We start from the raw sequence: 242,790 nt of genomic DNA, 5'->3' as shown, positions 1-242,790 counted from the left end.
GATTGTGTTTATAGGTTTGTCAGCACCATACCTGTGTTCGTGGATTTTACCAAAGTGGTACGTCTCTGAGATATGCATCACTTCGGGCTTTCCTCCCACATTAAGCTGATACGCCGTGACATAACTGGAAAACTGTTCAAAGCGGCGTTAAACACAAATCACTCACTTTTAGTACTGAGTTAGTTTATGGAGTGCAAGCTGACTATCCACAAAGTACAGATTGGTTCTTCCACTGTAGTCAACTGTATGGGAGGTAGTTGACTCACCACACAGTGAACAACTTCCCATTAGAGTGCAGCACATCCAGATTACACAGGGAACTCCTATCTTCATTTCCCGAAAACAGTAAAGTTTAACTCACGCATGAGAACTATAATAACACGGAGTTTAACCAAAGATAATTAATTGTGTCTAAATTGTATTTACACTAGAATTATGATTCCTCGTAGTATAGTGTTAAGACAACAGGACCAATAACTAATATTCAACACTAACAAACTGTGACCACGGGATCATGTAACTAATAGGCCACACTAACAATTTGACCACTTTCTAAATGGCATTGTGTATTCATAGCTTTCGGCCATGGGATCCGTGCCAATTTACACTTGTCAGAGGGGTACTCAAGGTACGTGATCTAGACTACCAGTTATCGGACTTTCATTTTTATGGAAGCCTCGGTGGCTGAGTGGGTTAGATCGCTGACTTTGGGTGTTGGCGATTAAGTGCCTCACTCTGGCGGTGTGGGTTCGAATCCCGCACGGGTCTCAACTCAAAAAGTACGAGAATCTGTACTTTCCTAAGAAAGTGTTATCCCAAATATTACAATTGTTACATTTGACCACTTTCTAAATGGCATTGTGTATTCATACATTAACAAACTCTCGAAACATATGGTCAGTCGTAAAAAGTATTTTAAACGGAGTATATCTTCTTTCACGAGATCCTTACTGAGTGTATATAACTGCATGAACTTAGTAGGTATTATTATTGTTATCATTTTAAGATATTTTAGTTGTTTAAAAAAATTAACTGTATTTAATATTCAACCTATATCAGTATGACAAGATTTGTTTTTATAAATAAATTAGTGTTACCAAATAAATACTATGTGTTAACTGAGATAAATAATAAAGCATTATGTACACTCATTTATATGATTTATAGTAGACCGACGTTATTAATTGTTGTTGGGCCCCAGGGACCCGGTTAGAATGGATTGTAGGAGGCGCTTCTGATCACGTGGTCAGGCTCGGTGACTTGGTTGATTGCGTGTCATCATACCCCGACGGCGTAGGACGTTGTTCATAATATCAACCATTGGTTCGTCTGTCCCGGACTCGATTATTTACGAACAGAGATTAGGAAAGTTGACGACACCTTTGTCATCCTAAAACAAGACAAAAACCCAACCCTGCTACTATAACATCTTAACAAACAACATGCCCGAGAACAGTTCACCATCGAAATAGAAAAGAACAACCAACTACCCTTCCTAGATGTCCTCGTCTCCAGAACCCCAACAAACAGAATCCAAACCAGTGTCTACCGGAAGCTCACCCACACTGACCAGTATATCCACTTCAACTCCCACTACCCCCTTAGAACTAAGACTGGCATCATCTCCACCCTCACCAAACGAGCCATCAACCTTTCTTCTGCTGGCCCCAAACCTGAGATCGAACACCTCCGCCAAGTCTTCACCCACCTCAACAATTACCCCCCCCCCCCCCCCCCCCAATCTCGTTGACAAAGTCATCTCCTCTGTACTCAATCCCACACCCAGATCTGCGACCCCTAAACCCGAATCAGCGTCCTTCCGCATCGCCCTCCCGTTCATAAGAAAAGCCTCCCACATCATCAGTCGCCTCCTCAAACAGCAAGCGAATATTAACACCCACTTCACCAGCTCCAACTCCCTCAACACCCTGCTGGAGGCGGTCGGGTAGCCTAGTGGTAAAAGCGTTCACTCGTCACGCCGAAGACCCGGGTTCGATTCCCGACATGGGTACAATGTGAGAAGCCCATTTCTGGTGTCCCCAGCCGTGATATTGCTGGAATATTGCTAAAAGCGGCGTAAAACCATACTCACTCACTCTGCTAAGAGCCAACGGCAGGAACACAACCAAACCCCAAGAGCCTAAAGGTGTAGTTTACAACATTGACTGCAACTGTGGGCAGTCTTACGTAGGTGAAACATCCCGCCCAATCAACACCAGAATCAAAGAGCATAAAACCTCCACCATTAAATCAGACAGTAAATCAGCCATCTCGAACTATATGAGCAACTGTCCTAATCACAACATCAACTGGGACAACGTCCAAATCCTCCCCAACAACTTCATGATTTCACTTAAAGAAAACTAACAGAAGCAGTCAACATCCGCCGCCACAAGCCATCAATCAACAGAGATCAAGGCTATATCATCCCTTCCATCTACTATGAACTCATCAAGCAATAATCACTTATCCTGTTTAATTGGCTTCATGTCCCATTGGCTTCCACCTGTGTGTTCTCTGTCCATCGTGTTGTGACAGTATTATCCTTCTGTTGTCAACAGTTACTCATGTTATCCCACTCATGTATGCTATTGTTGTTACTGTTAATCCTCTACAGTTAATCCTCCACCTACTATATATATTACGTACTTTGTCCCACTCTTAAAATAGTCACACGTTCCCAACATGGCACCTCTCTCACTTCACTTCAGGCCTTAACAGGAGAAATGCCACTAAACCTACGTAGGCAACACTTAACCCTTAATTTCTGGGCCTCGTCCCAATCAAACCCTCTCATCCAAAACCTCATAAACGAAAATATCCGCCCTCGTAACCAGGCTCTAACTAGGAAGCACCCTTTACTTACTCCAATATCTCAACGAATTTTCAACTACCTAAACGAAAACCAAATAGATAACCTCCAACAAAACTGCAAACCATCAAATATATTTACCCCAAAACTAAAAATCCCCAAAATAGACACATCTCTGGCAAACTCAATAAACAAACAAACCGATCCAAACATAGCTAAATCCACCACACTAGCTTACATACACGAAAACTGGCCAAATTGGTGCCACATCTACACAGACGGATCTTCCGATCCGATCACAAATCGCACTGGTTTCGGAGTCCACATAGCACAACCAAATAGGAACACTCAATCTTATCGACTCCCAAACAACCAATCCATCTTCACTGCAGAGTTAATGGGCATAGCATCTGCCCTCCATAACCAACATGCTAAAAAACATTAAAAAATCCTAATACTCACAGACTCACTAAGTGGACTACAGGCCCTCCAAAATAAAAACACCAAAAACCGCCCTAAACTCATTAACCAAATACTCAAAAGCGCAAATAACTTAACAGAGGCAGGCAAACAAATAGCATTTATCTGGATCCCAGCCCACGTAGGAATATATGGAAACGAAAACGCCGATCAAGCCGCCAAAAAATCCCTCAAAATTCCTGAAATAAGCCTTAATCTACCAATATCTAAAGCAGAGATCAAAAGCATTAACAAACGTAAAATCACCCAAAAATGGCATAAGACATACCTAAAAACAAACACACAGATAATCAAAATCCTCAAAAAACCTCTAACCAAACCTAAAATCCTCCATCCATCCAAGAAAATTGATAGAATAATCACCAAACTCCAAACAGGTCACACTAAACTAAACAGTCAACTCCTAAAAATAAAAAAACACGCAACCGGAAAATGCCCACACTGCCCACACCTGGAAACAATAGAACATGCACTCTTACACTGCACGCACTACCAAACCCACCGAGCAACACTCCAAACAAATCTAAAACTAGATAAAGCCATAACCCTAGAATCAATCCTAAATCCACATAACAATATAGAAAAATTTAAAGCACTAGGCGTATACTTAACTAAAACCAATCTAATGATCCGCATCTAAAAACACTCAACCACACCACATAAACAAACAAACACACACCAACACACTCCCTTAGTACACTACCACACCCCTAGGCATGCATTCCAAATTTCAAAATCTCCAAAACTTATATAAGCAACCACTAAAACCCCCCTCTGGTTGCAACACCTTTATTTTCCCTTCAAAACCACGCTAAATGGCCCGACCGGGCCCGTGTGCGAAATACGCTCCAGTCGGAAAGCGCACGTTAAATCTCCAAACGTAAGTAAGTAAGTAACCCACATTCAGTCTTGCTTGACAACGGTATATGAATCTATACCGAAACGTCGCCTTTTTCAGTATTAAAGAAGTTGTTATCCATAAAATTGTGTCTACCTTGTAATGCCTTGTACATACCCCAATCCGTGGCTGTTAACTTCACTCATATATGGTATCATAAAATATACTAAATATCAGTTAGATTATGAGACGATAGATATGTATGTGTACAGATGGGTGGGAACGGAGAGTGACTGGTCAGTTTCGATCAATACACAACTTCGGATATACCGTCGTTGGAATACCTATACCATCACCCATGCAGTCAAATGTTCATTTCCATCAATTAACCTGATTTTCCTCTACGGTTATAACGACAATGTATCGCACTAATACAGCTTAGTCACATCGCCGTGTATGTATGTTGTGTATGTGTCATTGCATCTTATTAAGTGACCTTTAATCAGGAATGGTCGAACATTAAATAACCTCTAAAATATAACACCGGATGGCAACCCAAATGGAAAAAAAACTGTTAACAAAACAGCACTTGGTACGGTTGATATATTACGAACAATTATGTTATCTGTCATTCGCTTATGACTAATCCAACACTTAACAATTAGTCTGTCTGTCCGTCTCTGCAACATATTAAAAATAAATTCTTTCAATAAAAGCATCGTTATTATTTCACAGATTTATATAATATACTACGTTCCACCGTCAGGCATGAATGGGGAATTTTGATACGTGTTACCAAAGGAGTCACTTAGTGAAAGGAAAATGGGAAGTATTTCTGATAATCGGTATGGCCACATTTTGCAGTGATTTAATGCCTCCGTGAAATGTTGGTAGCAAACGTTCTTTGCCTTTATTGATGTGATTACACCCTAACAAATAATGACACATGCAATGTTAACCATTTCAGCGAAGGAAAGGCAAAAATATGTATTCAATTTAAGGAAAGGGAACAATGTATGTTATTAACAGGTCTCGAGCGTAAATTGCAGGTGCCCCGCCCACTTTTCCACATGGCCGGAAGTTTTTCATTTCATGCGCATGCGCAAAACATGAGGTTGGTCGACATAACAGGAAACAGTAAGTTGCATTGGCACCAGCAGTGATGTGAACATTTCAGACTTCAAAGTAAGTTGCTCTGTTGATTTTTATGCATAGTGCATTTTATTTATCTTCATATACACCCAATCAGGAGCGTTGGCCAATCCCTGTCACTTTATCGAGTCGATTAGAAACCTGAGTTATCAATATTAGCTGAACATTTCGGAGTTCAGATTTGACAGCGTTCACAATATGAGAGTGACAGCATCGGAATGGACCATTTCTATGAGCAGGAGTGAGATGTTAGGTTTATCGTATACTTTCATTATCAAGACCATGCCTTATCAAGTTTGAATTAAAACCGGCATTCAATCACCACTGGTTTGAATACTGACAATGAATTTCTTTCGAAATTAAACTCGATTTATGAAAAAGCAATGTGTGTTGCTAGATAACCACTGAAGTTTCGACGTGTTACAAAACTTAAAAGTTCATGTTACTCTAAATTCCTTACAATATTCACGTTGTAGTATAAGTTAAAATCCTCATGTTTAGTCTCATAACATTAAAAGTATACACCTTTCACTAACTGATTAATGGATTTTCACGTGTGACACTGACAAAACGTTTGATGAATCGTGAATGTTACTGGTGTCAAATTCCTCTTCAAATAAAAATGTTTATCTCGCCACAAAAGGTCACCAAAATTTTATTCCGATGAAAACCCCCAACAACAATCAGTTTTCTTATCAAAGTATGTAGATGGTAATGTTATAACATATACATGTAGGAAAAAACACTCTATATATGCATATAGAAATGCCTCAGGAATGTTAAATCTGCTACATGCCTTACTCTAACTGAAATAATGTTCAAAGTGGGGTTAATGTAGCCTGCAACCTTTGGGTATCGCGGTACTTGTTATGTACAGAACAAAATGCACTCACTAACACTATGATTATTCATGTTCTCTATATGAGGGGTCATTTGTTTTATCTAACTGTGCATGTTTTACTGATGAAAGTTCATTATTTACATCAGTCATGCTGAGTGAAACCAGGCCTTGTGCTCAGCTTGACATGGGAGAGAACTCAAGCGTATCACAATATGGGGAAAAATTGTGTATTGAAGCCAGAATTGGACAAAAATAAGCATAATTTTTCTTACTAGAAAGTGTGATGCTGCCAGACTTCAGTGCACAGACAGCCCATGTGAAAATTCTGTTTGTGTAATAATTAATAGGTATTCATTGCACATGTTGCATATTTACTGAAAAGTAAGAAAAAAATATTTTAAAAAGTCAACAACAAAATATCAGAAAAGATATTTTAAGATTGAGTCAATTTTTTAGTTTTTATTGGGTGAAAATAATTTGTCAAAAAATGTGAAAAAAATGTTAAAAGGTAAAATTAAATATGTAAAAAGCACTCCTTTAATGACATCAGAATTTACTTATCATTTGGCTTCTTGTGAAGAATGTATTGCTAGGTATGGCACCATGGGCAAAATTTGAGGACTATTTCTCATCGGTTGAATATGAATATGCAGACGATCTAGTTCAGGTCAATAGAGAAAGTTTACTTGGTAAACTGCAGGTTGCATCATAGTCCATTAATAGTTGGGGGGTAAGGCAATATTAAAATGTTGCCAGAACTAGTGTTAACATATTAATAAATGCGGACTTACAGTGGAGAGAACATTTTAAGGAAATTGAAATTGTTTTCATAGTGAGCACTTCGGGATGTTTGTCTCACATGAACTACTGGAAAACGCAATTGCTGTGACATGATTAATGCTGTGGTAGCAGTCTGAGCATGTGACTATATTATCGTGGGCTCTATATTATCGTGGTATCTGTAGATCTTGTAATCCACACCCCTTGCTGAATGTGTACTTATGCAAATCTAAGCACATTATTTCATCGCTTGATCGAATACAGGACTTGTTGCCGTATGTCACAGCTACTCGTAAGTATACACCTTAACTTTTTTATGATATTTTCTGGAATGTTTTAAAGTGGAATTACCCCTACCTCCATCTAAATTGATTAGAAAGAACCCATTTGTTTGTCAAAGTCCCTTGACCCAACCTACGTAGTATGCCTGCTGATTATGGATAATCCCAAACTGGAATTGATGTAAAGTACATATCCCACACGTATCATACCACAAAATATCCATACCACGATAATATAGAGTTGCCTGCCGTTGAGTCGCTAATGACAGGTACTTTGTTTACCAAATTTGGTAAAGGAATCTGAAAATTGATCAATCCTAATTGATGTGTCATAAAAGTTGCACAAAGAACAAGAAATATTTTGCATATGTATGACACAAGTTTAGTAAGTGTGTGCCATTATAAATTAATTACCGCAATCATATGGCGTACCATGCTAAACCCAGCTCACGTACTGTACTGGACCTATGATGCATTTCAAATTGATTCAGATTGACATTTCCCTGCATGGGGCTAAAGCAATCTTTGACATATCTAAAGAAAGAACCTGTGAAGCAGTCTTAAATTTCTAAAAAGCTTTGTCAAGTGCTGTCTTGGAGAGACAGAATGCTCATACATAACCATGACAACCAAGGAATGTGATGAAGATGAATCAGTGTACTTTAATCATGTTGATTGTCATAGTATATTTCAGTCCCCCAACTTAGCTCAACCTGTCAGTTAAATATTACATAACTGTCCTTATAATTTATATCAATGTGATAATTTGGATGTTTTGAGTTAGTGATTGAGTGAAATGGTACTTTTGAATTTTATTTACCAATCTAGGTAAAATACAGGCCTGTTGTTGATATTTGTAATATACCATGGTATTCTTGACATTATTTAATCAAGATGAGTAAATTGAGTTTTATGCCTTAAGAAGATTGACGGGGACTGGGAGGTTGGAAAATGAAAACAAATGTAGTTGAAACTACTAACTGTGCTTCAGTTGTAAAACTACTGTTTATTTTAAGTTTGATCATGTTGATAAGGTAAGTAGTGTGTCAATAACAGTATCATCCAATATATTTTGGTCATGAAAATAATGTTCCTTTCTGCAATACGTGGATTTAAGATGTGATTTTACCCTTGAAAACACTGGTATGATCCTGTTTTTGACATGATGAAAAAATCTGCTACATGTCAATGCTTTCATGCTTTTGGGACAAGTCTGCAGTACACACGGGTCCATTGACTCCAGTCTAGTACATTTTGTTAGGGACCAGCGGAATTAATTTAATGTAGTTAATTTTTTTAAATGAAGGAACAGGTGGCCCAGTGATCTATGGTACTGCACTTCTCTGTGTAGATTTGCATTCCTTAGGAATGCCAGAATCTGGTTATTAGGAGTTTGATTCCCTCTTTCAACCTGATTATGTTTCTAGGTATGTCAGCACCACACTTGTGCTAGAGGGTTTCATCAAAGTAGTTAATATCCTAAGCATGTAGATGTATCAATTTCTGCTCTGCTGTGATGTTACTGAAATCTGTTGAAAGCAGCATTAAACCCAACTCACTCACTCATTCTTATTGACCTGAAAATCTAACCCATTTAAACAAGTGAACCTTATGTGTTAACTAAATTGTGAATCATTATATCAGGTTTATTGAATGACTTGATGAATGTTTGGTGAGGCACAAAAGTGAAAACGTATATTCTGTACCAGCAAGTTAAAAGAAAAAGACATACCTAAGATTATGGAAGAGAATATATGGATGTCAACTTCTTTATTATGAGGAACTACAAGTTTATCATGTTTATGAGTATATGCTTACTGATTTTTATCAGTCGTGGTTGAGTTATCAGGGATTTATCTAGACCTGTTGAGAGGCTGATATTAGTCCCCAGGTCTGCAGCAAATGTGAGTAAAATCTCCCAAATTGAAATAGAAAAATTGCCAATTGATAATGTTGAGGCGGTTATCATGGTTATGCTTATGTTATGGCTTTGTAGAAATGACTAAAATTGCACTGATACAGGACCGAAAAAGATCATTTAATGTTCTGTCTTGCATGTTGACATACAAGGTTAAATTCTTCTAAATTTAGGAAAATCAAAACATAAAAAAGATCCAAATATGAAACAGAATAATTAGTTTTTACCCTACAGTGCTAGGGAACAGTGGATGGATTGCTACAGTGGATGGATTGATGAAGGACAGAGCTGTTTCTTCTGTTTTACTTTGTTGTCTGTATTCAGTTATGGGAATAGACAAAATATTTTTTCTTTATACACTGTAAGACTTATTAGTTGATGTAACTGAAACTATCAAAATGGAGCAATGAGTTTGCTGTAAAACCAAGTTGTCCATGGACCCACGTGAGGCAAGAGAGAAATATTGATTACAACATTGTAAAAGTTGGATGCTATTGTCATGATTGTCATGAACATGATGAATTTGAAACTTGTGTGTAATATTTCAGTGATGTAAAACAAATTGACTATTTCATTTGCATATTCCCTTTAGTAAAAGGCAACCATGCTTGTTGTAAGAGAATTGGATTGAACTGGTTTGTCTGGTCCAAACTTGACTATTTACAGACATGTAGCTGGAATATTTGTGAGTGTGGCATTAAAACAACAAACAAAGCCTATTCCCTTTAAACAATATGTGCTATGTATGTTTTATAAAAGCAATTATAATTATTACTGAAATATGAACATGCTGTAAGAATTACACATATAGACATGATAGAAGAAAAAAGGAAAATAGATTGAGGCATATATTATTTCAGCCTACATTCCATAACAAGTTCTAAAAAGTGCTTAACACGAAAAACATGAGATAGGATCAGAGCCCATTTTTGCTAACTGGAAATGTGAAATGCATAAGTATTTTTGTATGGCTTAAACATGTTAAATGCAGGGAAGGAATTATCTTTTTGCCAATTGGACATTTGCATTTTGGTTACGCCAACCTCATATCATCTAAGTTAAATGAGTGAGTGGAAAAGGGTGATTTTCCAAACTTCAAGTGGAACTTCATGAAGAAATCTGTCACCCATTATGATGATTATGATATTTTTACTACATACTGTTATCTACATTTCCTAAGAAATCAGCATGGATCAAAGTCATGCTCATGTTCAAATATTTGAAAAATTCTTCCTGAACATTGTCAAGGTCAGACTTTGTGACATATTTTGTCCTTGCCTATGCATTTAGTGTTGTTAAAGTTCTGAACAGGCTAACACAAACTCATCTGATAGATTTTGAAACTTGTTGTTAACAAAATGATATCCTTTTTTCTCTGACTGTCCAGGTGGAAAAAATGGCCCTTGTCATACATTGTCCTTTATACATTATCATTATGGGCTAACCATGCCAACAACATGAACAAGTAATGAAGAGTTGTCATGAGTTGATTGTATGCATATTATGTGTGCTTGGGACGGTTAGTGTTGTAATTATATTGATAGCGCATGTCTCAAGTGTGCAGACTACTATCAGTTGACTGTTGTGGCGTTCATGATAATCATTGTCACTTATCATATGTCTACAGAGTATTTGCTTCCTGGTATACTGTTTTGTACTAGATCAGGTGCAGGCTGAGGTTAGATGTAGCATGGCTGATTTCTACTTGGATAACATTACTGTCATGAAACACTAGATATGGTAAATCACTAGACCATATACAGGTATGGAATTAAACCAAGAACGTGTACCGGTCTGCATAGTGATAGCATATAGCAATACCCTCTCAAACATTGTCAAATGTTAAAATTTTACTAGCCCTTTAATAGGATACCTTACATTAACAAAACTGGTCATGGCTGGTGGGCCAGTGCTAATTTCAATGCCTGAAATAGAATTTTTGTTTGCCCATGGTCATGAGAGCTGATCCAACGCCAAGGCCTACTCATAATTATTTTGGTCCTGTTTCCATTCAAGACCCCTTTATTCACTTTATTGTAGGGCTGGTGATTTATATCGATAATCGTAATTATCATCGATGGAAGAAGGTTGTGATGATTATCGATATGAATATAATGCTATCGATAATGACATGTATTTTTTTTCACATTTGACTTATTTGTTTTGCTGTCCTTGTAATTATCGCTAGATATAAACAGATTCACCCTAACATACAGTTTTCTCACCTTCGCTTTATGTTTAATCGCAAATAAAAACCAAATGTTTCAAAAAGTAAAAAGTTGTTCTTTGAATCGAACGACGATGCCAGTAATTACAAATTTAGTCTCTGGCATCTAAATGCGGAGTCAGCATTTTAGAAAATATGTATATTTACGAAATAGTATGAAGTATCATGATTGAAATAGGTTTCATAATATTTTATTTCTTAAAAAAGAATTCTTCCCATTCTATTTCATCCCCGTTATAATCGCACGATGTTTGTTTTATCTGTGCCCCACCACGAAAACAATGACGTAGCACTTGTCTGACCTATTACGTATCACACCTGTGAACCTAGTACAACCTACTACGTAGCACACACCTGACATTCACAATGGCGGAATATTTGATGATTTTTTATCTGAATAGTTTCGTGAATATTGTACATAAATGACCAACGACTATATCAGGTGAAATTACATTTAATTTCTCAATTATTCTCACTTTATACAATTAATAATTGTCTTTGACGACATGAATCTTAAACTCAGATTGTTCATCGCTAAAAATGCGATATAACATGCGTATTGTTGAAACACTGAGTCTCCGGAGAAGTGAATTGCCATTTTTCTGTAATGTCATTTTACCCAAATAGAATTCTTCGATATTTCTCAATTATTTATCGATATGTGACTACCGATAATCGATCTGAGTAATCCATATAGATAACCAGCCCTACTTTATTGTACCCTTTTTTTATGTAAAATGGGTCAGTAACCATGGGAACATTTAATAACATATTGCACGAACAGTAGATGATAAGGTACACCACAAGGCCATATAAAATTGTTGTTTGCCAATAGGTAATGCTAATCCACTGCAGCTTTGCTCAAATTTATTTTCAATAAAGATCTGAGGACATCCTCACGTCCGGGTCAGGTTAGAACGACCTTTCGTGAACTTTGACCGGCCACTGAAATGACTAACAAGAAGTTGACATCGGCCAATAAGCATGATAAGAAAGCAGCTTCCTCAATTTTACGGCGGTTTTAACCTGGCAACTCCCATTTCAGACTATGCTTGAAAAATATGTTGACACAGTTCTCGATAAAATGTTGAAAACTGAACAAACAAACATTCCGGAATGTCTAATATATGATTGAGATTGTATGGCAGTGCTTCCCATGTACTGTGCCTCCCATGTACTGTGCAACGCCTCCTCCGTTCAAATGTTTATCCCACAGAAGCGAGAGATAGACGATAATTATGTGCTATGGGCCATAACTTTCGTTCGGAATACCCTATGTTAACATTTTCAAGGTTGCATGATTAGAAAACACATTCAGACTGTCACTTTCATGATCTGGTAAGTGACGCTTTGATTGGTCAGATGAAAGGTTGTTCTGACAATGGGATGTCCATAGATCTTTGTTTAGTGATAGCGAGAACTAAGATCTGATTTTCATGAGATTGATTTATTTTGGTCTTGGTTTCTTTTACATAAAGATCCAAGACCCCTTTGTTCCCTCTATTGTACCTATTCTTTTGTCAGTAACCATGATAACATTTGATAAAATATACCCCAGTGACCAGTGTTGGGATTCCAAGGCACAGAAGGTTCCTAGAAATTCATACTTGTTGCAGTAATGCGATATGCAATGACATCCCTCGCCACAATTTATTTTGGTGAAATAAATATGATTTTTAATTGTGCCCTTTAAGCATCTCGAGATTATTTTTTCTGTGCCATTATTATAGCAACTGTGCAATTGGCACACTGGTACAAAGACTTTGGATTCCTGACATGTAGCGCATATTACCAAGAAAGTAGAAAGTATGATTTGATCAGGAAGTAATAGTTCCTGTTTAGTCAAGGCATGTTTGACAGGATACGTACGTTTGTTAGTTGATTAACTCAAACTATCGGGAAGGAATAGTCCCTGCTTAAATCAAGGCATGTTTATAAGCTGATTAAGTCTATGGACGTTACAGAATATGCAATACAGTCAAGTTCTCTTAAACCAACATGGTTTGTTGCATGATTATGTCAGAGTATGCAGGAAAAACAAAATTAAGTAGTATCAATGTTTGTGATAAAAAAATCTGACAACTACATGATAGATAACGAAACAAACACATTGTAATAAAAAATGAAATATTGATATTGTTATGTCACATTGTTAGCGAAATATGTTTTTGAATCATGCAACCTCTAAAGCTTAACACAAAACTATGGTTATGGGCTGTAGGACTAATTCAAACTCATAGGCAGATGACCACGGAGCACGCCGATCACTGTGTCAGATTAACGATTAACGAGACTGATTAATGAGTGATTTCAATAATTCGTTGCAAAATAGGTGTGTCAGAGTGCGAGACTGTTGGATTAACATGTCTAAATAGCGCTGATTTAATCGGTTCCTATCATTAGTGTCGGATGAGCCTATTGTCAGATTAGCGAGACTTGACTTTACGTGCATGTGATGTTTGGGATGATGAAGCTGTTGAATAGAATGAAAAACTAGGGCAACTACAACTTCAGAAGCAGCCTTTCAAAGTACACATCATGAAAGTTTTTGTATAAAGATACTTGACAGGAAGGGTACTGGCAGAATTGTTTAAGAAGAAATTCCAGAATACTGGATGCACTTCCTGGGTCCCCTGAGTCACCCTGTAGAGACAGTTTGATGGTTAGAGCTGGACAAGGTATCTAAGTGAATATAGCACTTTGGAATGACCAGTGTTGGGTTGTAGAACTTTATTAGTAGATACTTGTGACTATCTTGAACATATTGAATTGCAATATGCAATTGTCTCTATAGCACCATACTTTTGTTATCAGTGTTCTGTGCTGACGACTTCTGGATGAATCTTTTGCACACATGTGTTATTTCTAACTTCCATAGAATAAGAGAAAGGAGGGAGGCTAAATGGAAAGGAGGATAAATATACAGACTTGAATTAATAGTGTACTAATGTTAAGGTACAAATTGTGCCTTTTCATGGGAAGTTTGTACATACATACTGTTTGAATTTATAAATCACCATTTGGCAAGAAACACAGATGTTGCCACAAGTGTGTCAAAGGTAAAAAAAGCACACAAGAGTGATATACATTTCTAAGTTACAAGAAACTTATTCACTGCAGTAGGGCTCATGTGTATGTGATGCCAATAAATAAAAATCTGTAACGAAATACAGACATGCCAACGGAAGAGGCTACATTTGGTAATTATGCATAGGTTTTTAGTTGTTTTACTGTTGTTGTTTTTCAATTTTCATGCATGTTTGTATTTAAGCAACTAAAACAAATTGGGTAATGGTGATTTATTTTGTTATTTTATTTTATGAAAATACGCAGCTTGTTTATTCATAAGAATCAACTTCAATATGTTTTTGTGTAGCATAGCGGGTTTACTCAAAGTGTACACACCGCTTTTTACATTTATACCTCAATAAACGACAAAAATGTTGAAATCAGTTTGCCTAAATGAATATGGACTTCATCTGAAGTGAAACGATGTACATTTTGTGAGTGTGAGTTTAATAGGGCACTACGTATATAGTCAAGTGCATATTATACACAGGAAAGTACGGTTTGTGTTTTGTCATCCAAATTAAACTGTCCTTAAAAAGATGACAGCACAGCAAACGGTGCAATTATCAACACATACGGAAGGTAATGACTAAACATGTTTAATGTCAAAGTGCCTGAGTACACAGTGCAGTGGCTGAACCCCTCTACAGCAGTGTGTTATGTAAGGAAGAGGATAGTGAAGGTTTGACTGGCTGGATACTGTAATGTTGAAGTGATGGAGCTGTAGTTATCTCTGTGTAACTGACAGGATGTAGCTACTCAGCCAACACCATGCATACACAGTAGAATGTTGGTGCTTAGCTGTACGTAAAGTTCTTGTTAATTTCATAATTACTCATTTCCCATGTAAGTGAGTACAGTGAGTAAAAAGGTTACTTATTACTCTGATGGAATTGATGGTGGACGTATTATCAATTAGTTTGATTTAGACTTTGTGATGATTTTGATGATCTTATGTATCATCATCATCATCATCATCATCATCATCATCATCGTATATTATTACCAGATTTGAATAAAATCTTTATCACACTGTCCTAGAAAATGAACCAATCTGAAACCCTGCATTACTTACAATTGCTCATAATTTTTAATGTATGGGTAGTCAAGTAGTGTTGTTTAAGTGATTCAATGTTTTATGTTGTTTCAGATTCTCTTGCAACAAGCTTTGTTGTTTGAGGACAGCAACCATGGACAGCATCTTCATATTTCCCTTGAGCAGACGGCCATGATGTTTGTGTCATGGTTCAGTCTGACTGAGAAGCTGGATGCCTCTCTGGTGCGGATGAGAACTAATTCAGTGTCCCGAAGACCTAGACTATTAAACTGGAGATCTGCCATTAAAAAATGTCGACGACAGAAATTGGATAAACAATGAAAATACTGCTGGACGTTAAGTCGTCCTTTTTAGATGGAACTTGAGCTATATACCTACAGTTTTAGTTTTTATGCCTGTTTTGTCTTGTGTTTGTTGAATTTTGTTCTACGATGTGGTTTTCTCGTGAGATTCGTTGGTGTAGAACTTCCGTGAAGCAATGTTTATGCTTGAAGCGGTTCAGTCTGATGAAAGGGTTGGCTTTTGTCATATCCCTCAGTGTTCTGTCCAGTGTGTTCTTCGCCTATCATCTCATGAACTTCGGCATTGTGAAGCGGCATGCAGACCCACCTAAACCCTTGACGATGTGTCGACCTGACAGTAGTCTACCAAAGAACGTACCACATGTGCCAAAAGATCATAGCTCAGAGGCTAGTCTCAGACTTGGAACTCGAGTTCTTCTTATGGTTGAGACGCAGTACTCAAAGCAAGGGATTATTATATCCCGGTTGCTTGAGGGCTTGAGAATTGAATACAAAATCGAACCAACAGGTAAGAATCTTCCAACATTGACACATGCAGACAAGGGGAAATTTGCTGTTGTGATATTTGAAAATTATGAAGCTTATGTAAATATGGACAACTGGAACAGACAGTTGTTGGATAAGTACTGTCGGGACTATAATGTGGGTATGATAGGCTTTTTCCCTTCCAAGGATGGAACAATCATTGAGGAAGTGATGGGGTTCCCTCTCAGTGTCCAAAACAATCTGGTGCTTCAAGACTATAAGCTCAATCATTACTCCGATATATGGAGGATCACGAAACCAGGGGATGTGTTTGAAGGACGTCTTCAGACGGATTACTGGACTGTTTTCCATACAAATCACACAACATATGAACCTCTCTCTTTTGCACGTGTGTCGTCAGACAATGGGGAAATTTCAAGGACAGCGAAATCTGTAGTGCCCGTTGTGTATGATGCAGGATTCCATGATGGCATTCGGAGGATTCTTTATGGGTATGGGCTGGGGTTCTGGCTGCATCATTTGATGATGATTGACAGTTTGTCTTTCATTTCCCATGGGAAACTCAGCGTGGGACTGGACAGGTTTGTTCAGATTGACATTGATGACATCTTCGTTGGAAAGGAGGGCATCCGGATGAAGGTTGAAGATGTAGTGGTAAGTTCCTGATTGGTTTTCCTTTGCCTACTTATCATGCCAGCCTGTGAGCATGGTGAAGATCTCGGTTAGAATAGCAACCTATACTTGTCATAAGAGGCGACAGATGGGATCGGGTGGTCAGTCTCGCTGACTTGGTTGTTGCATATCATATCCCAAACAAACAGAATTAAAGATATCAAAACTTAGAGCATGCACAGGTGGCTCAGTTGTTGAAGGCACCGCAGTTGCATCCCTTGTGCATGCGAGAATCTGTTATTGTGGTATTCATCCCAGATTTGCTGTGATTATGTTTCTTGGTTTGTCAGCACCATGCTGATCTTGTAGGATTCACCAAAGTGATGAAAATTTAAGACCTGTGTCACATCGGGCTTTCCTTCCACATCAAACTGACATGCCATGATATAACTGCAATACTGTTCAATGTGGTGTTAGACCGCCTCCGTGGTCTAGTGGTAGAGCGTCCGCCCGGAGAGCAGAAGGTCCGGGGTTTCGATCCATGACCGCATCATACCAAAAGACGTTAAAAGATGGTACTTGTTGTTACCCTGTCTGGGGCTCGGCATTAAGGGGCTAAAACAAGGACTGGTCGGTTCGGAGTCAGTATACTGTGTCTGCGTGGGGTATTCATGTTAAACTGCATGGTATGTCAGTGGGCTGGCACTATAAATCGGCATCAGTCCGGACTAGTACAAGCAGCCACACAAACACATACACGTAAATGCACGTCGCTATATAAGTGCAATAATCTTGGACGCGACGTTAAACCCCATTTCACCTCACCTCAATGTGGTGTTAAACCAACTCACTCACTCAGGATAGCATCATAGATGCCCTCTGATTATTGTGTAGCTGTTGTTCAAAGCAACATTAGCACTACAGCAGCTGCAAAACCGACTTACACTCAGCTTCATATTTCATGTTGAACTTTTTCAGAATATAATTTCCTTAATTTGTCTTATTTTCTTATTACTGATCATATTGGTAACATGACAAAGGAAAAGTTATTCATAACAATTCATTCTGCATGTGCATGTCAAAATGAGAAAAAGAAATTATCACATGTTATGGACATCTGCTGGTATGGTTTTGTTTTCACTTTGTAAGTGCAACTTGAACTGTCATGTACTGACAGTCCTTAATATCATTTGATTTGTTAATATGTCAACAGTGCCAATTCAGGTGAGGATGACAGTCAAATCGTCAAAGATACAGTGTTAAATTAAATGAAAAGTAAATTAACTTCCATTTTTTGTTACATACTGTTCATGGCAAAAATGAATAAGAGTAGTAAGGCAATGTTCTTTATCTATGCATCACTGCTTTGCAAACTTGTTGCGTGACATCATAGCACAGTATGATGTCATCAAAGTTATGTTTCTGCAGGTGAGAAATTGAGGGAAATGCTTTTGTCCATTTGCTAAGATATTAACACACTAACCTATGGAAATTGTTTTGTTTTCCTTTTAAAGAACATTTTATCAACATGTCTTTAAGGTGGTTAGAAGAGTTAGAAAAGAAATTACAATTTGTAATGCTTCTATGCAAAACTGTTACACAGTGAGGGCTTACCCCATACATACTATATGCCTCTGTAGTAAAGTGTTAATTTTGTGGGAGATGCACGCTAACCTCCTTCATTTTTTAACATGTTTAATTGGAAAGTTAATCTAGATTTTGAAAACATCTTTGAAAAAGTTAATTCCTCATAGTCATAATACAGAAAGATGATTTTTCAAGGATCACATTTTGGATCTTGAGATTCTTATGTTCCTTGCCTTGGCCTTTAGTTTTTTATTAGTTGTTTTACAGACAAATTGGCCTAAAATTCAGTGTTGAAACTTGCAGACTAGTACTGCTTCTAATGAATGAAATACAAACAAGTTTTTATAAGGCAAGATACTGAAAAATAATTGAGTGGGTTTTTTGTGTGTTAGAAAATAGATTTCTGTGAGTATTATTCATTTGTTATTCACCATTTCTTTATGAACTCATGAACAGCAGTGATAAAGTTTCATTATATTTTTTCATTTCACCTAATTGTAAACAGGTGGTAAACACTATCAGTCAAAAGTCGTTATATGTTTCTAATTTTAGTTGTTGTTGGGGGGTTGATCTTGTAAAACAAATAACAACACACTATTATAGCCCTATAATCACGATAAAAGAGATAATATTCCATAGTATTTCTCTGGACATGCTTGAACACTGTAACCTGGTAACTGTTGTTTTTCTGTTTGGGACCTTGAACCATGACTGTTATAACCAGAGCTTTTGATTGAATAACATGGTTACCTGCTAAAACACTTTTAATCAGTTGATATTGAGGTTACCATGGAAATGTAATGAAAAACACAGAGTGAACAGATTAACTGATATCATTAAGTGCAGTTTGCTTTCATATAGAACCTGAAATAGAATAGCTTGCAGCTGCGTTTTATATTAATTAAACTGATATAATTTGTTAATTTGTCGCTTGCACAGTTATATGTGTCACCATAATTGTTGTTATGATATGATAACAGGCACTGGCTGAGACACAGAGTCGACTGGCGAAAGAGATTGATGGCTTCCACTTTAACCTTGGTTTCTCAGGGAGGTACTACATGCATGGAACTGCAGAAGAGGATTTGGGGGATAAGAAGCTTATAGGTAAGTTAGAAAGGGTAATTCACTTGCTGTATGCCCCTGTTGGGATTCTGGATTGGAATATGTTCCGAGTAAACCTGGCCGGACCGGTATGTCAGGTTCTATGACTTAGGTGATAGTGTGTCATCATACCACAGCAGCCTGAATTGATGCTCATGATGTCAATCACTGGATTGTCGGATCCAGACTTCAATATTTGTTTTGTTTCTTTGTTGTTTAACGCAACACTCAGCAATATTGGGACGGCAGTCTGTAAGTATACAAGTCTGGACCTGACAATCCTGTGATTGCCATTATGAGCATCGATCCATGCAATTGGGGTATGATGACATGCAATCATCCAAGTCAGTGAACTTGACCACCAGATCCATTTAGTTGCTTCTTTAGACAAGCATTAATTGCTGGGGCCCCGTTTTCTTACCCGGAATCCCCATCAGTACTTGATTATGACTGCCATAACCAGAGGCGTGTAACCATGATAACTGGAATATTATGCATGTGGCAATCAACAAACAAACAAAACAATTAGTTAAGTGATGGTTAAAATGAAGCTCTTCACACAGCAATAAATGTAAAAACACTGCTGTGATATTAATTTAATTAAGCAATATTTTCTCCTTTGCTGTGTGTGTTGAGTGAATTTCTGAAAGATTGATGTAATCATGGCAACAGGTGCCTGGTCAGCTACAGGATGCAGCATTCTTCCTATGAGCATGATGAACTGTCTGTTTGAGAAGAAGAACAAAGTTTATCATGTTTAGGCAAGAATATGAAATATGTGTGTTTCCCGGTTCTCGACTGACCTTTTCTGTAATGAACATGTCAAAGGTAGCATACTTGATTAAAGAATTAGATGTCACGGTTATTGTAAGTTTGATGTACATGAGAAAAGGAATACCGGTGGGTTGTAAGCATGGTAACATGTTGTAACTCTCCAATTCAAATATTTTTGTCACTTTAATCATGTTCATTATGACGGATATCCTGTGATATAGAACATGTATATGGTAGTTTGGTACATCGAGTGTGTTTATATGAGGTATATTTTAGTATGTGGTACATTAATTGTGTTGATATGAGATTTATCATATGGTGTGTTGTTCATTGATCATGTTGATTGAGCGAGTGAGTATGGTTTTACGCAGCTTTTAGCTATATTCCAGCAATATCACGGCAGGGCACACCAGAAATTGGCTTCACACATTATACCCGTGTGGGCAATTGAACCTGGGTCTTCGGCAGGACGAGCGAACGCTTTAACCGCTAGGCTACCCCACCGCCCCTCATGTTGTTGATACAAAGTATATCATATGATATATAGTACATTTATTGTGTTGATATGAGGTATAACATTTGAAAAATGGTACATTGGTTGTGTTGATATGAGGTATTCATGGTATAATGTTTGGTGTATGGTACATTGGCTGTGTTGATATGAGGTATAATGTTTGGTATATATGGTACATTGGTTATGTTGATATGAGGTATAATGTTTGGTAAATGGTAAACTGATTGAGTTGATATGAGGTATATGTTTTGTATATGGTACATTGGTTGCATTAATATGAGGTATAACGTTTTGTATATAGTATATATTTGGTAATACAGGGTTCAGACTGATAAGGGTTTATTGTAGTAGACATGGTAGATGACATGTTAAATAGTTGTAATGGTTGAAGGTCTCAGTTTCGCCAACAGATAAAGTAACTTTTGAAAAGATGTAAAACATATGTTGCTTACAAATGTCAATACCTGACACAGAGTATTGAGATACAAATTGTGACACTTCATATTGCAATATATCAAGACTGAAGTATTTTTACATTTCTACTGCTTATGAATGAAATACAAACATCTTTGGAGGACATTGTGTTAAATGTTAGTAGTGTCAGTGTGTTTTGATTGTCGACTCTGGGTTTCAGGAGACAAATCAGTTTGTAATCATGGTAAAAGTAGTAGTGGTCGTTCTCCTATAGAGCTATGATTTAGGTTGGTTGCATGACACTGGGACAACACTTGTTCTTGTAAAACTGAGTCTGCCTTAACATGTTAAGAATAATTGTCAGGTGCCATTTTATTTTTAGCTCACCTGTCAGAATGTCAAGTTGTGGCAGTTTGTTTGTCATCTGTTGTGAACTTTTACATTTCATCTCTAAAACTATAAGTCTTATGAAACTGAAACTTTGCATGAATGATCCCCGCTATAGTTTAGTGGGTTTCACTAAAGTGGAAGACGTCTAAGACCTGCATCACTTCCGTCTTCTCTCATACATTCAACTAACACGATGTGATATAACTGGAATACTGTTCAAAGCGGCATTCAACCCAACTCACTCACTGAAACTACAACTAGTACGAGACGTATGGAGCTGAAACTTTGTATGAATGATCCCAGCTGTGGCATCTCTAACATTTGCACACAGAAATGAAATCAAATAATAATGCATAAAAGGTCTTATCAAGATTTTATTACATTGATTATCAATAATCCCTTTCTGCTTTAATTTGATATTTGCCTTCCTTTTCCTCATGAACATAAAGCTCAGCACCATTGCCAGTACAGATTCAAATGGTTTTGCAGCCATTCACGTTATGGGATAGGTTATTGCAGCGTTTAATGAATCATTTTATAGACTGAATGAGTTCAGCTGGTTTAAGGGGGTGAGGAAAAAACGAAGGATGGGCATTACGATCAGCTTTACAGCCCATCTCAAATGAAATCGGTGGTGTGCAATCTGATGCTAATCTTTATAGTTCCTATAGTATGAGGCTAAAAAGGGGAAATGTTTCTCAGGTGTGTCAATTATGAACTCTGTGCGTCTGTCATTTTTAAAGCCTAGAGAAAAGTATTTTGAAATTGCCTATATCATTTAGAGCAGACTCTGTTGTCCATAAACATGATAAATGAATATGAACAAAACTGACATTATATTGTAGAGCTGAGCTCATGATGTTCAGTGTGTGCCCAGGTGTTTGTTGGTATGCATGTTAATGGACTCATCTGTATCATGTAAAGCTACTGTTGACATTCATTCTCCTGCAAACGATGTGGAATTTCATTTCCCCATGTTCCCCCTTCTTTTTCTTTTTTAATCAGCATTTGATAATGCTAAACAATGGCTAAACAGTTTATGGGGTTAGACAAATGTTGTCTTAAGACTTGATTTCCAGACTTTCATATACGCCATAGGTTACTTATCTGCAAACTGCGTACAATTTTAATCTAGATGATTTTGGGCGTTATCAGCATGATCAGTGTGGCAAGATAACCATGTGTCCATATTAAAACCATTACCATCATGTTAAAAGCTGGAATTCTATTTTTCTAGGAAATGTGTTTCTGCATACAAGGCATATGTCAGCTGTTTAAGGAGAAACATGTTTTACTCGGCATACTTGATGTATGGTTTTCGTAAAGTCTGAGGTATCACACCGTTTCCTGTATACACCTGAAGTTAAATAGATGATGATTATGTACCCAGATGCTCGTCTGGTCTGTGTTTACTTCCTCTGTGCAGCCTGTTTTTCATTTTTGTTTATAAATCTATGATAAGCAATTACATTTACAACCTTGGTTTGTATATAATCATATCTAAACAATAATCGACCTTGGGAAATCTGGGTTAGAATAGGTCACAGCAACCTATGCCAGTCACAGACTTCAGATGTCTCTTAATGGATCAGGTTGTCATGCTCTGTGATTTGGTTGATTGCATGTCATGAGTGTCATTGTACCCCGATGGCGTGGGATGTTGCTCTTAATATCAATCTCTGGTTTCTAAGACAAAATTGTTATGGATGAGCAACTTCTTTATTACAATTGGGCGACGTTTCGGTGTAGATTCTAACACATCTACACCGAAACGTCGCCCAATTGTTATAAAGAAGTTGCTCATCCATAACAATTTTGTCTTAGTTACCATTCCAACTTCTAAATGCCACACAAAGAAATCTCTGGTTTGTCCAGTCCAGACTTGATTATTTACAGGCTGCCATGATAATGTTGGAATATGTATAATTATTTTTCAACCATGTTTATTATACGTGAAACCTTATGCTAACCAATGCTAACTTGAATTTTTGTTTGAAACCAAACTTATTATTAACTTACAATGTTATAACCAAACTTTATTGAATCATCCATTTTCTTGTGCTGCGTCAGGTACAATGGCGATTGTCAAGGTTCAGGTTTCAAGTTTTGTGTGTACTTTTTTGATATTTGGATCAAGAGTATGGTTACAAAGTTATTCTGGTAATGTAAATTGTATCCATGGCAACAGAGCGTCACTTCATTGAAAACTACAAAAATATACATCATGTACATATTTAACATGTTCTATGTAAGTAAGCATGGTGAGGCTAATAATAAAGTTTGTGATCGTGGCACTGCCTGCATCAGTAGACACCATCTGGATCATTAGGATAATAGCAACATTTTTTTCTATCTTAAGACAAAAAATGAAACCTTTGAGAGCAAAGTAGTACATGGTTTTCAACTAAATGGCTATGGGGCTTCCCCCTTTTAACTAAGGGTGAAATGACACATCAGTCCACCAGTGCATCGTGAGTTTTCATACAACAATATGATATACAATACATTTTGTTTCTGTATCAATTCAAGATGATACACTTGCTAAAAAAATTACTTACTACTTCTTTAATGATCCCCCAATCGTTTTTGTAAGTCAAATATTGCAAAATGTGATGTAATTAGCATTTCATGTTCAATAGTACAAATAGCCATTACGAACATGTGTCTCCAGCTATCTTTTACTTTTGAAACTGCTCAGAAGTATTAAAAGTCAAGACGTTTTCATGCAATTTGATGTAAATATAGGTATTGCATTTCGTATAGTGTCGTTACCTTGCTGTATCGTTTCATCCCTACTTTTAACATGTTTGGTATTAGGATTTTGACAAGGACCCCTTGACTTTCATGCTTAATTATGAAATCTGCTCTGCAGTAGTTGTGCCCCTTGGTGATTCTGGTTTATATACTACACAAAAATGTTAAGGATCACCCGAATCCAATCTAATTTAAATCAGATCTTAGCTCTCGCTTACGCTAAACAAAGATCCGAGAACATCACATGATGGGTCACATCAATACAACTTTTCGTGAAACTGGGCTGTATAAAGTATCTTCCATTTGAAATGTTTGTCTAATTGAAGATAGAGATGAATCATATTTTGACAGAATCTATCGTTCAGCCCATAAATGTTGTTCCGAATACCCTGTCTCAACAATTTCAAGTTTGCATGTTTAGAAAACACATTCTGTCACTTTCATGATCAGGCTAGCAACGACCTGATTGGATGGATGAAAGTTTGTTCTGACGTGATGGAATGTCCTCAGATCTTTGTTTAGCAGTAGCAAGAACAAAGATCTGATTTTAATGAGATTGGCTGATTCCTTCATATTACCATGGCATGAGTGATTCACTATGGTAATATGGTCCTCAACTTTTTGTTTTAAGAGTTATCATGGTTATAGGTCTCCAGCAGCCTATGCTTGTTGTTAATCATTAATGGGTCTGGTGGTCAGACTTTGTTGAAAAGGTGACATCATATGCCGACAGTGATTATCTTTGTTTATGATATCAATCACTGGTTTGTCTGGACCACACTCGATTGTATGGAAGCTGCCATCATGTAGCAGGAATTTAGCTTAGCACTTTGTTAACTACCTAAGAGACCTTAGTTGTGAATGTTGATATACACTGAGTGAAGTGCAAGTTATGATGCCTGCTGCAACTGTTTTTGTTGCTGCTGCAGAGTATCGAGACAAGTTCTGGTGGTTCGGACACATGTGGAGACATGAACAGGCTCACAAGTTTGACCAGGAGTTCCTGGAGCGCTCCATGTTGATGAACTTCCAGTTTGCCAAGGTGAGTCACTTTACACCCTAAACGCCTTGGAGGCACTTTACACATGCACACCTTGTGAGGCACTTTACACCTGTACACATCTTGTGAGTCACTTTAACCCTGTACACCTTGTGAGGCACTTTACACCCATACATACCTTGTGAGGCACTTTACAGCTGTACACACCTTGTGAGGCACTTTACACATACACACCTTGTGAGGCACTTTACACCCATACATACCTTGTGAGTCACTTTACACCCATACATACCAAGTGAGTCACTTTACACCTGTGCACACCTTGTGAGTCACTTTACACCCATACACACCTTGTGAGCCCCTTTACACCTGTACACACCTTGTGAGTCACTTTACACATACACACCTTGTGAGGCACTTTACTCCTGTACACATCTTGTGAGGCACTTTACACTCATACATGCCTTGTGAGGCACTTTACAGCTGTACACACCTTGTGAGTCACTTTACACATGCATACCTTGTGAGGCACTTTACACCCATACATACCTTGTGAGGCACTTTACACCCATACATACCTTGTGAGGCACTTTACTCCTGTACGCACCTTGTGAGGCACTTTACACCTGCACACACCTTGTGAGGCACTTTACACCTGTACACACCTTGTGAGGCACTTTACACCTGTACACACCTTGTGAGGCACTTTACTCCTGTACACACCTTGTGAGTCACTTTACACATATACACCTTGTGAGTCACTTTACACCCTTACATACCTTGTGAGGCACTTTACACCCATACATACCTTGTGAGGCACTTTACACCTGTACACACCTTGTAAGTCACTTTACACCTGTACATACCTTGTGAGTCACTTTAAGCCATACACACTTTGTGAGTCACTTTACACCTGTACACACCTTGTGAGGCACTTAACACCTGTACACACATTGTGAGGCACTTTACACCTATACACACCTTGTGAGGCACTTTACACCTGTACACACCTTGTGAGGCACTTTACATCTGTACATACCTTGTGAGGCTCTTTACACATACACACCTTGTGAGTCACTTTACACCTGTACACACCTTGTGAGGCACTTTAAACCATACACACTTTGTGAGGCACTTTACACCTGTACACACCTTGTGAGGCACTTTACACCTGTACACACCTTGTGGGCACTTTACACCTGTACACACCTTGTGAGGCACTTTACACATGCACACCTTGTGAGTCATTTTACACCCATACACACCTTGTGAGTCACTTTACACCCATACACACCTTGTGAGTCACTTTACACCTGTACACACTTTGTGAGCCACTTTACACCTGTACACACCTTGTGAGGCACTTTACACCCACACACATGTTAAAAGATGGTACTTGTTACCCTGCTTGGTGCTGAGTGTTATATCCATGTTAAACTGCAGCTAGCATTTTGAAACCATCATCAGTTCAGGCTACACGAACCACATGTTAATTATATTACATGTATTTGTGATTTCCATTAATAATGTGAGGAAAGATCTAGTATTAAGGATTCACCAGGCAAGGGAATAAAGTTGCTTAAAGTTCCTGAAAACATACACATGATATAGGCACTACCCTTTTTTTGTATTTGTTTTGTAAAATTCATGTTCTGTTAGCATGGTTAGTTTTAAGAATAATTTGTGCCAAAAGACTGCATTGTTTGCAAGAATTGTGTTTTCCTTTAAGTCATATTTAAACCTGTGGTCTCCAGCTGCAAGCCTTGCCAAAACCTAATCTCATTAAAATCAAATCTTAGTTTTCCCTACCACTAAACAAAGATCTTTCAAGACATTCCATTACGGGTCATGTCAGAACGACCTTTCATCTTACAAATCAGATTGCTGCTTACTAGATCAGGAAAGTGACAGCCAGAAAGGGTTCTAGTCATGTAACCTCGGAAAGGTTAACATGTGGTATTCCAAATGACAGTTATGGGCTGTATGACTGATTCTGTAAATATCACTGTCTATCTCTCGCTTCAATGTAAAAAACGTTTGTTCGGAAGAGACTTTGGATGGCCTGTGGAAATACTGCCATACTATCTTGGCCATCTATTAGACATTCCAGGATGTTCTTTTATTGAGTTTTTAAATTTTGAAGCTAGAACTTCAAGGTTCGCGAAAGGTTGCTCTGAAGTTACCTGTAATGGGATGTCCTCAGGTCTTTTCATTTTTTCATAAAACTTTAGACATTGTAGACGTGCGTGTATCTAATCACTATGTGAACTGCCTTGCAGGAGAATGACATCCATGTAAAGTTCCAGTACGCTGTGGCCCCTCACCACTCAGGGGTGTACCCTGTCCATGATGCACTGTACCACGCCTGGCACAATGTGTGGGACATCAAGGTCACCAGCACGGAGGAGTACCCCAGGCTTTACCCCTACTGGCGCCGGCGGGGATTCATACACAAGGGAATTATGGTAAGTAGAGAGTCCCGGACCCACTTGTACAAAGCAATCTTAGCGGTATGATGATCATAAGTCCCATATTTTAATATAGGCTTACAGTAGTCGTAGTGCTAAGATTGTTTTGTACTAATGGGCCCTGGTGTTACCAATATTTTGATTTACAACAATATTGATTTTAGAGGTGTGCAGTATGACTGGTATAACACGATTTAGAATCAAATATTAGCTACTGATTCCTGTTATAGAAAACTATTTGTGTCCAGAAACCAGTTGCTGATTCTCACACTCATTAAAATAGCCATATCCCCAAAGTTTTGATGTAAATTAAAAGGGAAAAGTGTTTTGGACTCTTTACAAGCAGGTGTATAAGACATTAGCCTGACCTCCTTCATAATTCCTTCTCATTTCTAAGGTGCTTCCACGTCAGACCTGTGGCTTGTTCACACACACTATCTCCATGAGTGATTACAATGGGGGCAAGGAGGAACTGGACAAGAACATTCAAGGGGGAGAACTCTTTCAGACATTCCTATACAGTCCGGTAAGTTGAAGTTAGTACATGGCTATGATTGGTCATACCTGTGCCTTTTCTTTAGTACGCAGTCTTGTTTATATCCTGAAAAGTATGATCAAGAGATTTAATCATGTATTATGAGAATATTGATATGTTTTGAAAGTAGCCTTGCTTGTGTCAACACAGGTGAGCATCTTCATGACCCACCTGTCCAACTATGGTAATGACCGCCTGGCTCTGTACACATTCGAGAGTGTGGTCAGGTTCATCAAGTGCTGGACCAACCTCCGTCTGAGAAGTCTACCTCCATTGCAGCTTGGACTCAAGTACTTCGAGATGTTCCCAGAGGAAAGGGACCCTATCTGGCAGGTAATGTCAGGAATAAGACCTGATCTTTGTAGTTTGTGGTTGAAAGATTAAGATTTGTTGTAGGACTGCGATCTGTGGTAGGACTCAGATCTATGGTAGGACTCAGATCTATGGTTGGATTCAGGTCCAGGGTATGACTTAGACTCCAGACCCCAGTTAGGAATCAGGGTGGGTCACAGATCCAGGGTAGGTTTGAGATCCATCGTAGGAAACAAATTCAGGGTAGGACTCAGATCCAGAGTAGGACACAGAGCTATGGTAGGACATAGAAAGGATGCAATATTAGACAAGTATTATTGTTCGGTTGTGTTTTTATTTGGATGTGGTGTACCTTTTCTTTGCTGCAGAACCCATGTGATTACAAACGTCATTTGCTGATTTGGTCCGCCAACAAGACCTGCTCCAGAATGCCAAAGTTTCTGGTTATCGGGCCACAGAAAACAGGTGGGTTATCAAATTATATACGGATTACACAAAATATTTCCATCAATGTTATTACAAATGTAATGACTATAAAAGTGCACACTATGAATATAAATAAATATCAACATATAAAATATGATGAGGAAATTGTTTGGTACTTTTTTTAAAAATAAACATTTTCCTAAAGATGTGATTTGTATGTGTTATATAATGTTATTATTTATTTAGTGATGAATGACGTCATACCCCAGTGGTTGGAGCAGTGCTGTCAGTGACTTGATTGATAGCATGTTATCAGAGTCTGACAGATGCTCATAATATTGATCACAGGCTTGTCTGGACCAGTCTTAATTATTTACAGGCTGCTATCACATGGCTGGAATATTGCAGAGAATGGCATTAAATTTGTTAGTTGTCGCCCCACTCGTCAATATTCCAGCTATATGACGGCAGTCTGTAAATAATTGCGTCTGGACCAGACCAAGCCAGAGAGTCTGACCATCCAATTCCGTAAGTCGCCTCTAATGAAAGCATAGTCACCTTTTCGACAAGCATGGGTTGCTGAAGACCTATTCTAACCTGAATCTGCACTGGTCTTTTAATAAGAAATTAACCATAATAACACTCCTCCTTCACTTCCAGGGACAACAGCTCTGTACACATTTCTGGGGATGCATCCATCAATCCTCAGCAACTACAACAGCCCAGAAACCTATGAGGAAATCCAGTTCTTCAATGGCAATAACTACTACAAAGGAATCGATTGGTCAGTTTCTTAATGGCTTGTATTGGTCAGTTTCTTAGTAGCTTGAATTGGTCAGTTACTTAAGGATTGTATTGGTCAGTTTCTTAATGGCTTGTATTGGTCAGTTTCATAATACAGTAAACTATGTTTATAATGAACACACTTATAAAGAACAGGCAGATATAATGAACTGGTTTTTTTATCCGTGCCATTTGCTGTATATATGCTTATAACATGACATACAAATACAAAGTTCCAAATTTCAGTTCATGGTATTGTTTTGATAGGTTAATAACTACTTTTGTATGCAGACACCTAGATCAGATAGGAATACTCTCATCAAGCTGGACAGGTCACTCTTGTTGGACTTGCTGTAACAGTCACATGATTTGTTCTTATGAATTTTGGGGGGCCTGGGGGATTTATTGTCTTGTTTGTAGTTATAACAGTTTTGTACTGTGTTATGTAGTAGGTGTATATCAGCTGTGAAGTAATTAATGTTGTGCTTATTTCCATACAGGTACATGGAGTTTTTCCCAGTCCCTGTGAATTCTACCTCAATGTTTATGTTTGAGAAGAGTGCAACATACTTTGACAGAGACCTAGTTCCGATGCGGGCTCATGCTTTGTTACCTAGGGCCAAAATTATATGTATACTTCTCAGTCCCTCCAAGCGGGCCTACTCGTGGTACCAGGTATGCTATCAGTAGTTCATTGTCAATATTTTTTTGTTTTGTGTATACCACATTCCTCCATAGATCCATGAACATCTGGGTGCCGTTGTACAAAGCGATCTTAGCACTAAGCTGATTGTAAATTTAAATTTAACATAGACTTATGACAGTCCTTGTGCTAGGTTTGTTGTGTACAACAGCACCCAGGGGTAGAATAGCTCTTTAACGGCCCATGCTTGACGTAAAAGGCGACTATGCTTGTCAAAAGAGGTGACAAACGGGATCGGATAGTCAGGTTCGCTGACTGGGTTGATGCATGTCATTATATCCCAGTTGGTAGATCGATGTTCATGATGTCAATCACTTGATAGTCTGGTCCAGACTCAATTATTTAGTGACCGCTGTCATATGGCTGGAATATTGCCGAGTGTGGTGTTAAACATCAAACAAACAAATAAAACTTTCCTCCATCAACCTGCTTGGAGGCATGGGTGGCCCTGTCGTCTATTGTGTCCCTTGGGCATGCCAGAATCCTATGTTGTCAGTTCTCACTTGGCTATCTGCTCTACAAAATTGCTTCAATGGAAAGCACTGATGTAGTTTGCTCAAAGTTCGTGCACACAAAAGGGTTTTGACCTTCCATGGGCCATAAACAGCCTGCATTCATTAGTGTAGTAAAAACAGACTCATAATCACTGCTGCATCCCATAGTGGCTGCATGTATTAATGTTGATGGAAGGCATCACTTAACAATGTGTTACTTTGTGTCACCCTAGAAACCTACGTTTCTGTGTAGCGTTCTTTTCTCTTTGTAGCTATATTATGCAGAGTTACATCCTTTGCAGCCAATCATGATGTCAATTTTAGCTCACATGACTTGTCTCTCACAAGTGCTCACAGAATTTTGATTCTGTTTGAAACGTTTGTCATGTTTGCACATATGCGCAAATTGAACTTGTGCTTTTTGGTTCATTTCTGCTATTTCTGCAGGTGTTTTGAAATATGATATGCAACATGTAGGTGTTTTTTTAGTAATATATACCATACTTTTTGGCAAATTTTGTTTTTGAATCCAATATAACTATCAACATTCCCATCCCCCAATTTTCCAGTGGTACTACAATTTCAACCTCACCCTTGAAACTACAAGTCATATGAAGGATTTTACTTCAGTGTCTTTAGAAACCCATTAAGTGATTAATGGCTAGTAATTGGCCATGTTTTTCAAAATGTAGTGACATGAAGTTGGTGGTGGGACCTCACATAAGTGTTCCATTGTTTGTGATATCTTGAATTTTGACCTTGATTTAACCTTAACAGCATAATAATTGGTGTCACAAAAGTTAAAACACTGTCATAGGCAATACAAATGAATCAAAATAGGTGCAAAATTGGAAAACCAGATCTTAGTCTCCACCACACTCTAGTCTACTTCCATTTTTCATCAAATTATCTGTTTACATTGGGAATCAATTGCAAAAAGTAGGTCTTTGCATATAATTGCCATGGAAACCAAACTTGACCTTGAAAAGAAATGGTTAGAGCAACATATGAGAGGCTGTCGGTAGGATGATCCCAGCAAAGTTTCATTATCCTTTTGATTCTGCAGAAAATCGCGAAAGAAGTTCGGACAGGTCTTAACTGTCCACATATGGTAGACTAGCTTTTTGTACAATTTGACTTGTGTGTCAGTTACTACTTGGCTAGTCAAAGCAAAAAACAGCTATTGCTTCGGCTGTTGATTTTAAATGATTTTGATTTTGACCATGATTTTAAATAACTTCTCACCATGCTCACTGCTTGACTGATGAAGCTGAAATCTGGGGTTCAGTTCCCTTCTCATGAACATGATGAAGACATCTTATCTAAAATGTTCTTTTTTGAAAATTATTTATAAATCAAATCTTATTCTTTAGAACCACGGGACCAAGGGCTTTAACTTTGTGTCATTGTAATGACTATGAAAAGTTCCAAGCATCTCTATTAGCACTCAACATTGTGTCATAAACATTGTTGCATACTTTGTCTTTTTCATAGAATCTTTTGCACCAATTTTTCAGTAATTCATCGTAGATGTTTGTACAAATATGGTTGAAGTGTCATAAAATTATTTCTCCATAAGTCTGGTGAGCTACAGAAAATGACCTATTTGAGACCAAAATATTCCTAATTGCCTCCAACTGGCATTGGTATATAGCCGCTACCCTTGATCAATGTGTGAGACACCTTAATTTTGCATTCTGTAAAGGTTTTTTTCCAGCTGCATATCATTTACACGTAACTCTCAATGTCTTTTCTGTAGCACATGCGGGCACATGAAGATCCAACAGCACTTAACTACTCGTTCCATGAGATAATCACTGCAACAGAAATGGCGCCGCGGCGAGTCCGAGAATTACGCAGCCGTTGTCTCAACCCCGGGACCTATGCACAGCACCTGATGCGATGGCTGGACTACTTCTCCCCCAGACAGGTAGCAGAGTTTATTGAGACCAACCTCAGCCTTTCATTAGTCCCTTTAGAGAACACTATGCAATGACATCTGGAGATAGAAGTTGTTTTAGATTATAATTATCCTCAGTCATTAGAGAACGATCTGTTGTAATATTTTTGCATTCTGTTATGATATCACCATACAGTCCAGTTTAAGTGATGTGATGCTAAGATTTGTTGATTGAAACCATCCACAATATACCAATATATGGCATCATTTACCGGATATCACCAGTACTTGTCTCTCCTTGCGTTCTGTCTCACATGAAGATTTGTAGACATCTCCAAAGTAGGTTAATGAGATTGCATAATGATTTCGCCCTCTCTGTTGCAACACTCCTGAAAACATATTCAGTGTTCCTACTGCGCAATTCAATATAGGGCTGTCTCGGTAATAGCAATGTCTCCCAAAAATAACATACATCTTTAAAATACCAGTCAACAAGTCTGAACTGAAGTACACAAATGAATCCTATTATTACACTATCTGGTTTTGAAAACACATTCATTGTATATCTGGGCTAGGTTTATAATATATTTTATTATTTTTTTTCAAAATTTTGTTCATTATTGTTTACAAGTTCCAAGAAATTGTGTGAACTGATCATCAGATTGCCCCAACTCACTGTTATTTACAGCAACCACAATCAGATTACCGCTATTGATGCCTTGAAATGGGTATATATACTCATTAAAAGTAATTTTTGTGGCAGTTTGAGTATTGTATGCCAACATTACGTTATCACAATCCAAGTACATGTACGCCGGGAAGTCCCTATGGCATGTATGGTGACTGGTCAAATTGTTCCATACGTAAAAAATGTCAGGCAATAGCAATCCGCTTTACCAAAGTGCTACGCGTATGGTTTTCATAATTTTAAATATATGTACTAAACTCTGCAACTAAAATGATATGATATTGGAATATATTATTCCTGACAAAATAATAAGTTCAGATACAATTTCTTCGGATCAAACATCAAAATTCTTTGAAGTTGTGTCCTTGATTCAGTTTTCAACTGTATCACCAGTAGATTGGGAGAAAACGTGTGCTATTTCTGGCTTAGTTTTCGAGAAAATACACACAGTCATCTTACTTTCTGCATTTAAAATATCTTAGAAAGCAGGAAATACAATTTAAATGGTAAATCATCGCGTCTAGTGATGTTTTATGTCAATTTTCAAATTTATATTGAACAAGTTTGTTACATACCTGTTTGTTCATTTGAATTCACTAAACATGCTAAAGGGATATGTTGTGTTTTTTTACTGCGCATAACACATGATCAATCATTTTTGTTCCCCTTGTTTACGCTACGAATCATAAATAACTACTATTTTTAATGTTATATTCAAACTCTGATATGCAATATGCGGTGTAGATCATGTTAGGTAGGCCGAGCATGTACTGTTGTGTTGGTCATCTACCCCCTACGAATCCACCTCAGTTATACCGCTGATCATCTATGACACTCATCAACTTTTGGACCTCTAAGTTAGCGTTGTCGTAAGGGATCACTGTATTTCAACTAAAAGTGCAATTCAAACATTCTTCTTTTTTTAATTAAATATATTGAGGGGTCACTTGTCCCAACTGCGATTTTGGATGTAGCATTTTGATTGGTTGTTGGTTTCGAGCACATGGGCAGGAGAAATTCTGAGGTAAGTTACTGATAACAGAGATGGAGATAGTGACGTCACTTCCCAAGCAAAGATATGGTGGTGAATGGAGATACGATTTTCTGGATAATCGAGGATTTTTGTGAACATTTTCTGACTCTATAGATTTTGAAAGTTATGTTAGAAGAAATGTATTTTACAATCCAAATACATACCATCCAGGATCACCAAATTACACTTTGTGAGTATAGATGAAACATTTATTATTCCAGGCTACAATTATAAGGAGTGGCAGTGTAAGAAACCCTTGGGACAATCTTTCTACATGGTTCACATATGCTGATGTTCTCTGGCTTTACAATAGTTCTTGCTGTTTCAATGTGGGATAATTCTTCGAGGTGTTGGTGTTCACTGTCTAAAATGTATGAAACATATGGATAAATGTCCACACATTGCTGACCTGTGAAGATTCTGGGTAGAATAGGTCTTCAGCAACCCATGCTTGCCATAAGAGGCGACTCTGCTTGTCGTAAAAGGTGACTAACCATCGGGTGGTCAGGCTCGCCGACTTGGTTGATGCATGTCATAGATCCCAGTAGCTTGGATCGATGCTCATGATGTCAATCACTGGATTGTCTGGTCCAGACTCGATTATTTACAGACCGCCGTCATATAGCTTGAATATTGCTGAGTGCGGCATTAATTAACAAACCAACCAACCAAACACACATTACTTGCTGAGACGATTCAGTACTCTTCTCTGACCACGTAGAAGATTTGCAGTTCTCCTGGGGGGAGAGGTGGCCCTGATGTCTTTGGCACCACAGTTTGCTGTGCATATATGCATGCAGTAGACACGCCAGAAACCTGTGATTGTGGGTTTGAATCCCCTTTCAGGCTAATTATGTTTCTAGTTTTGTCAGTACCAGACTCATACATGTGTTGCTCAAATTATCAACAAACCTACAAATGATTAGTTTACTTTCAGATGTAACTTAGATACTGAGTGAAAATAATTTAAGTTAATTTAATCAAGGAGCGTTGTGTTGTGTTGTGTTGTGCCTTGAAAGACAGTTTTAACAGTACACCCACTGTCAAAGATTTGCTCTTGTTTCCACAAATGAATAATTACTGCATTCCAAAAAGTTGTTGGGTAAATGATCACTGACATGAGAGAACAAACAATGTGTTGCTGTTGGCATGGTTGGAAGGAAGGAAGGAGAAGTCTTCACTGGTGGAAGGGAAAATGTTAAATTGTTGCAAATAAGTTTGCTGGCAATGGATTGCAGCTATGTTCGATATATGGGACAATAAAATAGCCCTAAAATATCATTCTTGCGATATACCCAACCTCTTTTTCATCATAGCCATAAATTCCTGTTTATACTGAGAACCACACTCCAAATTTTTAATTAATTTTCAACCGACATCCTTTTCACTGCCAACATATATAAAAGTTGTGAGGAAAATCCTATCCCTCTTTGTTGAATAAGGCTACATTTTTATTTGCCTTGGTGGACTTGGTGAGTTGCCAGATCGAAGCAAGATATTCTGGGCAAGTTGAACATCCTAGCAGATTACCTGTCCTGGAAGAACAAGATCGCACCAACGTAATGGTCACTACATCCCAAAATACTCAAGTGGATCTCAAAAACAAACTACCAGTCTACATCAGCCCTGTACCAGACCCTCTGGCACTCCAGGTTGACGCCCTATCCATGGACTTGAGGGAATGTTTGCTTATGCAGGAAAATAGAAGAGACTGCGACATAATTCTAATAGCCCTGGCATGGCCAAACCAGGCTTGGTTCCCCTCCCTATAGAAGAGCCTCTGAAACTCCCTGGCTGGGATGAGTCCAAATATACTACCCAGGTACCCACCCACTTTTACCCGACCCTACCTGGGTATTCACTGTAGGTCTCAAGAGATAGGTACAAAATGTCTGATTGAGAAACGTTTGACCGTACTCCTGTCAAACTGTATTTAGATACATGTATAAAATGATCTGGTCATGCATACATTGAAGTTGACTGAAGTTTTATCTTTATGCAAACATATGAAGTCAGAAGGAATGTGTGCATAGTCGGAAAGAAATGTGATCATTTGTCACTTATAGCGTAACCATAGAGTTCAGATAATTTTTGCCATTAAACAATATAACCACGGTATAGGTCCTACTCACTACCAATCGACCCGAGGACGCGTAACTCGGGTACTTCTGAAACTTCTAATCTAGGATGTACAATGTACTACCACCAGAAGTGATGTCATGGGAGACTTCAAATCCGGACTATATGTCAATATATGTTAAATATCACTATCCTAAGGGCATAACAGAAATTATGTCATAAAAGTTACCACTATCCTAGAAGTGGCGATACTCACAGGAGTGACGTCATAGATGACATCTACACCAGAAATGATGTCAGTTCAATGAGGTCATAAGGAATGACAACTGAAAGTGACGTCACAGGTGATGTCATCACTGGAAGTGACGTCATAATGTCTCTAAGTATCACATTGATGGCTAAATATATGTGTAATATAATAGTAATATGACGTCATTTATGTCTAACCTAGAATTGTTGGAAGGTTACTAGACATATCATTCCGTTTTGGTCCCTTTTGTATACATTTATATGTATTCCTACTTCACAGAAGCCAACTATCTAAGGGATACTAGATACCAGATCCCACCGGTAACTCTGGTGTATACTGGCTATGATGTAATAGAGGTAGGGTATTCGCAAAAATTATCTAACAATACTTATCATTGTGTATAATTCTAAGAATACTACCTCTATTACATCAGGAATTAATCCCTCCCACTTTCCCCAAATATCTGCATCTAGTTGATCAAGGATGAAGGTTATGGGTTGAAAGAAGCGAGGTGTTCCTGAGTTTCGCATGTAGAGTTGCGTCTCTTGCGAGAGATAGGGTTTCCCTCACAACTATTAGATATGTTGGCAGTGAAGAGGACGTCTGTTGAAAATTAATTTAAAATTTGTAGTGTGGTTTGAGAATATTCCAATTTTTAATGTAATCAAAATCCGGACAATGTTTTATTTTGTGATTATGAATTTGGCTATATTTTTCTTGAATCTGATGTGCCAAATGTGATTCATGATGTTTAGCCTGTGGTACCATAGAGTTACAATATAGTTCCCTTTCAATACTTTCCCGTGTTTCAACCAGGACTCTAAAAACATGTGGGAATTACCATGTATTTTTTAAAATGTATGGGCACCAGTTATTTGGCACCCCAAAACATAATTTGAGTTCTAACTTATACAAGTCTGTTTTGATACTATAATTGTTGAGATTGATTTTATCATGATTGTCTGGTTGCGGGGCACAGGCGACAACAGTTGTCTGAGGCATGGCTGTTTGCTGTGCAGAGTTACGTACCTTAGGCATGTCAGAAACCTGTGATTGTGGGTTTGAATCACAAATATGTATTTGTATACTTAACTTGCATATATTCCTACATCTGATCTTTCATTCTGATACGAGATTGCATGAAAATCTGAAGACACCTCCATTGGAGGTTGTGTCTGGTGAACTCTTTATACAGCCAATCAGAGTCAAGGCTTCTAAATTCTTGATTCAAGTGAGCGAAACATTCCGATAAGCATATTCGATCTTTGTATATACCTGCACCATTATGTTGTTGTGGATATTTTATACATTCTGTTTTTTTATGAGGAGTTCTGTCTTCAGCCAACAGGGTGTACTATTGAGGGTATATTTGTGTTATGTGGCAGTTTTCTTTTCCTGAGATTAAAATTTCAAAATCAACATGGTAAAGAAATGAAGCCAAATTGTTTAAGAAAGCTGACATCTGATTGGCTCAAGATCCCATTCATCCTGACTCACATCTAGTCTCTGAAATGAACATATTTTACAGTAAAAACTGTTGTTAAATTATGGTTATGAAATATAATAAAAAGGAGCCCAGAGACTATCTTCATTTTCAGATACTGCAGTAATCTAGACTTGCCAAATAGTATAGACTTGCATGGGCTGTATAAGATATATAAGATATATCTGTATGGCAGACTAGCATTCATCCTTCATTTAGATTTCGGCAGTCTAAGTTTGCTCCGGTTTCACCTTCTATTGAGTTTGTCATCACATTGACATTGATCGATAGGTATCGTATCAGAGTAAAAGATCTGAGTACCGGTATATTGAGATTGGACAATGATTTCCCCCTCTCTGTCTCAACACTCCTGAAATTAGATATTTTAGCTTAAAGTGCATTTGAGTCTTCTTTTATGCATTTGCATATTGACCTCTGCCCCTTTGATCATAATGATGTCGGCTGGTATAATACTCCACTGCGGAACACAAGCTGTTGTGCATTGAGTGATCCGTACAGCCCTTGTCATAATGATTACTGTTATAATGTGTGTGTATCTGCATGTATACTACTCAGATTTTTGTAGGGATAATCAGACATGATATTCTGTTTAAATATACACTTGACATATTATGAGAATATTTTTTGTGCATCATGGAAGGGTAAAATGTCCCCATCAAATCTGGAACAGTACATATTGAGGGGAAACTTCTACAAAGCTGACATTTTGAATGTAGATTTATCCTGAACTGATGTTCAGGCATTTTGATTAGTTGTTGGCTTTAAGCACATTTGCTGGGGAAATTCCGAGGTAAGTTACTGATAAGAGACATTGAGATGGTGATTTCACTTCCACAGTGAAGCTATAATAGTCAATGAAGATATTAGGTGGATAATCCATGTTGTTAGTGAACATTTTCCTTCTCTAATGATTTTGATAGTTATGGAAATAGAAAAGAAGGAATTTTTCATTCCAAGTTGACTCCATCAAAGATAACCAAATTACTGGTTGTGAGTATAGATGAAACATTTATTGTTCCAGAATGCAACAGTATCGACTGAAAATGTAAGAAACCCTTGGGACAATCTGTCTACATGGTTCACATATGCTGATGTTGTTCTCTGGCTTTACCATAGTTCTTGCTCTTTCAATGTGGGATAATTCTACAAGGTGTTGGTGTTCACTGTCTAAATGTATGTAACATATGGTTAAATGTCCACTCATTGCTTGCTGGGACTATTCTGTATTCTGCTCAGGCCAACTGAAAGGTTTGCAATACCACTCGGGGCAGTGCACTTTGCTGTGCATAGTTGCATTCCTTAGGCATGCCAGAAACCTAGGATTGTGGAACTGCATAACTTGGGGCTTTCCTACCACATCAAACTGACACCTAGGGTTTTACTCAAATACTGTTCCAGAGCGGGACTCACTCATCATTTCTGTAGCTACTTTCCCTTCAAATTTACATTTACAAACAAAATGCATGGATTCTGATAAGGCATGGTATGGAAGGTGAAGGCTTATACCATGCATACCATGATTCTCCAAATGATATAATTGTGTTCTCATGCTAATGACAAATGTGACTGACGTCATGGATCTGATTAGCGATGACATTAAAGATGTGATTATCATCAACATCACTGATGGAGCCGGAGGCTAATGCAGGATGCATAAAACCCTATCTACCCCTTGTGATCCTTCTACAACTTATATTGTTTCTGAATGACAGGAACATGTTTGTAAAACAAATATATTAAGTAGTCAAATGTAGAGGAAAACTTGCTGCTTTTGGTCAAACTTGGGTGGTATATTTTACAGCAAATTTCTCCATGTACATATTCTTCACACATGAATTTAGTATATTCTATACATGCTAAAAGCTAATATATTGTAGATCAATAAAATACATGTAACAATACATTAGAGATGTGATATGATACGTATCCTGTAGGGCAGGGACAAGTCCAAATTTACTACCCGGGTACCCACCCCTCTATTACCCGACCCTACCCATGTCCCCATTGTAGGTCTCAAGAGATGGGTAAAATATGTCTGGTTGGGAATCGTTTTACCGTAGCCCTGGAAATATGTATTTAGATGTACACATATAAAACAATCTGGTCATGCATACACTGAAGTTGTCTAAAGTTTTATCTTTATTCAAGAATATAAAAGTCAGAAGAAATGCGTACATAGTCAGAAAGAAATGTGAACATCAGTGAATTGTTGTGTATCCATGGAGTTCTAGATATTTTTTGTCATTAAACAATATATGACGTGACTAACCACGGGTCTGGGTATTCCTGTAGGTACCCGGGTCCTACTCAGTACACACTCCATCCAAGTACATGAGTTACCCTCCCTGCCCTAGTTTCCTGATACAGTACCTTTATTTCACAAGTTGATATTCTTCCTTATTGCATGTGAATCACAACCCCGATTCATTTGTATTTAATTTCAGAGATTGAAGATGTGATATTGTAGGGCAGAAACTTTTAGCCTAGCAGGCACTGTAAACATTGCTATTCACATTCAACCAGGAAATACTAGAGCATCTGCAAAAGCAGGTTGTTTAAAAAGTATCGCGATACAGGGGTTGTAAATCAATGTATAGTATCATGGGCCTTGTGTCAGGGTACAATACTGTATTGTTAAACCACTAATGAACAAACAATTAGAAACATGTTTAGTATCTTACAAATATGTGCCTACTCTCGAATATGAGTGACTGGTGATAATGGGAAATATTCTTATTTTCACAATATAAACATATATATGTATAGTGAAACCCTGATATTCTGGACTCCATTAACCTACCACTAATTTTGTTTGGAACACCTGTATGTGCCAAAATATTACTTCAAAAACCCACGAGCAGATAATTACAAAATTGGTTAATCTGGACATTTCCATTTGAAACCGAGTCATCAGGATAAACAGGGTTTCGCGATATATATTTAAAAAAAATTCTTTTGGGTTTATTTTTCAAAATATTATTTTGGGATCGTGCAGTAAAGTTGTTTGATGTACTTACATGTATTATATGTGTGTTGCTCAAACAGTTTTGAGAAGGTCAAGATGACATTGGTTATTCCTAAAATGACCACAACTTGAGCTGTATGATGAGGCATCTGGAATGTAAGCAGGTGATGGAGCTGCTTCGAGTCCATGGGCTTCAGTGAAGATAAATAACTGCATGCACATCAGCTTGCTCCAACATTGGAATTTGTTTATAATGTGTACAATATGAATGTCAGGAAAATCTATAACAGAAAATGACCTGAACAATTTAGGACTTAAATAAAAGGGGAGAATGAAAAGAAACATTATTGTCACTCTTGGTGAAATGTTCATATCTTAATATTTAGTTTTTGGAACATAAGGTCATCATGAAGGGTTTTTGAAAGGCTTCCAGACCTAAAGTATGACATGACAGGAACATGTCTTAGTGAATATATTTCTTCTGTTTTTGTAAATAGACATGTGGAATAGTGTTTCATATACCCGGTACTGTTAGTTCTTGAATAATGAATATTGGGTATGTATGAGTTTATTTTATGTTCCAGCTTTTCATCATTGATGGCGAGCAGCTACGGAATGACCCCATCCATGTCATGCATCACATTCAGCGCTTCCTGCATATAGACACATATTTTGACTACAGTCAACATCTCAGGTATTGTACAGATATAGTTATCACGACTGGATTATTGAGTGCTTTAAGTCTATATGAAAATATTTTTATATGATAAATACCCTGGGCTACCGACCATGCCGTCAGCAAGGTTAAAATCTGATGATACACAGTCAACAAGTCACCAAGCCTTCCCACCTTATCCATTTAGTCACCCCGTATGATAAGCATAAGATGCTTGGAGACAAGCTCTATTCCTCAATTTTCACAGGGATAAATGGAAGAAACTAATCATTATTTAAGAAATATACAACAAATGGGAGTTGTTTGTCGTGTGTGTGTGTTATCCTGCAGTGTTTTATTGTAGATGAGATGAACAACGACCACGAGTCGTTTATTTCTTATTTAAGATATCAACATTATGTACAGCCTCTTTAAGGATGACGATAAATTGTACAAGCTTTAAGAATATTTACCCCTATTTAAATAATGATGACTACCTCAGTAGAATCTGACCTTGGCAATGTCGGACAAGTCCATTTTATACACAGGTGGGTATTTGCCGCATATTCTCACAATCCTCACGTTGACTACCTGTACCTTTCTCCAAATACTGATTGTCATATCTCATCACTTTGGGGTGCAATCGTTCGGCCATCGCATTTATCTGCGTTGCCCAGCTACATCTATGGGGAACAACTCACTAGACACTCCCCTCTCAAAAATAACATTGTCATATTATAACAGTGATCATTATGACAAGGGGTGTACTGATCACTCAATGCACGACAACTTGTGTTGCGCAGTAGAGTATTATGCCAGCCGACATCATTAAGATCATAGGGGCTGGGGTCAATATGCAAATGCATGGTTATCAATAACTTGGTGGCAAAATATCATATGATAATAGCTACAAAACACACCCAGTCTATAACTATGAAAGTTAATAACAAATATACTACTCAAAACAAGTTAAAGAACACCCACAATTTGAAGGCTGTGCGTTGCAGTAACCACCATCCATGACAGATTAACTATATATGAAAAAATTGGGTGCTCGTAACTTCTTTTTGAGAAGTATATTACCCATAGGCACACAGATACGAGTGAAGTTATTTCAGAAACTCGAACTGAGCATTACAATTATTGCTTCATGCTGATTGGCTAGTTTGTTCAAATTGTTTTATTTTTTGCGAGCCCCATAGTAAAGTGACATCATATGAACTCATTGTTTCAAATGAATGAAGTCATTTTTTGTTCATGACATTTATTAATTCACTCAGGACAGATATTCCATAATTCGTTGTAGCTTGTAGTTTATTCTCTAAACATTCCGCGGGACTACATCTAAGACTCTTTCTCTTGATTCTCACAGGTATGATCCGCGGAAAGGCTTCTTCTGTCAAGTCCTCAACGATGAAAAGAATAAGTGTTTAGGAAAGGGGAAAGGTCGGAACTATCCCCCAATGGAGGACAAATCAGACAGGATTCTAAAGAGATATTATCGCAAGCATAATATAGCTCTGTCTAAACTGCTGCATAAACTGAACATGGTCGTTCCTGATTGGTTGGAAGAGGATCTGCGATATCCTTGAGACTTGGTCTCTTGGAAACTTTGTAACAAAATGATGGTGATGCATGATACTAGGAGTGGTTATCTTGGTGACTGGATCAAAACCTCTCAACTTCCAATGTTGCCTGTGAAGTTTTGTATGAAAACACACAACAGGGCCTCAACATGTTGTGACATAGGGGTTGGCCGGATGGTGACGAAAACCTTTTGTTTAGACTTGAAGTTTCAATGACTATTTCTTGTAGTTAAAAAATGAAGATAGTCAAATAATTATCCAAAAGAATAGAACAGTTCCTAAACATGTAAGTGAAGCAGCTGTACGTAAGACAGTGTTGCACAGAAAGTAAGAATAAAAAAATAAAATTGGCATTTCTCCGCCCAACTATGAAAAAAAATTTGGATGTAAATCTAATAATTAATTTATTGTGTCCGACTGTTTCTTGTAGGCTTAGGTAAGCATATAAGCATATATGTTATTCTGCTGTCTCTACTCTGATTGGAACGACATGATAAGGCCCTTTTGAAGTAAAAGATATGTTTAAGTAACTGAGATTTTAGTTTTACTGTATGAGAATTTATGTGGGAAGAAAATATAGCTTTTTAGTTTTTTGATAGATTTTAGCAGTGTTTTGGTCTTCCTTGTCAGCAGTTGGGTGTGAGGGGTGTTTTGGTCAGTTGACGAATATTGTATGTATTGCCTGACTCCACAAGCAATGTCTGGGCTGAGTTAACTGGTGCACAAAAGGAATTGCAGGCTACGAATTCAGCCACAGGAAAATGTTGAAATTCCCGGAGATGTTCCAAAATTGTGTTTCTTTGTACCTTGAGCAGAGCTGATAGCTGGAGGGAAGAGGCACAGAAGAAAGAAATTGCTAGTTACTAACTGTTCCATTGCCTGGAGATGGTCAATTACTGTGGCATCTGTTCTAAGATCTGGATCCTGCTGATTGGCCAACCATGACAAAAGACACTGGGCCTCAGGTACAGACTATTGACTAACACTAGAGTGCCCTGATGGACAAAGGCAAGATGAGGAAAAACAGATGCCTGAAAAACAAAACAGACTTACAAATTGGATGTATGAAGAGCTTGCTAAGAGGATACACCTATCGGTGTACTGTATGTATGATACAGTATGTAGTGTTAGATGTGGATGATCATGACATTATGATGCAGTTTTAACAGCATTGAGGAAACCAAAGTGCTACCTGAACTTCTGTGAAGTTACAGTGTAGAGTGTAGTTTTATTTTGTATATAGTTTCGCCAAAGAATGACTAGGTTAATCATGTTTAGGTAATTATATCAACCCCGTGATATGATTCTACCTCTGTGTTTGAGATGGATGATTAGGCTGAAGGGGTTCGTCGTTGTGTAGTGTACAACAGAAATGTACCCCAGGTCTGATCCCTATACAGAAATGTACCCCAGGTTTTCGTCTCTATACAGAAATGTACCCTGGGTATCGTCTCTATACAAAAATGTACCCTGGGTATCGTCTTTATACAGAAATGTACCCTGGGTATCGTCTCTATACAGAAATGTACCCTGGGTATCGTCTCTGTACAGACATGTACCGTGAGTATCGTCTCTATACAGAAATGTACCCCAGGTATCGTCTCTATACAGAAATGTACCCCAAGTATCGTATACCCTACAACAATACCCTATATGGCCACTGATCCACTGGATGAATCTATTTAACTGTCAGCTAACTGTTTTTGGTTTCACTTATACCGTAATGTAAAAGCTTGCATGTTAAGGAAATAGATTGTTGGTAGAAAACAGAACTGTGATGTCAAAATAAATGGTGTCGATCTTTTAAGAAAGTTCCAGCAGCGAAAGCGATTCTGAAAACCACAATCTGATTATCACATCAATTCTTCCAGTAGTGTTGCCAGGAACTGATTTCATACACTGTTGAAAGGACACATCCAGTGGCCCCAGTGCTATCCAGGGACAAGTTCGGACACTTTTCTGATTTTGGTCAGGGTATATACCACTCAACATTTTCTTCGAGCCAAAATAGTCATCTTCAGTCAAAGATGTGGCCCTTAGCATTGTTGAGTAGTATATTTCTGTATACATATCTGTTGTACCCTCCACGGCAACAACCCCTAGATCATTGATAACGAAGAAATATAGTGGGGACAAAGCTATAATGTAAACAGTGATTAATTAGGGATGATGACGGAACGCTGGGTATCCTGTCTTGTCACAGATCTCCATGTCTTCTATTTATTGCCTTACATAATGTCTTCGTGAATATAGGACACTGTCACTAGCTGCCATTTCTTTGTATATCTGCATAATCAAAAGCTACAGTATTATATATCTGTTCTGTCAGTGTGCTCCATGGAAGCTGAAGGGTTGTGACATGACATCAGCAGATGTTATAACACCTACGGAGGTTATAACATTGACAGGCTATAACATTTAAAGTCCCTCTCTATTCTGCATTGTTTATTCACATATGGATCAAATTCTGTTATCAAATATTTTAGTATTTGTAAGCGATATATCAAAAGTGTTTTTATTGTTATTATTTTGATAACAGTCACAGATACCTTCATTATTATGAAAGATCACATTTGCAATGAGAAAGATGTTATTTTCTATGATAGATTATTTTGCTATCTATGACTATTCAGCTTAATCTAGTTTGCAGTGATATATATTTAGGGCTCTCATTTATTTATTACATGATATCTTCACACTGCAGGCAAATAACAGTAAAGAATATATTTTGTAATATTTTTCTATGTTCATCAGAACTTAGGTAAATTCTTGAATGCAGGGCCCCATTCCACAAAGCGATCATAGCACTACAATGATCGTAAGCCCATGTTAAAGTAAGTTGTAGTACTACAATTGCTTTATGGCATGGGTTCCAGATCTTTAACATTAAATATAGCTTTCAGTCTACATGTTATTATTATACAAAGGGACACTGACGGCCAATATGTCACAATTCACGTTTCCCTCAGCTGTGTTGAAGGCCTCCCTTCTAGAATTAATGTACCAGTGTTTGCACATCATGCTTCTGATAGAGAATAATTCCGCACAAGTATCTCTTTACACCAACATATAAAGGGGCTTCACTTCACAGTTTGAAAGGCCAGACCAAATTTAAATTCATTTTTTTACATCTCATTATTTTGTTGATACATATCATTGTAAGGTAAGTATCATGATATGTGAATATATTTAAAGTAGGTGTGTCATGACACCCCTAGAATATATAACAAGACTTAGGAACAAAGTGAATAATTGTTTGTTAGGGTTGAATAGTTTAAAAATATGGATATGAATATTATTTTAAGTCATTTAGTTTCAATCTGACACCATTTTACTGGGTCTTATTGTGTTCAAAATGGAGGTTAGATTCATCTGAAAAATGAAAAAAACAATTTGATCTGGCCTAATAATGATTGGTTAACTAATTAAAAGTGTTAAGTGTGTGGAGCGTAATACGTGTATAACCTATCTTGAATCAAGATATGTTACAGAGACCAATGCTAATGCTATAATAATAAGTTCATTACAGATATGTTTGTTGCACCTAACATGCTGTAGTATCTCTTTCATATTGTAGACAAACTCTCCATCAGCCTTGTTCGTCAAGAGAATATTTTTGTGTCCAGATTACCCCAAACTTTCTGTCAATCCTGAATACACACCTGCCAGTGATGATGGTACATTTTTTTTATCATTTCATGTACCTAATTACCATGTATGCATTATCCTAATCTTCATCAGCATTGTTTGAGAGAATGTATCTCAAGGGTTTGGGTGCAGCCATGGAAGCTAATTGTTCTTTGCATCATCGACATCGAGGAAGTGTGCTGCATATAATGTCATTTCCACTGGCCAGTCTAATTCTGCTTCCTTCTGAAACATTACACTGCAGATTCCACATTTGGGGCAGATATGGGCACATACTCAGATCTGTGTCAGATTATCATATGATATTAATAACTGGTAATTTCTTTAGAGCTAAACGTTGTATAGCTTCATATATAGCAGCAGACTTTTGAGGATCAATGTTGTGATTTCTCTGGATTATTTGAATCATTTCCCCTTTGGAACAGTATCTTCGGTGCAGTGATTGCATATTGGTACTTTTCTTTAAAATTGTTCCCTGGAGTTGTATCTTTGAAATAGAGTTGATAAAATCCTGAATATTTTCACACTTCCCCATTTCAGGATTTAGAGCCTTTACTGGATGAACTTGTTGGATTTTTGAAAAATTATTCGAAAATTATTCTGCTTTGGAGTCTTTCAAATCTGGTTTCTTTCTCTGCCCGCATAAATCTGCCATAAGAAAACCTTCTTCATGGTCTATGGTGTCCGGCTCCATCGTTTTCAGCTGATCGCTGTGTCTATCGGTAATAGACGTTGAACTTACATGGCGTCATCACAGGCATATAACACTTCATATAACATTTGAACTGATTGTCCATTCACAGATAAGACATCATTGCAAACGTGACGTCATATAACAATGAGAATCTGCCACAGATCTGAGAATCTGCCACAGATCTGAGAATCTGCCACAGATTAGAGTCTGCCATGGAACTGAGTCCTCCATATATGTGACTGTCAGTCTTTGGTGGCAAGGTGTTTGTTTTCTAAGACTTAGGCTAGCTCTGCAATCTATTAATTCCACAATAAATCAAAATGTGCAGAAGTATATTTCTTGAAGCCTAGTCTGATATTTAGTTTCAAATCTACCAGAGACTTACCAGCATAAAGTAATGAGAGGAAAGAGGCCTTATCAAAATGGAATTGTGTCTAGCTGATCTTATGATCCATCAAAACAACATTTAGGCCTGTAATGATGCTCTGTGTCCTGATACGTGTGTTTTGTACAGTTACGATGCGATATACCCTGTTATGACATGGTGCATAAAAATCCAGACACTTGTCATATTTTGGATTAAAATCAAAATTTCTGATTTGACAGAAAACCCGACCAAAACATATATAAAGTACCGTTAAACTTGTGTTTATGAAATCAACAATGGATTGAGAACTACAGTGAATGTCGGCAGATTTCTTTTTTTACAACCACCTCCTCAGATATGTATAAGTGGCATCTCAGAAGCTGTTGTATCAAGGAAGAGTCGACTTACAGACTTCTACTTTATTCTGACATTATTCTTTCAATGTGACATTTTGGTACAGATGCTGGTACTTTTATCAAGCTATCATTTTTTTATTATTTAAAATGACTTACAAGATAAATTATGTAACATTTATTAATGTAATGCTTTAAGGGTAGTCATCAAGTGCTCAGTCAAGTTGTGACTTACACCAGAACAAGGCTTAAATTATCATGGAATTTTTATCATCACTTGTTTTTTCTGTAAATATGGCCTAACAGGTTGTTATAGCACTGATGTCATGTGCAAAATTTGTTGTGACAAATTTAGTTCACAAGTTACCTAAAGTCTTCCATCCTTTGGGTACTGGTATTGCTTGATATCTTTCTTTCATGTGGTTTTTCTCAGGGGAGGGTGTACAATGCAAAGCATAGCCTTAACTGTACAGACATGATACATTTTTTTAATTGAGCATCTGACAGCAGAAGCTGTGCCATGTATTGAACATCCTCCACTAAAACAAATCACATTAAATCATAAGTCAGATCATCAAGAAAGAATATTACGTTGGTAGAAATAAATGAATAAATTTTGCTTTGGTTTCATTAAATGATAGTTTGTTGTTGAGTTGCAATTACACAGTTGGGGTTTAGACTCTTGGTGAAACAGTGCAGTAACAGATGGTACTCAACATCATGGTAAGATGACACTATGAAACATTCAAAATGCTATGATTATTTTACAAACATGAATGGAAGCTGTTTTTAGTGCTTTTCACACCTATAATATCTGTTATGGATGTAGGAATAAAATATTTACATATTCTGAACATTATTATTATGGATTTCTCTTAGTAGTAAAAACTGAGCACATCATTTCATAAAAGTATCCCAAAAAGAATCCATGATCCATATCTTGTTTTGTTCAGTATATATATATATATATATATATATATATATATACCGTATTCGACGTAATAAGCGCCCAGGGCGCTCTCAAAATTAGAAATAGGGGGGCTCTTATTAAGATATTATTTTGGTGAAGAGTTGAAAGATAAATTTGGTGTTCATGTACGACAGATATATTTTTCCAGAATTTAATAAATTAGCCCATAATTAAGGTTGCATATAACACACGAGTTCATATCATACCCGAAAAAATTAAGTCTTGTGAACATTGATCAATCGGAAGCCAATATATTCGCAAATATCGCCGTTGGCGCTTATTAGAGCGGGGCGATTATTACGTCAAATATGGTATTGCCTTTTCAAGAAAGTGTACCAGTATCTTCCCTTCAGTCAGATGTGCCAATTGTCAGACAGGTTAAACAACAAAAGGTGTCTTGGATTGCACAGATAGTCTCCCAATTGTTATCCATTTGTCTAAACAACGTAAAATTGATTGTAAGAAAGCATGTTGAAAATTGCAAAATATGAAATATTCTAAAGGCTTGTCTCTAGGTCAGGTGACATGTACAACTTGTACTGTTTTATTTGTGTGTATATTTATCAATAATGGAACGGTATCCTGTTACCATGGTTACTTAGAATCCTCTGTCCCTGAATGGGGACTTTGTGTCACATGGTGCTATATTACATGTGTTGTAATGTTATTTCACCTTGGTAACTATTTACATGCAAGGTGCAAAGGAAGGTGTCTCATTGCTACATATTTATGGTACTAATATGGAATGGAATTATTACATTTATACAGAGTTGGGGCTGGTAACAAAAAACGTTGGTGGAGGCAGTGGGAAGAAAATGATTTTAGGCTTCGATATATTCAGAGAATTTTCTCTTTTATCATGTTCATGGCTATGGAATTCATTTGATGTCTCTGTAAATGTCGGGTACTTTAAATTTCTTTTGAAGAGCTTTGTATAATCTTCAGTGAAAGTATCATTTTTACATACATAATTTATATAATATTTTAGATCTTGTCAAAGTGGATTTTAATATGCAGGGGCCAATTATGAAGTTACTCTTTTCTAATGAACTTCTTTCTTGCACTTTGTAAGGTGAAGTCATTGGAAAATTAAATTAACTATGTTGACGGTAAGAATCTTGAGTGACTAGAGGGTTTTTTAAGCTTTTATCTGGGACAGGTTTTCTGAACTTATGATGAACATGGAATATACTTGTTAGGGAATCTGGTCAAATCCTACAGTAGCAATGATTTCTCACTTTGATGTTGCTGAGATGTATGCATGTAGTGTGACAAGGTTGTGTCATTAGCAGGAGTTAAATTCTGCGGAACTTTGTTCACAAAAATGTCATTAATAAGCGATATGTTGCCAGGTAGAATAATACTGCATTTAATAAAAAAACAATATGACATATGTCTTTGACTTTTGTTGTGGAGTATTGTGTGACCCTATTATTACAAAGAATAATAATGTAGCTTTCACATGCATGGTTTGATTAATATTAGAATCTTTGACTTCGATTTGATACCTCTCTCCATTAAGACCTAAGGTCAGGTGAACTTTCTAATCAGCCAATCAATGTTGCCGTGGATCATTGGTACCAGCGAGTGAAGCATCCGATTTTTGTATTTAGATAACGAAGTTAAAAGGCCAGTGGGATTTTCTAAATGGAGAATAATAATGCCTGAGTTATTTTGTATAGTTTACAAGATCATTACATTAACAGTTTTCAATTAACATTCCAGTTCTTTTATCCGTGATTCAAATTCTCATTAAAATATATTGGCAAAAACAGTCTGTAAAGTGCTGAATAGCCTTCAAAATCTTATATCTGATTGTTTACAAAACTCAATCATCCTTTACTTTGATTTGGTGGTCAAACTTCCCGCAAGAACGCCAGAAATGGACCTCACACATTGTAGGAATAGAACCTGGGACTTTCATGTGATGAGCAAACGATTTAACATCTTGACTATCCAAAAGTTCTTTGTGGAGAAGAGAAACAGAAAGCAAGGAAGTAACAACATGAGACATCGTCAGTGTTATCTCTTTAATCGAGAGAAAGTGACGATTGTATGATACACATGTGCTGACATGAGTTCATGACAGAACTCACTCAAGGTTCTCTTTACCAAATACAAAATAGTTTCTCCACTCTTCATTCACTCAAGATATCACTTCAGATTCCCTGGCATCCCAGTAGTCTAGTCTTAAACAACTGCATGTATTAAATAGTGACAGGATTTGTGTGTATGTACAAAGCCAAACAGTGTCTGATAGACATATTCCTACTTAAACATAAGCACTTGTAGTAAATTATTCAAGAATAATTTTTCAAACATTGCTTTAAGTTATTCTTGCTTTTCCTCATTTCAAATAGTGCCCCTTGGAATACATCTGCAAAAAAATGAGTCCTTGGGTACTTGTTACAACATGGGGTTTAGACTGGCTGGGAATCTGAAGGTAAAGAAATATCAACTGTACAAAACACAAGCGGTTAATGTCAGTCAATGAAGAAAAGGGATCAGGAAAATTTTAATTGATTCACAAATTCAACACAGCTCCTCACTCTTCTTGCCAGTAAAGTGTTCTACAATAGGATCCCCTTGTGTGATTAACAATGTAGGGATTTCAAGTACATATCTAATATGGGGGTCCTTTCTTGTGTACAAGTACTGCACTATCCAAGTAAGCAAACTGATGATGAAGATGGTTTTCACTTTTAAAAATCACATATAATATACTTGTAATCCAGGATGGAAAAAATCTCTTTCTGTGACAAGAAACAATTCTCTGTACAGAACAACACATGGTGTGTCTTAACCAGACAGACATTGTCCACCAACAGACCAAAGACCCACCAAAATGTTCACGTCTTTATTGACCTGCAGCACATTCCCTCATGTCTCTAGCCCTAATCGCCAGGAGTCCACACAACCGGATATCCCTGCCACATTTCGAGGCCTCAGTGCATAAAACCAAAAGGAAAAGCACTCAATTTTAAATCAGCCACCTTAAGCATACAAATAAAAACAATTAGCAAGTGATTTGGGTTATTCACAAGTTTCTTCTAAAAGGTTTTGTTAAGTCAACACTTTGAATTGGCTCAATTAGTGAGTGTTGGGTTCAACAATGCTTTGAACAGTAATCCAGTTACATGATGGCGTCGTGTCAGCTCTATGTGGGAAGAAAGCCCAAAGTCATGCATGTCTCAGACGTTTACTACTTAAACCCATGACAGGTATGGTTGACAATCCTAGAAACATAACTGGGGGGAACCGGGACTCGAACCCCACAAGCATGAGCCAAATGAAAACTTTGTGTGGTTGCTTCTTCTAAAAATCTTGCCAGCTAAGGGACACAACTCTACATGAAAACTGCCACCCATCTGAAGAATGAGTGAGTTGTGATTACTGCCACTTTTAACAGTATTCCAGTTTTATCACGACGCGTCAGCTATGTGGGAGGAAGGCCCGAAGTGATGCAGATCTTACATCTTTACCACTTTGGTGAAACTCACAAGCAAGGTTATGGTGTAGAAACATTCGGGGCGAACCGGCCCGTCAGAAGAAAAAAACAAAAGCAGATATAATGCAAAGGAATAGATGACTAGCAACTCTCATTATGTAATGGTAAAGTTGATACGCCATACCTTTATTTCATAAAACTGACATGTTTTCGAATACGATGTGTGAGAGAACTCTTTATGATGACTGTTTTTTCTGGAACTAAACATGGCTGAAGTCAGACACACGCCTCCTACTCTCCACACCAGACTACTCACTCCAACACAATGCAACGTAACAACATGTAAAGTTAAATACGCAAATGAACAAACAACAAAAAGCACTTAAACTGCATTCTGACAACCTCTGCATATGTATATAAAACAGTTGAAAAAACACAAACTTGATGCTCATACAGGATTTAGGTGTATTTTTTGCAGGCCGTTCTCAAGGTAGTGGAGATTCTATGTTAAAATCCACCACGCTCCTGTTCGATGATTATTCTTCCTGATCCAAGATGAAATACTGTCAGCCTCCACGTTCTCATCAAATCACGACTCTGCGGTCATATGGACAAAACATGACTACGTTCAACTCAGAATATAACACCTGTTTACCAACACAATTGGTAAACCCAAACTTAAGCATTCATGTGAACAGCTTTCACTACAACATTAAGTGATGATTGAAGAACATCTGTGGAAATATCCCTGTTGGCAACCCTTATGTAATTCAACACACCCATCCTACAACAGTCTTTGTCATAGCCTTCTGACTCCTATCTCCCCAGCCGTTGATTTACTGCTCAAACAGCACATCGGTACCAATTCCCATTGAGCAATATCGGTCAAAGTTGCTGCAACTGGAATCCGTGGTTTTTGTGTTTCGTTTTGACATCGAGTAAATCGATAATAACATACATCCTGTCTTCTCATCAGTTCAGTGTATACATAAGAAATGGTTCATTCCGCCAGGTTCTGTCTACTGACAAGACTAGATCAAACGTCCAAATATCTATACAATTTTCAATAACATTATACAACCAACCAATTAAAAAAATAAAGGATTACTTGTGTCAAAACGTGCAAACAGACAGTGCTATTACAAATAATATAATGACACAATTGCAGAGAACCAAGACATAATTTGTTTCTTTACGCTATTCACTTTCGATGTAATGTAATCTAGATGCATTGTTACAACTGAGAGAGATGAACCTGTTAGCCTAAATTCTTAAGTCCAAATTAACTATAGATAGCATAGACAGTCCTCATGTGGTGCTTGCATGTATATTATAATGATCTATCATCTGTATATGCTAGAGTATACACACATTACACACCCTTTACATTGAATCAAAAGGCCGGCACACACAGAAGCAGCACATTTTTTCAAAACCCACATTCAGGCAGTGCGTCAGTGCAGCAGTTCGGGGAAAATATTTAACAGACTTCAGTGAGTGTGTGAGTTGGGATTAACGCTGCTCTTAGCAACATTCCAGCTATATCATGGCGGGAGCACACAGTCAGAAATGGGCTTCTTAACATTGTACCCATGTGGGAATCGAACGGGCCTATTGTGTGGCGAGCGAATGTTTTAACCACTAGGTTACCTCCCCTGTGTATGTCTAATGAAGGCCAGTTGAATATTACAGAAAAACACTGTAAGATTTGCCATAGGAGATGGATAAAGAAATGTGAGAAGAAAGCGTATATTATCAGAGAAGACAAGTGAAAAACAGTAAAACTAAGATACTGGCTCCATGATATTATAATTTTACCTTGAGCTTCAAGGAATCAAGCAGCAAGTATCACTTTTGAGTGATTGAAAACCTACATGCTGCATTGATTTGCGATGCAAATGAAAGAACACTGACACAATTGTTTATGCTGACATGCTGCTTCAGTTTGGAGTGGCCTTTTGACATCAAAACACAACTGAAAGCCTACAGCTCGAACAAAGTCGTAAGCTCAATCACAACAGATACTGATGTACACAACAGCCTATTATGTCCATATAAGGTCTCAGAGGAACCAAGACAGACACTGTTACAGAACTATGTCAGATATGTACAAATATGCATCCAATAACAAATAAACTGCAGGATCATGATATAAAGAGGAAAACGTGATAGCTTGCATTTTTTCGTTAATCAAAAATATTTGGAAAGTATTTGATTTGCATGTAAAAATCAGCATTGGACAATTCACCTTTGATATATTATTTACAAGTGGTACGATAGGAAAGAACCTTGCTGTGAAACTGACTGTGAAGAAGCAAAAACCGTTACTGGATGACAATATCTTGAAAAGAGTTTAGAAATTTAAGGTTTCTACTAAGCTGATAATTCAGCTGGTTTGTGGCCAGCTCATGCTTAACTCCATCTCATTGAAATCAGATCTGTTATCTGACAAACCCTCCAAAAGATGTTGCTTCAGGTGAACTTTCAGGGCTTTGAATTGTCAGTATGAGTGAGTAAAGTATTTACAAAAGCATATCTGATATCTGTATCTCATAAACAAAGTTAAACGAACAGTTCTGAATGTAAATAATAAAAGTCATGCTGTTACACTGTGGATATTTAATACATACTGTTGTTTCTGAGTACCAAGACATCTACATCCAAAAGGGAGCACCAACAAAAGGATTATTTGTGTCCTTGTGTGGGTTTTCTTTTGTTAAAATAAACAATTCTGAATTGAGGTTAAAATCAGTTTAGATAGCTGATATACGATTGGCTCAAGGACCAATTTAGATTGGACGTCAAAAGTCTCAAAGGGTTCAACAGAAGCGACCTTCTATGGAGGATTTGTGAAGCAGACAGGTATCATATGAGAGTAAAGGACCTGATTTTGATGAGATTGATACTTAGCTCTGTAAAAGGTTGGTCGAGATGTGAGGTTCACACCACAGCACAGGCACACTAGCAAAGTCACTCTGTCACTCATCTTGCACACCTCATTAACCAACTTGGTCAATAAATTAGAATATTTTCATGTAACAACTAACAATGGAATACCATGACAAGACTAAAGAATGATGTTGCAGCCCTGCATTGCACGTATTTAACAGTGGGCAGGAAATCATACAGATGTGATCATTTGTTTTAATTCCTCAAAAAGAACAAAATACTGTGATACAAGAAACTTAATAATAAGTTAAATAATGCCATGCTGAAGAGATCTTCTTTTAAACAATACCGGAACATGCTTTGAAATACCATGCATTCTCTTCCCAAATATTTTTGTAGCGATTGACTGAAAAAGAAATCCAAATCTTCATCCTCCTGCCTTCTGTTAACTCGACCATGGTTATGGCTACCATGCAAAAAGCTAGATCCATGGTACCATTTTTCATGGTTACAACACAATGTTGTCATCCAGGCAGATAGTGCCAAGCTTGCTTTGATACCAATCGTATATGCACACTGTAAAAACTTCAAATTACACCCAGCGCTTCAAGCCCCCAGAATGCCCTCAGCATAAACCTTAACTTTGATCAAATTTTGAAAGCATCATACAAAGGGAACCATTTCAAAGTTGCAAAATAATATCAAATAACAGGTCTTCAAATGTGTATCTTCCTGGTGTCTTGTCTCTGTCTATCATCTGTGGTCATCTTCATCAAGCATGTATATCACACATTAATTTTGTCATGTTATGTCAGTGTTCATAAACGGAATGGATGAATTTGATTGTTTTTCTCAGGATAACTTGGTGTACATCGCCTTGATCTGGGAGTCAAAGTACCGCTTCAGCTCCTGCCTCTTGGCTTTGAATGTGGGCGTGAGCAAACCGTTCTCTACTGAAAACATCTCGGGATACACATAGATGTCCTTCACCTGAAACAATAGAACACGTACACAATCATTTGGAATATTTTATTAAAATGAAACATCATTTATTTTTTTTAAAAAACACATTCTCCCAGAAATTGCTTGGAAAAAATAATTAAAAAGGCAAATTGTTGAAGAAAAAAAAATGAAAGAAAATGTGTGCCACAAATAATACATTGTTGAAAGATGTTTTTTACGGAAGAATATTTAGGCTTGTAGTTTCAATTAACAAAATATCTGGTTCTGCATCTGCAGCTGAAAACATGTCTAGTCTCCAAATACAATCCCTGGCCCCTCCCTGGCTCTTGTTTGGGTCAAATGCATAAGATGTAATCAGTTAAGCCTGCCCTGCCAACACAGCACTGACCTGTTCCAGTGAGGAGAGCCCTGCCTTCTTCCCCACCTCCAGCAGATCTGCCAGAATCACCTTCTTCACCTCCTGTACACAGAACACATGGAACATCAGAACCACATCACAGAACAACAGCAGCAATATCTCATAGAACACACACAACAGCAGCAATATCTCACATAAAAACACACACCACAGCAGCAATATCTCACAGAACACACACGGAACAGCAGCAATATCTCACAGAATACACAGAACAGCAGCAATATCTGACAGAAAACATACACCACAGCAGCAATATCTCACAGAATACACACACAACAGCAGCAATATCTCACAGAATACACACACAACAGCAGCAATATCTCACAGGACACATGCAACAGCAGCAATATCTCACAGAACACACACATGCAACAGCAGCAATATTTCACAGAACACACACACACAACAGCAGCAATATCTCACAGAGCACACACGGAACAGCAGCAATATCTCACAGAGCACACACAGAACAGCAGCAATATCTCACAGAACACAGAACATCAGCAATATCTCATAACAATATTAATACAAATAAATACAAATATAGCATTAAGCCAGCATCAGTAGGTAATTGCTCACATCAGTTACAGCTTATCCATGTGACTACTACACATAACTAGTCTCTCCACCGGCAGTATCCAGTACAATATATATCATACAGCTTGTCTCTCCACCGGCAGTATCCAGTACAATATATATCATACAGCTTGTCTCCCACTGGCAGTATCCAGTACAATATATATCACACAGCTAGTGTCTCCCACTGGCAGTATCCAGTACAATATATATCATACAGCTTGTCTCCCACTGGCAGTATCCAGTACAATATATATCATACAGCTTGTCTCCCACTGGCAGTATCCAGTACAATATATATCATACAGCTTGTCTCCCACTGGCAGTATCCAGTACAATATATATCATACAGCTAGTCTCTCCATCGGCAGTATACAGTACAATATATATCATACAGCTAGTGTCTCCACCGGCAGTATCCAGTACAATATATATCATACAGCTTGTCTCCCACTGGCAGTATCCAGTACAATATATATCATACAGCTTGTCTCTCCACCGGCAGTATCCAGTACAATATATATCATACAGCTTGTCTCCCACTGGCAGTATCCAATACTTACAGCATTCCTGGCGAGGTCTTCGATAGACTGTCTGAGTTTCAGTTTGTCTGCTGCATACTTGGGCAGCATGTCTGGGTCAGGCACGACCACACCCACAAGACACGACTGGAATCATAAGGCAGTTGTGTAGGTCAATACTTTTATTATAATACAACACTAATAAATAGATGTTTGGAGGAAATAGTCAATAGCATATTCATTAAAATATGTTTGTTTTCTTGCATGATATATAAATAATGTGCAACATAGTTAAATAATCTCTCTCATGTTGGAATATTTGCAAGGCGTATTTATTTGATTTTTTTTCTTCCAAATATTAAATTTGGCTATGGTGCTGACAACCTACAAAAATAATCAGGTTGAGTCTGGGATTCAAACCCACGTTTATAGGTTTCTGGCAAGCCTAAGGGATGCAACTCAACAGAGGGAATTATAGCATCGCTGTAGACAAATGGGTTACTTGTGTCTCTCCAGTAAGTTGAAGACACATCTAGACTGGAGTAAATACCCACCTGTAAACTGTCTCCATGGATGAAGACTTGTGCAACTAACGAACAGCGAATGTAAACATTTTCAATCTTCTCTGGAGCAATGTATTCTCCCTGAAACAGATGCACAAGGCACAAAGATGTAGTCTCACTCACACATCTACAGCAAATAATAATATAGTATGATAGGACAGAGAGCGGTGAAAACATGTGCATTCATGATTGAAGTGAGTTGAGTTGAGCTGAGTTGAGTTGAGAATGTCAACGCAACAGAGAAGCTTCAGCTAAAATTTGTGATGACATCATATCATTCAATTTTCAACGTGACGGCAGTCAAAAAGGCCCAAATGCAAATGTGTTAATATCTTTCTATCCTTTTGAGTAAAATAAAACAACTACTTGAAACATAAACCGCTAGTGATTGTTACCATTTCCATGTTTACAATAGTTGGATTCAATAACCGAATACAACCTACCTGAGCTAGTTTGAAAATGTGCTTCTTTCTGTCAATGATTTTCAGTGCTCCGTTCTGAAAAAGATATGAAACAGTGTCACCATGATCTGTCTTCTCATGTTCTTGTTTTGAAAGTGAATCACCATCATAGCAAGACATATTTGGCCAAATAGACAACTCTGTTTTTGTCTTAAGAGGTACCCTGCAATATTCCAGCAAAATGACAACGGCCTGTAATTAATCAATCCCTTGATTGATATTATGAGACCAAGTCCCACACTATCAGGGTACGATGACACACTGATCTACTCACAGACAGTCACACCTCAATGTCCCCTGTGTGTTGGACATGTCCTCTCCTAGCCCCACACACTGATCTACTCACAGACAGTCACACCTCAATGTCCCCTGTGTGTTGGACATGTCCTCTCCTAGCCCCACACACTGATCTACACACAGACAGTCACTCCTCAATGTCCCCTGTGTGTTGGACATGTCCTCTCCTAGACCCACACACTGATCTACTCACAGACAGTCACTCCCCAATGTCCCCTGTGTGTTGGACATGTCCTCTCCTAGACCCACACACTGATCTACTCACGGGCAGCCACTCCCCAATGTCCCCTGTGTGTTGGACATGTCCTCTCCTAGCCCCACACACAGATCTACTCACGGGCAGCCACTCCCCAATGTCCCCTGTGTTGGACATGTCCTCTCCTAGCCCCACACACTGGCCTACTCACGGGCAGCCACTCCCCTATGTCCCCTGTGTGTTGGACATGTCCTCTCCTAGCCCCACACACAGATCTACTCACGGGCAGCCACTCCCCAATGTCCCCTGTGTGTTGGACATGTCCTCTCCTAGCCCCACACACAGATCTACTCACGGGCAGCCACTCCCCAATGTCCCCTGTGTGTTGGACATGTCCTCTCCTAGCCCCACACACGGATCTACTCACAGGCAGCCACTCCCCAATGTCCCCTGTGTGTTGGACATGTCCTCTCCTAGCCCCACACACGGATCTACTCACGGGCAGCCACTCCCCAATGTCCCCTGTGTGTAGCCAGCCTTCACTGTCCAGGGCATCCTTGGTCTTTACTGGATCTTTCAGATATCCCCGGAATACATTGGGGCCTCGGATGCAAACCTGGAAGTGATATGTTTACTTTAAGTGTCTCATAAGAGCATACATCTATATCAAGACATTGTGATGTTATAAGTATATTAAGAAACTTATGCTTATAATGCAATAATGGTATAAGAGTCTGTACATTTACTTTCCTGAACTTGTCATTGAACATTTCCACAAAGCTTATTAATCATAAGAACTTTAACTTGAACCTGATATCAGACTGGTGGCTGATGTTGCAGACTAACACAATGTGCACTGTATGAAAAAGACTGACCCTCCAACAAACCTAAGATTCGGGTAGAGAATAGGTCTCAAGCAACCCATGCTTGCCGTAACAGGTGACTATGCTTGTCGTGAGAGGCGACTAACGGGATCGGGTGGTCAGGCTCGCTGACTTGGTGGATGCATGGATTGTCTGGTCCAGGCTCGATTATTTACAGACTGCGGTCATATAGCTAGAATATTGCTGAGTGCGCAGTCAAACAACACACAATCCAATAAACCTGGAATGTGTGAATTTTCTTTGTTGTGTAATACAGTGCTCAGCAATATTCCATATACATAATGGCAGCCTTAAAAAACCAAGACCAGACAAACCAGGTATTAATTATCATGGTAGGGGTATTAATTTCCATCATGGCATGACTTACCTCCCCCTTGTTGCTGCCAGAGTAGTACTCCATTTCGGCAACATCTGCCAGTTTGATCTGGTTGCACGTCAACGGCGGTCCAACATTACCTGTGAGTAGACACATTAACCAACCTCAGCCATACATGTTAAAAAACAGTGAGCAAGTGGATTTACACAACTTTTAGCAAACCCAAGGAATTATAAGCTTCACACATTATACCCATGTGGGAATAGAACCCGGGGCCTTTGATGCCACGGGTTAATGCTTTATCCGCCCTGCTTCCCCACTGCCACTATGAAACAACAACATATAACCTCTGAAGTATATCTACTCTAATACCATACTGACAGTGTTTCAGATTGGATTTCTGTATGAGACAGATTATTTTTTCTGTCAGAGCTCCAAGACACACAATTTTATCTCTAAAAGGCTGAGCCAAACTATCATTTTTAACCCACAACACATAATTTTCAAAACACCCAGCATGTCCAGTGAACAATTTTTAATTTCTTATACATCTCAAGGACAAACTATTTGCTCTAGCACTTTTAGATTATATTTTTCAAAAGAGTCCCAAGCCACTCCTTGTCACAACTGGAACACTCATAACAGTATACTCATTACATTTTACTCAATGGCAAAGACCGCCTCCATGGTCTTGCGGTAGAATGTCCCCCCTGAGAGAGGAAGTTCCCGGGTTCCACCCCGGCAATGTCATACCAAAAGATGTTAAAAGATGGTACCTGTTTCTCTGCCTTGCCTTTAGGGGGCTAAAACAAGGACTGGTCGACTCGGAGTCAGTATACTGTGTCTGAGTGGGGTATTCATGTTAAACTGTGGCATGGTATCTCAGTGGGCTAGCACTATAAAATCGGCCTTAGTCCGGACTAGTACAAGCAGCCACACACACACATCCATGCACTTCACTATATGGGTCATTCTCAAAAAAAGTGAGTTTTTTAGTCCGAGTTGAATAACAATTAAAATATTTATTTTAGATATGTTTAAACACAAGTGTTTTTCGTAGAACATACCATGGTGTCTGAAAGTTAAGTTTCAGTATTTCTTATTAGGTATTTTATTTTAATTAAAACTGCTTAATTGCGGTTAAATTGAGCTGAAGGGTGTGTCCGTAACCCTATGTTTGCACATCAACATTGTTTAATGTTGCTAAAAATAATTTTTTTTATGTAAATAATGTTTATATATTGTACATTACCTTTCTAACTCATGATATAAAATTATCTTTTGAAGATACACTCTTTTATTTATATTGGTTTTTGGTAAGAAACACTTGTACATAAAAAAGTGTCTGTCCTGTTACCAGGATGGATCAAAACTGAAAAATAAATAATCCTTCAAGATTCCCATAATTCAAAATAACAGAAATACAGCTTACTTCCTGTACTATCATGGCAGCAGTGTCCTTCAAGTGAGAGAAGACCTTGGATAATTCTGCTTGACAGGGAAGTTTATTCCTATCATGAATACTCTTTTCTTATGTCTGTGCTGTTACTGCTCATTTTTGCCAAAAAAAATATTTTTTTCTAAAACCATTTTTTCAGAATATTAGAAAAAATGAACTGTTCACAATGCCATGTGGTCTCAACATTTCAAGGGAAGTCTCATTGAAAAAACCTGTAATTAATGTCAATTTGTCTATGCTGTTACTGTCTGTGCTGTTACCTTCAAACATGTAACAGGACAGACATTCCGTGGTAACAGCACAGACTTCTCATCATCTTAAACTGTCTTTCCTTGTTTCACCAATCAATAATATAATTACCATAATAACTCAAATAATTCCTTTTGAAATAACACAGACATTCAAAAGGCTATAGTTGTACAAATCTTCCAAGCTGAATAAAAACAAGTTGCTCAAGACTTAAAAGTAACAGCAGAGACAAATATTGGTAACAGCACAGACATTTGGTCAGCTTTATCTAACTATTCTTGTCCAATCACTCAATATTCAAATTTTATGAAACATTAAGACATATGTTTTCAAATTTATCACAGTTTAGAAGAAAACATATACATAAAAAATAGACTACTTTGTTGAAGATAGTTATCTGATGAAAAAGTAACAGCACAGACATTCCGTGGTAACAGCACAGACTTATCATCACCTTAAACTTTCTTTCCTAGTATAACCAATCAATAATATAATTACCATATCAACACAAATAATTCCTTTGAAATAACACAGGCATTCAAGAGGCTATGGTTGTACAAATCTTCCAAGCTAAATAAAAAAAATTGGTTAAGACTTAAAAGTAACAGCACAGACATTTGGTCATCTTTATCTAACGTTTCTTATCGAATCACTAAATATTCTAATTTTATGAAACATTAAGAGATATGTTTTCAAATTTATCACAGTTAAGAAGAAAACATATATACATAAAAAATAGACTACTTTGTTGAAGATAGTTATCTGATGAAAAAACAACAGAAGGGTGGAGAAGACAGGTGGTGTGGTGGAAAAGGGTGAGGTTGTGAAAAGTGTGGAGAGGACAGATTGTGTGGTGGAGTAGGGTGAGGTTGAGAAAAAGGTGGAGAGGACAGGTGGTGTGGTGGAGAAGGGTGAGGTTGAGAAAAGTGAGAGTGACATTTTACTATCCGTTCCAGATGATACAGAAGAGTGTCTTGGAAAATGTGTGGTTGTGTTATATGATGGTTTTCATATCCTGGATACATAGATGTTTCTACCTATGATATATATGTGGAATGCATGCACAAGCCTGGCAAAAAAATGGGATCATTATTATAATGGGACATTATTACCATCATTCCTGAACGAAAGAAGATTGAAGGCACTGCTTCCCACTTCAGTGTTGAAAACATTTACTGGGAAGCTATTACAGATATGATATAACAGAAACAATAAACAACCTGTGGTTTCTGGGTGAATGAAAGGCACCATTTAATTCTGGCACAAATCAAATAATCATAGATTCAAGTGAATTGTACTTTTAAGGAAACTATAATTCACCTTTTCAGGCCGTTTATTTGAGTATTTGCGAATACAATTGCAAAAGAATACAGCTTCAACAGGAAATCTTCTGACAAGGTTTTTTTCTCCAGATTATGTTGATGTTTGACATGGATAAAGTTGGTTATTGTGTTGTTGCTTCATGACAAAAACTGTCACATGACTATTTAGTGTAAGTTTAAATCAATTTAAATTCTTTGTAATTCTAGGGATTAACCCAAAATGCAAAATTTATTGTCTTTGGCGTTACTTCCGTCTGTGCTGTTACCTACCAGTATCCTACATTCAGATTACATAGAAGAACATTCAGTTAATAACATCCATATGATCAGATACTGTTAATTAAGCAAAACATTTTCTTATTTGTCAGAGTTCAAAACTTTGAACTTCTGAACAGGATAGTTGACTGCAAACATTAGTTTGTCCGTCCTGTTACTTTCAATTGTCCGTCCTGTTACCGACCGGTTTCTATAGTTCAAATTACATACAAGAATATTCAGTTAATTACACCTTATATGTTCAGGTGTAATCAATTGCACATACTTTTTTCGTATTTGTCAGATATTTCAAAATCTTGAAACTCCTGAACGTTATAGTTATCTGCAATCAAAGCCGATTGTCCGTCCTGTTACTTTCAATTGTCCGTCCTGTTACTACGTTGTCTGTCCTGTTACCAGCACTTAAAATAGAAATATACTGATCATTTATTTTTATTTTTCAGAAGAACATATTTGAATTCAAACATATATCATCTAATGAAGTATATGTGTCAAATATAAGATGCAATAATCAGGGTATGTTTGTCATATTGGATTTGAATGAATTCAAATGTTTTCATTTGACTCAAATGCTGGACAAATCTGTCCATAAAATAATGTATCCAATCTCTTTTTAATTGTACTCATTGAAATATTAAACAATACATTTAAAAACAAGAACTGACATGATTTGTGTTGAACTTTGAAAAATATTGTTACAGAAAATATAATTGTTAAAATGGTAACAGGACAGACATATTTTTCCTATTCAGTGTTAATTAATTATCATAATTAGGACATCATTGATTATTAAGGTGTCATTTTGCTTAACATTATTATTCAGAAGTTACTTTGTGTACTGAGTCAATAAAAAAGGAATTTTACAAAAGACAATTTTGATGTTTTTGCTTAGTTGAAATTCTGACATTTTTTGAGAATGACCCATATAAGTGCACTAATCTTGGGCGTGATGTTAAACCCCATTTCACTTCACCTCATCAATGGTAAAATAAGGAGTTATTGTGAAGCACCTGAATATTTGTACTACCATGACTACACTAGTCCTATATTACCTGTGAGATGATCCCCAACTATCTGTAACGTGGCAATAGCTGAACATTCTGTCTGCCCATAGCCCTCCAAGATCTGAAAGAACACACACCAAAATTGCATCCTCCTCCAGTTTTACACTTTTATTTAGGCACTTCCCTGAACTAAAAGCACAGAAATGCTGATAGTTGTGCTCCAAATTTGATTTACAAAAGATTGCCTCATGCATAAGTTTATATGGCTATTATCAGTCAGGGTGGCCTCTTGCCTACGTGGCAATTCAATTCCCATAACTGTGTAGAAATTCAATTTGGCCTGTTTTTGCATTTTTTTCCCTTTTTGTTATCAAAAAAGTATTAACTTACATGAAGAAAGACACAAATAGTAACATACATTCATTATGTTTGTATTAATGTACATTTGAAAAATAATTAAAAGTAATCTTGACTTAGAAAGGGAAAATGTTTAAAAAAAACATTCAAAACAGTAGGGTAATTTCAACTGGTAACTGCAAACTTCATATATTGAATTTTGTGATAAAACTTGTATCATTAGAATTGCAAATGCTTTAGGAACAGTAAAACGCGGGGTTTTTTCGGTTATTTTCGCCAACTTCCATGCGTAATGCGGTGGCGATTTTCTTAAATCATTATTTATGATTATTTAACACATTTTGGGAGACTCTTTTAATTTCAGGTTTGTTCAACAAATACTGTTACAGTTTCAATACAAGCAAACCCTTTTAATCAGGACAGCATATTTCAAAGTAAAACTGTCCACAATTACAAATTTTCCAAATTAACTGACCACAGCAACAAAGATATATTGCCTAAATTGAATTTCCACCAGCCTCTTTTTGGGCAGGGGATTCTGGAATAGCAGGGTCCAGACTAATAGGGTTTCACTGTATATAGTATGGTAGACAAAATTATCGGGGAATGAAAATGTAACAAACATGAGATAAATTTAACCTTTAATCAGAAAATACACTGAACTGATAGATATGTTCACAATGATTTTTATCAATAAATGCCATTAACCCCAAAGTGATGTGGTTCTAGTTACATGACTGAGCTTAAATTCTTTCCAGTTATTTTTGACAAAATAAAGAGCACATGAAAAAATATAACTATATAATATACATGTAATATTGTTGTAGGTTTGTTTGTGTTCTATATTAAAAAAGCGAAAAGCCTTCCAAACTACCCTATTTCAAATTAAGTGTAATCGGAACAATCTTTTCATAGGGCCTTACCGGACATCCAACACAACATCTGAGAAAGCCGAGGACTTTAGCGGACAATGGTGCGGAGCCTGTGACGATGAGTTTGACCTTGCCCCCGAGCGCATCCTGAACCTTCCGGAACATCAACTGATCCCAGATACTTGACCTCCGGATCACACCCCTGCGACACAAGAATGTTTCAATGACCACCTATATTTTCGAATTTTCTCAATCCAAATCTGAAACTCTTTTCTTCATTTTACTGATTTTCTTGTGAATCGTCAATGGTAGGTGGGAAAATAAATAAATAAAAAGACCAAACATATAACCTTGTCAGACCATTTCAGTCCACCCTCATGACTGATTGACTCAACAACACAAGACAAATCAACACTTGATCACTTGGCTATGTGTTTGACATCAAAACAAAAGCATAACAGACACCTTTTCAGTTCCTTCTCCTTTTCTGTCAGAGCAATGTTGAACAGGAACTTCTTGACAGGACTTGAGTTAACTCCTGACATCACCTGGAAGTAAAATTTTAGAATAGGAATGGGATTCTTCTCAGGATGTACAAATTTTCATGACACAAACATTATTAAAATGCTTTTGCTTGTTTGTTGTTTAACGCTGCTGCACTATTCAGCAATATTCAAGAATGTACGTATGACCTTATCATAGAACCTATTGGGAGGGAACCAGACGGTATGTACCTTATCATAGAACCTATTGAGAGGATACCAGGGGGTACGTACCTTATCATAGAACCTATTGAGAGGATACCAGGGGGTACGTACCTTATCATAGAACCTATTGAGAGGATACCAGGGGGTACATACCTTATCATAGAGCCTATTGAGAGGGAACCAGACGGTATGTACCTTGTCATAGAGCCTATTGAGAGGGAACCAGAGGGTATGTACCTTATCATAGAACCTATTGAGAGGGAACCAGACGGTACGTACCTTGTCATAGAGCCTATTGAGAGGGAACCGGACGGTATGTACCTTGTCATAGAACCTATTGAGAGGCAACCAGAGGGTACATACCTTATCATAGAACCTATTGAGAGGGAACCAGACGGTATGTACCTTGTCATAGAACCTTTTGAGAGGGAACCAGACTGTATGTACCTTATCATAGAACCTATTGAGAGGGAACCAGGCAGTGCGTATCTTATCATAGAACCTATTGAGAGGGAACCAGACTGTATGTACCTTATCATAGAACCTATTGAGAGGGAACCAGGCAGTGCGTACCTTATCATAGAACCTATTGAGAGGGAACCAGACTGTATGTACCTTATCATAGAACCTATTGAGAAGGAACCAGAGGGTACGTACCAAATCATAGACCAGAGGGTACGTACCCAATCATAGACCAGAGGGTACGTACCTTATACTAGAACCAGAGGGTATGTACCTTATCATAGAACCAGAGGGTACGTAACTTATCATAGAACCAGAGGGTATGTACCTTATAGAACCAGAGGGTATGTACCTTATCATAGAATCAGAGGGTAAGTACCTTATCATAGAACCAGAGGGTACGTACCTTATCACAGAACCAGAGGGTACGTACTTTATCATAGAACCAGAGGGTACGTACCTTATCATAGAACCAGAGGATGTACCTTATACAACCAGAGGGTAAGTACCTTATCATAGAACCAGAGGGTATGTACCTTATCATAGAACCAGAGGGTACGTACCTTATCATAGAACCAGAGGGTACATACCTTATCATAGAACCAGAGGGTACATACCTTATCATAGAACCAGAGGGTATGTACCTTATCATAGAACCAGAGGGTATGTACCTTATCATAGAACCTATTGAGAGGGAACCAGACAGTACGTACCTTATCATAGAACCTATTGAGAGGGAACCAGACGGTACGTACCTTATCATAGAACCTATTGAGAGGGAACCAGACGGTACGTACCTTATCATAGAACCTATTGAGAGGGAACCAGACGGTACGTACCTTATCATAGAACCTATTGAGAGGGAACCAGACGGTACGTACCTTATCATAGAGCCTATGGAGAGGGAACCAGACGGTACGTACCTTGTCATAGAACCTATTGAGCAGTCTTGGCACTGTTGGGAAGATGGTGGGCTGCAGCTCCTTGATGTCGTCCATCAGCTTCCTCACATCCCCCTGGAAGAAGCCCACCCGAGCTCCATGCAAGTAGATGTAGACCTGAAAGGAAGAGAAAGTTACCATGACAACACATTCTGAGTGGAGAAACATTCCCGCTCAATAACTTTACCCACTACAACCTCCTTCATCCAGAAGGTACAATTCCCAGTGAAAACATCCCGATGCACCAATTTCTGGATCTACAAAATATGGGTATCTGATCATGTCCCTTTCAAAAACAGGCCATAAGTGTGTGAGTGAGTTGGGTTTAACGTCGCTTTTGACAGTATTCCATTTTTATCACAAATGTCAGCTTAATGTGGGAGGAAAGCTCGATGTGATGCAGGTCTTAGATTTTCACCACTTTGGTGAAACCTATGAGCATGGGTATAGGGCTGACAAACTTAAGAAATATAATCAGGGCAAAAAAGGATTCAAATCCATGATTAAAGCTTTCTGGCATGCCAAAGTAACACAGCTCTGCACAGCAAATTGATGAGCCTCAGATGGCAGGACTACCCGTGCCCTGTCAGATCCAAGATGAGAGCTGAACAAGGTTATGTTTGGAAGACAGCATCAAGCTCTTATGTCCAATATCTCCCTGTAAATAGGTGAATAATTTTGGGGCATGATGAACTGAAACTTTAACCACAACATTTCCCCACCAGCCAAAACCCACCTCTAACAGTCGTTCGTAAGAATGAGCTAGCGGCAGGTACGAGATCAAGACATCCGTTGTCTGAATCACCAAGTCGGACGCGTCCTAAACACACAAAGAAACACAGCTGTCAGACATGGCACCAAGGGTACTGAGTATTGCTTCCCAAGTTAATTCATACATTAGTCAGTACATTGTAACAATATTCAGTTATGTACATCCTACTGCTAATACGTACCAGCTGCGTTTCACAAGCAACCACTATAGACACCACACCTCTGTGTGTCAACATGGCACCCTTCGGGAGACCTGAAATTAAGCATGTTTTTTTTATGAGTAAACGACATAGAGCACAAACAAAGGCTTTGATCCACAGTTCATATGTCATTTACAGCAAGTATTTCCCATAAATCAGTGTACACTTTATACAGCAGTTATGTTGAGAATTACACAGATGCTGGCTGTCCATTCTTTGGCTTCGACCTGAGTGCAGTTTGCACTAGCTGTTTACTATATATCTGAAAATACTATTTGTGGAATTTGATAGAAGACAATTTCACCTCATTCTTTGTTCTCACAACTGTACTATTTCTTAAGAAATAAACGACGAGTGGGAATTGTTTATTGTACAATAAAACACTTCAGGGAGGATAAACCATGAGGGGCACAGCCATAATGGAACAATGTTTTATCATGATCATTGATCCACCCAACTGGGATAAAAATGGCATTCAATCAACCAAATCACCGAGTCTGATCCAATGATTGATATCATGAACATCGACCCACACAGCTTGGATACAATGGCATTCAGTCAACCAAATCACTGAGTCTGATCCAATGATTGATATCATGAACATCGACCCACACAGCTTGGATACAATGGCATTCAATCAACCAAATCACTGAATCTGACTCAATGATTGACATCATGAACATCAACCAACGCAACTGGGATACAAAGGCATTCAATCAACCAAATCACTGAGTCTGATCCAATGATTGATATCATGAACATCGACCCACACAGCTTGGATACAATGGCATTCAATCAACCAAATCACTGAATCTGACTCAATGATTGACATCATGAACATCAACCAACGCAACTGGGATACAAAGGCATTCAATCAACCAAATCACTGAGTCTGATCCAATGATTGATATCATGAACATCGACCCACACAGCTTGGATACAATGGCATTCAATCAACCAACTGACCACCTGATCCATTCAGTCACCTCTTACGACAAGCACAGGCTGCTGGGGACCTATATTCTTACCCGGAATCCCCACAAGTCCTTCAAACAAGAATGGGATACTGAGGATCTATTCTGCCAAAGAATCCCCCTGGGTTATCAATTGTGGGTTGCTAATTACTAAGACATAGAATGAGGTCAGCCTGCTGCAAAGACTGACCTGTGGTTCCACTGGTGTAGCATATGATGCACAGGTCATCTGGGGTGGCAGGCTGCAATAAAACAAGGTCCAAATTATGCTTGTTAAAATAAAATTGTTGGTTCTCATGACCTGTCCACTGATTAAATTGCTCTGTCCATTGTATTCCTAAGATTGTTAAGCACTGTTTAGAAACAACTTTTCAAATCAAATTTCATTTTTACACCACATTAGGAATGTTTGCAAACACAAATGATAGGTTTAAAATAAATAAATAAAAAAAATACTTTAAGCCTAATAAAAGAAAATGCATCTAATGCGAAATCTTGAAAATAATTGGTTTAGAATTTCAGTCAGTAAATATTTTTTATGAACCAAAATGACATTTTCCCAAATGATCAATCTGTACTAGAACTATTGATAAACCTAAATAAACAGTGTGACCCTATTCAATGCTGGCTAGTATAGTTGCTCCTTGACAGTATTGTAGGCAAGGTAATGGTCACATGCTTAGGTTGTTTCCTGAACTCACTCCAGACCTTAGCCTGTCAGCTTCATGTGGGAGGAAGCCTGAAGTCATTCAGGTCTGAGACATGTACCACTTTGGTGAAACCCATTAGCATGGGTATGGTGCTGACAAACCAACAATCATAATCAGGATGAAACCACGTTTATAGCCTAAGGGATGCAACTCTGAACAGCAAATTGAGGTGCCTGAGAGGACTGGGCCCATCAGAACATAGATAGGGGTGGACAAAGTTTGGCTTGGTAGACAGTATCAAGCGCTTATCTTCATTATTTCACTATACCGTAAATGGGTCCTAACTTTGACAAGCGAATTGAGATGGCTTAGAGCGATGGGGCACTTGTAGCCCATTCTGTCCTATGAACCAGTATTGCGTCTTGTTGTAACCAATGTCATTTTCTGTGAATAGTTATGTTCATCTTTTTCTTGTTCACAAATTTCTATTTTCTGGCATACATAGATACAAACTGCATCTTTAGCCACTAAATAGCACTAATTCAACTGAAAATGATGCTAGAGAGTTCTTAGCACAGACTGTAAAATTCTAATGCACAGAAAGCTACACAATCATGAAAACATAAAGATGTTGATTTTTTAAAAACTCTTAAAGTTGTTGCTTCTCGATCAGCATGATCTGAGTGTACATAGGTCAACAACACTAGACCACTTCTCTTTATCTGATCTGAAGGCTGTTGCCGTTCAATGAGGATCACATGTATTTAACTGCAGGACAAAACCTGAGATTAAGTGTTTCATCTAAATTATAAACAGAAAAAAAGAAACCTAAAACAACATCTATCAACATTTTTACGCTTCAAACATACTTTCCATGAACCATAAGAAGTGGTGGTAAAATATCTGTTGCTGGTGTACGGTACTTAAAAAAGACATTCTTTAAAGCATTTTGATTTATCAATGCGTCTTAAGCCTAGGGGTACACTCACTGGGCTACAGATACAAAGGTTGTGTGATCGATCCATGGAAATATAAAGAAAACATTTGTCATTTGATTTTACATTTCATTACATTGTGTTCAAATGCAAAATAAATTTCTAGCGAGCAACATTCATATGTTACAATATAAACTGAAGATGTATTAATAAAACTCTCTGTTTATAAGACTTAACCCGACTGGAGAACAATAGAATGACGTCACTGAAGGTTTATAAGTGCCCTTATCACAGACAAGTATGGTCTATTCATAACACTGGGTTACTCAGCACAGATATCCAGTATACAACTGTCTGTTTTCTTGTACAAATACTGTGGCCTACAACTGATAAAGAGTTGTTATCAGTACGCTCAAACGCACATGACATCAGGCCACTGTGAGGAGAGACAAAGTACAGCATGACATTCGCTGTCACTTGCCTACCTCTCTGTATAAACACATGTTCAGGCTCTACTGCACCCAAAACACCTTGTATTATGTGAGAGAGAGAGAGAGAGAGAGAGAGAGAGGGAGAGAGAGAGAGAGAGAGAGAGAGAGAGAGAGAGAGAGAGAAGGATTGAGAGAGAGGGAGAGAGAGAGAGAGAGAGAGAGAGAGAGAGAGAGAGAGAGAGAGAGAGAGGGAGGGAGGGAGGGAGGGAGGGAGAGAGAGAGAGAGGGAGAGAGAGAGAGAGAGAGAGAGAGAGAGAGAGAGAGAGGGAGGGGGTCACTGAGGTTTGCTTCTATGGTATTAAGAACAGGACCCCTAAATACTTTCCTTCTAACATTAGGGTTTTAACAAGGACACCTTGACTTTCATGCCTAATCTTAACACTGATGATTCATTTCGATAATTTGATTTCAGGTGAAAACTTTCATTCCGTCAGTTGTGAGACATATGGATCCTAAATCCTTTGTTTTTTCACTAGTGACATTTCCTTTTCTAAAATACTCCACCTCAAAACATCTGTCAGAAAAGTTAATACAAGCCGATGCTATTTCAATATTGTGTCGTGATACGTGATGCAAGACCCAGAACAATGTCAGCACGCTTCACCATTTTATCAGGTAAATCTTTAAAGATTATCTAATCTACTGGTCATAGGGTGTGATCATAGGCTTTCTCTACAGGTGACCTTCACCTTCACCTCCAACAGCTATCTTGACACTGGCTCTAGAATGTCTAGGTAATGTCAAGGTAATCTGAAACTGCCTGTGTTCCTTTTAAAATAGTAAGCATTTGGAAGTGCAAATGAACTAACCTTTGGTGTTTGAGGGTTATCTTGGCCCAATTTCTGAAAAAAAAAATGGACTGCATGTTAAAACCATCTCCTATCAAATGGGAATAAACACATACTTTGAAGCTGATAAAAATTAAAAAACTCATACAGCCTGTGAAGTGTTGTGGCAACACAGCTTTGTTTGCTTGTCTGTTGTTTTAACACAGCAGTCAGTGGTCTGTAAATAATTAAGTCTGGACCAGAGAATCCAGTGATTAACAGGAGCATCGATCAACACAATTGGGACACGATGACATGCATCAACCAAGTCAGCGAGTCTGACCACCCGATCCCATTAGTCACCTCTTATGACAAGCATAGTCACCTCTTATGGCAAGCATGGGTTGCTGAAGACCTATTCTCTACCTGAAATTCAGGTTTGAAGGGGCAGTCTTATTCGTACAGTGCACATTATGTTAGTCTGCAACATTAGCCACCAATCTGATATCAGGGTCAAGTTAAATTTCTCTTTGATAATTAAGATGACATGCATCAACCATGCCAGCGAGCCTGACCACCCGATCTCGTTAGTCGCCTCTTACGACAAGCATGGGTTGCTGAAGACCAATTCTAATCCGGATCTCAACGGGTTGGCTACACTGCAGTAGAAAGTATCTCACCTCTACATCTGCCAACTGATGTAGCTTGACTCCCAGGGAGGTGGCCTTGGTCTGCATCTCACCACTCATTTCCTCAATCACGATGATGTGCCGGATGTTCTTTGTTTCTTTGTAACGATCTAACAAGTTGCCAACTTTCTTGTTTGTATCACAGAGTACTGCACTTATTTCAGCTGAAACAGAAATGAAAATGAGAAAAGCAACAAATGCACATAAATTCTACAATTGTGAAAGACAAAGCTCAACAACATCTTTTATTTATATTTGAATAAGTGAGTTAAATATTATGCAGATTTATGCACAATTCCAATCAGTTGAGATTCGAATCAATTCTTTACTTTCTTACTATGAGGTACAATGATGGGGAGGAGGTACCTTGGTTGATGATGAAGTTGCAGGCCTCGACACCCAGAGTGTCGTACAGTGGCACGCCCACCATGGAATATGTGTAACAGGCCTGCTCAAATATCACATACTGAAATGTACAACAGGGACAATATCACATACTGAAATGTACAACAGAGACAATATCACATACTGAAATGTTCAACAGGGACAATATCATATACTGAAATGTGAACAATACAATATCACATACTGAAATGCACAACAGTGACAATATCACATACTGAAATGTACAACAGTGACAATATCACATACTGAAATGCACAACAGAGACAATACCACATACTGAAATGTACAACAGAGACAATATCACATACTGAAATGTATAACGATGATAATTAACAACCAAATACATGGTGTTTGTTGTTTAGCACCACACTCAGAAATATCTCAGCTGTATGACAGCAGCCTGTAAATAATTGTGTCTGGACCATACAATCTAGTGATTGAAATTGTTAGCAGCGATCCATGCCATCAGGGTATGAAGACACACAATCAACCAAGTCACCGAGCCTGACAACCTGATCCATCTGGTCACTTCTTATAATACCCATGGGTCCAAAAACATGGAACAAGGGTCGTAAGGTTAAAGCACTGCCACAGAGCACAGTTTGCTATTGCACATCATGCACATAAACTTCAGTCTACGGTTTGCACATAATTTACACATTGTCTCAGTATTACAGAACTTTATGATATATTTGATCATCACAATCACTTTCAGTTAAAGCGTGAGTGAATGAATTGTGCTTAATGACGCTTTCAACAGTATTTCAGTTATATCACAGTGTGTAAGCTCTTAGGAAAGCCCGAAATGATGCAGGTCTCAGGTGTTTACGACTTTGGGGGTGAGTGAGTGAGTGGGGTTTTTACCACTTTGGAGAAACCCATAACATGGGTGTGGTGCTGACAAACTTAGAAACATGATCATGCGAACCAGGATTCACAGCACATTTGGATGACCTCAGATAAATTTTGACTATGCAAAAAGCAATCAATCAAATCTAGTGTAAGTCAAATCACCATGGACACTTGCGAAATACCACAGTGCACCACATGACAATAGTAGAATGGAAAGCATGGAGACATGGACACCTTGACCTACCTCGGGTTTGTTCTGGGAGTAGATTCCAACATTGGTGCTATTTTTGGGTGCGAGGCCAAGCTTGATGAGTCCTGCACCTAGGTTAGCTGCTCGTTGTAGCACCTGCAATGTAAGGTCATGTTATCAAGGTCGACACATGTACAGATTCAAACTACTGAGCAACGCTTACTGATTCAGCTGCTTTTAGCAATATTCCTACAATATCACGGCGGAGACAAATATGGGCTTCACACTTCGTACCCATGTAGGGAACTGAACACAGGCGTTCAGTGTGACAAGTGAATTTAACCATGAGGCCACCCCAACTCCCCCACAACCTACTTGGCTACACCACTACAAGATGAGTCACTGCACTGAGCAAGTTCGTATTTGAGTTATGTACTGGTATGTTTGTGTGATTGGGAGGGAAAAGTGTGGCGTCCACACATCAGTTTGTCTTGTACTCTGCACCCTGTATAAGCAATAATTATACACAATGCGATGCCCATGCGATGCAATTAGGTAACTGCCTGAAAACATCTACTGAGCGTAATGATTGGTTCATTTTGCCAGAAGTAGCCAATTGTATTTCAAGATGCATATTTCCATGGCGTTGGCAAAACATGGCCATATTATATTTGCTATGCTGTCTTGGATCAAACGGCAGGCCAGAATATGTTCATTCTTTTCAAAGAAACGAAAGGCAAATGATGATCATGATGAAAGAGATAATTCTAAGGAAATCACAGCCGATATTTTTCAAGCTGGCTTGTCGAGTTTGCATTGTTCAAGTGAGGTGATCTTTTTTGTTTTTTCCAGCGCAATTCAGTTGTAGGCTTGTGAGTGAGTGAGTGAGTGGGGTTTTTACCACTTTGGAGAAATCCATAACATGGGTGTGGTGCTGACAAACTTAGAAACAAGATCATGCGACCCAGGATTCACAGCACATTTGGATGACCTCAGATAACATTTGACTATGCAACTAAGTACAGTTTTAGAGCTCATGATAGGTATTTGGAAAAGATGTATCATGTATAGTATCAGCAATGGCCCATCAGGTTTTTATGAATGGCCGACATGATGGGAGTTAAGTGGGCCATGTCGCCCAGCCTTTTCCAAGTCCAGAATGACTGCAATACAACATCACCAGTTGTTCACAATGGACTGTGCTACCTACTTCATCATAGTTGATCCACTTGTATGGCTCTGTAGGTGAGGGCTTCCATCCGAGACACGGGCCATTATCTGATAAACAGAACAAGTGAAGCTGGGTATCAGAGGTAGCAGTTTATCAATATCTGAACATAAGTCAGTTCATCACACAAACACCGATGACAATATTACAATAATTTATGTATATAAACTAGATGTGATATTTACATCAAACATTTATCAGAACTTCTTCGTCATGTTCTTTTATAGTTTGTTTGTTTGTTTCTTGTTTAAAGCTGCATTCAGAATGCTCAGCAATATTCAAGCTATATGATGGTGGCCTGTGAAAAAAATCAAGTCAATCCAATGATTGATATTATGAGCAACAATCCATGCCTTGGGTATGGGGTCACGCCATCAACCAAGTTACTGAGTCTGATGACCCAATGCATTTGGTTGCCTATTATGAACAGCATAGGGTGCTGGGGACCAATTCTAACCCAGTCTCACAAACATTAGATAGTGATATTGATATGACATCTTATCACTGTCATGTCAATCAATATCCAAAGAAATGAAACAAGAAACAATTAATTGTGAAATGTGATATAACTCAGTATCTTAAGCATACAATGAGGCTCAAGCTCAAGCTACGCGGATGCATACTGTTTGCACATCGTTTTTATGTATTTATACCTCAATGAACCGAACAAAATACACAGTCAATCCTTAAAAGTATTATCTTGTAGGACAGGCCCCTCCTAACCTTGTCCTTCAACAATACTTGGTCCCAACATCAGTTCAAGGTCATCATCATGTGAACATTCATCTGACTAATGTTGATATGCTGGCTTATCAAGTTGTAACATATCTTCAATACCAACACACTCTCTTGTCTGCTAGTTTGTTGGTACAGATTATTATTCACATGGTCCTGTGGTTGACACATAAGATGTAAACTGAATTTGGTTCTTTTCCTTTAATATGTTTCTTCATGAAAATCACCCCTTTTTAAAAAGCTCAATAGTTTATGATCAGCTGATTTAAATACATGAAGGTCAATTACTTTACCTAATATATAACCCATTAATACTACTATTTATACTACGAACAAAAATAATAAAATAAATATGTAGTTTTCCAATAAGTTCACACATGTTGATGATTCAGAGTATGCAACATATGCTTGATACAAACAGATGTGACATTAAAACCAATAATTGAAAAGCATGATGTCACTACTGTAGCTAGCTGCAGGCGACAGACAACATGTCATTTCAGTGTAACATATGGTTCAACATTCACTAGAAAAACATGAAATGTGGCCATTAGCATATATAAATGAACCATTCTCAAGGCAACAGATTCTTAAAACTCTAAAATATCATCAACTTATGCTTCAGTGTTTGAAACTAACAGTTCCAGTACACTAGTCCTTATAATGATAACATATAGCAAAACCCTTAAAAATGGCAAATTTCTACTAGTCCTTAGGATACCTTTACCATTGGGCAGTCTGGCAAGGACTACAGGACTAGTGCCAATTTCTAACGCTGTGCTTATCTCAATTTCAATTTGTAGTATCACGTCTTCACTAGATTGGTCAATATATCATAAAGAGGGTTGTGTTGGAGACATATCAATGTTTGATAAATGAAAAGATGACCACCCCAAATGTATTCCCTTATCTCTCATACAGACCCTGAAACAAAAATAACGAAACCTTCCCAAGCAAATCTATAATACTTTGGCAAGCCTAGAGTTTTAAGGGTTTTTTTAAATGAAGATTCTATGGGCTCCTTAAATATATGACAATTCACAAAGAAATATTTTTATTTCAGATACTATGTGTTTGTCTATGTTTTCCCCTTTTGGACATATTAAAAATTATCAATTTTTTTTATCAAACTGTAAAAAAAACTGTCTGCTTGCTCCAGGCCCCTTACCCTACAAATGTAACCACCCACCCAATAACAGCCTGTTTTGGGTGACAAGTTTCCACCAATCTGGTTAAAATTACTGGTATTGTGTTCCCTATCCACTGCTTGGGACACATCACTACTGAGAATAACACATTCCGACTTAATTTGAGATTCCGCTTTTGCCACACGCTGCTATATACTCCTGCTTATATCCCTATATGACCCTATCTTTACATGGCATTTAGAAGCCGCAGTATCCAGGAAGTTTAATTATGGATTTCAACTTCTTATATAATCTATATTCTTTCAGCGTGTGTGTTTCAGTACAGGTGCTTGTGCCTTTATCAAAAGCACATGTATTATAGAAGAGGAAATCTAGAAGTAAACATTTTTCAAGACATGGCCTATTCATAAATGCATCTAGTTTCCAACACTGTTTGTTGCAGAAGTCCCAGATCCACCATCTGGACAATGGGAACTTTTTCTATAATCTGTTCTATAAACTATAGTGAGTGAGTCGAGTCCATATGACGCTACTTTGAACAGTATGACAGTTTAATGTGGGAGGAAAGCCCAAAGTGAAGACGTGTACCACTTTGGTGAAACCCATGTGCATGGGCATCGTGCTGACAAACCTCGAAACATAATCAGGGTCAACCAGGATTCAAACCCACAATCATAGGTTTCTTGCTTGACAAAGAGACTCAACTCTGCATAGCATATTGCTGCGCCTTAGATGACTGGGCCCCCTCTTACTATAACGTGAGGTGAAATGGGGTTAAACATTATGTTCAAGAATACTGTCACATATATGGTGATGTGCATGCCCACCGTGTTGCTGCTTATATTACTGATACCCCACTCAGGCACAGTATACTAACTCCTAGCTGACCATTCCTTGTGTTATCCCCTTACACAGTAACAAGTACCTGTGGCCAGGGATCGAATCATTGACCTATTTTATGGTATAAGCTATGAGAACACAACAAGTATACATACTGGAAAGTCTTGCTCCTCTCCTGAACACCTCATGCAGGGTTTTGGCATCTTCAGTCTTGTACTCGAGCAGCTTACCATCTTTACACAGGCGGGAGATACGAGCACGATCTTTGCCCTGAAACACAGACGGACGAAAGACTTAAGACAATCTGACATTTGACATCATTCACATCTGTGTCCATACATGACTAAAGAGTCTGTGACCTTGGCAACCAGTATGCAGCCTCATAACAAGTCCATGCCTTAAACTACTGAGCCGACTGTACCAACCTAACATGTGCCCAATGGAGTGATTCTTAGTAGATGCTATTGTGTTTGTTTGTTGTTTAACGCCACACTCAGCAATAATCCAGCTAAATGACGGCGGTCTGTAAATAATCAAGTCTGGACCAGACAATCCAGTGATTGACATCTTGAACATCGATCCACGCAATTGGGATCGATGACATGCATCAACCAAGTCAGCCAGACTGACTACCCGATCCTATTAGTCGCCTCTTACGACAAGTATAGTCGCCTTTTAAGGCAAGCATGGGTTGCTGGAGACCTTTTCTACCCCGGATCTTCACGGGTCAGATGATATTGTGAGGTGAAATGGAGTTTAACATCACATAAAAGGACACTGCACTTATACAGCGACATACATGCACATGTGTTCATGGCTGCTTGTACTAGTTTGGACTAATGCTAGTTTTATTGTGCTAGCCCACTGAGATACCATGCCACAGTTTGGATAACCTACTTGGGCACATTCTACTGACTCAAAGCTGACCAGTCCTTGTTTTATGATCTTAAACCCGATCACAAGGCATGGTGACAAAAAGTACCATTGTTTTACATCTTTTAAATGATGTGGTCAGTGAGTTGTTTATGACTCCTACCACATCCTCATAGTCTAGTTAGTGATATGCAGGGATTGACTTAGGCCGCGATTCCGCGATATTCTCACATAGTTGTCATAGATATCGCATTAACATTAATTCAGTGCGACTAAAAATAGCGTTTTATCCGCATTGACACTCTCAGTTTCACCTACAAACATCGGAACTGTCATATTGCTTGAATAAAATTATCTACCAGGGATAATTCTAGGCCCACATTTTCAAATACATTGAGGCATTTTAACATTGTGCTGTATGGGCGTATCTTGGGAATATTTGAAATTTTCACATGAAGGGCCCATGTCAGAAAATTCCTTGAGTGAACCCTGATCTACTGTATCTAAAAATGTCAATAAAAAACTTACTCGATAGTTTCTTCAATCATCAAAAGTTTTTAATCGAAACACTCGCAACACTGCATGCCATCTCTTACTGTGCATTAATGATTCCTATAGCACTGCATGGAGCTTTGCACTACATTTTTTAATACTTGATTGTCAAGTCATATTCTGTAATCTACAACAAATCATTAGTTGTATTTTTTTGTCATGTAAATCTTAGCAGAAATCAAAGGTGTACATTTATCTGCATCCGTGCAGAAATCAAGAGAAAAAATGCAATCACTGGTAAAGTTTCAAAACACAAGCAAATTTCAAGTTTGGAATGACAAAACCAAACCTAAATGTTTATGCATACGACTCTTTCTCCATAAGAATATACAAATTTCAGATCACAAACGATCATATTTTAGATGAGATTCGCCTAGACTTTAGATAAGACAACACTGGTTTTCATGAACGTATACCCTCTTGAGAATAGCCAACGTGCATGAATTACGTATGAATTTTGAACTATTTCTAGTGGCCAAACAACAAGTTGGAGATTTTTTAGAATAAGCTACAATATGTTTGCTTCCAGATTTGTCCATATTTATTGAAAACTGACTTAATCATTCAAATGTAACTCATAAACATTGTGAATGTCAACAATCTTTTCAACAGTCTGACACCCGTTTTTTGATACAGTACACACTGCAGACACTAGAAGACAGTGAAATTGAAGATCGCATTGGAATGTAAATTATGTTTTGCCAGCCAAATGTAACACCATTTACAACTGTCGCTATTTCATGTCCTCGCTTTAAATATATTAAATTATGATTTTAACAGACATTGTTGAAGACCTATGAATTGTTTGTTACCCCGCATGCCAATGAAATGAACAGCTGATTGTAGTAAACATGCCTTATCTATAATTATTTATATAATTCCTCCTAAAGTCAACAATGAACTGAAATACATAAATACTAATGCATTTTTTTGTTGATACTAATGCTAATATTTTTAAATATTCACTGTGGAATAATTAATGTTCGAAAATATCAGAGGATGTATCTATATAATTTAGTAACATAAATTGCAACATAATTCGATTCATAAATACTGAATATCAAATACAGTTTCCATTCCATGAAGACAAAATATCTCTGAAAATTTGCAAAATCTCATCACACACCAAAAAATCTCATTGTGTTTAGACCAGGGGAGATTTTCTCTCCTAGATTTTTTTTCCTTGGCTATGAATCAGCACCTAGTATTCAAAACTGTGTACACAAGGAGGCACAACCAACTTACTCCAACCTCCTGAGACTGGTAGGTGAACTCCACACTCGGACGAAATCCGAAAGTGATGTTATGGGATCCCTTGGCACCCATGACAACAATCAAAGCATTTCTACTCAAAACTACACCCTCAATACGTTCATATTCCCTCCAGTCATTTGACTAGCAATGGCCACTCAACCATATCACTGTTTACTATAGCATCAGGACTACTGCGAACATGGTGAATGAACAGCAGGGACACTTGACAGGTGTTTACAATGAAGTGGCAACATACTGATCAACTCATCAGTTCATACCCATGACCACCATCAATAATAGATGACATCAATCTTTATCGGACAGCTTCACAAGCTGAGCAGCCAATAACAAAACCCTGGTAGGTCAGTCAGGGCATACTTACGGGTATTTCCGCGGACTGTTTGTCCATATCCACTGCAAACTTGACATGGTCTGGTCGAGTGTAGTAGACAGCAGCTGTGGCCAGGGCACCGACAGTGACGGCACCGGCCCCTGCCAACTTCAGGTAGTCCAGACTCGTCATCGGCATACAGTCTGGCAATATACAACAACAGAAAACCTATAAATAGCTGGCATGTGAATCTGGCCTTCATGGACAAAGTACTACCAGGATCAATATAGAGTATTGATTGCCTTTATGGACAGGTAGCAGTGGGCTGCCATAGTTATGTGTTGACTGACAACAGCATTAGGCAGGCAATGAGATTAATTGGTAAAGCTAGTTAATGCCAGGCATGTGACGTTTTTGGGAAAGAAAAACTGCCCGAAGACAGTGTGTTCAGGAATGAAATGAGAAATGGTTTCAGTCTACCCAGCACTGGATTTGGTTCTACAAAGCTTCCTCATTTGTAAGTGACTGACCAATTGAAATATCGATATATATTTTTAATTGAAACTTAGGTTGAATATTTTTGAAAGTAAAACACCTTGCAACATTATTTCTATAAAGTCCCAGGCTCTCCCACCCCCATAATATCAAATGGTCAGTCTCTAACCCTCCTGTACTTTGCTTAATTAAATAGCTGAACAACTTGCTTGTGGAGCTGGGTTCAAGCAGTGCATCAAAGGCTCCTTGTCATAACAACAATGCTAAATGTTACAAATTTAGGAGTCCCTTGATTCAAATGCTATACAGGAGAAAACCTCAAGGACCCTAAGATTCCCTTAACGTCAAACACTTTCATGTCAACACAATCTGATACGACACCTCCCTGCATGAAGATCACAGGACAACTCTATTGAAGGTCGTGTCAGGTGAATGTTCTAATCTTCCAATCAATGTGAAGGCTTCTTAATTCTTTGTTATGAGTGAGCGAAGCACTGAGACAAGCAGATCTGATTTCTGTATCTCAGAAGTTCTGATTGCAAAAAAACAAAGCTGGGCTATTACATTGTTTTACATATTATACACATCCTGTCATTTCTGAGCTCCAGCATCTACACTGAAAAGGCTGTACTATCAAGGGTGTATTTGAGTTCTGTTGCAGTTGTCTTTTTCTTATAATGACCATAGAGGTAGTTTGTTCGTTTGTTGTTTAACGCCACACTCAGCAATATTCCAGCCATATGACGGCGGTCTGTAAATAATCGAGTCTGGACCAGACAATCCAGTGATTGACATCATGAAATGCATCAACCAAGACAGCGAGCCTGACCACCCGATCCCGTTAGTCGCCTTTTACGACAAGCATAGTCGCCTTTTGTCCCATAGAGGTGGTAAAGAAATGATTCCTGATCGTCAAAGAAAACAGACATTTGATTGGCTCAAGAAGAACCCATTCATCCTTTGTTTAGACCGGGTGGTCAAAGTTCATGATATTCTATTGAAGAGTCTTCAGATCTTGACGCAGACAGGTATCTTATGGGAGTAAAAGATAAGATTGTTCAGATTTATTCGAAAAATAAAGTTTGTCAACTTTGGCAAAAATGTTGATTATTCCCAACACTAACTAGCTCAATGCAAGAAGGTATCCTTCAGTGAAGTAGCACTTCTTAGTTTGAATAGATGGCTTTAACATTACTTTGGCAAATGTAGAGAAAATGTTTTTATATTTCCTTCGTTTTCTATTACCTATATTTTTAATCCATAATATAACCGGATCATTTACCTTAAAATTGAAAAAAACATTCATGAAAAAACCCTCTGTTGTTCAAACAGAAAATATGCTAATAGCCTTATTCATTAATCAGAAACAAGCAATGGATATTTTCCCAAATAAAATAGTTTAAACTTATAAGGGTTAAAAGAATCCTTTGCTGATGTTTCGTAAAGAAAATTTTACAATTGACATCATGTACATGTATATCTCCTGAAGTGGGCCAGATAAACACAGGCGTATTCTTACAACCCTGGATCAGGTTTCATGCAATTCAAGCAACAACAAAGAAATGTTTAAAAAATGCAAAAGATATGAAGCACCTGTAAAATCCTTGTCCATGTATTACAGTCTGGGACAAACTGACATCTACACAAAAGGATTGCTTCCATCATGTCTATCTGCCTTAATATGCTCTTAGAATAGGATTTCACATAGATCTAAAGAGTTAGATCTGTGAATTGGTTCAGGCAAGTAGGGGAAGATATAGGTGACACTTTCTATAATATACACTGTGATATAATGTAAAACTGTGACTTCAAACACAATCTCATTTCTGCTTGATACCTATGAGAGCACTGAGTATTGTTTTAGCCATTATACAGCTGTATTATCTCAAGGGACACCACAAATGGACTTCACACATTATAACCATGTGGGGGTCCAAACCCGTACCTTTGGTGTGACAAACAAATGCTTTAACAAAAAAGCTACCCTACCTTCCTATAAGAACAATCTTAAGCCTAGTTCACATGCACACACTCACCCAGGGCCAAGATGTACTCTGAGGAGTACATTTTGTCAGATTAATTGTGTTTTTAAAATTTACTCTAGGGGGTTAAATATCTCAACTCCATAGGTGAAGCAAATTTCGTACCCGAGTTATTACAGTCTTAGATCCCCTTGTGAACAGGGCAAAAGTTTGTAACACAAGGGTAAATGTTACATCACATTCAGGGTGACATGATTGTTCCTGATTCCATATTCCAGATCATGATTGAAACATGACAGGTGTGTGGCTTACACTTATAAAACTCATGGTACATCTGTGTCTGCGAGACATTGATCAATGAATATACAAGAGGTGATAATACCCTACCAGCTGGTGACAAGGAGATTATGACACCAGGTGTCAGCTCACAAACTGCGAGTAGACACTTTTGCCACTTTTACAAATATTCCAGCCATATCGTGGCGTGGGGGACTGTACCCAAGTGGGGAATGAAACCACTATGTTACCCCTCCACCTTCATTCGTTGAAAGCATATTCCTTTCTTAGAATATTCTTTGACATTAAAAATAATCAAGGCATTGCAAGAGTTTTTCCTTTTTTTTAGTTTGTGTTGTAGATGTCATACATTGTCCTTTTGCACAATAAACAACAGAGCAAAAACTTTCTCTGCTGACTGTTTATTCTACAAACTATAAACTATAAAGCATCCTACAAATAAACTATGAACAAAAATCAAAAACTGACTATTTACTTTACAAAAAACAAGACAAAAAGTGAGCAGGGCTCACTTGAACACCGACTTCAACTTCAACATATTCAAAACATGAAAAAAAAAAACATTTTCTCAGAAAATCTACTAATAGAAATTAAACTTTTCACTGCACCTCTCCTTTTGGTATTGAAACTGTGCCCCCAATTGGAAAAGAATCCATGAAGTAGTTTTTAATGTATAGGTCGCACAAAAGTAAAAAACAATTTTCAGAAAATACAAATATTGAAATGAAATGTCGCACTTCACTCTCCTATAAACATAAAAAGTGTTTACCAAGTTTGAAAAGAATCTATTCACTGGCTTTCAAGTTATATGTCGCACACAAAAATGTCCTCAGAAGGAAGGACAGACGGATGGACGGAAGGAATTCCTTCTTGTAACTATATACCCCTGCCCTTTTATGTCAAGGGGTATAAAAAAAATAATCATGCCAATAAAGCATTCTACAAATAAACTATAAACCAAAAAAAACCTATCCATTACAAACCAAGTGTTTAACAATCACAATCAAAATTGCAAAATCCTGATAATTACAAACACATATCTCACTTCAAACTACGAGACAAGGTCAACCAATAACATGTTTAGTTCAGATAGTATCTTCAGCATGTACTACAAATAAATCTAAGTTCCTAAACACCATGTCAAATTAAGATAATGGATTATCACTTTTAACTACAAAATGTAAACACATTCAACAAACCTTTCTGATTTACTGTGGCACTCTACTCAATATTAGCACAAGAAATCACCAACCAAGCACGAGACCTATCCCCAATGTTAGGCAGTCTGTTTACAGTTCCGTCTGTTTGTGTTAAAGGCACCAGGCAGAAGGTGTGAGCATGTCAGAAATCCACCTCTACCTCCAGGTAGCTGAATGACCACCAGGTACAAGAGTACGCTCCCCGGCCACAGGTGAGGTATGAACTTTGACCACCGAGGAGCAACCTACGTCACTCTCTAAATCACTCTGCCGGCCGACACTGATTCTGGACTTTGATCAGTTGTTATGTAACTTGACCTGAAGGAGCCCCCGCTGTGGAGTACCTGAGACTAAAGTTCATATAACATATGCAGGGCTCAGGGTTCCTTGTGAATAAAACTTTAAAGTTCCATGGTCTCAATGTGTTTATTATGGAGCCCTTAAAAAGGAGACTAAATATAAACAAATACATTTGTCCTATTAATTAATAAAATAGTTGTTCAATTAAAAATGAACTACAAAAATAGGCTCTGACTTGATGGTAATCCTTAATCAAATAATTCTGTAATTAAATTTCAATTTTTAAGTCATGTTACAGATAGGAACTTGAAATACATGACCTTTCCTTTCCAAAGTCATTCATATCAATCCAGATGTTCGGAAATCTGTTTGTGAATTAAAATTTAAAGATTTTTTTCAATCCAGCTGTTGATGATTACCCAAATCACATAGAGACTCAATCTGATTAAAGTCACTAAGTACAATGTCTAGATTGAGACCAACAATGGGCATCATCACCCATAGTCCCCTTTTCAATAGTAAACATGGTAAAGCTGGTTTGCCATTTGGGCGAGTGTTGAGGTCCTTGAATTTGCTAACATACATGAATCTATGGTTGCACCAAATTTTTTAATTAAGACATTAATGTGATGATGAGGAGCCCTCGACTTTCAGGTTAAATTTCAATCATTGGTAAAGGGCTTTGAGAGTAAGTCAAATACTACCAGTGATAAAATAATGACTTATGCAGGGGCTTTTATCTTCTGTGTAGTCAGTCAATACATTAACAATTCATTGAGCTGGCTAAATTTGTGACCATATAGACCACAGAAAACACATTCAACTTACAGGGTTCATTTCAACATATGTATGTAAATGAGTAATCTAATTTCATAAATTATATGCTACATTAATTCAATATTGAAAACAAGAGGTAACTTTATCATGTTAACATAAGTTTGTTTGTTTCTTGTTTAAGACAGCATCCATATAATTTCAGTCTGTAAATAAGAAAATGTGGACCAGACAAACCAGTGATTGATATGAGCAATGACCCATACTGTCAGGGTACTATGAAACATAATCAACCAAGTCCCCTAGTGAGTGAGTGAGTTGGGTTTAAAGTCAATTTGAACAGTATTCCAGTTATATCATGACGTGTCAAGTTAATGTTGGGAAGAAAGTCTGAATTAATGCAGGTCCCTGACGTTTAACACCTTGGTGAAACCTACAAGTGCGGAAGTAGTGCTGACAAACCTAAAAACAAAATCAGAGCAAACCAGGATTCAAACCCTCAATCATTGGGACACAACTCTGCACAGTGAATTGCAGTGCCTTAAAGTCACCTAGGAAGACATATAGCTGCCTTTTACCACAAGCATAGATTACCATTTTTTTCTTAAGCAATGAGCATGGTGAGTTGTGCTGTAATTGATGAAAAATAATCTGATGTCATAAGAACTACCATCCCAGAACATTTCCCAAGAAAAATACAAAATATATTCTCTATGTTTTAAAACTGATAGACTAAAATGTTTGAAACACAGACATCAAACCCATTAATCGATAATGCGTTTGTTCACTGCCATGCTCCTTGCAATCACAAACAGAGATAAAACCTTTGAACCAATACATATGATTGTTCTTGGACAATCAACACGGCTTGTTCAGGACTACAAACTGCTACTAAACAACACTTCACTGTATGCTCTGGGCACCTTGCTACACACGATACACTGGCCAATAAATGTCTATGAAATGAGACTCACACTTCGTCAGGTCCTCTAGGCCAAGCTGTTTTTTGTTTGGTTTACAACCCCCACCCACCCATACACCCACCCACACACAAATAATTGAAAAAATTCAGAATCATAAATCTCAAATGCTACTTTTCAATGAGGTCAACCATCAAAGAATATTTACTTGTCCTCAGTATAATTTAGTTGTCTTGGGCTGGTGGACTAGCATAACTTTTGTCGGATCGAATTGGGTATATCTAGTACTCAATGATATATACTTCATGTCAAGCATTATACAGATCTGTGTCATGACATGGCTAGGTACATAAATTCCACATAAATCTCTCCTGTAGCAACATAAACTGACTAACATATCACTTGTTCTGCCTTCTGTGACACTGTGTTAAACAATGTCATAGCAGCACCAGTTGGCAGTGGGCCATTCCTTCTAACATTGATAATACATCCAAACAATACACCACATACAACAGGCTACAATGACATACTTCTCTAGTCTTGGATCAAGGGGACAAAGGTTCATAGCGTAGCCACAACAAGGTTCTTTTTATGTATTTTTTTTGTTCCCATATGATTAAACGTTTTGCACAGTTGTAGCACATTTAGGATGCAGTTTCTGAAAACAGGTTGACCAATATATTTTTGTAACATCAAAACTTTTGAGTGAGTAAGAAAGTGAGTGAGTTAAAATTTAAAGTCACAATGACAGTATTTCAGCAAAAATAAGTCACCATACTAGGGACCTTTGGGACTTACGGTACCTCTGCTACGCGCATTGTACACCATCCCTCCAGCAATTGTTTTGTTTGTTTGTTTGTTGTTTAACGCTGCACTCAGCAATATTCCAGCTATATGACGTCTGTCTGTAAATAATCGAGTCTAGACCAGACAATCCAGTGATTGACAATATGAGCATCGATCCACGCAATTGGGATCGATGACATGCATCAACCAAGTCAGCGAGTCTGACCACCTGATCCCGTTGTCGCCTCTTACGACAAGCATAGTCGCCTTCCAGCGATTGTTAGCAGAAAAAGTTGGGCCACCATACTAGGGTTGGTTGGTTGGTTGGTTGGTTTGTTGTTTTACACCGCAGTCAGCAATATTCCAGCTATATGACGGCGGTCTGTAAATAATCAATGATTGATATCATGAGCATCGATCCACGCAATTGGGATAGATGACATGCATCAACCAAGTCAGCGAACCTGACCACCCGATCCCCTTAGATGCCTCTTACGACAAGCATAATCGCCTTTTACGGCAAGCATGGGTTGGTGAAGATCTTCACAGATCACCATACTAGGGACCTTTGGGACTTATGGAACCTCTGCTACATGCATTGTACATCATCCCTCAAGCCGCCAGCTATTGTTAGCAGGTTAAGCGGAAAATTAAAATGAATAAATACTCTACATTTAAAAACCATGATAGATATTAACATTCTTTGAATGACATGGTACAAGAATGCTGAGGCATTGAGGCACTACCATGAGAACGTCTTAGTTGATGTATCTTTTAAAATATTAAGATAAAGAGGCAAAGAAAACATGAAATTCCACTATCTGGATATATGAATGGAAACATCAAAGGATATGTGACACACCCAAGGTTAAGTCAATAAAGTTAATGGCAAACTGCATAGCTAATTCATGTGTGGCATTATGAAAGTCAAAAGCATCTCAGTTTTCTCTTCCACCATAAAAGAGTTTTCTTTTGGAAAATGTCCACTAAGGTTAGGATGCTGTAGCTGTTGTGTATGTCATCTCATTGCTCATACTAGTCAATAGGCAGGCAGGTAGACTGACATTTAGTCTCTGAAAACCTAATTTTGACAGAATCAAACAACTACATTGATATTGAAAAGTGCCCTAGTGAGATCAGCCTTTGTAAAATCTAGACTTTCTTCCTTTTTGGGCTATAATATTACTGTAAGGGCTGGCTGGGAAAACACTATGGTTCTGGGATTGTGAGGCACACAGGAAAAGAACAATCAAATCATAAACATACCAGGCTATTGTTTCCCAGACACAACACAGGCTGTTGTCAAGGTAGCACATGGAACTAATTCTAATACTTGGTGGGATTCATTAATATTCACATGATCCGTGCATATTTGCATATCAGGAAACTCATTGTCATACACACGTGCATCTGCCTCACACAAAGGACGAGCCTTTTAAAGTTTAATGCATATCATGCATATCAAACTACATATGATCAGATCGTAAACAAGTGATCAATATTGGGTTAAGATTACACTCATAGAGCATGGTGAGCTAAGGTTGATAACAGGTTTAACTTTATCAAAAACATTAACTTGAAACATGCAAGTGTGAATGGAAATTTAACTTGCCTAAAGGTTAACTTGCCAAATGCCAGGATTTCGATTTCCTTTCCTGTTGTGCCAAATAATTATACAGGTTATTGTAAGGCTGTAAACACAAGTGGGCAAACAAGCCTGGATTAGAGACAGAAAGTATAGAACACCTGACTGTTTCATATGACTATAGTCAATCTTTCACTTTATGACACTTTTTCATACTAACTAATAGTCAAATAAAAAAAAGCAGGTGTTCTGTAAAATCTTTTAAATAGTATACTTAGTATAGTTGAAAAATAAGAGGGCAAGTCAGTCCACACTTTATTCCAAGACAATCGTACATGGTGCATCAAATTGATTTATCTAATGGATCACAAAATCTGTTTTGCTTGTTTTTTTAATAAATAACATATGCTCTATCAATGTTTTGTATTAAATGCACAGATCGGAGGACGAGGACCAAAGCCCTCTGCCAGTGATAAAGTAACTTAGTCCAGTTCACAAGGTAAAATACTTGGGCATCAGGCAATGGATTCTTTAACCATTTAAATCAAAGAATAAATCAGTAAGACATCCTAGGCATCCATTGTAACCATTTGGGTCCCCTATTACAAGCATGAGGTAGCATGGTACGCTGCATACTGCGATAGTTAATTTACAATGGATCGTAATGGCACACGATTACAAACCTATATGTCATACACAAAATGTTTCTTGTTCTTTGTTCGACTTTTATGAAACACCAATTGGGATTGATCGATGCTGATTTTCTTTACCAATTTCGGTAAACAAAGTACCTGTCACTAGCAACTCAAGAGGGGGCAACTCTATATATTTTGTGGTATGATACGTCTGGAATATGTGCATACGACCTAGGTTGGGTCATGGAAATTTGTCCAAACAAATGGGTTCTTTCCTGATCAATTTCAAATGGAGGTAGGGGTAATTTCACTTTAAAAACATGCCAGAAACTAACGTGTTTCCTTACAAGATGCCTTGACATACATAATCGATCAATCGATGAAATATTGTGCTTAGATTTGCATAATTAAACAGTCAACAAGGGGTGTGGATTACAAGATTTACCGATACTTAGATAATATAGAGTCATACCATAAGGAGAACCGATTCTGTAGCACTGATGGACAATAATACCCTGATTATCTGTTTAAACCAAAGGAACCTACTGCCATATAGACTAATGCTGAGTCTTTGAAAACATATCCTCTGGATAGAAACAAACAACTCCATTTAAATTTAAAAGGAAGCCCAGTGCAATGGGAGATACCTATGGAAATTATAGACTTGCTTCATTTAAGGTGGAAGGGGAAATATCATTTGGGGACTGTGAGACAAACTACTACTGCCACTCTGATTGAAAATAAGTGAAGTCTTAGATGGCCCAGTACGAGTGAGTGAGTGAGTGAGTGAGTGAGTGAGTTTGGTTTAACTCCGCTTTTAACATTATTCCATTAATATGGGAGGAAAGCCCGAAGTGATGCAGGTCTCATACGTTTACCACTTCGGTGAAACCCATGAGCACAGGCAGTACAAATGAACCTCACACAGCATGTTCAGTGCAATAATTGGTTTGATGTGACAAAGGTTACACTGATTGAACACATGGATTGTGAGTTTCAATCTGCAAGTAATCATTATTGTGTGGGCTGCTCAAGGGTAATCAATAAACCTGAAACAGATGTTATGTGACAACAGCAACCAATACCTTAGGTTTAACATAGCATTTGGTAAAGGACACAAAGGGTTAATGTCGCTTTGAACAGTTTTTCAGTGTCAGTATATTGTGAGACTGATCACAAAGTATTGCCATTCTTAGATATTTATGACTTTGAGGGTGACACACGATCGATCATGGTCCAAGAATCATAACCATGGCAATAATAGTCTGGAACTCAAACAAATGACCAGTGGATTCTGGCACAAACTAAGGGAGGTAACTCCGAACAATGATATAGGGTGCCTTAAGAATTAAAAATAGGGACAACATTAGCCTGCAAGTACAAATCAGTCTATCTGATGTTAATGGTATCACAAGGCTTGGTAGTATTTACGATTTTTTTAGAGAGTGTTGAAATACATCATCACTATTTGAGCTAGAAAATGTTTCAGGTTAATTTCTATCAATGAAGTCCTGAGAAAAAAAACTAGACATATGGAATGCCAAGAGGAAAGTTCAGCTTTTATATCCCAAGTCTGTTATTCACCTAGAGATTAACATGATCAGAGCTAGTCTTGTTATCACATTCATCGTCACATCCAGAGTTACAGGTTAAGGTCTCCCAACTGAACAGAGGGAGATGACATGCCTCCTTCTAGCCATACTAACTGGACTTTAGCTGATATGAGGAGTTCTCAATGCAAGTGATGACTTTCAACTCCTTCCTTTAAATCCACATTAGTTTCCATCTTTTAAAAACCAGATCTTTTACTTTGATTTGATACTTCTCTGCATGAAGATGGATAATACCGGAGCAATGTACTTTCTTGCCATTCAGCTCAGAGACAACAGTAACTGTATCCTTACCATTGTTTTCTAAATTTGGAAATCAGATACGCTACTCTGATAATCAGATATGCGTGCTGATGCCAAGTATTAAGAAGCCTCCCCAATAATTGGCTGATGAGAAAGTTCATATGATCTTACTTTCTATGGAAAGTTTGTTGGTTCTTCACAAAGACAGGTATTGAAAATTAAAGTAAGAGATCTGGGTCATGTTCCACACACACACACACTCGCACACACATATACGTACATGCACACGCATGCACACACGCACGCACGCACGCACGCACGCACACACACACACACACATGATTTATCAGGATTCAGAATCACCAGATGTCTGCTGGTACATTAAGAGAAACATTCACTGTAAAGAGAAAATGCAACAGAATACAAAGTTTATCATTAAGAACTAGTGGACTACCACTTTTACCATTAGGTGTATGGCAAAACTGTATCGGACCTTTTTTGTGGACTAGTGACAGCAAATATTAATTTCCTGCCATGATGTATGATGATGAATGACAAGGCCTTATGAAGATACCATGACAGGAAGTGGATCCCATTCACTAAGAATACCTCAGTAAAAATAATCCCTGTAAGCCGAATCCAAGTGACCCTTGCCCAGCACTGCAACTAGGTGAGTAATTATGGTAAGACAAGAATACATGGAGCAATAAGCCTAACTGCTGGAAAAGTCGGGCAGGTACAGATAGAGCAGGCAGATAGCTGGCCTCTGACCCTGCCCTCTGACCCCTTGGTGTAAGAGAAAGGGCACCTGCTGAGATCCTGATGGATGCCTTACATCAACACACTTATTATAAAGAAAGGTACAATATGTAAAGTGCAGAAAGTACATATAAGAAAAGAAACTAACATTTATGGCACTACATGCCTGAAGAAGATCTCACAAAGTTTTGCAAAAGTATTAAAGAGATAAAACTCATTTTCTTTCTTTAGGCCTGTTAAAACATTTCTTGTTCTACAGGATTTGTCCATCCAAAAAACTGCCTCCACCGTCACATAACTTTTTATTTCCAAGCACTGTTAAGAAATGACTTTTTCAACTCAAATTTTGTTTCTCTGCCCATAGCTTCCAGTGGTTTCTCATCACAGCCTAAAACCCAAAAATTAAAATATAGTTTAAGCACTGATTGGAAAAGACTTATCTTTGCATCAGATTCCAACTTTTATGTCTACCTAGTAACTTATAGTTAATTCAGAGATATATAATGTTACTTAGTTACTGTTTTAGAATGAACGTAAAACAAAGGAAGTTACAATAGCCTAATTACCTTCATAAGAATAACTAAAGAATAACTAAAGATTATCACGTCTGTGGCACACTCAGGATGCTGACTGACCAAATTACATTGAAACAGAATTTTGTGTGACAAGACAATAAGAACAATACATTCGTAAATTTAGCATTTATGCTAAACATACATAATTGGACAGATTCTACACTGATTAGCAGCAAGGCCAAAGAAATAGACAAGAGGAACATAACATATAAGGCCTACCTCATAATATGTGATCCTAACAGCAGAAATACACAAATCCTTGCCAGCTTTGAAGACACTCATCTAAGCCAAATGACGTCTCAAATGAGAATCTTTTCTGTTTACATCATAAGCATGCTAAGTGTTTTTCTTTAAGTCGTCACTTACCATAGTAAAAACCCAAATACATGGACCTTGTAAACAAACAACACAATAAATCAAAACAAAATACACTTATGCCCGACCATTACAGTCATGGCCATTTGCATCTTTTCCTACTTCATTTACTTTCACATGTTTACAGATTTACAAGTTGTAACCTATTAGAGTCATCAGGAGATGACACATCCCCCCAGTCTGGGGCAATTCCGAAATGGAGTTTGGCTACTTATAGCCCAATTTTGGTTCATTGCCATTGGACACCTTCAGTTCGGTTCAGTGAAGAAAACATCAGAAGATGACAAATCCCCCCAGACCCCGCACATTTGAAAAAACTCATCATCTGACTGTAGCTTTAAGTTCAACTTGATGAGAGAATTCCTATCTAATCTGTCTGCCCGCTTGCACATGTTACAAGAGCTATCAAAACAATACCATGGAATTGGGATTCTGAACGTGTACTTCTATGTCAGGTTGTACCATTATGAGTCAAAGTCAACTTGTTGAAATGGAAATGGAAAAAATATAAATTAAAACAAATCCATATATAGCAACAGCACCAGTTGACAACCTGGTTTTTGTGTGTGCACAGTTTCAAGAAAGAGTACCTACATGTATTAGCATGATCAGTTTTAGAGATATGGTCTGGAGAAAAACACCACTAGGAACAGAGTCAAAGTCAAACTAATATATTTTTAAAAATTCCTAAATAGCAAAAGGCACCACCTCAACCCCTGATAAATACATGTACATGTTTGGATGAATAGTTCTGTTCCGAAAACAACACCTACATCCGTTTCAACTTAGTCTATCATGTTTCCATGGTAAGTTTGAAAAAATCCTAAATAGCAAAAGGCACCACCACTTCAGCCGTTGGTTAATACATGTACCAGGTTTGGATGAAAAGTCTTTCACGGTTTCAAGCTGTGCTTCGGAAATTAAATCCACCTCCGCCAAATTTTTTCCATGGAAATCGTGAAAATTAAAAAATGCCCAAAACAGCAAATAGCAAAAGGCGCATTTCTGGATATGTTTGATATATCTGCCAATTTTTGTTGAAAAATATTTAACAGTTTTCGAATTGTGCTCTGGAATAGGAAAATTATTACGGACGGATGAACAGATGGCCTGACATGGTGTTCACTATATCCCCAAATTTTCAAAGCGGGAGATGATAATGAAAAACAGTAAAATCCTCCTCTAGACAGTCAATCCTGAAACATGTCCTGAAAAACAAGAATATTTTTAATGAATGACATCAGAATAACACCAGTACTGATGTCTTTTCAAGCACTGTATGCTTAATTACACATTTGTACATGGCCATTAATGTGATTAGGAGCAGTACAGTGCAGAGCAGTTAGAGGCGACCAGCAGGACCACCAGTTGTTGAAAAAACCAGCCCATCAAATAACTCACAAGCCAATAGGACAACTCAATAACTAGTCCACCTGCTGTGGTTTGTTTATCTGTTAAATGCCAGATATGATAAGTTGATCAATAAAGATTCATTAGGACATGACTGAAATATGATTCAAACATTGCTGCTGCCATCACCTCAAATTGATCAGGACTGCTTAACATGCTTACGGAATATACTGATATAAGGGCAAGAATTCAGTGTACATGGTGTATTGAACAGTGCCCCAGTCAATGACCCCTCCAAAAAACACATACCTAATGTTGTTTCTGCGCACAGCCACTCATAGTCCACTGGACAATTGTTTCTTAAACCAAGCATAGTGTTTTCATAGGATATAGGTAAATTGACCCAAACGTGTTAAAATAAATCTGCAAGTGAATTTTGCTTTAGCCACATTCAGCAATATTCTTGCTATATCACAAATAATCAGACAATCAGTGGTGGATAACATGAGCAGCAATCCACATATTTAGGGTACAAAGACTTTCACTTGACCTATTTGCCTCTTTTAGGTTGATCAATATGACTGAGCGAATGTAGTTTAATGCCACAGCCATCTATATTCCTGCTATATCATTGCTGCGTACAAATAGTGAAGTCTGGGTGAATCAAACTGCTGGGGGTTGACAGCAAGAACACTGTCCCAACCTGTATGATGACAACCCGTGAAGATCCAGGTAAGAACTGGTCTACAGCAACCCATGCCTGCCGTAAGAGGCAACTAACAGGATCAGGTGATCAGACTCGCTGACTTGGTTATTCCAATTGCGTAGATCAATGTTCATGTCGTCAATCACTGGATTGTCTGGTCTAGACTCGATTATTTACAGATCGCCATCATATAGCTGGCGTATTGTTGAGTGTGGCGTTAAACAAACAAACAGTATGATGACACACAATCAGCCTAGTCACACATTGGGACCACAGTTTGGGACAGCATAGAATGTTGCTCATAATATCCATCACTGGCTCATCTGGTACTTCTTCAATTATTTACAGGATGTCGAAATATTACAGAAAAAAGCTGAATGCACAGCGCCGGACACGTCCACTTGTCCGAGACTAGTTAAAATCTAACGGGACTAGTTGTTTTTACCCAAAATCTAGTTATTTTACATAAACCACTAATCAAGAATAAACCATGGACTAGTCGGATATTATTAACGTTGTTTACCACTGGAGTGACATTAAACAACAAAAACAAATGAACAAAGATAAATGATATTTACACAAATAACACATTAAAAAAGACACAAAGACCACATATAAACTTCCCTGTGATATCCAACTAAGTTATTTGACAGGATAATCTACCACACTGACTATTGTGATGCCCCACTACATTTCAAATAACCTTGTATCAGCTCTTCCTAAACGACAGGCAATAAATCTCCAGAGACTGAGGGTGGGGTGAACGGCATGGGAACTCTGGGTTATTTTGGTAGCTGGCCTTTGCCCCTCCAGAAAAGCTACCCCCACCACACACATGCCACATGCCTGACCCACTAATCTTTAATACATGTCAGAGTATCCCTGCAACTTAGGAATCCATTATCACACAAGCATATACTGTGTATACTGAGACAGTGACCTAAATCTGAGGACACAACATGTACTGATTTCGGAACAGGAAATAACTACACATATATTTTATATGTCATTGTGAATGACTAAATGAATATGATACGACACATTCAGCAGTATTCCATTTATGCAGCATGTACAATACCACGTGTAAATAATCGACTCTGGGCAAGGTAAACCAGTGGGTCATTTTGGCAAAGATCTGCACATTTCAATGTCCAAAATGACATAAGGATAAGAATTTATGCATGAACAACTTCTTTATTACAATTAAGAGCGATGTTTCAATGTAGGGTCTAACACTGTCAATCTCATTAAAATCAGACATCCCATTAGGGGTCACATCAGAACGACCTTCAGAGCGTTGCTTACCAGATCATGAAAGTGACAGTCGGAATGTGATTTCTAATCATATAACCTCGAAAACTTTAACACAGGGTATTCCAAATGATAGTTACGGGTTAATGATAGTTAAAGGATGAAGCCAGTAATGTGACTTTCTTTTATTACTGGCTTCATCCTTTGTTTATGTCACTGACTTCACCGATGATTGTCATCACTACCCTTGTGTGTACATAACAGGCTTCTCTACTCCAGCATAACAATATCTACTCTACTGTATAAACATTGCCTCCTACTTGTATATATACTTGTCAACCACACTCTGTATATCACTTGCTTGATAACATCGCTCTTAATTGTAATAAAGAAGTTGTTCATCCATAAATTCTTATCCTTACTTAGTACTCCAACTTCTAAATGCCTATCAATGAAGTCTAAAATGAAACTCAAAGATTATTTAAAATAATATTTCAACAGTATTTCAGAGTCAGAATGATACCATACTACATGGCTGACAAACAAATGGCTGATTTTGCATTACTTCTCATATCACTTTTGTAACACAGTCAAACAATGTTGTGTCGAAGTTAAGGGATCTGCATATAACAATTCAAGTTATCCAGGGTTCAACACAACCACAAATGATGAATAAAGAAGGAATACACAGGGAATAAGCTTTTACTTCCAGACAACTGAAAGTTTGACACATCAATATTTGACACAACAGTGTGTGACAAAAACTACTATGACAAAAGTTTTCAGATTGGTTCATTTTCTAGAACACTGCAGATTTCATTCTGTACTTGAAAAAAGGTGGGCCATAACCAAAAAATGTGTGCCAGTCAGAAAATCGAATGGGCCATTTCTGATAATATACATGATATATGTTGACTTTCATCTGACAGTCTGAGCCACAGAAAGAGTTCAAGCAAATTCCTTTGAAACATACAAGGTGCATACATAAGTTTTGAGGTCCTCACATGACAGGCTAGCTTGCAGAATATTAGCTGGCTTTTCCTTAGAATTATCTGTTTCATCATAATCCCCATTTGCCTTTCTTTGCCATGCTTTGCCAATGGCCTCAAAATATGCATCTTGAAATACGATTGGTTGCCACTAGCAATATGAACCAATCACTGAGCTCAATATAAAATATTTTGTTGCTGTTACCAGACATCGTGTATAGTTATTGCAAACACCTGTTAGTACTGTCACAGCAACTGACTCAGGACAACAACCATTGTCCGAATGAACATTTAATTCCAAAGGCCAAACACCAAGTAGCCATGACATGTATATGTCTCGATTCCTTAATTGCCATTACTTATATGACGCTCATCCCCATTGTTATTCCTCTTTACGATTGTATTGTACATCAGTGTTCTGCTGACACAGAGGCCTCACGGGATTCTCACATTATTTTATCGATTGCTGCATGATATTTACTCTCAGTGGGACAAGGGGCGCATTAATATAGATGGGTTTACAGTATTTTATATAATTATCGGAGTCACTTACTGTATCAAAAACAGTTGTCATTACAAATAAATGTCATGATTTTCATTGCCTTTCATTGTCTCAATTTACTATCAGAGCCTTTCATTGGCTGAAAGTCACAAATGGTCCAATCAAAATCAAGTTAACATATTTTTGAAAATGTAGTACCTAGTCATCGTTCTGATAATGCCAAAGATGTTTCTGCTTCAAATAGGGCTTGGACGATACACCAACTGTGCGATCCGCTATGTATCATGATACCTTACTCACGATCTGATATGTATCATGATACTTGCATGTGCTCTTATCTGTGGTGCATAAGCCATCTTTTTCATAGAGAGGATGGCCAAATACCTGGTACACTGATGATTTACAGTTGGGAGTGTGGAAAATGAAAATATGTGTTTTCACAATTAAAGTGCACTACTGATTAGTGTTTAGTGGAACAGTTATTTAACCTAACATTTAAGGTCAGAATCGATATTTTTTACTTAGTGTGCGACTGTGACCGACACTTGCATCGAGAAGTGAAAAATCGCGATCCACTGATGCATCATTGTATCGTCCCACCACTAGCTTCAAATGACCTTCATATCATAGAATCACCAACCACAAGTTATGTTAGCGATACACAGAATGTGTTGCATGGCGCACCTGAGAGTGACCATGGTGACAGACTGAGAAAAGGTAGACAAACTGAGAAAGGTAGAAATTTTCAGCAGACCTGGTTCCATGACTACACATGGTTGCAGCATTACTCAGGAAGAAATACTACACAATGTCAGCTTAATAACAAAGTTACATTCTAATTTTATAATGAGTTCCTTGATGAGACATGCTAACGGCAGTGATCACAAACAAGCTATTGTGGCTAATTATAGGACATTGACGTTGTGTATTATCTGAGAAAGATGCCACCCGAAAACTTTCTGTATTGCAAACCTTACTTTGCATCAGTAACTTGAATACCATTGTGTTTTAAATTTTGTATGTTCTCTCAGAGTGTGGCCCCATACTTTTTGAAAATGACCCCATGTGTTAATGCGGAAGAGCTCCCTGTCCCCTACTGTTCAGTTTCTTGGCAGAACACTGGTAAATTTACTGTCAGACACACAGAGTGAGTGAGTATGGATTTACGCTGCTTTTAGCAATATTCCAGCAATATCACGACGGGGAACACCAGATATGGGCTTCACACATTGTACCCATGTCGGGAATCGAACCCTGTTCTTCGGTGTGACGAGCGAACCCTTAACCACTAGGCTACCCGACCGTCCAGCCAAACAAAATGAGTTGTGCATCTGTCACTTCAGGTGACCTTGGCTCTATTAGCCTTGGTCCAGAGACGAAGAGGTGAGGTTTTACCCTTAGCCTATTTAGGGTTAGGCAGGTGCTCCAATTCACCAACACAGCAACCACTACCACTATGTGCTGACCTGGCACATAAAGCTTCTTTTTTTATTCCCTACTTGTATAAAGCAAACTGTATATAAGGGAAGCTATTGACTCCATAATGTCACTTCCTACTCAGAACCTAACATGACCCCTTGCATATCGGAATATGAACATGATGAATGTCATCAATATCAACATATCATTATTGAACCCAAACATGTAGCGCGTTGTTAGTGCATATTATACAACAGACAACAGTAAGCACCACTAAAAGGATGTTTCCAACTTTCCTCTACATATCCAGAAGTAAATGATGCATCACACTTGAAGAAAGATTTCATAAACACCCTCTTTTTTAGAACTTACTACGCCATACTAATGAATGAATGAAATTCTGATGCATGGGAACTTTATAAATTATTTCTTGAAGCTCCTGGCAAGAGAAAGACTGAATGTAGTTTTGTATTCAGCAGCTCACTTATAATGAGAAAACATTATTGCCATGAAAAGCTTATACAATGTTATAAGGTTCCCTTGATTGGGGACAATTAGCATCCAAGGACTAGCCAATGGAAAAGTAGCATCTCATCTCTAGTGATTTAATAGTTTCAATTGATTGCCTTGTGTGTATGATGTGAAATATAGAGTTGGTAAGCCAGTTATGCAATGCATTTAATACTTCAAAATGTGACATAAAATTTGAATTCAGAGTTATTTTCGTAAAGATATCTTTTTAGTATAGCAAAGACTTTAGTTTTGTGGTGTTGGCTAATTGTTTATTTACCATAGAAGAACCGTTAATCTTTCATACATCTACAAAACTTGTATTGATATTATTTCCTTAGTGATCACCATTCTAATCAATTCATCTTTTGATTCACAAGTGTGAAAACAAAGCGGTTATTATTTGCATGGTTTTTTTTTATTGCATTTTACATTAACCACTGATCCAAAATGAGCGGCGAATGGTTGGATTTGATCAATGATGTCTTCCCCTCTATTTTGTGCAAAATATGACAAAGGATTGTCTTTAATCATTTAACATGGTTGTTGACAGAAATACTCATAATAATTGTAGAAATCGCATTACTGTGATTAAACATGTTAGAGACTTCATTCATTCTGGAATATACTCTACATGGGAGAAAATCAACAATTTTCTTTCGTAAACTCTGAATCTATATTACTAATGAATCATATTTTGAAGGAAAAAAATAATCAAATATAAGTTTTGGACCCTGATCGCAATGTCAAGAGCGAATATATGCCAGCACGCACATGATGAATATCAACACAAATAGTTTGTTAACAATCGCCATCGTGTCATGTTGACTATCCTGTAAATATTAATCAGAGATATACACCAAACTGAAGAATGCACTACAGTTTATCTGTCATACTCACGGGTTAATTTGGAATCGAATATCTGGATGGGGGAACAGTACAATAACGGTGTGTTGTGTTTCAACCGGCGTGCTGAACCTAAGATCACACCATAACAGTAACCACGCAGTAAAGACGATGGCGAATTTCTAATGGCTTGAATTAAATAATAAAATATTATTAACCCATCCTTGGCAAATATCACTTCTTTTATTGTTTATTTTTTATTTACTTTACGAATTGAATTGAGCTATCCTTTTAGAATAATAATACATTTCCGTGACAATAACACAATTCTATCAGGAAATTTAAAACGAACTAGGAGTTTTTATAATAATTTGTAAAATCGAAACGCCAAAAATGGATCACCAAAATGTGGGTCTGGGAGTTTGTTATATGAAAATGTGCAGAGAATGCCATAAATTGCTGATTGAACCAGTGTATGCTGAATTAAACAGACAGTTTGTGTGGGTGGGTGAACGCAGCAGCAATGTTGTAGTTGCATGATGCGGCCTGTAAATAATTGTTCTGAGCAGCCAATCCAGTCGGTTTGGTGTATAGGTGTATTCTAAATCGTCTTCTCTTATTCAAATATTCCTTAACATGTAAACATTAGATACATGAATATAAATCAACATTTGTTCAAATATATCTTTACATGTAAACATAAGATACATGAATATAAATCAACATTTGTTCAAACATTTATTCAAATGTTCCTTTACATGTAAACATTAGATACGTGAATATAAATCAACATTTACACGTACTAATTCAGCCATTCACCTGATTAATAGACTAACATTTAGTCGCTGAAATAGACATATGTTTTCCAACAGTCTTTTAAAAATGTAATAGAAAAGAAGCCCATTGAATCTCAGAAATTTGAGAAATCTAGACTGACCAAACGATTGTAGGCTTGTTTCGGAGTATTCGGATATTTCTTTTAAAGAGCTTGTATATATGAGTCTACCTGATGAGACCTGAAAAGGTATTAAAATTAAACCCAATAAAGAGGTTTTTGTCCATAAAAGGTTTCGTGTAATGAACAATATGTCACATAACTAAAACGTCCCCTTGAACTAACTTTAAAAAACTAAACCAATTCCATCCATATGCGTAATGGTTAGCGGGGTCGAGCGTATACTAGTAGTCCCTGAAAACATGTTATGTGTCAGGTTAAATAAAAATATTTCCAGAGGGAATCGCCGAGTATTAAGGAAATGTCAAGTCTCATAATTTCACGCCAGCTGAGAATGGGATTAGGTGAGGAGTGAAATGAAACGGGGTGATATGTTCTGGGGTCTGTAAGAGAGCCTATCGTGTGGTTAGCGAGACGACGGAGAGCCTAGTTGACACAATCAGGGAGCCTATAATACAGATATAGGCTCCCTGTTGAATCATTAACTGAACCGAAGTGAAACATTTCCGAAGCCCGATCTTGCTTTCCCACGAAACTTATTCATTCGCCTATTTGGGTGTTGGGGATATTTATTTTTTTAATGTGAAGAATCGTCTTGTCTATTGGTCCATGCTTCCACATACTGCAAGGCTGTATAGTGTCATGTCATATTTTTGTGTTTAATCCATCAAATAGAACCAAGATCTACGAAGAAATTACACACATGACATAGCAATTGTTAGGAAGTCCCTCATTTAGAACAAATGACCAATCCCTGTACCGAATATCTGTTGTGGTAGATCTACGTCTTTGGTTATCAGTAATGAGGAAGAAGAAATGACGTGTGCACTGTAGCAATTTCTCTGCAAAACTCGAAATATTATAAATATTAGTCGGACTTTTCTCAAATTACCTTGGATGAATTCGTTAAAAGAGATAGCTGACACATCACTAACCCTAAGGTGTAATTCATTGCCAGGGGATGCTCAACCCTTTGTAAAGGGGGGCTCGGAAACACTAGTAACCCTGAGGATAGTGGGCCACGCAAGATCAATGAAGCGAGAGCCTTAGCCGGCAGCCTTGACCAATGAACGATAAAAACTATCCCGGTAAACTGCAGTGTTGCCATGACGTTTAATTCGTGCGTTAAAACATTTCCCCTTTCCGCATATAAATCCTAATTTTGTACTTTGCCATTCTCTGCTAGGCTACAATCCAGGGACTTGAGTCGCAGCCATTTTGCGTAAACCTCACTAGTTACGGAGTTTCTTGCAAGGTGAATTCATTATTACGGTAAGAGGAACTGTGAACATCGGGTGGATTGTTTTTGTATGCAATTAATCAGTAATTTGGCTTCGGTTGCTGTATTTCCAATTCGTTCATCGTTTATATCAGTAGGCCTAGTTACATGCGTAAGATGTCAATGCCAGTGCGCGCTGTATACCTTCGAAGCCAATGTCCCCGATCGGCTTCAAATTATAACAAAATGTTTGATATAATTATATGCGTACCAATTTTCATGAGTCATTTAGTTCAAGATATGAATATGAAGATGTGAATAAGTAATCAAGATAAATCAAAAATATGAAGTGAAGTGTTTTTTCAAAACAAGATGGCGACCCACGTGGAAACACCACAGGTTTTGTTTTTGATCTGGAATCATTCCTCAGCGTTCACTTTCTCGAAAAGTTTGTTTCACATTGTCCATTTTTATCTGTGGGAGAACATCTCTCAAACAGGCAATAACCCTTGAGCCAAAATCAACACTGAAAATATTTGTGCCCGATATTGCCGGTAATATAAAGGGGTGTTTACCGTTGATTTCTAACCCTAACCGTGAAAATCATACGCCCTAGCTAGAAGTATTTAACAGTAAGTCTTCCTGACATGGATGTGAGCTAACCAGACAAGCGGTTTGATCTTGAATGATGCAAATTAGTGTCATGGTCGGTGAAAGCAACTGAACTTCTCTAAGACAATGTTTGGGAGTACTGCACTTTACTGGGCGCACTTTTTCAGATCAAATTAGTGCTGTAGGGGCTAGAATGTGCTTTGCCAGCTCACCAGCTAGCCAACGCTCTACCACTGGACCACGAGTACTATCACATGTAATCAGTGCTCGTTGAACGGGTCAATAACACACATGCATAATTCCGTAAACAATGAGTGACGTCAAGGTCCGCTCTCTTGTTTATCTTTTCTTGAAACCACACCCGACCTTATTTATGACCATGACTTACCAATCGGATTAACCAGATTAACGCTTGAAAGGGTAAGAATTTATGGCCTAACCCTAGCCCAAAGCATGCTAACCCTAAGGACTGAAAATGTGTGTAGGATCGTAAAGACATGTAAGTTTCCCTAAGACCGAAAAGGGGTGTTGGATCGTGAAGCGAGAGTCACTGGAGCCTGAGGTACGGTAATGGTGTAGCGAGACAGTCGTGGCACTATAGCTCGGTAAATGAGCGGATGGTAGAGCTATGGCTGTGCCCAATAAACTGCATTGTTGCCAAGTGTTTAAAGAGTTGTGTTCTAATTTTAGTTAAAACGTCACTATGATTTCATTTCTAGTTGTACACCTTTATGGTAAACGTTTAAGGTATTAATTATTTGTGCACTGTTTTCCAGTTATTTTTGATAGGTGTCGACAAGATATAGAAGTTTATGACAGAAAACACTGTTACAGTCTTGAAAATCTGCCTGATCCTGTGAAGTAGAATATGAATTCTCACCCAAGGTTGTTGTTAATACATGACAGATTTTAATTTCAGACAGAATGGATGTAGAGGATGATGTTGTTATGTCAGATGACAATCTGGAAGGTGATTGTGGGAGTGACTTTGGTGATGGCGTGGCCTTTCCAAGTGAATGGACTGTGCTTGATGAAGCAGATGAAGATGGTGACATGGCAAACATGACTGTTGTGGAAGAAGTTGGGGATGAGGATGAGGATGTACAGATTGTGGAAGAAAAAACTATAATACCTGCAAAGAAACCTGCACCCAAAGTTTCACCCAAACCCACACCCAAACCCACACCCAAACCCACAGATAGTACAAAAGGCAAAACTGACAGTAAGAGTGTGAGCAGTAAAACAGATAAGGCAAAAGTGACTGAGAGCAAACCAAAAGGCAAGGTTGATGATAAAGCTACTGCAGCACCCAAAGCTTCAGCTAAACCTGTTCAAAAGTCACCTGCTGAAAAAAAGCCAGCTGTTGAGAAAAAAGGCTCGGTGGACAAGAAACCTGCTGTTGTGAAGAACGTGGCTGAAGAGAAGAAGCCTGAAGATGATGATTTAGAATCTATTGAAGGGGATATGGGAGATGAAGATATGGAAACAAACAAGAAGAAGGATACTCCAGTAAAGTCCACGAAACAGTCTCCTGCCAGATCAGAAGCTCCACCACAGGACTCTTCTGGGAAATCTCCTTCAAGCTCATCAAAGAAAGATGAACCAAAATCTGGAGTGAGTGATACTAAAAAGCCAGCATCATCACCAGCTAAAAAAACAACACCTTCAAAGAAAGTACCTGAAAGTTCAGAGTCATCACAAAATGCAAAGCAAGAAGCATCAGTTGTAAAAGATGATAAGGATGATGATGTGAAGACAGCAGAAAAGAAAGCAGATGAAGTTGAAGCCAGAATTAAACGAGATATTCAGAGGGAAAAGGCAAAGGACGTGTTGGCTGAAGTATTCTCGACAAGTGTGATCCAGATGTTGACTGAAAGAACAAGTGAACTTACAGCCAGTATGTTTAGCTCTTGGTTCTCTGCTTTCGCTAAATGTGAATTGTGCTTGATGATGCATTGATAGTCATAAATAAGTGCATTTTGGTAAACATCTGAATTGATTTCTGATAAAATACGAATAAGCCACGAATGTATGATACCAATACCTTGAATACAGAGAGGCTAATTACTTGTTAATGAAAACTAACATGTTGGCCTTGTCTTGAAAATAAGATTTGAGTGGTAACTATAGACTCCCCGTTCACAATATACATTTTGAAAAATGTCACCTTTATTTTTCCTCGTCCCTTGTGACGAAACTGGCGTTGCTAGTGGAAATATCAAATGTTTAAATAGTGCCTATACCCCTAACATAAAAATATTGTTGTCCAGATATAAATTGTTTGAATTGTGCTGAAAACAAAACTTTAGATTTTCAGTTTGCCCCAGGACATGTGATAAATAGCTGATCATATGTAATCCTGCTGTGGTAGATTGTTAATTTGAAAATTTGTTCTCTTGTTTACTCAATTATTGTCAATGTTCACTAGAGCTGAAGATGGCGCTGGGAGATCTTGAAATTTCTGAATTGGATGCAGAGGAAAAGTCTTGGGACCGTAAGTGATTTATTTCTGTCAGTTTTGCTTTACATATTTCATGTTTATCTTGTATAGGTTGAACATCAGCAAATTAGGCCTCAGGTAATTTGATTTTCTTGGTGAGAAAAGTGATTCATGAATTAGTTATCATTTTTGTCATGATCATCTGTGTTCTTGGTGTGATTAATCAAGAGATATCTTTCCACTTTGATTTTTAATGTCATGTTCAGTGATGATTGGAATTATGAAGGGTCTTCAGGCCTTCTAGGGACCCCTAACCTTCAACTGTTAACATAAGGATAAAGAGAAGAGTCCTTTAACTTTCATGCTTAGTTTCCAACTGTGTTTAATTTTATATTTCAGGCACAGCCAAGTGGTATGTGAAGGTATCGCCAATGGTACAGGAGGACATGGCTCATGTGGGGATAAAGAAAGCGATGAATATTTCTCAGGACTCAGCATTCTTCTATGTTGGCAAGGGTAACAAACGTGAAGGGTAAGCATGTTCATTGATTTTTGTTATGGCCCTTACCTATCATGACTAAGCAAGTTGTTTAATTAATGTGAACTTGTCCGAAACTTTTGATCATGAGTTTCTATCCCAGTTCGCCTTGGTTTTTTGTCGAGGTTGTCACCACTGTAGCCATGCACGTGGGTTCACCGAAGTGCTATTGTCTAAATCTTCACCACTTCGGACCTTCCTCCCTCATCAAGTTCATGTCCCAATATAGCTGTAAATACTGCCCAAGTTGTGTTAAACCCAACTCACCCACTTCAAGAGTTCCATTTAAAGCATCACCTTTAGTGTAAGTTGATAATGTTTCAGACAGATGATGTTCCTCTTCAACCAGTACAAGGATGTGCAGCTGATTGTCAACAAGCTGTCATGTGTACCCTTCAGCTCTGAGGTCATTAATCTGGTTCTGAAGAGGAAGAAGAGTAAAACAAATGTAGACGCTGAAGTTGGTGAGGATGTATTTATTTGAAATAGGACATGTATATTTGTGGTTGTTTTTTTTGTGTAAAATAGTGCAGCAGTAGCCAAGTGGGTAAAGCGTTCATTCTCATGCTGAAGGCTAGGTTTCACGGCCCTTGACATACTTGATGGCCTCAGTTAGAATAGGCACCCAGCACAGCTTTGATTGTCATCAGTGTTTGAAAAAGATGTTACTCCCAACAAGCCAGGCATAGCCCATCTTGAAAGTTTTTAAAGTAGCAGGCCTCATTTGTGAATACATGAAGGAGTAGATAATAAACAAGTTATCATTTTTCTAAGATACCCCCATATTCTTCTTTTGTCTATACTGAATGGCATTCCCTGGATAACTAAATACCTTTGATTGAGACATTATTAATCATGTAAAAAGCAGTGGGCCAGAAACGGCATACTTAATATGAAAATACAGTGAGTGCAATATCAACATTTGTGTAGAAAGAACACATCAACTCAAATTTTATCAGCGTTTCTTGGGCTTTTTTGTTTGTTGTTTAACACCATACCCAGCAGTATTCCATCTTCTCGGGGCAAGGGAGTTAATGTCTTTAAAAGTCAAGTTTCCACCCTTGCCGAGTTAGGCTGGAATTCCTGGGCTCGATCGTAGCTCACCTGTGGCTATTACGAGTTATGTCCCTTCCATGCCTCTCCTATGGACCAGATTCCACCTTTCGTATCATTTGCATTTGCTTCCAACAAAATGGCGGCACCCTGTCAATACGATCTGATCGATAATCAAGATCTGTATTGTGATAAAACGAGTCTCACATCGCAAAGTGCATCAAATCACATGAGAACCTTGACTTAAACATGAAAATATTTTGAAAATATTTGTTTGATTATGAGTTGGCGGTGCACATGCATTGCAAATCCTGCAATCGACCGAAATCTGCATGACAGTTTACTAAGCGGATTTTGATTTTGTTGCGCGATTTTGATTGGACTATGCAAACACTCATTAGTCCAGCCAAAATGTAACTCCATAATACCAGCCAAGTTTGGCAAGGGTGGAAACTGGACTTTTATAGTCAGTTAACTTCGGGAAGATGGCAATATTCCAGCGCTATCATGCTCTATGACAACGGTCAGTATAAATATTTGAGTCGTGACCAAACAGTTAGGAATCAAATTCATCCCCGACTGAAATATTGCCAGCCATGGCCAGACACAAATTTGAAATTTTGTTTACACATACTTTATAAATTAGATTGCGTATTTCAATAGTAGGTTGTACTAGTGCATGTTTTGTATAGCTAAATTGACCTCTTATGACTATCAAGACTGTTGACATTATTCTTTCACAAGTAAAATTGGAATCTCATCTGGAATGTTTGAAATGAAACAATTTTCTGAAAAAAATATTTTTTTTAAGGATCCCAACAAACTCCCCTCACTTTATTTTTTATCAAATGGCTAGTCCCTAAATTCCTTTGTCTCTTCCTTCTAGGTGAAGTGTCCATATACACCAACTCTGCTGCTAACCTGACTATTCCTATCCGGGGTAAAGAATGGGTTGGAGACGGTAAGTTTTGTTTGTTTGTTGTTTGACGCCGCGCTCAGCAATATTACAGCTATATGATGGCAGTAATTGCTTACACTCATCTCCAGAACTAGACAAGAGATGTAGAGTGATTGTGGTCTTGAGGGTTGACAGCAACACAAAGCTGTATTTTATCTTTTTTGATATTCAAACATAGGTTAGATTGTTTCATTGGTTTCATTTTGATTTCTCTTGAATATGCTCTGTAGGCATATATATTCCTCCATTGCTGCAAACACTACCCCTTTTTCCCCCTGTTGTCTCACCCTGTAGTCACGGTTTTGTGTAAAGGGAGAAAAACAGTGGTAGAAAATCTTGAGACCCCGTTATCATTGGTGCTGTCAGTTGACTTTCTGCCTTTCAACTTGTCTCCCTTCATATTATTTTCTTCTCATCACTGTCATGTTATTCGAAAGGAATCATATGGTTTCTGCTTTGACATGGAATTGTGGATAACTGTAAGAATCTTGTTACTAGTGTTGTCTAAAATACCTTCTGTTTCTGGTTATGTGTATGTACAAGAAATTTCATGGAATAAACATGGCACAGGGAATAACAGACTTGTATAGAAATTGATAAGATGTGTGTCACCCTTAACCAAAGATCAAATGTGCCTTCAACTACCTTTTTAAATAACATACAGAACAGAGGTGAATATCTTGGCAACAACAGACATTACATGGTCAAGAGACTTCAATCGTTCAGCACATGCCATTAATGACCATTTGAAGTGTTAAGAAGATGCAAATCATTGGCTAGTCATGCCAGAAGCCAGTGTGAATGCTCACCACTAGCATCATGTGGCAGACCCTTTGGGGACTTGGTGCACATGAGATATTTTCCATCTTGAGTGACCACTGGAAACTGTTTTGCCGAACTACCAACAGTAGATTCGCTGGGTCTGATTGCTCTTGGAATCATTTGAAGTCTGTCGGGATTCTGGGCATAGACTGAAGACCCTTACTGTGTCACCTGATGGACATGGTCAGAAAAGTGTCGGTATTCTGGAAAGCAGTGGATTCTCACCCAATACAACATCAGAAGAAGAAAACTCTCACATGATGTAACATCACCAAGAGAGTCGCACCAGCCTACACATTAACAGAATATTCTCCCTTCTCAACTGACTCCCCAGTCCGGACATCAGTGGTTGGTCCAGACTGTACAACATCAACAGAAGATCTCACCAGTCAACAGTCTGTCCATAGCAGAAACAGCATCAGAAGATTTCACTCATCATTACATCAGTCATAGTTCCTCACCAAACATCAATGAGATCTCACCAATCTGGACTTCAGTGGTGTTTCCTTGGCTGACACATCAATAGAAGGTCCACTTGTTGTGACATCAGTTGTATATCCTCGGCTGACACATCTACTGAAGATCTTGCCAGTGTTGACATCAGTTGTATATCCTTGGCTGACACATCTACTGAAGATCTTGCCAGTGTGTACATTAGTGGTATATCCTCGGCTGACACCTCTACTGAAGATCTTGCCAGTGTGGACATTAGTGGTATATCCTCGGCTGACACATCAATAGAAGATCAACCAGTGTTGACATCACTGGTATATCCTCGGCTGACACATCTACTGAAGATCTTGCCAGTGTGGACATCAGTGGTAGATCCTCGGCTGACACATCTCCTGAAGATCTTGCCAGTGTGGACATGAGTGGTAGATCCTCGGCTGACACATCAACAGAAGATCTTGCTAGTGTGGACATCAGTGGTATATCCTCGGCTGACACATCAACTGAAGATCTTGCCAGTGTGGACATCAGTGGTATATCCTCGGCTGACACATCTACTGAAGATCTTGCCAGTGTTGACATCAGTGGTATATCCTCGGCTGACACATCTACTGAAGATCTTGCCAGTGTTGACATCAGTGGTGTATGCTCGGCTGACACATCTACTGAAGATCTTGCCAGTGTTGACATCAGTGGTAGATCCTCGGCTGACACATCTACTGAAGATCTTGCTAGTGTGGACATCACTGGTATATACTCGGCTGACACATCTACTGAAGATCTTGCTAGTGTGGACATCAGTGGCATATCCTCGGCTGACACATCAATAGAAGATCCACCAGTGTTGACATCACTGGTATATACTCGGCTGACACATCTACTGAAGTTCTTGCCAGTGTGGACAACAGTGGTAGATCCACAGCTGACTCATCAATTGTATATCTTGCCAGTGTGGACATCAGTGGTAGATCCTTGGCTGACACATCAATTGAAGATCCACTCGTATGGACATCAGTGGTAGATCCACAGCTGAAACATCAACAGAAGATCTTGCTCGTCTCGACAAGAGTGGTATATCCTCGGCTGACACATCAACAGAAGATCTTGCCAGTCTGGACATCACTGGTATATCCTCGGCTGACACATCAATTGAAGATCCACTCGTATGGACATCAGTGGTAGATCCACAGCTGAAACATCAACGGAAGATCCACTCGTATGGACATCAGTGGTAGATCCACAGCTGAAACATCAACGGAAGATCTTGCTCGTCTCAACAAGAGTGGTATATCCTCGGCTGAAACATCCAGCAGTGTGGACATCAATTGTTGGTTCTCACCTGATGCGACATCAGCAAAAGATTTCTGCCAGTGTGGACATGGAAATAGGTTTCCAGGTCTGTTCCACAGCCAAAGGTTGTTGCTGGATCTGTGGTTTGCAATGAAGATTTATCATGTTTCTCTTCTGCCATGATTGAAGACCTGAACTACACTATTTCTGGTCGATAAGAGAAGAATAGGATTTGGGAAATTTATGTGTTTAATATAAGCAATATATTATTCTGTGAATAGATGGCAAAGATGTGTGCCCAACAGTGAACATTACTGCCAAGAAGATGTCCTTGACAAGTCCAGAATGATGACTACAACAACCTGATTCACAGATTTTATAACTTCATCAGCAAATCACCATTAGCTGGAATCAGTTGACAAGGACAAGATTATCCATAATTAGGCACCAATGCGTGGTGAGCTGTGTCTAGATTGATTGACAAGTGTTTGAAAAAACTAGGCACCCTGCAAACAAACTTGTTTTGGACAAATCTTTCATGATGATACCTGGAAATGAACTGATGTATTGTTTTATTGGGAAAACATCTGGTTAGTTTGGTCATTTGTACTTTGTGGTCTAAGTAGTATTTGGTGTCTGAGGCTTTAGTTAGTTGGACAATGCAGTGTTTTCAAGGCAACATAAAGCTGTTCTGTCTAAAGTATCCATTGGTGAACAGTAAGAATGTAATTTTAACATTCTTACAACATGTGGGTGCTGAATTACTTTATCCTAATTCTGTGAACTAAACTTTCCAAGACATTTCTTTCAGGTTAAATCCTGTATTGCCAACTGATGATTGTGACAATATTTACTCTTCTGAACTTATCTATCATGATGAGGTCAGACAAAGGCTACATAATTGAGCTCCCCAGGGATTGTATTTCCTCTCCTTTATTCACTTGGTGATGAAGTGGCTATGTGAATAGGAGCTGTTCCAAGTTAAAACATGCTTGCTTGCTTCCAACACAACCAAGGGAGTGGCTCCCATTGAATGCAGTAACGGATTCCATGGTCTACATCAACTAGACAAGCCCACACCCTGGATGATCTATCAAGATCAGTGTTGGGAGAAGAGCTGCTGTATCATGTCTAGGATTGTTTTGTTTCAGGAAAACTTAAAAATAGACGATTATGCCTCTGTAACGTCCCAGTGGGAACATCAAGAGAGATGATTGAAGTGATGGTGCCCTACACACTTAGTGTAAAGTTCCAGACATTGAAGGCTGGAGAGAGAGCTGGGTAAGTAGTCACTATCAGTAGGGGAATCTGTGAGGAAGGATGCAGTCCATTTGCAGCCTATCCCCTCCTCGGACATTGGAGTTTCCAGTCATACATTCCAGTGTTTTGTTTTTTTGCGAAAACCTACATTCCATCACTCAATCTCTCAAAATCATCTCATTCCTTTCCTCAAATCATTTATCATTTGCACACAAACTACACTTACATTTGGTTAATGGCTTTGGTTGGGATTCAACTGAAAAGTGTTCATATTCAACAGTGCTTGCATCTGTCTATGCAGGAAGTGAGGAGTAGGAATTGATATGGCTTGCTGCATCAGAACCTGCAGAATTTAGTGTTGAAGACAATCAGCTGACTTACGACTGCACTAGACCAGTGAAACCAATATGTCAAGATCTTAAGAAGTGGACAAGGTCCAATCGACCAATAGTGTTTGTTCCGAGTTACTTATTCAACTCTGCAGACGATCGTTGGGCAAGATCAGTGTGGATGCTGATCACATACAATCAGTGGGGTACTGAAAAATGTTATCTGTATAAGGTAGACATTTCATGTCGCTCCAGTTCATAGGATGGATGGACGAAAGAAATTATCTTTGTATGAAACCATTGAAATACAAACAGAATTCTAACAATAACCAGTTCATCTGTTGTAACATGGTGCAGAGTGTTCGTATCGTTACAGACAGGTTACTGGTGCATTGTTACAATATCTATTTCTGATTGATTTCAATAACATGAAGAGAGTCCTTAAAGTTTGGCTTGAGAAGCTGCTGAGGGTGTCAGTTTGTCTGACATCCCTGCTGAAGGTGGTTGAACAACACAGGACCATCATGTGCCTACCATGTACAGTCGTATCTTCTTCCTGTGTAATCTGAAATGTCTATGCAATGGGATGCCTCAATCAGATGGTGTACATGAACTGGTCCATTTGATGTTTTCATCAGATGTTGTGCATGAAATACAATGAACACCTAAATTGGTTCACAATGAACACATATGTATGTGCACACGACTTGCCAAGATCCACTCATTGTCAATTTGTGCTACGCATGGCCTTGGACTTTCTTAACTTGTGAAGTTCATGTGACAATGATGTTGGAATGTGATGAGAAACTGTAGACTGTAATGCTGTTGTACCAGGACATGAACATATATGAAAGAATCCTAAGATAGGCGCAGTGTAAACATGGTGTGGTAGAGAGAAGATGAGCATATATGATCTGTCACTTTGACAGGGTTCAAAGTTAACATGATTCCACTAGTCCGTGACTAGTAAATGTCAGGAGGAACTAGTGACATTGCTTTGTAGATCACCGCTTTTACCATCAGGTAGATGGCAGCTCTGTAGCAGATCATCTTTGCGGTGAAAGCAAAAATTAATTTCTGACCCTGATGCATTTACTGTTACTTCTGCAGATTTCATGCTTTGATCAGATGTTGGTGGTCATAGCTGAACAGAAAAGTCCAAACCAGTGCCACACTTAGAAGCAATCTTATAAGTGCAATTGGTTAATGTTGAGATTTCCATTAACATTGAACAGACCTGATGAGGATCTATCAACTTATTTTAGCATGGACATGGTGTGCAGTGATTTGTTCATGATCTGTCAGATGAGGGGTTATTGGTTTGCAATACAGTCATAGTGGACGAATCACAACGTTGTATGTAACATCATAAGGAAAAAACATGGCGTTGAGGAAGAAAATAAGCAACCACTTCTTGGGAGTCATTTGTCAAGAGCATTTTGGGAAGATTTTTGTGCAGATCAAGTTTAAATTGTGATTACACCCTTCAAAGGAGATGCCCGCATGATACAAATACATCATGCTAGCCAAAATGTCTTGCAGAATGATTGAGACATGCATGTGATTGAATGGCCTTGATGAGACAGATGGTGCATCATATACCGCTCATGCTCCTCATTGAATGGATGTTTCCCTGTAGACTTTAACTCAAAGTGGTTTAAGTTAAGAGGATTGTATTCACTCACCTTCAGACGTCCAAAGATTTTTCTGCTAAGAATGAGAAAGAGATTTAGTTGTGAGAAGCAGAGGTGATTTCTCAAAGACTAATAGCTATCACATTTCTGCTGGTCTTGACATGCAGATTTCATCTACATTTTTCCCTATTGTGTCGTGTGTTGAGATGTCGCAGATATATTTGGAATGAGAAGATGAATGAAAATATATTTGCACAACTAATCTGAAATTGCTTTCCAACTTTTGAGCAATGCAGCTCATCTAAAAGAAATACGCTCCAATGGTGTTGGTCAATGTTTATCACAGCATCTACTATGAACTGAGAACTATGTTTCCCTACATGCACACACAACACATGATACACTTACCTTACAAAACACATGAGGAAACTCTGTCAGCTGTGGTAAGAAAATAGAATGTAGAATGACAAGACGAGAATATCGTGAGGTTTATTGCGTTCGGTACATAATTACCATTTATGATCTTGTATGTAAATATAATCACTTTAAAAAATATCACATTATTCCTTGAGAAATCTTTTTCTTACCAAGGTAAGTCAGGAGTATGTATGTGCAGTATATAATAACCTAGCAGTTTTCAGAATTAAGCATAAAAGACAAGGGGTTCTTGTCATGACAGCAATATTTATAGTTTAAGATTTAGAGGGTCCCTGGATTCAAAGTACTATCACTTGAAACCATAAAGACCTAAGGCCACACATTTTTTGTATTGTTTCACGGGCCAGCCCCTACTGAACATGCTGGAAAAGAAAAAATGAAACAAAAAAGTATTTATTTTTACTATGTCTGCCCCTAGTAATATAGTCCCTCTTATGCAAGAAAAACAATTATTTTTTAATTCCATGTCTACATCACTATCAATAATTCAAGGGGCCACCTGCAATTTTAACTCCATGGCAGAATGACTTTCATATAAATAATAAAATGATTGACATAGCTATCTATATTTATTTTTGTTTCGACCAACCTTGTGTTGAAACATAAAAATATAACAGTGTGACCTAAGGACCGATGCCACCTGAATATGTTATGAATGTGTTGTGCTTTTTTCCTGGTCAAAATACCTCTTAATTTATGAATATCACTTTTCCTTTGTCCATGTTCATACTGGGCATTATTCACATTAATATGACTGAACATGTTCCTGCAACCTTGCTGATTTCAGAATTGCCACATTGGAGTGTTCAAGCACAGCAGTGGCGAGGTCTGTGAAAAAGTGTTATGCAAGCATCAAACTTGGCAGTCATGATGTTGTACTTCGCAGAGATGTGAATGATGACAAAGAAGAAAAAGGTGGGTAAATAACTGATTGATAGGTGTGTTGTGTTACTCCTCAAAGCTTCATCAGAAGATGACTCTGTCTGGACCACCTCTGTTGGCTAGTGGTAGAGTGTCTGCCCGGAGAGTGGAAGGTTGGGGGTTCCATCCCTGTCCACATCATACCAAAACATGTTAAAAGATTGTTGTTGCCTGGCCAAGTGCTTGGCATTAAGGGGCTCAAACAAGGACTTGCCAGCTCGGAGTCAGTATACTTTGTCTGAGGGGAAGACATGTTAAACTGCAGCATGGTATCTCAGATGGCTAGCACTATAAAATATGCATAAGTCCAAACTTGTGTGCAGCATGCGCATGCACATGGCTATATACGTGCAATGATCTTGGACATGATGTTTAGCCCCATTTCACCTCACCTTTCTGTCCTACTATATAACTGTTGGTTTATGTCTATACTGTCAATGTTAGTAAAATCTTTCTTGTTGCTTATTTGCTGAAATGATGATTGAGCTGCTGTACCCCAGCCGATGCCCAGGTTAAGTCCCCAGTATCTGATTTGGTTCAAGTTTGTTTGTGTTTCATTCTATCAGGACAGTGAAACATTACTGGTAGTATCAACCACTGGTTTGTCTGTCCCCGAATATTGACAGTTAGATTGGATATGGCTTGAATGTTGCAGCAAAATATTATGGTTCACTCATTCATTTACTTATGGAATCATTATAACATTGTGCTGGGTTTTTCTGGATGAACATTTGCCTTGGTCAGTATTATCATGAGACTGGATGCTAGATATATATTTGACAAATATGAAAAGATTTTGACAATATTAAATTAGTTTTCTGCATACGACATTTCAGTTTCACAACAAGATCAAATGCTGCCTGATAATAAGTAAAATAAGTTAGTGTTTTTTTGTTTTTGTTTGTTATAAAAGCTTTGCAACGATAATGACTATAATGTATGTTTTGTAGAAAAAGAAACGGCCAAGCCTAAGCCTGCCAATTCCTCTGCTTCAAGTCGCAAAGATTCCCCTTCACGAAGAGAGCGAAGCAAATCAGACAGTCGTTCTCACAGAAGCCAAAGCAACTCAAACCAGCGGAGTGAGCATGGTAACAGTAGAGATGCCAATAGGAATGCCAACAGGAATATCAACAGGAATACTAACAGAGTTGAACGATCTGGCAGGAAGGTGGATACGAAACTCAGTCTTAGACAGGAACAGGCGAAAAAAATTCGCGAGCGTAGTCGCCAGTTCTTAAATCAGAGTGTCACAAACCAGAATCGTCTAAACATGTCCATGCAGAAAAGGCCCATTCAGAGCGCACCAAATCAGAAGAGACCTACTCCTAATGAGGTCATCAGACGCAGTATTCAAGAGAGGGCCATGCAAAAGATACAGGAGCAACAGCAGGTATGCAAAGATACCTGCAAAGTACAGACCTTTTACAAACTGATGGCTTCTCAAATTTGTTTAGATGCAGCAATCAACATCAGTTGACGTTCTCAAATTTTACTGCAAATATTTGTGGGTGCTTTCATAGATGAAATCTACTGAATTGACTTCCAACAGTAACTCCTTCCAAGTTTAGATTTGATTGTTTTTCATTCATTAATAGTACGGTAATTTTGAATTAAGAACTATTTTCTGAAAAAGATTTAAAAAAATTAAACCTTACTCAGTATTTATGTGATGCATATGGGGGACTCAGGGTCCCAATCCACTAGGCGTTTGCAGCGTTACAAGTCTTAAGACCTATCATATCTCTATAGTTGGTCATGTTATGAATGTGGTAGCGATGTGATCGCTTTGTTGACCGGGGCCCAGGTTATCTTTCCTCATGCTATCAACCACCACTATGTCTGGTCAAGCTGTAATACAACTGACTTAATGTTAGGGACGACCTTACTATATAGTATACATCTCGTAATCTTACTGGGCACCTCAATAGTTCTTGTACCTCGATGGCATGGATTGTTGCTCCCAAGATCACTCCTTTGACTGTCTGGTCCAGACTTGAATATTTACAGGCTCCTATCATATAGCCAGATTATTGCTGGTCACAAATACTGAGTCATACATTAGCAATGCACCAGATGGAGGAAACAAAATGGTAGTCAAGTACCTATTGCCATGGGACTTTTACAAAACATGCCACCGGGTGATCAATTCTGTTTTCTGTATTTCAATGTGACTGTCACTTGGTAATAAAAAAAACAAAATATTTTGTTAACACAGGGTATATGATTTCTACTAATGACCATTTTGTATGGACAAATATAGTATGCAGGCCCTGTTAACTTTTTACAAAAGAACCCATTTGTTTGGACGAAGTCTCTTGACCAACCTAGGTCATATGCATACTGATGATGCATAATCCAAAACAGTAGGTGATATAAAGCACATATTCCACTAATATAGTGTTGCCCGCCCTTGGGTTGCTTATGACAGGTACTTTGTTTAACAAACTCAGTGAAGAAAATCAGCATTGATCAATCCTAATTCATGTGTCATAAAAGTTGAACAAAGAGCAAGAAACATTTTGCATATGACATATTTGAAAGGTCTGTAAGCATGCGCCATTATGATCCATTATAAATTAACTACCGCGATAATATAGCGTACCATCCTGTATATATTTGTGTAATATTTTATTATCAGCAAGCAGCACTGCAGCAACAACAGCAGCAGATACAGATGGTGAGACAACAGCAGATAGCTCAGGCTGTGCAACAGAACAACATGGCCATAGCAACATTCCAGGCCCAAGCTCAGGCCAAGATACCAATGATGGAAGGAACAGGTGATGGTCTGCTGGGGCCTGTTCCAATATCTAGAGCACAGAATGTCCAGCAGAACATGCCTCCTCATATTCAGATAATGCCAGAGATGAACACCAACATTATGGTACAGCAGGAAAGGGAGAGAATGAGAAGTGGTTCTTCATTGAACAGGGAGAGCATGGATTCTATGGGAAGAGAAAACATGGGTAGACACAACATGGGCAGAGACACCATGGGCAGAGACACCATGGGTAGAGGCAACATGGGCAGAGACACCATGGGTAGAGACAACATGGGTAGAGACACCATGGGCAGAGACAACATGGGAAGAGACGACATGGGAAGAGACGACATGGAGAGAAATATGGAAGGCATGAGAAGAAACAGTATGGAACGTATGGGGAGAGACAGCTTTGACAACATGGGCAGAAATAATATGGAAGACATGAGAAGTAGTATGGATGGCATGGGAAGAAATAATGTGGACGTAAGGAGAGGGAGTATGGAAATGGGGAGGAGTAATAGGGCTCAACTGGACAATTCTTATGGCCAACAGAATGAACCTGCAAGAGGTGATAAATATGGACAGGAAAATCAGTATAGAAGTGGAATGGACTCTGGATTTAATCGGCCACAACTGAACCGAAATGAACCATTGTCAAATCTTGGAGGCATGAGAAATGAGCCAGGGAGGATAGAAACAAATCGCGCTGCTGGAGCTTGGGCTCAGAGATCTCCGAGAGGTCCCGAGACTTCTACCTTGTCGCCGAGAGTATCCTCCCACTCCCCAGCCCGAGGGCAGGATACATACGACCGAGGACAGAACATGCCCTATCAAGAAGTCAGGCAGGAAGTAAGGGATCAGGACTGGGGTCGAGGCTATGCTGATACCCAACTGAAATCGGATGATGCCTATGTGATTGACGAGAGGTAAACTTAAACATGATGATGTAGGAAATTAATCATGTTAACAGATTTCACACAGTCTGAGACACCAGTGTTAATTTCATTTTGCAAAGCGATTTGAGCCATGGTATAAATATAATCCTAAATCCATCACAAGAAATATTTTCACCCTATTTTCTTTTTCTTGTCACCTTATGTTTCTTGGTTACACCAGAAACCTGTGATCATGGGTTGGAATCCCAGTTCGCACCGATTGTTTCTAGGTTGTCAGCACCCTATCTGTTCAGGTGGGTTTCATCAAAGTGGTAAACATCTAATACCTGCATCACTTTAGGCTTTACCTCACATTAAGCTGACACGCTGTGATATGAACCAAACCCACTCATTTGTCCTCTCACCTCGTGTTCCTTTTCACAAAATGTATATCATGATTGTCTGAAGTATTAACATGAAACTGATGCAGTGTTTCTGAGCTGGTACCTGGATATGTCATGTTGTCACTGGATTGTCTGGTCCAGACTTGATTATTTACAGACCACCGTCATGTAGCTGGAATATTGCTGAGTTCAGCGTTAAACAACAAACAAACAAACATACCAAAAGACGTTAAATGAAGGTACTGTTTCCCTGCCCGGCACTTGGCAATAAGTGGCTGAAAGGAGGACTGGTTTGCTCAGTCAGTATCTGAGTGTCTGAGTGGCGTATTCATGTTAAACTGTGGCATGGTATCTCAGTGGGTTAAAACTATAAAATCAGCGTTAGTCCGGCTAGTACAAGCAGACATGCACACGCAAGCACATGCACATCGCTATGTAAGTGCAATAATCTTGAATGTCACCTCACCAGAGCTGGTAACTAACTCTGACTCAATCACCATTAGGAGACCAGAAGCTGAGAGACGAGGAGATACATGGAATGCCAACTACTCCCAGGATTTAACATATGGAAGAGGAACAGAAGATGCATATGGTGCAGGTAAAATATTTCAACATGACATCCCAGTTGTGTTGACTTCACAATTTCCATAGTGAAAGGTGTTGGCAAGCATGGCATTTCAAGTTTCCTTTTAGCTCAGTTGCTGTTTGACCAGTGGAGTTCATCAGATGCCTTTTGCATCACATTGTGCATGTTGTGTGTATTGGTTTACAAGGTAAATAATTGCTGTTGGATTGCATGTGATTTGAAAATGAGGCCCTGCAAACATGTCTCAACTATGTTGGCAAGATAAATTCAGTGTTTGTATCTGCATACCAGATACTTTAGTTAGTCTTTAAGGAGAGTTGACTTTGAGACAACCTTGTGCTTGTTCTGTGGTCCTGTGTTTTAATGGTGACACAATAGCACCATTGCTAATTGAAGGAAGTGACTATGTTAGGAACCCAGGGATTCTGGGTTAGAATTTTTCTCCATACTGGTTGTAATGGCAACTCAATGTATCAGGTTTGATGACTTGGTTGATGGCGTGTCAACCTACCCTCACGCCATCAATCATTGCTCATTTCTCATGCCTCATTGAACAATAGACTGTCTGGTCCAGACATCGATTACTTTCAGCCCATCATAAAGCTGGGATATTGCTGAGTGCAACATTAAACAAACAACCATGCACACACCTTTGTTTGAAGGACTGAAATCAATGATTTGTTTATTTTTAATCTTTGTTTAATTCAGGAATGAAGCGTCCAGGTCGTGGGATGGGCGAAGTTAATATCAATGAGAAACGACAAAGAATGGATCAGGTAGTTATGAGTTTTATATGTGTGTTGTGAATGTGATACAGTCATGAAATAAGACCTGACTTTATTGATAATTTCTTGTGTGTGCACAGTTTGCCCTGTCATCTAAGGCATTGGAATTATGATGCAAGAATGATCACCTACAAGGGCACTAGTATGATTTCCATTTCGAAATCTTCTGATATGATTTACATTAAGCACACTTGTAGCACAAATATCATTAACTTGACCTTATTACTTGGCATGTGACTTACAAGTCAAAATGCTCCCTAGTGTCTGACATCTCCAGCAACAGCCCAGATTAGAGCTCGGGGAACTATTTGTTGGTGGGAGGGGCTTTGTTGCAAAGCTTTGGGTACCAGTTGCAGAACTTGTCAAGCAGTCATTCTATGGACATATGAGACATTGGAAACAAAATAAAAGGGTAGGCTAAGCCACTTAAATAGAAAATAATTCAAGAACAATATATGGAAATGAGGATGCTGCTGACGCTGTGCTAGCCTCTGTTTGATCTGGACATATGTTCCAAGAAAAGTTGCTGTCATTGTTTCCTTTAATGACTGCGGACACAGGTGGCCCAGTTGTCTAAGGCACCGCAATTCACTGTGCAGAGTTGTGTCCCTTGGACATGCCAGAAACACATGATTGTGGGTTCAAATCCCGGTTTGCCCCGATTATGTTTCTAGGGTTTGTCAGCATCATTCCTGTGCTCGTGGGTTTCACTGATGTGGTAAACGTCTTAGACATGTATCACTTCGGGCTTTCCTCCCACATTAAGCTGACACACCGTGATATAACTGGAATACTGTTAAAAGCAGCGTTAAACCAAACTCATTCACTTTTTTAATGATTCTGCTTTTAGGTGTGAAGTTTATACATATTATTCATATTATTCATAATGAGGAACATGTTTTTTCTGCTTCAAGCACCTCTGTCAGTTTGATTCTGTCTGTCTGTTTTTGCTGTTTTTGCTATTGATGTTCCATAACACATGGAACTGGTTGTGTTGCAGGAGAGAATGTCAGATATCAGAGAGGACAATTACCAGATTCAGGACATGGATTGGTAAGAGAAATTAGTACCAGCACTTTGCAATAGATAATGATTCTTAATTAGAATAGCCTCAGCTCCCAACGAACTGCTGATACAGCTTTATGGAAAAGAAGAGATGTTTTTGTGATCACATACAAATGCTTCATGAATACGATTGATCTTTGGAGCATAAGTGTTTTGTATGCTTCACCCAACACTGAAACATACTCTCTTGATCTGTGTATGCCAAAGCATTTTGTTGATGAATATAGTGGTTATCTGGAGGCCATGGTGGCTCTTTGGCTAGTACTTCGATTCATGGCCACAACAAGCTCTAGTCCGAAGCCTAAGTCTTATAAGATTTGTTTGGTCTAGTATGCACAGGAATGCCATATATTTATGCTAAAAATCTAATGAAAATGATGGCCAGTGACTCTGTGGCTGGCAGAGTGTTTGGGGCGAATGGACAAACAGGTTGATTTTCAACAATCGAGCCTTTGGCATGTTTGGTATTCAGGACACAATTTGCCAAGTCAACACATTGTGACCACCTTATTTTTGTTTAAGAATATGTAAAGCATTTTTGAAGCTATTTTACTCAGGAAGTTATGTTGTAGGTCGAAAAAAGAAACAGGAGTATCTGAACAGCTGGGTTATAATGGCAAAAGACAGCAGTAAGTACAGGGTTAACTAGCCCTACTACCATAACCACAGTGTTTACACTGTAGGACGTTAACAAAATCTGCTGTGTAAATGCCCTGAATCCTCAGTATTTTGGGGCATGAGTTGCCTGTTGTCAAAGGTGCCACGATCTGCTATGCTGAGTTGTGTCCCTTGGGCATGCCAGATACCATGATCTTGGATTCAAATCCTTGTTCCTTGCCCCATATCTGTGCTTGTGGATTTCACCAAAGTGGTAAACGTTGAAGACCTGCATCACTTTAGTGTCAGTCTGACAAAGTTTACATTTACATGTGTTAGACACGTGCAGAGATGCATCCCTTTGTGTGCAGGAAACGTGTTTGTTGGTTTTTATTTCGATTCACCCTGATTTCGTGGTTTGTCAGCACATACATGTGCTGACAAACAGTAAACTGGTCAACGTCTAAGCCCTGCCTCAGTTTGGGCTTTATGTAACTCCAGTACATTTTTACCGTGGCATTTTTACCAAACTCACTTGACTCATTCACCATGACATGGTTGACCTATTCCCAGTCAAAATACTTGTGAAGTTGGCAGTAGTGTTGTCTTTGTTACTTGATTGCATCAGTGTTTACCTGGCTTCAGTGTCCAAACAAGGACTCAATTATGAAACCTGTGATTGCTTATATTCCAATTAGATTAATTTGAAGGTGACAATAAAATTGAATGTAAACACATGAGCATGATCAAAAGCCTGATGACAGATGAGATTGCTTTTTTAAGTTTGATACATGTTTCTACTAAAATATTATGATTATGTATCTCAGGGAATCTTGTATACTTGAATGATACTTAGTAATGTTATTTTTTACATTCTCTTTAACTTGGTGGATCGTGGGGTATAGGATGGTATTCAGTATGTCTATCTCTCCATTACTCATGTTGAAGTAGGGGCGGTCAGTTGCCTATTGGTTAAAGCGTTCGCTCGTCGCGCCGAAGACCCGGGTTCGATTCCCGACATGGGTACAATGTGTGAAGCCCATTTCTGGTGTCCCCCGTTGTGATATTGCTGGAATATTGCTAAAAGTGGCGTAAAATCAAACTCACTCACTCATGTTGAAGTATGATGTATTATACTACACTCAGCACATCCAGTTATGTAGGTTTAATGATGGAGAAATCAATGATTTGTTCAGGAATCAGCCCTGGGGCTCTGGGATGAACCAGCAAGGTGACATTGGTGCTACAGATGGGTTCAAGGTTCACGACTATGACCACGGACATATGTCACAGGGGGATGACATGTACGAACAGAACCGAACAGACAGGTCAGTATGGTCACAGAGCAGAGATAGAAACTAAACATTTTATACCACTAGTACTTATTATGATAACATATAAAATCCTTCAAAATGGCCCCTTTTACCAATACTTTATGATACCTTAACTATTGAGCAGTTTGGCAAGGACTATATAGGAATTGTGCAAAGGAATAACTATATCGTCAAGTTATGCATGCCTATATGTTGCACAGACCGCCTCCGTGGTCTAGTGGTAGAGCGTCCGCCTGGAGAGTGGAAGGTCCGGGGTTCGATCCCCGACCGCGTCATACCAAAAGACGTTAAAAGATGGTACTTGTTGTTACCCTGTCTGGCGCTCAGCATTAAGGGGCTAAAACAAGGACTGGTTGGCTCGGAGTCGGTATACTGTGTCTGAGTTGGGTATTCATGTTAAACTGCGGCATGGTATCTCAGTGAGCTAGCACTATAAATCGGCATCAGTCCGGACTAGTACAAGCAGCCACACAAACACACACACGTACATGCACGTCGCTATATAAGTGCAATAATCTTGGACGCGACGTTAAACCCCATTTCACCTCACCTATACGTTGCACATGCTTGAATTTGGCAGTCCAGCCTTGTGAACATGAGGGCCCTAAATTTGAATATATCTTGGCAAGGCCTTAAAATTTGCAGGGCTTGGATTTGGCAATCATGGTTACATAAATAAGTTGTAAACACATTGGTTGAATAAATAAGTTGACAGTATATTGATAAATAATTATGTTTTTACAACTAAAGCCATTTAGATAAATAAACGTGACATTTGGATCTTAATGTTAGCCACTAAGAGTATGGACATTGCTTTCTAAAAGGTGACGTAGGTATTGTAGGAACGACATTGTATTGTTTCGACATTCATAAATTGGTATCAATACAGTATTGACATATAGATATATCGATAATGCCGCCGTCATATAGCCGGAATATTGCTGAGTGCAGCATTAAACAACAAACAAACACTCACCCTAAGTGATTGGTCTGTATATCTCATGAGGGTAAAGTCACTCTGCCTTACCGACCTTGACTGCTCGTGCTGTAGTGACTATGTTTATTTAATGTTATTGTTATTCCATGCTACCTCATTTGATCCATGTTTTGATCTAAAGCAAGTTATTAGAATTCCAGAATTCTAAACTCTAAACATCAACCCTCTTTCGCGTTTTGTTTTACAAAATATTTGTTTTCCTCATGTCAGGCTGCATTAGCAGAAGAGGAATATGATTAATTGTGAAACTCACAAAGCCTTTAGTTGTACCACTAAAAGCAAATCTTGAATTATTCTTCTTTAAGTAGCTGGAACAACTCAACTAGTATGATGCAAAACACTGGTGCAAGGCCAGGTATCCTGAAGAAAAGCCTCCAGCAACAACAGAATTATAACCCGAGGACACAAAACCAGCAGCGCCCACAGAATCAGCAGCGTCCCCAGAATCAGCAGCGCCAGCAGAATCAGCAGCGCCAACAGAATCAGCAGCGTCCCCAGAATCAGCAGCGTCCCCAGAATCAACTACGTCCCCAGAATCAGCAACGCCAACAGAATCAGAAGCGTCAACAGAACCAGCAGCGAGGTCAAGGTCAGCAGGACATGATGCAGCAGCAGAGGATGCAGCAGCAGATGATGCAGGCAGCTGGAAGGTTCCAACCCAAGATGGTTCTTTTGCCTACAAGACTCCTGCCAGGAATGAAAAGGTTTGTAAAATGTTGGAAAACTGGGCTTCAGTTTCCTGTGCCTATCTGAAAATGTTCATCACAGGCTCTATGAGACAGTGTTGTTGTTAGCGTAAGTAAATACTGTTTCATGGCACATCAGCAGTAATTACAGCTATCACAGGGACAATTCTTGTCAGCACAGGAAACCAGTGGTTGAGAAAAAAAAAAATGATGTGATCATCACTTTGTCAATGAAAAAAAAAAATTCACTTTTTAAGGCTTAAATGTTTAGTTTTCGTAGACTGTTAACTACTTTCGTATTGAATATCAAATTGAAATAAAGCTCCCCAATAGGTTTGGATGGTCAATGGAGGTTGAAAAACTAAATGTTTGAGACACATGCACAGCAACAACTCATTTATGCCATTTTTCCTTGTTTCAGGAAATAGAGTATTCAGTTGACCAGATGAAGACTCTTTGCAGTGACGTGCACAGTAATATGGATAGTGCTAACATGGACAATCACTTTTTGTGTGATGAAAGTGGAATTCTACTTCCACCAAGCCAACATTTGCATGTTGAAATATACAGGAGACAGCTATGAATCCTGTGTTGTATTCATTGAGCAACCACATACTGTTCACTTGAAACTTATACTTCAAAAGGTGTTTTGTGTTTCTGATACCCTGGTGTATTGTCAATTCCTTGTGGAAATCGTGATAATTTTATGCTCTCATTCTGTGTCATTCTGCGATGTGTCCATGCATCATCATCATGTGTGCTTCAATCTAGGGCTAGACAATGTAATTGTGAAATTACAACATTATTTCAGTATTATTCATTAAATGTTAGACTGATACACCTTATGGTTTGAGCTAGCAGACAAAGCAGTGTTTTAACCACTGAGATGTTAGGTCTGCCAACTGAACCACAATTTACATTTGAAATAGAATGGACATTATTGGATCCTCTTTTTTTTTGCAAGAAATACCTGAAATTGAAACATCACATGGTGATTTAAACAAATTGTGATATCCCACATGTCGATTTGAAATAGTTATGAGTTTCTTATTGCTTGTTTTGATATTATATGTACTACTTCCTTAAACTTGTTTTCATGAGCATTGTTGTCGTTTAGCTTAAATAAGACACAAGATTTTTAGGAGATGATTTTAGTGTATATGTATGACAAAACAACTTGATTATATATTAGATGTTGAGTTGTAGTTTTGCTGTACATGAATTTTAAGAAAAGCACATGTGTTGTACTTAAGGTTTCACAGAGCATACATTTATCAAAGTTATTTTTTTGTAAAGAGCACAAAGTGCTTGAAGGAACTACCTTTGGTGTGTGTCATTCATCAGGGTCATGAGAATCATTGATAAGAACAATACTTCAGGTATGTTAAACTTGATTTCATACTCATCAGTGTCATCAAGGGTTGGATACTGTCTGGAAGGTATCCATTAATCACTCTTTGTTTTTCTTTCCCTCACATGTGATGTAATCATATCAATGTATTTGTCAAAATAAATGTTCCTGCATACATTATTTGTCCTTTTTGCTTCCTATGGGATTAGGGATGGGTGACACCATGGTGGTAGCTTTGTGCCCAGTTCAGTTTCTAACATGGGTATTTTGATGTATTAATGAAGGTATTACATTCAGTTCAGCGATCTTGATTTGTCTACTCATGTTCAAGTGAGTGAATGTCGTTTGGCCCAGTCAAACCAGTGGTTGTTGGTGTGAGCAACAATCACAATCTTTGGGTATAATGGCACTCAGTTAACCAGGTCACATGTCACTACCCTATCCACACTTAATCTGATCTTATAAGCATGTAGGAATGTCACAACCTTGATGGACTATTTTGGCTGGTGTCTCTCAGCAGGTATAATGTTGTCTCTCTTGTTCAAATTTTATGAATTTTAAATTTTTTAATTTTTTTTTTATGCATTTATTAACCTACCTTTGTGGCTTTATAGTAATCAGCTTATCAGTCCGTCCATCTGTAACAATTTTGTGTCTGGACCATATCTCTAAAACTAACCAGTATTCTTTCATGAAACTGCACACAGAGAGCTCAGGTTGTCAGGGCGATCTTTCATTTTCTGATGACTCTTATTTATGGCAACAATATTACAACTGACACCAGTCCTCAAAGTCACCGAGCCTTACTATTTAAATGAGCAACGGGGTACTGTGGCACTATTCTAACCAGTGTCCACGGGATGAATTGCTGAAGATTTTGAGGCAATGACCCGGAGGTTATATATATTAATACTCGAAGAAAAGATGATTATGAGTGTTACCATACATTTATCCAAGTCCTTCCAACACAAAGACCAGTCTCTGAGGTATTACAAACTTTGAGTTACTGCCCATTTTGTTCCATTGAAACGTTTTACATCAACATGTTCAAAGCTGTGCAGAGTTTTGTCCCTTGTGCTTCTTCGCAAAGGAAGGGAATTAACTGTCTGTAACAGTCGAGTTTTCGCGTGGAAACTGGACTTTTACAGTCAGTTAACTCGTTTGTTTGTTTAATGTGGCACTAAGCAATATTCCTGCTATGTGCCGGCAGTCTGTAAATAATCGATTCTGGACCAGACAATCAAGTGATTGATGTCATCAGCATCTATCCACGCAATTGGGATACGATGACATGCATCAACCACCCGATACTGTTAGTCGCCTCTTACGACAAGCATCGTGGCCTTTTAACTCCATTGCCTCTGGAAGATGTACCTTAGGTGTCAGGAGCCTATGTTCGTGGGATCAAATCCTGATTGTTTCTAGGTTTGTCTACACCAAATCGAAAGGCGGTGCAAAGATGTGCCATAACACTAAGAAGGCCATGCCTTACACAACAATTGGGATACCATGACATGCATCAACCAAATGACCGAGACTGACCACCCATCCTGTCAGTTGCCACTCAGGATAAGCATGGGTTTCTGAAGACCAATCTAACACAGATCTTCAGGGGTCTAAACCACTGCAATTGATGTTTGACTTGTGTGCCTTAGTTACAGAATGTACTGACTCTTAACTAATCAGTTTCACCATTTATGTATGGTATCTGGTTCCACTGAGGTAGAGAACACCTGCTCAGACAAGGGTGGCTTTGGGTGTTCCTGCCAGTTCAAAGCAGCCTCAACTCCTCAATTTGAATAATTAAGTCCCAGACACAAAATAAGGACATGTTCAATACAGGTTTATAAAAAAAAATGTTGGTTGTTTGCCGACACCTACAAATGATCACCCAGGTTTGAGGGAGGGAACCCAGTTCTTAAAACAGAACCATGTGTTCGTTGGTTTGCATCACTTCGGGCTTTCCTCCCACATCAAGCCGAAAGACCGTGCTATAGCTGAAATACCATTCAAAGCGGTGTTTTCTGACTCAGTTGTGTTGTCAACACCATAGGCAATGATCTGCCAAATGCTCCTCTCTTGGAATTAAAACTCATCCATCGGTGGATGAACTGTGCTACGAGTTGGATTGCAACCTTGAAATGTAATTGTGTCACGAGCATTTTTCAACCTACGTGGTGAGCAAAATATTCCACCATTGGCTGTCGTGATACGTCAGGAAAGCTAATGTTAACGATAACATGAGATGACGCTTTATTATCAGAAGGGTTACGTCAGCGCAAGGTCTCCGCTTAATGATAAACACACATACAACAAAATAAGAACACGACAAATGTGATTAACATTAAATGTGGTACTTGTTACCGAATAAATGTTCAACAGTTATTTGTCACGAAACTTTATTATATAACCTGGAACTAGCTGGTATGAATGAATTCCGGGTCCTGTTCTCAACATGGGCAACGAAGTCGGCGGCCAGAAGGAAGCAGCTGTTGGTGATCCCGTCATTCGCCTTGTGTTTAACGCCGCTTTTAACAGTATTCCAGTTATATCACGGCGGATCAGCTTAATGTGGGAGGAAAGCCCGAAGTGATGCAGGTCTTAGACGTTTACAACTTCGGTGAAACCCACGAACACGGGTATGGTGCCGACAAACCTAGAAACATAATCGGGGCGAAACGATGTTCGAACCCACAATCATAGGTTTCTGGCATGCCCAAGGGCCATCCGTACCCCAGTGTCAACACATTTGCACAATATCGAGGCAAATGTGGTCTGAGGCCATCTAATGCGTAGCAATTTGCTGTGCAGAGTTGCGTGCCAGACACCTATGCTCGTGGTTCAAATAGCGGTTCACTCTGATTCTGTTTCTTGGTTTGTCTGTGGAATATGTACAAGACTTCACTTCGGAACTTCCTCCCATGCCCTGACAGCTGCGTTGACCGCTCAATCAGTTTAATCTCTTACTCTGATTCGATACACCTCAAAAGAGAGGTATGAAATTCAATCAAAAGACCTTTTAGTGATACTGATACCGATACTGTTGTATCTTATTTTGAGGGGAAATGGTATGGATTAATAAGTACAGTCTTTTCGCATCATTTTGACGGGTATTAGTGAATCTCCCATTTTATATTGTTTGCTTACATGAGTATACAACCATAATATATACCAGAAGAAAACATCTCACGTGTTTTTTATGTTGTCACTCGTGTACATCTTCGTTCATGGTGTACGGTCTCCATTTATGTCAGTAATTTCTTAATATTACATAACAAATGAAACCGGAAATGCAAAAAAAGCTATTACGTTTGTAGCTGTAATACTTATATTTTCAAATTTCAGTGCCAAACAAAACAGTTCTTACTCATCTTACTTGGATTATTCATTGGCAATTTTAAATTATTTTTTTAATAGGTAAGGTATATTTAAGGACATCAAGTTACTTCCGCAATATGTGCGGAGTGATACAGCTCTAAAGTTTGGTATACCCTAAAACTCAAACAAGACTCACCCGTGAAGATCCAGGTTAGAATTGGCCTTCAGCAATCCATGCTTGTCTTAAAAGGCAACTACGCTTGTCGTAAGAGCGACTAACGGGATCGGGTGGTCAGGCTTGCTGTTTTGGTTTGATGCATGTTATCGTTTCCCAATTGCGTAGATCGATGCTCATGGTGCCAGTCACTGGATTGTCTGGCGCAAACTCGATTATTTACAGACCGCCATCATATAATATAGCTGGAATATTGCTGAGTGCGGCGTTAAGCAACAAGCAAGTAAACAAACAAACAAACGAGACACCGTTTTAGGTGTATTATATTGCAGTGTTTTTTTGTTTTTAATTTTTATTTAACAAATTTTAGTTGACTGCAGGTGTACAACAATGTTAACAAATGGTGATTATATTGCAGTGTTAATATCATCAGTCAACGAATACATGAAGTTAATACAAGCCAAACATTAAAATGTATGTCACGTTACTGGTCCCAAATTACATATCAGCCTCCTCCTATGTTTGCGTAAATAAAAAAAATCCGACACGATGTGTTTGATGTAGATTAACAAATAGTCCATGAAATAAAATTATGTACAATCAGGGGAACCCATGACTAGAGGAATCCTCAATCTCTTACTTTCAGCTAAGAAGGGGGTGAGTAGTGCTGCTGTAGAGCTGAGGAGCCGATGAGTATAGCTGCTATAGAGCCAAGGCGATGAGTATAGCTGCTATAGAGCCAAGGCGATGAGTATAGCTGCTATAGAGCTGAGAAGGGTGAGTATAGCTGCTATAGAGCTAAGGAGCCTATGCGTATAGCTGCTATAGAGCCAAGGCGATGAGTATAGCTGCTATAGAGCTAATAAGGGGTTAAGTATAGCTGCTATAGAGCCAAGGCTATGAGTATAGCTGCTATAGAGCTAAGAAGGGGTTGAGTATAGCTGCTATAGAGCTAAGAAGGCGACGGGTATAGCTGCTATAGAGCTAAGGAGTCGATGAGTATAGCTGCTATAGAGCCAAGGCGATGAGTATAGCTGCTATAGAGCTAAGAAGGGGTTGAGTAGAGCTGCTATAGAGCTAAGAAGGCGATGGGTATAGCTGCTATAGAGCTAAGAAGGGGTTGAGTATAGCTGCTATAGAGCTAAGAAGGCGATGTGTATAGCTGCTATAGAGCTAAGAAGGCGATGAGTATAGCTGCTATAGACCCAAGAAGGCGATGGGTATAGCTGCTATAGAGCTAAGAAGGGGTTGAGTATAGCTGCTATAGAGCTAAGAAGGCGATGGGTATAGCTGCTATAGAGCTAAGAAGGTGATGGGTATAACTGCTATAGAGTTAAGAAGGCGATGGGCATAGCTGCTATAGAGCTAAGGGGTTGAGTATAGCTGACATGGAGCTAAGAAGGAGATGAGTATAGCTGACATGGAGCTAAAAAGGGGATGAGTATAGCTACTACAACACTAAGAAGGGGCTGAGTACAGCTGCTATAGAGCTAAGAAGGGGATAGGTATAGCTGCTACAGAACTAAGAAGGGGTGAGTATAGCTATAGAGCTAAGAAAGCGATTAGTATACCTGTTAAGGAGAGCTAAGACGGTGATGAATATAGCTGCTATAACGCTAAGAAGGGGATGTGTATAGCTGCTATAGAGCTGAGAAGGGGATGAGTATAGCTGGTATTGAGCTAAGAAGGGGATGAGTATAGCTGCTATAGAGCTAATGGGATGAGTATAGCTGCTATATATAGAGCTAAGAAGGCGATGAGTAAAGCTGCTATATATAGAGCTAAGAAGGCGATGGGCATAGCTGCTATAGAGCTAATGGGTTGAGTATAGCTGCTATAACGCTAAGACGGGGATGAGTATAGCTGCTATAGAGCTGAAAGGCGATGAGTATAGTTGTTATAGAGCTAGGACGGTGATGAATATAGCTGCTATAACGCTAAGAAGGGGATGAGTATAGCTGCTATAGAGCTAAGAAGGCGACGAGTATAGCTGTTATAGAGCTAAGACGGTGATGAATGTAGCTGCTGTAGAGCTAAGAAGGGGATGAGAGAGAGGAACAGAGACATTGCTTTATTATATATATGCTCTGAGGTTTGTAAACTATGTTTGATGCTATTTCTGACCAATAATTAGTGTTTTAGTTATTTAAGTTGAAGGTATTTTATGTGTACAGTCGTTTCCAATCAATGTTTATTTGATTGACGCGACAAGATAACCCCTGACCCCTGTCTGTGCCGACTGCAACTGCGCAGTGTCCTATATAGATACTCCGTCAGCAGATTATAGGTGATCTGTTCTGACTCGAAACGGAAAATACACGATGAGAATAGACTTAGTTATACACCAATGCCTTTGTCGGGTAGTCTTGTTCAAAAATAAACAACACTACACCGACATTCAATACATAAAGTCACTCGTGACATTTCGCAACCGCATGAACCTGCACCGTATGTCTGCACACTTTCTGCCACAACGCGTACAGCTAGGTGGTATGTTCTGGAACAGGTGTAAATATCTAATCGGTATATGTTGACAGGTCGACCACACCCAGGAGCCCATCAGTGGCTACATACGGAAGTAAGATACATTGTTTTTGAACGACGATACGAGTACCGGGTGCTTGTCAGAGGTAGGAACTTTCTAGATTGTGTGTGTGTGTGTGTGTGTGTGTGTGTGTGAGAGAGAGAGAGAGAGAGAGAGAGAGAGAGAGAGAGAGAGAGAGAGAGAGAGAACTATTAATTATGTTTGGGATTGATCCTGAAATATACTACTCAAAAGAAGTTAAGGATCACCTGATTCTTTCATATTACAATAGTTAATATCTCATGCCAAGACAGATTAACATTACCAATATGAAAGAATCGGTTGATCTTTAACTTCTTTTGAGTAGTATAGTATATTACACGCACGAGCGTTATTCAAAACATACAGTTAACGCGGTACAGGCAGTGGTCAAGGTGATCCATATCCCACACTACACACAAAATCCTGCCACCCCATACACATAACCCCTCAACCTAACATACATGTCAGTATATGTATATTTAATCTAGTATTTGCCAGCATTAGTGCATTAGTGACTGCGGGCACGCACGGTATACCTTCCTTTCTGCACGTACTGGAGTTTCTTACCTATTTATAGTAACGCACACAATCCGCTTTTTGATCAGTACCAGCTTCGGCTTATATACCCTTAAACACAATGCACTTCGCAGATGTATATACATTCGGTAGTATAGCTAAAAGTGTCAAGACGATGCAGGCAAAGCATAGTCACTTGCTGATTAAGATATTTATTCTGTCTGTGTCTCTGACTTGCCCTTTTTGTACTGACGGTGTATTTCGTTGAATTGATTCCATGGCATGCCAGATTAACTACAGTAATATGAAAGAATCAGGTGTCCTTGACTTTTTGTAACTAGTATACATTACATGCAGAAATTTAAAAAATAGGGAAAGAGCCCTATCGGCTGTCACGGCCACTTCAAGGGTCGGTGGTAAAGTAAATTTGACATTCTGATTATGGTTTGGATATTTTTTTTGTTTTGATTAATATGGAAAAGAGTATTTTTATATTGATAATGCATGTCGTATCCCAACTGTGTGGATCGATGCTCATGATGTCAATCACTGGATTGTCTGGTCCAGACTCGATTGCTTACAGACCGCGCCGTCCTATAGCTTGAATATTGCCGAGTATGGCGTTAAACAACAAACAAACATAAACATAAACATATATTTGTATTATATTATCGGTCGCAGCGACACCTGCCCTTATTACCGCACACACTCACCACACCGTCCCTGCCGTCGGTGTCACACTCATCAAAGTCAGACCACCCCATCCAGCAGGTATAGGCGCCTGTTACTGCGTGTGGCATGGTATATCAATGGGCTAGCGCTATAAAACCGACATCAGTCCAGCCATAGTATACAAGCATACACACCCATGAAGATCCGTTAGAATAGTTCAGCAACCCATGCTTGTCGTAAAAGCCGACTATGCTTTTCGTAAGGGGGCGACTGACGGGATGGGGTGATCAGGCTCGCTGTCTTAGCTGATGAATGTCATCATATCCCAACTGCGTGGATCGATGCTCATGATGTCAATCACTGGATTGTCGGGACAAGACTCAATTATTTATAGACCGCCGTCACATAGCTTGAATATTGCTGTTACACGCGTCTATATACATGCAATAAATTTGATGCGACTTTGAACCCTCGCCTCATAGGAAAGCAACATCGAGTGATGGGAAACATAACGGGTAATTAACCGGTTAATCCAAGATGTGAGTGATCTAGTCTCGCCAATAACAAATGAAAAGAAGAAAATGGCACAGGGTATCAAAACCGGCCTCATCTGTGCTCGGTGCAATGTCACGTCGTTGTCAGGGTGATAGTGCAATGAGCACCAGACCGTGCAACCCATGGTGTATTTGCATAGCTCATTTCAAAACGATTCGTACTATACCCCTGATGTGTTTGTTGTCTAACGTCACACTCAGCAGTATTCCAGCTACATGATGACAGCCCCTTTTTATATCTTATATGAAATTTATCGTTTAGCTGTCTTATATCTAAGAAATAAACTACGAGTGGGAGTCCCGACTGGTCTATTCTCTCCGCAGTGGTTTATTGTACGATAAACAACGACCACGAGTCATTTATTATTTATATGAGATATCAACATTATATATAACCTGTTTAAGGATGATGATAAAATGTACAAGCTTTAAAAATATGTACGCGTATTTAAATAAAGATGACTCCCTCAATAGAATCCGACCTTCGCAATGTCGGACAAAGTACATTTTATGCACAAGTAGGCATTTCGCGCATATTCTCACAATCCCCACGTCGATTATAACAATAAAAATAACGTCGCCATATATACGTCAACACTTACTAACCTATTAAATATTTCGTACACAAAATCCTTCGTGTTCTTTATTCAACTTTTATTACCATTATTTAGAACTGATCGATGCTGATTGTCTTTACCAAGTTCGGTAAACAAAATACCTGTCATAAGCAACTTAAGGATGGGCAACTCCATATTATCGGGTGGGGGGGGGGGGGGGGGGGGGGAAGAAAGATTACACTTCAAAAACATTCCCCAATGAGTCCTTGTTCGATCAAGCGATGGAATATCGTGCTTAAATTTGCATTAGTATAAACAGTCCACAGGGGATTTGGATTACAGATTTATCGATACGGCTATGATATACAGCCCGCGATAATATAGCGTCATATAGGGCTGGGACAAGTCCAAATTTACTACCCGGGTACCCACCCCCCTATTACCCGACCCTAACCCGGTACCCACTCTGAAAACGTAGGTCTCAAGAAATAGTTACAAATGTCCGATTGGGATTTATTTTACTATAGCCCTTGCAGAACGTATTTAGATACATGTATCAAGCAATCTGGTCATTCAAACACTGAAGTTGACTTAAGTTATATCTTTATTCAACCATATGAAAATTCAGAAGGAATGGGTGCATAGTCAGAAGGAAATGCGAACATGAGTAACTTGTAGTGTATCCATAGAGTTCCAGAAAATTTTGTCATTAAACAATATATCACGTGACTAACCACGGGTCCGGGTAGTCATGTGGGCTGGGACGGGTAACTTTGGTACCCGGGTGACACTCAGTACCCACCCGACCCGGGTACCAAAGTTACCTGTCCCAGCCCTAACGTCATATATACAATATATCTCCATTTTTATTATTTATCGTAATAGGGGTCTGAATGGAGTTTTAAATCACCGGATACTCGAAAATCGGAATCTCCGCGATGGTTTTTTAAAGGATATTAAATTACATAATTGACCATTAGTTAGAATACATACCATATACCGATATGTGCATGGTCTCTGGTTAGAGCATACGTTGTTGATATCCCCGAGGGAAACATCCCAAACAACTATTGTCTTCGTTTATCAGAGGAAATACAGTACAGAACTATCCATGATCCATATTTGACGCTACCAGCGATCTGAAAATATCTCCGTCTGTTCCAATGCCTTGAATCGTGGCTAAAATTAAACCCTATACACAACAATCTGTAAATGTATGTTGCATTGTTAATGAAACATATTATGGGTTTATCAAAGATGATACTTTCTTTGTGCATGTAATTTGATTCCATCGGCCTTGACATGACGATTAACAGTACCTACAATGACTTGTTTACGTCAAAGCGGGCGGAAAAACACGTGGTGTCGTCCTTATCACTGCGCATGCGTGAATAATATTTAGCTATTTCCGTGTTGTGGTTGCCGAAAGCTTTAAGACACCCCTCTTTCAACCACTATACAACTTCACGCTGGAATTGCCAACAAGTCTAATGCAGACTGCCAACTGCCACAACGTGTATACTTGCAGGTGAGAAAGGTCAAATGACTCTGGGTAGGTTAGGTTAAATGCATTTTGCAGAAATCTGCCATGAACATTCAGGTCAGGATCTGGGTCTTATTTTGGTTGTTTACGACGTGAAGCAGGCGGAAAAGACCGTACCGGTGTGTTAGCTCGGTCATGCGGGTCCAGGCAGGGGGAGGGTCGTTTGGAGCGATGCTGCATCAGCAAGACTGGCTGCAGACTCGCCACACTGTCATCTAATGATGTCACCTTCTTTGCAAGTGCAACAAAATAGATCTAGGCCTATTGATTGGCTGTTTTTGTGTTGCTCAAGCCTCTTACAAACAAAGTCCATATGTACCAGTGTCCCATTTCTTTGTTTAACGCATGTTATTATTAACATGTAGCCTTTGTCAAATTTGTTTATGCAATTTGTGTGTTGCCTGTAGGTTAATAATTTCTTCATGTGCATGGTATGTGTTTATGTAAACACGGAAACCAAGTTAATGACTGCCGTTTTTGTCCTGTCATCAAATCAAATACCCATTTTTATTGATGAAAAGACCTTTAAGAGTTGCATGTCCGTTAGCAGTAATAAGTTCTTGACACATACTCCCTTCACTCTGTGATAATCAGGAAACATGATTTCTTGACATGCAGTTACAAGGTGTTTCTTTGAATAAACAAGGACATTGTTACATTAATGCAGAATTTGGCAATTGCATTGACAGATCTATGAGATTTAATATCTGAAGTGTCCGTGAGAGATATTGGTCTGATCAGAAACCAGAAACCAATCAGTTAATGGCCTGAGAATGGAACAAGGTGGGAAATTGCAAATTCAAAATAGTAGACTGTTCAGTCAACTTCAGTGTTAGTAATTTGTCCATGAAGACTGTCCTATCATACTGGAACCTTTTAACATTTCTGTAGCAAGTTTGTGCAAATTCTCAAAGCAGATATGTGGAACAGTGTCATAAACATGCAGAAGATGGTATTTAGCTGTTTTTCTTGGTTGTGAGATGGACAAAAACAGTATTAGACCTATTATCGTCAAACAGCAACATTGTGTATGTGGCACAAGGCAATATCCATCTCTTGCTGTGATGCAGACTCAGATTTGTGTACAGTGAATGTGTCTTTGACTCTGTGTATAAATGGCAATAGTTTCCAATTTGCCTGCCAGGGACACATAGTTTAAGATCTTAGATATATCCCTAACTTGGGAATCAGGCTGTTATTATGTGCAGATTTTGTGCCATTATACCCTGGCAGTGTGGGTTGTCTATCAACCACATGTTTGTTGAGTCAACATGTTTACAGGCTGTAGTGATAGTGGAGATATCGTGACTGTGGTACAAAACAACATGCGCTTGGTATCAACCCAGAATATTATACAGGAGAATATACCTATCAGCTTGTTTACTTTTGAGTTGAATTATTCATAACAGTATTGAATATTCCAGTTTCGATATCAAGCTTATTAGATGTGACACAATTTTACCATACAATTATAGTCGCTTGAGCACAGGTATCAAATTAAGGCTTGTTATTCTGATACAGGATGAGAATCTGTGGAAACAGCTGCATGTAATCAATTGATGGGATCATCTGACAAGCAGTCAGTTGTGTTGTTCTTGTTTGCTACAGATAATAAACATTGTCCCATGGGTGTTGGTTCTATAATAACAAAACCATGAAAACAGAAGTTTAGGTTTTCCAGTGGGTACAATAAGTAAATGTCAAATGGTTATAGAAAGCAGTTTATAGCCAGGGTTTTGCAGCTAATTCCATGTTTAAATTTTGACAAAATCCAACAAAAATTGTTTGATGAGACGTTGAACCTGAGATTTTATTCACATTTCATGCGTAAAATGTAATTTAGTTACAAATTTACACATAGATTAGATGGGTTGATTGTTGGCTGATGGACAATAGCAACTTTTCAGATTATCTTAACACCTCTAATCATTATATGATTCTTCTGAAAGTATACCATCACTATCTGAGGTAAAACAAGATGCAAGGCAAGAAAGATTGTGTCAGTTCAAAAACCTTTTATTGGAGTGTTTGTGGTGTATCAACTTCTGACATGCAAGAGGTGGTGGGCTAGTTTAGTAGATACGGTGTTCGCTCATCATGCCGAAGGCCTGGGCTCAATTCCCCACGTGGGTACAATGTATGAAGCCCATTTCTGGTGTCCTTTGTTGTGATATTGCTGATATAAGACCATATTCACTCACTTTATATGCCATATGTTATGATGTTATGATGTTTTTTTCAAAAGATCTACTTTTCACATTTAAAAGGGGGTGTCGGTTTAGGTCTTAAATTAAGACATTAAGTTTTGTATCCAACATCCAACTTTTGATCTGCTGCCTTACTAAATGAAAGGATGAAACGTTTCTGCGGATTTCGTTATGTCACTTTTGTGACACATGCCATTACACTATGAGCATAAATCATATAGTGTCGTAGTAGTATGGGGAATGCATGTTCTACTTTCTACTGTTTTCAGTGGATTTCTTTTAAAGTTAATGCCCAATAATGCAAATATTATGGCGATAATGATAAAAATTGATATTTGTGTTTTTAGGGAGATGGCCCATGATCGCTTCCTGCTATCAAATCAGAGTAATCGGTTCCTGCTTTTGGAACTACTTTAAGGACGTGGTCTGACCAGTACCATGTTACTACATCTTTGAACTGAACAGCTAAGACCTCAGAAGGAAAAGAACTGCATCAAGGAGACTGGAAACATCTAGAATCATTTACATCAGAAAAGAATTAAAGAAGCAGCAACATAAACATCAAGATGACTGACAGCGATGATGAATTTATGATATTCCCCATCACTGACTTGGATGCCAACTATGATGCATCTCAGTCGGAACAGGAGGACAGCGGTGGCGACCACCAGAGCAGTGATGATGACGAGAGACCCAAAGTCTTCATGTCATTGCGACAGAGGCGTCTGTCGAAGGTGCTGGGCACAAATCCTCTGCCAAAGGTGCAGACGAGCATCCTGCCACCAGTTCCAAATGTGAACAAGCTGCACTGGCTGTCGGCCATCAAAAAGGCAAAGGAGATGCAGGACCCCTGGGAGGTGTTCCACATCGAGGACATGAAGGTTGAGAGATGCACCAGACATCGTTACAACGCCATCAAGAAGACGTGGGTGCAGGATGAGGTTAACGTCAAGATTCAGGATAAGGTGAGCAACAGTAGAGTCAGTCTTTGTCCATGTTTGAAATTAAGTGTGGTCATCCTTGAAGTTTGCTGCTACAGTACTTCATCTAAATGATCTTTCTTTTCACTTTACCGTGCTCGTGGGTTTCACCGAAGTGGTAAACGTCTGAGACCTACATCACTTGGGGCTTTCCTCCCACATTAAGCTGACACGCCGTGATATGACTGGAATAATGTTAAAAGCGGCGTTATACCCAACTCACTCACTCACTCACTCACTCTTTTCACTTTAGGTAATACCAAGGACATGGCAACATGGCAACTGCCTTGCCAAATTCGTTCGATTGCAGGATTTGCAGAGCACGTGTTCTGTCAACTGGGTGTAGACACATATTTTCCAAATCTTTTCATGTTTCTATTCAAGGTGCTCACATGATATGAATCACTTTGTGAGGTACTATACTATTTGTTACTATAAAGATCTTTATTATCAATGAGATCATCTTGACTGGGTGCTGCCATTTTGTTTGAAGCAAATGCAAGTGATATGATAAGTGGAATCTGATAGGCCAGTAGGGGGGAGACAGAAGGGACATAACTTGTAATAGCCACTGGTGGAGCTACAATTGAGCCCAGAAAAAATTCCAGCCTAGTTTGGCAAGGGTGGAAACTGGACTTTTAAAGTTGGTTAACTCCCTTGCCTCCGGAAGATGCAAGACCTACGGAACCCTACAATCCTATGAAGTTTAATCATTACTGGTATGACTTTTTGATGAGAGAATAGGCATGATAGACTGGAGCCTGGGAGTCTGGGATAGACAGGGTTTACACCTGTCAATTTGCCTGGATTAGAACTATTTAAGTACGACCTGTGAAGATCCGGGCTACAATAGGTCTTCAGCAACCCATGCTTGCCGTAAAAGGCGACTATGCTTGTCGTAAAAGGTGACGAACGGGATAGGGTGGTTCCGGCTCGCTGACTTGGTTGATACATGTCATCGATCCCAATTGCGTCGATTGATGCTCATGATGTCGATCACTAGATTGTCTGGTCCAGGCTCGATTATTTTACAGACCGCCATCATATAGCTGGAATATTGCTGAGTGCGGCGTTAAACAACAAACAAAACAAGAACAAACTTTTAAAGTACAATTGTCTCTTGATCAATATCCTTTGAAGCATTTTGGATTAACAGGATTCAGAATAATAAGGTTTCACTCAAGCCAATTTACTTGTGCATTTGATTACACAAAACCGTAATTTCTGCTTGGTTTTTGACATATTTTATAGCAGAGTTTAAAGCTCCGAGACAAAAAATCTTTGTTCAGGAATATTCACAATGTTAATCATAGCCCACAGTTGACTACGTTTCTATGCACATGGTAGCCATGTCTGTTTCCTGATACAACATGTGACATGCATTTGGAATATTTCTTATGTAATATATTCATTAATGCCCATGTGGTAGAGAAAAAGATGGTGAGATACAGACTGTATGTCACAAGTGGTTCACACAGAGTTCACCTCGTTTTATTCTGTTTTCACCTTGCTAAGGTCACACTTGTGGGTTGAATTGAATTGTATTGTTTCCTGTTTGGTGATGCTCTTTTTCGTGTTTGAACCACTGTACACTCACAGCTTTACATTAGGTGGCAGAGGATGAGGGTAACCTGCAGTGTTTTGGGTGACACGCACGACTTACACATTTTCTATGTGACAAATGTTATGATTGCTTCAACATGTTCCATGTCACCATGACCTTGATGTTGAACAATTGATTACTTTGCATACTACTGGGATTTATCTAGGATTCCAAACTAAGTGCTATCGGCAGACAAATTGGAAAAAAAAATGTTATTGCTTACAAACTTTTTTAAAGTTCTTATTTTCCTGAATTCGTAGGTATTGTAACATTGAATTTAATTTTACATTCAATGCAATAAAATTAAACTAAGCATTAAAGCCTCTTACTCTGTATTGGTCCTGTAATCAGTGAAATACAAGCCGCCTCTACAATGCCATAACATTAGTTATAACTCATTTGGGAAATATTTAGTTCCAATTTGGACATTTTTACTGACATTGGCTGCACATTTGGGGTAGAATATCGGAATCAAAGCAGGTCCAGATAAATCCCTGTACTTTTTCAATGCAAAGACTGAAAGGGAGTGTTTAGCCAAGGCCTATTAAAATCTACGTGTGTTTACAGTCTCTTACCTGTTGTCGAGTTGTCAAGAAAAGTCATTAAAACTTGTCTGAAAAACCAATGCCTGTCAGAATCTGTAAAGTGCTGTCATAATAGTGGAAATGCTTTGAGGTTCGTCATGTGTGCAGGGGCAAGCTTCTTTAATCCGGTGTGAGGTTGTTGTTGGCATCGTTTCACCAAACCACAGGTAACGGGATGACACTGGAAATGCATGGTGGCATGTATTGATTTTGTGAACTTTAATAAATGTCAGGGATGGGGCTGCTTCTGGTTTTAAAGGCACTTTGATACTGTTGCTGTCGTAACAATTAAGTTTGTCATTTAAATTCCTATGGCATATGAATGGCATTTGACATATTGTCAGCCATCGGAATATTTTATTTTATTTTTAGACCTTTAGATGACTGTATACCAAGCTGAAAGCAATTTTATTTGTTGAATGTATTTAGTTTTGAGTCCAGCATGCACATTATAGAATTGAATGTCCGCTGCAATAATTTCTAGTGATGTTGCACTTATTGTTAGGACTTGTTGGTAGGAACTATCAGCTTAAAAATGTACAATTCCTTTTGTTTTCAATAACAAGGATTTATTTAGTCCAGCTCAGTGGCAAATATGTGACTAAATATTCACTATTTGGAATTAAAAAGACCCATTCGTATTAAGGTTACCGTTTAAGGCGTTTATAGCTCTGCACTGGTGTTTTGTATTTTTCTGACCTTGTTCATAATGAGACCAATAAGGATGAATTGGATTTAATGCTTGAATGCAATGTTACGTTAGCTCTGAATTTAAGATAGAAACTTTAAAACAAATCCGAACTTTGAACAAAAATAACCTTTGGCCCAGTTTGTTCCCCAAGGACACTTTGTTGAAATCCTAGACAAATCCCTGCAGAACTTGTAAAATGGAAATGGTGAAGAAATTAATTGTGTTTGATTCGTGCCCGGTTGCTTGTGTTCTATAAACAAATCTTTGATGTATTTGTTTTCAATGATATAGCACATGGGACTCAATGTATGTGGTTTAAACATACTTTTATAAATAAGGTTAACCTGTAACCGTGAGCTGGAGCTATTGGTGTCCGAGTTAAAGGAATGCGGTATCTCAATTTCAATATTTTATACAAAATGTATTTAGATTATTATAACAAATATTCATATCTTTTACTTTTTACAATATAATTGTGGATTGATTTACGAATTTCTGTGTTTATTGCTTTGCTGAATGAAGAGCTGCTGTATTAAACTGTTTTGGTTATATCTATGGGTGTAAAAATACATGTCGTTTCTAATATTTTCATAGTTTGGGAATGTAAATAGAAAGTGTAAAGCATCTTCAAAATGATAAACACATTTGCAGTCTGATCTGTCTGTCACATGTCGATTAAATTTATGAGCCTTTGATTTTCTACAGCCGAGCCATGAGGCGACAATGCCCAATTTGACAGAATTTAGAACCAAAGTTTAAGTACATTTAGTTTATCGTGTAAGGCCGTTGATGACCAGGCGTTAATAAAGTTATCGGGAAAAGTGTTCCACAGTTTAATCATACTGGGAAGAAGAGAGTTTGCATGGGTCCTACATTTGAGATTGAGATATTATCTGAGATTCTTCATAAAAGGGGTAAAATCCCACATGTAGTATATGGCATGAAGTCCAAGTCAGAAGTCACTCAAAAAGAAAACCCACCCTACTACGAGCAGCATCCTATAGGGACATCTCCCAGCAGCAGATATCAAGGGGTGTTTACTCTTTGAGCAATTAAGTTTTTACTCGAAGGTTTCTATTTAAATTGGGTTACTGTATTCAATGTAATAAGCGCCGTGCTCTAATAAGTGCCCATGGCGATATTTGCTAATATATTGGCTAGTGAACAATCCCAATTACACAAGACTTATTGTTTCGGGTATAATACGATTTCGTGTGTTATATGCAGCCTAAATTATGGGCAATTAAATTCTTGAAAAATATATCTGTCTTATATAAACATTTCAGTCTGTCAGCATAAACCATGAAATTTATCTTTCAACTCTGTTTTTTCGACCCAAATATTCTAATAAGAGCCCCCTTATTCTAATTTTGAGAGCGCCCTGGGCGCTTATTACATCGAATACAGTATTACATTTTCCATTGGGTAACCAATAATTTTTCACTCATCTATTCATCACTCTATTGGATTTTTCTCAAAAAGAGTAAACATTTTGAGATTTCCAAAGAAATAAGATAATGTTTTAGATGTATATAAGGGTCCTCACTATAGGCTTGACTCGGAAAGTAAATTAGTTTGTAATTGTTTCAGAAATTGGCTTCATTGTAAGCATGCAGAAGAAGCTTCATTGGGTATTTACGCATGCTGTTTTTACACATTTGAGTTTTTCGTTTAATGCATGCATTTCTGTACGCAAGTTAATTGAAAGTAATTGGGTTTTGAATGTTTTGTTAAGGTATTTTACGCAAATACGCAGCTTATCTGTAGCTCTGCTACATCCAGGCCATATGTAGAAAGACCCTAGACCATGGTCTAGCTGTGCAACACAAGGAAGATCACAAGGTGCAGGGCTGGATACAGATCAAGTTAGACAATTGCTAAAGCTGGCTTGAGCAATAATATGATAGTATAAGCTGTAATATGATTCTGTCTACTGTGATGGACCGATTTGTTATGAAGTGTGATTCATATATAGTGATATCATGTTGATAATGATATGCTATGATTACATCACAGTTCTGTCACATTTATGACAAATATTTTTATTTTTATATTTTATTTTGATAGTAATATAAATATATCATAAACATGTTCTCCAAATACCTCATATTTTGGTTCTCTGTCATTTGTGTAGGGCTGTTCCACTTTACATGAAGCAGGTAAACAGGTAACAATTACTAGTGCACTCAACCTTACCTTACCTCCAATTTGTAGGTTACCAATAATTTTGCTGGAGACAAATCATGTGCAAATGGCATGTGGAAATTTTCATGATTTTGTCAACTTTTGACCCTGAAGTTCCTCTTCGTTGTTACCAAATCAAAAATGTTTTTTTAAAATGACAATATGTCAGTGTCCTAGAATATGAACTTGAAACCCAGACTTCATGTTTTGAGCTTATTGCAGGTGATGCATGTATCGCAACTTCCTCTGTGATGTGAGGCATATTGACCTTGACAACTTCCTCTGATCCTCTGTCCCTATTGTTATGACATTTTTGTTCAGATCCTGCATAAAACATGTCATAGTTTCAGCAGAACGTGTCACAGTTTCAGCAGAACGTGTCAGTTTCAGCAGAACGTGTCACAGTTTCAGCAGAACGTGTCACAGTTTCAGAAGAACGTGTCACAGTTTCAGAAGAACGTGTCACAGGTTCAGCAGAACGTGTCACAGGTTCAGCAGAACGTGTCACAGTTTCAGCAGAACGTGTCACAGTTTCAGTGCCCACAGGGCGTTAAAAGAGTTGAGGCCATAATCTCAAAGCAGCCATTGTACCTTTGACCTGAGGTATGTCATGCAGCCTTTGAATGGTATGATCCACATTGATCTTTGGTTGTGGCATGAATCCTATATTGCTGTAATGATCTTATATACAGTAGGGTGACATTTACAGTATGTGCCACTGTTCAGGGATAATCAGATTATCGAAAGGTTCTTTATCATGACAGGACCATGAATCTGCAGTGTAGGCATGATAACTGCTACAGTATTTTATCCCCTGAAAACTGAAGGTCCAGGTTATTAATCTAATGATACTGCAATCTCTTTAAAATCAGATCTTTTACTCTCAAATGAGACCTTTGCATAACCCTTTGCACTAATAAGCTCTTTTTGCAATAAGGACCTCTTTGCATACCCCTTTGCATTAAGGACCTCTTTGCATACCCCTTTGCATTAAGGACCTCTTTGCATACCTCTTTGCATTAAGGACCACTTTGCATACCTCTTTGCATTAAGGACCTCTTTGCATTAAGAACCTCTTTGCATACCTCTTTGCATTAGGACGTCTTTGCATATAGAGAATCTCACCCGAGTATCTTTTGATATCAAATATATCAACACGAGTTGATAAAAGTGGAAAAATTCTGAGGCTTGCCAGGTGAACCCAGATTGACCTTGTCCGACTGATTTAGAAGAAGGCTCTATGGGTTCTTGAGCCCCTGGCTCTATATATCTATTATGCCTGGCCCATCACATTCATTGGTAGTCAGTTACTTGACACAGAAATATTGAAATGAATGTCATCTGTTAAAAGAATTAATTCTCTTATCTGCTGTACTGAAGATAATTTATAGAAAAAAATCAGAACAAAAAGTTGCACTATGGTCACTCAAAAACCTAAAATAGCCACAATATTGACTTAAAACAGCAAGTGTTTTGAGCCTGACATCTGTGAAGGGTAATCTGTGTAGACAGTGTTGGAATATAATTACTCAAACTTTTATTGGGTATTGGATATAGCAATCAGCATGTCCGTCTGCCCGTCTGTTCTCGTCCGTTTTCTGTTTCCGGCGCAGAACACAAATACTGTTGAATATTTCTAAATGAAATACTTGCTCTACAGATCAGTGTAGTGGTGAACTGGATCCCTTTGAAGATTTGGGATCTTTATTTTTAAAATATTTTTTTATGTGTTCATGAAAACAATTTGGACGAACCAGGGTTGTGGTCGTTTCCAGAGCAGAACTTGAAAACTGTTGAATATTTCTTGATGAAACTTGCTGTACACAGCAGTGTAGTGGTGAACTGGTGTTTTATGATGATTTATGATATTGAAAAATTCTGAACAGTGTTTTATTTTCTTCACTGAACTGAAGGTATCCAATGGCAGTGAACCAAAAGTAGCCAGTGTCAGTATGTTGCTCTGATGGAGTTGAATCTAAGTACAGCACCATAGAAGTGCTCATGTGTTTAACCAAAGCAGTAATCATCTAATCACTGTGGCAACACCCCCACCCACAATCCCCCACCACACACACCACACCACACCACACCACAGCATAGTGAGTTGACTCATACTAACATATTTTCATGTACGTTATGTTGACTCTTGTATTCTTGTTTTCAGTCCTTCACCCGTGGAGCAATGAGACAGTGCTTCAGACTGTAAGTAGTCTAAACAGTTCTCAAAAGCTACGCAGTTCGTTTGTGTCCCTTAAGAAATTAGGACCCGTGAAGATTCGGGGTAGGTCTTCAGCAACCCATGCTTGCCGTGAAAAAAGGCGACTATCAGGATCAGGTGGTCAGGCTCACTGACTTGGTTTATGCATGTCATGGATTGTGGATCGATGCTCATGATATTAATCACTGGATTCTCTGGTCCAGACTCGATTATTTACAGACCGCCGTCATATAGCTGGAATAATGCTGAGTGCGGCGTTAAACAACAAACCAACCAACAAACATTAGAAATTTTGAAGAATTAAAGGAACTATTTGAAATATGAAATACGATGCTTGTGAAGTATGTTCATATGATTGACCTCTGACCTTGTTATCTTTCTTGCACTTGCAAGTTTTGGACTAATTGCATGATCCAGTACAGAGGCATGGCCAACATATCAATAGCCATGTCTGTGACCCAAGATCAGTGTTTTACTGTGTTTTGCAGTGTTTGTACTGCCTGTATAGGAAGTCTATTTCTCATTATTAGGAACACGTCTGATAACTATCATAACATGTTTATTTCTTTCCCCTGACTTCTTACATTATGCAGATCTTGTGGGCCAGAAAGGTCTTTTACCCTACCTTGTCATTGGACTTGCCCATTTCAACACTTGTGTGCTAGTTTTAAAGAGCAAGGGGAATTTAGACATGTCAGAGGGTGAAAGTAATTAGGTTTTAATGACTTTTCTTCTGTAAGTACTATGTGCTATGATATTAACCCCTGTGACAGTGACATTGTTTGAACAAACAAACTGGACAAACATAAGGAAAATTATTACCATGAATAAAGTTATGAGCATGCATGGTTTGATGGCCAAGATAAACCTGGCTACTCATAAGTTGATAAGGGTATTATCAAGCTCAGTGAAAAGGAAGGGACAGACATTTCAATTGAGTACAACTGATTATTGTCTATTTCTAGGTAAAAATATATATTCACAGAATAGGAAGATGGATAAAAAATATTCTATTAGATCCTTGTCTTTTCATTACACAGACACAGACAGCTTTGTTATGAGTGGCCCGTGGTACACAAGGGAGAGACATTCCTAATTTTACATTTTGTTGGAATAAATATTTACGGTATATGTTTATTTAGCTGATGGATATTGAAATATCTAAATGTTTTGACAGTTTTTTATCCTACATTTCAACACATTGATTCCTAAACATACTCATAGTGTAAAAATGATGAAAGTGTTTGCACTGACATTTCATAGCAGACATGTTTTATGATTGTGCACATGCCCTAATATTAAAGTGAAAAAGTTAAACAGATTGGATAGATGAACAGAAATTATTTGTTGTGAAAACAGGTGTTCTCTATCTCAAAAACAGCAGTTTAACAACAGCGTGTTTATTTCTTATCTCAACAAACTTTACCAAAATAGCATCTTGTCAGCATAATGATAAGGATATTCGTTTTAAATACATTAACAGTTCTGAATCTGCACTAAATTGTGTAGGGGGGACATTATCTTTCTTTTGGGCCATTCAAGAAAATAATTGTTAGATTAACAGGTAAAACTTTGACTCAAGGCAATTGATCTGGCACATTTAATCTATCACAGGCCAACCAAATTAAATCAGTCTACCATTGCCTACTGCCTACTAGTCTACCATTGCACTCTACCCATTTACTATAGTATTGTGTGGAAACTGAATGCAGATTAAAATACATTTTGTTGAAGTTAAGAGTTTTCCACATACACTAAAATCAAATTGAAAATAGCTGACTTAGCAGGCCTAAATCACTGTCAATAAATAGACACCAGGGTCATCTACTGTTCATTGGGGCATGTGCCACTTCACAAACATGATAAGAGGTGAACTTCATCGACCTGTATGGTCAACACACACCAGGCAGTTGACCTGCCACGTGGTAGCCGATTGAGGTCAGAGATCTTGCCATGTGGTCCGGTCACTGACTCTCACACATGGTATCAACAATCATAAAACATGTCAGCTATGAAATGTCAGTGCAAACACTTCCATCATTTTTCATTTTTACACTCTGAGTATGTTTAGGAATCATTGTGTTGAAATGTAGGGTAACAAACTGTCAAACACACACACACACCTCTTATGAGGCGAATATGATTCGTATCACGAATATAGGGTAACCAAAACGAATATTAATTCACGAAGACAATAACAAGTCAGCAGTTGATGTATTATTTGTTATATTCAGTGAAACAATTACATAATTTTTTTACATGGTTTGTATATTGCACTTATCCGGGAACTAGTATCTGCTCAACAGCGACAATGACCAGGGACCAGTGACCAGTTACCACACTATTCATATCTATTCATATATGTTCTTACAGACATTTTAGGTACAGGGTAAGTAAATGTTTATTCATAAATATTCGATTCTAGTGGCCACAAATAACAAATTCTGTTTTGTCCATGACAGATTACCTATTGTCATATGGCAGAATCTGGTGTGCTGTATCTGTAGTATGATTTATATGGTGCCCATATAGGATGGACTTTGTTTATTGACATAATTCAAATTGTTTACTTTTGTTTCCTTGTTTCTACCATTCTCTGTGAATATGTGAATATAACTTCCTCTGTTTATGTAGGAACAAGGAAATATATGTAGCTCAAAGTATATGGTGACAATTCTAGATCGGGATGCCCCGCTGGCGAGTCACTTGGCTGACGTCATACTGACATATTGAGCTGACGTGTGGCTTTCTTTACACTGGCATGGTAAAGTAAGCGGGGAGATAAACATGCTGTTATTGTGTACTGTCTCACTGTGAATGTTGCACTCTATGGAGAGTGCAGAGGTCACAACATTAGCATTTGGAGGAGGTGTAACACGATCTGGTTGACTGGTTTTCTGGGTTAGCGGTGGTGTTTGACACTAAGGATGATGCAGTTTGTGACCTGTGACACTTGCAAACAAGTGCAGTGATACAAACATGACATTAGTGGTAGCTTGCTGCCATTGCCCAAGGCACACAAGTGACAATTTTTAGTTTTTCAGGACAGTTTTATGGTCATGCATAACATTAAAGGATGAGATAGGAGCACTTGATAAGAAGTTCATTTGTTAACAAGAAATGCTTTTTAATTTATGATAGATAAGTAAAGTCTTTTTAATTTTTGGAACCATTACTCTTGACTGAGAGTTTATCTTTGACATTTTTGGTCAGTAATGTACCAAGGTCTTTGGTGTCTAACTTTATCGAGACACATTTTGTGTCATCTATATGAACCACTTTGCATTATGCAACATTAGCTCTTAACTGAGCTAATTGCACTTGGCCTACAATCATGATAGTGAAAACATAATTGTCATAACAATTGTTAATAATTGTGGTTCATGCTCGCCATTTGGAGAATACCCAACAAAATTATGGATTATCTGTCCTGGTTAAATTAGTATTGTAAGTCACAAGCCTCTGTTAACTTTCAAAGTCTATTTGCTGAAGGTTACTTGTCCAGAATTTTATAGGCACACTATATTTCAGCCTGTGTATTGTGTCCATCTGGGCTACAGTGTTTGGACTGCAGTTACCAGATGCTTTGCTTCTCACATAACCTCTGTGAGATTGCACACTTTGACTACAAGACTAACATGTAGTCACTAAAATGAAAATATCTTTTTTATTGCCCGTCACAAAGTCTGTCTTTCTGTCAGGCAACTTTCTCAGAAACATCTGAAATTACATGAATGAAAGTTTGCATTCTTATATAGGAGATATTTGTCAAGACTGAGTTCGAAAATTGGTCCCTAAATTCATTTTTTACAGAGTTATGGCCCTTGCCCCGTGTTTTTCAATCTACTGCATAGTGTCTGGAATGGGACAACATTTCTCAGACACAACTGACGTTACATGAATGGCAGTTTGCATGCTTATCTATGAGATTTTGGTCAAGACTGGGTGAAAATTTCTCCCGTAAATTTAACTTTTTTTGCAGAGTTACTTCCCTTGCTAAATGATTTTAGATTTTGAGCATACACAGTTACAGCCCTTGATCCATGTTATTTGACAAAGTGCATGGTGTCTGCCATGGGGACAAGTTTTCTCTGAGTTATCTTATCTAAGAAGTACTTAGCAACACTGAGTTCGAAAATTGGTGCAATAAATTATTTTTTCCAGAGCCTTTTGTGGGTATTTTTGTTGGTATTAATTTCACATTTAATACTTTTCTCTGACGACATCAAGTGATCCTAGTGCCTATCTCTTCTTTTGGCTTTATAGAACTCTTTTTAAATAGTATGAACAAACAAAATTCTAATGTGCCCCAAGGTTTATGTCCTCCTGTTTTTAAGACACATTCTAACAGGTAATCACGGTCGAGTACTGAATAAAATCCTTTGGGGATTCTGGGTTAGAACTGGTCCTCCGCAACCCATGCTTGTTGTAAGAGGCAACTTAGTGGATCAGGTGGTCAGGCTTGCTGACTTGGTTGAGGACATGTCATTGTACCCCGATGGCGTGGATAGTTGTTTATAATATCAATCACTGGATTATCTGGTCCAGACTTGATTATTTACAGGTCATATAGATGGAACTTATGAATGAGGTGTGAAAACATACATAATCACATATACACACTCACACATGTACATATGTACAAATGATTCTCATTCCCATTTTGGAATGGGATATAGTGTGAGAGGCAGCCTCCATTGTCGTTATCCATATCACTAATAGGAACTCTGATTATAATCAATGATTATCAATATTGAATTGGGTATTTAATTACTGATAGCCTCAAATTGATTAGGCGGTGTGGACTGGTTGGATTGATAGACTGTGCCATTCGTCAGATGTGACTGCATTTGGGATGAAATAATCCTATCTATGGGATATAAACAGGCTAGCTTTGGTTTATTACAGAGTAGATGTTGAATATTTGGTGGGTCATGTTAGGCAATCCTTATGTGCAATCGTGGCAGTTTGTATTCTGAAAACCCAAGCAGAGAGGCTGATGAAGGATGCGTCAGTTGACAGTAGCTTTTGAAACCACTCCTTGAAGAAAGAGAATGTTATGTACACAGGGAAGTATTCTCATGTCAGAATGACTTTAACCCTTACAATACAGGTACTCGCTCACATGCAGTTTCACTGCTTCAGCCACTCCAGGATACTTTTTGTTTTGTGCTTTTTCTTGACCCAATACCAAATGTATCACACAAAAAAAGAATAGAAATATTTCAATTGAGGTTATTTTGACAAGAAAATAGTGATTTTGAAGTTAATAACCAATAAATAGAGGTTAACATTCAGTAATAGCTATTGCATGTTACGCTAGATATATCTGTTGGATATAAAGCTAGAAATACGTTATATATTAGGCTATAAATATCTGCCACTGAGTCTGACCACCCGATCCAGTAAGTTGCCTCATACGACCTGCATAGGTTGCTTAGGAAGTGATGACTGGATCCAGTAAGTTGCCTCATACGACCAGCGTAGGTTTTTGGGTACTGATCCAGTAAGTTGCCTCATACGACCAGCGTAGGTTCCTGAGTACTGACTACCTGATCCAGTAAGTTACCTCATACGACCAGCGGGGCGGTCGGGTAGCCTAGTGGTTAAAGCGTTCGCTCGTCACGCCAAAGACCCGGGTTCGATTCCCGACATGGGTAAAAGCGGCATAAAACCATACTCACTCACTCACTCATACGACCAGCGTAGGTTGCTGAGTACTGACTACCCGATCCAGTAAGTTGCCTCATACGACCAGAGTAGGTTGCTGAGTACTGACTACCTGATCCAGTAAGTTGCCTCATACGACCAGCGTAGGTTGCTGAGTACTGACTACCTGATCCAGTAAGTTGCCTCATGCGACCAGAGTAGGTTGCTGAGTACTGACTACCTGATCCAGTAAGTTGCCTCATACGACCAGCGTAGGTTGCTGAGTACTGACTACCTGATCCAGTAAGTTGCCTCATACGACCAGAGTAGGTTGCTGAGTACTGACTACCAGATCCAGTAAGTTGCCTCATACGACCAGAGTAGGTTGCTGAGTACTGACTACCTGATCCAGTAAGTTGCCTCATACGACCAGAGTAGGTTGCTGAGTACTGACTACCCAATCCAGTAAGGTTGCATAGGTTGCTTGGGTACTGACGCAGTAAGTTGCCTCATCCGACCTGCGTAGGTTGCTGGGTACTGATCCAGTAAGTTGCCTCATACAACCAGCGTACAATGTATGTGTGGTGCTGTCAGTCATTATCTGACAGGTTATTGCCTCAGTTAGATGGGTACATTCATTTGCGATGTCTTTGCAACATACTTAGACAGACCAGACAATGTTAAGTTGGTATATTGTGTCCTCCAATAATCCAAAAGAAATATGCAGGGCCAGATAGTGAACTTACAAGTAGGAACACTTCCTTATGAATTCAAGATTACAAATTTGAGGAAACTAAAACCAACTATCAGGGGTTGTTTGTTTGCACTTTTATTTCACAGCAGCATAAGGAAACAATAATATTCTGATAAAGATATCGCTACCGAGACGTTTCCTCATTTGCAGTTCTGATCAAAGTTGCCTAATCCTGCTCTTACCTGCTGTAGTATTCCTTCTGTAAAAACCTGTGGGGGTTCCAGGTTAGAATCGGTCCCTAACATGCTATGCATGTTGTAATGTTGTAATAGGCCACTGATTGGATCAAGTGGCCAGGCTTGGTGACTTGGTTGTCTGTGTGTCATCAAAACCAATTGGTGTGGATTGTTGCTAATAATACTGGATTGTCTGGTTCAACATTGGTTATTTACAGACTGTTGTTTGGTTATTGCCTCGTATGGTGTTCAACAACAAACACAGTCTCTCACTCTCACACTCATGAACACACGCATGCACACACACACACCACACAGACACACACACAAACATTCACACACACAAACATTCACACACACATTCTGCAAAGCTCTACCTTGTTCTGAATTGTTTATAGTAGTGAGTAGGGCTGCAACGAATACACTATGAGGCGAATACGATTCATATCACGAATATAGGGAAATGAATACGAATATTAATTCACAATTACAATAACAAGTCAGCAGTTTATGTATCATTTATTATGTTCAGTGAAACAATAACATCATAATTTATTTGACATGGTTTGTTAATTATCAATAAATTATACATTTATATACTGCACTTATCCAGGTACTAGTATCTGCTCAAATGCGACAATGACCAGTGAAAACAATTCTATCGAATTAAATATTATAAGAGTGTTGTCATTGAAAGAAATCTATTCATATAATATGTTGTTATGGATATTTTTAGGTACAGGGTATGTAAATATACATGACCGCATATTCATAAATATTCGATTCTAGTGGCCATGAAAAACGAATTCATTTCATGAATGGTTAGGGTTTGATTCACCGAATAGGCAAGTGAATCGTAACAGCTCTAGTAGTGAGATATGAATAGATCGGACGAAAAACTATGAAAGCCTGTAAATAGTCGAGGCTGGACCAAACAAAACAGTGATTGATAGCATCAGCAACCATCGGCATTCGATGACATGCAATCAACCAAATTACCGGGTCTAACAACACGATTCATAGTGTCACCCTTTAAGACAAGCATAGGTGGTTGTCGTCAGGCTCGGGAGACTCGGTTGATAACATGTCATCGTACGTGAATGGAGTGGGACATTCATAGTAAAGGACCCTGTTAGCCAGACTCCATTATTCTGAAACCCTTTATAAACGTAGAAGGAATATTACCACAGAAATTAGTTTATCCTTACAATTTCACCAGAAGCATGACACTCCCGATTAACGAGGTCTTACCATATATATTTAGCCTGGGGCCTGTACATATCTCGGTACCCCTATTCCTTGTGAGTTCTCAGGCTAGAATTGGTCCTCAGCCTGGCCTTAGTGAGATGTCTCATAATGGATTCGGATGGACTGTGTGGATCATTGCTTCAAATATTAATCACTGGTTTGTCTGGTCCAGACTTGATTATTTATTCGAAAGCTGGAATAATGCTGAGTGCATCTTAAAACAACAAGCAACACCTGAAGATCTGAGGCAGACAAGATCTTCAGCAACCCATGCTCGGGTGACTGTGATTAGTCAGTAACCAGGGCGACTGTGATTGCCGTCAGAAGCAACTAATCGGATGGAGTGGTCAGGCTCACTGACATGGTTGATGCATGTCATCGTATCCTTATTGTGTGGATCAATGCTCATGATGTCAATAACTGAATTGTCCAGACTTGATTATTTACAGATCACTGTCATATGGCTAGAATATTGCTGTGTGCAGCTATAAGCAACAAACAAACAAACTAATAAAACAACAAATAATATCCCTATTAGATGTTGTGTAGCATATTTGTCCTGCTCTAACAGATTGGCCTCTTTCCAAACAATATCTATGAAACCAATGTAATATAAAAGTCAACTTGCCGATATTTATTTATGGATTAATTTTAGAAGCCATATCGAAGCCATTTCTGTTTACTAAGCTATATATTGGATTTCCAACATCTGCTCAGTATGACTAATACATGTAATATGTAGTAATACTTTTCAGTTGTGAGCGAAATTGATTAATAATTCTTTTTATATGATTATTGTAATTCAAAACATGTTTATGTTTTCGACTAAGCACATGTTGTCATTTGCCTTCAGTCGCAATTAGATGCAATGATGTATATATGTTTGTAGATTGATTGATTAGGAAGTGTGTATCTGGTGACCTACTTGCTCAGCTGTTGCCCGAGTGGTTCATGTCTTCAACATAAACAAGACATAAACTTCATGTGAAGGAGATTTATTGGATTACGACAGTCTCCTGACACCCAGATGGTGCAGTTCAGTCACCTGATCTTATTACCTTGACATTGCTTCTGTTGTTAATTGACAGTATCGATGGCCGACTTTGTTGATAAAATAGTGTTTCTTTAGGCATCAGGAAGGAGTTGACTTTGACTAACTTCTAGTCTCTGAAATGAACATATGGTACAGAAAAAAACAGTTGTTCAGTTATCTTAATAAAAATATGATAAAGGGGAGCCCAGTGATACTGCAGTAATCTAGACTTGCCAAACATTATAGACTTGCATGGGCTGTATTTGATATATATTTGTATCAGGGTCTGTATAACAGACTAGAGTTGACGCCATGTTTAGAGAATTGTAGTCTAATGTTCTGATCAATCCTATCAACCTGACAGGGTCCTGTTTTGTAATATAAGATTAATCAATGAATAATCAATGCCCAGGGGAACACTAACAGGTCTTATGTATTAAAGGGACGATGATTGTTTTCATGCTATGTGAATGTAGACTTGCATTGATAAAGTCCTTTCATATTGTTTCTGTTATTTACATAATTGATACATAATGAAGAATTAACTTCAAATTGTTTTGTTTATGGAATCATTTTGGTAAAAACCATTTTGAACACTGCAAAAACGTATTGAAATCAATTCTTGTATATAAATATGTCTACAATAATAACTTCACAGACTTCTTCATATTTAAACATGAAAACACAAAAACTGTAGAAAATAATATGAAGTCTAAGACTATGTTAAGAGTCAAAATTCTATTGTCAGAACACAAAAGTCTTGTTGGACCTTGTCTAATATTTTTTCTTTTTGTTTTGATACATAAACACAAAAAAATTGCATGGTTAACCTATCAAATGCTAGGGAATCACTTGCAATTGATTTATTATGTTCTATGCAGTGGGTTAAGATTGATGATGATCAATCTGTCGGCCAGCAGAGCTCGTTCTCCTTGACAAGGATAAGGGCCTCCATTCAAAGCACAATAGTGGCATTTGTTGGAATTTAACACAATCCAATGTCTATGTTAAAGAAATGATCATCTTAACACTAATACACGTGAGTGAGTGAGTGAGTGAGTATGGGTTTACACCAATATTCCAGTGATATCACGGCAGGGAAACCAGGAATGGGCTTCACACATTGTAAGCATATGGGGAATGGAACCCGGGTTTCGGCATAACAAGCCAACACTTTAACCAGTAGCCTACCCCACTGCCCACTAATGCACATGTTGAAAGGTCACTTTGTGGAACATGGCCCTGGATTCTGAATTTGCTCACAAACAGTAGTATGTAAACAAAATCAAATATTCTTACTGGTGTTTACCTTGTGAATGTTATGAATATTAATTGATAATCAATAAAGTACAGCATTTGGTAGGTGTTTAGTAAGGGACGTTGGCTACCAGGCCACTAACCTTTCACAATTACAACCCTCAGCTATTTATGCTTGTCACAGGCTCAAGGACTAGCAGTGTTGTCAGTCCTTATACAGAACGAGTTGGATGTACAAATAATACAGGGTATCTGATTACTGTATTTTGTATGTTAAACTAGGTATTTTTCAGCTACAGCTGAGATATTTTCTTAATCATAACTGAGCCTATATATTTAATAATAAAACACATCTTGCAACAAAGTATTTTTTGTTGCAATTTTTTATTAACATAAACTGAAGCATAATTATTTATTAAATATTTAGGTGCTCAAAACAGTTCTAATCGAAGTTAGAGTAGCTAATGTATCCAGGTTAGTCACCAGTTTCTTTCTGGATAATCGAAGATGGCAGAATTCCTAAGAAGAAGTGATCTTTATATTCCAATAACTATTTAAGCAGAATTTACCTAATGAGACTTTCACCTTTCTTTGCTTTTGCAAACTATAACATTGTTTGATGCATATCACAAAACTGCGATGGAAAGCATCACTTTTTCAAGCTATAACATTATTTGACAGATTTGACAATAACACTATCTGATGAATAAATACATTTATTTGAGGAATAAATACATTTATTTGAGGAATAAATAAAGTTTGTATGCAGGTTTCTACATGTGGGATCAGGTAAAAGTGGACACAAATCCAGGTGATTTAGTGGGGAGAATCAGGTGAAGTAAACAAGTAGAGCTCCAAGGCTTTACCGTAAATAGGCCAACAGTCTGAACAAGAACTATACACGTGTGCACAGCTGTCTAGCATTAGATACACTGTAGTCATGTGGGCTGTCTCTTTTACACTGAATCTTTTCGCCCTGTTTTTAGTTGTATGTACTAGGTTCAATTATTTGGTTGTGTATGATGTTACATCACAGTCATCTTATTGTTTTGATCTTTACTTAATTTGTCATTTCCTTATTAAGTTTTGATTTTATGGTAATCTCCTCACTTATTTCTCTGGAAAAATTCTGAAATCTGATCTCATGAAAACAGTGTTTCCATAATTTTATGTGGGCAGTATATTCTGAATGGCAACCAGTGTTTAGTAGATTTTATGTTGAGTGGTATTACTGGTTATTGTTATAAGTACGGTATCCAGCACCAGGGTAACCTGAGCCTGGTCAATCTCCAGTACTGTAAACATCCCAGTGAACGTCCACTGCTAACAGGTGCTTTGTCAGCTAAATCTCTCCATTGAGGGTAGGATGAATGATGAGAACTGGATTGAAGTTTATTAGAGTTTGGCTTGAGTGTTGTCCTCTGTGTCCAACAGATAGAGAATATGTTAAGATTTATTAATTGTAAACACAGCCAACTTTATGAGTTATATGAAGTTTTGTGTCAAGTATAAGTAAGATGTGTTGACAGTACATTGTCAAAAATATAATAAACGTTTTATTGGTAATGGGATAAGCTTGTGGACATTGATTGGTTATTATGGAATATTGAATACTTTAAATGGTTAACAGTGATGGATCAATATTTTGTTATTTTGGGACAATTGATTGAGTTTAAATATTGGTGACATTTTGCATTGACAGAAATATTTTGATTGTCTTCAAGAAAATCATAGTAATGTCATTTATGATAAGTTGGGACATTGATGAATTTAGGTGTGTTTGTATAACCCTAGGCTCCTAATTGAGATGCTGGGTTAGAATTGCTACCTGGCCACCTATGGGCCTGGGATTTTGTCTGGAGATTAGAGATTTTTCCAGTTACAGCTGTAAGACCGGATAATTTTTAAAATAAAACTATGAGCCTGAATATTTTTTTAAGAACACCTTGCAACGATGTAATTTTTGTGGCAGACGATTACCACTGGACATTATCGATATCACTGGATTGTCTGGTCCAGACTCTTTTATTTACAGGCTGCTGTTATATCGCTGGAATATTGCAATACAAACAAACACATATTATAGATAACACAAAGTAATGGTGTAAGGGATTATGATGGCATCTGCAGTCTGTGACTTTGGCCCCTGGTGCGAAGCCAGGGACTGGTAACACTCTGTTTACTTCAGTGAGCTCAGTTAATAAGTTTCCATATAATAACACACACAATCTACTGAATGAAATTAATGCTGAGAGCCAAGATTGGCTTAGTGGATTCAACACTTTTTGCAGAAACTGCATCTATAGTTTGATGTCTGACGGAGTATGAGTGTAAAGAGTTTGCAGACTGCATCAATACTTTGATGTCTGACCGAGTACAAGTGTACAGACTTGACGAACCTGTTGAAGATTGTGGAAATCTGTATTGTTTTAGGAAAAAGCAGTCAACATTCTCCCACAAGACTGATTGGAAACATGCATTCAACTATGTGGCCAAGTCCTACATAGAGAAGGTGGACCGTGAAGTGTACTTTGAGGATGTGAAACTCCAGATGGATGCCAAACTGTGGGGAGAGGAGTACAATCGTCACAACCCCCCAAAGAAGGTAGCTGCATGATGAGTGGTAGTTAGATATCAACTGCCACAAGCTTCTGTACATTGACACGTGGGTGTTCTAGGGAACAAGCTCTTGTACATTGACACAATATTTTATACATTGACACATGGGTGTTCTAGGGAACAAGCTCTTGTGCATTGACACATGGGTCTTCCAGGGAACAATATTTTATACATTGACACGTGGGTGTTCTAGGGAACAAGCTCTTGTACATTGACATAATATTTTATACATTGACACATGGGTGTTCTAGGGAACAAGCTCTTGTACATTGACATAATATTTTATACATTGACACGTGGGTGTTCTAGGGAACAAGCTCTTGTACATTGACATAATATTTTATACATTGACACGTGGGTGTTCTAGGGAACAAGCTCTTGTACATTGACATAATATTTTATACATTGACACATGGGTGTTCTAGGGAACAAGCTCTTGTGCATTGACACATGGGTGTTCTAGGGAACAAGCTCTTGCACATTGACACATGGGTGTTCTAGGGAACAATATTTTATACATTGACACATGGGTGTTCTAGTGAACAAGCTCTTGTGCATTAACACATGGGTGTTCCAGGGAAAAAGCTGTTGTGGTGGGTTGGGATTTTGTTGTAAAGTCCTGTTCAGTCTGTAGTAGTTACAATGTTTGCGTGTCAATCTGATCACCAGCATTTGAGTGAGTGAGTGAGTTAAATGTAATGTCGAAACCTGCATTTGATGTAGTACATGGTGCAGTGTGTGACAGGTACAGTCAAGTCTTGTTAATCCGACACTCGTTAATCCGACAATCGGCTTTGTCCGACACTTATGATTGGAACTGATTAAATCAGTGCTATGTGGACCCGTTAATTCGACAGTCTTGCCCTCGGACTCCGACACACCTAATTTGCAATGAATTACCAAAATCACTCAGTCTCGCTAATCTGACACAGTGATCAGCATACTCCGTGGTCATCTGCCCGCGAGTACACAGCCCGTGTTTTGATGCGAGACAAGTCGGCTGTTAGCTACATATTACAACAGCTGCAGAAATAATATTGCTTAACAATAAACAATTAATGCTTTAAAAATGCAAAACAGGATTAATCACATGCTTAGATTACCTCAATATCATTGAAGTTGTCCGATTTTCGATCACGAACGCTGATACAACTTAATTTTGTTTATTCGACATACTCGTTAATCAGACATAATCATGATAATCATATGCAACCAACCATGTTGGATTAATGGGACTTGACTGTATAATGTTTGATGGATGCAGTGTTTGATGGGTGCAGTGTTTGATGGGTGCAGTGTATGATGGTTGCAATGTATGACAGGTACAATGTGTGACAGGTACAATTTTTGATGGGGGCAATGTTTGATGGGTGCAATGTGTGATGGTTGCATTGTGTGACAGATACAATGTTTGATGGGTGCAATGTGTGATGGTTGCATTGTGTGACAGGTACAATGTTTGTTGGATGCAGTGTTTGTTGGATGCAGTATTTGATGGTTGCAATGTGTGACAGGTACAATGTTTGATGGTTGCAATGTGTGTTAGGTGCCCTATGCGACAGGTGCAATGTGTGATGGTTGCAATGTGTGACAGGTACAATGTTTGATGGTTGCAATGTGTGTTAGGTGTTGTATGCGACAGGTGCAGTGTTTGATGGATGCAGTGTTTGATGGATGCAGTATTTGATGGTTGCAATGTGTGACAGGTACAATGTTTGATGGATGCAGTATTTGATGGTTGCAATGTGTGTAAGGTGTTGTATGCGACAGATGCAATGTGTGATGGTTGCAACAGGTGCAATGTTTGATGGATGCAGTATTTGATGGTTGGAATGTGTGTTAGGTGTTGAATGCGACAGGTGCAGTTTTGGTGTTCCCTGACCAGTATGCCTGTTATAAACACCAACATTGTAGAGACACCATCCTTGCTTCAGGTGGACATATTCCAGATGTATATCCTGGAGTTCAAGGCAAGGAAAGGGTCGCCCCTGTTTCACCTGGAACATTTCATCGAGGGTGACTATGTCAAGTACAACTCAAACTCCGGATTTGTGGAGGAGACCATCAGACTCACACCACAGGTAAGATGTTTAGGCCTGTTCCTCGAAACTGTCTTAGTGCAAACCAGCATTTGATGTCATGCACAGTGCAATTGTTTTAATTGTTGTGAAAGCAATGTGAAACCATAGTCTCTCTTTATTATTAATATACATGCACCTGTAGTCTCTCTTCATTATCAATATACATGCACCTGTAGTCTCTCCTCATTATCAATATACATGCACCTGTAGTCTCTCCTCATTATCAATATACATGCACCTGTAGTCTCTCCTCATTATCAATATACATGCACCTGTAGTCTCTCCTCATTATCAATATACATGCACCTGTAGTCTCTCCTCATTATCAATATTCATGCACCTGTAGTCTCTCTTCATTATCAATATACATGCACCTGTAGTCTCTCTTCTTTATCAATATACAAGCACCTGTAGTCTCTCCTCATTATCAATTTACAAGCACCTGTAGTCTCTCTTCATTATCAATATACATACACCTGTAGTCTCTCTTCATTATCAATATACATGCACCTGTAGTCTCTCCTCATTATCAATATACATGCACCTGTAGTCTCTCTTTATTATCAATATACATGCACCTGTAGCCTCTCTTCATTATCAATATACATGCACCTGTAGTCTCTCTTCATTATCAATATACATGCACCTGTAGTCTCTCCTCATTATCAATATACAAGCACCTGTAGTCTCTCTTGATTATCAATATACATGCACCTGTAGTCTCTCCTCATTATCAATATACGTGCACCTGTAGTCTCTCTTTATTATCAGTATACATGCACCTGTAGTCTCTCCTCATTATCAATATACATGCACCTGTAGTCTCTCCTCATTATCAATATACATGCACCTGTAGTCTCTCTTCATTATCAATATACATGCATCTGTAGTCTCTCCCCACTCTTTGTTTCACCAGGCTTTTAGCCACTTCACGTTTGAGCGGTCCGGTCACCAGATGATCGTAGTGGATGTCCAGGGCGTGGGAGACCTGTACACTGACCCCCAAATCCACACTGTCGAGGGCAAAGATTACGGGGACGGCAACCTGGGCTGCAAGGGGATGGCACTCTTCTTCCACTCCCATGTCTGCAACACCATCTGTCACAGTTTGGGTCTTTCTGAGTTTGATCTGTCGGACAATGAGCTTAACACTCACAAGGACTTCCTGGCCAAACAGGTGATTGATTGACAAGCTTAATGTAGAGTCTTATAGTGAGGACATATCCTGTCAGGAGTTGTGCAATATAAATGATCCAAATAATTCATGTTTGCTGACCTTGTCAAAGGCCCATTTTTAAATAATTTTGAGTTGGTGACTACACAGAGAAGCCAACTTCCACCTGGTTCTTCTGGAGTATCTTAGTATGGTGGTTCCCTCTTGGTGTGCATCAATGCTAACACTAGTGACCCTTAAAGAATGAGAGTCTGTGCCCCAATAAGTGTTTCGTTGAAACAGTTGATGGGATTAGAATGAATTGATACTTTTCTTGGTAAATATTGTCCCAAATTTGAGAAACATGGCATTAAGCAAAGCAACATGTATATCACATCTCTTATATTTTACAGGTTGATATATTGAATTAATACCCTTTCCCCTCATTGGTAACATAATTTGTGCATGTCCAATTAATTGACAGTTGTTATTTCAACATAATATCAGAAACTCTGTATTCAGTTGATGCTGTTGATCAAGAACCTTCCCAATATTATTGAGGTATTGGCATCTGTTACTCACCTTATCATGCATAGATTAATCAGATTAAACATGTTGAGAATATTTTAAGATCACAACAAATGTCTTACCATTGATTTGTTTTAGCTAACACATGTTTCTAAACCTTGTCATGAGTCCTGTAATTCATCCTCTGTCAATATATCCTATTCAGATCAAGTTTGCCCAGACCCGGGTGCGCGGCAAGGAGGAATTCTGTATCAGTCCCTCCCCCAAGGAAACCATCAATATCACCCAGCTCCTGCGACAGAGGTCAATCTCATCCTCTGGTAGCCATAGCGATGAGCCTTCCAGTCCCACTTCCAATGATGATCCCATGTCGGTTGACAGTCCGGTGGGACGTGTACGGTTGCGATTTGTTAGTGAGTCGGACAGTATTTCCATGAATGAGGTAAGTTCTTAGAAATTCAAACGAAGAATAGTTTCCTGTCTTGTCATAAAATATGAAGCAAGGATGAAAGGTCTTTTCTTTTTAAACTAAAGTCATTAAAACATCTCCCCAAAGACATAAAGTACTGGAACAAGTATTTGTATTCAGCAATAGGAGCTATGGCATTAGATGGATCAGTAGCCAAGATGAAGTAGGTTTGTGGATAGATTTCTGATTTCTTTTCTTTGTTGGTTAGGAAGAGGATCGAGAAGCATTTTCCCGAGCACAGGCAATGCACGCAAGGCCATCTTGTGTGAACATGGAACTGGATTTGAGAAAACTGTCCAATCTTCGCATTGGAGATTCTGTTTTGGGAGATGTGAGGATATTTTCACTTCTAATTTAATAATTTGTTCAGAGAATATTAGATATTTCTGATTGGTTTAGTGTAAATACTTTAATGATGTTGTGTACTTTCAAACCTGAGTGCTGTTTTGAATGACGATGAGTAAAGGGAGATAAGCACATCATGTGTTTTTCATCACATTTTTATGACCTCATGCTATATCGAAGTTAGAACAGGAAATTCAAACAAGTCATGTCTGCCTGCCTATCATACATCAATTGCCTTTTTTTTTAAAAGATTATGTTATGTTTTGTCTGTTGGCCACAATAAGTGTCATTCAGTTATGATGAACTAATATTTCTCGCACACGTCAGACATAAGAGCACTCATCACTACCTGTCAGTTTTAAAAGGCCTTAAATACATTTTTATTGCCTGCAGCACATTTTGCAGGGGGTATTTATATCGACACCATTCGCCCGTCAGTGCAGAACATAGATAGGTCTGGTGGGGAAGTGTAACTTTTGATAATTTGGGATTTTTCTTGAAAAAAATTATTTTCAAGTTTCCATGGCAACAACTTTGAGTTTGGCTGGAAATGGCAGTAGTGCTTTTTTCCGGAGCAGGTCTTGAAAACCATACTATATTTCTGCAGCAAACTTGGCTCATAGATAAAGGGGCGGTCAGGTAGCCTTGTGGTTAAAGCGTTCGCTCGTCAGGCCGAAGACCCGGGTTCGAATCCCGACATGGGTACAATGTGTGAAGCCTATTTCTGGTGTCCCCCGCCGTGATATTGCTGGAATATTGCTCAAAGCGGCGTAAAACAAAACTCACTCACTCACTCATAGATAGATCTAGTGGGAAACTGGTGCTTTTTAATTGTTTGTGATTTTTTCACAAAACTTGTGTCCTCTTGGTATTCTGTGATTAAGAATGTTTCTTTCTCAAACATTGTCTGTAAGAAGTGACACTATGTATTCTAGATCCATCATGAAATGGCCAAATATCACGAGCTGGGACGCTTTACTATGAATGAGAATGAGATTGACTGGGAGTCGGCCATTTACCATGAGGAGCATGCTGCTCAACTCGGGGTTTTGGAGGCCATCTTGACTCTCGCTAAACTGTACCTCGGGATCCAGAGAGATGTCCTATGCAACTGCTTTGTGGAGGTGAGTATCCCTGAAATATTTTGAAATAGAGGGGATCCGATGGGCATAATAGTTGCTGTGTCTGAAATACAATTCCAGGAGTGGCATTAAACAACAAATCAACAACAGCCTATGATGAGGGCATCGGATGTACTAAATGGTTGCTGTGTTTGAAATAATATTTAGATGGGTCATCACCAGGACAGAGTAGTCTCAGCATTGATCTTATATGTCATTGGTCATTTCAGTGCAGAGATGACTATTAACCTGTCTGATTTCCAATACACACTAATGATAGTGATCAGAGAGTTTGACAAAAAATGACTTATGGATCCTTGATGTCATGTGTTGCCAGCCGACCTCAGAGAACATTGACCAAGGAGTGGACTATATGGCCGAGGCAGCTGAGGCAGGGGATCGTAGTGCCATGATCTTCATGGCCAAAGCTTTTGAGACCGGCATCAACCTGGGCGTTAAGAGGTAGGTACATAAGATGTTCTTGCCAGGGTCATTAATTTCAAATCTGTTGTCTAAACTTCTTTCCGAAAACAAAAAGAGTTTATTTGTATATAAATCATTAAAATAGCGAAATTATTTCCTTGTCAAATGGTTCCCAGGCATAAGGAGAATAAATTTGTTTAAGTTCCAAGGGAGGTAACTCTTTAATTGGCATCTGTTGTTCAGTGTGAATGTTGTGTGTTCAGGAGCATCTCTTGGGAGGACTCGGTTCACTATTACGATGAAGCTGCCGCTCAGGACACCCATGACGAGGGTGGAGAGTACGATGCTGCCATGGATGACCCCGTCTACATCCTAAAGGCCAAACAGGCTGAGTTGCTTCGGGCCGGAGGTAATGGTCTGGACAAGAACCCCGAGAGAGCAGGTAGGCTCGTCTGTGGCTTCCGTGCATATATGTTTAAATGACACATAAAGTTACGTAGTGCTTGTTATCACCCTTGGAATATAATGCAGGGGGATGTAGTCGTCACCTTGTCTGTCTGTCTGTCTGTCTGTCTGTAGTCATTTCGTTGCCAGGGATGGGTAGGTTGTCATCTTCTGTACAAGACGAGGGCAGAGGACAATGTTGTGGTTAAAAATTTTCTTGGTTGTGCTGAAAATTCGGCCTTGGTTCCTCAAATGTGTACAGTTTGCTTTCACTGTGTGAACCCATTCTTGGTGTCTGGTATTGCTCAAATATGGATGGTTCTGTAAAATACACTGTCCAACTTCCTGTGAAGATCTGGGTTAGTTTTTGTGTCTTCAGCAGCCAATGATTGTCGTGAGAGGCGACTTACGTGATCAGTTTGTCAGGCTCGCTGACTTACTTGATGCATGTCATTGTATCCCAATGCATAGATCGATGCTCATGATGTCAATCACTTGATTGTCTCGTCCAGACTTATCTTTTAGGTCAGAATAGTTCAGCAGTACCCCAGTACCCTGTAACTGAAATGCTGTTCAAAGCAGTGTTAACTCACTTATCACGAAAATCACTAGATTGTCTGGTTCAGACATGATTATTTACAGACCGCCCTCATGTTATGGTATATTACTGAACGCGGCAGTAAACAACAAACAAAAAAATCAGATGACTAAACAGGCAGTTGCTCACTCGCATATGTAAAAAATGAAGGTTTGAACTTGGTAGAGTATATATGTTGAGTTAGTTCCTTTGTTACCGACCTGTGAAGATCTCGGGCTGAATAGGTCTTCAGCAACCCATGCTTGCCATAAAAGGCGACTATGCATGTCGTAAGAGGCGACTAACGGGATTCGGTGGTCAGACTCGCTGACTTGGTTGATGCATGTCATCGCATCCCAATTGCGCGGATCGATGCTCATGATGTCAATCACTGGATTGTCTGGTCCAGACTTGATTATTTACAGACCGCCGTCATATAGCTGGAATATTGCTGAAAGCGGCGTTAAACAACAAACCAACCAAATCCTTTGCTACCACCTCATGATAACTAACAGACTAATAGTTAATAGACTATGAAGTATTTCAGTGGTTCTTGTTCTCTGTCACCAGCTGAGTTGTACAACGAGGCAGCAGACGAAGCGATGGCGGCCATGAAGGGACGCCTGGCTACCAAGTACTACGAGATGTCCGAGGAATGTTATGGAGAGATGGAGGAGTGAGTTCTCTCGGAGGCCGCTGAGACAGGACTGTGCGACACATCACAATTTGATCTCAGTGCGTGTGGGTTGCTTTACCCATGCAATGTACTCTTGCTATTACATACATCCAGTATGTGTGTGTCAGTAGTTATCCCTCGTCATAGATGCTACAGTAGTATAGAAGTGTGGAACCAAAACTCTACACAGTAGAATGTCAAAAGCTGAATAATCTCAGATTGTTTGGTTACAGTGTTAATCATAAACAAGATGTTACAGGTTGAAGATAGGGACTTGTTGATGGAGCAGTTTGGAGACATGGTATGACTGCAGTGGTAGTCTAAGCCAGGACATCACAGTCCTGAAGATAGAGACGTGTTGAAGCAGTCATGCTGTACTGAGCTTGCAAGTTTCAGACATACACTGAAGGGCTTATAAGAGATTACAGTGCTAAAGTTTCAGACGTACACCAAACGGCTAATTGAGAGTTTACAGTGCTGAAGATAGAGACTTGTTGATGAACTAATGCGGTACTGAGCTTGCAAGTTTCAGACGTACACCGAACGGCTAATTGAGAGATTACAGTGCTGAAGATAGAGACTTGTTGATGGACTAATGCGGTACTGAGCTTGCAAGTTTCAGACATGGATTGCATAATCAAAGCCAGTGCTGAAGATAGAGACTAATATTGAAGAATTTTAGAAGTTGAGCCAGTAGTATTAATGTGTAGTTACATGTAAACTGACTTTAGCTGAATGAGTAATTGTGACTGATATTAATATGATTTGGGATAACATGAACATTGAATGTGTTGATAAATATCACAAACCATTGCAGGCTCTCAGTGATAAACAGACAGACTTGAGAGGTATAAACCTCGGACCTGGTTTCCCTGCTCCAGCAGGTGTGTTAAGCTTCATAGTGGCGTGTTGTCTTGTTCAGTGCATGATATTGGTGCAGAGGCCAGGAAGGTGAACTACGGACATTAAGGAATTCAGTGTAAGCAGATGTTTGACAGCTTACTGAGGAGTGATGCATCCCAGCAGGATATACAATACATGCTGGAAGCTTGCTGAGGAGTGATGCATCCCAGCAGGATATACAATACATGCTGGAAGCTTGCTGAGGAGTGATGCATCCCAGCAGGATATACAATACATGCTGGAAGCTTGCTGAGGAGTGATGCATCCCAGCAGGATATACAATACATGCTGGAAGCTTGCTGAAATACTAAAAGTATGCTGAAAGCATTCTAGTGGCATCGTGTTTGGTGTCCATTGAGATGGACAGCAACATCACAGCAACAAAGACACTGAAAAAGTATTGTGACCAAATGTCACCGATGGATATTAATACAGTTTTAATGTGATGTCGTTACTGTGTTGAGTAATGTTTTGAAACGTGTATAGGTGCTTAAGACTTGATTCCATGTTGACATAATTTCATAGTGCCATAGGTTGTTTGTTCATTTGGTTCAACACTTTTACTGTTGGAGTTCAGCTGTATCATACACTTTGTTTATTGCAGAAATATGATACTTCAGACTGTTGCATAGTAACAATATATTAATAGATGATGGTACGTCAATATTTTTCAAAATATATTTTTGAATATTTTAACGACTGAAAAATAAAGTCAAATATAGTATTCTGGCTGATAAATGGCTTGGTTGATGAAGGAATCTCTAAACTGTCTTCCAAAACTGTTCATGAATACGGACTAGGCCTAGTGATATGTAGTGTAAATAGTGTATATAGACTTTCAACATGTCTTAACATCTTTTGAAATCTAATGATGTTCAGCATATTGTCATCCAGTGATTCAGTTATGTTACACAAGATTTCACTGTGAAGGAAGGTGACTTACGGATTTCAACTTATTTTCTTTTCTGTGCAGCATGTTTCTACCGTGCTAGTACCTTATACCAGTAAGTTGACACATTTCCTTGAAAGAGGTACTCGCACTTGTACTGAAACATTGCATTGAAAGAATATAGCAGTCATAATCCATAAGCCAACCCAGTCTTCACTGATACCACTGCTTCAAAATGTCACTATGGGTTATAGCTTTTACTGTAATGCTTTACTTGTGCAATGGATTCATTTGTTTCTTAGTTAGGACTTACTTGGACTGAAATGTGTGTTTAATTAAAGTATTTTTTTATGTTTATGCAGTACGCATTTGTTTTACATTTAATACATCATTGATTGCCAAATTCCAAAATTAAAAAAAATTAAGTTTAGTTGAACTTAATTCTCACCAAGCCATGTGCACTTGATGTGAATCTGTCAAATTCAAGCAGTGTTAGTAATAATGGATATTAATACAGTGATTTGAATATTTTGAAATTTTCCCATTTCAGATTTGAGGGAGACTTTTTTAGTAAAAACATCAGCTTAGGTCAAGAGTACTTACTTTTATGAACATGCCATTGTAAGAATTGTTTTCCAAAGATTATATGTGTATATGAAGATCTCCCATTCCATTACTTAGGTATTTATATCATGTTAATTACTGTGTTTTCAATTAGAAAATTTTGATAATGCTACCTTCTAATCTGTTGGAGCTTTAACATTTTGTGGAAAACATGATTTTGTTTTGATTCACAATAGGTTTGCATTAAAATCAATATATATCGTCATAAGTTTTTAGATGGCCATGTTTATCGCGACACAGACATAACTGTCTTTTAAAAGTGAATGAGATTTTTTACAGTTGTTCATGTGATTTGAAAGAAAACTATGTATTTTTCTTAAGCATCCGATAACACGGGGATATAGTGAGGGATAAGTACCGGGTACTATATTTTATCGTAACAAATTTAGCCAATTTTTTTATTTTGTGGTTAAAATTTAATAAAAAGTTCTTCCTGTACATGTATTTGATGTTTAGTTCAGATGATATATGATCCTTTACAATGAAAGTTACTACCTGTAACAGTTTAATGAGCTTATGATAAAGGGTTAATTTACCTCATGATATTGTTGATACATGGAACAAATTGTCTCACTCAAACGTCGCTCGCTTTATTGATCATTATCATGGCTTCATTCTTAAGACGTGTTCAGTTCCATCATTTCACAGTCAGAGGTTGTGCGTTTGTTTAAGATCAAGTTGAAATCTTGATGTTTTATTAAGTTTTACTATTTTACTCATATTCTCAAGCATACAAGTGCTGATTTTGTTAATCCTAACATCACCTGTGATTCTAACTATGGCACTCAGTACAGCTAGTTTTGCCAGTATTGAAATAGATTATTGATGCTGTTGGTGTCACTGTCAGCACAACTACGCAAAGGTACTCCGGGTACTTAGCTGAATACACTAATGTACAATAGCTTGACAATATGTTCACTTGGAGTGTTCACAAATGCACAAATATGGCTTCTGCACTCAGATATTGGTTAACTTTGTGTACACAGAACACTGCAGACAGTTCCAGTACCTGTGCCGACAGTGACATCATCCTTGTTGCCCAGTACTGGACAGAGGAGGGTGGGAACTCTATAAAGGGAGGACATTATGTGAATACCAGCAGCGGACTAACACCATGCTGATGTTTTGACGACTTTATTTGTTGCTTCCATTGCTTATGTTTTATTTTGTTACATTTTTGCGCACAAACTTCTTTCATGAGCATATTTGCAATTGCTACTCGACTTTTGCAGGTCATTGTTGGTCTTGTACATAGTTCTTTGTCTTTAAGGTACATGTTTTTGTGGCGTGTATGTGATTTTGTACATGTAGTTTACTGAAAATATTTCATTTACATGCTCTGAATAGAAAACTACATTGAAATATTTTGGTTTTGAACAAAAAAGGTTTGACACATTAATGATACTTGAAAATTCTAAGGATAAACATTATGTGTTTGATATTCTATTTTGACCATTTCATGTTTCTTTTTTGCAATATTTACCCTGATATGGTATTACTTGTGAACTGATATCAAGATATATGATTTTGTATAATTGATCTCGAATTAGTTGACAAGTTAACATATGTCATAGTATCTTGAGAGGCTTCAAAATATACTGCTAACAACTTTGAAAAAAAGAAATTGGATATGTAATAACAGTATGACAGTAAAGACAAATGGAAAAGAGATCTATTGATTGTGCGCCTGTAGAGATGGTGAACAGGCAGTGAAGCAATGGTGGACAGGCAGTGAAGCAATGGTGGACAGGCAGTGAAGCAACAGCTGCATGATGAGTGTTGACACTACAGAAGTTGACAGGTCCACTGGATGTACAGTTGACGATTACTTGGGGTAGACTTTTTGGCTGACAGGATGGACTAGCAGTGTTCCAGTGAAGCAACAGCCACTTGATACACCCTGGCCTTCTGCAAATCATTATGCCCTGAAAAATAATCTCGCCGTTATAATAGCTAAAATGTATAGAATTTGTACTATTCTCAAAATGAGTAAGACAACAAACAGCAGCATTAGTTTGGTGGCTGTATAAAAACTCTCAACGGAGGTGATTGATTTACAAAATAGCAACGTCATAGAACATAATATAGGATGACGTCACAAACAAGAAACGTGATGTCACATAGCTATAGAACAGATAGCAGCCCGTGGTTAGGGAAATTCAGGCTGCTATCAAGTTCAGTGGCCCGCAGATTTCTGATGACATGGAGGCATTTTTATGATAATTCTATCCATTTTAGCTATAATGAGTGTTAATGATGACAGTTGACAGTTGTCCGGGGTAGACACACTGGTTCATCAAGGCCAGAGTTGTCCCAGACAAGTTGTTCTGTAACGTTATTACAAAATGGGAGAAAAGCTTCCAACTTATCACTAGTCTCAGGCTCTTGGACTAGTGTTTGGTCTGACCCTGCTTGTGTTACTTGGGTGCTACTGTGTTATGGAGGTGTTAAAGGGACAGTTTGTGTTGTCAGCTGTCAACAGGCATGTCAGATCCTGTTTCATCGAGATGAGGATGGAGAAGCCACCATGACACATTTGCAGTCACAATTTGGTGTAGGACGAGCTGTGCCTTCAGCTTGATTGAAACAACGGTTGAAGGTGTAAGATGAGATTTGCATGTACACGATGTTAAATTATTTGCACAATGTGTTGCTGTTAGTACTGCAGAGAGGGCATCTCCGGGACAGTTGTCAGCTATAAATGGTGTCAGAGTAGATGACAGAGAGACATATCTGTACATTAACCACAGTCAGGAACCAGCCTATATGAGTGTTCCTTCACTTGATAGGGAGTGATGTGTGCTGTGTGAAGCCTAGAGAACTGTGTGAGCACTAGAAAACTAACGTCATGATTGATGCGGATGTGTTTAGTGTTAAAACTAACATACATAGAAACCGTAACAGATATTTATAAAACATAGGACATGGGGGAAAATGTGAATCTGTCAAATGAAATCTTGCACATGGAAAAATATCATTCCCTTATCAACTCTGATATTACAACTGGAAAGCTTGTAAAAAGGCATGGACTGATTATTTGACTTTTTCAGGGTTAACTGAAATATGTGTGTCTAGTTTGTGCAGACCTGAAGTGTTTAGATACATTGACCTGGGTACTAGCATGACATGGAGGGAGGATAGACATAGGTGTATTGACCCGGGTACCAGCATGACGTGAACGGAGGATGGGCACAGGTGTATTGACCCGGGTACCAGCATGACATGGACGGAGGATAGACACAGGTGTATTGACTTGGGTACCAGCATGACGTGAACGGAGGATGGGCACAGGTGTATTGACCCGGGTAACAGCATGACGTGAACGGAGGATGGGCACAGGTGTATTGACCCGGGTACCAGCATGACATGGACGGAGGATAGACACAGGTGTATTGACCCGAGTACCAGCATGACGTGAACGGAGGATAGACACAGGTGTATTGACCCGGGTACCAACATGACGTGGACGGAGGATAGACACAGGTGTATTGACCCGGGTACCAGCATGACGTGAACGGAGGATAGACACAGGTGTATTGACCCGGGTACCAGCATGACGTGAACGGAGGATAGACACAGGTGTATTGACCCGGGTACCAGCATGATGTTAACGGAGGATAGACACAGGTGTATTGACCCAGGTACCAGCATGACGTGAACGGAGGATAGACACAGGTGTATTGACCCGGGTACCAGCATGACGTGAACGGAGGATGGGCACAGGTGTATTGACCCGGGTACCAGCATGACATGGACGGAGGATAGACACAGGTGTATTGACCCGGGTACCAACATGACGTGAACGGAGGATGGACACAGGTGTATTGACCCGGGTACCAACATGTCGTGAACGGAGGATAGACACAGGTGTATTGACCCGGGTACCAGCATGACATGGACGGAGGATGGGCACAGGTGTATTGACCCAGGTACCAGCATGACGTGAACGGAGGATAGACACAGGTGTATTGACCCGGGTACCAGCTTGACATGAACGGAGGATAGACACAGGTGTATTGACCCGGGTACCAGCATGACATGGACGGAGGATAGACACAGGTGTATTGACCCGAGTACAAGCATGACGTGAAAGGAGGATAGACACAGGTGTATTGACCCGGGTACCAACATGACGTGGACGGAGGATAGACACAGGTGTATTGACCCGGGTACCAGCATGATGTTAACGGAGGATAGACACAGGTGTATTGACCCGAGTACCAGCATGACATGGACGGAGGATAGACACAGGTGTATTGACCCGGGTACCAGCATGACATGGACGGAGGATGGGCACAGGTGTATTGACCCAGGTACCAGCATGACGTGAACGGATGATAGACACAGGTGTATTGATCCGGGTACCAGCATGACATGAACGGAGGATAGACACAGGTGTATTGACCCGGGTACCAGCATGACATGGACGGAGGATAGACACAGGTGTATTGACCCGGGTACCAGCATGACATGGACGGAGGATGGGCACAGGTGTATTGACCCAGGTACCAGCATGACGTGAATGGAGGATAGACACAGGTATATTGACCCAGGTACCAGCATGACATGGACGGAGGATAGACACAGGTGTATTGACCCGGGTACCAGCATGACATGGACGGAGGATGGGCACAGGTGTATTGACCCTGGTACCAGCATGATGTGAACGGAGGATGGACACAGGTGACATGTTATAACCTCCTATTTTGCCAACAATCCCAATAAATGGAGCACATTTTGCCAAGTTTATATCAATGAAAGCATTTAGTAGCATTAATGGAACCACTTGAAAATTCATTAGTGTGGAAATAATTGTTCAATTTGGGAAGTACTGAACTGGCTTTGTTGGTCTGCTTGCCGTGGCACAAATGTATGTCCATGTAGTTAAATCTGTGGAATTATCGTCAGATGGTTTGTAGCTTGAAGAGGAAGTGAATGGTGGATGTGAAAACAGTTGCAGATAAAAAAATGAAAAAAAATGAAAGGTATCCAAATGTCATATTTGACTTGGTAAATGCTATCTTGGGCTTCGTGTTCCTAATTGTTTTAATATGAGAGTCCAATATTTGATAAGTTCAAAAGACTGCTTGTTGTTTAGATATACCACTCAAAAGAAGTTAAAGAACACCTGTTCCTTTCATATTACTATAGTAATAAGTCTTGCCATGATTAACTATATTAACATGAAAGAATCAGGTGTATATCTATTAATTCAGTAGGACACTTTGCCTTGTTACCTGCGTCGGATTTGTCATGAGTAACAAGGGGATACGTTGATGTGTGGTTTGATAGCCACTGTGATGGTGAAGGATTTCAGTCAATTTATATGTTAACAGAGTTAAATTTTTTTAATTGGAAATAATTGGTCACATTTCATGGTGAGGGTATCAGCAGATCAAAATTATTACAATTTGTGATGTAAGGAATGATTTGACATAATTTCTTTATCTGACTTAAATGGTCTTGTCAAGACAATGAAACTGAGAAAGAGTTAATTAATTGAAGAAGAAATTATTATGATTTCTTACATTTTTGTCAGGTTCATTGGACTTTTGACAAGACACAGAGTTTTTGACAAATAATTTGTATTTTGAAAACCTTATGTATATGCATAGTATATTCTGTAATGGGCATTTAGCAAAGTGAATCTTACAGTATATGAAATTTTCCTTTGAAAAGATCCTAAAGTAAGATTGCATATATTGTTCGAGTCACTGTGTATAGTATGTAGACAGTTCCGTATTATTTTATAGCTCTGTAGTTTGTAGAGTGTGATGGTGTTTGTAGGTTACTGTTGGAATGATTGTCTATACAAATCTGAATACATCTGTATGAATAAATATTTTATACTACTCAATTTTGTCAAGGATATTCCGATATTGATATCTCATTGTTATGAAACAAAAGACAACAACTTGCGAAAATGTGTACTTTGGGTTATTTAACTTGAAATGTCTGTTCCTTGGCAGTATTAGATACTATTAGTATGACAACATTTCTAAGTGTTCCAGAATTCAGATATAATCTGTTAAAGTTGAGTAGTATAATATTTATGGTTTGTTTGGCTTTGCATTTAACATTTTAGATCCCAAGGCTCTACTTTTGTTTAGATGTGTCAGATTGTATAGGATATTCCAAATGAGCTGCCCCAGTCCAGTGGTTAGGAGCCAGTTCAATTTTGTCCATTTTGTTAAGATAAATGTCCTAAACCAATTTGCCAGTTTAGTTTTGCTTAGGAAGTGAACCAATCTCTGTCTAACTGTCACTGACACAGAAATCTCTAGGTCATGTGCTTGAAATCAACAGACAATCAAAATGCCTCTTCTGCATTCAAAACCTTGGCCTTGTTCTGGTTGTACTTGAGATGGCACTTAAAAGTCCTGTCGAGTACTGGCGCTATTGTTCCAGTGGTTGGGAAGTGATTGGACGTCTACTTTTAGTGTTGTCATTCGAACTGTACTCAGTAAAGCTATGGTGGTGAATTGGTCCAGGCATATCAGAATAGAATGGAGATAGGATACACTGGAAAATCGAGGATGCTTGTGAAGTTGCGATCAATATGTTTGTATTCAGATTTGTAAACGTTTGTGTGATGATTTTGCACTTTCGTAGTAAATAGAGGGGCCATGTTGGATGACCCAATGTTGTAGAAGTCTTACCAGAGCTTACTATCAATACACTATTGGGGCAAACAGGGAAACCTTCTTAGCCCCAATGTAGTATTGTTAATAGGTAATGGATTCACTTAGGAATCTAGTGTGATTTTTAGACATCTTGTTTCTTGTGTTTCTGCGAAAATATTTGCAGGCTACTTGTTGCTTTGAGACAGTTAATGTCCAGTGTTACTGGACTTGTGGTACATTTGGTTTTGTATCAGTGTTTGGTCATTTTCCATTTTTCCAGTTTGGTGTTGTCACACGTACTTTCTCATCTGTATATTGACATATAATGCTCAATACAAACTTTACCTATTTTTTACATTTACATTTTGCTATGTTATTGAGCTTGTTCCGATGGGATGTTGAAGATTCATTGTCAAGGCATCTGTATCTCTTAACATGTATGCTCTGTATTCCCATATGGAAATAAACTTCCAAGTGATCACCTGTGTTGGTTGTCTTTCAGCAAGCCCAGCACCATACCCATGCTTGTGGGTTTACCAAAGCTAATAAACATCTAAGGTATTGACCTTTTGATATTCTTGTATGGGGGGTGCGGTGGATTTTTTCAAAATGATTGTCCCAGTAAATGCAAGAAAACGAATAGTTATGCTTTAGACTGGAGAAAAAGAAAGCAATTGTCAACCACAAATATACACTGTCTCAAGATGTTTTCTTGAAAAAATTATGTTTTTAAGTAAAAAAAAATATCTGGTTTAGCAGCTGTAGCTGAAAAATATCTAGTCTCAATAAGAATTACAAGGCACCCCCCAAAATATCAAACGTTCATTCCCTAAGACCTGCATCACTTCGGGCTTTCCTTGCACATCGAGCTGACACACTGTGATATAACTGGACTACTGTTCACAGTGGTGTTAAACTCAATTAACTCACTTAATTGAGCAAACTGTGTAAAGGGAACTGGTATTAATGTGTTTTGTCAAATTTGAACATCACCATGCAAATGGTCTTCTCCATCACTTGCTTATGGGTTCAGAAGCCACAAATAACACAACTATACCTTTGATGGTACTCCCTCTACTGGAGGAGTAGATGTTATAACAGAATCATCTGGGTGTATTGAATATACTCTATATTATAATATTACTGCCTTTATTATTTACATGCGTAAATGCCCATTTAGGTTCATTTTCGAGATAGAGAAATCAGACATACTGCTCTGAATGCTTTCCTGGATCATACAGAGAATTTAGAAGTCTTGATGCTCATTGACTGAGTGATCTATCAAAACTTTGTCAGATCTTCATGAAGAAATGGTAACGTAAAACATCTTGTTTAATAAGCAAGTGGTCTCGTAACTAAGGCAGGGTAGTAAGTTTACATACAAGATTGATATTTTCCTGAAAGACAACACGCAGTTTGTAGAAATAAACAACATAGAATTAGCTTACTCATTGGAATCCCCACCTCCTTCAAAACATTTTCAGGCTGGTGAGGTAGCGTGTGGTTAAAGGCCCATCACTCGCAGGCTCAGGTTCGATTGCCCACATGGAGAAATATCATTATTGGTGTCCCATTGCAGTTATGTGGCTGGAATAGTGGTAAAAGTGGCCTGAACTCAACTCACTTACTCAAAATATTTCAAGGACTTGGGACATAAGGCACATGTGGCTTTGTCGATCTGTGATATTGCCGGACTGGAAAAATATGCCTCCAACCAAGTACATGCATGAGAAGGCAAATGATTCATGGGTAACACTTTGTTTCATATAACAAAAACATTTAATATTGGATGCATACACCTGCCAAGAGAAAACAATTGTATGAGGAAAACATAAAACAAAGACCACTTCAACCTCACCTTGAGGTTGCCTTTATACCAATCTCTTCTTCAAAACCATTGGACATATATGTTGCTTTCAAATTTCAGAGGATGTTCATAAGATCCCTCTTTACAAGTGTTGAATAAAATCTTCAGTCACACACAATTTTTTCCACTCCTTCAAATGTTTGGTGGTCCAGACCCGATCAATGACAGGCTGCTGAAATACTGCTGGAATATTTCTGGAATGTTGCTGGACTATTGCTGGAATACTGCTGAAATACTGCTGGAATACTGCTGGAATACTGCTAACTGTGGCAACAATTAAAACAACAATTAATCACTTCACTTCTTAAACATTAAGAGAATGTTACGAAAACAATAATACATGGTATATTATGTAAAGGCGTCTTAATAAGCTTGCACAGGTTTGTCTGTTTCAGTTCCGAATATCTTATTGCTGTCATGCTATTAAAGAGAGCTCCGCAAACGGACTATCGCTGTGAGGAGCTTGAGCCAGCGATGTGTTTGCATTGCCATGACGACACTAAAGGCGATGTATAGGCGGACACGCATAGTGTGTTCAAAAGATGGCATCAGCATATATACACATGTAATGTGTTGAGGGAATGAGCCGCCAGCAGTGGTCAGAACTTTTGAAATAATAGTTAAAAGAGGTAAAAATGCACGTGTCCATTTGCTCGATAATGTCAGCAGCAGATCACTCGTATCGCCTATCGGGCACCTGTCGGTACTGACAACATTTCTGTGGTTGATTGGCAGATTCAGCGATGTTTAACTTGTTTTTACGTGTCCAATATTGTTTCAAGTCATGTTACTTGTATGCTCATTATATACATTTATGCAAATGTATAGCACGTACAGAACAGTCAAATAAATCATTTTGCAGTATCGTATCTCAGGATATTACACGAACCACAGGATCATTTTGCGAAAATCATGCATATTCAGGAACACGATGCCTCGAAAGGTGATTTGGATTATGAATATGCATGAATTTCGATATGAAGCCCTATGCCAGAATATGCATCTATACAACAGCGAAGTTAAATCTTCCAGTACGACTTCACCTGTCTTTAATTGATTGATGGCACATGTTTTCAGGATGAAATTGATATAAATTTGTAAATTAAAATAAAATGCCAAATATTCTGTTCAGGCAAGAATTAATATATTATTACATTTTCATCCAAGTTTTATATACAGGTAAGGTATTTTATAATTTTTGGGTGTGCCCTATCCTGTTTTAATACATGTTTTATTTAAAAATAAAAAAAATAATGGTTCAAGGCATGTGCATACATCAAATTTTGATGGATGTCCTGATGGATATGAGTGTTTGGTAGAACTACATGTAGCCTGATGGAATATATTTCAAGTAAAACAACTCAGCCTCCAGCAATTTATTTTCATCTATAGGTGCATAAAGACAATAAATTTTGTTTGTTTGTTGTTTAACGCTGCACTCAGCAATATTCCAGCTATATGACAGCTTTCTGTAAATAATCTTGTCTAGACCAGACAATCCAATGACTGACATCATGAGTAACAGTCCACGCAATTGGGATACAATGACATGCTTCAACCAAGTCAGCAAGCCTGAACACCTGATCACGTTAGTTGCCTCTTTCGACAAGCATAGTGTAGTCAATAAAATGATGCAATGGGCATTTTCATAACTTTTATGTTATTGAATTTCAACATCAGCAATGATGGGGAAATATAAAGATTACTGAGTAAATAAAACAATGTTATAACTTATTTATAGAACATTAACTAAAACTGGACTGTCACACCAAAATTACTTTTATGTGAACAGAAGAAGCAAACTTGAAACCAAGTCATGTACCAGACATAATATATTGTTATTCCGAAATGAAGCAAGTGTCTATGGTTTTATGCCACTTTAGCAATATTCCAGCAATACCACAGCAGGAAACACGACTTCACACATTGTACCCATCTGGGGAATCGAACCGGGTGTTTGGCGTGAAAAGCCCCCAATACGTAATCACCTCATATCATCTAATTTACCATTTAATTTCTGGTGTTGTGATTTACAGATTACGATGTCACAATCAAAGGGCACGAGTTCCAAGACTAAATGTAAGTGAAACCTTTGTGAGTGAGTGAGTGAGGTAGGGAAGGAGGGAGGGAGGGAGGTCCAGATTGTGTAAGCTTCAATATAAAACGTAATGAGATCATATCTATATATGAGATATATATATCTACTGTTTCAAGCGGTGTTTGTTTTACCTGTATTATTCTCATTAACTTCAGCTTCTGCACCTCCAACAAAGAGGGTATCCTCGTTTCAGATCACAAACAACACACCTGGACAGGTGAGTATTTATCTGTACCTCATTTATTGTTTCAGATACACCTGTGTATATGACATATTGATGAATGTTGTATTTCCTCTAAAAGCACCAAGTGCTTGATTAGTTCATCAAGCTCCCTGGAGATTCTCAAGGACCAGCAGTTAAAAGAGGCCTGACATTAGTATTTTCTACAGTAAGAAGACATTAATGTTTTACCACACCTGTATGAACGTCAAGTGAGCTTATGCGTTGTCCATTATCTGTGTGACTATTGTTACTTTTGCATTTCGACATTTCCTCTGAAACTAGGAGGCCTATAAAGACTCAAGTTGGTATGAATGACCCCAGCTATGATGTCTCTAAACAACTCACAGAATTCTGATTAGATTTTAAACATGAAAATGCCCTTTTCAGCATTACTCAATACCATCATGACATTTGCTATGCAGCCAGTAACTGATTTATTGGAATAACATATAACACATTTTTTGGCCTGTTATGATTTTTGATACAACTATGACCTTTCACTTTCATGTATTTGTACTCCAAACAATATTGCTTTTTTTTTTCGCGAACCTTCAGAGCCCGATGGGTCTCTGTTTTAGTGTTAAGTCAGACCTGGCATTTATTGAAAATGATGGCATATATTAATGGATATATGCCAAGTTATAAATATTTGTTATGGTATCAAGCTATGAGGTTTAAGACTCATCACTAGGCACTCACTGGTCATGTCTTGAGTCTTCTCTCATATTAAATAACCATAATGAGAGTCCACTAGTTGCCCATAACATAGTGAAGCGACATTTTACTTGTTTTTCATTTTCAAGATTCAAACAATCAGTAAATGAAATAAAAATAGTTTGAATTTATGATTCTTTGACATTTTTTCTATTGGAAAATTAAGATTCAGCTACAGAAATGTAACAAACAGTAACTGTTAACTCGTTAAGTAATAATTACATTATTAATATCACTGTTGACAACATGCCTTAGAAGTTATTAGATTCATACATGTAGATATCAATGAATACAATATTAAACAACCCTGCATTTAAAACAGAATAAGGATTTATATTGCCACACTAAACCAACAAACTTAAAAGTTGATGCCACATGAAAGGAAATCTTATTGAGATACACCAATGTATTTCCTTTCTACCTAGCCAAGATAATTGGTTTGCAAATAAATGTGAAACAATGAATGAAAATGTGTGTCCTACTTTTAACATTTCACCACATAGTAGGAACATTGTAAATATATTTTGGGTTTTGAATTATTTCAGCCATCAGTCCTTGGTAAAAGTACTGGAAAAAATGGCACAAGGAGTTCTAAAGGGTAAGTATCCTCACATTGTTATATATTCTAAAACAACCAATAAATCTATCGTAAGTTTTACGTGAGATGAGTCAAATCAAATTTTTATTGTGAAAAAAAAGGCAATGATATCGGCGACAACATAATCATGATGATGATGTAGCTGACAGCCCAGTGCTAATGACCCGGGCAAAGCATTGAGAACCAGGAAGCAGTTTAGTAATAATAGTACACCTGACATACAGTTTGAATACATGCAAAAAAGTCAATTAGTAGCTGGAACTAAATATACTTAACGTAGAATGTAAATAAAACTGCTTTGCGTAAATGACCAAACTAAACTTACATTTGGCGTTCCACATGCTTAGACAATCACTGAGTGAGCAATTAAACTTTCATTTGGCGTTCCACATGCTCAGACAATCACTGAATGAGCGACTAAACTTACATTTGGCATTCCACATGCTTAGACAATCACTGAGTGAGCAACTAAACCTACATTTGGCGTTCCACATGCTCAGACAATCACTGAATGAGCAACTAAACTTACATTGGCGTTCCACATGCTCAGACAATCACTCAGTATGAAACCAAACTTACATTGGCGTTCCACATGCTCAGACAATCACTCAGTATGAAACCAAACTTACATTTGGCGTTCCCCATGCTCATACAATCACTGAGTGAGCAGCTAAACTTTCATTTGGTGTTCCACATGCTCAGACAATCACTGAGTGAGCAACTAAACTTACATTTGGCGTTCCACATGCTCAGACAATCACTGAGTGAGCAACTAAACTTACATTTGGCATTCCACATGCTCAGACAATCACTGAGTGAGCAACTAAACTTTCATTTGGCGTTCCACATGCTCAGACAATCACTCAGTATGAAACCCAACTTACATTTGGCATTCCACATGCTCAGACAATCACTCAGTATGAAACCCAACTTACATTTGGCATTCCACATGCTCAGACAATCACTGAGTGAGCAACTAAACTTACATTTGGCGTTCCACATGCTCAGACAATCACTGAATGAGCAACTAAACTTACATTTGGCGTTCCACATGCTCAGACAATCACTCAGTATGAAACCCAACTTACATTTGGCATTCCACATGCTCAGACAATCACTGAGTGAGCAACTAAACTTACATTTGGCGTTCCACATGCTCAGACAATCACTGAGTGAGCAACTAAACTTACATTTGGCGTTCTACATGCTCAGACAATCACTCAGTATGAAACCCAACTTACATTTGGCATTCCACATGCTCAGACAATCACTGAGTGAGCAACTAAACTTACATTTGGCGTTCCACATGCTCAGACAATCACTGAGTGAGCAACTAAACTTTCATATGGCGTTCCACATGCTCAGACAATCACTCAGTATGGAACCCAACTTACATTTGGGATTCCACATGCTCAGACAATCACTGAGTGAGCAACTAAACTTACATTTGGCGTTCCACATGCTCAGACAATCACTGAATGAGCAACTAAACTTTCATATGGCGTTCCACATGCTCAGACAATCACTCAGTATGGAACCCAACTTACATCTGGCATTCCACATGCTCAGACAATCACTCAGTATGCAACACAACTTACATTTGGCGTTCTACATGCTCAGACAATCACTGAATGAGCAACTAAACTTACAATTGGCGTTCTACATGCTCAGACAATCACTGAATGAGCAACTAAACTTACATTTGGCATTCCACATGCTCAGACAATCACTGAGTGAGGAACTAAACTTACATTTGGCATTCCACATGCTCAGACAATCACTGAGTGAGCAACTAAACTTACATTGGCGTTCTACATGCTCAGACAATCACTGAATGAGCAACTAAACTTACATTTGGCGTTCCACATGCTCAGACAATCACTGAGTGAGGAACTAAACTTACATTTGGCATTCCACATGCTCAGACAATCACTGAGTGAGCAACTAAACTTACATTTGGCATTCCACATGCTTAGACAATCACTCAGTATGAAACCCAACTTACATTTGGCGTTCCACATGCTAAGATGTAACAGTGCATTTTGCTATTGAGACAGGGAAAATGGTGATAATCATCACTTCAATTCCAGAAGCTCAGCTGCTAAGCAGGTGAAGGAAGAGGTCAGGACGAAGCCAGCTGGGGCAAATGGTATGTCTGGAGAAGTTTGCAGAATTTATTTTTCAATCTATGTAGGTTGTTGTCTTCATGTATTTCATCATCTACAAATGGTTTAATGATTTTGGCCTCATTGCACAAAGTGATCCCCGACCACTATGACTGTCAAATATCCAGTATAAGCACAGTTGAATTTATGATAGTTGAGTGCAAAGATCCCTTTTTGGAATATGGCTCTTGTGACGTTACAGTTATTTTAATATGATTTGATATTTTCTAACTAATTTTATATGCATGTATTTACAATATCTTCTGTCCGATCGTTTTTGTATGCCACCACTGCGGGGACCATGAGGTACAATGTGTCCCTAGTATCCAGTTCCTAGTCATCAGAGGTGATTAAACTAGGAACACATTGGCTTTGGTCCCTTGCAACCTGGACTGGTTGTAACAGGTGGCTAAATGGATCGGGTGGTCAGCTCGGTGACTTGGTTGATGGCATGTCAACGTACCCCCAAACATGGATCATTGATCATAATATCAATCACTGGATTGTGTGGTTGTCTTTATTATTTGAAGGCTGCCATCATATAGCTGGGTGAGGGGACATGAAATGGGGTTTAACGTTGTTTCCAAGATTATTGCACTTATATAGCGACGTGCATGCACATGTGTGTATGTGTGTGTGTGGCTGCTTGTACTAGTCCGGACTGGTGCTGATTTATAGTGCTAGCCCACTGAGATACCATGCCGCAGTTTAACATGAATACCCCACTCAGACACAGTTTACTGACTCCAAGCCGACCAGTCCTTGTTTTACCCTTTTTATGCTGAGTGCCAGACAGGGTAACAACAAGTACCATCTTTTAATGTCTTTTGGTATGATGCGGCCGGGTATCGAACCCTAGGCCTTCCACTCTCCGGGCGGGCGCTCTACCACTAGACCACTGAAGCGGTCCATCATATAGCTGGAATATTGCTGAGTGCGGCGTTACACAATAAACATACAGACAGAATTGATATAGATATAAGATTGAAAATATGTTTCTCAGAAGTCACTGACACAGTGTTTAAAATAAAGTTGTCACATGGTGAGCCTAAGCTGTAATGTTTCTGTATGTAGACAAGCAGCCCAAGCCCCAGTATGATGAGGCCATGGAGAAGAAGTTTGATGCGATGCTACAGGGGGACATGTCAGACCTCCTGCCCCTCCCTCGCTCCATCGTCCGCATCTTCATCAGCTCCACATTCTCAGGTAGTCTGTCATATATCTACAGGTATTTGCAGGTAACCTCTATGTGGCAATATCTACTGGTACACTCTATGAGTCAGGTATCTATGGGTAGCCTCTGTCATTTACATGGAATTTCCTCATGTCTTGATAATTACTTTGTGCAGATACAAAATGACCTTCTTAATGAGCAAAATGCCTCACAACCTTGGCAGACTAAGATACAAAATGTAAAACGCTTGTCTACTCATTGCAATACATTGTTGAATACACTCAGGGGCAGCATAAAAAGAACTGTATATATACTGAACAAAATAATTTAGGGATCATGAATATGTTTTGGGGTATTTTGTATGAAATTGTGTGCCTGGTCTTCACTATATCCCCAAAATATTCATGATCCCTAACTTGTTTTGTTCAGTATAGAATGAGAATTTTGCGCTTGTGACATAAGACTTAGACATTGGGACGATATTATCAAGATATGGTTTCTGCTGTTGAGACATTTGGACGATATTATCAAGATATGGTTTCTGTTGTTGAGACATTTGGACGATATTATCAAGATATGGTTTCTGCTGTTGAGACATGGGGACGATATTATCAAGATATGGTTTCTGCTTTTGAGACATGGGGACGATATTATCAAGATATGGTTTCTGCTGTTGAGACATGGGGACAATATTATCAACATATGGTTTCTGCTGTTGAGAGATTGGGATGATATTATCAACATATGGTTACTGCTGTTGAGACATGGGGACAATATTATCAACATATGGTTTCTGCTGTTGAGACATGGGGATGATATTATCAAGATATGGTTTCTGCTGTTGAGACATGGGGATGATATTATCAACATATGGTTTCTGCTGTTGAGACATGGGGATGTTATCAACATATGGTTTCTGCTGTTGAGACTTTTGGACGAAGTTATCAACATACGGTTACTTCTGTTGTAGACATGCGAGCTGAACGTAATGCACTGTCACGTGACGTCTCACCCATACTACGGTCATTCTGCTCAAGCCTTGACCTTGACCTTCAGTTGGTTGACCTTCGGTGGGGCCTGACAGAGGATACACAGAACGACCACTCGGCTGAACGCCTGTGCCTACAGGAAGTGAAGAACTGTCAGAATGTCTCGCTAGGACCAAACTTCATTGTAAGTCATTGCAACAGTTTCAAAATATGATAAGGGGGGAAACAAAAAGTCATTTAATGACTACAATAAAAATAAAAACATGATATATTTCATTAATTGTTAGCCAAATTTTTGTTTGTTTGTTTTTAATGCGTCACTCAGTAACATTCCAGCAATATGATAATAGCCTGTAAATAATTGAGTCTTGACCAGATTAACCAGTGATTGTTACTTAGCCTGACCAGATGATCCATTTAGTTGCCTATTACCACAAGCATATGTTGGTAGGGATGTGTTCTAACCTGGAGCCCGCATAAGGTGAATTACAGTATAATTAGAAGTTTGTCATCTTTTTGGGGGGGGTCAACCTTCTCCAAAAGGCAACCCCTCCCCAACTTTTTGCACATTTTTAGTTTGTAGTTTTGTCTTTGCTTGTATTTCAAGAGCTTTTTTTCAGGAAATCAACTTGTACATCTTACTTTTATGAAGGAAATGTGATAGCAAGATAACAACTTGTTCTAGCTTAGAAAATATATATGTCAAGTAGACATCCTTTTACCTCCAGATATCATGAACACATTCTACATTCATCTTAATATATTGATAGTCACTTTCAGACCCTAAATAGGATTTTATTGACAGTTTTCATATAATGAACCATTACAAGATTGGGTGGTTGGACTTGCTGACTTGGTTGATGCATGTCATTGTATCCCAATTGTGTAAATGGATGCTCATGATATCAATCACTGGATTATCAAGTTCAGACTCGATTATTTATGGCAACTGTCATTTTGTTGGAATATTGTTCTGTGCAGCATTAAACAAACAAACAAACAAACTCTAGTTTTTATCTATGTTTCTTGTGGACAGAGTATACTGAGTGAGAGGTATGGTTTTCGGCCTCTACCTACGGAGGTGCTGTGTCCAGAGTTTGAGATGCTGCGATCAATAGCGTCACGCCAGGGACTGGATGTTGCCCTGTTAGACACCTGGTACAAGAGGGATGACAACGCTATTCCACCTGAGTTTGTGTTACAGGTAGGTGTGATTACTCTTGAGTGAGTGAGTGAGTGAGTTGGATGTTACTCCCCTTTTAGCAATATTCTAACCACCAAGAGCACCTAGCATGAACTGCACAAGTTTTACCCTTGTTAGGAATCAAACCCAGGTCTTGATGAATGGACTATTTAACGACTGGACCGCCTCCCTGGTCTGGTAGTAGAGTGGAAGGTCCGGGGTTCATTAAAAGGTGTAAAAGATGTTTAAAGATGTTTAAAGATGTTACCCTGTCTAGCACTTGGCATTAAGGGGCTAAAACAAGGACTGGTCTGGTCTGAATCTGTATACTTTGTCTGAGTGGGATATTCATGTAAACAGCACCATGGTATCTCAGTGAGCTAGCACTATAAATCGGCATCAGTCCGGACTAGTACAAGCAGACAGACAGACAGACAGACAGACAGACAGTCGGTCGGGTAGCCTAGTGGTTTAAGCGTTCGCTTGTCACACTGAAGACCCGGGTTCGAATCCCGACATGGGTACAATGTGTGAAGCCCATTTCTGGTGTCCCCTGCCGAGATATTGCTGGAATATTGCTAAAAGTGGTGTAAAACCATACTCACTCAATCCAATGTGAACCATTCCTTTTTTTAGCAAAATTGTCATTTTTAATCTTTGTAGCCAATCAGGTCCCAGTTCCCACATTTTGGAGACTACAGCCAAGGAAGTGAGGATCTACGACAACGTGCCATGGAATCGTGGCAAACAGCTTTCACATCGATGTTGTCCATTGTCCGTGAAGCAGCCAGACTACTGCATGAAGAGGGAAAGCTGTCTGAGGAACAGAGGCACATGTACTTTAAGTCAGGTGAGTGAGGATGGGAGTAGACTGCTTTCATCAAAATTCCAGCAATATAAAGATATACACAAAATCCAGGTCTTTGGTGTAATGAGTGAACACTCTAAACACTTGCCTACCCACGTTAAGAGATTGGTTGGATTGGTCTAAGAACTGTATCCTATTGTGCTGCCCCCAACTCACGTAACATTTTTTCAGCTCCAGCCCCACCCCCAGCCCCCATATAGTTGTGCCCCTCCTCACTTCCTCCCTCATCTTTCAGATGCCCCTCCTCCCTTCCTCCCTCATCTTTCAGATGCCCCCCCTCCCTCATCTTTCAGATGCCCCTCCTCACTTCCTCCCTCATCTTTCAGGTGCCCCTCCTCCCTTCCTCCCTCATCTTTCAGGTGCCCCCCCTCCCTTCCTCCCACATCTTTCAGATGCCCCCCCTCCCTCATCTTTCAGGTGCCCCTCCTCCCTTCCTCCCTCATCTTTCAGATGCCCCCCCTCCCTCATCTTTCAGGTGCCCCTCCTCACTTCCTCCCTCATCTTTCAGATGCCCCACCTCCCTTCCTCCCTCATCTTTCAGATGCCCCCCCTCCCTCATCTTTCAGGTGCCCCTCCTCACTTCCTCCCTCATCTTTTAGGTGCCCCTCCTCCCTTCCTCCCTCATCTTTCAGATGCCCCACCTCCCCCCCTCTCTCATCTTTCAGGTGCCCCTCCTCCCTTCCTCCCTCATCTTTCAGGTGCCCCTCCTCCCCTCCTCCCTCATCTTTCAGATGCCCCACCTCCCTTCCTCTCTCATCTTTCAGATGCCCCTCCTCCCTTCCTCCCTCATCTTTCAGGTGCCCCTCCTCCTTTCCTCCCTCATCTTTCAGATGCCCCCCCTCCCTTCCTCCCTTATCTTTCAGATGCCCCCCTCCCTCATCTTTCAGGTGCCCCTCCTCTCCTGCCTCATCTTTCAGCTGCCCCTCCTCCCCTCCTCCCTCATCTTTCAGGTGCCCCTCCTCCCTTCCTCCCTCATCTTTCAGGTGCCCCTCCTCACTTCCTCCCTCATCTTTCAGATGCCCCCCCTCCCTTCCTCCCTCATCTTTCAGATGCCCTTCCTCCCTCATCTTTCAGGTGCCCCTCCTCACTTCCTCCTTCAGATGCCCCTCCTCCTTTCCTCCCTCATCTTTCAGGTGCTCCTTCTCCCTCATCTTTCAGATGCCCCTCCTCCCTCATCTTTCTGGTGCTCCTTCTCCCTCATCTTTCAGATGCCCCTCCTCCCTCATCTTTCAGGTGCCCGTCCTTCCTCACCAGCAACAAATGAGAAAGTTTTAATTTGTAGGAACAGTGATTATGTTATACCAAGTATTTTGTTTTGTTTCAGTAACTGAATTCGAAACTGCTAAAGGAATATTTGAGGCTCCCAAGCCAAGCTCCCATTGTCTTCTGTATCGGCGGAAACTGACTGGGCTAACTGATGAACATTTGGAGGACAAGGATGCTCACAGATACATCAGTATCACTGATTCCCAGGGAAAGGTATGATAATGAATCCATACATCTGAAACTGAGAAGCAGCTGGCCATTATAATTCCCAGTAGGGTTCAAGATTGGACCTCATTTGTGAATATTCTACAGAATTGGGAAGAATGGTAACAGATTGGCATGTAGGGGTATTTCAAATTTTGCACATAATGTATTGATGATGTAATGCTTCAGCTTTGAAAAATAACTGGTTTACAGATATGCCAACCCTAAAAAAATAGGACTAAAAAGTACACTATTTCTAATTCTGTTGAAAGTACATTGACCAATGCTGCAAATCTAACAAGTCCGTCTTAATGAACATCTAACAATGTATTCAAATGTTCAAAGAAGGGAATAAACATCTTCTATATCTAATGTTATTTTCTCCCACCTATGAACAATGATTTTCACACAAACAACTGTAGAACTAAAGTCTGTCCTAATTATTTATATTTATAACAATTAAAATAAACTGGTTGATGTTAATTTCCAGAAAACAGTTGACAAGAATATAGCTGCTTTACAGAAGGCCTCCATATCAAAGATTGTGAACATTCTGGGCCCACAGAACTGCAAAACATTCAATGTTCCCTGGAAAAGCGGAGGTGTAGACCCTGTAGCCAATCCTGAACACAGATCTTACATCAAGGATTTCAGCCTCAAACTTACACAGGATGTGACAAATATGATCATGCTTGCCAAGAAAGAGCGATCGTCACACATCCGACAGCGGGAGTACTACTGTGGCTTGGATGAAACTCTTCACCATCTTCATTTCTGTAAGTCCAAGTGTGAGACCTTCTGTGGGCAGGAGGACATCCTCCAGAAGGTCAAAGATCACATTTTGTCGGGTCAATCTCGACAGCCTCTAACCATTTGGGCAGAGTCTGGTGCTGGCAAAACATCAGTCATGGCAATGGTCATGAAAAAGCTGAAATCCTGGATTAAAGGAGAGTATATTGGAATGATTCGGTTCCTGGGAACATCACCTTCTACACTCAACATCTATGATGTGCTATTTGATGTTTGTGGGCAGATTGCAGACTGTACAAATACAATCATGGAGCCGTTATGCTACAAAACAATGGCCAGTCTTATTGAATATGTTCCAAGGTTTCTCCGTAGCGTGTCTTCCACATTCAAAGATCCAATCATCATACTCCTAGATTCTATTGACCAGCTATCGAGTGAGAATGATGCCTACAGCATGTCATGGCTTCCGACCACCTTGCCCTCAAATGTTCATCTCATCCTCTCAACCCTACCAACAGAACATAGCATCTTGCCCAACATCAAGAAGAGACTGCCAGAATCAGCCATTTACATGGCAGTTCCAATACTTCCAGAATCCACTGGCAAGAAGATCATTGACAAGAATCTGAAACTAAGGCACCGCAGAATAACTGATGACCAAGTTCAGTTCATCATTGAGACCTTCTCCTATGCTCCTAGCCCTCTGTACCTGAAGCTTCTCCTTGATGAAGCTGTGAAATGGTCCTCCTTCACCCCTGTCAGTGACTTGAAACTTGCAGGATCAATCAGGGCTGCCATAAATATTCTATTTGACAGACTTGAACAAAAGTTTGGGGAGATTTTGATACGCAATGCTCTTGGTTACATTACAGTTGGACTCAATGGATTATCCGAGATAGAGCTTGAAGATGCTTTGTCTTGTGACAATGAAGTTCTAGACGAAGTGTACAGGTTTCATGACCCTCCAGTTCCTGGTATGGTGAGGATTCCTCCAGTCCTCTGGGCAAGGATCCGCTATGACATCAAGGAGTACCTTGTGGAGAGGATGTCTCAGAACAAGATTACAATGTACTGGTATCACAGGCAGTTCATCATGTCAGCTTTGGTTCGATATGTTCCAGACAAGTTCCTTGAGAAGCTCCACTTGACATTGCTTCAGATATACCTCGCAGAAACAGGAGTCAAGAAGAACATTTACTTGTCACAAAGAAAGAAAGACTTCAAGGATGCAGATAGACAAGTCACTCCACAGCCAACCAGTGTCACGAATCTCCGGAAGTTGAAATGTGTAACACATCATCTGAACCATGCAGCAAGAGCAGTTGATGAAGAAACATTCAAAGGCTTAGTATATTGCAATATCCACTTCCTCAGCACCAAGATCACTGCCTGCTCTACTGGAGAGGTTGTCAAAGATATGAACACTTTCCTTAAAAAAAGAAATGACAAAGAAGTTGAAACTCTAAAGACATTTCTTGAATCAAGCAAGAACAAACTGAAAAACCCATTGGTACTTGCAAGAAGTATTTTGGTGTACCTGAGACCTGAGGAGGACTCCATCTACCTGAAGAAGCTTGTGAAGGATGCTAACAATCTCCTAGAATCAAGTAAGAAGACTCTCCTGATTCCCACATTTCCTTGTCTGGCCAGCAGGACACCAGGTGTTGTGACCAACACACTCCTGGATGACCACCAGTACAGGTGCTTTGCTGTCGGCAGTGAAAGTAATCAGATCTTCACAGCAGGAGGGAATGGCAAAGTTGAAGTATGGTCAGTGAAATCAGGACATTTGGTCAAGTCATATGATGTGGGTTTTGCTGCAGATGAGATTCATCTTGCTGGCAGTGGTATTGCCTTGTTGTACAACAAGGACATGAAAGCTCTGAAAGCAATCAGATCAGATTCAGGAGAATCTGTTTTGGAGGATATCATTCCAAAAAATGTTCTTTCATTGACTCTCTGTAGTGACAAGCTGACACTCTATGTTTTGGCTCAAGACAAAAAGGTTTCTTTGCATCAGTTGGATCTGAAGCAGGGCTTTGCTAAACAGACAATCCTTCAAAAGATGTTTGACGTCATCAGTTTGAAGACAGTCCTGAGTGCCTCAGAACGGTATCTAATTATCATGGCTGAGTGTACGCCAGAAGACTACCAATCAATCAAAGAATCCTGGAAGAAGTCAGGTGGGTTTGCTTCACAACCTCATCCATACCGCTTTGCAGCAGTGGACTTAAGCCAAGGAACTGGCAACCTGCAACATTGCCTGAGGAATCTGTCGAAGATCCCCACCCTTGGAGAGACAATTTCAGCTTACAGGGGCAACACAATGCTGATCGCAGCACGTCGTCATGGAATATTTTGGGACATTCCAACAGGGAAATGTGATCAGCAGATGTCTAAAGGGAAGAAGTTAGTCATGGTGTACAGACCCGATTGGACTGGTGACAGCCAGTGCAAAGGAGCTAACACCTGCTTTGTGCAACCTCCAAAACAACAGTTTCTGGCTGTGGGGTCTGAAGATGGCTACCTCATCATCTACGGCTTTGAGTCTGGACTTCCTGTTGGGATGAAAGCCCCACCAACAAAGCATAACAAAGAGGTTAGTGTTTCTGTTCTTGAAAGTGTGTGAGTGAGTTGGATTTAATGCCACTTTGAACAGCATTTATTTCAGTTAATTCACAGAATGTCTGTTTGATAGGAGGAAAGCCTTATGTAACCATGTCATTAATCTTTGAGCATGGGTATGGTGCTTTGTGGAACAGGTCCCAGTATCATAAACAGTGAAATATATATTATATTATAGGGATATGATAAAATGTTCTTGAAAAATTTAGTTATTTTAATTTTGTTACTCCAGAATATTATTTTTATACCTACCTAACTTTTTCGGACAAAATTCAAGTAAAAAAAATCTCTGAGACCTTTTTTTTTTTAAATTGGCCTACCTCACTTTTGAAATGAGTTTAAAATCCATAAACCAAGAAATAAAAAAAATGTCGCCTAAGAGTGACCTGTGACTTCACGGGTCAAATATTGATTTATGTTATTACTATGCAGGTTGTCAGTGCAGCAGTGAGCCCTAATGCCAAGGTGGTGGCATCGGTCTGCCAAGAGGGAGTGGTCAAGCTGTGGAATCCCGGCACTGGCCTGGAGGTGGTTAGTCTGCAAATTGGCAGAGAGGTCAGACAGCTGACCTTCACACTAGATTCAAAATACCTCCTCGCTCTCCTCATGGGGGAATCTTCAAGGATGCTTGTCTTTCAAGTACAGCTATGCTAAGATTTTGACAGGCATGATAAGGACTTGTTACCATATCAATGGATGATTGTGATTTGTTGTGTCAAGGGATGACTGGAAATGGGGAAATAAACCTGGGCCTGTGGCATGAAGCATCAATGCTGTAACCACTAGACTACCCCACCAGCCTAAAAATGATTTGATGGAGTGGGGAATCTTATTAATCTCTATGAACACCCTGAAGTCTTTCAAGAAGAAATTATTCTTGTATATAAACTTACAACTTGGCTTACGTAAGGCTGCCACCTACTGTGCAATCAACCTAACTGTGTGAAACAGGGGAGCTTTCAAATCAGCCTATAAGTGTGAAGGCTTCTACATTCTCAGTATGAGTGAGGGAAGCATTCAGAACAATATATTTTGAAAAAGAACATAAAGAAACAGTTCTGAATGGTAATAAAGAGAGCAGCAACATTACATTGTTGTGGATATTATATACCCTGTATTTCTATCATTGCATTTACTTCCAAAAGGAACCATCAAAGGAAAAAATCATATCACAGATCTGGTGTTCAAAGTTCTCTCAGTGTTTCATGCAGACAAGTCTCCCACTGGAGTAAAAGATCGTATTTTAATTATTTGGGCTGGACACATCATGTGTTTATGCATGTTAACAATGCTGTTAAAAGGGTTTTGGTATTATTTTAATTTTCATGAGGGAGCGTTTCATACCATTTAAACCCACTGCAAAATTTAATTGCAATAGGTTTTGTGAAATACATAATATATTTGGGAAACACAGGAACATTGTACTTTTAAATGTGTTCTGATTATTCTAATTTACAGTATCAATGTATATTCCTAACTGTTTAGATGAACTGGCAAGTTTCAGTACAATTTCAGAATGATACATGTTTATGGATTTATCGGTAGAGCAGAACATGCTTACCCAATTCACGAACACTGGTGTCGTCTCTGATTTTCCTTTCATGGGCTGTGGAATCTCATTATCAAGACTATTTATTCTCTGGAGTTGATGTTGCTGGGTTATTTTGACTGTCGAGCAACTCAGTCGAGTTGTGTGCAACAGACCGACAATCACATCACAACACGTTATGACAGTTGGCAATATGAAAATCCTGTCCATAACATCATTCAGTGATTTCAGTTTGTTTGCTGAGGATTGGTCATCAGATGCCATGGATATACAGCAAATCGGACATTTATTTTTTATGACCTTTGCTCAAGGAGACGAATTCTGTGCAACAGACTGAAGAATTTGCAGAGTAGAAGACTTGCCTCAAAGCATAAAGATAACGCCTTGAAAAGGCGACAGTATCAACTGCAACAAAAATTGTTGAAGATAATGTCTGAAGACACAGAAAACTAAGAGACAACAGCTGTGCAGCCACTGGCTCTTAATCCTGATTTCTCTCTTGCTGCAGACCTAGGGGGAAGGCACTGGTGCCCTACAGCTGCCACAGGTTCGTCTTCAATTTGGGCAGAATGGCTGGATGATGGCTATATGTTAGCACCTGGTCGTGACGATAATCAGGAGGATGCCCCTTGCCCATTTGAGGAGAAAGTGCCAAATATACGTCCCCCTGTAGAGAGCTGCTTCAAAACCGATGGACGAAATACCAACGTAGTTACTGTGCTATCCACAGAAACCTCTACTGGCGACCTCACTTTACTTCAAATGGAAGACACATCTCCACATAAGGTTCAAAGTCGACGAAAATCATTGTCCAGTGACATCAAGTGTTTCATAAGAAATAGAGTAAGATGTTGTTGCCGTTGTTGATATATAACCGTTATATGTACATTGTTTTGTGAACTTGTTTGTTATACTTTGTTGTTTTCTGAACAATCTAGTTATTTGTCTTGTTTGTACCAAGAATAAATGCACTGGAAATTGAGATTTTCTTTCGTCTATGATATTAATCTTGAAATAAATCGACCGGTATGGACAATTAAACAATCTAGTGCACGGTAGAAGAATTTGTTTCAACATAGATTTAGTGTAAACCAATTGTGAGTAAGTGCGTGGGCCTTAAAACAACAGAACAATCACAAACTGTGTGTGTTTGGGGAACATGGGTTTTGTCCGCAATACTGCAATTAGGCTGAGCAACTAGGCTAACCCTCTTTCAAGTTACTTTTCTGCAATTACTACACATTGGCTCACGAAGCCCAAATGCAGGCGCTTCTAGCATTCATACAGAAAATTGAAAAGAAATGTCAAAAATAATTTCAATTCTTTTTATTGCACATTATTAAGCATTTTCAAACAAGAAATCAACATGTGTATAAGAGCACTGTATCTATCCTAAAACGAAAACAAAGATAGTTTCTGATTAACACCACGAGCACTGGATGCTCTTCTTGAAGAATCGCTTTAAACCTTTAGTGACTGCTGCTCTCCTTGTCCGTGTCACTTGTGTCCGTTTGGTGGTAGACAACACACAGAGACGATTAGGTGAGGTTTGGGTGGAAATATTTCGTACTCCAGCCTTGAAATTACCTTCTGTGCGTGTGTAGACTGAAGAGCGCCGGGGACTGAAACGTCTAAAAATCTCTTTGTCTCCTGTGAGTTCTGTACACGTCTTAGTGTCCACAGGGGGAAAGAGATCGTCACTGCACTTCATTACTCCACACGTCAACTCTATTTTGGAAGAGGACAATGTTTGCTCCTTTGTGAACTGTACACGCATAGAAGATGGCTCCAAAACCTCCATCAGATGTTGCTGTAGTAGCTGCTGGCGTCGTTTAAGGATACAATCCTTTTTCTGTAAGACCTTCCTTCTTTTTTCCAAACTCTTCAGTCTGTGTTGTAGCATCCTTCTTCTTGTGCCGAGATCGACAATGTCAGCCCTTCTTTTGCACTGTTTCTGCCCTAGGTTTTCCCTGCTATCGTCTGAAGAGACATCGGTTACAGAATCTCCACTGGAAAGGTCAAATGACATATTGAAGTTGATATCCATGTTGAAAACAAGCTGAGGGTGGACCTATACTATTAGATGTGAAGCGAGTGAATGCTTGAGAATGTGTGGTTAGGAAGCCTGTCTAAGCCTTATATACCCCATGATGGGAGTGGCCCAGACAGAAGCAAAGAAATTGGTGCTTGACATCCCAGACAGGTAAATTGCCTATTTAACATTTAACCTGGTTCTCTATAGCTCAATACTAGTCGTGATTTCAAAACAATAACATCATATCAAGAGCAACGCCACTGGCGTGGTCCCACACATAAGCAATCAGCAAAGCACAATGTGAGAGCACTGCTAAAACTTGCTTCCACAAGCCCCTTGTAGCTGTTTTAAGAAAACACTCTCTTTCGTGGATTATTGGGCTGCTTCAGAATACAAGATATGGATATTGTGTCATCCAACTTTGCATGTGAACCTTGGCCACTTGTCTCAGCACTTTGCCAGTCACATGTATCTCTGACATATAGAAAAGGACTCTTGAATCTCTTCGCGCTAAACGTTTCCCAAATTACAGTTTTCTTCATGTGCTGTACTTTGACTTCAAGGGGCATTGAGCTACTGGATACCAGAAAAGTGTTTCAGCCTAAACGTGATGACAGTGGACAAAGGGTATTTGATCAAGTCATGATGTGTCGAAGTGTTAACTGCTGTCGGCCGTGTAGACGAGGGTACATCAATCAATCAGTGTAATTGTTAAAGGGCTTATAAGTAGCAGTACTCATCTTAAACGCCGGTGTGTCAAAGGTGACAACGTGAAGCTGGCGGACAGCTTGTCACGACATCAGTTGAGCTATGTAAACAATAATCATTAATAGCTGATGCTGCCACTCATTAAGACAACTATACTCGTCGGTGACTGGACAATAAATGTGAAATTAGGTATAAATGGTACAACTTGCCTGTTGTTTGCATATCCTGTTTTCCTTCAAAGATAGTTGTGTGCAACACACCGACAATCACATCACAACACGTTATGTCAGTGGGTAATATGGAAATCCCATCCATTACATCATTCAGTGATTTCAGTTTGTTTGCTGAGGGTTGGTCATCAGATGCCATGGATAAACAGAAATTACCGCCATCCAGCGCCAGACGCAAATCAGACATTTATGACCTTTGCTCAAGGAGACGAATTCTGTGCAACAGACTGAAGAATTTGCAGAGGAGAAGACTTGCCTCAAAGCATAAAGATAACGCCTTGAAAAGGCGACAGTATCAACTGCAACAAAAATTGTTGAAGATAATGTCTGAAGACACAGAAAACGAAGAGACAACAGCTGTGCAGCCACTGGCTCTTAATCCTGATTTCACTCTTGCTGCAGACCTAGGGGGAAGGCACTGGTGCCCTACAGCTGCCACAGGTTCGTCTTCAATTTGGGCAGAATGGCTGGATGATGGCTATATGTTAGCACCTGGACGTGACGATAATCAGGAGGACGCCCCTTGCCCATTTGAGGAGAAAGTGCCAAATATACGTCCCCCTGTAGAGAGCTGCTTCAAAACCGATGGACGAAATACCAACGTAGTTACTGTGCTATCCACAGAAACCTCTACTGGCGACCTCACTTTACTTCAAATGGAAGATACATCTCCACATAAGGTTCAAAGTCGACGAAAATCATTGTCCAATGACATCAAGTGTTTCATAAGAAATAGAGTAAGATGTTGTTGCCGTTGCTGATATATAACCGTTACACGTACATTGTTTTGTGAACTTGTTTGTTATACTTTGTTGTTTTCTGAACAATCTAGTTATTTGTCTTGTTTGTACCAAGAATAAATGCACTGGAAATTGAGATTTTCTTTCGTCTATGATATTAATCTTGAAATAAATCGACCAGTATGGACAATTAAATAATTTAGTGCACGGTAGAAGAATTTGTTTCAACATAGATTTAGTGTAAACCAATTGTGAGTAAGTTACTTTTCTGCAATTACTACACATTGGCTCACGAAGCCCAAATGCAGGCGCTTCTAGCATTCATACAGAAAATTGAAAAGAAATGTCAAAGATAATTTCAATTCTTTTTATTGCACATTATTAAGCATTTTCAAACAAGAAATCAACACGTGTATAAGAGCACTGTATCTATCATAAAACGAAAAGAAAGATTGTTTCTGATTAACACCACGAGCACTGGATGCTCTTCTTGAAGAATCGCTTTAAACCTTTAGTGACTGCTGCTCTCCTTGATCGTGTCACTTGTGTCCGTTTGGTGGTAGACAACGCACAGAGACGATTAGGTGAGGTTTGGGTGGAAATATTTCGTACTTCAGCCTTGAAATTACCTTCTGTGCGTGTGTAGACTGAAGAGCGCCGGGGACTGAAACGTCTGAAAATCTCTTTGTCTCCTGTGAGTTCTGTACACGTCTTAGTGTCCACAGGGGGAAAGAGGTCGTCACTGCACTTCATTACTCCACACGTCAACTCTATTTTGGAAGAGGACAATGTTTGCTCCTTTGTGCAGTGTAGACGCATAGATAATGGCTCCAAAACCTCCATCAGATGTTGCTGTAGTAGCTGCTGGCGTCGTTTAAGGATACAATCCTTTTTCTGTAAGACCTTCCTTCTTTTTTCCAAACTCTTCAGTCTGTGTTGTAGCATCCTTCTTCTTGTGCCGAGATCGACAATGTCAGCCCTTCTTTTGCACTGTTTCTGCGCTAGGTTTTCCCTGCTATCGTCTGAAGAGACATCGGTTACAGAATCTCCACTGGAAAGGTCAAATGACATATTGAAGTTGATATCCATGTTGAAAACAAGCTGAGGGTGGACCTATACTATAAGATGTGAAGCGAGTGAATGCCTGAGAATGACTGTTAAGGAAGCCTGTCTAAACCTTTTATACCCCATGATGGGAGTGGCCCAGACAGAAGCAAAGAAATTGGTGCTTGACACCCCAGACAGGTAAATTGCCTATTTAACATTTAACCTGGTTCTCTATAGCTCAATACTAGTCGTGATTTCAAAACAATAACATCATATCAAGAGCAACGCCACTGGCGTGGTCCCACACATAAGCAATCAGCAAAGCACAATGTGAGAGCACTGCTAAAACTTGCTTCCACAAGCCCCCTGTAACTGTTTTAAGAAAACACTCTCTTTCTGTGGATTATTGGGCTGCTTCAGAATACAAGATATGGATATTGTGATTCAATTAATCTGCTTAATGACAACCAGTCAGGCTTCAGAGACAATCATTCAACAATGGATAACATATTTATTTAAAAATCGCTAATAGACATATTTAGCTGAAAACAAAAAACTGTTCCGTGCATTTGTAGACTTCAGTAAGGCGTTTGATACTATAGACAGATGCAGCTTGTGGCTTAAAATGTTAAAATCTAATCTTGGAGGAAAATGTTTTCGTGTTATTCATAATATGTATAAAGGAATTAAGTCGTGTGTTTCTCTTGATGGAAAAATTTCCTCGTTTTTCCGAAGCATGATAGGAGTCAGACAGGATGAAAATTTATCTCCATTCTTATTCTCTATTTACCTAAATGACTTAGAAGCATTTCTAGCAGAAAATACATTCCAAGGGCTGCAGCTAGTAAGTAACGAGTTCAGCAATCATTTGAATACATACGTGAAACTACTAATCTTACTATATGCTGATGACACAGTATTATTAGCTGAATCACCAGATGACTAACAAAAAGCTCTGAATAATTTTGAAAAATACTGCCATCATTGGAAATTGGAGGTTAACATCCGCAAAACTAAAATTCTCATATTTGAGAAACGCTCCCGCTCTAAAAATCTAAACTTTATATTTCGTAACACACCCTTGGAAATTGTTAAAGAGTTTTCATATTTAGGAATCTTATTTACAAGCACTGGTCGTTTCCACAAAGCTATCAAAAAGTTCAGTGAGCAAGCATCAAAAGCAATGTACAGCATATTTAGAAGAATAAGAACACTAGACATTCCTTTAGATTGCCAACTTAAACTGTTCGACAATTTGGTTCAACCGATACTTCTATATTCTTCAGAAGTATGGGGGTATGAAAATGTAAGGACAATTGAAAGAATTCACCTAAAGTTCTGTAAATCTATCCTCAGATTAAAACAGTCAACACCCGATTTTCTAGTATATGGTGAATTAGGTAGACATCCTTTAACGATTCAGATAAAAATAAGAATGATATCTTTTTGGAGCAGACTAATTGTATCGCCTAATAAACTATCTAGCCGCATCTATCTGCTAATTCATAAAATCACAATGACTAGCAATACCGCATTTTCATGGCTCACCTCAATTAAAAATATTTTAAATGAAACTGGTTTGAATTTTGTCTTTGATACTAACTCTTTTCCAAATCTCTCTTGGCTTAAAACAAACGTTAAACAAACCTTCATAGACAACTTCTATCAAAGCTGGAATGTCAAGGCTTGTTCTTCATCTAAAGGCAAATATTATACAATGCTAAAAGACAAACCACAGTTTGATGAGTATCTATTATCTCTCCCATTGAAACAAGTAATCTGGATTCTTAAACTGAGAACATCAAATCATAGACTACCAATTGAGAAAGGCAGATGGTTTAACACACAGAGTACTGAGAGAACTTGCACTTTATGAAACGACCAAATAGGAGATGAATTTCACTTTCTATTAGTATGTCCAAGACTAAATGACCTTCGAAAACAATACCTTCCGGCATACTATACTAAATATCCCTCCACTATAAAATACAATCAATTAATGAAATGTTCATACAAACCCATTCTAGTAAAACTGGCTCAGTTCTGTATAAAAGGTTTAACATTATTTACATAATTAAATATCATAGGATCGTCGATCTATGGCTGGAAAATTGCCCTTGCGACGTTAAAATTGTGAATTTCACTCTACAATATAATATATGTGTATATTTTATGTGTTCACGTGTGTAATTATGCAGATCATACATGTATTATAGAAATGCATTATGCGTGATTGGGTGCATGTATGTATTCATGTATGTATATATTATCAGATATTATTGTTGGTGAGGTTGTGTATATATTTAACCTCATGTATGCTCTGTAATCACTCTGTGTGATTTTCTTACGAGCAATAAACTTCTGTTCTGTTCTGTTCTGTGTCATCCAACTTTGCATGTGAACCTTGGCCACTTGTCTCAGCACTTTGCCAGTCACATGTATCTCTGACATATAGAAAAGGACTCTTGAATCTCTTCGCGCTAAACGTTTCCCAAATTACAGTTTCCTTCATGTGCTGTACTTTGACTTCAAGGGGCATTGAGCTACTGGATACCAGAAAAGTGTTTCAGCCTAAACGTGATGACAGTGGACAAAGAGTATTTGATCAAGTCATGATGTGTCGAAGTGTTAACTGCTGTCGGCCGTGTAGACGAGGGTACATCAATCAATCAGTGTAATTGTTAAAGGGCTTATAATTAGCAGTACTCATCTTAAACGTCTGTGTGTCAAAGGTGACAACGTGAAGCTGGCGGACAGCTTGTCATGTTATCAGTTGAGCTATGTAAACAATAATCATTAATAGCTGATGCTGCCACTCATTAAGACAACTATACTCGTCGGTGACTGGACAATAAATGTGAAATTAGGTATAAATGGTACAACTTGCCTGTTGTTTACATATTCTATATTCCTTCAGAGATAGTTGTGTGCAACAGACCGACAATCACATCACAACACGTTATGTCAGTGGGCAATATGGAAATCCCATCCATTACATCATTCAGTGATTTCTGTTTGTTTGCTGAGGGTTGGTCATCAGATGACTTGGATATACAGACATTACCGCCATCCAGCGCCAGACGCAAATCGGACATTTATGACCTTTGCTCAAGGAGACGAATTCTGTGCAACAGACTGAAGAATTTGCAGAGGAGAAGACTTGCCTCAAAGCATAAAGATAACGCCTTGAAAAGGCGACAGTATCAACTGCAACAAAAATTGTTGAAGATAATGTCTGAAGACACAGAAAACGAAGAGACAACAGCTGTGCAGCCACTGGCTCTTAATCCTGATTTCTCTCTTGCTGCAGACCTAGGGGGAAGGCACTGGTGCCCTACACCTGCCACAGGTTTGTCTTCAATTTGGGCAGAATGGCTGGATGATGGCTATATGTTAGCACCTGGACGTGACGATAATCAGGAGGACGCCCCTTGCCCTTGAGGAGAAAGTGCCAAATATACGTCCCCCTGTAGAGAGCTGCTTCAAAACCGATGGACGAAATACCAACGTAGTTACTGTGCTATCCACTGAAACCTCTACTGGCGACCTCACTTTACTTCAAATGGAAGATACATCTCCACATAAGATTCAAAGTCGACGAAAATCATTGTCCAATGACATCAAGTTTTTCATAAGAAATAGAGTAAGATGTTGTTGCCGTTGTTGATATATAACCGTTACATGTACATTGTTTTGTGAACTTGTTTGTTTTACTTTGTTGTTTTCTGAACAATCTAGTTATTTGTCTTGTTTGTACCAAGAATAAATGCACTGGAAATTGAGATTTTCTTTCGTCTATGATATTAATCTTGAAATAAATCGACCGGTATGGACAATTAAACAATTTAGTGCACGGTAGAAGAATTTGTTTCAACATAGATTTAGTGTAAACCAATTGTGAGTAAGTGCGTGGGCCTTAAAACAACAGAACAATCACAAACTGTGTGTGTTTAGGGGACATGGGTTTTGTCCGCAATACTGCAATTAGGCTGAGAAGCTAGGCGAACCCTCTTTCAAGTTACTTTTCTGCAATTACTACACATTGGCTCACGAAGCCCAAATGCAGGCGCTTCTAGCATTCATACAGAAAATTAAAAAGAAATGTCAAAAATAATTTCAATTCTTTTTATTGCACATTATTAAGCATTTTCAAATAAGAAATCAACATGTGTATAAGAGCACTGTATCTATCCTAAAACGAAAACAAAGATAGTTTCTGATTAACACCACGAGCACTGGATGCTCTTCTTGAAGAATCGCTTTAAACCTTTAGTGACTGCTGCTCTCCTTGTCCGTGTCACTTGTGTCCGTTTGGTGGTAGACAACAACACAGAGACGATTAGGTGAGGTTTGGGTGGAAATATTTCGTACTTCAGTCTTTAAATTACCTTCTGTGCGTGTGTAGACTGAAGAGCGCCGGGGACTGAAACGTCTGAAAATCTCTTTGTCTCCTGTGAGTTCTGTACACGTCTTAGTGTCCACAGGGGGAAGGAGATCGTCACTGCACTTCATTACTCCACACGTCAACTCTATTTTGTAAGAGGACAGTGTTTGCTCCTTTGTGAAGTGTAGACGCATAGATGATGGCTCCAAAACCTCCATCAGATGTTCCTGTAGTAGCTGCTGGCGTCGTTTAAGGATACAATCTTTTTTCTGTAAGAGCTTCCTTCTTTTTTCCAAACTCTTCAGTCCGTGTTGTAGCATCCTTCTTCTTGTGCCGAGATCGACAATGTCAGCCCTTCTTTTGCACTGTTTCTGCCATAGGTTTTCCCTGCTATCTTCTGAAGAGACATCGGTTACAGAATCTCCACTGGAAAGGTCAAATGACATATTGAAGTTGATATCCATGTTGAAATTAAGCTGAGGGTGGACCTATACTATCAGATGTGAAGCGAGTGAATGCCTGAGAATGAGTGTTAAGGAAGCCTGTCTAAGCCTTATATACCCCATGATGGGAGTGGCCCAGACAGAAGCAAAGAAATTGGTGCTTGACACCCCAGACAGGTAAATTGCCTTTTTAACATTTAACCTGGTTCTCTATAGCTCGATACTAGTCGTGATTTCAAAACAATAACATCATATCAAGAGCAACGCCACAGGCGTGGTCCCACACATAAGCAATCAGCAAAGCACAATGTGAGAGCACTGCTAAAACTTGCTTCCACAAGCCCCTTGTAACTGTTTTAAGAAAACACTCTCTTTCTGTGGATTATTGGGCTGCTTCAGAATACAAGATATGGATATTGTGTCATCCAACTTTGCATGTGAACCTTGGCCACTTGTCTCAGCACTTTGCCTGTCACATGCATCTCTGACATATAGAAAAGGACTCTTGAATCTCTTCGCGCTAAACGTTTCCCAAATTACAGTTTTCTTCATGTGCTGTACTTTGACTTCAAGGGGCATTGGGCTGCTGGATACCAGAAAAGAGTTTCAGCCTAAACGCAATGACAGTGGACAAAGGGTATTTGATCAAGTCATGATGTGTCGAAGTGTTAACTGCTGTCGGCCGTGTAGACGAGGGTACATCAATCAATCAGTGTAATTGTTAAAGGGCTTATAAGTAGCAGTACTCATCTTAAACGCCGGTGTGTCAAAGGTGACAACGTGAAGCTGGCGGACAGCTTGTCACGTCATCAGTTGAGCTATGTAAACAATAATCATTAATAGCTGATGCTGCCACTCATTAAGACAACTATACTCGTCGGTGACTGGACAATAAACGTGAAATTAGGTATAAATGGTACAACTTGCCTGTTGTTTACATATTCTATATTCCTTCAGAGATAGTTGTGTGCAACAGACCGACAATCACATCACAACACGTTATGTCAGTGGGCAATATGGAAATCCCATCCATTACATCATTCAGTGATTTCTGTTTGTTTGCTGAGGGTTGGTCATCAGATGACTTGGATATACAGACATTACCGCCATCCAGCGCCAGACGCAAATCGGACATTTATGACCTTTGCTCAAGGAGACGAATTCTGTGCAACAGACTGAAGAATTTGCAGAGGAGAAGACTTGCCTCAAAGCATAAAGATAACGCCTTGAAAAGGCGACAGTATCAACTGCAACAAAAATTGTTGAAGATAATGTCTGAAGACACAGAAAACGAAGAGACAACAGCTGTGCAGCCACTGGCTCTTAATCCTGATTTCTCTCTTGCTGCAGACCTAGGGGGAAGGCACTGGTGCCCTACACCTGCCACAGGTTTGTCTTCAATTTGGGCAGAATGGCTGGATGATGGCTATATGTTAGCACCTGGACGTGACGATAATCAGGAGGACGCCCCTTGCCCTTGAGGAGAAAGTGCCAAATATACGTCCCCCTGTAGAGAGCTGCTTCAAAACCGATGGACGAAATACCAACGTAGTTACTGTGCTATCCACTGAAACCTCTACTGGCGACCTCACTTTACTTCAAATGGAAGATACATCTCCACATAAGATTCAAAGTCGACGAAAATCATTGTCCAATGACATCAAGTTTTTCATAAGAAATAGAGTAAGATGTTGTTGCCGTTGTTGATATATAACCGTTACATGTACATTGTTTTGTGAACTTGTTTGTTTTACTTTGTTGTTTTCTGAACAATCTAGTTATTTGTCTTGTTTGTACCAAGAATAAATGCACTGGAAATTGAGATTTTCTTTCGTCTATGATATTAATCTTGAAATAAATCGACCGGTATGGACAATTAAACAATTTAGTGCACGGTAGAAGAATTTGTTTCAACATAGATTTAGTGTAAACCAATTGTGAGTAAGTGCGTGGGCCTTAAAACAACAGAACAATCACAAACTGTGTGTGTTTGGGGGACATGGGTTTTGTCCGCAATACTGCAATTAGGCTGAGAAGCTAGGCGAACCCTCTTTCAAGTTACTTTTCTGCAATTACTACACATTGGCTCACGAAGCCCAAATGCAGGCGCTTCTAGCATTCATACAGAAAATTAAAAAGAAATGTCAAAAATAATTTCAATTCTTTTTATTGCACATTATTAAGCATTTTCAAATAAGAAATCAACATGTGTATAAGAGCACTGTATCTATCCTAAAACGAAAACAAAGATAGTTTCTGATTAACACCACGAGCACTGGATGCTCTTCTTGAAGAATCGCTTTAAACCTTTAGTGACTGCTGCTCTCCTTGTCCGTGTCACTTGTGTCCGTTTGGTGGTAGACAACACACAGAGACGATTAGGTGAGGTTTGGGTGGAAATATTTCGTACTTCAGTCTTTAAATTACCTTCTGTGCGTGTGTAGACTGAAGAGCGCCGGGGACTGAAACGTCTGAAAATCTCTTTGTCTCCTGTGAGTTCTGTACACGTCTTAGTGTCCACAGGGGGAAGGAGATCGTCACTGCACTTCATTACTCCACACGTCAACTCTATTTTGTAAGAGGACAATGTTTGCTCCTTTGTGCAGTGTAGACGCATAGATGATGGCTCCAAAACCTCCATCAGATGTTCCTGTAGTAGCTGCTGGCGTCGTTTAAGGATACAATCCTTTTTCTGTAAGACCTTCCTTCTTTTTTCCAAACTCTTCAGTCCGTGTTGTAGCATCCTTCTTCTTGTGCCGAGATCGACAATGTCAGCCCTTCTTTTGCACTGTTTCTGCCATAGGTTTTCCCTGCTATCTTCTGAAGAGACATCGGTTACAGAATCTCCACTGGAAAGGTCAAATGACATATTGAAGTTGATATCCATGTTGAAATTAAGCTGAGGGTGGACATATACTATCAGATGTGAAGCGAGTGAATGCCTGAGAATGAGTGTTAAGGAAGCCTGTCTAAGCCTTATATACCCCATGATGGGAGTGGCCCAGACAGAAGCAAAGAAATTGGTGCTTGACACCCCAGACAGGTAAATTGCCTTTTTAACATTTAACCTGGTTCTCTATAGCTCAATACTAGTCGTGATTTCAAAACAATAACATCATATCAAGAGCAACGCCACAGGCGTGGTCCCACACATAAGCAATCAGCAAAGCACAATGTGAGAGCACTGCTAAAACTTGCTTCCACAAGCCCCTTGTAACTGTTTTAAGAAAACACTCTCTTTCTGTGGATTATTGGGCTGCTTCAGAATACAAGATATGGATATTGTGTCATCCAACTTTGCATGTGAACCTTGGCCACTTGTCTCAGCACTTTGCCTGTCACATGCATCTCTGACATATAGAAAAGGACTCTTGAATCTCTTCGCGCTAAACGTTTCCCAAATTACAGTTTTCTTCATGTGCTGTACTTTGACTTCAAGGGGCATTGGGCTGCTGGATACCAGAAAAGAGTTTCAGCCTAAACGCAATGACAGTGGACAAAGGGTATTTGATCAAGTCATGATGTGTCGAAGTGTTAACTGCTGTCGGCCGTGTAGACGAGGGTACATCAATCAATCAGTGTAATTGTTAAAGGGCTTATAAGTAGCAGTACTCATCTTAAACGCCGGTGTGTCAAAGGTGACAACGTGAAGCTGGCGGACAGCTTGTCACGTCATCAGTTGAGCTATGTAAACAATAATCATTAATAGCTGATGCTGCCACTCATTAAGACAACTATACTCGTCGGTGACTGGACAATAAACGTGAAATTAGGTATAAATGGTACAACTTGCCTGTTGTTTACATATTCTATATTCCTTCAGAGATAGTTGTGTGCAACAGACCGACAATCACATCACAACACGTTATGTCAGTGGGCAATATGGAAATCCCATCCATTACATCATTCAGTGATTTCTGTTTGTTTGCTGAGGGTTGGTCATCAGATGACTTGGATATACAGACATTACCGCCATCCAGCGCCAGACGCAAATCGGACATTTATGACCTTTGCTCAAGGAGACGAATTCTGTGCTACAGACTGAAGAATTTGCAGAGGAGAAGACTTGCCTCAAAGCATAAAGATAACGCCTTGAAAAGGCGACAGTATCAACTGCAACAAAAATTGTTGAAGATAATGTCTGAAGACACAGAAAACGAAGAGACAACAGCTGTGCAGCCACTGGCTCTTAATCCTGATTTCTCTCTTGCTGCAGACCTAGGGGGAAGGCACTGGTGCCCTACACCTGCCACAGGTTCGTCTTTAATTTGGGCAGAATGGCTGGATGATGGCTATATGTTAGCACCTGGACGTGACGATAATCAGGAGGACGCCCCTTGCCCATTTGAGGAGAAAGTGCCAAATATACGTCCCCCTGTAGAGAGCTGCTTCAAAACCGATGGACGAAATACCAACGTAGTTACTGTGCTATCCACTGAAACCTCTACTGGCGACCTCACTTTACTTCAAATGGAAGATACATCTCCACATAAGATTCAAAGTCGACGAAAATCATTGTCCAATGACATCAAGTGTTTCATAAGAAATAGAGTAAGATGTTGTTGCCGTTGTTGATATATAACCGTTACATGTACATTGTTTTGTGAACTTGTTTGTTATACTTTGTTGTTTTCTGAACAATCTAGTTATTTGTCTTGTTTGTACCAAGAATAAATGCACTGGAAATTGAGATTTTCTTTCGTCTATGATATTAATCTTGAAATAAATCGACCGGTATGGACAATTAAACAATTTAGTGCACGGTAGAAGAATTTGTTTCAACATAGATTTAGTGTAAACCAATTGTGAGTAAGTGCGTGGGCCTTAAAACAACAGAACAATCACAAACTGTGTGTGTTTGGGGGACATGGGTTTTGTCCGCAATACTGCAATTAGGCTGAGAAGCTAGGCTAACCCTCTTTCAAGTTACTTTTCTGCAATTACTACACATTGGCTCACGAAGCCCAAATGCAGGCGCTTCTAGCATTCATACAGAAAATTAAAAAGAAATGTCAAAAATAATTTCAATTCTTTTTATTGCACATTATTAAGCATTTTCAAATAAGAAATCAACATGTGTATAAGAGCACTGTATCTATCCTAAAACGAAAACAAAGATAGTTTCTGATTAACACCACGAGCACTGGATGCTCTTCTTGAAGAATCGCTTTAAACCTTTAGTGACTGCTGCTCTCCTTGTCCGTGTCACTTGTGTCCGTTTGGTGGTAGACAACGCTCAGAGACGATTAGGTGAGGTTTGGGTGGAAATATTTCGTACTCCAGCCTTTAAATTACCTTCTGTGCGTGTGTAGACTGAAGAGCGCCGGGGACTGAAACGTCTGAAAATCTCTTTGTCTCCTGTGAGTTCTGTACACGTCTTAGTGTCCACAGGGGGAAGGAGATCGTCACTGCACTTCATTACTCCACACGTCAACTCTATTTTGTAAGAGGACAGTGTTTGCTCCTTTGTGAAGTGTAGACGCATAGATGATGGCTCCAAAACCTCCATCAGATGTTGCTGTAGTAGCTGCTGGCGTCGTTTAAGGATACAATCCTTTTTCTGTAAGACCTTCCTTCTTTTTTCCAAACTCTTCAGTCTGTGTTGTAGCATCCTTCTTCTTGTGCCGAGATCGACAATGTCAGCCCTTCTTTTGCACTGTTTCTGCCATAGGTTTTCCCTGCTATCTTCTGAAGAGACATCGGTTACAGAATCTCCACTGGAAAGGTCAAATGACATATTGAAGTTGATATCCATGTTGAAATTAAGCTGAGGGTGGACATATACTATCAGATGTGAAGCGAGTGAATGCCTGAGAATGAGTGTTAAGGAAGCCTGTCTAAGCCTTATATACCCCATGATGGGAGTGGCCCAGACAGAAGCAAAGAAATTGGTGCTTGACACCCCAGACAGGTAAATTGCCTATTTAACATTTAACCTGGTTCTCTATAGCTCGATACTAGTCGTGATTTAAAACAATAACATCATATCAAGAGCAACGCCACAGGCGTGGTCCCACACATAAGCAATCAGCAAAGCACAATGTGAGAGCACTGCTAAAACTTGCTTCCACAAGCCCCTTGTAACTGTTTTAGAGAGAGAGAGTTTATTGCAGGAAAGGGGCCACCGGCCCATTATACAATACATATTACATTGATTTTTTTCAATTCAATTGAGCACCATACAATATTATACATTGGTCAATCAAAGTGACAATTAATTAATATTGAGTTGTTTACATCTTTTTTTCATTGACAGGAAAATATATTTCGCTAAGACATTTACAGTGTAGGCATTTTGTGATGACAGTAGTTGTTGGAATTTAAGAAGAGTTGGGTTTTGTACATAGTATTTCGGTAATAGACTTCTTATATCATTATAGAATGGGCATATCATACAAAAATGGTAATTAGATTCGACACAAGGTACGATACACAATCGACAGAATCTTTCCTTCGCACTTATACCAAGTGTACGTCCGTATTCAATCATAAGTTTATGGTTTGAACATCTAAATTTAATCAGAGCATTTCTATAAGGATGTACAATGACAAGTGATAGGTATTCTTCGAATTTAAAGACAGTCTTAACAGACTGGTACATTTTCAATTTAGAATATTTTGACAAATCCTCAAACCACATTTGGTAATCAATCTCTTTACAACGCTCTTCAAACTCTGACAAAAAGGAAGTGATACAATTAACATTTTGGTTTTTCCAAACAAATCCAAAACCGTACTTAAATAAAAGCATTTTAACATTATATGCCCAACAACTCTTATCTAATTCAGCTAACCTATATTGAAAAGAATATGCCTGCTGTAAAATCACATTATCTTGTTGATAAATTAATCTCAGCCAATACTTAATTATTTTGATGTACATCTTAGCTTTTAATGAACAATATCCAACTTCACCTCTAGCAACAACATTTGGTGTGTTTCTACCAAGACAGAGTAATTGCTTAAAGTAAGTATCATAAACACGGGTTGCGTCTGGCGATGGATGAAAACCCCAAATTTCAGATCCATAAGTCAACACTGGAAACAATTTAACATAAAAAATATACAGCAATACTGGCAATGATAAATTTCTAAAATTATTACATTGGGAGCGCATTGTATTCAAAACCTTGAACATTTGAAAAGACAGAGTTTTCTGTGTTTTATACCAGGAACCAGTGCTAGAGAACTGAACACCTAAATATTTATAGGAAAGAACTATTTCTAATGGTCTATTGTCAAGATAAAACTTTTCATATTTCCTAAGTCTACCACCTTTTCTAAAAACAACTACTTTTGTTTTCTCAACATTAACACAGAGGATCCATTTTTTACAATAAACAGATAGTTTGTCAAGTCTTTTTTGTAGACCCTTTACTGTACTATCGAAGAGGGCCATGTCATCTGCAAACAGTAACATAAAAATATTACAAATACCCAGTTCTATACATCTGTCCTCATCTACATTCAAAAAATCTATAATATCATTAATATACAATGAAAAAAGTAATGGAGATAGTTGGCATCCCTGTTTAACACCGTTTAAGCAGTTGAAAAAATCAGTAACTGCTTTAAGAAAACACTCTCTTTCTGTGGATTATTGGGCTGCTTCAGAATACAAGATATGGATATTGTGTCATCCAACTTTGCATGTGAACCTTGGCCACTTGTCTCAGCACTTTGCCAGTCACATGCATCTCTGACATATAGAAAAGGACTCTTGAATTTCTTCGCGCTAAACGTTTCCCAAATTACAGTTTCCTTCATGTGCTGTACTTTGACTTCAAGGGGCATTGAGCTACTGGATACCAGAAAAGTGTTTCAGCCTAAACGTGATGACAGTGGACAAAAGGTATTTGATCAAGTCATGATGTGTCGAAGTGTTAACTGCTGTCGGCTGTGTAGACGAGGGTACATCAATCAATCAGTGTAATTGTTAAAGGGCTTATAATTAGCAGTACTCATCTTAAACGCCGGTGTGTCAAAGGTGACAACGTGAAGCTGGCGGACAGCTTGTCACGTCATCAGTTGGGCTATGTAAACAATAATCATTAATAGCTGATGCTGCCACTCATTAAGACAGCTATACTCGTCGGTGACTGGACAATAAACGTGAAATTAGGTATAAATGGTACAACTTGCCTGTTGTTTACATATTCTATATTCCTTCAGAGATAGTTGTGTGCAACAGACCGACAATCACATCACAACACGTTATGTCAGTGGGCAATATGGAAATCCCATCCATTACATCATTCAGTGATTTCTGTTTGTTTGCTGAGGGTTGGTCATCAGATGACTTGGATATACAGAAATTACCGCCATCCAGCGCCAGACGCAAATCGGACATTTATGACCTTTGCTCAAGGAGACGAATTCTGTGCAACAGACTGAAGAATTTGCAGAGGAGAAGACTTGCCTCAAAGCATAAAGATAACGCCTTGAAAAGGCGACAGTATCAACTGCAACAAAAATTGTTGAAGATAATGTCTGAAGACACAGAAAACGAAGAGACAACAGCTGTGCAGCCACTGGCTCTTAATGCTGATTTCTCTCTTGCTGCAGACCTAGGGGGAAGGCACTGGTGCCCTACACCTGCCACAGGTTCGTCTTCAATTTGGGCAGAATGGCTGGATGATGGCTATATGTTAGCACCTGGTCGTGACGGTAATCAGGAGGACGCCCCTTGCCCATTTGAGGAGAAAGTGCCAAATATACGTCCCCCTGTAGAGAGCTGCTTCAAAACCGATGGACGAAATACCAACGTAGTTACTGTGCTATCCACAGAAACCTCTACTGGCGACCTCACTTTACTTCAAATGGAAGATACATCTCCACATAAGATTCAAAGTCGACGAAAATCATTGTCCAATGACATCAAGTGTTTCATAAGAAATAGAGTAAGATGTTGTTGCCGTTGTTGATATATAACCGTTACATGTACATTGTTTTGTGAACTTGTTTGTTATACTTTGTTGTTTTCTGAACAATCTAGTTATTTGTCTTGTTTGTACCAAGAATAAATGCACTGGAAATTGAGATTTTCTTTCGTCTATGATATTAATCTTGAAATAAATCGACCGGTATGGACAGTTAAACAATCTAGTGCACGGTAGAAGAATTTGTTTCAACATAGATTTAGTGTAAACCAATTGTGAGTAAGTGCGTGGGCCTTAAAACAACAGAACAATCACAAACTGTGTGTGTTTAGGGGACCTGGGTTTTGTCCGCAATACTGCAATTAGGCTGAGCAACTAGGCTAACCCTCTTTCAAGTTACTTTTCTGCAATTACTACACATTGGCTCACGAAACCCAAATGCAGGCGCTTTTAGCATTCACACAGAAAATTAAAAAGAAATTTCAAAAATAATTTCAATTCTTTTTATTGCACATTATTAAGCATTTTCAAACAAGAAATGAACATGTGTAGAAGAGCACTGTATCTATCATAAAACGAAAACAAAGATTGTTTCTGATTAACACCACGAGCACTGAATGCTCTTCTTGAAGAATCGCTTTAAACCTTTTAGTGACTGCTGCTCTCCTTGTCCGTGTCACTTGTGTCCGTTTGGTGGTAGACAACGCACAGAGACGATTAGGTGAGGTTTGGGTGGAAATATTTCGTACTCCAGCCTTTAAATTACCTTCTGTGCGTGTATAGACTGAAGAGCGCCGGGGACTGAAACGTCTGAAAATCTCTTTGTCTCCTGTGAGTTCTGTACACGTCTTAGTGTCCACAGGGGGAAGGAGATCGTCACTGCACTTCATTACTCCACACGTCAACTCTATTTTGGAAGAGGACAATGTTTGCTCCTTTGTGAACTGTACACGCATAGATAATGGCTCCAAAACCTCCATCAGATGTTGCTGTAGTAGCTGCTGGCGTCGTTTAAGGATACAATCCTTTTTCTGTAAGACCTTCCTTCTTTTTTCCAAACTCTCCAGTCCGTGTTGTAGCATCCTTCTTCGTGTGCCGAGATCGACAAAGTCAGCCCTTCTTTTGCACTGTTTCTGCCATAGGTTTTCCCTGCTATCTTCTGAAGAGACATCGGTTACGGATTCTCCACTGGAAAGATCAAATGACATATTGAAGTTGATATCCATGTTGAAAACAAGCTGAGGGTGGACCTATACTATAAGATGTGAAGCGAGTGAATGCCTGAGAATGAGTGTTAAGGAAGCCTGTCTAAGCCTTATATACCCCATGATGGGAGTGGCCCAGACAGAAGCAAAGAAATTGGTGCTTGACACCCCAGACAGGTAAATTGCCTATTTAACATTTAACCTGGTTCTCTATAGCTCGATACTAGTCGTGATTTCAAAACAATAACATCATATCAAGAGCAACGCCACAGGCGTGGTCCCACACATAAGCAATCAGCAAAGCACAATGTGAGAGCACTGCTAAAACTTGCTTCCACAAGCCCCTTGTAACTGTCTTAAGAAAACACTCTCTTTCTGTGGATTATTGGGCTGCTTCAGAATACAAGATATGGATATTGTGTCATCCAACTTTGCATGTGAACCTTGGCCACTTGTCTCAGCATTTTGCCTGTCACATGCATCTCTGACATATAGAAAAGGACTCTTGAATCTCTTCGCGCTAAACGTTTCCCAAATTACAGTTTTCTTCATGTGCTGTACTTTGACTTCAAGGGGCATTGAGCTGCTGGATACCAGAAAAGAGTTTCAGCCTACACGTGATGACAGTGGACAAAGGGTATTTGATCAAGTCATGATGTGTCGAAGTGTTAACTGTTGTCGGCCGTGTAGACGAGGGTACATCAATCAATCAGTGTAATTGTTAAAGGGCTTATAATTAGCAGTACTCATCTTAAACGCCGGTGTGTCAAAGGTGACAACGTGAAGCTGGCGGACAGCTTGTCACGTCATCAGTTGAGCTATGTAAACAATAATCATTAATAGCTGATGCTGCCACTCATTAAGACAACTATACTCGTCGGTGACTGGACAATAAACGTGAAATTAGGTATAAATGGTCAACTTGCCTGTTGTTTGCATATTCTATTTTCCTTCAGAGATAGTTGTGTGCAACAGACCGACAATCACATCACAACACGTTATGTCAGTGGGCAATATGGAAATCCCATCTATTACATCTTTCAGTGATTTCAGTTTGTTTGCTGAGGGTTGGTCATCAGATGACTTGGATATACAGACATTACCGCCATCCAGCGCCAGACGCAAATCGGACATTTATGACCTTTGCTCAAGGAGACGAATTCTGTGCAACAGACTGAAGAATTTGCAGAGGAGAAGACTTGCCTCAAAGCATAAAGATAACGCCTTGAAAAGGCGACAGTATCAACTGCAACAAAAATTGTTGAAGATAATGTCTGAAGACACAGAAAACGAAGAGACAACAGCTGTGCAGCCACTGGCTCTTAATCCTGATTTCTCTCTTGCTGCAGACCTAGGGGGAAGGCACTGGTGCCCTACACCTGCCACAGGTTCGTCTTTAATTTGGGCAGAGTGGCTGGATGATGGCTATATGTTAGCACCTGGTCGTGACGATAATCAGGTGGACGCCCTCTGCCCATTTGAGGAGAAAGTACCAAATATACGTCCCCCTGTAGAGAGCTGCTTCAAAACCGATGGACGAAATACCAACGTAGTTACTGTGCTATCCACAGAAACCTCTACTGGCGACCTCACTTTACTTCAAATGGAAGATACATCTCCACATAAGATTCAAAGTCGACGAAAATCATTGTCCAATGACATCAAGTGTTTCATAAGAAATAGAGTAAGATGTTGTTGCCGTTGTTGATATATAACCGTTACATGTACATTGTTTTGTGAACTTGTTTGTTATACTTTGTTGTTTTCTGAACAATCTAGTTATTTGTCTTGTTTGTACCAAGAATAAATGCACTGGAAATTGAGATTTTCTTTCGTCTATGATATTAATCTTGAAATAAATCGACCGGTATGGACAGTTAAACAATCTAGTGCACGGTAGAAGAATTTGTTTCAACATAGATTTAGTGTACACCAATTGTGAGTAAGTGCGTGGGCCTTAAAACAACAGAACAATCACAAACTGTGTGTGTTTAGGGGACCTGGGTTTTGTCCGCAATACTGCAATTAGGCTGAGCAACTAGGCTAACCCTCTTTCAAGTTACTTTTCTGCAATTACTACACATTGGCTCACGAAACCCAAATGCAGGCGCTTTTAGCATTCACACAGAAAATTAAAAAGAAATGTCAAAAATAATTTCAATTCTTTTTATTGCACATTATTAAGCATTTTCAAACAAGAAATGAACATGTGTATAAGAGCACTGTATCTATCATAAAACGAAAAGAAAGATTGTTTCTGATTAACACCACGAGCACTGGATGCTCTTCTTGAAGAATCGCTTTAAACCTTTAGTGACTGCTGCTCTCTTGTCCGTGTCACTTGTGTCCGTTTGGTGGTAGACAACGCACAGAGACGATTAGGTGAGGTTTGGGTGGAAATATTTCGTACTCCAGCCTTTAAATTACCTTCTGTGCGTGTATAGACTGAAGAGCGCCGGGGACTGAAACGTCTGAAAATCTCTTTGTCTCCTGTGAGTTCTGTACACGTCTTAGTGTCCACAGGGGGAAGGAGATCGTCACTGCACTTCATTACTCCACACGTCAACTCTATTTTGGAAGAGGACAATGTTTGCTCCTTTGTGAACTGTACACGCATAGATAATGGCTCCAAAACCTCCATCAGATGTTGCTGTAGTAGCTGCTGGCGTCGTTTAAGGATACAATCCTTTTTCTGTAAGACCTTCCTTCTTTTTTCCAAACTCTCCAGTCTGTGTTGTAGCATCCTTCTTCTTGTGCCGAGATCGACAAAGTCAGCCCTTCTTTTGCACTGTTTCTGCCATAGGTTTTCCCTGCTATCGTCTGAAGAGACATCGGTTACGGATTCTCCACTGGAAAGATCAAATGACATATTGAAGTTGATATCCATGTTGAAAACAAGCTGAGGGTGGACCTATACTATAAGATGTGAAGCGAGTGAATGCCTGAGAATGAGTGTTAAGGAAGCCTGTCTAAGCCTTATATACCCCATGATGGGAGTGGCCCAGACAGAAGCAAAGAAATTGGTGCTTGACACCCCAGACAGGTAAATTGCCTATTTAACATTTAACCTGGTTCTCTATAGCTCGATACTAGTCGTGATTTCAAAACAATAACATCATATCAAGAGCAACGCCACAGGCGTGGTCCCACACATAAGCAATCAGCAAAGCACAATGTGAGAGCACTGCTAAAACTTGCTTCCACAAGCCCGTTGTAACTGTCTTAAGAAAACACTCTCTTTCTGTGGATTATTGGGCTGCTTCAGAATACAAGATATGGATATTGTGTCATCCAACTTTGCATGTGAACCTTGGCCACTTGTCTCAGCACTTTGCCTGTCACATGCATCTCTGACATATAGAAAAGGACTCTTGAATCTCTTCGCGCTAAACGTTTCCCAAATTACAGTTTTCTTCATGTGCTGTACTTTGACTTCAAGGGGCATTGAGCTGCTGGATACCAGAAAAGAGTTTCAGCCTACACGTGATGACAGTGGACAAAGGGTATTTGATCAAGTCATGATGTGTCGAAGTGTTAACTGCTGTCGGCCGTGTAGACGAGGGTCTATCAATCAATCAGTGTAATTGTTAAAGGGCTTATAATTAGCAGTACTCATCTTAAACGCCGGTGTGTCAAAGGTGACAACGTGAAGCTGGCGGACAGCTTGTCACGTCATCAGTTGAGCTATGTAAACAATAATCATTAATAGCTGATGCTGCCACTCATTAAGACAACTATACTCGTCGGTGACTGGACAATAAACGTGAAATTAGGTATAAATGGTCAACTTGCCTGTTGTTTGCATATTCTATTTTCCTTCAGAGATAGTTGTGTGCTACAGACCGACAATCACATCACAACACGTTATGTCAGTGGGCAATATGGAAATCCCATCTATTACATCTTTCAGTGATTTCAGTTTGTTTGCTGAGGGTTGGTCATCAGATGACTTGGATATACAGACATTACCACCATCCAGCGCCAGACGCAAATCGGACATTTATGACCTTTGCTCAAGGAGACGAATTCTGTGCAACAGACTGAAGAATTTGCAGAGGAGAAGACTTGCCTCAAAGCATAAAGATAACGCCTTGAAAAGGCGACAGTATCAATTGCAACAAAAATTGTTGAAGATAATGTCTGAAGACACAGAAAACGAAGAGACAACAGCTGTGCAGCCACTGGCTCTTAATCCTGATTTCTCTCTTGCTGCAGACCTAGGGGGAAGGCACTGGTGCCCTACACCTGCCACAGGTTCGTCTTTAATTTGGGCAGAGTGGCTGGATGATGGCTATATGTTAGCACCTGGTCGTGACGATAATCAGGAGGACGCCCTCTGCCCATTTGAGGAGAAAGTACCAAATATACGTCCCCCTGTAGAGAGCTGCTTCAAAACCGATGGACGAAATACCAACGTAGTTACTGTGCTATCCACAGAAACCTCTACTGGCGACCTCACTTTACTTCAAATGGAAGATACATCTCCACATAAGATTCAAAGTCGACGAAAATCATTGTCCAATGACATCAAGTGTTTCATAAGAAATAGAGTAAGATGTTGTTGCCGTTGTTGATCTATAACCGTTACATGTACATTGTTTTGTGAACTTGTTTGTTATACTTTGTTGTTTTCTGAACAATCTAGTTATTTGTCTTGTTTGTACCAAGAATAAATGCACTGGAAATTGAGATTTTCTTTCGTCTATGATATTAATCTTGAAATAAATCGACCGGTATGGACAGTTAAACAATCTAGTGCACGGTAGAGGAATGAGTTTCAACATAGATTTAGTGTAAACCAATTGTGAGTAAGTGCGTGGGCCTTAAAACAACAGAACAATCACAAACTGTGTGTGTTTAGGGGACCTGGGTTTTGTCCGCAATACTGCAATTAGGCTGAGCAACTAGGCTAACCCTCTTTCAAGTTACTTTTCTGCAATTACTACACATTGGCTCACGAAACCCAAATGCAGGCGCTTTTAGCATTCACACAGAAAATTAAAAAGAAATGTCAAAAATAATTTCAATTCTTTTTATTGCATATTATTAAGCATTTTCAAACAAGAAATGAACATGTGTATAAGAGCACTGTATCTATCATAAAACGAAAAGAAAGATTGTTTCTGATTAACACCACGAGCACTGGATGCTCTTCTTGAAGAATCGCTTTAAACCTTTAGTGACTGCTGCTCTCCTTGTCCGTGTCACTTGTGTCCGTTTGGTGGTAGACAACGCACAGAGACGATTAGGTGAGGTTTGGGTGGAAATATTTCGTACTCCAGCCTTTAAATTACCTTCTGTGCGTGTATAGACTGAAGAGCGCCGGGGACTGAAACGTCTGAAAATCTCTTTGTCTCCTGTGAGTTCTGTACACGTCTTAGTGTCCACAGGGGGAAGGAGATCGTCACTGCACTTCATTACTCCACACGTCAACTCTATTTTGTAAGAGGACAATGTTTGCTCCTTTGTGAACTGTACACGCATAGATAATGGCTCCAAAACCTCCATCAGATGTTGCTGTAGTAGCTGCTGGCGTCGTTTAAGGATACAATCCTTTTTCTGTAAGACCTTCCTTCTTTTTTCCAAACTCTTCAGTCTGTGTTGTAGCATCCTTCTTCTTGTGCCGAGATCGACAAAGTCAGCCCTTCTTTTGCACTGTTTCTGCCATAGGTTTTCCCTGCTATCGTCTGAAGAGACATCGGTTACGGATTCTCCACTGGAAAGATCAAATGACATATTGAAGTTGATATCCATGTTGAAAACAAGCTGAGGGTGGACCTATACTATAAGATGTGAAGCGAGTGAATGCCTGAGAATGAGTGTTAAGGAAGCCTGTCTAAGCCTTATATACCCCATGATGGGAGTGGCCCAGACAGAAGCAAAGAAATTGGTGCTTGACACCCCAGACAGGTAAATTGCCTATTTAACATTTAACCTGGTTCTCTATAGCTCGATACTAGTCGTGATTTCAAAACAATAACATCATATCAAGAGCAACGCCACTGGCGTGGTCCCACACATAAGCAATCAGCAAAGCACAATGTGAGAGCACTGCTAAAACTTGCTTCCACAAGCCCCTTGTAACTGTCTTAAGAAAACACTCTCTTTCTGTGGATTATTGGGCTGCTTCAGAATACAAGATATGGATATTGTGTCATCCAACTTTGCATGTGAACCTTGGCCACTTGTCTCAGCACTTTGCCTGTCACATGCATCTCTGACATATAGAAAAGGACTCTTGAATCTCTTCGCGCTAAACGTTTCCCAAATTACAGTTTTCTTCATGTGCTGTACTTTGACTTCAAGGGGCATTGAGCTGCTGGATACCAGAAAAGAGTTTCAGCCTACACGTGATGACAGTGGACAAAGGGTATTTGATCAAGTCATGATGTGTCGAAGTGTTAACTGTTGTCGGCCGTGTAGACGAGGGTACATCAATCAATCAGTGTAATTGTTAAAGGGCTTATAAGTAGCAGTACTCATCTTAAACGCCGGTGTGTCAAAGGTGACAACGTGAAGCTGGCGGACAGCTTGTCACGTCATCAGTTGAGCTATGTAAACAATAATCATTAATAGCTGATGCTGCCACTCATTAAGACAACTATACTAGTCTGGTGACTGGACAATAAACGTGAAATTAGGTATAAATGGTCAACTTGCCTGTTGTTTGCATATTCTATTTTCTTTCAGAGATAGTTGTGTGCAACAGACCGACAATCACATCACAACACGTTATGTCAGTGGGCAATATGGAAATCCCATCTATTACATCTTTCAGTGATTTCAGTTTGTTTGCTGAGGGTTGGTCATCAGATGACTTGGATATACAGACATTACCACCATCCAGCGCCAGACGCAAATCGGACATTTATGACCTTTGCTCAAGGAGACGAATTCTGTGCAACAGACTGAAGAATTTGCAGAGGAGAAGACTTGCCTCAAAGCATAAAGATAACGCCTTGAAAAGGCGACAGTATCAACTGCAACAAAAGTTGTTGAAGATAATGTCTGAAGACACAGAAAACGAAGAGACAACAGCTGTGCAGCCACTGGCTCTTAATCCTGATTTCTCTCTTGCTGCAGACCTAGGGGGAAGGCACTGGTGCCCTACACCTGCCACAGGTTCGTCTTTAATTTGGGCAGAGTGGCTGGATGATGGCTATATGTTAGCACCTGGTCGTGACGATAATCAGGAGGACGCCCTCTGCCCATTTGAGGAGAAAGTACCAAATATACGTCCCCCTGTAGAGAGCTGCTTCAAAACCGATGGACGAAATACCAACGTAGTTACTGTGCTATCCACAGAAACCTCTACTGGCGACCTCACTTTACTTCAAATGGAAGATACATCTCCACATAAGATTCAAAGTCGACGAAAATCATTGTCCAATGACATCAAGTGTTTCATAAGAAATAGAGTAAGATGTTGTTGCCGTTGTTGATCTATAACCGTTACATGTACATTGTTTTGTGAACTTGTTTGTTATACTTTGTTGTTTTCTGAACAATCTAGTTATTTGTCTTGTTTGTACCAAGAATAAATGCACTGGAAATTGAGATTTTCTTTCGTCTATGATATTAATCTTGAAATAAATCGACCGGTATGGACAGTTAAACAATCTAGTGCACGGTAGAGGAATGAGTTTCAACATAGATTTAGTGTAAACCAATTGTGAGTAAGTGCGTGGGCCTTAAAACAACAGAACAATCACAAACTGTGTGTGTTTAGGGGACCTGGGTTTTGTCCGCAATACTGCAATTAGGCTGAGCAACTAGGCTAACCCTCTTTCAAGTTACTTTTCTGCAATTACTACACATTGGCTCACGAAACCCAAATGCAGGCGCTTTTAGCATTCACACAGAAAATTAAAAAGAAATGTCAAAAATAATTTCAATTCTTTTTATTGCATATTATTAAGCATTTTCAAACAAGAAATGAACATGTGTATAAGAGCACTGTATCTATCATAAAACGAAAAGAAAGATTGTTTCTGATTAACACCACGAGCACTGGATGCTCTTCTTGAAGAATCGCTTTAAACCTTTAGTGACTGCTGCTCTCCTTGTCCGTGTCACTTGTGTCCGTTTGGTGGTAGACAACGCACAGAGACGATTAGGTGAGGTTTGGGTGGAAATATTTCGTACTCCAGCCTTTAAATTACCTTCTGTGCGTGTATAGACTGAAGAGCGCCGGGGACTGAAACGTCTGAAAATCTCTTTGTCTCCTGTGAGTTCTGTACACGTCTTAGTGTCCACAGGGGGAAGGAGATCGTCACTGCACTTCATTACTCCACACGTCAACTCTATTTTGGAAGAGGACAATGTTTGCTCCTTTGTGAACTGTACACGCATAGATAATGGCTCCAAAACCTCCATCAGATGTTGCTGTAGTAGCTGCTGGCGTCGTTTAAGGATACAATCCTTTTTCTGTAAGACCTTCCTTCTTTTTTCCAAACTCTTCAGTCTGTGTTGTAGCATCCTTCTTCTTGTGCCGAGATCGACAAAGTCAGCCCTTCTTTTGCACTGTTTCTGCCATAGGTTTTCCCTGCTATCGTCTGAAGAGACATCGGTTACGGATTCTCCACTGGAAAGATCAAATGACATATTGAAGTTGATATCCATGTTGAAAACAAGCTGAGGGTGGACCTATACTATAAGATGTGAAGCGAGTGAATGCCTGAGAATGAGTGTTAAGGAAGCCTGTCTAAGCCTTATATACCCCATGATGGGAGTGGCCCAGACAGAAGCAAAGAAATTGGTGCTTGACACCCCAGACAGGTAAATTGCCTATTTAACATTTAACCTGGTTCTCTATAGCTCGATACTAGTCGTGATTTCAAAACAATAACATCATATCAAGAGCAACGCCACTGGCGTGGTCCCACACATAAGCAATCAGCAAAGCACAATGTGAGAGCACTGCTAAAACTTGCTTCCACAAGCCCGTTGTAACTGTCTTAAGAAAACACTCTCTTTCTGTGGATTATTGGGCTGCTTCAGAATACAAGATATGGATATTGTGTCATCCAACTTTGCATGTGAACCTTGGCCACTTGTCTCAGCACTTTGCCTGTCACATGCATCTCTGACATATAGAAAAGGACTCTTGAATCTCTTCGCGCTAAACGTTTCCCAAATTACAGTTTTCTTCATGTGCTGTACTTTGACTTCAAGGGGCATTGAGCTGCTGGATACCAGAAAAGAGTTTCAGCCTACACGTGATGACAGTGGACAAAGGGTATTTGATCAAGTCATGATGTGTCGAAGTGTTAACTGTTGTCGGCCGTGTAGACGAGGGTACATCAATCAATCAGTGTAATTGTTAAAGGGCTTATAAGTAGCAGTACTCATCTTAAACGCCGGTGTGTCAAAGGTGACAACGTGAAGCTGGCGGACAGCTTGTCACGTCATCAGTTGAGCTATGTAAACAATAATCATTAATAGCTGATGCTGCCACTCATTAAGACAACTATACTAGTCTGGTGACTGGACAATAAACGTGAAATTAGGTATAAATGGTCAACTTGCCTGTTGTTTGCATATTCTATTTTCTTTCAGAGATAGTTGTGTGCAACAGACCGACAATCACATCACAACACGTTATGTCAGTGGGCAATATGGAAATCCCATCTATTACATCTTTCAGTGATTTCAGTTTGTTTGCTGAGGGTTGGTCATCAGATGACTTGGATATACAGACATTACCACCATCCAGCGCCAGACGCAAATCGGACATTTATGACCTTTGCTCAAGGAGACGAATTCTGTGCAACAGACTGAAGAATTTGCAGAGGAGAAGACTTGCCTCAAAGCATAAAGATAACGCCTTGAAAAGGCGACAGTATCAACTGCAACAAAAGTTGTTGAAGATAATGTCTGAAGACACAGAAAACGAAGAGACAACAGCTGTGCAGCCACTGGCTCTTAATCCTGATTTCTCTCTTGCTGCAGACCTAGGGGGAAGGCACTGGTGCCCTACACCTGCCACAGGTTCGTCTTTAATTTGGGCAGAGTGGCTGGATGATGGCTATATGTTAGCACCTGGTCGTGACGATAATCAGGAGGACGCCCTCTGCCCATTTGAGGAGAAAGTACCAAATATACGTCCCCCTGTAGAGAGCTGCTTCAAAACCGATGGACGAAATACCAACGTAGTTACTGTGCTATCCACAGAAACCTCTACTGGCGACCTCACTTTACTTCAAATGGAAGATACATCTCCACATAAGATTCAAAGTCGACGAAAATCATTGTCCAATGACATCAAGTGTTTCATAAGAAATAGAGTAAGATGTTGTTGCCGTTGTTGATATATAACCGTTACATGTACATTGTTTTGTGAACTTGTTTGTTATACTTTGTTGTTTTCTGAACAATCTAGTTATTTGTCTTGTTTGTACCAAGAATAAATGCACTGGAAATTGAGATTTTCTTTCGTCTATGATATTAATCTTGAAATAAATCGACCGGTATGGACAGTTAAACAATCTAGTGCACGGTAGAAGAATTTGTTTCAACATAGATTTAGTGTAAACCAATTGTGAGTAAGTGCGTGGGCCTTAAAACAACAGAACAATCACAAACTGTGTGTGTTTAGGGGACCTGGGTTTTGTCCGCAATACTGCAATTAGGCTGAGCAACTAGGCTAACCCTCTTTCAAGTTACTTTTCTGCAATTACTACACATTGGCTCACGAAACCCAAATGCAGGCGCTTTTAGCATTCACACAGAAAATTAAAAAGAAATGTCAAAAATAATTTCAATTCTTTTTATTGCATATTATTAAGCATTTTCAAACAAGAAATGAACATGTGTATAAGAGCACTGTATCTATCATAAAACGAAAAGAAAGATTGTTTCTGATTAACACCACGAGCACTGGATGCTCTTCTTGAAGAATCGCTTTAAACCTTTAGTGACTGCTGCTCTCCTTGTCCGTGTCACTTGTGTCCGTTTGGTGGTAGACAACGCACAGAGACGATTAGGTGAGGTTTGGGTGGAAATATTTCGTACTCCAGCCTTTAAATTACCTTCTGTGCGTGTATAGACTGAAGAGCGCCGGGGACTGAAACGTCTGAAAATCTCTTTGTCTCCTGTGAGTTCTGTACACGTCTTAGTGTCCACAGGGGGAAGGAGATCGTCACTGCACTTCATTACTCCACACGTCAACTCTATTTTGGAAGAGGACAATGTTTGCTCCTTTGTGAACTGTACACGCATAGATAATGGCTCCAAAACCTCCATCAGATGTTGCTGTAGTAGCTGCTGGCGTCGTTTAAGGATACAATCCTTTTTCTGTAAGACCTTCCTTCTTTTTTCCAAACTCTTCAGTCTGTGTTGTAGCATCCTTCTTCTTGTGCCGAGATCGACAAAGTCAGCCCTTCTTTTGCACTGTTTCTGCCATAGGTTTTCCCTGCTATCGTCTGAAGAGACATCGGTTACGGATTCTCCACTGGAAAGATCAAATGACATATTGAAGTTGATATCCATGTTGAAAACAAGCTGAGGGTGGACCTATACTATAAGATGTGAAGCGAGTGAATGCCTGAGAATGAGTGTTAAGGAAGCCTGTCTAAGCCTTATATACCCCATGATGGGAGTGGCCCAGACAGAAGCAAAGAAATTGGTGCTTGACACCCCAGACAGGTAAATTGCCTATTTAACATTTAACCTGGTTCTCTATAGCTCGATACTAGTCGTGATTTCAAAACAATAACATCATATCAAGAGCAACGCCACAGGCGTGGTCCCACACATAAGCAATCAGCAAAGCACAATGTGAGAGCACTGCTAAAACTTGCTTCCACAAGCCCCTTGTAACTGTCTTAAGAAAACACTCTCTTTCTGTGGATTATTGGGCTGCTTCAGAATACAAGATATGGATATTGTGTCATCCAACTTTGCATGTGAACCTTGGCCACTTGTCTCAGCACTTTGCCTGTCACATGCATCTCTGACATATAGAAAAGGACTCTTGAATCTCTTCGCGCTAAACGTTTCCCAAATTACAGTTTTCTTCATGTGCTGTACTTTGACTTCAAGGGGCATTGAGCTGCTGGATACCAGAAAAGAGTTTCAGCCTACACGTGATGACAGTGGACAAAGGGTATTTGATCAAGTCATGATGTGTCGAAGTGTTAACTGTTGTCGGCCGTGTAGACGAGGGTACATCAATCAATCAGTGTAATTGTTAAAGGGCTTATAATTAGCAGTACTCATCTTAAACGCCGGTGTGTCAAAGGTGACAACGTGAAGCTGGCGGACAGCTTGTCACGTCATCAGTTGAGCTATGTAAACAATAATCATTAATAGCTGATGCTGCCACTCATTAAGACAACTATACTCGTCGGTGACTGGACAATAAACGTGAAATTAGGTATAAATGGTCAACTTGCCTGTTGTTTGCATATTCTATTTTCCTTCAGAGATAGTTGTGTGCAACAGACCGACAATCACATCACAACACGTTATGTCAGTGGGCAATATGGAAATCCCATCTATTACATCTTTCAGTGATTTCAGTTTGTTTGCTGAGGGTTGGTCATCAGATGACTTGGATATACAGACATTACCACCATCCAGCGCCAGACGCAAATCGGACATTTATGACCTTTGCTCAAGGAGACGAATTCTGTGCAACAGACTGAAGAATTTGCAGAGGAGAAGACTTGCCTCAAAGCATAAAGATAACGCCTTGAAAAGGCGACAGTATCAACTGCAACAAAAGTTGTTGAAGATAATGTCTGAAGACACAGAAAACGAAGAGACAACAGCTGTGCAGCCACTGGCTCTTAATCCTGATTTCTCTCTTGCTGCAGACCTAGGGGGAAGGCACTGGTGCCCTACACCTGCCACAGGTTCGTCTTTAATTTGGGCAGAGTGGCTGGATGATGGCTATATGTTAGCACCTGGTCGTGACGATAATCAGGAGGACGCCCTCTGCCCATTTGAGGAGAAAGTACCAAATATACGTCCCCCTGTAGAGAGCTGCTTCAAAACCGATGGACGAAATACCAACGTAGTTACTGTGCTATCCACAGAAACCTCTACTGGCGACCTCACTTTACTTCAAATGGAAGATACATCTCCACATAAGATTCAAAGTCGACGAAAATCATTGTCCAATGACATCAAGTGTTTCATAAGAAATAGAGTAAGATGTTGTTGCCGTTGTTGATATATAACCGTTACATGTACATTGTTTTGTGAACTTGTTTGTTATACTTTGTTGTTTTCTGAACAATCTAGTTATTTGTCTTGTTTGTACCAAGAATAAATGCACTGGAAATTGAGATTTTCTTTCGTCTATGATATTAATCTTGAAATAAATCGACCGGTATGGACAGTTAAACAATCTAGTGCACGGTAGAAGAATTTGTTTCAACATAGATTTAGTGTAAACCAATTGTGAGTAAGTGCGTGGGCCTTAAAACAACAGAACAATCACAAACTGTGTGTGTTTAGGGGACCTGGGTTTTGTCCGCAATACTGCAATTAGGCTGAGCAACTAGGCTAACCCTCTTTCAAGTTACTTTTCTGCAATTACTACACATTGGCTCACGAAACCCAAATGCAGGCGCTTTTAGCATTCACACAGAAAATTAAAAAGAAATGTCAAAAATAATTTCAATTCTTTTTATTGCACATTATTAAGCATTTTCAAACAAGAAATGAACATGTGTATAAGAGCACTGTATCTATCATAAAACGAAAAGAAAGATTGTTTCTGATTAACACCACGAGCACTGGATGCTCTTCTTGAAGAATCGCTTTAAACCTTTAGTGACTGCTGCTCTCCTTGTCCGTGTCACTTGTGTCCGTTTGGTGGTAGACAACGCACAGAGACGATTAGGTGAGGTTTGGGTGGAAATATTTCGTACTCCAGCCTTTAAATTACCTTCTGTGCGTGTATAGACTGAAGAGCGCCGGGGACTGAAACGTCTGAAAATCTCTTTGTCTCCTGTGAGTTCTGTACACGTCTTAGTGTCCACAGGGGGAAGGAGATCGTCACTGCACTTCATTACTCCACACGTCAACTCTATTTTGGAAGAGGACAATGTTTGCTCCTTTGTGAACTGTACACGCATAGATAATGGCTCCAAAACCTCCATCAGATGTTGCTGTAGTAGCTGCTGGCGTCGTTTAAGGATACAATCCTTTTTCTGTAAGACCTTCCTTCTTTTTTCCAAAGTCTTCAGTCTGTGTTGTAGCATCCTTCTTCTTGTGCCGAGATCGACAAAGTCAGCCCTTCTTTTGCACTGTTTCTGCCATAGGTTTTCCCTGCTATCGTCTGAAGAGACATCGGTTACGGATTCTCCACTGGAAAGATCAAATGACATATTGAAGTTGATATCCATGTTGAAAACAAGCTGAGGGTGGACCTATACTATAAGATGTGAAGCGAGTGAATGCCTGAGAATGAGTGTTAAGGAAGCCTGTCTAAGCCTTATATACCCCATGATGGGAGTGGCCCAGACAGAAGCTAAGAAATTGGTGCTTGACACCCCAGACAGGTAAATTGCCTATTTAACATTTAACCTGGTTCTCTATAGCTCGATACTAGTCGTGATTTCAAAACAATAACATCATATCAAGAGCAACGCCACTGGCGTGGTCCCACACATAAGCAATCAGCAAAGCACAATGTGAGAGCACTGCTAAAACTTGCTTCCACAAGCCCCTTGTAACTGTCTTAAGAAAACACTCTCTTTCTGTGGATTATTGGGCTGCTTCAGAATACAAGATATGGATATTGTGTCATCCAACTTTGCATGTGAACCTTGGCCACTTGTCTCAGCACTTTGCCTGTCACATGCATCTCTGACATATAGAAAAGGACTCTTGAATCTCTTCGCGCTAAACGTTTCCCAAATTACAGTTTTCTTCATGTGCTGTACTTTGACTTCAAGGGGCATTGAGCTGCTGGATACCAGAAAAGAGTTTCAGCCTACACGTGATGACAGTGGACAAAGGGTATTTGATCAAGTCATGATGTGTCGAAGTGTTAACTGTTGTCGGCCGTGTAGACGAGGGTACATCAATCAATCAGTGTAATTGTTAAAGGGCTTATAAGTAGCAGTACTCATCTTAAACGCCGGTGTGTCAAAGGTGACAACGTGAAGCTGGCGGACAGCTTGTCACGTCATCAGTTGAGCTATGTAAACAATAATCATTAATAGCTGATGCTGCCACTCATTAAGACAACTATACTAGTCTGGTGACTGGACAATAAACGTGAAATTAGGTATAAATGGTCAACTTGCCTGTTGTTTGCATATTCTATTTTCCTTCAGAGATAGTTGTGTGCAACAGACCGACAATCACATCACAACACGTTATGTCAGTGGGCAATATGGAAATCCCATCTATTACATCTTTCAGTGATTTCAGTTTGTTTGCTGAGGGTTGGTCATCAGATGACTTGGATATACAGACATTACCACCATCCAGCGCCAGACGCAAATCGGACATTTATGACCTTTGCTCAAGGAGACGAATTCTGTGCAACAGACTGAAGAATTTGCAGAGGAGAAGACTTGCCTCAAAGCATAAAGATAACGCCTTGAAAAGGCGACAGTATCAACTGCAACAAAAGTTGTTGAAGATAATGTCTGAAGACACAGAAAACGAAGAGACAACAGCTGTGCAGCCACTGGCTCTTAATCCTGATTTCTCTCTTGCTGCAGACCTAGGGGGAAGGCACTGGTGCCCTACACCTGCCACAGGTTCGTCTTTAATTTGGGCAGAGTGGCTGGATGATGGCTATATGTTAGCACCTGGTCGTGACGATAATCAGGAGGACGCCCTCTGCCCATTTGAGGAGAAAGTACCAAATATACGTCCCCCTGTAGAGAGCTGCTTCAAAACCGATGGACGAAATACCAACGTAGTTACTGTGCTATCCACAGAAACCTCTACTGGCGACCTCACTTTACTTCAAATGGAAGATACATCTCCACATAAGATTCAAAGTCGACGAAAATCATTGTCCAATGACATCAAGTGTTTCATAAGAAATAGAGTAAGATGTTGTTGCCGTTGTTGATATATAACCGTTACATGTACATTGTTTTGTGAACTTGTTTGTTATACTTTGTTGTTTTCTGAACAATCTAGTTATTTGTCTTGTTTGTACCAAGAATAAATGCACTGGAAATTGAGATTTTCTTTCGTCTATGATATTAATCTTGAAATAAATCGACCGGTATGGACAGTTAAACAATCTAGTGCACGGTAGAAGAATTTGTTTCAACATAGATTTAGTGTAAACCAATTGTGAGTAAGTGCGTGGGCCTTAAAACAACAGAACAATCACAAACTGTGTGTGTTTAGGGGACCTGGGTTTTGTCCGCAATACTGCAATTAGGCTGAGCAACTAGGCTAACCCTCTTTCAAGTTACTTTTCTGCAATTACTACACATTGGCTCACGAAACCCAAATGCAGGCGCTTTTAGCATTCACACAGAAAATTAAAAAGAAATGTCAAAAATAATTTCAATTCTTTTTATTGCACATTATTAAGCATTTTCAAACAAGAAATGAACATGTGTATAAGAGCACTGTATCTATCCTAAAACGAAAACAAAGATTGTTTCTGATTAACACCACGAGCACTGGATGCTCTTCTTGAAGAATCGCTTTAAACCTTTAGTGACTGCTGCTCTCCTTGTCCGTGTCACTTGTGTCCGTTTGGTGGTAGACAACACACAGAGACGATTAGGTGAGGTTTGGGTGGAAATATTTCGTACTTCAGTCTTTAAATTACCTTCTGTGCGTGTGTAGACTGAAGAGCGCCGGGGACTGAAACGTCTGAAAATCTCTTTGTCTCCTGTGAGTTCTGTACACGTCTTAGTGTCCACAGGGGGAAGGAGATCGTCACTGCACTTCATTACTCCACACGTCAACTCTATTTTGGAAGAGGACAATGTTTGCTCCTTTGTGAACTGTACACGCATAGATAATGGCTCCAAAACCTCCATCAGATGTTGCTGTAGTAGCTGCTGGCGTCGTTTAAGGATACAATCCTTTTTCTGTAAGACCTTCCTTCTTTTTTCCAAACTCTTCAGTCTGTGTTGTAGCATCCTTCTTCTTGTGCCGAGATCGACAAAGTCAGCCCTTCTTTTGCACTGTTTCTGCCATAGGTTTTCCCTGCTATCGTCTGAAGAGACATCGGTTACGGATTCTCCACTGGAAAGATCAAATGACATATTGAAGTTGATATCCATGTTGAAAACAAGCTGAGGGTGGACCTATACTATAAGATGTGAAGCGAGTGAATGCCTGAGAATGAGTGTTAAGGAAGCCTGTCTAAGCCTTATATACCCCATGATGGGAGTGGCCCAGACAGAAGCTAAGAAATTGGTGCTTGACACCCCAGACAGGTAAATTGCCTATTTAACATTTAACCTGGTTCTCTATAGCTCGATACTAGTCGTGATTTCAAAACAATAACATCATATCAAGAGCAACGCCACTGGCGTGGTCCCACACATAAGCAATCAGCAAAGCACAATGTGAGAGCACTGCTAAAACTTGCTTCCACAAGCCCCTTGTAACTGTCTTAAGAAAACACTCTCTTTCTGTGGATTATTGGGCTGCTTCAGAATACAAGATATGGATATTGTGTCATCCAACTTTGCATGTGAACCTTGGCCACTTGTCTCAGCACTTTGCCTGTCACATGCATCTCTGACATATAGAAAAGGACTCTTGAATCTCTTCGCGCTAAACGTTTCCCAAATTACAGTTTTCTTCATGTGCTGTACTTTGACTTCAAGGGGCATTGAGCTGCTGGATACCAGAAAAGAGTTTCAGCCTACACGTGATGACAGTGGACAAAGGGTATTTGATCAAGTCATGATGTGTCGAAGTGTTAACTGTTGTCGGCCGTGTAGACGAGGGTACATCAATCAATCAGTGTAATTGTTAAAGGGCTTATAATTAGCAGTACTCATCTTAAACGCCGGTGTGTCAAAGGTGACAACGTGAAGCTGGCGGACAGCTTGTCACGTCATCAGTTGAGCTATGTAAACAATAATCATTAATAGCTGATGCTGCCACTCATTAAGACAACTATACTCGTCGGTGACTGGACAATAAACGTGAAATTAGGTATAAATGGTCAACTTGCCTGTTGTTTGCATATTCTATTTTCCTTCAGAGATAGTTGTGTGCAACAGACCGACAATCACATCACAACACGTTATGTCAGTGGGCAATATGGAAATCCCATCTATTACATCTTTCAGTGATTTCAGTTTGTTTGCTGAGGGTTGGTCATCAGATGACTTGGATATACAGACATTACCACCATCCAGCGCCAGACGCAAATCGGACATTTATGACCTTTGCTCAAGGAGACGAATTCTGTGCAACAGACTGAAGAATTTGCAGAGGAGAAGACTTGCCTCAAAGCATAAAGATAACGCCTTGAAAAGGCGACAGTATCAACTGCAACAAAAGTTGTTGAAGATAATGTCTGAAGACACAGAAAACGAAGAGACAACAGCTGTGCAGCCACTGGCTCTTAATCCTGATTTCTCTCTTGCTGCAGACCTAGGGGGAAGGCACTGGTGCCCTACACCTGCCACAGGTTCGTCTTTAATTTGGGCAGAGTGGCTGGATGATGGCTATATGTTAGCACCTGGACGTGACGATAATCAGGAGGACGCCCTCTGCCATTTGAGGAGAAAGTACCAAATATACGTCCCCTTGTAGAGAGCTGCTTCAAAACCGATGGACGAAATACCAACGTAGTTACTGTGCTATCCACAGAAACCTCTACTGGCGACCTCACTTTACTTCAAATGGAAGATACATCTCCACATAAGATTCAAAGTCGACGAAAATCATTGTCCAATGACATCAAGTGTTTCATAAGAAATAGAGTAAGATGTTGTTGCCGTTGTTGATATATAACCGTTACATGTACATTGTTTTATGAACTTGTTTGTTATACTTTGTTGTTTTCTGAACAATCTAGTTATTTGTCTTGTTTGTACCAAGAATAAATGCACTGGAAATTGAGATTTTCTTTCGTCTATGATATTAATCTTGAAATAAATCGACCGGTATGGACAGTTAAACAATCTAGTGCACGGTAGAAGAATTTGTTTCAACATAGATTTAGTGTAAACCAATTGTGAGTAAGTGCGTGGGCCTTAAAACAACAGAACAATCACAAACTGTGTGTGTTTAGGAGACCTGGGTTTTGTCCGCAATACTGCAATTAGGCTGAGCAACTAGGCTAACCCTCTTTCAAGTTACTTTTCTGCAATTACTACACATTGGCTCACGAAACCCAAATGCAGGCGCTTTTAGCATTCACACAGAAAATTAAAAAGAAATGTCAAAAATAATTTCAATTCTTTTTATTGCACATTATTAAGCATTTTCAAACAAGAAATGAACATGTGTATAAGAGCACTGTATCTATCCTAAAACGAAAACAAAGATTGTTTCTGATTAACACCACGAGCACTGGATGCTCTTCTTGAAGAATCGCTTTAAACCTTTAGTGACTGCTGCTCTCCTTGTCCGTGTCACTTGTGTCCGTTTGGTGGTAGACAACGCACAGAGACGATTAGGTGAGGTTTGGGTGGAAATATTTCGTACTCCAGCCTTTAAATTACCTTCTGCGCGTGTATAGACTGAAGAGCGCCGGGGACTGAAACGTCTGAAAATCTCTTTGTCTCCTGTGAGTTCTGTACACGTCTTAGTGTCCACAGGGGGAAGGAGATCGTCACTGCACTTCATTACTCCACACGTCAACTCTATTTTGGAAGAGGACAATGTTTGCTCCTTTGTGAACTGTACACGCATAGATAATGGCTCCAAAACCTCCATCAGATGTTGCTGTAGTAGCTGCTGGCGTCGTTTAAGGATACAATCCTTTTTCTGTAAGACCTTCCTTCTTTTTTCCAAACTCTTCAGTCTGTGTTGTAGCATCCTTCTTCTTGTGCCGAGATCGACAAAGTCAGCCCTTCTTTTGCACTGTTTCTGCCATAGGTTTTCCCTGCTATCGTCTGAAGAGACATCGGTTACGGATTCTCCACTGGAAAGATCAAATGACATATTGAAGTTGATATCCATGTTGAAAACAAGCTGAGGGTGGACCTATACTATAAGATGTGAAGGTGCCTGAGAATGAGTGTTAAGGAAGCCTGTCTAAGCCTTATATACCCCATGATGGGAGTGGCCCAGACAGAAGCAAAGAAATTGGTGCTTGACACCCCAGACAGGTAAATTGCCTATTTAACATTTAACCTGGTTCTCTATAGCTCGATACTAGTCGTGATTTCAAAACAATAACATCATATCAAGAGCAACGCCACTGGCGTGGTCCCACACATAAGCAATCAGCAAAGCACAATGTGAGAGCACTGCTAAAACTTGCTTCCACAAGCCCCTTGTAACTGTCTTAAGAAAACACTCTCTTTCTGTGGATTATTGGGCTGCTTCAGAATACAAGATATGGATATTGTGTCATCCAACTTTGCATGTGAACCTTGGCCACTTGTCTCAGCACTTTGCCTGTCACATGCATCTCTGACATATAGAAAAGGACTCTTGAATCTCTTCGCGCTAAACGTTTCCCAAATTACAGTTTTCTTCATGTGCTGTACTTTGACTTCAAGGGGCATTGAGCTGCTGGATACCAGAAAAGAGTTTCAGCCTACACGTGATGACAGTGGACAAAGGGTATTTGATCAAGTCATGATGTGTCGAAGTGTTAACTGTTGTCGGCCGTGTAGACGAGGGTACATCAATCAATCAGTGTAATTGTTAAAGGGCTTATAATTAGCAGTACTCATCTTAAACGCCGGTGTGTCAAAGGTGACAATGTGAAGCTGGCGGACAGCTTGTCACGTCATCAGTTGAGCTATGTAAACAATAATCATTAATAGCTGATGCTGCCACTCATTAAGACAACTATACTAGTCTGGTGACTGGACAATAAACGTGAAATTAGGTATAAATGGTCAACTTGCCTGTTGTTTGCATATTCTATTTTCCTTCAGAGATAGTTGTGTGCAACAGACCGACAATCACATCACAACACGTTATGTCAGTGGGCAATATGGAAATCCCATCTATTACATCTTTCAGTGATTTCAGTTTGTTTGCTGAGGGTTGGTCATCAGATGACTTGGATATACAGACATTACCACCATCCAGCGCCAGACGCAAATCGGACATTTATGACCTTTGCTCAAGGAGACGAATTCTGTGCAACAGACTGAAGAATTTGCAGAGGAGAAGACTTGCCTCAAAGCATAAAGATAACGCCTTGAAAAGGCGACAGTATCAACTGCAACAAAAGTTGTTGAAGATAATGTCTGAAGACACAGAAAACGAAGAGACAACAGCTGTGCAGCCACTGGCTCTTAATCCTGATTTCTCTCTTGCTGCAGACCTAGGGGGAAGGCACTGGTGCCCTACACCTGCCACAGGTTCGTCTTTAATTTGGGCAGAGTGGCTGGATGATGGCTATATGTTAGCACCTGGTCGTGACGATAATCAGGAGGACGCCCTCTGCCCATTTGAGGAGAAAGTACCAAATATACGTCCCCCTGTAGAGAGCTGCTTCAAAACCGATGGACGAAATACCAACGTAGTTACTGTGCTATCCACAGAAACCTCTACTGGCGACCTCACTTTACTTCAAATGGAAGATACATCTCCACATAAGATTCAAAGTCGACGAAAATCATTGTCCAATGACATCAAGTGTTTCATAAGAAATAGAGTAAGATGTTGTTGCCGTTGTTGATATATAACCGTTACATGTACATTGTTTTGTGAACTTGTTTGTTATACTTTGTTGTTTTCTGAACAATCTAGTTATTTGTCTTGTTTGTACCAAGAATAAATGCACTGGAAATTGAGATTTTCTTTCGTCTATGATATTAATCTTGAAATAAATCGACCGGTATGGACAGTTAAACAATCTAGTGCACGGTAGAAGAATTTGTTTCAACATAGATTTAGTGTAAACCAATTGTGAGTAAGTGCGTGGGCCTTAAAACAACAGAACAATCACAAACTGTGTGTGTTTAGGGGACCTGGGTTTTGTCCGCAATACTGCAATTAGGCTGAGCAACTAGGCTAACCCTCTTTCAAGTTACTTTTCTGCAATTACTACACATTGGCTCACGAAACCCAAATGCAGGCGCTTTTAGCATTCACACAGAAAATTAAAAAGAAATGTCAAAAATAATTTCAATTCTTTTTATTGCACATTATTAAGCATTTTCAAACAAGAAATGAACATGTGTATAAGAGCACTGTATCTATCCTAAAACGAAAACAAAGATTGTTTCTGATTAACACCACGAGCACTGGATGCTCTTCTTGAAGAATCGCTTTAAACCTTTAGTGACTGCTGCTCTCCTTGTCCGTGTCACTTGTGTCCGTTTGGTGGTAGACAACACACAGAGACGATTAGGTGAGGTTTGGGTGGAAATATTTCGTACTTCAGTCTTTAAATTACCTTCTGTGCGTGTGTAGACTGAAGAGCGCCGGGGACTGAAACGTCTGAAAATCTCTTTGTCTCCTGTGAGTTCTGTACACGTCTTAGTGTCCACAGGGGGAAGGAGATCGTCACTGCACTTCATTACTCCACACGTCAACTCTATTTTGGAAGAGGACAATGTTTGCTCCTTTGTGAACTGTACACGCATAGATAATGGCTCCAAAACCTCCATCAGATGTTGCTGTAGTAGCTGCTGGCGTCGTTTAAGGATACAATCCTTTTTCTGTAAGACCTTCCTTCTTTTTTCCAAACTCTTCAGTCTGTGTTGTAGCATCCTTCTTCTTGTGCCGAGATCGACAAAGTCAGCCCTTCTTTTGCACTGTTTCTGCCATAGGTTTTCCCTGCTATCGTCTGAAGAGACATCGGTTACGGATTCTCCACTGGAAAGATCAAATGACATATTGAAGTTGATATCCATGTTGAAAACAAGCTGAGGGTGGACCTATACTATAAGATGTGAAGCGAGTGAATGCCTGAGAATGAGTGTTAAGGAAGCCTGTCTAAGCCTTATATACCCCATGATGGGAGTGGCCCAGACAGAAGCTAAGAAATTGGTGCTTGACACCCCAGACAGGTAAATTGCCTATTTAACATTTAACCTGGTTCTCTATAGCTCGATACTAGTCGTGATTTCAAAACAATAACATCATATCAAGAGCAACGCCACTGGCGTGGTCCCACACATAAGCAATCAGCAAAGCACAATGTGAGAGCACTGCTAAAACTTGCTTCCACAAGCCCCTTGTAACTGTCTTAAGAAAACACTCTCTTTCTGTGGATTATTGGGCTGCTTCAGAATACAAGATATGGATATTGTGTCATCCAACTTTGCATGTGAACCTTGGCCACTTGTCTCAGCACTTTGCCTGTCACATGCATCTCTGACATATAGAAAAGGACTCTTGAATCTCTTCGCGCTAAACGTTTCCCAAATTACAGTTTTCTTCATGTGCTGTACTTTGACTTCAAGGGGCATTGAGCTGCTGGATACCAGAAAAGAGTTTCAGCCTACACGTGATGACAGTGGACAAAGGGTATTTGATCAAGTCATGATGTGTCGAAGTGTTAACTGTTGTCGGCCGTGTAGACGAGGGTACATCAATCAATCAGTGTAATTGTTAAAGGGCTTATAATTAGCAGTACTCATCTTAAACGCCGGTGTGTCAAAGGTGACAACGTGAAGCTGGCGGACAGCTTGTCACGTCATCAGTTGAGCTATGTAAACAATAATCATTAATAGCTGATGCTGCCACTCATTAAGACAACTATACTCGTCGGTGACTGGACAATAAACGTGAAATTAGGTATAAATGGTCAACTTGCCTGTTGTTTGCATATTCTATTTTCCTTCAGAGATAGTTGTGTGCAACAGACCGACAATCACATCACAACACGTTATGTCAGTGGGCAATATGGAAATCCCATCTATTACATCTTTCAGTGATTTCAGTTTGTTTGCTGAGGGTTGGTCATCAGATGACTTGGATATACAGACATTACCACCATCCAGCGCCAGACGCAAATCGGACATTTATGACCTTTGCTCAAGGAGACGAATTCTGTGCAACAGACTGAAGAATTTGCAGAGGAGAAGACTTGCCTCAAAGCATAAAGATAACGCCTTGAAAAGGCGACAGTATCAACTGCAACAAAAGTTGTTGAAGATAATGTCTGAAGACACAGAAAACGAAGAGACAACAGCTGTGCAGCCACTGGCTCTTAATCCTGATTTCTCTCTTGCTGCAGACCTAGGGGGAAGGCACTGGTGCCCTACACCTGCCACAGGTTCGTCTTTAATTTGGGTAGAGTGGCTGGATGATGGCTATATGTTAGCACCTGGTCGTGACGATAATCAGGAGGACGCCCTCTGCCCATTTGAGGAGAAAGTACCAAATATACGTCCCCCTGTAGAGAGCTGCTTCAAAACCGATGGACGAAATACCAACGTAGTTACTGTGCTATCCACAGAAACCTCTACTGGCGACCTCACTTTACTTCAAATGGAAGATACATCTCCACATAAGATTCAAAGTCGACGAAAATCATTGTCCAATGACATCAAGTGTTTCATAAGAAATAGAGTAAGATGTTGTTGCCGTTGTTGATATATAACCGTTACATGTACATTGTTTTGTGAACTTGTTTGTTATACTTTGTTGTTTTCTGAACAATCTAGTTATTTGTCTTGTTTGTACCAAGAATAAATGCACTGGAAATTGAGATTTTCTTTCGTCTATGATATTAATCTTGAAATAAATCGACCGGTATGGACAGTTAAACAATCTAGTGCACGGTAGAAGAATTTGTTTCAACATAGATTTAGTGTAAACCAATTGTGAGTAAGTGCGTGGGCCTTAAAACAACAGAACAATCACAAACTGTGTGTGTTTAGGGGACCTGGGTTTTGTCCGCAATACTGCAATTAGGCTGAGCAACTAGGCTAACCCTCTTTCAAGTTACTTTTCTGCAATTACTACACATTGGCTCACGAAACCCAAATGCAGGCGCTTTTAGCATTCACACAGAAAATTAAAAAGAAATGTCAAAAATAATTTCAATTCTTTTTATTGCACATTATTAAGCATTTTCAAACAAGAAATGAACATGTGTATAAGAGCACTGTATCTATCCTAAAACGAAAACAAAGATTGTTTCTGATTAACACCACGAGCACTGGATGCTCTTCTTGAAGAATCGCTTTAAACCTTTAGTGACTGCTGCTCTCCTTGTCCGTGTCACTTGTGTCCGTTTGGTGGTAGACAACACACAGAGACGATTAGGTGAGGTTTGGGTGGAAATATTTCGTACTTCAGTCTTTAAATTACCTTCTGTGCGTGTGTAGACTGAAGAGCGCCGGGGACTGAAACGTCTGAAAATCTCTTTGTCTCCTGTGAGTTCTGTACACGTCTTAGTGTCCACAGGGGGAAGGAGATCGTCACTGCACTTCATTACTCCACACGTCAACTCTATTTTGGAAGAGGACAATGTTTGCTCCTTTGTGAACTGTACA

At 39.1% G+C, this 242,790-nt stretch overlaps 5 protein-coding genes across 13 annotated transcripts; 4 read left to right on the top strand and 1 right to left on the bottom strand.

The window, feature by feature from the left end:
* Positions 1-5,243: 5,243 nt before the first annotated feature.
* Positions 5,244-44,348, top strand: LOC139468026 (bifunctional heparan sulfate N-deacetylase/N-sulfotransferase-like). The gene is made up of 13 exons (XM_071249696.1): positions 5,244-5,315; positions 15,549-16,897; positions 19,423-19,549; positions 25,322-25,434; positions 27,672-27,857; positions 28,258-28,386; positions 28,546-28,728; positions 29,076-29,172; positions 29,794-29,917; positions 30,417-30,591; positions 32,873-33,043; positions 42,117-42,226; positions 43,560-44,348. The coding sequence occupies exons 2-13, from the start codon at positions 15,887-15,889 to the stop codon at positions 43,777-43,779; spliced, it is 2,646 nt and encodes an 881-aa protein (XP_071105797.1). The 5' UTR covers positions 5,244-5,315; positions 15,549-15,886; the 3' UTR covers positions 43,780-44,348.
* Positions 44,349-54,954: 10,606 nt separating this feature from the next.
* LOC139468025 (long-chain-fatty-acid--CoA ligase 5-like) lies at positions 54,955-103,123 on the bottom strand. 2 transcript variants are annotated; one of them, XM_071249694.1, is made up of 22 exons: positions 103,034-103,123; positions 82,923-83,074; positions 80,017-80,131; positions 77,121-77,188; positions 75,965-76,066; positions 74,830-74,929; positions 74,455-74,627; positions 73,817-73,849; positions 71,122-71,173; positions 69,940-70,010; positions 69,723-69,806; positions 68,969-69,103; positions 67,342-67,424; positions 66,928-67,078; positions 65,696-65,768; positions 61,389-61,477; positions 60,637-60,753; positions 59,627-59,680; positions 59,175-59,264; positions 58,663-58,767; positions 57,494-57,565; positions 54,955-57,132 (listed from the first exon to the last, which is right to left on the bottom strand). In XM_071249694.1, the coding sequence occupies exons 2-22, from the start codon at positions 83,067-83,069 to the stop codon at positions 56,995-56,997; spliced, it is 2,052 nt and encodes a 683-aa protein (XP_071105795.1). In that variant the 5' UTR covers positions 83,070-83,074; positions 103,034-103,123; the 3' UTR covers positions 54,955-56,994. The 2 variants fall into 2 exon arrangements, with proteins under 2 accessions (XP_071105795.1, XP_071105796.1); XM_071249695.1 differs by lacking the exon at positions 103,034-103,123 and adding an exon at positions 86,845-87,021.
* A 2,006-nt stretch (positions 103,124-105,129) lies between these two features.
* Positions 105,130-129,508, top strand: LOC139468024 (mediator of RNA polymerase II transcription subunit 12-like). 3 transcript variants are annotated; one of them, XM_071249692.1, is made up of 17 exons: positions 105,130-105,206; positions 106,685-107,662; positions 108,194-108,259; positions 108,605-108,737; positions 109,068-109,207; positions 110,683-110,757; positions 114,468-114,597; positions 117,765-117,892; positions 118,849-119,288; positions 120,537-121,588; positions 122,445-122,539; positions 123,236-123,303; positions 124,313-124,365; positions 124,950-125,006; positions 126,171-126,302; positions 127,614-128,009; positions 128,413-129,508. In XM_071249692.1, the coding sequence occupies exons 2-17, from the start codon at positions 106,690-106,692 to the stop codon at positions 128,417-128,419; spliced, it is 3,945 nt and encodes a 1,314-aa protein (XP_071105793.1). In that variant the 5' UTR covers positions 105,130-105,206; positions 106,685-106,689; the 3' UTR covers positions 128,420-129,508. The 3 variants fall into 3 exon arrangements, with proteins under 3 accessions (XP_071105793.1, XP_071105792.1, XP_071105794.1); XM_071249691.1 differs by having other exon boundaries at positions 127,611-128,009; XM_071249693.1 differs by lacking the exon at positions 124,950-125,006 and having other exon boundaries at positions 127,611-128,009.
* Positions 129,509-134,703: 5,195 nt separating this feature from the next.
* Positions 134,704-179,781, top strand: LOC139468023 (eukaryotic elongation factor 2 kinase-like). Of its 6 annotated transcripts, none has more exons than XM_071249690.1 (13): positions 134,704-134,927; positions 135,373-135,465; positions 141,798-142,415; positions 149,657-149,694; positions 162,261-162,432; positions 164,381-164,527; positions 165,444-165,704; positions 166,414-166,650; positions 166,886-167,008; positions 167,958-168,146; positions 168,481-168,605; positions 168,830-169,008; positions 170,158-179,781. In XM_071249690.1, exons 3-13 carry the CDS (start codon positions 142,017-142,019, stop codon positions 170,265-170,267), a joined length of 1,980 nt encoding a protein of 659 aa, XP_071105791.1. In that variant the 5' UTR covers positions 134,704-134,927; positions 135,373-135,465; positions 141,798-142,016; the 3' UTR covers positions 170,268-179,781. The 6 variants fall into 6 exon arrangements, 3 of the variants coding, with proteins under 3 accessions (XP_071105791.1, XP_071105789.1, XP_071105788.1); XR_011653663.1 differs by lacking the exons at positions 134,704-134,927; positions 135,373-135,465 and adding an exon at positions 139,118-139,228 and having other exon boundaries at positions 170,158-175,922; positions 176,019-179,781; XR_011653664.1 differs by lacking the exons at positions 134,704-134,927; positions 135,373-135,465 and adding an exon at positions 139,118-139,228 and having other exon boundaries at positions 170,158-176,450; positions 176,547-179,781.
* A 3,430-nt stretch (positions 179,782-183,211) lies between these two features.
* Positions 183,212-197,800, top strand: LOC139467585 (NACHT domain- and WD repeat-containing protein 1-like). Its single transcript, XM_071249120.1, has 12 exons — positions 183,212-183,248; positions 183,423-183,484; positions 184,750-184,802; positions 186,893-186,951; positions 188,042-188,173; positions 189,112-189,314; positions 190,167-190,334; positions 190,977-191,163; positions 192,506-192,660; positions 193,142-196,000; positions 196,459-196,665; positions 197,630-197,800. The coding sequence occupies exons 1-12, from the start codon at positions 183,212-183,214 to the stop codon at positions 197,798-197,800; spliced, it is 4,293 nt and encodes a 1,430-aa protein (XP_071105221.1).
* Positions 197,801-242,790: the final 44,990 nt, after the last annotated feature.

Source organism: Haliotis cracherodii, unplaced genomic scaffold (genome assembly GCF_022045235.1).
Source record: "Haliotis cracherodii isolate W230 unplaced genomic scaffold, xgHalCrac1.p SCAF_2, whole genome shotgun sequence".
NCBI lineage: Eukaryota > Metazoa > Mollusca > Gastropoda > Lepetellida > Haliotidae > Haliotis > Haliotis cracherodii.
This window is presented reverse-complemented; position numbering and strand designations above follow the sequence as displayed.

Coding starts and splice junctions, on each gene's coding strand:
- LOC139468026 (XM_071249696.1), top strand. CDS start 15,887: ATGTGGTTTTCTCGTGAGATTCGTTGGTGTAGAACTTCCGTGAAGCAA. Junction 25,435..27,671: donor TGAACTTCCAGTTTGCCAAG/GTGAGTCACTTT, acceptor ACTGCCTTGCAG/GAGAATGACATCCATGTAAA. Junction 27,858..28,257: donor TCATACACAAGGGAATTATG/GTAAGTAGAGAG, acceptor CTCATTTCTAAG/GTGCTTCCACGTCAGACCTG.
- LOC139468025 (XM_071249694.1), bottom strand. CDS start 83,069: ATGCCGATGACGAGTCTGGACTACCTGAAGTTGGCAGGGGCCGGTGCC. Junction 77,189..80,016: donor GAGAGGAGCAAGACTTTCCA/GTATGTATACTT, acceptor TCTGTTTATCAG/ATAATGGCCCGTGTCTCGGA. Junction 69,807..69,939: donor TTGCTTGTGAAACGCAGCTG/GTACGTATTAGC, acceptor TTGTGTGTTTAG/GACGCGTCCGACTTGGTGAT.
- LOC139468024 (XM_071249691.1), top strand. CDS start 106,690: ATGGATGTAGAGGATGATGTTGTTATGTCAGATGACAATCTGGAAGGT. Junction 107,663..108,193: donor AACAAGTGAACTTACAGCCA/GTATGTTTAGCT, acceptor AATGTTCACTAG/AGCTGAAGATGGCGCTGGGA. Junction 119,289..120,536: donor AGATACAGGAGCAACAGCAG/GTATGCAAAGAT, acceptor TTTTATTATCAG/CAAGCAGCACTGCAGCAACA.
- LOC139468023 (XM_071249690.1), top strand. CDS start 142,017: ATGACTGACAGCGATGATGAATTTATGATATTCCCCATCACTGACTTG. Junction 166,651..166,885: donor ACAGTATTTCCATGAATGAG/GTAAGTTCTTAG, acceptor TTTGTTGGTTAG/GAAGAGGATCGAGAAGCATT. Junction 168,606..168,829: donor ATCAACCTGGGCGTTAAGAG/GTAGGTACATAA, acceptor TTGTGTGTTCAG/GAGCATCTCTTGGGAGGACT.
- LOC139467585 (XM_071249120.1), top strand. CDS start 183,212: ATGTCACAATCAAAGGGCACGAGTTCCAAGACTAAAT. Junction 188,174..189,111: donor CATCAGCTCCACATTCTCAG/GTAGTCTGTCAT, acceptor CTTCTGTTGTAG/ACATGCGAGCTGAACGTAAT. Junction 196,666..197,629: donor CAAGGATGCTTGTCTTTCAA/GTACAGCTATGC, acceptor TTTTCCTTTCAT/GGGCTGTGGAATCTCATTAT.